At 37.9% G+C, this 288,358-nt stretch overlaps 5 protein-coding genes across 7 annotated transcripts; 2 read left to right on the top strand and 3 right to left on the bottom strand.

Annotated features, from left to right (window-relative positions):
• The first annotated feature begins 30,481 nt into the window (after window positions 1-30,481).
• Window positions 30,482-34,357, top strand: fzd10 (frizzled class receptor 10). Its single transcript, XM_066689462.1, has one exon. The coding sequence runs from the start codon at window positions 31,608-31,610 to the stop codon at window positions 33,372-33,374; it is 1,767 nt and encodes a 588-aa protein (XP_066545559.1). The 5' UTR covers window positions 30,482-31,607; the 3' UTR covers window positions 33,375-34,357.
• Window positions 34,358-77,727: 43,370 nt separating this feature from the next.
• Window positions 77,728-88,566, top strand: piwil1 (piwi-like RNA-mediated gene silencing 1). Its single transcript, XM_066689010.1, has 21 exons — window positions 77,728-77,818; window positions 80,040-80,115; window positions 80,806-80,911; window positions 81,314-81,445; window positions 82,075-82,289; window positions 82,748-82,869; window positions 83,280-83,360; window positions 83,599-83,796; window positions 83,897-84,005; window positions 84,122-84,248; window positions 84,448-84,565; window positions 84,713-84,827; window positions 84,942-85,129; window positions 85,229-85,301; window positions 85,572-85,772; window positions 85,860-85,963; window positions 86,214-86,284; window positions 86,777-86,930; window positions 87,184-87,309; window positions 87,527-87,674; window positions 87,931-88,566. The coding sequence occupies exons 2-21, from the start codon at window positions 80,047-80,049 to the stop codon at window positions 88,045-88,047; spliced, it is 2,574 nt and encodes an 857-aa protein (XP_066545107.1). The 5' UTR covers window positions 77,728-77,818; window positions 80,040-80,046; the 3' UTR covers window positions 88,048-88,566.
• A 63-nt stretch (window positions 88,567-88,629) lies between these two features.
• Window positions 88,630-232,506, bottom strand: rimbp2b (RIMS binding protein 2b). Of its 2 annotated transcripts, XM_066689233.1 has the most exons (27): window positions 232,376-232,506; window positions 209,057-209,200; window positions 157,714-157,794; window positions 144,240-144,329; window positions 137,970-138,092; window positions 132,466-132,570; window positions 128,979-129,029; window positions 127,116-127,136; window positions 123,973-124,177; window positions 122,837-122,985; window positions 118,645-118,721; window positions 117,361-117,470; window positions 115,910-116,737; window positions 111,124-111,275; window positions 109,717-110,193; window positions 108,436-108,585; window positions 108,144-108,299; window positions 102,878-102,995; window positions 102,014-102,166; window positions 100,251-100,420; window positions 99,774-99,942; window positions 98,272-98,337; window positions 97,291-97,394; window positions 95,786-95,836; window positions 95,192-95,263; window positions 93,883-94,017; window positions 88,630-90,857 (listed from the first exon to the last, which is right to left on the bottom strand). In XM_066689233.1, the coding sequence occupies exons 1-27, from the start codon at window positions 232,502-232,504 to the stop codon at window positions 90,666-90,668; spliced, it is 4,278 nt and encodes a 1,425-aa protein (XP_066545330.1). In that variant the 5' UTR covers window positions 232,505-232,506; the 3' UTR covers window positions 88,630-90,665. The 2 variants fall into 2 exon arrangements, with proteins under 2 accessions (XP_066545330.1, XP_066545331.1); XM_066689234.1 differs by lacking the exons at window positions 137,970-138,092; window positions 144,240-144,329; window positions 157,714-157,794; window positions 209,057-209,200; window positions 232,376-232,506 and adding an exon at window positions 133,451-133,515.
• LOC136712583 (RIMS-binding protein 2-like) lies at window positions 104,297-106,606 on the bottom strand. Its single transcript, XM_066689235.1, has one exon. The coding sequence runs from the start codon at window positions 105,698-105,700 to the stop codon at window positions 104,552-104,554; it is 1,149 nt and encodes a 382-aa protein (XP_066545332.1). The 5' UTR covers window positions 105,701-106,606; the 3' UTR covers window positions 104,297-104,551.
• A 22,337-nt stretch (window positions 232,507-254,843) lies between the features above and the next one.
• Window positions 254,844-272,101, bottom strand: stx2b (syntaxin 2b). 2 transcript variants are annotated; one of them, XM_066688728.1, is made up of 11 exons: window positions 271,860-272,101; window positions 267,740-267,814; window positions 267,531-267,630; window positions 263,969-264,043; window positions 263,259-263,332; window positions 261,903-262,011; window positions 259,675-259,748; window positions 259,132-259,269; window positions 258,161-258,271; window positions 257,643-257,745; window positions 254,844-256,803 (listed from the first exon to the last, which is right to left on the bottom strand). In XM_066688728.1, the coding sequence occupies exons 1-10, from the start codon at window positions 271,887-271,889 to the stop codon at window positions 257,662-257,664; spliced, it is 870 nt and encodes a 289-aa protein (XP_066544825.1). In that variant the 5' UTR covers window positions 271,890-272,101; the 3' UTR covers window positions 254,844-256,803; window positions 257,643-257,661. The 2 variants fall into 2 exon arrangements, with proteins under 2 accessions (XP_066544825.1, XP_066544827.1); XM_066688730.1 differs by lacking the exon at window positions 257,643-257,745 and having other exon boundaries at window positions 271,860-272,100.
• Between the last annotated feature and the right edge of the window lie 16,257 nt (window positions 272,102-288,358).

Genomic DNA, 288,358 nt, shown 5'->3' with positions numbered 1-288,358 from the left:
TAAATTAAAAATATAACCACACAGCATATGTGCAAGGAAACCAAAAAAAGCAAGCAACTTTCTTTAATTCTCCATTTGTTTATGTTTGTTTGTTGTGTGTCACACAGACAGCTCTTTGGGGATCAGCATGACACCTTTGTTGGGAATTTGTTTTGTTTGTGAATTGCTCATCGAGTATCTTTCACCTTAACTCCAGCCAATGCTCTATTATTACAGTGCACATCTAAATGGTTAAAGACATTGATAGTTGTCCACCTGTTTAAGGACTGTCTGAAATGCTGACAGCTTTATCGTGAGATGGAAATTAGATGTTCTGTCACCTCAAAAGGACAGATTATAAATTAAACCAACTTGCAGTAAAAAGAATAATCTCTCATTGAATATTTCATCCTTTCCCACAACCATTTTGTTATTCTATTGCAATCTGGACCAGGGAACATGGGAGCATGTCATGTCAAATGATGCCATTTAACAACTATAAATTGAAAAATGAATCCATATGCATTAGAATTAAAAGGACAAGATTTTTCTATAGCATTTACATGGGAGAAATGTTGCTCCCCACTCCCACGCTCTACACTGACTCCACATACAGTCTGCTTTGAGTCAACCAAATGAAACACCTGACCAAATACAAACATATCTCAATACCTTGCTGCATCGCCACGCCCTGTCTTTTCATACCGTCTGACATAAGTACATAGGGACGTTGATTGTGGAGGCAAACCAATCTAGTGTTGCTAACACCAATTACAAACTACCTCAATAAAATTAAACTCATACACACACACACACACACACACACACACACACAAAAAACGACATCAAGTTCCACGTTTAACAACTGAATTAACCTCCCTCGGGACTCTCATGGCCTACATTGTTCTCCAAAGCAGAATGGAATAGAAGTTCATTTATGCTACAGGGGAGCCAGGAAACTAACGTTTAACATGCAGGCTGCGGTTTCAGTCTTTCTTTAAGTGAATTCCCATCAATACATGACTATAAAAGGGGAATGAGTTTCAGGGTCTATTCTGCAGCACACCTGATGAAGTGCACTCTCTTTAGCACAGCTGTTGTCAACAAGTATTTCCTTATCTCTTCTTTCTGAATTGAAGCATTGAGCACACACTTGACCTTGTCATTATCCTATACCTGCATTTGTTTTCCTTTTTTTCTTTCTTTTTTTTCTTTTTTCTTTTTCACCAGGCTGTTTGAACAGCGATAAGCCTGACTTCTTTCCAACAACAGAGGTTTCTGTATCTCACTATACTTTTCCTTTTCATAAAAGAGACTTTGTGTGTTTCCATCTGAAGGCCCTTGGGTAGTCAATGACCTCTTGCTCTGTTGTTCGTTGTGGAACTGAAGCAGGCCGTAACAGTTAAGGGCTGTTTAAGCTCAGTGTTTATAAGATAATGTCAAAGTAAGCAATTACTAGAACTTAAGTGCTGCAGAAGCCCTTTTAATGATTCGGTTTAAAAGGGTTGACTATCCACAGCCCATATACAAAGCATTAAAGCTTCCAATGAAACCAATGGAATTCCTCAGAACTAAACTAACCAGACTCTCATGCTTCTAATGTCTATTATATGTGTGTATGTGTGTGTATTGCAGAAACAATATAGTTTTTTTTCTACATGGAGAACTAAACTGCACTAAACAATGCATATAATATAACGTTCCTGTGTGTTTCATTGAAAAGCTCTATCTAAAGTCATTCAGACATTTCCTAAAGTTTGCCATAATAAAAGCATTTGCAAAAACTATTGAGCCCATGACAACATGCTTCCCATAACAGAGTTTAAATGATATTTACTTTTCTCAGTGATTTAGGATGGTGAAAAAGATTTGCTCTGCCCTCTTTGGCATAAACACTGAATTGGAAGCAAATACAAAGGGAATCATTCAATCCCTGAAATACCGCGTTCCGCCAAAATGACAGATGTGCCGGCTATCATTGGGTTATACAAGGTGCCACTTAAAATTTACCTACACTGCTCTGTTAGGAAATGATTCAATTAAAGAGAGTTCAACATAGGGGTCCTTTCCCATTGATCTAAATCCAGATCAGTTTCACGTATATTGTACAGCCTAGGCTTTATATGGGATCCATAGCTTTGCAAATGCCAGCTAAAAATGTGTTTTATTGTTATCTAGGACACAGAACTTTAGAGTTTATAGTTTTGTGTGGGCTCAGTTAACACATCTAGTTTCAATGGAAATAAAATGTATTTGCTAGTGGACAGAAATGTATCTTTTGAAAATATTTCTGATCAGTTATTGTTAATATACAGTGATGGAGTTTCCTATTGCATTTAAACAGAACTTTCTAAATCGCTTTTTTCTTTGATTTCACTATCAAAGTCAGGGAACTTGGTATGTGTCTGAATCTGTATCTTAAATAACAGGTTTTTTGAAGGACTCTAAATTAGGTCACGCAGAAGCAGATAATACATTTTCATAATTCAAATACTTACAGGTGATGTCAGAGAGATCAAGCTCCGCAGTGACAATAACCCAAAAGATTAAGTTTTGGTCTGGCTTATGGAGATGAAGAAATTCAACACTTACGATGAAATAATAAACCCTAGAGTATTGTAGTCCTATCTGTATCATAGCTTAATATCATTGTTTTAATCCTCTGTCTTAACTAAATTAATTGAACAAATAAGTGTGTTTTTACAACTGTGCATCTTTCTTTAATGGCCATACGTCCTATTAAGGAAATGAAGACAGAAAGCATGCTCTCATGATATATGCTAAACAAGCCATAGCTATGAAGTTTTTTTTTCAACACAGCTCTAAGAATGGTAGTGTTGGCCTTTGATTTTAATACTAAGAGCATAATTTATGTAAGATGTTTGAAAGCCTTTTTGGTTATGTATTAAGAATAGATTAAAGCAAGTTTTATGTAGAGGGAAAAAATAACGATAGTTGCACTTTCTAGTTTGTGAAACCTTGATTGAGATGACAAACGGGGCGCTGGAAATTGCTATTAGTTAAAGCGATACACTAAATGATCAAAAAATGCTTGTCAATCAAGGCATTCCCCCGTGTTCTTACTTAAGCTGTAAATATAAAATGCTTCCTTTCCAAACAGTTACTTGAAACATTGCAGCCCCCATATTGTGGCACACAGACTAGCATGGAACTGTCTTCATAGATCAAAAACATTTAACAAAGGAGCTCTAGGTGGTATAATAAGACAGGCCAGTTCTTTCAACTCCATGTTAAGCTTTGGCTCCAGCTACAAGTGACACACATTTCTCAGCCTGGCTTTCCCCCCAAACAATGCAGTACAGTTTGCACTTATAGTGGCATTCATGCCAGGGCACTCTACAGTTCATATACAGAGTTGGTGGCAAGATAAAGGCAGAGCGACATAAAAGCATGTTTAAACAAGTAGGTCTTGAGCATGTACTTAAAAGGAGCAATTGTGATGGAATGCCGAAAGCTAATAGGAATGAGCTTCCACAAATAGGAGGCATAGCAACTCTGGGCCCTGGTTGCCCTAGCTAATTTCAAACAGCTTTTTGGAACTTCTAGTAGGTCCACACACTGGGCCCACAAAGCACTTTATTGTGCACTGATTTCCGTGCCATCACCCCCAAAATAAAATAAAGCATTCATACAGCGGCCCTCACATTTTCAAGTGACTTTTAAGAAGGCCTTAAATTTACACCAGTCCCACTGATCAAATGTTTCCATACCATCTTCTAACAATACTAACAGGCAATTATTTTGATGAGAGGGATGACCCACTCTAAACCACATTTTTTATTGTCATTGTTGTTACCCAGTTCAACCATTTACCGCTCAGCATTGATGTTCCTTCACTGTCATGTTGTAAATAATAGATATTATCAAGGAGAACCAGACGTTGGGACGCCTACCAGGCATTGCTTAATTTCTCCATGTCCCCACAACGTTACGAGATAATTTAATGAAACCCAGATGAGATGGACAATTACTGTTGATGTGAACAATGCCATTTTAATTTCGAACTAAAGAGCATTGTACCCAGGCAGAACCCAAGAGACTTTTTTGTAAGATTAAATCCAGATTTTACCAGTTAATTACACTTAATCTTTAATGATCAAGTGAAATTGAGAAATTAACACAAACAATTCAACAGTACAAACAATAAGACTGAGTCTGACTGTTGTCAAATCTCAGACAACTCTGTTAATGCCTCTTATATAAAGCAATGTGAATATGAATTGTTCATGTGGGCACTATTAGCAAGTCCTGGACATACTCATAATAAAATATGTTTTTAATGGACCTTGTTTTGTAAACAGTGTCCGTCACAATGTTTCTGATCATAATATAATTTACAGATATGAAATCACTGCATATTTTTGTCAATATTGGTCACCACATAACAAACAATACATTGCTGCGACCTTTCAAGTATGATTTGATGGAATACAGAGTCCCAGTTGTTACTTGAAAGCAACTGAACAAATTTGCCCCAAATGGCCATCTCACATGTTATACACTGGCTACTTATATGCTGGATGCTCCTAATGACTGGTATAATAACACATTCACAGCACAGCGCTTTCTCCCACAGATGTGCTGTACAGTTTCAAAGCTAAACAGAGTGGATGTGTGATACCGGCGACTGCTGTGCACAGGCACAATCAGAGCCATGTGTTACTGCAACATCAAAGCTCTGCTGTACTGGCCGTCAGTCTGCGTTAAAACGGAGACACCTTCTGCTTATATAGGCAAATGCGTGCCATGACTCCAGCATTCAAACACAGTGTATGATGGAGGGACACGTGACGATGAGCTATCACAAGGGACGGGAGGCTTCACTAACTGAAGGGTTAGGGTGTTTATAAAAAGCAACTCCTGGGCAAGACTGGGCTAGAGAGCAATGTTGGGGTAAATTAACCCAATGAGCTTTCATTTTAAAGAGGACATTGCCTGCATTACTCTTCCCTTTGAATTACCACAAGTGTTGAAGTGACATTCCTGCAATATCTGTTACCACAGTGAACATCCAAAAGAAAAATAAGCCAATGCTGCAAAAATATTCCAAATCTTTCCCATCAGAGAGTGAATGGTGCCCAGTCCCAAGAACCACACAATTATGTAAAAGAAAGGGGGCACACAAAAAATAAATGTATTTCTGTTATGGTTGCCTAGAAGGCTTTTATTTTTGTAAAAAAAAAACAAAAAAAAACAAAAGAATAGTTAAAATCCAAAGCATTTTTTTGTTTTAGGCTTACGGTTTCATCTTATGTTCTGGATTTGCTATACATGAAGGGGTGTGGTCTATGTCTCCTTTCAGAAGAACACAATATATATATATATATATATATATATATATATATATATATATATATATATGTATTGTACTAAATGATTTGGGTTACTAATGACATTACTGGCCTTACTGCAGTGCTGCCGGTTTGGGGATGTGGGCAGTAATGATATACCTTATTTTTATCGGCATGTTTTTTCTGAAAGCACACAATGCACACCCAATACTACTACAATAAGTATTTATTTTTAAAATATGGAAAGCTTGGCATTTTATATTTATCTTACTGCAACACACTCATATTGTTCACTTGCTTTTAAATAACTATAAACCAGTAGGATACCAGCATTTTATTTTTTGTGCCATAGGGAGACGTAAAGAACAGCTCAGTAGATTGAATATGTCATAGTTTTAGAGCAAATAAACAGCTGGCTACAAAACTGCAGTGGCACCCTATATACAGAACATGTTGTGAATATCTTCCAATTTGGCGATGGCAGGCTCTGTTGCATAGCTTTCGTAAGCCAGCCTTCCCGCTGTGTCAGCCGGCATGCTAAAACCAGCAGGAGTCACGGCTTTTGTGCTGATGAATCCAAATTATGGAACTTTCTTCATGTTTCTTAAAAACAACTTGGTTTGCAGCTAATGAGAGTCGAATGCGGTGGATTAACTAACCTGACCAGCCTTAAATAACAAAATAAATGATAGAGATGTTTTGGGCTGTTTTTTATGTATACCTTATATTAGTATTTAGATTATGGTAACATAATGTAACATATGTTCATTTCATGGTCAGTTTTGATGTAAAAATCTGACACTAAAAGTCCAGTTTACAAAATAGATTTTCTTTTCAGATATATATAAATTGCCCAATAACACAATTTGATATCTTCCATGAGGATAAAAGAGGCCATGTTAATTAATTGTTTTTCTGAAAGTATACAAATATTTTCTTGTACCGGGTTTAAAACATCTGATTAACCCCACAGAATGCTAGTATTAGCAATTGAGATGAGCTCCATTTGTGAATGTTGGTGTTGACAATACATACACTACATGGATATATACATACAAACAGGGTGCGGACATGAAAAAGAGTGAATTGTTAAGCATGGGCTTCAAATAACCTGTGAAATCCTGTCTTCCTCAAAAGTGTAACTTTTCTTCCCCTTTCTCCTTTTCTTTCCCTTTATTTCACTCACTTCTGTAACTTCAAGTTGTCTCAAGATTTTCAAACAGTAGCAAATACAAGTTTCCTCAGTTTCTTTCCATATTCAAAGGCCCGGTCTCTTAGATGTGTTACCTTATAGTACAGCAAAGCTGGAGAAGGATAATTCTGATATGTTAATGTAACAGCAGGGTAGCTTGGAGCCTAGCTTACCCAGCTTAAAATAGACAGCTGCTTTTTTTTTTCTCTCTCTCTCCCCCCCTCCTTTCTTTCTACTGCTGGGTTTTAATAGCTGGCAGAAATTTAGCAGCCATTTCATTTTGACTAATTAAACATGAAAAGTAATTTGTTTAAAAAAAAAAATTCTGGCTATATTAAAAAAAAAAAAAGAGCAAGCTTCAATAATTTGTACACAGGGTAGTACTTGTTAAATTGTTAAATTGGGATGACTGCTTACACCGGCTTGTTTTAATGATATCAAGCACGCGAGCCAGCTAATAATAATGGGTTTAGCGCTCTCTTTCAATAGCAGCTAAATTCAGTCATCTTTCTCTGTCTCAGACTGTGAGGCAGCACTGCCACCCAATCTCTTTCCCCGCTTCCTTTCTATCCTTTTTTTGTTGCATTGATAATGCACGCTGTTTAGGAATATTAGGTGATTTAATTTCTTAAAGAGGAGTTGTACTTAGCAATAAAACGGAGGGGGTTCATAAATGCCCCTCCGAGTCACCCCTCAACACTAGCTCCAGCTGGCAGTGTCTGATTGCAGAAAGGGTTGAGGTCAGGTAGAGGTCACTCTCAGCTTTTCTTTCTTTTTTCCCTTCCTTTCTCTCAACTCTCACCAAGGTTGCTAGGGGTTGGTATTTGGTTTTTAAGACCATGTACTAATTACTGAGGAATCCCAGTCGCCCTACTGCAGTCTGCTTCTTGGCAGTTTTTGTATTGTTGATGGTGTGATAAGTAGTCATTTGGAAGATTCTCTGCCGTCCACAACAGGCTTTTGTATCTTTGGGGCAGGACTGCCCTAAAAGGCCTACCCAGAGGACTGATCAATTTATATCCGGTACCTTAGGGGGGGCAGCACAATGGATGGCAGCCAAGACCTTTACAAATGATTGATAAATAATGCCTAGGATAAGACACCAAGGGTGGGATTTACCAAGGTGCTTACGCCACAATGGATACTGAAAAGGAAATCCCCCTGTTAGTGTGACAGATCTAACTTGGATGCTAAACACAAACAACAACATGGAATAGGGGTCACAGCTCTGCATTTTAATACCAGAGAAGAGCAAGAGAAGGATTATAGGCTGTTAAATTGTAAAGTGGACAGAGCCAAGAAACGATTTAATTTATTTTCCTAATTTTTTAACTGAAAGTTAGAATTTCACTTTCAACATCAACTGAAACATCAATTTCAAGGACTTAAGATGGAAGGATCTCTTGCTCTGATGTTTTATACCTATACTTTTGTTCAAAGAAAATAATTACTGCATTCTCTCAAAGCATATCCAGCTGGTTTCACAGACCTCAGTTAGTATTCATTTTGTACTAAGTTACCTAAAATAACATTGGGTAGTCCAAAATCTATGCCAATCTGAGTCTCTGAAACCAGCCCATACTGCAGTACCTATTACCAAAACAAACTTGTTGCTGTTGAGCTGGCAGACAGTTCTGTTTCTTAACATCTCAAAATAATGCACCATCAGTGATTTGCCAAGTTATACTTATATCTTCTCCCAAATAAATGTATAAACAAACCAAAGCAATCAAATGAATAGATCACAAAGTAATGGAAAAGCCATGCTCAACCAGTGATAGATAGCACTAGTTTTGGGAAGGTCCCCATGACTAGCAATATGCTTTGGGATATTTTGGTAATCACTATACACGAGCACCAAAACCTACATCTGATGGTGATGGCCTATACACAGTTATGCACCATTTGGCCAAGTTGAGTGTATAACATGGTGAACACATTTCATGGCCTGTTAAGTGCTGACACCAATGACATATAAAACCTCTGGGATCAAGTGCGGAAACAGTAGTAAAGATCACAGAGATGATCACAAATAACATCACGAAATCAAAGAATATTTTTGAAATATAAAGCCTTTCATATCATACATTTTCCAAGACAAACAAGTGGAATCAATTGGTGTTTCTCACTGTTGTATGTTAAAATGTTTTTTCTTTACTTGTGGGGTTTATCTATCGCTCACCAGCTATAATTGGCTTGTGTTTCCTGGATACCTTCCCAATGCTTAAGTGTGTGGTTTGCTTAAGCGAGTGATGTGGGGATAAACACCACAACACCACTTGGTGCCTTTTGTGGCCTAACCTCCCAACCTCTGATAGGGTCTTGGGGGGGAGGGACAGCGACACGTAGACTTCCTTCCTGCAGCAGGGGGCTTCTACGGTGCAGTGGCCTGAGGAGTCAATGAAAGGGGGACAGTAAGGGGGACACAGGGACACAGTGGTGACCTGACTGCAGTGAATTGCCTTTTGTCTGTGTGTAAAGGTGAGAGGGATTAAGAGGAAAAGCCAACACACTTCCTCTCAGGTGGGATCAAAGCAGCTGTCTAAATATCTTCAGAGCACTCACCTTCTCACCTCTGTCAGTCTGCTCAGCCTGCCCTAGCTCGCAAGTCTAGCCTGCGAGAGTGCCAGAGTCAAGCGGCATTACAGAGCTGTGGAAAAACATTGAGCATTTTAACTAAAACTCTGTGGAAGACACTTGCGCAGTTACTTTTGATTTCTTTCAAAATGCGTATGTTTGCTTCACACTAATCTTGTAATGTCCTGAATTTCATCAAAAGGAATACATGGAAAATATGTTAAACACAAAAAAGTGGCAATCAATTTATAATTTCCTTGAAGTGGAAATGTATGTGTATCTCTTGGTGAAGGCAACACAAATAGTACATTATCTCATGAAATCCAGAAGGCTATTTGTCATTAATCCAACATGGGCAAAAGGGCTTCCCTATGCAGTTTTTTCATCAAGGGAATGATCATACCCATCCAGGAAAGAAAAGACAATTACAACAAAAAACTTCTTCCTAAAGCAAACTCTACAGAGCTTTAATAGACCTATATCAGTAATGATTTAACTTTCCTGCCACAGTCAAGAATGTGTTTACTATGTTAACCGATTGTGTTATTGCTATTCTTTCAAAACCCAGTGAAGAGCCACTTCAAAAAGATTTTGACGGGTCGTTTATGACAGTGGCGTAAGTGGCCAAAAGCAGGTGCTCAGGTGAGAGACACACAGAGGGATGTTAAGGGGATGGTGACAGTTCTGTTTTGGTTATGCTTTCACGATGTGTGGATTTGCTCAGATCTTATGTAAAATGTCCTCAAAGTGACCCTGGCTGACCCTGATAACACAACTGAGTTCCGGTTGCCTGTCCACATCATCTTTTTCAGTTTCCAAGAACCAGCCCTCACCTGCTCACCAATACATGTTTCCCCAAAATTTCAGCCTTCCAGCAATATTGTAAACAAGCAGAAAAGAGGATTGCTTAAAATGACGTGCCCACCTTAGTAGGCAGGATATGAAAGCATCATATGGCTATCAAGCGATCCTTTTTAAACAAGTATCCATCTTAAAGGCTTCAAGGGGGTGTTGATTCGTTTTTTCATTTGTATTTTTTAAACATTGAGTCTGATAATTCCACCTTTACTTTCTAATTTTATAGTTCGACCAGTACTGAGTGCTTTATGACCTATCGAAGGATAAAGTTACATATTAATGTACATCACAAATGTCTTATTCTGTTATTTGAATTCCAATGAAAAATCAATTGACACAAATTCTGACCTCAGAAATGAGAAGATTTTGACAAACTTTCAGCAAACATATCTGTTTCTAAATTTCAGCGCTTTCTTTTTGTAAATGAAAATCAAAGACAAGCCTTCTTTGCAACACAAAAAATAAAAAATAAAATACACAATAATGAGGATAAAAGCTACAAAGATTTGTGTTTGTAGGTAGGGCGGTACTCCACCGTTTTCAGGGAAATAAAAAGCTCTTGAGAACAAAGTTAACAAGCAATCCAAATGCAATTGAAGCCAATAAACAGCCGGAAGATAAACATCAGCTTCTCTATGCTTGTTAATTGAATAAAGAAAAGGGTTTGCATGTCACCAGTCACATGGAAGACTGTTTTTGTTACATAAATTAAAACAAGAAAGTAATAAAATTACCACAAGACGTCTAAAATACATATCCCATTAACTCATTGGGGAGCAGGCACTCGTTAAAGAGCCTTACATTTTGATATCTGTTTAATGTAAATAATTTGTAATGGGTAACTTATTACCATAGGTTTTTTTTTTAATAAAAGGCTGAATTGTGGTGTAGCTTACATCGGTGCTTGATTTAATGGCCACATAGAGAGAACAGTGCTCGCTCACAATACAGCTCTATTGTCCCACTTTGGGGTTCATTTAATTGCCTGCTCTAAAATAAAATGTAAAAAAAAATAAAAATAAAAGGATACTGATGTAACAAAGCTAGAGAAGCTGAGCCCGAAAAAATGCCAAATTTCACAGGCCTCCAAGTTCCTGCCATTTCTTTCATGTGGACGGCAAAGCGCCACAAATATGTATTGTTACATCTTAAATAAGACACTTGGGTTTGGGAAAGCTATTGTTCTATTTCTGTTTGTTTGCCTTCTCTTCTGTTTGTTCTCGCTTGCCAGAACTCTTCTCAGTTCTAACAAACAGCATGTGTATCGGGAATTTAACATCCTCCCAGTGGAATAGGGTAGAAAAAGGGTCCTTTTCACAGAGGAAAAAAAAAGTAAAAATAAACAACAAAAATAAAAAAATAGGATGATATGAAAGTTATATTTATGTTATACTGGGAGACGCGCTTGCCCAGCATCAGATAAAACAGAGCACTAATGAATCGGAACATTGAAGATAAGAGTGACAGAGCTGGCGGCGATATCCAGGTTTGGTGCATGTAGCTTTTATGTGACCTATGTAATAACAACAAACAAACAATCAAAACAAAATTGAAAGATGGCAGGTATAGTTTCAGTAGTTCATAGCTTCAATACAACTAGAAGTTCTACTCTCTTGATAAACAAACACATACACATGCCAGCGTAACACATGGATTCAAACAGGCAGAGAAAATTGAATTAAAAGGGAACTAAATGTTCTACCGTATGTTTGAACATTAGAGAATTCATTCCAGCCCAGTTAAAAGGAAGTATGAAATGTACCAGAATGGGAGTGAAAATATTAAACTTTCAGAGTTTGGATAGTTCACCGGTGAAACACACACACACACTATGGACAATTGTTCGATTCGGTTTTCTGAAACGTTTCCAATCTGTCCTGAGACCGTGCTCTAGGCTATCTGTGAAGCCCTAGTCTTGCAGATGTTGGCACTCAGCTCTGTTCAAACCTGATGACAAGTTCTGTTCTGGAGCTGTTGTACATTAAATTATTCATGTGTTTGATTGCTGCCATATGCAGAGGTTATGCAATACAATAACGCATCGCAGGGCCATGCATTTAGTCGTACGGGTTGATCAATGCACGGTTGTCTTTTTTTTATGCTACAATAATGGCGGCCATATGTTTGAGGTGAGGCACCACTGACTCTGAGCCTAATTAGTTCTGAAACAATATACAGCGAGATTAAAGAGTCACAGCAGAACGTCACTGAGAAGACCATTATAAAATTATTCACTTTACAATATGTATCCTAGTCCATGTCTCTTATTCGAGTCCTATTCTAAGGGTATTAAGCTTGGCTTTAAACGTCTATCACAAAATCTCTCTCTCTTACAATTACTATAGACTGCTTCATGTGAAAAATTTTCTGATATAAAACATGTATATCGTAATGAAAAACATTTGGGGATAAAGATAAGAATAAACAAATTAATTAACAGTTTAACAGTTTGTTCACAGTTGTGTTTTTTGGCTGCTCCTTGCAACTTCTTCATTTTGTTTGTTTTTCTCATGAAATTGCCAGTGATACAGTCACTGGAAATTCATCTGTTTCATTGGATGTGAGGGAAAAGACAAAAGGTGTTAACAGAGAGGACTAGGCCTCCATATGGGCTTGCCAGTGTGGGCAAAGACACTTCTCTCGCTCTCAGGTTACAGGACTAATGCTTACCAAACGCAGGAGAGTCGACAACAAGCCTGTTTCATCTTGGAGGAAGCGAGTTTGGTGTCACCTTTCACTATTAATTTCTTGTTTGAACTTTAATGGGAGCTTGTCACCTTGTTTGGACAGTTAACCAGTTTTTCTCTCCACACATAGGTGGACCATAAATAACGGCTGGCACTAGCCTTAAAGGCAATGACAGGAGATTTGTTTGCTCCTTTTGGTTTCCCACTGAAACTTGAAAAGTGTCCCATTTCCTCAGCATCTGTAGCAGAAATTAAGTACAACTGAACTAATTTATTTTCCTTTTAACATATCCTTTTGTTCACCTCAGTTTCAGTACCTCATTGGCATTGTGGATACAATAACATTTTAATTCAAACTGAAAAAGCCATGTATATGAAATTATACTAATTAAAAAAAAAAAAGATTGTCTTTATACACTCCAACACAACACAAAACTTGATGACACAGACTAGAGGGTTAATAATACAGACCAGGGGCTTAATAATAGACCAAAACAATGGTAACAGACTCTGCTGACTCTCAGTCACTTTCAATAGGAGCTCAATTATAGATTTAGTATGTTGTGAGTCAATGTCAGAGTCAGGTTTTTAATTGGAACCTTTTATTATTTAATTTATTATTTATGTATTTATTAGCAGATGCCCTTATCCAGGGCAACTTACAAAACATAAGAGCATTATAAAAGTTCAACACAGTCTAAAATTACAGATCAAACAGAGAACAAATTACAGTTTCAAAATTACATAAGTGCATAACAAAATATACAGTAAATACAAGTCCTACATCCTAGATTGTGAGCTAATAATTGTGTAATTTTAACTTTTGGTAATTGTACCTCACAAAAAAGACTATCTAGCTTCTTTAATACAATTTCAATGCAGAGTTGTAGATTTTATTTTTTTTATTTATTAAATTAACCTTGTTAACTTAAGGTAACTATCTGTATTAGTAGAAAAGTTAGATTTGTTTTGTAATTTCTTGTATTCCCTCCCTTAATGCAAGACAAAAGAATTGTGATTTTCTTTCACTTTTCTGGCCAATATAAACCTCCATGCAGAAAACCACAGTGCTAATCCCAGGGTTTCCATTAAACAGCTGCTTGATTTTGCCGAACAGAAGGGGCTCAAAACTATGCTCAAGTTGTTTATTAATCAGGTGTATGATTTGTTTATTTTGTAATTAGGCTTTGACAGAAGAATGATTTGCAGCAGCTTGCCAGAATCTCGCTCAGGTCAAAGCAAGTGCAGAACTACCTTAACATACAGTGAGGGAAAAAAGTATTTGATCCCCTGCTGATTTTGTACGTTTGCCCACTGACAAAGAAATTATCAGTCTATAATTTTAATGGTAGGTGTATTTTAACAGTGACAGACAGAACAACAACAAAAAAATCCAGAAAAACGCATTTCAAAAAAGTTATAAATTGATTTGCATGTTAATGAGGGAAATAAGTATTCGATCCCCTATCAATCAGCAAGATTTCTGGCTCCCAGGTGTCTTTTATACAGGTAACGAGCTGAGATTAGGAGCGCTCTCTTAAAGGGAGTGCTCCTAATCTCAGCTCGTTACCTGTATAAAAGACATCTGTCCACAGAAGCAATCAATCAATCAGATTCCAAACTCTCCACCATGGCCAAGACCAAAGAGCTGTCCAAGGATGTCAGGGACAAATTGTAGACCTACACAAGGCTGGAATGGGCTACAAGACCATCGCCAAGCAGCTTGGTGAGAAGGTGAAAACAGTTGGTGCGATTATTCGCAAATGGAAGAAACACAAAATAACTGTCAGTCTCCCTCGGTCTGGGGCTCCATGCAAGATCTCACCTCGTGGAGTTGCAATGATCATGAGAACGGTGAGGAATCAGCCCAGAACTACATGGGAGGATCTTGTTAATGATCTCAAGGCAGCTGGAACCATAGTCACCAAGAAAACAATTGGTAACACACTATGCCGTGAAGGACTGAAATCCTGCAGCGCCCGCAAGGTCCCCCTCCTCAAGAAATCACATGTACAGGCCCGTCTGAAGTTTGCCAATGAACATCTGAATGATTCAGAGGAGAACTGGGTGAAAGTGTTGTGGTCAGATGAGACCAAAATCGAGCTCTTTGGCATCAACTCAACTCGCTGTGTTTGGAGGAGGAGGAATGACCCCAAGAACACCATCCCCACCGTCAAACATGGAGGTGGAAACATTATGCTTTGGGGTGTTTTTCTGCTAAGGGGACAGGACAACTGCACCGCATCAAAGGGACGATTGATGGGGCCATGTACCGTCAAATCTTGGGTGAGAACCTCCTTCCCTCAGCCAGGGCATTGAAAATGGGTCGTGGATGGGTATTCCAGCATGACAATGACCCAAAACCCACAGCCAAGGCAACAAAGGAGTGGCTCAAGAAGAAGCACATTAAGGTCCTGGAGTGGCCTAGCCAGTCTCCAGACCTTAATCCCATAGAAAATCTGTGGAGGGAGCTGAAGGTTCAAGTTGCCAAACGTCAGCCTCGAAACCTTAATGACTTGGAGAGGATCTGCAAGGAGGAGTGGGACAAAATCCCTCCTGAGATGTGTGCAAACCTGGTGGCCAACTACAAGAAACGTCTGACCTCTGTGATTGCCAACAAGGGTTTTGCCACCAAGTACTAAGTCGAAGGGGTCAAATACGTATTTCCCTCATTAACATGCAAATCAATTTATAACTTTTTTGAAATGCGTTTTTCTGGATTTTTTTGCTGTTATTCTGTCTCTCACTGTTAAAATACACCTACCATTAAAATTATAGACTGATCATTTCTTTGTCAGTGGGCAAACGTACAAAATCAGCAGGGGATCAAATACTTTTTCCCCTCACTGTAATTCTAGCAATAAATTACAGAGAGCTTTTGAGAAGAAGAAGAAAAAAAACCTCAAACATTATTTAATATTTAATGCAACCACTTTTTTTTTTGTCAGTGACTTAATTCAAAAAGCTTCCTTCCTCTTACGATGGCTTTAAAATCCTTGAACAAAAGGTGTTTGTGAGTAATAAGCCCACCTCTTCTTACCCCAGTCATACAAAAATGCAACAATATCCATTTCTACTAAAAATAAAAAAGGAATAATTGAGTTAGGCTTTGTTGTTTAATCACAGAAGGAGACCCAGCCATTCCCATAAGCACCAAACACTTCATAGATGAAAACAAATTTGAAGAGCTAGTTTGAACAGGACCTTTTTTCTTTTGACTTGATGTCATATTGAGTCACTTATTTTCAAACCCATGGCTTTTGAGCACACTGCACAAGAACAAGAAGAGAAAAGAAAATAAAACAATAACAAATAAAGAAATACATAAACAACAGACCCAAAACTACTCATGATGTTACAGTCTTCTGAAATCTTAAAAACACAAATAAGCATTTCATTGCATTCAGTTTACTTTTATTTTACTTACTTTCATTCGAAACATCTGGGCCACAATGCAACTCCAGTAATCAGAAGGTATAATTAAATTGACATTGTTCTGCTCTATCTCAGTTTAATCACACCTCTGAAAAAGGTCACTTAACTTCAAACAGGGCATTCCAACTTTGATGCACTTTTTAATTTGCACATATCTGCTCTGCACCTTGATGCTCCTCTCTATTGCTCTTTATTGTTATTTGCTCTGTAACTATTTTGCACTTGCACTTTTAATTGACTCACTGTTCTGCTTCTCTATTGGAATTCATGTCTGCTCTTACCCACACAGTACTGCTGTAACTTTAGTTTACCTTTTATATTGAAACTTATTGCACTTATTGTAATAAGAAGTCTGTTTTGTGGATAAGTGTATATTTTGTGACAACTGTCAAGTTATCCTAGGTAGGGCATCAGCTAAGAAATAAATTACAATAACCATCTGCAGTTAGAAAGCTGTGACCTTGTGCCTGGGTAAGAGGAAAGATGAATTGGGATTAAAATAAAAAGCTTTTTTGTACGTACAGTTAAATCCAGGTGTTCCTTTGTAAGGCGTTTTTTCATTCAAGTTGCCTTTATAAACAGATGTATTTAAGTTGTTAAGCTTGCCTATTTTCACATGAGCTTAACCTTAACTATACCAAGAAAGAAGTCAATCAATACTTATATTTAGATATATTCAAGTTATTTTATTTCCAACAATCATACAAAACAGCATTCGGAAATCTCCCAGATGATTTAACTGCTCAAACATTTCATTGTAGTGGGATTTTATTTATTTATTTTTTAAGTGGGCCACAAGCTCCTACAAGTAAGATTTATTCATGGATAGAAGTATGACAGGTTATTTAGTAGTTTTTTGATATTTGAGCCTAAGGAATGCCTAAAGATACAGTGATAGTTTAAACCTCGGCTCATGAAAAAAGCTTTGCAAATGAGGGAGAAGTGCTCAAGGATATGAAATAATACCAGTTACAGATTAAAAAGAGTTTACCTGAGTTTGACTCATGTACCTTACAGCCTGCCCAGGTGCTAAATCTAGTCTTTATTCCTCCTTTTATTTGTACATCACCAAATTATTCATGTGAGGGAAAAAAAATAATCCCCCCCAAACACACCACCAAATATATGATTAACACGCCAGTCTAGAACTCTGAACAGTATTAATTGTATATTATAGTGCATTTGTTCATGGTTAAAGCACACAGATTAGAAATGTGATCTTCAAGTCTGTCTCTGCATATTGGCCGGAACCTTTTCAACCTAGACAATGTTAGACAGGCTAAGCATCATGGGAAGTATAATAGTCAGACAGTAGCAGTTAGTCTAGAGAGTTAAACCTCACTCTGTGACCATAGCTCTTTAACCTCATGCTGTCAACACCACCCCTCCTATGTCCTTCTTTCTCAAATATGAATAATGGCGTAAATGGAATAAAGTGGATAATGTCAGGGGAATTAAGGCTCATAGTACTTTTCCAGCATTGTAGTAACAGACGATAACAAGTCTGGAAGCATTCACAGAAAACGTCTTTTAACTTGTCAATTCAGACTTCAAAGAAAAAGCTTTAAAATGGACCTGCCGTATAATAAAGTCAGGCTAATATGGACAAAGATCAGAGATAGAACATGCTCTATCAAGCTCTCTAGTGGCCCGGGAGAACACAATGTCTCATTTGTGTGGTGGAGAATGAGTCTTTCCGAGAGATTACAGTAGTGCTGATGCAAGCTTTAACTGCTCAGACTCCTTTTCATGTGTTGTTAGACCACATTCAGGTATGAGCAACAGGTGTGTATGTCAGCAGACACCAGTTTCTAACCAGACAGCAGGTCCCTTATTCATTCCTTTACACCACAGCTGAAACCTGTGGCACAAGAGCAGGTCATGCAAGTTTATAACGGCTGGAAATGTTTGTCAGGAGACTTTATGAGAGGATGTTTACTTTATTCAGTGCTGTTGGGCATTTGTAAAATTAACCTGGGTGCTGCAATTTAATTAAAAGTAACATTACGTCTTTATCAGAAGGTCATCTCAAGCTTGGCTCTTTACTGCATTTTAATTGAACAACAGCCAAGGAAATGATTCAGAGAACAAAACATTGAGGTTTTAATTTATATAAACATACAATATATATATATATATATATATATACACACACACACACCACCCAGTATCAATGGAGAGAGTGAGAGGAACCATATTAAATATTAGTTCATCAAACTGTATAGTTATAAAGATTACCCAAAAACTTTTTTTTTTTTTTACCAGTTATCTATATTCTAAATTGTTGTACTTCAACAAATGTGGTTTACTTTCAATGAAACACAATGGGATATTTGTGTAATATAAAAATAATCAAATAGCACAAAAAGATAACTAATAGGGTTATTGCTTGTCCTTTCACGAACCCTTACAAATGAAACTGAAAAATTATATACATTTCTCCATTATTCTCAAATAAATAAAGAAACAAACAAACACAAACAATATGACATTAGAGGAGATAATCTGTGCAGTGCTTTTCTGGTCAAACCTTGACTCTGACGGTGTGAAAGAGACTCACAAACAGCACAGCGGCGGTGTAAATAATATAATACTGCAGAGGGAAAGTGGGAGAAGGCAGAACACACTGGGGGCGCACTGGTGTTTGCTAAGCACGTGAATTACTGTGTCTGATTCCCTGCCTAAACATGTTAAAGCCCCCTGAGCCCCGGCACAGGACAGCAGCTGTGGGGAGGACGGCGACTGAGCCCACTCCAGCACAGCGTAGCTTCAGCACAGGCTGTCTGAGATGCACAAATGATTAGCACATATAATGAAGCCACAAAGAGGTGGCTCCAAATATAAGCAGCTTGTAAACTGTAAGGTACCAACTGTAATAGAAGTATTAGGAGTTGAATTATATTTTTCTGATCGCCCCCCCTCAACCCCTTCCTTTTCCTTAAATCGGCACTCACTCCATACTTTGGTACTTAAGCACTGAACTATTGTAATTGCTCCATATAGGATTGCAGTAGTCCCATGGAAGAGAGAGAGAAAAAAAAGGGAATCAATACAGAAAATATTGCTGGAGGCTCTCACATAATATCTTGCTTTGAACAAGTCAGCTTTAATTTTGCTTTGATCTCAATTTGCAGCCGAGATGATCCGTCTGTTTTGCTGTCCGGATGGTTTTGTTCAGTGAAGTTAATAGAAGTTTTCAATAAGTTATTTTTCTTTTTTTCTTTTCTTTTTCCTTTTATCAAATGCTGACATTTAGACAAATACTGAATCGTGCAGCATTTGTTCGAGTCAGTGAGGTGGGCGTGGACATATGCATTTGGGAGTTCCTTCGGCCGAGATCATCGAGATCTCACTGATTGCACATGTATGGAAAGCAAATTTTAAACATGGGAGCCTGAGAACCGAGTACGTAACGGTTTTAAAGTGCTGAAGTTTATACTGGTGAAGAGTCTATGAATTATCTAACAGCTTGGAGGATTATTTAAGGAACTTGATTTGCTCATAATTCATTTTTAAACAGGATATATTTATGTTAGCCAGCAGCTGTATATGCCTGAAGTCTATTCTCATCACATTTGGGAAGCTAAGCAAAGTGGGCCGGTCAGAACTAGCCAGGATAACTCAGGTTGCTGCTGGAAGTGGTGGTGGATCGGGTAGTCCTTATTTCTGGTGATCATTCAAATTCACGTGAGTAGGAGTGGCATCCAGGCTAAATTTCCTGATCTGGTTATGGCATTTCCTCCTCATCTGCTGCATGCACATACATTCAAAATGGTATTCATATGTCCCAAATGATTGCTTCACAAAAGTATCCCAAAGCAATGTTAAGGCACATGCTCTCTCTCTCTCTCCATCACACCACAAATGAACCTTGAACCTTCCAGTAAACTCTATATAGCACAGTATTCTTTTGAAATCCACTGTGTTCTTCCTTTAGGCACTATAAGATAACGTCTGACGGGGATTTAACTTTCATGTTAGTTAATTCTTTCCATTTTAATCTCTCTCTCCCTTTTTTATTTTTTCTCAAAAAAGCTAAAATTCAAATGGCATGGATTAAATTAGATTGCCATGATCATATAGAGGGGGGTTCTAAAATAAGAAACTTTGTGAGTCAGAGACAACAGAACAAAGCTAACCGAAATGGTATTAATATCTCATCACAGGTACGCCTACTACCCTGTAAGGCTTCCCCACTTTCCTTTACATGTTCTGCTCTAAAATGGGAAAATCTGCATGCGTGATTCTAGGATTCTTTGTACCGAGAAAACAGAGTCTCATGTAAGATATGAAATTCCCATGGACTGTGAACAAAAAACTGTAAACATTGTGTTTACAGTTAACATTACACCCAGGGGAAAAAGGGTGCTAAGATTGGATCCTCTTTATAATATAAACAAAAGGTGCCACATTTAGATTTTTCCCTCATTTTTAGACGCTCAGTTTCTTATTCAGTCGCAGCTGCACTGATGGAGTGAATGAAGTGGTTCGATTTGTGGTATAGACAAAGTCCAGTGTCTTAAAGCCTGTGTGTCCCTCGTCCAAGCAGATGGAGTTAACCTATATTTCCTTTGTTTGCAACTCAGTCCCTGATGCACTTTGAAACATTAGTTTCATTCAGATGCTTTGGGAGAGTAGTAAAGCTATTGAAGAAAAGCCATGTTATCCATCAAAAGAAAAACAGGAGATTAACATTGTATTCACTGTATTTGTGTAACCATGCAGAGTAAAATGTAAACAATATATATATCATAGCAGAATCAGTAGTATGCTTATTCTAAAGTAATTGGAGATGTCTCAGGCACTTCAGCACCTAGGTCCGTACATCTGTCATGTAACTACTATTTTTAAAAGTGGCCTCCAGGCTATATAAATAAATAAATAAATAAATAAATAAATATACACATGCATATACACACACATACACACACACATGCACGCACACACACAGCGTTGATGTTTTCTAAATACATCTCATAGCCATAAGTCAGGCATGATAACATAATTATTAAAATGTTTTAAGAAAATAATAATAATCAAAGGGGCTAAACGAGATCTCTCTCATCATTTGCATTGGATTTTTCATAGCCAAAGTGACTTTGTGTGACTAATTTCTTCATGACCCATTTCCAACTGTGGGTGACAGACTCCGATTTCCAACCAGCTTCATGAAAGAGGAACAACTGTCAGAGGGGGAAAAAAAAAAAAAAGAGAGAAAAAGGAAAAAAACGGAGAGTGGGCTTAAGGTGGTCTTCTTACTCATTGACAAAGACATTACAGTGACAGAACCAAGGCATTCTGTAATGACAGAAACAAAACCAGTTTCTCTCTGAACCTTGTATATTTGTATAGTATTATATATATTGTGTATATACATATTATATATATTAGAAGATGGAGTAACTCAACAGAAAAGGCTAGCATTTGTTCTATTTGATACTGAATATAAACAACACACAGCCACTGAACTAGTTTAGCAAGACTGACATGGAAATTAACTGATTTTCAAGACAAATTACACCCCCTCAATTGGCAGCAGTTTTATGAGCGTAAGGAAAACTTTAACTCTACTCGCTGGGTGTTGTTTTTGCTGGGATTGATAATGTGAACAGTAAAATGCATTTCTTTAATTTAAACCTTCTTGTAGTGTAATTCTGTAGTCCCCCCCACTGCGATCAGTGTTATATGTGACAGCTGGAGGGCCCAAGCTTTACTGTTCTGAGGGCTTAGAACAGGACTGAACCACTTTCAACTGCCAAGTTTCAATATATACGGTTTTGGATTTGTTGCATTTCCATTGCAATGGTGGTATTCATCAAATGTGCTACAAGACACTAAAAACACCATTATGCCTCAAAAAAGCAACACGTGTAAGTCAGTGAACATAATGTACATTGCAGCTTGAAACTAGACGGTTAATTAATTACTACAATTGTATCAGGGGGTTAATGAATGAGAAATATATATATTCTAAAAAGCCACCCATTTTCTGTTCACCCTACCAATTTCGTATTTTTCTGTGTAAAGCAGCAGGCTTCCTCTACACTATATCCAAATGCCTCACTTCAGGGACAATGGGTTCCCCCTGTGAATGCTGTATGTGTTCGCAGCGTTATGAAATTTCCTTGAGCCAACTAGATATGTAAAACTGTCTTTTTCTTCTACTTCTTTTTTAAATAAATGCTTAAAATGGTATTGAAGAGCAGCATAAAGCCCTGGCAGAGAAAAGGCTAACAACGTGCGGGAGAAAAGGGAAGGAGTTTAATCTAATTTAGTTGGAGGGTGTCTGTCTGTGCTGTTGTGTGGTTTGTTTTCATGGAGTGTGGGAATGGTGCAGGGAAGCAGGCCTACTGAATGGCGCCTCCAGAGCCAGAAGCAGTGGGGAGTCCCCAAGACGCATCTGATCCAAGGCCAGGCTGTGAAAAAGGGATTAGAGAGGGCCTTTCTGATTTGCAATTCACACTGAAGTACCCCACTTGGACCCTTGGTAATATTTCAATCAATGCAGTTTCCAATGAAAGACAAAAGTTCCCCCCCAACCCTCTCCCGCTCCATCTTTTTCGCTCCCTAAACCTATTTCTTAAGCCTAGGCTATCTCTTGAGAAGTTTGAGTTTGTAAGTTTTCATACTTCTACATATAGATCTTAGATGTGGATTTCCCAGAAAATGTGGAGTTCCTCATTAGATTTCCAATCGGCTCCTCCCATTACGGACTAATAACCTGTGCGACTGAGGATTTAATGTTTTTTTTTTTTTTTTTTTTTTTTAAGACTTTTGTTTAATGGATTATTCAAAAGTTGATTAATGGCCATTTGGTTACTAAAGCCTTGAACTATCTGGTACTTCCACTGAAGAAACAAAAATAACAACACTCACATTTGTACTTAGTAGTTGGAAAGTAGTTTTTGGTTTAATGTGTAAATATGAATTGGCCTCATAAAAAAAGCTGCACACAGGTACAATGACAGGCCAAACCCTTGTTCTGGTAGTAGGATGGGAATGGCGTACAAGCATTGTGGTGTAGATGTGTCACACAATTCACGGAACATTTTCATTCCAGAACTAGTTGTGGTCCATTTGGGATTTTAAGCCTGGCACATATTGCACTTACGTAACATGGGCATACGTCCGAGCCACATTAAAAACACATATGGTCAGCATTGCTAGAATGTGGAACGAAAACTAGTTCTTTGTCAGTATTGTGCGTGCCAATTTGTCGCATCCCTCTGCAAGTAGGTTATCTTAATGGGTCCCACTTTTGTTCCCATTTTACAGCTTTGATTTCGAATCACATGAAAAATCTAGTGACACCTATGTTCTTAGTGGATATGCATTTCAACTTTATCAGACTGTGTCCTGGAAAAAAAAAAGAAAAAAGGAAAAAAGAGAGATGAATTACTTCTCATTAATAAGTTATTTTTATTGAACTATTAAAATCGTATGTGCAAAGAATATTGAAGGCTTTGATCTCATGCGGTTGTTAAATTATTTATTGTTAGATTCATATGCATTTCCTCACATCACAACATCTGACCCTTCGCTAAAATTGATTCTGTTATGAGACCAGTTTCATTTGAAATACAAAAATTCTAATGCGGAGTTTGCATGAATTTATTGATAAACATTAAAAAAGGATAAAGCAGCATCAGTATCTGCTTTATTCGTTTTTTCCAGTTGCTCTCTTTTTTGGATAATTGACCGTTTGCTATTCTTTCAAACTACGTATTAAATACACAATATTTAACTGATAGAGCAAATGTTTACATTTTCAATGAAACTCACAATTAAGATATTTTTTTCCCCCTCTTGGAAATTGACACGTATTTCAGCTCATTATAGAGGCAGTGTTTCATCGAGGAATCTGCTGAATGCACTTAACGTCACGAGAAGGACGACCGCAAACACCATGTTTCACTGTATCTTTCAACACTGAGATCACCCATGTTATTTCATTCGCTCATCATAATGTAATGCAATAAACAAAAAATAAATAACAGCAGAAAACATGCCTTGGCAAGGTAATGAGAGCCCCCCCCCCCTATAATTACTGCTGTTTCATGTTATAGTGAAATGTGTTAGAAAAGTGGGGTTGTAAGAAGCTAATGTTTCAGTCCCACCCTATAGGTTCAATCCACATTTCATTTAACTGTAATACTAATACATGTAAATGTTCCTAATTGGATGGTTAAGTGTCATTATCAAAATAGCTCATTACCGTCATTCAAGCTAAAAAGCAATGTAACCTTTTTTCTTTTTCATTTTTTATACTGGGACATATCATAGATCCTTTAATATTGTATGAAGGGTTCCAATAGACAGAAGCAAAACAACTAAAAACCAAGTCATTGAACGGATTAAACGGACGAGATTTCCGGAGAAGAAAGAGAAAAACTTTTGTCATGTTTTATAGATGGCAGAAAATTGATGGAACCAGCCATGTTTCGGTGCAAAAGCGAAGAAAGTAAAAGCCCATCGCAAAGGTAACCCTATTGTTTCCAGTTACTCTTTGCTCATCCTATTTTAGGGAAGGGGGGGGAGAAAGAAAAAAACTTTCACAAACAGAAAACACAAGCTTAAAATTCTTTAGAAAATAGCTAATAAGATTTCCATTAATTTAAACTTATCAAAATTCCCACAAGGGCCCTAGGAGCTTTCTTTTTTCACCCCTCTTTTCTTTCATCCATGGTTAAATATGTAAATAAAATGTCTAAAGTCATTCTTCAAAGAGGAACAAAAGAAAAAAGGGGGCTGAGGGAGAAGACAGCCATAAAATTCCTCCGATTCTCCATAACATTAGCCAGAGGGGGGCCAGCTTCTAGCCAGAGCCTAGCAGCAGGGGAGCGAGCTAGTTCCATAGAATCACACATCTCAAATCCCACACACAAAAAATAAAATATCTTTTCAGCTTGAGCCATCAAAGGCACCCTTTCACTTTATTAGTTACAGAATTATCTCACAGTTGCTGATTTCTCAGAGATGGAACAGCGTTTTCCTCTTTATGGTGTTGTTGTGGTGGGGGAGATGAGATAAAGTTGATGTGGGGAAGAGGGGAGGGGAGCAGAGCAGGGGGGAGGGGGGGATAGAAGGAAAGAAAAAACAAATTAGATAAAAGAGAAAGTAGTAGCTACTGAGGCTACTGATGGTAAAGATTGAGCTGCAGTGATTTCTTTCCCTTTTTTCCTTCTTTTTCTTTCAAAGAGCAATCATCATGACCAGGCAAACAATCATAAAAGGGAAGGGGGGGGGGGGGGAGAGTGCAAGACAGCAAACAGGAACAAAGGCTTTTCGCTTTAAACAACCCAGAGCTTGTGTACTTTTATTAGATTGTGTGACAATATTAACTTGTGTGTTTTATTAAACGCAGAATCGGAGGGATAATAGGGGTGGGTGCGTGCTTTTAAATGTGTCAGCCACCGTTTCGATAAAGCCTGCTGATCGGTAAATGCTAGAAACAATCGATTATCTAATAAACTGCTTCCACGCAAAGCTGTCATTTACTCTTGTGCTTCAGTGTTCAAGCAAAGTGAGCATCAGCTGTGCAATAGAGGCATGAGGGACGGTTAAAAAAAAAAAAAAAACAAGGTGCGTTGATTCTTGTTGGGAGTCTTCCCTGCAAACAAAGTCAAATAACATCATTCAGCCTGTATAGGAGTCCATTATGCAAATTAGTCCACATCAGGGTGTATTCAGATAACTGAAAGGTCAAGATACCGAAGACACCTTGCCTTTTCATGTTGTTTGTGCCTTTTTTCCTCCGACAAAAATACATTTGATTTCTATACGTTTACACTGCGGCCTAGAGAGCTGCAGACAAAATAATTGGCAACCTGTATCTGAGACATCTTAATTGCACTATAAGGATACACGATAGGCTCAATAAACTCTCGTCATGATCTTTGTGATCACTTCCTTCTTTTTATAACAGCCATGGCACAGTGCTGGTATCAATCCCATAATTAAAATGTTTTACAAGGAAATATGAGTGAGCGTTAACAGATCTCTCATTTCCACAGGATCAAGTGCACCTGAGTGGCGCCTCACATTACCTCACCTAAGTTCCCGCTATGTCTGCCAGATTCAACAAAATATGTCAGAAAGCTTACCATTTTGTCTGCTCCTTATCAAGAAGTAGGTTGTTCTAGGTATCATTCTAAATTAGATATTGTTGCATAATGATATGGTCACCCTTCCCATCACTCCCTGTGAGTTGTTTTTGTCCATTGTTGCTTGGTACAAGCCATTACCCACAGCTATTGGGACAAGGGTGCCAGTTTCCTTTACAGAATGGTGAACTTGTCATTTCTATATTACAGATTTACAAGCTTTCTACAATCACCTCTGGCTTTCCTATCTATGTAAAGATCTGTATCATGCAGAAATTAAATTAAATGAACTTCGAACAATCTTTAAAAGGCAACCATATTATTGATGAAAATCAGTTTAATAAGATCAGTCATCTTGATTACTGGTGCTGCCAATAACTGATGAAGGAGTAGAAGAAAAAAACACTGAAACACACACTAATGTCCTCCACAAATGTTTGTATTTAAGCCAATATTAGCAAATAAGTCAGCAAGTCAGCATGCAAACCATATAGAACTATATACAAGAAAGAGTAAAGACTACTGTTTCTAATCTTCGAGTCGTTTTGCAGACAAAGATCTACACCGTATTTATACTGCAACATGAGGTAATGCACATTGATTTCAGTTCTGTCAATTCACTTGTGAGCATTCAAATACAATCCCAAATGCAACATTTATACATTTATATGTGCAAAGCCAACGGGTTAATGAATCATTTAGAAAAATGTGGATTTAGCACAATTTACTGGCAAACTAAATATGATCCCCACTAATCCAAGCCAAGGCAAGGCCCACATTTGGTATGCCCTGACAATCCTTTTGCTTGCTGTGCCAACCCACATCAAATCACACAACTCAGATGGAGGAACTCCAATTCGACTAAATCGTCTTTGTCTCCGAAAAAAGTTTGTCCCCAAGGCTTTGCTGTCTCTCAGGGAAATTAAAATGACTGAAAACAAGAAACATTCCCATACATTAAAAAAAGTTCTCCATGACCTCTCTATTGATTGTATTCTCACTTATGTGCACAATGTTCAGAGCCAGGGGTGGGTGTAAACAAAGTCATTGAAATAATTAGCTATATCTATGCACAAAACTAAATGCGTCAAGAATATCTTTATATTCATTATTATGTCAGAAAAATATAACCTATAGTATCTGAGGTACGACACGGCTAGCGATGGATGTATATTAGTATGTGTAATGCAAATAACCACAAGCAGATGCATAGTTTCACCGTCACCTATAAAAGATCACAGCACAGCTTTTATATAACGGAGTGAAAATGCTCTCCTTTCTTTCTGCACAAGATATTCAATGTATTAGTAGTAGTATTTTTTACTTAGTAGATGCCCTTGTCGAGGGTGACTTACAAAATATAAGAGCAATACAAATTGCAATAATACAGTGCAATTCAAGGCATAATACATTTTACAAATTTCAATTTACAAGATATACAGTCAATGATGAGCAGATACCATTCAGCAGTGATGCATCAATTGTGCTATTAATTCTCACTGTGATAATAAAAGCAACTCATGCACCCCATATATTATCACATTGTAAGAGGGACTGCTGTCATACCCTAATACTGTTCTGGAACAATATGCCTTCAGCCCATGCAGCTGATTTCTACACCACTGAAGGAATAACTGAAGGCAAACTTTGATATAGCTGTCTTTGCTTTTTTTCTTCTCCATGTCCTAAAACCTTTGTGTTTGAATGTCTGAAGATATTAATGTCTCTTTCTTGCATTTGCACTGCATGGATATAATAAGCATTGCACATGTGATATCTTGATTAAAGATGAATACAGAACAAAATTATTCAAAACCACCGTGACTTTGGAGTGCAAGACGAGATTGGCATGTTATACTAAAAAACTCTGAGATAGTGTTGACTTATTATTTATTAATTTAGTAACTTTAATAATTCAAGAAAATACAAAGGAAATTCAGCAAAGTTAATGTCCTGACACTTTCTATATGCCGTGTAGCTATCCATGCATCATGTCTTTAATCAGGTCTGTCTGGGGGGGCACTGTCATTTATTTTTCAACAAGTTGGCATGTGTAGAAGGGCAATGAAAAGGGGCTGCAATTAATAAACCACACCATAATGACAGATGCTTCTTTGCGTTCATTTTCATCAACATTGATTTGTAACACTTTCTTAGTGTAAGTGATTCATGTTCATATTATTAAAAAAATACAAGTGTTCCCCGGAGGCTTATACACTGAGAGGGAAAAAAAAAAAAGCCTCTTTCTTGAAGTGCGCCAAAAGAACAGAAAAGCAGTTCTGGAAGCATAACCACATTTGCCCTTTAAAGATCTAAACACAATGTCACCATGTTACACACATGACCGATATTTATGTATTGGTTTATTGGTTTATTTGGGAAATCCAATGTTAACAGAATCGAGGGCATATATCCAAATTTAGCAATTATGCTTTCAGTAAATGACTGATCTGCAGAAAACATATTTCAGGATGAACTTTCTGCTTCAATGGATGAAATGAATGTTGTTGGCCCAGATCCTCCCCGATCCAATCCATTCAGCCAATGTGCCTACATTTAGAAATCCTAGAAAGTATCGCGGACAGGTATAGTGGATCGCAGTGGTGGTATGTGTAGGCATTACAGCATGTTCCTATTCATAAGAAGGGCACAGGTGACTGCTGGTTTGTAGTTAAGAAAAGATAATCAACTTTGTACTGAGTAACTAGTGGTGTTCCCTCTGGCCACAGCTGCTTGGAATTGGTCTATAACAAGATTGTCTACAATTCTTGGACAAGCCTTCTGGGGCTACGTTAAAGCAAGCTCGCCATTATCTGAAGTTTCACTCAAGTCACTCACCTCTAACATTTACAGCCACCTGCTGCAACAGACATTGCGCACAGCACTGTGATCACAGAGGTGTATTTGTCAACTACTAGTTTGGCATGTGTATACATTGATTGTGTAAATATATATGTCATGTCATAATAAATAACAGAGAACCACAACATTAATATTTTACTTTTGCCCTCAGTATCTGTTTATCGGTCTTTATTTGGCTTTATATCTCTGTGCTATTGAACCAGATAGCAATTGCAGAGGTGCAACACTTCCCCCATCTTTTAAAGGAAATCTCTTTAATGGTTGGTACTCGTTCTGCTCTAGTGTAGATGTACTTAATTGTGGAAATTACAGGCTGAACAAATTGGAGCTTTGAAGAGTAATGTGATATGTGTAAGTACTTAATGGATTAATATTTGAAGAAAACCATAAAAACAGAAAGTGAGTCATTCTTAGCATATAACTGTATAGGTCTCATGGGGAGAATCTAAAACAAGGAAGCAGATTTAAAGGAATATTTGTTATAATTTTAATTTGCAGACAGATGCGCATTTTTCCTTGAGGACACACCATTAAGAGTGGACACATCATAACACACAGATGAGTGAGCACCCATTTACTGCAAGTGCTACAAGGTCGGCAATTAAACTAGGATTCATATTTCCTGATCTTGCAAAAGAAAGAAAAAACTTCTCTAGAACTCCTATCAGTAGTGCCAGTTACAGAATGTGTGTGTGTGTGTGTGTGTGTATATATATATATATATATATATATATATATATATATATATATATATATATATATAAAATCAAAGGGGCAGGATGAGCATTCTAATTTTTCTGCCTTTTTTTTTCTCTTCAGAAAAGGAAATCCATACAGCTTAAACTAAGCTGGCAAACTCCCAAATGCGCTTTGATGAGAGATTGCTCTTTTTAAAAGCTGCCCCGCCCAGTCTTTTGGTACAGTTTAAGGAGGAATGGGATACTTAAACAGAACAATATCGAGCTATTATTATACTGTGTGTTATTTTAAATTGTATCTTTAAAATGCCGACAAATACACCAGGATGGTATAAAGACAAGCGTGCTTTTGCCGAGTTGTTATTATCAGCGCAAGTGAATTATTTTTGCTCAGTTATCAAATGGGGGCGAAAGTGTCCCATGCTTTTGTTATTATTGTGGTTGTGTGTTTTGGTTTGGGGGTGGGGGCAAAAATAAGCTTAACGCTGAAACAATGAAAATAAATGTAAAGCCACATTTCACATGCATGAGAAAACGGTTTACCCTCATTTGCTACACCACAACTGTTCTGCCTTTGTCGCATTTCATGCAAACCGCGCAGACTACGTGAAACGGAAAAGCGGCAGAGTGGGGAATGCGGTAAGAGACGAACGTGGTCCCCTTCGTGTGGCGCAGACTGCCGCGGATCTGCGCAGACCTGCAGAATCCACCGATCTCATTGGTGGAGCCGCGCAGACCCACGCAGAAGTGCGGAAATCCACGACTAATCCACCACTAATTATTCTGGGATAGCCCCGCTGTGGATTTGGGCATTTCATAATACATCCACGAACAACCCCATGGATGAGCACTGAGCCCTTTTGTTTCCTCGTTGTAAACGTGCCTCTCTTACCTGCCCGTGTTAAACTCTCACACTTTGACATCAGTCACAACTTTGAAGAACTCTGAGCAAAATAACAAATGGCTGGGGTGTTATGTTGCTGTGATCAGGATTTAAAAAGCTGTTGGGGATTTTTTTTTTAAGGAGGTCTGCAGGCTGTTCCGCCCGATTGGAAAGTAATCACCGTGTCAGTTTCACCTTTCTTATGCAAAAGAGGTGTCTTTGAAGGCGGATCTCTTGGCAGGTTACCCCAGGACGGGGGGAGAAGGAGGCAGTATCCAACTGCAGTGCAACCAGCGACTAGCTACAACCCAGCTCCGTCTCTAGTGTTACAGGAGTAGACTGAAGTTATATTGTAGGTATTAGACATGGTGTGAATGCAGACATTAGCTGGAAGTGTATTCACAGTAAGGCCGGGAATAAAAGCATACCCCTATTAAAAAGAGTTGGAAGTTGGAAGCCCCTCTCCATCCCCGCGGATGCTCATGCATGACGGGAGCAGGACAGTTTGCCTAACCCTGCCTGCGCAGACTGCTGGGAAACCCACCACTGTGGACTCTGCCGCTTTAAAGGATTTAAAACACTTTCCGTGGGGAAGGAAAGTAGGCTGCAGACAGGAGCCCGGTTTGTGCGCATTGGATGATCAGTGCAATTTTTACACCGTTTCTTTTTTGTTTGTTTGTTTGGTGTTGTTTTGTGTGTCAAAGACTGCATTGCGAGACGCATTCATGGACAATATTGGTGTCTGTCGTTTTAAGGACGCTGATTTGATATGACGATGAAGTTCTAGCGGAATTAACATTCAAACCCGAGGGAGAAAAAAAGGGGAAACTATGGGACTTGGATGGACAGTTGTGTAAGTTTCTTCTGACATCACGCGTGCACTATAATATATACATCCATATGGAAAAACTAGCGATTACACTGTGGATGTAAATAACTTAAGCACAGTGCTTACTAATTCAAAAGAACAGCGTTGCCGACGTGTATGTTTTGCTGTACTTGAGAGATCACGGACACTAGAATGACTCCCTCTGTCAGCCTGAGTGTTGTCTGCCTTCTCCTTGCCTGCGAGGCTCTGCACTGCTCTGCCATCAGCTCCATTGATCCTGATCGCCCGGCGGAAGGAAGATGCCAGCATATCGTGATTCCCCTATGCAAAGACATTGGCTACAACATGACCAGGATGCCTAACCTGATGGGCCACGAAGACCAGGGCGAAGCTGCCATTAAGCTGCACGAATTTGCTCCCCTCATCGAGTTCGGATGCCACAGCCACCTGAAATTCTTCCTCTGTTCCCTGTATGCTCCGATGTGCACGGAGCAAGTGTCCACCCCCATCCCAGCCTGCAGGGTGATGTGTGAGCAGGCGAGGCAGAAGTGTTCCCCCATCATGGAGCAGTTCAGCTTCAAATGGCCCGACTCTCTGGACTGCAGCAAGCTCCCCAACAAGAACGACCCCAACTTCCTCTGCATGGAAGCCCCCAACAACGGGTCGGACGAACCCACCAAGGGCTCCAGCACCCAGCCTCCGGAGTTTAGACCACCGAGGCCCAACAGCGGCCAGGATTTCCCGCTCAAAGACACCAGTGACAGGGAGGCTTGTGGCAACCCCGGGAAGTTCCACTATGTGCAGAAGAGTGAATCCTGCGCCCCCAAGTGCTACCCCAAAGTGGATGTCTACTGGAGTCAGGGGGATAAGCAGTTCTCCCTCATTTGGATCGCCATCTGGTCCATCCTGTGCTTCTTCTCCAGCTCCTTCACCGTCCTCACCTTTCTTATTGACCCCCAGCGCTTTAAATACCCCGAGAGGCCCATAATCTTCCTCTCCATGTCCTACTGCGTCTATTCAGTGGGGTTTCTCATCCGGCTCTTCGCCGGGGCGGACAACATTGCCTGTGACCGGGACAGTGGGGTTCAGTACGTCATCCAGGAGGGCTTGGAAAGCACTGGCTGCACCATTGTCTTCCTCATTCTGTACTACTTCGGCATGGCTAGCTCCCTGTGGTGGGTGATTTTGACTCTGACTTGGTTTCTGGCAGCCGGCAAGAAATGGGGGCACGAGGCCATTGAAGCCAACAGCAGCTACTTTCACTTAGCTGCCTGGGCCATCCCTGCAGTGAAGACCATCATGATTTTAGTCATGAGGAAAGTGGCAGGGGACGAGCTGACTGGCATCTGCTACGTTGGGAGCATGGATGTCAAAGCCTTGACTGGGTTTGTACTCATCCCCCTCTCCTGCTACCTCATCATCGGGACCTCTTTCCTGCTCTCTGGCTTTGTCGCCCTTTTCCACATCAGGAAGATCATGAAGACCGAGGGGGAGAACACGGACAAGCTGGAGAAACTCATGGTGCGGATCGGGGTGTTCTCCGTCCTGTACACCGTCCCCGCCACCTGCGTCATCGCTTGCTACTTCTACGAAAGGCTCAACATGGATTACTGGAAGGTCCTGGCCAGCGAACAGAAATGTCTGGAGAGCAGCAGCAGCAGCAGCAGAGTTCCAGATGCAGAAGAGTGCCTCATGAAAAACTCCATCCCAGCTGTGGAGATCTTTATGGTGAAGATTTTTATGCTGTTGGTAGTGGGTATCACAAGTGGGATGTGGATTTGGACTTCCAAAACCCTTCAATCCTGGCAAAATGTTTTCAGCAGAAAGTTGAGGAAGAGAACAAGAAGAAAGCCTGCCAGTGTATTCACAAGCAGTGGACCTTATATAAAACCTCACCCTCCTCTTAAAGTGCACAATGCAAAGTATGAACCTGCAGGGCAGCCTCCTACATGTGTTTGAACTGTTTCCCTGTATGGAGCCAAATCTCTCTCTTTTTTCTTCTTTAAGCTGCATTTGTTATCAATCGAACTACAACAACCAACAAAACATTAACTGTTAATGTTCATTTTTTTATGCAAACTTAATTGCAGGGAAAAAAGATGCAAAGTTACACCAGATTAATATGGTGTTATTAGCAGGACATTTTCAGGAGTGTGTGCCACATCAAGCCAAGTACAAGGTTTGTTGTACTGGGCAGGAGGTTTTCAGTTGAATACGATCATTTACAAAACTATGTAGTTTAATTTTTGTTGTTTTTTTTCGTTTCAAGAAAGGAAACAAAGGAATAAACAGTTTGGATGTGAGGTTGCTCGAATAATGTGCAATAGATGTTTTCCTTAGTGACAAAGAAGACACAAGTACTGTAGAAACAGATTAAAGACAATAAAAGGACCCCTCAACAAAGGGAATGAATGGTCTGGGAGACAGAAGCCCTTTAGTGTTACGTTTTTGTGGCTTTTTAATGGAAATCAAGCCAGTGTCATACATGTTTGGACTGATGTGAAGAAAAAAAGGATTAGTTGAAAAGGGCTCAGGGAGCGTATGGACTGCCTATTGTAAAGCAAATTCTAGCCATAAGTAAATCAACAAGCACTAGGTATTGCAAAACTTTTTGTACAGCCAGTTGCTCTTTTTTGTGTGCTTTTGTAGCACAGCGAAATGTTTGTATATATTTCTGAAAAAACAACAAAAAGTTTCACTATTTTATAAAAAAAATAAAATGTTTGTTTTCTTTAGTTTTATGTGTTGTGTGTTCAGAACTTTATATATATTTTTAATTAAAATGTACAACTGGACACTTAGTAAACTGATGTAAGTTGCTGTTTCAAAGTAATAGACCACTGAAAACAAAAGGAGATTGTACTAATGTTCCAATTGATACCCCTTCCCCCTAAACCCATAAAGTCTATTTTTTTAAATAAAAAACTTACATCTGAATCATACTAAGGACTAAAGACTTCTTAATTGTTTCAATATTTTGATTAGTGCAGTTTAAAAAAGGTTATTTAATATGAAATACATTACAAAGATTGGTGCATAGATCTATTTTTGTTTCTTCATTCTTTGTTCTGTTTTAACAACACACACTTTGAACATGACTTTAAATCTTTAAAACATGACATTCTGAGATGTAACAAATTGATTAGATATGAAATCCTTCCACAAATCCCTTTGAAAAGATTTTGTAATGCATTTACAGATCAGAGTTTAAATGTTTATAATGTTTTTTACAGCCTCTAGGAAGCAAGCTTCCTGAAAGATTGTCTATTATTCTTAAAAGATATATAGAATTGGGCACTGATGTTATCAAAGCAAACTTGTGTTTTCTAGTGAGTCACACAAAATGATGCCAACTATTCTACATCAAAAGGAGTTAAGTTTCTAGAAGTGCAATATTTCCAGAGATCTTGTGCTTTCAATTAATTTGAAATCAAAAGTACAAGTAGACATTAATACATGCATGGGATTATACCATACATTGGTCTGTAGTAAACTTTGGCCCTGCAATGTCCTGAGATAAATACTGTTAAATTGTTAGTGAAAGTCTTTTGGGATTACTGCCTCGCTGTGAGGGTGCATGATCGTGAAAAGAGGCGCTGACTAAAGTGGGAAAAAAGGTAGATGACATCAAAGAGATCATGAACAAAGCCGTTTGTTTTGTTTTAAAACAGGCTACTTTTGAGGGCTAGGCTTTAATATTTCACAGCCATTAAAATTAATCTATTCACTTCCATGTTCAGGTTTGTACGAACTGTATGGAAATCAGGCTTTAAAGTTGTAGTTGGGTTTGTGTGTGTGTGTGTGTGTGTGTTGTTTTTTTGTTTGTTACTTTTTTATTTATGTGGGATAAAAAAATTTTTAAAAAAAAAACAGGTAATTTGTCAAATGCAGCCCTTTATATAAGTATTTTTACATTGATCAGAGCAATTTTATTGTGCATAGTGTGTTATCTTCTGATTAAAAGGTTCTTATGTGTATGAAGGTCATATAGATAGTTCTAAATTTGGCTGAATATTTTTATTTGTTTTTTCTTGACTGACTGACCAGAACATATTTAGATTCCAAGGTTATACTAATCTGATAAAATCCCAATTTGAACCATAAACCATTCAAATGCAAATTTGCTCTATAAAGTCATTATACAACATATTACAAAAACGTATCTGTTTTTACAGACCCCTTCACAATGTTAGACTCAGTTAAATGCCTAAACCAAAACTTATTTAATCACTTAATGTTATATGTTGATGGTTGGAATCGTGCTGCTGTTTACACTTTTACGTTGTTGATTTTATAAAATGCAAAATGCTATTATACGCTTTACTAAATGACGGGTCAAACCTTGCACCAAAAAACATTCTGAGTAAATATTAGTAGATTATGTTTGACTTTGTTAAAGTTCATTCTGAATCAGGTTTACAGGGTTCTTTTGGAACTGAACATATATATTCTTTCCACCCCTGTCTGTTCTGCAAATCAGTAACTAGTGGACAGAATCTTTTAACCACTGGAAACTCAATATTTAAAAACAAGATGTTAGTTGATAGTAACATACTCAATTTCAAGGGCAATTAAAGGTTGTTTGTGAAATCAAGGCATGTTTAATAGTATTATACATAAGAGAAGTAAGGGTCTTTCTTGGAGCTCTCAGAAAATCTCAGAAAAAGAGACACCATTAGTTTCAAAAAATGCAAAATCAACCACTTTTGTGTAAATTCTTTAAATCAATCCTCAAGTTATATAGGATGACAATACACTAGGGACCAGGCGTGAGTTGGAGACAGTTATAAAAGGAGTTTTTTGCATAATAACATAAGGTTACCTTTTCTGAAGTTGTCTTTGAAATGTGAATACATCTAATTTTGAAAAGGGGACTAAGCCTTCAGAAAGTCCACTGTACATACAGTGTAAAACAGTCTTTTGAGTATTGAAACTACATGCCTCATCTTGAACTGAACCCTTGTATGTGCACAAAGATCCTGTAAATCTGTATTCATCGTACATATCTTTGTTAATAAGACACCTGTATGCAAATTACAAAAACTATTATGAGAAAGGCATTCATTTTTATAAAAAAATGTGCTAACGTTTTGCTAGAAAGTGCCCTATATTTTACATACACTCCCAAACAGGTTGCTTTGTAATATAAATGACAGAGATTCACAACAGGGTCAACAGCAGAATTTGTTTTAGAAAATATTTTACCTGAAACAAACAATTTTTAATCATCCTAAAAGTCCTGCCAAACTTAAACTGAATTATTTCTTATGTTGTAAGTCGCCATGGATAAGGGTGTCTGCCAAGAAATAAAAATAATAAAAATAATAATAATTTCAAATGCTTCAATTATATCACTCAGGATATATTAGAAATGTAAATATCAAATCACCCGCAGGAATTAGTTATTAATATGACATACAAACTGTTGTGAAATATTGGGATGACTTACCATGGCACACACCCTTAATAAGTGTTATAATAACATCATTGCATATAAATACATAGCATATATTTTTTCTCTGCCAAGTTAACTGTGTGTTCTGCCAACCTTTGCCTGTACAGCAGCATGATAAGTTAACATCATACATTTGAGGTGTGTACCACAGTGGCTGAAGGAAAACAAATCGACAAAAACATTTAATTGGCTACTCAACACTGACCTCAATCCCATAGAACACCCCTGGGATAAACTCGATTGATAAATTAGGAAGAAATGAGAGACCAACTTCTTTTGCTGGAGTAGAAATTGTGTCGTGAAAGGTATTATCAATATGTAGAATATATAATACAGTAATTATTAAGATTGAGTGTGGGCCTACACCTAATGAACATCAGTTGTTTTGTATTTTCAAAATCCTCTTGGTAGTGCAGTGTATATTAATTTAACAATCACTAAGGAAACCTCCTCAAAAGAAGGATTTAAAAAAAGAAAGAAAACTGAATGCAGAATGGTGCTAACATGGTGTAAATTAATGTATATGAAGCATACACAACAGCAGGTTAGCTTTATGTGCTCCCCCCACCCCAAAGGGTATTCAAGTTTCAACGTTAGCCAAGCCTGTTTTAACAGTGAAATAGGGATGACTCATTGTCATATTGTAGCTGTATCAAAGTGTAAAAGCAAGTCTACCGATACTGTACTTTACAAAAATGAAGAATGTTTCCACGTGCTTCAATTCAGGCCACCTGGAATAGATCCCTTTAGGTGTCTTTAAGGTTGTAAATTTCAATGGCAATGCCTCCAGCTTATCATTCCTACAGTGATCACGTTGCACAAATACTGTATATTCCTACTCATATAGACTCTTAAAACTTTAAATCTACCACAAGCTCAACACTTATAACATTGGTTTGTTTGTTTGATTTAAATTCACATCATGTTAACAATATCTTATTATAACGTGCAGCAAAATATGTGAACAATCTGAAAAGGAAATGTACGTGAACAGGTTTTGAAAACAAATCTTCAGTTTTCTGCTTCACATTTATACCGAATTTAACACAATAGTTCTGCATATTGTTAAAACCTGCACTAGTACATACATATCCACATTTCCCAGGCTGTAAAATTATCATTGGGAATAAAAACAAGCTGCTTAGAAATGTGTGGCTGCAACTGTATTGAAGTAGTGCTAAACTCACGCCCATTTCTCATGAAGACAGGTATACCTTCACAGATTTACACATTATTTTGAATGCAGGTTTAGTTTTTTAATGATTCCATGTTTAAAAAAAGACTACTTCATTAAGTATTTTCAGCACTACAACCCCCACCTCCCGTTTCTGTTGCTGATAGTTTGTATGAGTTGAGTAAAGAAACCACTTTTTGTTTTTCCCGGTGGGTGATCTGGCAGCAAGTATCTTCTGGGGTGTCAGCCGTATGATAATTCTCTCTGAAAACCCCACTACTGCTTGGGGGAGAGGCATCTTATTTTGAAAGCGAGTCAATGATGGAACTCCTGCATCTCTTTACTGCCTGTTGTCAAAAGCACTATCTTTGTTCTAAAACTGGGCAGAAATCATTCATTCAGATCACCGAGATTTAATAAAAACCACTCATGAAATGTAATAAGATGGTCTTGTGCATTCATATGCTTTTCATTTCTTGATTCAGATAGAGTTGCTATCAGTTTTGTTTTTGTTTTCAAGTGTCATGAAAAGGTTTTGGAAATGTGTCATAAACACTCTTTTCCCCTCCTTAAAATGTAAATAGATTATAACATCAACTGGGGAGATCCATTGAAACATATATACTTCCTGCTAGCTTTCAAGTGCTGTATGATATATTCTATTATTTTAACTACTTACAATATAAACCAGAGTATCCAAGTGCCCTTTACAAGCATATTGTACCTTTATCCCAGTTGAGTTATTTCTGTATTCTTTACATTCAGAGCAGACTGCTACTGGGTACAACATAATACCACAACCAATAAAGTACAAACACTACTGTACGTGGTCTAGCAATTCTAGCAGGTATATGCACTTGCTTCTTTGACACAACCACAAACTACCCAGATCCACCTTGCAAGGCTTAAGCAAAGGAGTATCAAAGTGCACTGTGGACAATTTATTTCTGTGTCAGGATGAGCAAAAAGCAAAGATTCAACCACACAACCCTCAAAGTATCAATTATCTACTACAATGGCAAACAAACCTTTACAAACATAGTATACCGATTTTATTTTGCATTGTACTTCGGACTCTTTGTTAATATATTTCCATGTTGGTTTTCCATTGAGGTAAAATAAATAGCCTGGTGTATTTGTTTCCTGCTTGAACAGATCAGATAAATACTTTACAAAGATTACTTCAGTAAATACACCTTCTCTGTGTATTAGGTAGGTCTTGAAATCTAATAGGAGTCAATTCACACTTTGCATTATGTTTTTCTATCAGGGGGACCATAGCACTAGCGACTGCAATAGGCACCCCACTTTTGTTGAATGTGTTTTTACTCCTGATGCAAAGCAGCTAAACTTGAGAGGGCAAAATTCCATTCGGTCGCTCCTTTTGGTCGTTACACAGCATGCCGTTTGCATCTGAAAAAACCTGTGAAACCGGAAACTCTTGGTATATCTCCGGGCCTGCTAAGGAGTGTGAGTTATGCGATAAATTGACAAGATGTCATAAATCAGGCTGTCTGAGAGGCCAGCGAGGCTGACTGGCTGGTAGGGCCGGTTTCTTTGATCAGGCTTTGAAGACACAGCGTACCTTCTTCAATTGTAAGTGACCTCACCACCACCTGTTTACGAGTTCTGGCCTGCCTGTCCAATCCAATGTTCAGTTCCCTGTGTGTTTGAGCTCAATTCCAAACCTAATGAAGGAGTTTCTAGGAATTCCATCTGGGAGAATGAAAAAAAACTAAACTAAAAAAAGGTTTCTCTGTGTTGCAGCAGTAAGATGTGACAAAAGGTTATTAATAAGTAATAAGACCTCGTTAAATATTTTGTATGGGGTAAAGACTTTCTTGGTTGCATAGTGTGGGTACAGACGGTGTGCTTTTAATGTTTAAATTTGCTTAAAGTCTAAACTGTGGAAGGGAAGATTCCTACTGCTCAGTGAAGAAGCAGTCTTAATATAATAGCTTTAAATAAATAATTTAAGGAAAATAATGTAAACACACCAACAGCAAGCCTAATAAAAATGTCTATGATTAATGAAAATAACTAGGATTGGAATTCAGATTCAGTTTTACCCAAGCCACTGTGACTTCCCTATCATGACAGTAAAGAGAGAGGACATGGGTCTGGGGAGCTGTCATGTGATTATTTGCATGGTAGTCTGATTAAGAAACTATTGATTTCTGTGTTAACTTGGCTTTTTGTTTTATATATGTCTTATGTCTCAATTAATCTTTTGGTAAGTCTAGGTGGAAGTATTTAGAATGAAGTGAAGATATAACCTTTCAGAATAGAGGTTAAAAAAAGGCCTAGAGGAAAAAGCCTTTGGGAGAGCATACCTGTGATGCTCTGATCTCATCAAACATCTTCTCTATACTCAGAATACTAGGTAAGGAATATTAAAAAAATGCAATGTAGCAATTCTATCAAACCTGCTGTAAAATAAACGATTTCAGTGTATTGCACATGCTTCGCTCAGGGCAGCTGTACTCTACATGTTTATCTTGAGATTGAGAAATAATTTATTTAGAAGAAGTAATACTGGTCTCAATACAGTTGCTTGTTTTCAATGTTAATTCATCAATGGAATCTATTCTGATAGCAAAACTTAAAAGCTTTGAAGAGTCCTTAAAACTGGAGGTTTTGCTTCAGCTGTTGAAAAATACAAGACTGAAGATCCATTGCATTCCAGGCCACTCTCCGCTGTGATGGGTTCCCAGTGACGGGCCTGGCACATAAATTCAGGAATCTGGCATCAATTTTCACAGAGGACTTTGCAAATTCTGTGATGTATTAACAAATAGCCAGCACCTGGTTTTAGCTCATAAAGACTAATTGTTCACTTGGATAAACAGACTTAACAGACTTTGCCGCTTGACTATATAATCAGATAGTACTCTAGCAGAATTTTGGATTAAGTTAATGGAATACCCTTGTTATACACCCTGGCCAGAAGCATTTCTTGTTTTTTTATCGCAGTCATTTCTGTTTAAAAGCTACTTTACATAAGGAACCCAAGGTATAAGGAAAGGTGGCAACAGTAAACCACAATGTCTTTAGCATTTCCTCTAGCTTTTTAATTTGTTTATAAGACTTTAAAGTGCCTCACTGTTGTTCTAGCTACAAAGGCCAATTATGAACAAACAAACAAACAAACAAACAAAGCCAAGTCTATGTTTATATATAGCTTTCACAGTACCACTCTACTATCTGATAAAAGATCTCACTGGTGCTTTCATTGTATCAAACAAGACTTACTTTCCTTCGGCAACAGCTTTTATATAAAATAATATTATTTCTCATCTTGTTAATAAATTGCAATGAGCAGTGAGAAATGTAAAGTACACATCACATTTACTGTGTAAGTTCCTCCAAGGCCTCAAAGCCTCACAATATGTATTTCCCCGAGATCAAAAGATTATACTTAAAGGAAGCATGGAGATACCTCCTAAAGGAGAAGAAATAGGCTATGTAGCAAGTTTTTTTTTCTTTTTTATGTGCTGCAGCATATCGGATGTACTTAATAAAAGTCCTTTTTCTTTCATTATAGAAAAGAAGAGCATAAAGACTTGTAAGTAATGCTATCTGATCAATAAAAATAAATGTATTCAAGCACAAAAATAGCTTAGACAGAACTAAACCTAACTAAGTAAAAGACATCCTTTTAGGAAGACTTCATTGTGATCCTTTGTATTCGTGCTTTATATTTTTTAATTGGTAGACAAAGACAAGCTCTTACTTGTTTGTACTCTTGTGGTAAAAGATTATTCTAGATTTTGAAAATATGTTTATCACCATAAAATAGTATTGAATGAACCAAATCCTTCTGATAGTCCAGACAAAATCATAATGTTTCCATAACTCTGCATTCCCAGACCATTGTCAATCTGATAAGACAAAATCAACAAGGATTACCAACTATTGCAAATACAAATATAAAACAAAAAAGAAAATAAAAACCTCAGATGAAATACAACCCTTTAATGAAAAGTTAGGAAGCTAGCATAATTCAATTCAGAGCAAGGTAGGGTTTTAGTTTAACAATATATGAACAACTACTCCAAGAATTCCTAGTGATCTTGTATTACAAAAACTGCATTTGAATTGCTATGGAGTACATCAATGTATTTGCCTTGGCTTGTTTCCCTGCCCGACACCCTCAGCTGCTTTACTAAAGGAGCCTTTTTGGTTGGGAGATATTTGTAGATACTTATGTATACAGGTATATAATACTGTGAATGTTCAATTCAAACCCAACACAGAAGGACATGGTCAATTTAAATTGCAAATGCAGTCATCTGATTCTGACCTCAATTGGTGAGACAAAAATACGTTTTTCAAAAGCTGCAGACTTGTGCCTCTCTGATTGCTCTCTTTACGTTAGAACATCCAGGGAACTAATGCTGCCTTTGATTGTCAAAGTTGACAGTAATTACATAAGAACCTGATCTCTCTGCAGACACAATGGGTGCCTTCTGATAGGACAGAGGTACCTTTTTCAAATGCAGAGAGCGATCCCTTTCAGTCCTGATTGTGATCAAACAAGTGTTAGAATAACTCTATGAGTCTTTAGGCTAAACAATGGCTAAAAACCCTGAAGCATTATTTGCATTTATCTTTTCCTTTTTGATAAGTAACAGCTGAAAATGGTAGAGGGTAGAGATTGGCCTTACTGTGTAGCAAGCTGGTAAAAGTACAGTACTCATAGCAAAGAGGCACTCCCCCTCTAAAGAACTGGCACTAATCCAGCCTGTTTCTTTGTTTTTGTGGTTTTTGAAGTTGTTGAAGAGACTGCAATTATCAGTAAAGTGAGAGTACTAGTTAAATAAACTCCACCCCCCCCTATACTTAACAGAATTAAGAACCATTTCTCTCCTGGAGTATTTTAAATGACCTGGATATTTTATCTGGCCATAAAAAATACTTCAACAAATACATGTCCTACTATTTAAAGTCTATATCTGCAATCACGAGTTCCAGCTGGTTGAAGTTGCAAGTCTATTTTCTACATTTCTTTCTAAAAGACACAATATGGAAACATCTTGATTCGATCTTTTTCATGTGGTTCTCAAAATGAAAAGAGTCTGTCAGCTCTAAGCAATATCTTCCTAAAGGGTAGAGCTTTTGTTGAGGTAGAAAGGATTGTATGCTATGTTGCCTGCTTGTTATTGTGTGGATGGATATATATTATTGATTATTTTTCCATTTGATCAAGATTAAACGTTTTCCATCTCAGCTGATAAAAATGGAGATCTGTTCAGAACAGCCTTTTTGAAATGGCAAACTTCCCCACAAATTTTAAATTTACAGTACTAAAAAGTTTCTAACTGAATGCACATGTGAGAACAGTCAGTTGAAGCTATATTGATAAGCAATATAATGATGATAATAATAATAATGGCTTCCGATTTCATGAAATAGACCAGAATGACTAGGATTCACAAAAGAATCTGACTTAAAATTCTGCATCAAGAGCATTTGAATGAGAAGTCTTTTAGTGTGGTGTCAGCTGGAAGCAAGGTTTCGCTATGGTGACTTAACTGCAAAGGCTTCTGCGGCTCTAATCTGCCACCCTTAATCCTCCCAGCAAAGTGTTTAGATAAAGAAACCTATCAAGAATTCCAGGGTCTTGTATCTCATTATGCCTCATAGTCAAAATAGATTTCCTCTAAAACAGCACACTGAACATCTACAAACTTCAGGTCTGACACTACCCCTCAGCAACGAAGAATGCAGCTTGTTACAGGGAAAAAAAAAAATGTCTTTAAATTAACTGAACTATACTATTCACTGATAAATTCCCTCACTTGTGGATCTAAGCTGGCACATGGCAGCGTTTCCTCAGGTTGACCCTTGGACATCTCCATGTCTCTGTCTCTCTTTAACTCCTCTATTCAATTGCCATGATCTGCACCTCTTTCGTCTGCTTTAGATCCATGGCACTTATGGATCACTCATGACTCCATCACAGATGGATGTTAAATGCATTCAACAGACTGCTTTCTCCTTTTTTGCTTAATAATCCTCTGACATAGTCCACCTTGCAATGACCCCTTGGCCCCTAATAGGGGTTCTGATAACCTAGTCCTCAATGCCAGACTGTTGCCCATCAGCCAAGCAGGACTGGCTAGGGAATGTGTATAAATGAATCTAAATTAAAATCAGCGTTCAGTGCTGGTTGCATCTAAGGGATGTTCTGTGAACTTCCTGCATAACTTGTTCTGTACCCTGTTGCATGTTTTCAGTTTGATTCTCCTCTGTGATTGTTATTTACCATGCAAAGCAGATATTCCTGCAAAAAGACAATTGGATACTATGTCCCCCTTAAGTTGGAAGACAGTAAAGCCAACTTCTTAGACACATATAAGTTTCCCTTGTTATCCTCCTGGCAATCAGCCAACCATTTCAGGAATAACTTTTGCAGTATGCCTTGCTAGAAAGCTGCAAATGTCTTATCAACTTATTGGAATGGAATTTCTACATAGAAACTACACTGAAACCCTGACTCATTGGGTTCCATTGACTGCTAATTTGACCTAGATGAATTATACATCCCTCCAGACAAAAGAAACAAAAGAAAACTACATGTGTACAAGGTAGGGCTTTTTCATAATATCTCAGTAGATAAAGTCTCTTTGCAAAAAGTAATCGGTCAGTTATCAACAGGGCACAGATTTACAGACTGTTGTGCTGTAAGATACAGATAAGTCACAGAATATATTTAAGTTTCACCATACATAACCAAATTCTTTGGCACATATTTGTCCTGTAAACTTTGATGCACAAAAAAGGCTTAACTGTGGGTGCTACCCACATTGAGAAAATTATTTGGAGTACTTAATGCAACATTAAAAAATACAAGTGACAGTGACAGTCCCAATGACACCTTATGGCTTTGGAACTGGAAGGCCAGTTGTGATTTTCAATACACGTGAAGCTTTTAACCTCTTAAGTCCTTTTAAGTCCTGCTGCCTTTCAAGCAGGGGACGCTGCAGTGTGACCCCATAGACAACTGCCGTAACACTGGGAAATCCAGCATTGCCTTTGAGAAAACAACTAAAATGCTTATAGCCTACAGGACAGAAAGGGAAAATATCTAAACAATTGGAATAAAGGAAAAAAAAAACACAAAAGGAAGGAAAATAAACTAGCTATCATGGTTAGCAATGGTGTATTTCAGGTTAATTACAGGTTAAGCTTTTTCTTATTTTTTCCTCCCCTTGGCTTTAATCATCATGCTTTCTATATTGTTGTGCACTGTTCAGTAGTGTACATCATGTTGTAATCCTAATAAAACATTGATATTCATGGCTTGCTGCTCCATCAGGGACATGAAAAACTATTTCATTTGAACAAGTTGTCATGACAGCTATGGATTCAATCATGTCAGTGGCTGTATTCAAAACTGCATACTACACGTACTACATAACAACAATTGTTGACATGTTGACATGCTCGTATGTAGTATGTGTATTATGTGGTTCTGAATACAGCCAGTGTCTCGAGTATTGTTCTCGCGCATGTAAACCTGTCTTGTGATGTTCCTGCTGAAACAGCGCGACAGCTGTACGTAGAGCTAATTTACATATTAATTCACTCCTTCGCTGTGAATTTGCATTATGTTGGGTAAACAGCAGCTCGTCTTGAGTGCAATAAGCTAAAACCCAGTAAACTCCAAGAGGGAGAGGGCATTGCATCTGTGACTGGAGCACATTGTGTCGAGTCATGTCAAAACACAGGTACACTCTGCCATTGGATCTGTTTTTTGAAGATCACTGTCAGTCTTTGCATTGTGCTCTCTGCTCGTTTACCGTTGTGTCGTTAAAACCTTTGGCAGACACCTCGAGGAGGTGAGGACCCTGAGGGACCTTTCTGATTCTCCCATAGAGTGGTGGGAGATGGTGAAGGTTAGAACCAAGGGCTACTTCATTGAACTCGGGAAATGGAAAGCTTGCGAGAGGCGGGCGAGATATTCCCATCTGAACGCCTGCCTCCAGTGCCCGAGTCTGTTATAGCTCAGAGGCTTTGACCTGGCTGATGAGGTAGCACGGGTGAAACATAGCCTCTCCGGCCCTCTATAGGGAGGAGCAGGAAAATATCACGGTCCTTTCCAGGGTCCAAATCATGTAGCCACTTCTTCTTCAAGAAGACGAAGGAGAAGCAGACTACAATGTCCTCTATGATCAACTCCGCGAGGCAGGGAGGCTGTTGAGACAGTGGTCCGGGACTTCTACAGGGAGTTATATGACAAGAACACGGTGGTTCAAAATCTGATTTATCACTTTCTGTCCCTGTTGGAGTCCCGCAAGAAGGGGGACGAGGCGGAGGAGGATCCAGAGATTACCACCACTGAACTCTCCCAGGTGATGAAGAGCCTCAACTCTGGTAAGACACCGGGTCCCGATGGTATCCCTGCTGAATTCTATAAGATCTTTTGGGAGGTGCTGAAGGAAGATCTGGAACAGGTCTTGGGGTCGGTGTACACAGAGGGCAGACTGACCCTTTCTATGGAGAGGAGTATTCTTACACTTCTCCATAAGAAGGGTGATCCTAAGCATCTAAAGAACTGGCAGCCGGTCAGCCTCCTGTGCATGACTACAAGATACTGGCCAAAGCACTTACACTCCGGCTACAGCGGCCACTCCCTCAAGTCATGGGTCCCGACCAGGTCTGTGCCCGGGGGAGATCGGCGGTCGACAATGCCATGCTGCTCAGGGATGTCGTGGCTTAATCGAACGGGAGAAGGCTTCCCCTGGTCCTGATTAGCCTGGACCAGGAGAAGGCCTTCGACAGAGTGGGCCACGAATACCTGCAGCTTGTGATAGAGAGAATGGGTCTCGCTCTTGGCCAGAGAAAGTTGGTAAAGAATCTACAGCAACCTAAGCAGCAGGGTCCTCGTGAACCGCCACCTGATCTAACCATTTCCGGTCAGGTCGGGGGTTCAACAGGGTTGTCCCGTCGGCCCTGCTGTACGTCCTCTGTCTGGAGTCGTTCATGCAGGCAATCCGCATCAAGGTTCTGGGGATCACGATCGATGGGATCAACATGGGCACCTGGAGCTGGGAGGAAGCCTTAACCAAGGTGCAAAGAAAGATCCATGGCTGGAGCACAAGGACCCTGACGATGACCCTGACGATGACTGGTGCTGGTCGTAATGGCCATCCTCTTCCCTATTCTTCTCTATGTAGGCATGATATTTCCCCCAGACAGTTAAACGAGTAAAATCATCAACAGAATTGTGAGAGAGGCTGAAAAGAGTGTTGATGGTGAAGGGTGCACTGGATGGAGGTAGGGGGGTCCCTGATGTTGTGCGGGTCATTTAGGCGCAGGGGCTCGCATATGTGGTTAAGAACATCCATCATGAACCTCATTTACTTTGCCAGCAGCCTGAGACCATTCGGTCTCTGCGCCATGGATAACACCAGGCCGCACTCGTGGGATCCCCCACTGTTCTACAGGGTGCTCCGAGCCTTCACACTCGAAGTAGGCCTCCACAAAGCCTCCCTGGCCAGATGAGATCTACCCAGGAGACCAGCAGAATAGAAGATTCTCCTCCCGAAACCTGTAGAAATATCTTGGCTAACAATATGCACATTTGCCACATAAACATGCAAAAAGATGTCTCCTGGATGGCTGTGAGTAAGCGTCTCCCCACTCAAATTTTCATGCACCTGTGCTTAGCCTGGGTTGCCTGAGAAAGGAGACAGAGGCATTTATAAGGAATGCCCCTTCGCGTGCAGGGTCTGGCTCCTGTTTTCTCAGTTTTTCCACAGGTTCGCCATTCCTGCACAGATGAACGCCCAGCAGATCCTGTACGGACTAGCCAGAGGACTAACATCCACTCTGAGGTGCTGGTGGCGTGTCATGAAACAAACCCTGTGGGAGGGACGGAATATCTGTCTATTCAATAAGCAGGAGCCACACCCAGGGCAAGAACCTGGTTAAAGACCATATCAATCTAGAGATCCACCAGAGGGGCAAGGAGGAAGCCTTTAAGAACTGGAAAATTCAATTCTGGGGGAGCTTAGAATCCCATAATAGGATACCACCTCCAGGGATGGATAGTCCCCCTACTGGAGCCCGAGTCCAAGTGCTTTTATTCTTTTCAATTAATGTAAATGATTGTATTTGATGATTTTATTGAAATTATTTGTTTTTAAATGCACATGGTGATTTGTTTTTGCTTTGTTTGTTTGGTTCCTTTCATGGTTTTCTATGTTCTTTAATTTGTCTAATGCATTTACCGTTCTTTTATAATGCACCAGATAGTTTTGTTTATAATTGTTTTTTTAAGCTTAATGAATTTATGCACTGATTGTTTTATGTATTTGGTTCTTTTTGGACTTGTTTATTGTTCTGATTATGATTCATTTCAGAATTTTAATGTTTAGACAATTTTAGAACTGAATTTATTTAGTATTAGTAATAGTAATACAATTTGACTTGTCCTTAAACCGACCTGAGTCCAATGGATCAGAAATAAAACTAAGTTGAATTTAATTACTTTATGAGATACTACTAGGCCTACTGTTCTAACATTCACAGATGTGTAAATGATGTTGGCTACTTTTTAAATATACATGGACCCATAGTTTCTATATTCAATTGGTTGGCAAAACAAATTTGTGAAGTTTTAAAGAAATTAAAAAACAAATAAACAAAACTTAAAAATTCGCACACTGACACTGCCTATGCCAATCCTATGCAATTTGATGGTGAACCCTGCATGGACCTCTGTCTAATTGAAAATAAAGATTTAAATCACTTAATTTTATTTTACAATTAAACTTACAAAACAATTTGTTTTAGTTTTACAAAATGTATGTAGGACAGATCAAGCAATATACAGGCCTTTCTATCTAGGCATAACATATTACTTTCACTTGATTTATAATTATTCTGTCAGGGGTATGTTGTTGTCATGTCTTTATGACAATTTAAATGTGGAATGTTTCAATAAAACAAAAAAAACATTTATAGTTTATGTACTTGGGAGTGTTTGTGTCTTTTTGTTCTGAACCTTTTACCACTTTGAAATTAGATCTGTCTACAATGTATTTATTGGAGTGTTAAATGGAAATGAAAAATGTGGGCTACCAAAATCTGTGGTGGGCTACCATAGTTTACCTTTAGGTAGCCCACTGGACTACCACACATAGAAGTGATTTGTCCACCCCTGTAGTTTAATTAAGTTCCTAAACACCGTAGTAGATCTAAAGACAGTCAAAAGACAGTAACCTTAACAGATTTATTGCAGGAATGTATAAATTAACATAACTAGGGCGTGCATGTGTTTACCAAGTGAGGTAAAGCCCTAACTGAACTTGGGCGCATTAATCTGACGTCATGTTCTCATGCCAACATACCTCTCAGTTCCTATTAGCACTTTCAATACCTAACAAGTTTACATGCTTCAAGATCCCAACAAATCTGTCCCTGTAATGAAATCCATTCAATCCAAATCACTGTTGTGCACACATACTTTTGCTTATATCTATTAAGATTAACTTCTTGTCTCTTCCTCTCTCAAATGCAACTTCTAAATCCCAAACAGTGCCATCTGCTGAAAAAAAAATTGTAAACAGATTTCATAAACAAAATATATACTGCGAACTGTGAAACAACGATCAAGAGCTTTCCATTAGTAGAAATCAAGATAGCTTGAAAAATTTTATTAGAAGAAATAAGCTTTGTGGTTTTCTAATGTGATGCCAGTTCTTTTCACTGAGCTACCATGTCATTCCAGAGAACTGCACTAAATAGCAGCAGTAAGAGGCGAGTGAGGGAGAAATCAACCCATTAATGAAACTGACTGATGTTTTCTGTCACTCTGCTGACGTGTAAAATAAAGAAATGTGCCTCTCTGCAGAGCTCTGAAATTGATTGGTATCTACCTGACAGTATAAAATACTATAGAAACAAAATGATAAACAACATGACACATGCTTCTGGAAAGAAAATGACTGTCTGCAATATGAAACGCTGTGCATTATAGAGCACAGTGCTCATAAACACTTTGTCACATTGTAATTTGCTACAGCTTAAGAAAGTCTGCCCAGTAAAGATCTTGATCCTTGAATAACACTGAGCAACACACAAGTTAAACAATCCACTTTCTCCATGTTCTACTCATTTAAATTGTATGTGTGCCTAGATCAACTAACTAAAATCAGCAGATGGACTCTTCAAGTCATCTGAATCATTTTCCACCAGTTTTAGTGAAATAACCCAAAATGGTCTATTGCACTAAAAGCACATGCTCAAGGACCGCACACAGTTTCAGGAAAGTACCATCTTCTAGAAAACTGTTTGTTGTGTCAGATACAAATTGGAAGCTTTCATCGGTCTTTAAAAACAATGGCCAAGATAAAAGTGAGTTAGTTCCTAAGTAGAGAAGCTGGTACAGATGCTTCAGGCTGATAAACAGAGCGATCCCAGGAAGGGGCAGTCTCTTCTCAAAGCCTGCAAGGATCCACTTATCTAAACTGCCAGCAGAATGGAAAAAATAAAGTATGTTTTAAGTCTGTCTGGACAACAGCTGTGAAAGGGGGAGAGGAGTTAAAGAAAGTGTGATGCAGGGAGGGCGGAAGTTTTTATTTTTTTCTGAAAGCAATCTCCTCCAGCTTTGGAATAGATTTTTTTTACCAATTAATAAATACTGTTCTAAATAGTTTTAACCACAATTTTTCCATGTTATTTAAATGTCAGCAGCAGCTGCTGCAATAGGTGAAAATGAGTGAAATGGACCAATATGGAAACTGCACAAAAGTCTTGATTCAGATCCTTAGTCAATAGAAATGAACTGAAACCGCCAAGAGGAGTGCAGCACTTCCAAGCTGCATTTTATAACTGAAGGAACGGATTTAAGTGAAGTAAGGGGAGATGGATGTGCACACATTAAAGGTTTGTCAAAAGAAAAAATCCTTTTGAAATGAATTAAGTTAGTGGAAAAGATGGTCACGAAGGTCACAGAAGGCGAAGTGAGGTTCACATGTGAGTCAGGGCACTGGAGGGTTTGGGGGGCGACCAAGTCAGTTCATTGATATTCAAGGATTTGACCCAGCGACAATGGGGATGTCACCGGGGTTAAGACAGCCTTGCCTCTCCCTATTGTGCGCTGCCAAAGCAGAAGGGTCTCCCAGCCTGTACTCCTCGACACTGTTGTCATGGTGAGAAAACCAAGCAAGGAGCACTTTGTCACAGTCATGTAAGCACTTTCTCTTACCCTCCCGCCCCAACCCTCTCAGGGCCCAAAGAGCAAAGGGAGTCCATTCGAGAAGGAAGCTGATTTTCAAAGACAATGGTGGGGAGTCACATTCATCCCTGGTAGTAGACAAACACCCAGGTGGTGCAGGAAAAGTTAACACTTGTATCTCCTACAGAACTGGCCACTTGCCAGCACATTCAGAAAAGGAATAAAACTAAAATCTTCCCCCCCCTCTCTTTCTCTTTCTCTTCCATTCTTGCTTTTCTCACACTGAGGGAGCATAATGTATGATTAGTTCTTGAAATCCAATTCCAGAGGCTTACCTTCTCAGGGATTCAGAGTGTGTGGAGCACAGGTCAAGGCCAGGGACGTTGTGCTGAGCTGGTAACTTTCCAACATGGCTGCTTGTTTCTGCTCCTCCACCGACTCAACTCAACATTCTGAAGTCACTTTTGCATTGAGGTGTGTCTGAGAAGTAAAAAATAATTTAAAAAGTAAATAAATATAACTTTCTTTAGTACGACATTTATGCACCATTTCAATACCAAATTCACCAGAATACTGAAGTATATGTTATAACACAAAGAATCCAAAAATGTATTGGTCTATTGACCAGATAATGCAAACAAAGTAAACGCAAATACTCATATCTACATATATACAGATATCTACTGGGGTTAATATTAGCTCTCCTGTTGTATCAATACACCACTTTGATAGATTTTAAAAAATTGCAATTTGCAGTAATATTAATCTATACAAAGTGACTGGAAGAATGTGGTCTGGGGTGAATGTCTTTAACTTGTAAACCCAGTATATTTTTTCAGCCAGGAAGAACACAAAACTGACAGCTAATACCATTCTTGTAATTGTCTAATTGAAACTAAAACCACAGATAAAAGAACGATTGCCCGAAGCCTTGATGCTTGTCTCATTCATTAACTGTGAGGAAGTGACATAAGGGGAAGTAGGTCAGTGTTGAATCACACTCCTTTGCTAATGACACAGATGCACTGTGCAATGATAATTTGCTTTACTTGTACTCTCTCAGTTAGTTCACCTGGTATAAGCAACAAAAACACAAGCGTAACAGTCTGTGCAGGACATCACAGGAAATATTCAATTTGAAATGTGCCAGGTGTGTATCAACTACACCTTTAGGCTTTAACAATAATCACATTATTGTTAAACTATCGCCTATTAAATTTTCATGCCCCTGACACTGTTCTTGACATTTTTCTAAAGAAAGTACAATACCATTCTAAAACACTGACAAACTTTATTAATAAAAGATCTTCACAAGGGGAAAAATGAATCTTTACATAGCCCAAAGAGTACAAAGTCACTGTATATTTTACTTCACCCTAGGAGGTCTGAGGAGATTTGAAACCACCAATGCGTTTATGGATCTCACTCATTCGCCCTAGTTATGGGCATTTTTTCTTTCTGTCTTGTTCAGTAGATGTTGAATCTTTGAGAAACTAAATTATGACAAGACAGAGAACATAGAACATCCCTCCATAAAACACAGAGTAGCATTAAGGTCTCTGGAGCTACTAAGGTATTGTAATTGGGAAGGTGCCCTAAAGGACAGAAGGTGTTATATAAATCACGTAAAGGAGGGATAACATGCACTGTTTCCTACACTTTTTATTTTTTCATATGAATTTTTCCAGGTATGCAAATGTGTTGTTGCTGCACGGCCTCGTTCCCACGTTGCCACACTCATTAGAATGAGGTTTGAAGGAGGATACAGGGATGCTGCTGGTATCTGTCACTGTGGTTTGAGAGTTTTTATTTTCTGACAGAAAACAGCAGGTAGCTGGATGCCAGAAAATGCCTCAAGGGATTATGGCACAACATTAAATCTCCCCCTTATTTTTGAAGAATAGAATCTGATGCACATAACCCTCTTTTACAGCTGTAATAGATGATGATATGTTACAAGAAAAGGAGGAATTCAATGTTTATATATACATACATACACACATACACACACACTTACCCCCATTTAATTATTTTTGTTATTATGCTTCTCAAAAGCATGATGTAGTTATGACCCATGATGATGAATTTGATAAAATAATTATATGTTTCTGTGGCTCTTATGAGGAATTAAAGATACCATTAGGACACTTGGAATATTTCAAACTTGCATATGTATTTCAAAAAACAGCATATTTTGGCATATTGTTATAGGAAATGCTGACCCCTATGGGTAAAAATATGACAAACTGACTGTGGGTCTTTCACTGGCCACTTTTTACAACCGTAAACAGATTGGTATTAAAGAGCAATGCACACCTTTTTAAACAAAGCCATTGTGTGAAAAGTCATCTTGATGCCGACTAACGGATTGTGTCAAGAGTGAAAAAACTGGCATCGCACAGTTCTTTGAAGCTCATTAGTGAAACATGTCTCCAAGTTTTCTGCAAGTTTGTTAAAAAGGACACTAAGCTAAAGAGAGACAACAGCTAAGGAGACACCAAGGAAGAAAAGAAACATAAACAGTGCCTTTAGAGCACTCTTAATCCTTTAAATATGAACACAAATGACACAAACCACAAATTGTGGCGTAATCAGCAGAACACAACAGGGATACATTTAGCAACTATTGCACACTCATGTTCAAATAATTAGGTCAAAGTCTCAAACATGTGTACTATGGTTTGCCAGTAAAATTGAAAATAATGTGCAAGGTAACATTTTTAAACAATATTAAAAAAAAAAAAAAAAAAAAAGCTGTGCACACCATCTCTTCCTACAAAACCAGAAGACCATATGGCTTCAGTACAGCACTGCTGCTGAGCTGTGTTCACGGTACCTGAGCCCAAACACAGACACTGAGCCAGGTGTGCCACACAGACCATTTCTGCACTGATGCTGTTAAACTGAAAAATGTAGTTCACTGTGATTTCAAAGAGAAATGTACATCGACGCAGGCATAGAAAGTCATCCAATTTGGCAAGCCGTCACGTTCATTAAAAAGCAAAGCATAAGATCCTACATAATGTGTTCCAAAATGAAAGAGGGCACTTTGAACAGAGACACGGCATTACAGATACAATATCAGCTTTCCAGTTTAGCCTATGAAGGGAAGTTTTTTTTTCCCTCCTTTTACTTGAAAGCAGCACATGAATTAAATGCACCGCCCCCTTCTCTCTATCTCTGCGATGTTATGTTTTCTCCAATTCCAGCACATCAGCTGCATTTCATATTCCTTTCTCGATAAAGGACACAGCACAGGCTCACTCTGATTCTCATCATAAGTTGTATGATCTTTTCCATTTCAAAGGGAATGCCAGTTACTCAACAGGATTGCACAACATCATTTAGACAAGAAAGAAATATCTGTATATAACATGCCCATTGTTAACTGTCTAATCTTTTCAAAAACATATTCTTTGTTCTTTTTTCCTGTTATTTAGAATCCCAATCCCGCTTGCGATAGATAATGCAGCTTCTGGAGCACCTTATGTAGGGAGAGGTAGGTGGTGGGAGATGCAGCCGCGTTCCTTGCCTTCAGCTTGCCAAGTCTTTTCTTGGTATTAAAACGAGCCAAGGACCTCATCCTCCCAAGGTTCTGCTTATCCCCACTGCAGGCTGCAATGTACCCGATAAGTAAGGAAGCTGATTTTCCTCCTTTGTTGAATCAAGATCTGGCAACACATCAGTGTTCCAACGTTAGCGCTCTTAACAAGATGGCTTGGAATGCAGACCCACACATTCAGCGTCTGTCCAAAAGGATCAGAACTGGTGCTTGATCTCAGCTCCCTGAAGATAAAGATTCCCTAATAATTCAATAGGTGTATATATGTGGAGCAGCATTTCTCATAGAATAATTTTCCTTTTCTATGAATTGCCATATTTCTATGTTTGAAATGAAAACGTACTCCTGTACCATGTTGATCAGTTCAGGCCTAATGACTATCAGTCCCCATGCACAACCTAAATTTGAAGTGTAGCTGTTATTCCTGGAAAAATATATATGCCTTATATATGCCCTAGACTCAGTGCTTATTATGTTAAAACTATATTGAATCAAGTCTGCACAAAGTCTCAATTAGTACCTTTTAAAAAATATATACTTTATATCTTAGCTTGAACTCTGTAGGCTATACCATTTAATTTCTCCAGGCAAAATACATATAAAAGCATTGCTTATTAAGCCTTTGAAACTATAGCATCTGATCACTCTGTGTTATTGGTTCTTCTGCAGTAAATTATTTAAGTACCTTACACTTTTAAAAACATGGAGACTAGCTGATGCACTCAGAAATAAAACTACCAGCAGCCAGATCACAGAAGTCATAGATTGTCAGCTGCTGAAAATAAAATGGACCAAAGAAAAAGCACATAAACAAATATGTTTTGATAAAGTTGATTTTTTTGATATCCTTTTATGACTTGTATTTCTGGGTTTGTAGGGTCTTCCTGTTTTGTAATAAAATGTCTGATAATGTGTAGCCTGTCATTTCGTCCTATATACGCTGCACAAACAAACTCACAAGCCATCTTTACTCCTTCTTACACTCATCTCCTCCCACACTTCAGTCTTTGGCATTTTGTCTTTTGGAAGGAGCTGAGTGTCTCTTTCACTGCCTCAGTCCACAGGCTTGTTTTTGACTGAGTGCACAAATGCTGACGGGGCTTGCAGCACCGACCAAAGCTTGCGTTCACAACGCATGAAAGTGGTTATGAATATTCAGATAAACTGCAATTTTGGGCCCAATTTTCTTGCCCCTCTGCATGAAAAAATGCAACCACTCAAAGGAAAAAAAGGCCTGTCTATGGAACTCAAATTGTGGCAGGAAAAACCTCCCAAACCATAACAGGGCAACAATGAAGACCATATAAATGAATCTTCAAAGGGGAAATGCTGCTGTGGCCACACATAATGGAATGTGAAGCATGCTGGGTAATGGTAGAACACTGCTACTGATGGATTCATCGCTCAAGAAAAAAACTGACTGTAAAAACCACTGTATTCATTAGGTCATGAACTGTCATGTTTGCAATACACAATTGGTCAGTTTTTGTAGTTTTACAACAATAGGGATGTAGTGCGGTACAACAGTGTTCAGTAAATTAATGCAGTGGATTGCTTGAAGTCATGTGAGAATTACACAAATATCAGAAGATGTAGCTTAAAAATTAAACCCGCATTTTGAGTTTTGCTTATAATACACATCCGAGGATCCTACCCTCATTCCCCAAAAGTTTATCTTTAGGAAACACAAATCTAATTGGTGTGAAGTTCGGGAAAGGCGAAGTCAACTTTTATTACAGTTGACCATATAAACCAGCTTTCTCATTAAGACTCCAGACAGTTTTATTTTCGAATGCAAGAGGTCATGAAAATGGGTAAAGGGAGATTTATTTTATTGGGTTTAATAAGATAGGTTCCTTCTGGAGGAAGACATTTTTTAAGTCCCCTAATCTCTTTCTATTTTTACAGAGAAGACTGTTTCTTTTTATGGCAATACGTTTTTTTTATTTTTTTATGAAATAAAAGTTTGAGAAGCTATACAAAGCCATAGATTATACAAATTGTATTAAATATTAAATTTATATTTATTTAATATTAAATTTTAAGTCATCATGCAAAACATGTAGTATGTGTATATTTAATGGAAAATACATCAACATAGATCAAACAGGAAAACGTGTAAGTGAGCAAACTGAATTGTATTTTTCATAGGCCAATGCAAACATATCTTTAGCTCTTACCTGTCAATTGGTAACTGCATTTATATGAGCTCATTTATTCAACAGGTTCTGTCATATATCTAAGTTTTTCACAAGCATTTTATATGTTTAATAGATGATAGTTCATCCATGCTATTGACAGTCTAACTAAATAACCAAGGCTGTTTCTTAGCTCAATCCCAATGCTGGACAAGCTTAGCCCTAAAATGTGAAAATTGTGTCCTGTCCTTTCCCTACTTACACCACTTCACCTGTTGAGTTACTACTCTGGACACTTTGCTCTATTACAACAAAATAACAAATAAAAAAGACAATGGGCTGAATGGTTTCAGGTTTAGAATAGCACTATTGATCATCGCCTGGTGATCATATAAGAGAGATAAACAGCCCTAGATGCCCTGGCTTTTAGGTCTGTGTAGTTTTCGTAGACCCAGATATCATCTTTGGGAAAGAGATGTTGCAGTTGTCAGCAAAACAATCAGCACACGTTGTTATTTGCACATACGATGGGGAAGACGACAGGACTTCAGTGTAGCTTGCTTCTGGCTTCAGTGATCCATAAAATCATTAGAGAGGCAGCCTGAGCTTTTAACAGGTTCCAAGGACCATGGCTTACTTTTTAAATAAAACATAAACAAGGAAAAATATCAAACCCATTAATCTTTCATTAAGCTAGCCGGATAAAAAAGAATCGCTTAAAGTATCATTCGTTACCATCACTGCAAGTGCAAAGCCCCCCTGCTAACATCAAAGGGCTCCGGGAAAAAAAAAAAAAAAAAAAAAAGTCAGTTAATGCCGTTTGGCTGGGAACCAGCTTGTGGTTTAGTTTTAATTTTCTCTGACTCATAAGAGTGCAAGGAAATATGATAACAGGACTACGGAAGTTAAAAGCAGGGATATTTTGAAAAGTGATCTGGGTGGTACACTGAATCTATTTACTACCAAATGATCTTTTAATGCCATTCAAATACATTCAGTCAAGATGGTGTGTGACAGTGAGAGGTCTCTGGTTGTTGTTAGTGTTATTTGTGATAAAACTACAGTGCATCTGTCATTTTATCATTTCAGTTAAATATTCACTATGTTGTCCAAACTTGACATTGGGTAGAAATATGTTATATATATATACACTCACCTAAAGGATTATTAGGAACACCTGTTCAATTTCTCATTAATGCAATTATCTAACCAACCAATCACATGGCAGTTGCTTCAATGCATTTAGGGGTGTGGTCCTGGTCAAGACAATCTCCTGAACTCCAAACTGAATGTCTGAATGGGAAAGAAAGGTGATTTAAGCAATTTTGAGCGTGGCATGGTTGTTGGTGCTAGACGGTCCGGTCTGAGTATTTCACAATCTGCTCAGTTACTGGGATTTTCACGCACAACCATTTCTAGGGTTTACAAAGAATGGTGTGAAAAGGGAAAAACATCCAGTATGCGGCAGTCCTGTGGGCGAAAATGCCTTGTTGATGCTAGAGGTCAGAGGAGAATGGGCCGACTGATTCAAGCTGATAGAAGAGCAACTTTGACTGAAATAACCACTCGTTACAACCGAGGTATGCAGCAAAGCATTTGTGAAGCCACAACACGTACAACCTTGAGGCGGATGGGCTACAACAGCAGAAGACCCCACCGGGTACCACTCATCTCCACTACAAATAGGAAAAAGAGGCTACAATTTGCACAAGCTCACCAAAATTGGACAGTTGAAGACTGGAAAAATGTTGCCTGGTCTGATGAGTCTCGATTTCTGTTGAGACATTCAGATGGTAGAGTCAGAATTTGGCGTAAACAGAATGAGAACATGGATCCATCATGCCTTGTTACCACTGTGCAGGCTGGTGGTGGTGGTGTAATGGTGTGGGGGATGTTTTCTTTGCACACTTTAGGCCCCTTAGTGCCAATTGGGCATCGTTTAAATGCCACGGCCTACCTGAGCATTGTTTCTGACCATGTCCATCCCTTTATGACCACCATGTACCCATCCTCTGATGGCTACTTCCAGCAGGATAATGCACCATGTCACAAAGGTCGAATAATTTCAGATTGGTTTCTTGAACATGACAATGAGTTCACTGTACTAAACTGGCCCCCACAGTCACCAGATCTCAACCCAATAGAGCATCTTTGGGATGTGGTGGAACGGGAGCTTCGTGCCCTGGATGTGCATCCCACAAATCTCCATCAACTGCAAGATGCTATCCTATCAATATGGGCCAACATTTCTAAAGAATGCTTTCAGCACCTTGTTGAATCAATGCCACGTAGAATTAAGGCAGTCCTGAAGGCGAAAGGGGGTCAAACACAGTATTAGTATGGTGTTCCTAATAATCCTTTAGGTGAGTGTATATATATATGTGTGTATGTATGTATACATGTATGTATGTATGTTTTTGGAGGCTGGGGAGGGAAATATATATATATATATATATATATGTGAATTAATGTGAATTAATATTAGCAATCAGGAGTTTATGGCCTACAGTTAATGAGTTTCTCTTAACTGGGATTGTGTTATTGACATGCTTTTAAGATAAATGTATAACAGATTGCTTCAGCAGCATAATCCAATAGAATCAGGTATGAGAGAGTAGTGACTCAATTCTGCTGAACTTGTTGACTGAACAGCACTGAGAATATTTACAGGGCACCCACACAAGCCAAACCTGTGAATGTTCACCCAGCAGAGTGGAACTGAGGCTGTTTATCACACATTGCAAATTAAATTATAACATCAGACACAGAGACAAATGCATAGGTTACTATAAGTTGCAAATACATTAAAAAATGTTAGCCTCAGTTACTTCTTCAAACTTCACCATTAAGACATTGATCAGACCATTATAAATCTGATCTAAAACTGAAAGGAGCTTCTTGCAAACATAGACTGTTTTTCTTGATCTAACACATCTGTTCCATAGTCATGTCATACAAAACCATTATGGTGATATTGTGGGATTTATTCAATGTTATACCTCTACAAAAACATATTTTTGCACTTTTCTCCCCTGTGCCTTTTACATGTGCTTTAACAAATCATACCTTTTCTGGTCTGAGAATCCATCAATGCAAAAAACAAGTACTGATATTTTCTACAAATTAAAGCGCAACTGTCTCCATCTGTGCTTTCAAAAGCACTACTATGCCTTTGCGTAATGTGCAAGACACATTCTTCTGATATGCGATTTCTATGACTGGCTTCTGGAGGCAAGAGGATTTGAGCTGTGCTGCTTTTGAACCCCTGCCATGATGCATCATTAAAAATGTAAATCAAATATGCTACGGTACTGGTAGGCAAATGCCACAATCATTAATTCCAGAAATGTGAAATGCCAGCCTTAGTCTTAACTGATGGAAGCAATAGGGGAGTAGTCACACCTGTGTAGAACAGATACGATCCCCCATTAAGCACTCTCTTTGTTGCAGAGCCAGCAAAGGGACAGGTAAAGGAAATGCTACAGAACCCCTCTAGCTGGCAAGGAGGAATAGGGGCCGGATGTTTGTCAGTTGTAAGTGGGAGAGAAAAGCTACACAATGAGGAAATGAACACATTCCCCATTCTTAACCTTTGAGTGTCCTGCCATTGAACTATCATGGACCCATTCTACTTACAGTCCCAAACCATTGTGAGGGTCCATTTAAAGACAGGTCTCTTAACTACATTCATCGTGGATCAGTTATTAAAGGGATGGGGGAGGGTATCAGCCATTTATGTAGCATGAATTACAAAGCAAAGGTATTTGATATATCAGTGCTTTAATACTACTAAATGTAAATGTTGCTCTGCAACTGGAGGGCCAATTTCACACTAATGAAGGCCTTTTAAAAAGTTCACCAATAGGGTATTTATATAATGTACGTTTTTATTTTATTTTATTGAAAGCTATCGATGCAGATGAAAATATGAATATAGATACATATATATCCAAAGTTTCTCAGTGTATAGGAAGGTGTATAGACATTTGTATTAAAATACAGCTAATAATAATAAAAAGGTAATATTTAAAATGTGTATATTATGTATTATTAATTATCATTTATTGTTATTGAGTTGTTATGATGACTTAGGACTTGAAAATTATATATCAGAAATGGGACTGAGTACCAAAATTAAAATAATTAGCTCATGTCTTCACTTTCACTATCAAATAAATTTTTTCCTTTTCAAAAACAAATTAAACAACTTGCATCACCAAAGTGAAATGACACTGTATTTTGTTTCACTCATTGTGAGACACAATGTTTTGGATAGTTACCAGAGTAATACGTCCATGATATGTTGCCAAAATGCTATTCTAAACATTCCAGGACCGTCTGATAGGCAGGTAATTTCATGTCCATAATACAAAAGGAGCAAATTTCTGACTACAATACCTATCTATCTGCACAAACATTTTCTATATACTGTATTAGGACAGGCATTGTTTTGCGAATGTTCTGTGAAAGCAATGGAGATTCTTCTCTAAATGACAAGATAAAAGAAATTCAAACCCTTTCCAAAAACTGACAATTTAATTGGAACAAAACCAGAACTCTACAGTGCTATTGAATCTAATACAGTGAGAGACAACAGGGAGACTATCTGTTCCTTTTGTCAAGGACATGTCCCTGTTTTTCTGGCCTTCATTTGAACCTGGCCCTGTAAACTGAAGGACCTGCACTGGCAGTCTTGGTAATGACAGCGTTATTCCCAACATTTTTCCTTAATTCTTTCCGTCTTTCTCTTTTAAGACCGGAACACAGCTTGGCAAGGATGTCAAGTAGGTTAATGACATGTAGTGGATTAAGGTTTAGTTTGTTTCCATACATGGCTGATTCAAAGTGTAACTGTTTTATGCAGTATACCATGCATTTCAAGATGCACTCTGGAACTAAATTAATGGAACAGAGGTTTTATGTATAAAACAAGCAAGCAATGTTGGCAAGTATGTACAGTAGGCCTCCAATACACTAACCACCCTTATGTATTTCGAACAGTCCCTTATAGTAATAATACATTTGTCAGTATGTAAATATTTGTAATAGGCAAGTATTGAAGACCAAGAGAATGAGCAACAATGGAACAAATTGTTTGGAACACTATATGTCATATATGTTGGGCATAATACATTTATAATAAAAGATTGGCATATATTCATTTTCATATAATCTGTGTTACTGAAGTCATATTAAGCCTAATATTTTAATATAAAGCTTCTGCTTTACCCCTGATTTATAATCAGAAGCGTTTAACAGTATTTGCATTGTACTGAAGATTTTGTCTACTAAACATCAATACAGTAAAGTCTACAACTTAATTTTTAGATGCTGGCCCCAGCAGGTTGATTTAAAAGTAAAATAATGGGGAAGTTTGTGAAGTTTTGGCAACACTTTGAATTAAAAAAGATGGGTATCTTTGAGGGTGATAGTGAGCACAGAGGGATCATAATTACTCTTACTCTTTTCATTTTGTTTTCCTCATCAAAACCATCCCCACACCCAGTGCAGCTGGAACTCTGAGTTGAGAAGCTTCCAGACCGATTGAGATATTATTCCGGCTTTCAGGACGTACGATGCCAGGGAGGTGGCTGGAAAAAAAGGTCAGGTTTTCTTAGCATCACAGAAAATTTGACCATGAAGCTTTTTTCTTCCTCTTCTTCTGTTTTGAAGGCTGAGTGGGGGCTAAAAACAAAGAAGCAGCCTGTGTATTCACTGGCTAAACACTAAATATTTTAATTGGCCTAGAGATGATACAAAAGTATGTTTTCATATCATTCCCCTTTGTTAATCTTGAGTTGTGATGTTTTCGGACAAACAGGGATAAAAGGAGAATGTCCTGTTGCTAATGAGATGCCAAACCAGTGGGAATTATGGTTTTAATTACTGCCGAGGACTTTTCTAAAGAGGTATCGCTGAAGTGCATGCTGTGTGTCTTAGGTTGTAAGTTCAGACTGATGCCAGTCATGCTGTGCCTCTCGGCCTTTGATGCTCACTTCTTTTGCTTTTTTTTCACCCTGCTTATTAGATTCTTGCTGCAGGAAAATGCTTCAATGCACCTTTGTTCAAACCCATGCTATGGATAAGGAGAAGCATAAAGAGTAAAATTTCTACTTAAACCCAAGACAGTTTCAGCATTCCGATAGTAACTTTGGCTTTTGTGGAAATGAAATCAGCAGTAGTTCCTTTGTATTGAAGCTTTGTCAAATTGGAGGAGGAGGGGGGCTTACATAGAATAGGGTGTGCTGTAGCAAACTGTCACAAAGTCTCTGGAGGTAGCTTCCTTCCAGTATGACTCACCAAGTCACAGAACGTAAGACTAGACCACAGAGCTGTAAATCAGTCTTTACATTCCACTTGATTTCCACACCAAGATTTTATATTTCATTTTTGCATAACAATTTTACATTTTATTGTGTAACATTATACCTCAGCACATTGTCTCACCAACATGTGGTTTCAATTGTGGACTCCTAGGTTATATCCGTATCCTCATTAAAGGATGCACCTAACATGACAAAAAGGTCTTTAAAAATAATTCTAAATAAAGCCAAACGGTCTATAAGCTAGTTATCTTTTACTTGTAAATGGGATTCGTTGTACAAATATATTAATACAAATAAAAATTGAAATTGCTTTCCTCTTGAAAAGTGCAGCGGGATTACGTTGCTGAGCACGCAGTTGGAGTTTCTCTGTAACTAAGGTCTTGTCTCTCTGTTGACTTAAAAGATCACATGGCAGTCTTTCAGTGAACAGCACAGGGTGCCATTCTTCTTCAGGGCACAATTGTGGTCAAGCAAAATTCCTCTGCTCATGGGGATTTCTTTTCTCAGGCTCAAATAAAAGGGACCAGACCTCGTGACATGTAAATCAACTGCTACACTGAAAAACTGTCCCTTATTGTAGCACATACATCAAAATTATTCATAAAATATGTTGCTTTGTAGTGAGACAAAAAAGCCTCCTAAGGCTTTTGTTTCAGAATGACCAAGGGGTTTCACAATGTGGCTATAAACATCACTCACAAGCGTACAAGTCCTATCATGTTGTGGACATCAAGTGATGAATGAACATAAATACCGTTTTACAGTAATTATTGGTAAAACTAGTAAATCACAGATGAACATGCCTCTCTGCCAGCCCACTGGGACTCTAGCAGCTCAACAATGTTCATGAATGAAATAAGTACCTAATGTATAATGCAAACAAAATGCGCTTTCATTTAAAACCATCTAAGGTCAACTCATGTTGTCCTCCACCTTCTTCTCACTTTTGACAGTTCAGCCTTAACCTATATGTAAAACTACTTATTGGCCTCATATCACTGAATAATATGGACATTGGAAAGTTTTTTGTATTTACAATGGGTATCCTCTACAGCAATATGGTGGAACAAACTAAACTAAATTATATTGTAAATCTGTTCATCTAAGTTAACGAGCACAATTACCACAGTGTTTTACATTCTTATAAATAAAAAACCTAAACCAAACAAAAGAACATGGGCAATACCAGATAGACTTTCTCAGTCCACTGATCTCTGATGCAGCTCAGTGTGGGGTTAATTGAATATTATAGTATCCCTCACAAAGGGCAGGGGGTTCAGAGCATTCCAGGTGGTCCAGTGAATATAGTTCCAACAAGATTTCACTTTGCATTATATTCCTGCAACACTCATGCTGTTGCGTTTCCCCATGATGGACTCTCGATATAAAAACAATGCAATGGTGGGGTAGAAATACATAGCATAGAGTTGAACAATTCCCATAAAAGGCACATTAAGCATCCCCCTCCACATAACATGAGCCAGATGTGTATGAATTGCATTTCATCATGTTTTACACTGTAAAGAGCTGTAAAGAACTATTGCACAGTGCTTATTTGGCAGTCACAACCAGTCTGATTAGGCCTAAAAAGATGAAGGAAGGGGATTTTTCACAGACAAGTTTCTAAGCATTTCCTAATGCTCCCTCACAGAATTGCAATAACCTACTTCAAAAGGCTTGCAGTTTGAACCTAAATATAATATGAGGCTAAAATGAAAATATTATGTGGTTATAATGACTGACCCAAAACTCTCAATCACGCAATTGTTAAATGGCTACAAGAAATTGAGCTGACCTTAAAATGCTACTCAACTTAAGACACTCAAATGTGAAATCGTTAATACAAAACTACAGTGAAGGGCGAAGAAAAACAAAACAATTACAGTAATACAGTTCAAACAGCATAAGTAGCTGCAGTTAAAATTGGGGTATTCAAATTTTATTCTTCACCTTTAGTGGTTCCAAAGACCATTTTATTTACTACTTGTCATTCAAGTGTTTTGATAATCAACCTTCAACAAGTGAATTATATAGTAAAAATCTTACTAGCTTTACAGCTGTAATGTACAGTCACAGCTGAATTCTGTCATCATAAGTGCTCAGCTTCACAGAGGTCTGCCATTTCAGACCTATAGCTGCAGGCCCTACAGTTCAGACTAAAACACTTGACATTAATTGAGCTTCTGCCACCAGGTGTAAAATATTTCCAAATAATGAATAAATGAAACTACCATTGGTTTTGCTGCGGTTATGCCATGTCCAAATTGCTCCTGTAATTTTAATGCATTAATTGTGCCAAAAGGACATTTTTCTCCATTTGCTCAATTAATTGCATACACTTCAAAGCTTCCCTTCATCTAAAAAGTTAATTGAATTGGACTCTTAGTAAGTACATCATATATAAAAATGGCTTTTTAATCTCCACTTCAGAGCTGACTGCATGTAAGGATATTAAAAGTGTGCATCATTTAATGTCAACATTAGCACACAAATAAACAAAGGAAAAAAAACACCAAAAAAACATTATCATTATGTTCATGGGCATTTCATTTTCTTCACAGAGTTCTTTAAATGATTTTCAATCTCCTTCTACATTGCATCCGTCGTTGTCTGACATTTGAACTCTTCAATTTGATGTTAAAGAGGCAAATATGATGTAACATCACAGTTAGCAAAGAGGTCAAAAGATAGTAAAAAAAAAAGATAATAATAATCCTCTTAATTATTCAATAATTTCTCCTTTTAAATTTAAGTGGTGCCCCCAAGTTAAAACTAATTCGATAAAGATCTAAATTGTTTTAAATTTATCACAGCATTTCACTAATATTAATTGAAGTGTCATCAGCTGGTAAAAATAATTAATATAACATTGCTCTTATTTTGTAAGTCACCCTGGACAAGGGAGTCTGCTAATAAATAAATAAATAAATAAATAAATAAATAAATAGATAATAATATATAGCTATACACTAGCTATACACACACACATATATACAAAACAGAAATGCTTTTATGGAAAAGTGCTGGAGAAAAAAAAAAGGATCTTTATCTAAAAACTCATTTGTTTCCATTTATTTTTTTAAAGAACTCCTTAAATTTTGGTCAAGGCTGTATTAATTGGAGATAATAGAGCTATTTAGGGGGTTTAAAGATTAAAGGGAAAACCCTTCAGTTTATCATGCTAGAGAAAGATCAGTTTCCATGAGCTGTTCTCTTCTAGGAAGTAGCAGCCTGAATATAATTCTGAATTTGATTACACTGCATTTGAAGTGGGATTTTGCAGGGTAAGAAATAGGCTTTGTAAATGGATACCCAAGAACCACAAGCTCTTTATAATCTATTAAGAACAAGGAAAGGACATAGTAAAAAGTTGTTTACTCTATCTATATAATGTATAGATAGACACATTTCCCCATGCAAATAATTACAAATGTAGTTTAGACAAATTTTCTTACTCAGATTAAGTTAAAAACAAATGCTGGCTGAGAGTCATGCCAAAGCATTTCACCCTAAACTGCAGAGTGAACTTGCATTAAAATGTTATCAGGAATGATGACAGGAAGACAAATACATGCACCACAATTATTTCTCCAGGATTTTTTTTTTTTTATCTACAACTGTACAATCACCAAGATTTTCCATGCCTGAAACTATGATTTTAAACCTATTATTTTTTTCTCCATAGGAAAATGTGCTGCCAATTTTCTTATATTAAATTTAAGAGAAGACAAGAGGCTTGAAAGAGAAACAATGTTTGTGACTGTTCTCTCTCTTAAGAATAGTTTCGGATAATTAGCTGGAGTTTTGAAAGTTGTGTTGAGAGCCAGTAACCGCTCGTGTGCCCAATGAATTGTTTCCTTAGGATAGTACTGAACAAATGCCTGGATTTTAATCCTGAGGGTCACAGTATGCAATTACTATTGTTCGAAGTCCTCCTATTCAATTACAAGGGGAAATAATTAAATAAACAAACTACAATTGTAAATAAAAATAATATTTGTTTTAAAATAACAATTTTGTGTATTAAATGCTGAAGACAGATGAGGAAAGAAATGTTATCAGTCTAAGCTCTTCAAAACGGGTGCCGATTCCAAAACAATTCCAAACAATCTGTCTAACACAATCCACAATATCACAGAGGAAGTGGCTCACACCGTATGGTGCGGGCATCCTGCTATGTTATGAGGGATCTATATGATACTTAGAAGATTAAGTTTCACATCAAGCTATAAAGTAATCTAATATTCATAACCCGCTTACTGACATCATGCCTCAGTATTTAGATTCAAAATTAGTCTCCTCTATATATTGGAATTTCTTGTTGTTATATCATCCGTGCTTACCTTATATATAGATAGATGGACAGAAATACACATAGGACCTATGCCTACCCTACTCTGTCTAAAGTCACTTTACTGATTGAACAGAAAATAACAGGATAGTTCATTCAATATCACATTGTGAATTCTAAGATTTATTACAAAGACTTCCTCATTTTATGTCTGTAATGAAATCTCCTACAGTGTAACCGTGAAACCTGCATTCCAAACTTGAAAAGCAAACATCATTTGTAGAAAAGATAATGGAAGGAACCATACAAAGGAGGTTAAAGAGACATATTTTTAAATATTTCCTTCAAGAAATCTTTGATAACGAGTAGTTTTTCTCTTTCATTTCTACTTCCTTTTGTATTTCAAAGCCCACTTTGGACAGAATGGATTGTTTCTTGTTTATTTTTTGCAATGATGATAAAGCTATGAAGATTCTTCATTCTTAAAAAAAAAAAGTTTAATTCCATGTTTATATTTATTTACACATTTAAATCTATTGATGTTTTTGATTCTCTGTGGAGTTGTACCAGCTTGTCAGCTGAAATAATAACACGGTAATAAAAAAAAAACAATATTCTTTTCACTTCTGAAAAAATGGACACAGCCAGCTTGGTCTTTCTTTGAAATTTTCCCCCTGCTTCTTTGAAAAAAAAGCCCCTCTCATTTGTGTTTAAAATGGATGTTTCACAGTGGTTGATTAGTGTTAGTGTGAGATACAAGCTGCTTGGAGCTGAAGGCCCAGCTTGAGGCCTGACGATTATTCATCAACATCCCTGGCAGGGGAGCACCTTTCTCTCCCTCGTACTGCTCAGCTGGCTGCTCGCTTTGCTTTTCTTTCTTTTATTTTATTTTTTCGTCTTTGCTTTTGGAAAGAAAGTTTTTCAAAAAGGTTACTCAAGTGTCCAAAGGCTTATGGTAACTATAAAGTGTTATATATATATATATATATATATATATATATATATATATATATATATAAATAACACACTTTATATGATTATATACACAGACGTACACACATTTAATAAAACTGTTTTTAAAAAGCTTATTCCCCACCATCCCCCACCCCCATATATGAACTACAACTTAGATCATTCTAGAGTGCCACAGACATGTCCGGAGATGAAAATATTAATTGATCATTGCTTCAAATGTGATAGCTCACAGCATGTTTTTAAGACGTGACATAAATTATGTTGCAAAATGTTTTTCAAAATAATAAAACAGCCTAGTGCTTCCACCTTGCTTTCTTTTTTAATTACATATTCAAGAATGATACGATCTACAGCCAAAGTATTTAACCGATTCTTTGGATGTTCTTTTCCGCAGAATACTACAACTCAACCTGTGAAATTGAAAGGTATTACAATGATTATGATAAAAGAATGAGATGCAGACTTGTCAAAGATATACCTCTCAGCTGGAGTTCCTGCGTTCCATATGTGCACATATTTTAAAATTTTCATGGGTTTAACTCCAAAAATTAACATGATTAATTTACACGGTGCTTACAAATGTTATTTTAATGTGTAATGTTAAAGCATACACAGGCATATGCAGTGAATACATTATTTATTATTTGTTTCCAACCTTCGTCCTTTAAAACATTATTTTTAATCAAGCTCTGTCCTACAGCAACAAAAAAAATTATGCAGCCAGAGCATAAATGATTATGACAAGATATTAAATATCCTATAAATACATGGTGTGCAGCAGGTGAGGAAGAGAGAGAAACAGCTATGATGTATGAAGACATGTATCTACAGAAGCCATAAAGAACAGTAAAGCCAACAAGAATTAGAAGAGAGACTGGATTGTGTACAGCGTTAAATATCTTTGCGTTAAAAAGTGTCTTTTGAAGCAGCTTCACACAGAGACATAAGAAGGACAGATGCTTGTAATAATTACTTTAATTATGATCCAGACTCAGCTGATAGGCATCTTTCTGAAGATGAAAACCAGTTGAACCTAGCCCAGTTTTATACAAAAAAGAACTAATACCCTAATTTAAGTTTTAATGAATCATTAATGAAGGGGGGGTCCTGGGTTTTCTCCTGCTTTAAGGTGACAAATGGCAGTCTCTTCCTGGCTAGGGTTTTTAAAATCTATGCAACATGATCCTTTTTTTCAGTTGTTAAGATGCACTACAGTACTGAGTAAGCAGCCTATGCAAAAAATAGAAGAAGTTACAGCAATATGAGGTTTCAAACAAGGCGCAACCTGCTCTTGAAGGGGCGTACAATAATGGTTCCTCTTTTAAAAGTAGCCAAGGTCTTGTTTTCCATTGGAGCAACTTACTGAAGGCTCTCCTGAGATCACCAGACTGATCCCTCGTGTCCCAATGTCTAGTAAGGCCATAGGAAAAGGTTACAGAGAAGACTGCTAGACACATCTCACTCATTTGTTTATCCAAGGAGTAATTAGTAATTCAAGGACCCCACCAAGACTTGAATGCCATCAGTTACTCGTCATCATCAACATGACTTGACAGAGTTCTTTAATACACCCACAAACCTGGGCGTAAACAAGAGACACTTATTCTCAGTGCTGAAATTAGTTTCCCCATCTATGCCCTCTGTTCCCAACTTTGTGTTGAGTTAAAAGTAATGAATGCTTTCTTGTTGATTGCCCAGAATGCCAATGCCAACACAAAACATCAGAGGAATGAAGGAAAATATTGAACTTTGGAAAAAAGCAGACACTGGTTTAATTTAGCTACCAGTTATAGGACATTCCAGAACTCCTACAGTTCACACATTCAAGACACATTCTTAGTCATTACCAACAAAAGGTTTTTAATGTTTTGTTTACACGTTAAATGGTAAAGAACAGAATTTCAAATTAATGGCTAAATGTCCCGTCTTGCTATCACTCATGCACAGATATACTAAAATTCATTTTTAAGATTGTTTTTCTAGTGTCTTTATAACACAATAAAATACAATGTTCATTACCAAGGCAAGATATCCAAACAAAAACATCATAAAGCACTGCTGATTTAAAATATTTGAATAGGACTCATTTAATGAGTTCACATGCAGGCCTAGACTTCATCCCAGATAAACAACAGGGCTTTTGATACATCAGGAAACTTCAAGCCATTCAGAAGAAGTGCGTTAGAACATCACATTGCTGAGGGGGGCTTATTGCTCCAGGTATTGCATTAGCACATTCTATACAGTATTTATTGTTCATTTGCATTTTATAACTCTGTCATAAACATGTCAGCACTGTAAATGGAGATGCATTAGTTGTCAGTAGACCCTGAGAGAACAAAACGCCATCATGTTTTTTTATTTTTTATTTATCTAGGGGGTATTTCTTTTTTTTTCCTATCTTTCCTTGGAGAGTATATTTAAAGCTAAAAACTATTGCTAATGCATGAGCTGTAATTTTTTTTTTTCTTCATCTTAAGCATTTTTTTTTACAAAACTCTACATTCATTAACATATACAATGAGGGAAAAAAGTATTTGATCCCCTGCTGATTTTGTATGTTTGCCCACTGACAAAGAAATGATCAGTCTATAATTTTAATGGTAGGTGTATTTTAACAGTGAGAGACAGAATAACAACAAAAAAAATCCAGAAAAACACATTTCAAAAAAGTTATAAATTGATTTGCATGTTAATGAGTGAAATAAGTATTTGATCCCCTATCAATCAGCAAGATTTCTGGCTCCCAGGTGTCTTTCATACAGGTAACGAGCTGAGATTAGGAGCACTCTCTTAAAGGGAGTGCTCCTAATCTCAGCTCGTTACCTGTATAAAAGACACCTGTCCACAGAAGCAATCAACCAATCAGATTCCAAACTCTCCACCATGGCCAAGACCAAAGAGCTGTCCAAGGATGTCAGGGACAAGATTGTAGACCTACACAAGGCTGGAATGGGCTACAAGACCATCGCCAAGCAGCTTGGTGAGAAGGTGACAACAGTTGGTGCGATTATTCGCAAATGGAAGAAACACAAAATAACTGTCAGTCTCCCTCGGTCTGGGGCTCCATGCAAGATCTCACCACGTGGAGTTTCAATGATCATGAGAACGGTGAGGAATCAGCCCAGAACTACACGGGAGGATCTTGTTAATGATCTCAAGGCAGCTGGGACCATAGTCACCAAGAAAACAATTGGTAACACACTACGCCATGAAGGACTGAAATCCTGCAGCGCCCGCAAGGTCCCCCTGCTCAAGAAAGCACATGTACAGGCCCGTCTGAAGTTTACCAATGAACATCTGAATGATTCAGAGGAGAACTGGGTGAAAGTGTTGTGGTCAGATGAGACCAAAATCAAGCTCTTTGGCATCATCTCAACTCGCTGTGTTTGGAGGAGGAGGAATGACCCCAAGAACACCATCCCCACCGTCAAACATGGAGGTGAAAACATTATGCTTTGGGGTGTTTTTCTGCTAAGGGGACAGGACAACTGCACCGCATCAAAGGGACGATGGACGGGGCCATGTACCGTCAAATCTTGGGTGAGAACCTCCTTCCCTCAGCCAGGGCATTGAAAATGGGTCATGGATGGGTATTCCAGCATGACATTGACCCAAAACCCACAGCCAAGGCAACAAAGGAGTGGCTCAAGAAGAAGAACATTAAGGTCCTGGAGTGGCCTAGCCAGTCTCCAGACCTTAATCCCATAGAAAATCTGTGGAGGGAGCTGAAGGTTCGAGTTGCCAAACGTCAGCCTCGAAACCTTAATGACTTGGAGAGGATCTGCAAAGAGGAGTGGGACAAAATCCCTCCTGAGATGTGTGCAAACCTGGTGGCCAACTACAAGAAACGTCTGACCTCTGTGATTGCCAACAAGGGTTTTGCCACCAAGTACTAAGTCGAAGGGGTCAAATACGTATTTCCCTCATTAACATGCAAATCAATTAATAACTTTTTTGAAATGCATTTTTCTGGATTTTTTTGTTGTTATTCTGTCTCTCACTGTTAAAATACACCTACCATTAAAATTATAGGCTGATCATTTCTTTGTCAGTGGGCAAACGTACAAAATCAGCAGGGGATCAAATACTTTTTACCCCCACTGTATCTACCAAGAGGATAATATACCACATTAAACTATTATTTAATTTCTTAGCAGACTTACAATTGTTACAATATATCATTATTTTTATATACAATTACATACAGCTCTGGAAAAAATTAAGAGACCACAGCAATGTTTACTAAAATAAGCTTCTCTACATGTATGGCAGCCATGTTAATTTTACCCAAACACATACCTATAAATTGTAAAACCAGAGAAACTGATAATTTTGCAGTGGTCTCTTATTTTCAGAGCTGTATATCAGATGGGTTTTTACTGGAGCAATCTAGGTACAGTACTTTGCACAAGGGTACAGCAGCAATGTCCCCCACCTGGGATTGAACCCATGACCCTCTGCTCCAGTCCTAACCGCTACTCCACAATGTTACCCTGTCTAGGGGATTTAAGAAAATAGTTGACACAGATGGAACTCTATAACTAGATTGCAAAAAACAAATATTGAGGTTTAGAGACAAATGTAAAAACATTGATGATGAATAGAATAATCCATGAGTTAGAAAAATACAAAGAGAAAGATGAATCAGTGATATAATATATAAAGGTTTTGTGGTGGGGATGGTTGTTGTTGTTTTCTTGCTGGAGTCTGTGATTAATAGATGGGATGATAGTCTCAGCTCAATTAAAACATCTCTGAAGACTAAGACTCCCTTTCTTTATGTATACATACAAAATAACAATAACATTAGGCAACACTGTTGTCCTTCTGACATCAAAAATACACTTTTATATTTCACATTTACATATTACTTTTGATGGCTGTGTTATTTTTCAGGAAAGGAAATAGAGACCAATATAATTCCTAACACGTGTCCTTTGGGTCCAAATCAGTAATCAGTCTTAGATCCCAGACATAAAAGAGCACTGTATGTCTTCTTGAGATTTCCATCAAAGGTGCCAGGTGATTTCTTAAGGGTAGGGAGGAAAAATAAATGGTGTCTTATAATCTAGGTCCCTTAATAGATACAGCAAGAAGAAACCTGCAACTTTGAGGCAGAATCCTCAACATCTGAATCATTAATGTTTAATCAAAGTGTGAATACCAACATACAGAAAGGAGAGGAGGGGAACTTTCTGGCTTCATCAATTGTAATTTAAAGCAAATCTGTTTGTGATGTCCCAAGACAACATAAGGGCTTCTGGAAGGTTACAAATGAAAATGTATTACTTCCGAAAAAGGCTGTCACATTATTTGAAGCATCAAAAAAACATCAATCCTAATTTTCAGGTCTAGAGGCCAGGTTTTTGCACCAGAAAAGTATAGTATAAAAACATCAGTACATACTGGGTGAGAATTTAATCTCATGAAACTGTGTGAAGTGAATTAGTCATACATCCTACATTGTCCATTGCAAAAGATCAAAACAATTAGAATTTTATGGAGATATCCATCACAAATGTTACACTGGATTACATGTATCAGATTTAACTGGAATTCACTTGCTAGTTTTTACATCCCCATCTCTGTCACATTTAAAATTATGTAATAATCCCCTGCTATTTAAAGAGAAAAGAGTAAAGAAAATCCACTTATAATTTGCAAACAGCTTTATTTGTGCACCTCTAATCTAATCTAATCTAAGATAAAATGTTTATGGAGGCCACTGATCTTATTTATATCAAAACACATTCTGATCATTAAATAAGCCAAGGCTGCACAGTAGGGGAACTGTTATCTGTAAAATTCAAGCAATCAGTTATCTTTAGGGCTTTAAGGTGTATATTAGGTACACATGATTAATTATCTTCCTCTGATGTAGGCTCCAGCAAAAGTATGTAACACACCTTACAGTGAATTATAGTAGGCAGTCATCTAAGTTAACAAAATCTCTCTTTTCCTGTTGACTTCAGTACATTTGAAAATCCATTTCTGGTAATTTTCAGAAAACACACCACTTCCATGACTCTTTTGATGATAATTTACATACAATGCAATTCACAATCCCAGCATTTGCTTGGCTGCAGTAGGGCAACAAAATCATAGTTTAGAATCATGATCTGCCAAAACCCAGAACAAGTAAAAAATTAACACACATCCAAAGAAAATGTAACCTGTTTCTGTACATTTTTAAATCCATGTTTTATTAGTTGCATGAAGCTACACATCTATTCCATCTCTCCATCTGCTACCTGTGGAATGTTTTACAAGCTGAAACCCGCAATTGCTTTTGGCTAACTTTCTACCAAACAATACGTGGCTTTGAGGATGTTTCAGATAAGAGATACAGATGCCTGAAGTGCCAGTATTTAGCAGACTTAAGTTCAAAGAGCACCTCAGTTGGAAGGCACCGCCTAAGATAAAAATCATGGATTATAATGTAATTGCAGGAAGTTTGCACTAAACACATTAAAGATTTTATATAATACACAGTATTACTGAGATGCATGGGGTGCAGTAAGACACTACAAGATGCTACAGTGAATATATAGTTAAATACTTATATTCATAGGGATAGTTTTAGGGGAGCGTCCCCCACAATGTTGAGAGAACGTTGAATTGCCCCCCCAATAATGTATACCCGGCTACACTGGCATCCCCCCCAATATTGACAGTGTCATGTGTCCCCCACCCAACCCCCATTTCATAAACAAAACCTACGGCCCCGCTTATATTTTTGTCAACATTGGTTACATTTTATACACTTTATTTTTTCTAAACAGAAAATGCTGCACTTCCCTTTATAAAATACATTTTTTTTCTGCAAACCAAATAGAAGAATTCAATGTAGTTACTTACAGCCCAATAACATTATCAAGAATTCTGAACGAGTGCAATGAGCACTGTAATAGCTCATTAAAATTAAATGTAAGAATTACACTTAAATAGTCATATGGGGACCAGGAGTCATTTAAAATATGAATCATAAAAAATAAATTTGTCATTCGGGAGCAGAATGTATGTTATACAGAATGTAGCAGTTTTTTTTTTTATAAAACGTTTTTTTTTCTTATCATGTACTAGTACAGTACAAAAAAAATTATACAAAACCCTGCTGAAAGCATGATAAAGTTCCTTTCTAACCACTATTACCAGGCCTATATGTTTCAAGGGTTTGTCCTGACTATGTTTGTAAATCATTTTATAATTTATATTAAAACAAAAACTACTATGTAAAAAACAAAAATCAGTAGTAAAAATCTACAAGCACTATACCCACATGAAAGAAAGTTATTAAAAACATCTTAAAGATTAATAGCAACAACAGCGTTTTTTTTCATCCCAACACGCATGTGAGTGTGATCTGAGCAGTGCTGCTTACAAACATGTGTGTATGTATTTTGACTCGTGATATTTAAATAGCTTGTTCCTCATGCACCACCTGGTGGTCAAATATACAGTTACACTTAGTAAATAATGAAAGTGTGGTCTATAACAGTGGTTTCCCAACCCTGGTCCTGGAGGAGACCCTACCCTGCTGGTTTTTGTTTCAATAGAGCTCTCAATTACTTAATTGAACCTTAATAGACTAAATACATTTCCTAAATTAGAACCTTTTCAATATTTTAAAACAGTAGGGGTTTAAAGTTACGTATAAAATTGTATAAAGAACTTTTAAAGAACCGACTATTTTCTTACACAATTTAAAAAGTCAAATCTAAGCAGATTGTTACTTCAATTAAGGGTTCAATTAAGTAATTGAGAGCTCGGTTGGAACAAAAACCAGCAGGGTAGGTGGTACTCCAGGACCAGGTTTGGGAACCCCTGCTCTAAAAAAATGATCGGCCGTTCAATATTATTATTATTATTATTATTATTAAGATAAAAAAAATGTATTATGTACCAAAGTGGATATATCATATGCACAAACATATAAAGCATACACCAAAGTTGATATAACAGAGCAGAAAATATTAACCATGTAACAAAGTTTATGTAACACACTGCACACACACACAAAAAAGTATGTACCACAAAACATGTCACACTGCAAATATACATAGCACAATAAATACATATCACGTTGCAATATATAATACCCCTAGAAACGACACGATGCAGTTCATCTTTCATCAAGTATCACACCTGCGACCTCCATCGGGGATTAGGGTTCACCTAAGCAGGTTTATTCAATACTATTTGATATCTTTATCAAAGTGCATACAAATGTTTCTCAACATGACCCTAGCTTACCTAGACGAATAAAGACAACATAATAATAATTGTTGTTGTTAAAGTATTAGTACAATGTCGTCTTTAATAAAGACAAAATAAAAAGCTCTTAAGAACTAAAAAGTACAGGCGCGATCTGACTTACAACCTCGATTTACGACATTCCCTACTTACGACAAAGCCCATAAACCCCATTCTGTTTCACTGTCGACTTACACAGATGCTGTCGTTACTTCAGACGAGTGGCAAAGTAGAGCATCATCTCCAGCACATCTCATCCCGCACTGAGTTATTTCCACGTTTTTCTGCTCCAAAAATGCCCCCCTGTGCAGGCCTAGCATCTCTGCCTTATGCGTAAACATCGGCAATTGCTGATGTATACGTTATGCATAAGGTAGAGATGACTGGGTGAGATTACCTTTATTTTATTACATTGTATTTTATCGATTTAATATTCATAATTCTATATTACCCTGCGTTTATACATTGTGTACTGTTCAATACATGCTTTAAAATATAGTCTAACTTATGGTTACAACTATTACATTTATCTGGACTTACGACAGTAATTACGAGCTACGTGCAAAACCGACTTACGACAGGCCATAGGAACGGAACTCTGTCGTAAGTCGGAACGTGCATGTACAACACGTTTCCCGCCCAAACATGTATAATAACGTAGCGTAACGTAACGTAACGTGAAAAGTAGTCAGGGTAGTTCAGTCTCCTCGCCAATGAAAAGTATGCTTCCACAATAAAGTAGGTCGCGCTCAGTATCTCAAATATTTTTCATAATATTTTGGTATTTCATATGATAATATAAATATTATGCATATATATATATATATATATATAATATTAACAATCAACGGGTGTTGTACCTTTTCCTTTTTTGTATGGAAATGACTGTTTATTGGATGTTTCGCGCAGGGATACACACAATACAACTCGGAAAGCCTAACAATTGAATGAACTTCAAATTATTCGTGCGTGATTATCTGGAGCGTGAGGAGGTGGGGCATGTACAGTGAAGAATAATTTAACGACATTTATTTTGTGTAAGTATTGGTATGAATTCGACATAAAATATAGCTTGTGGTGATAAAGTACTTCTCTTGTTGCATGTACTTTACAGACTTTGTAAAATGATGTCATGCAAATCGTGCTTTACTATAGGATCGTTTTTGAAAATAAGTAAATCTGTCATGCTTGGAACACGCGACTTCTATAAAGCAGTACTTACTCTTTCTTATACATATCACATATAATTACAGCACGCATGTACTCAGGGTGTTGCAAACGTGTTTCGTCGCTATGAGTGTAAGGCTGAGCAATACTTCTATTGGCATAATGTGGAACTACACAAGGCCTAACGCGTGGGGGACGCAGGTTTTGATGGACGTGGTTTCAGTGTAAAGCATGCAGTGAAATGGGCAGTTCGTTCAAACAGGAAAACGGAAAACAAGAATCTGAAGAACACAACCTACTGTATCTGAATTTCTTACAAGTAATTGCAGTTGTTTGTGTGTGTGTGTGTGTAGGCATATATATATATATATATATATATATATATATATATATATATATATATATATATATATATTTACATATGAGAGAGAACGTCGATTCTGATAACATTATCTAGAAATAAATATTTTGCAAATGCAGTTCAGTGAAAATGGTAGGGCTGTAAGGCCGTGTGTCCACCAAATGGTTTTCCGCAGCTGAAAGCGCCGGCTGCGAGGCTTCAGAGCTCTGCAGGCGCAGCGCTGTTTCAGGCTGTGATACGGAATATCCGCGGAAGTCCTGTGTCGAAGTGCCTGAAGTCGCAGAAAGTGTGTTAGCGACACAAACCGACTGTGCAACGCGGTCGGTGTGGTATTTGTATTTGTCCCGCCCCTGCTCCACTGTGATTGGACGGATGGGAAGAAAGTGACGAGCGCTGCGTTTTACCCAAAGTTGAACATTTTTCAACTCTCGGCGAGCAGAAAAAAACGCTCATGAACGCGTCACGCTGCCGGTAGTTTAAAAACGCGGCGCTGCCATTGCAAACACTTGAAAAAAGACGCCGACCTCAGGAAAAACCGCTTTGGTGGACACACGGGCTTACATTGGTCGCGTTCGCCTAGCGAAGATTTCCGCTGCTGCGCTTTCTAGGCCTGCTGCGTGACGTCACTAACACGCAACCTGCAGAGAACTGCGCGGAATCGCCGCAGTTGTGACGAGTTGCTGCGGGAGCGTAGATATAGAATCACTAGACTGCTGTGTCTATATAAGCTCTATGAGCCATATTGTCTAGGCACGGAGGTACTGGGCAACAGACAGAAGGGGAGGTCCAAATTAGGTGTTTCTTTTATTTATAACAGTAAACTATTATAATTACAAATATTACATGAAAACATTTGTTTACAAACACATTATTATTATTTTTTATTGGCAGACGCCCTTATCGAGGCCGACTTACAAAATAAGCGGAATACAAAGTGCAAGAATACAGTTCAGTACAAGTCAAACATTACAAATTCAAATTTACATAATAAAAAGCAATTCAAAGCATTTACACAAGTAAATACAATAATGAGGTCTTACATCCTGGAAAGTAAAAGCTAAGTGCGGTCAAGGTGTTAGGTCACAGTAAAGGGCTACAGGAAAGGGAGCAAGGGGAAATCAATAATACCAGTATAAGTGACACAAGAAGCATGATAAAATGTTGTAAAATGCTATCTTATGGGAGAGTAAGGGACTAATATTACAAGTACAGTCTGAAAAGATGTTTTAAGTAAGTGCCAGAAGGAGGTCAAGGACCCTGCTGTTTTGACTTCGGTGGGAAGGTCGTTCCACCATTTAGGTGCCAGGGATGAGAAGGAGCGGCTCTGGAGGAAGGGGAGTGGAGAAGTTAGTCTTCTGGCACCGGAAGACCGCTGTGGTCTGGAGGGGATGTATGGGGAGATGTTTGTTAAATAAACAAGCTGTCATTGAAATTACTATATTATCTGATTAAGTGTAGGCATAGACTGCTAAATTGTTAGATATATGAATGTGTAAGACTTGAATTTGGTAGAAGTAGTGTAAGAAATTACTTGAGTGACTATCAGTGATAATGTGGAGGAAGGTGCTGCTGGGAACTCAATATCTTACCAACTCTAGGTACATTTCTGGATGTGTACTATCGGTGGGCAGATTACATGATAAAACATGGCAATAACTGATCATAAAGCGCACACATCAAGGTAGCTTCCTCTGAAACTTCAACACTTTATTCTCTTCTTTCTTTTTTAGCATCAAGATGACTGGAAGAGCAAGAGCCCGTTCGAGGGGAAGAGCTCGTGGACAGGAAGCTAGTGTTCCAGGACCGGTCAGCCAGATTCAATGCATAACAACTCCTAATCCGGAAACAATCTATAGAAAAACAGCACGTCGAAGCTGATGAGCACAAGTAGCAAGTTATATTGTATCTCAAATGGAGTGTTCTAACATTTGTATGCATTTGTGCAGTTTTTCCCATAATACAAATTCCACCTTTATAAGGAATAAATTAGACAAAAGCTTTCCAGAGAGGGTGAAAGGGGATTCGATTACAATTTTACAGATTTAAAGCCTCTGCAGACATCTGACGGTTTTATTGTAGAAGCTTTAATTTAGTTCTGCAAATAAGTACTTGGCAATAGCTTGATTTAGTAAGTAAATAGTTACACAAATTAAACGTACATCTCAATACATTACTTACCTGTTTTAGCTTTGAAGGTTTTTATGTCGTTGTAGTTCAGAGTTATTACATTTCTTAGCAGCTGCCCTTATCCAGGATGACTTACAATTGTTACAATACATCACATTAATTTACATAGTTACCCATTCATACAGCTGAGTTACTACTGGAGCAATCTAGGTGCAGTACCTTGCTCAAGGGTACAACCGCAGTGTCCCCCACCTGGGATTGAACCCACAAACCTCTGCTCCAGAGCCCTGACCAGTACTTAACACTGTTGCCAAAAATGAATTGCTTTTGAAAGTTGACTGGGCAGAAATTAGATTAATTATTTTCTAGGCTCCAGTGTCTTCAGCGGAGGCCAGGCCAGTCCCGCCAGCTGCAGAAGGGGAGCTGGTGGGCCGTGGAAGACAGAAAGGCGTACCTGGGGCAGTCAGATCTGAAAGTAAAGTATCCAATGAATAGAGGATAGAGCTGATAAACAGCAACTGGGAAGGATTGCTTTTCAAATTGTAATGTTAGAATTCATAGAGACTTTCATGTGCAACTAAAGTTGATTCTCTACTTTGCATTCCTAAGGGATTTCTGTTGGTTCGCAGGTGGCAGGCAAAGGGAGACGGGTGTAATGCCATTGTATTAACCTTAATTCAAGTTTTTGCATATAAGTGGGGTCCAATATTTACTGCTTGTTAACTCTCATAGTGTTGCTGAATGTTTATTCCATATGCAAAACTTGTCATTTGCGGAGTAATTTGATAACCAGATAGCTGATTCTACATGATAAATTAACGTTTGCACTTAAATCACAGGTGTTATAGATAATCTTTCTTTTGTTGTGTCCCTAAAGGTGCAATTCTTCAGATTTCTGCTGGCTTTCATCAAGTGAAGATTGGAGAGCGAGGGGGACGTCGTCGAGACTTCCATGATGTGGGGATCAATACCAGGGGAGCCATGGAACACGTGAAGGAGTCAAAAACAGGTCCGTCATCGATGACTTGGTTTTAATGCTGGTAGCAGTACAATGTTCAAAACATCCCCCATTTGATTCTTTTAAAAGCGCTCCCAGCGCACCGCCATCTTTCCCCATGTTCTCTAAGAGACAGGTTGTTTTCATTACAAATAAAAATCGGTTTGTTTTAAAAGCTTTTTGAATGGTTAATTCTCACAACAAACATCTCTGCTATGGGTTAAAACCATTTGTTGCTATGTAGAATTGTCCAATAAAAACCCTTGTAAGGCTAAAGTGGGGGCAGAAGTTTGGGCTGAAATTCAGCCCTGTAGTCCTCTAGCTTCGGCCCTGTAGTCTTCTAGGGGTTAATGAACAAATGTACTTTAGGATGCTGGTATTCTGGTCTAAATAGGAAACCCAGAGAATGCTCTGAAGTGCCATGGTATTAACAGGTAGAACACATGCCTGACTGTGGAGCACTTACTTGGATAAATAGGGAGTTTTTAGGGGCTTCCTAATAAGTACATAAGCCAAGGACATCATTTGGGAAATAAACTAATGCAAGCTTAAGATTTTGGTGAAAGTTTTTAGAAATTAAGGCATGCATGTTTTTTCTTTATAAATGATGGGATTGAAATGAACGCCATAATTCTTCCCAGGTGTGTCGGGTTCTGCGATTGAGCTGAGAGCCAATTATTTCCGAATCCTGTCCCGGCCCCAGTGGGTTTTGTATCAGTACCATGTGGACTACAACCCGCCAATGGAGTCACGCCGCCTGCGGTCTGCCCTCTTGTACATGCATGACGAGACTCTGGGCTCCACTCGCTCCTTCGATGGAGCCATATTGTTCCTGCCACATAGACTGCCAAACGTGGTAAGACTTGAGCTTCTCTTCCCCATTTCACACCTAGAGTAATGAGGATCTGACCAGTGTGATTTCATATTGCTCTTCTCGCCAGAGCAGTGTTTCATGCTGCTAAAACTTTAAATATGGAATAATCTGATAAGGATAGGTAGTAAAAAAGCAGGAAACGCAAGAAAACCACTCAATTCAAAGGCAATAAACAGTAATGATTCACAGTAACATAAAAACAAGCAATAAAGCACTAAAACATTTTAGACCATAGAAGAAGATAATGTCCCTTAGTTTTAAACGCTGCTAATCTGTAAGGGAAACGGCAACAGTTTTAATCTAGTGTGTTAAGTGCCCATTTTTAATAGGTCTGTCAGTTTAGAACACTGTCCTGAACTGCTTTGGCCATCAAATAGAAACAAGTTCGCAGAAGACGGCCACAAATATTTTGAAATATTGCACGAATCCTTGATTTTCAGGAGACAGTCTTGTTCAGTGAGACACGGCAAGGAAATAAAATCAAGATTACAATAACCCTGACAAATGAACTGCCTCCCACCTCCCCAGTGTGCCTTCAGTTCTACAATATTATTTTCAGAAGGTAAGTAAACGCCTGTCTTTTGGGACAAATCAATTTGCTTTGATGCATTTAAAAAAAAATGTACTGAAATCTTTGTTTTTTCTGACCTGTGCCAGTCCTATAGTTCAGCTCAGCTTTTACCCAATTTTCTGTTTATAGCAGGGAATTGTTTGTACCTATTTGGTGTCTGTATCAGTGTGTGTTTCTGCCCATGAGTGTCTGGGAGTGAGATGTCCTTTTTCATGAGGATGTTTGTCAGATTTGCAGTCTCCCTATGGCCAGCGTCTGGGATTTGTTCTCTCTGAACAGCATCTGAGAGGTCACATTAGAGAAACACTGGAGATGCAGGGTCACTGATCGTGTCAAATTACTTTGCAGATTGAACCCGTCGTGAATCACAGTAAGGTTTAATCACTGTTGTTTTTGTTAAGGATTCTGAGGATGTTGAACATGCAGCAGATTGGACGCCATTACTACAACCCAAATGATCCCCTGAATATCCCCCAGCACAGGTCTGTATGAGTAACATCACAATGACTGGAAAAGCTGGAATTCCCAAATATGAGCTTTTGGACTCGGTGTCTGTGTCTTTGTTCCAGGTAAACTGTGTAATTGAAATATTTTCGATTGCAGATTTAAATTGATCAGATCAATATGGGAAGATGAATATGGCAACTTCATCACTGTGACTAAAATGATTGTTTGAAATATGAGCCCATGTTTAAATTGCTAATCCATTTCTGATTGCAGGCTGATGATTTGGCCTGGGTTCACCACCTCAATTCTGCAGTACGAACGGAGCATCATGCTTTGCACTGACGTGAGCCACAAGGTGCTGCGCAGCGAGACGGTGCTGAGCTTCATGTCTCAGCTGAGGCAGCAGGCTGGAGACCAGCGCTTTCCTGAGGCTTGCACCAAAGAGCTGGTGGGCCTGATTGTCCTCACTAGGTACGAGCAGTCGCACACTGCGCAGGGTTGTTGTTTTCTCTTGTGTGCTTCCAGAGTGTTTTCATTAAAAAATATGTTTATACATTTTCTATTTTCCCAGGTACAACAACAAAACATACAGGATCGATGACATTGCTTGGGATCAGACTCCGAACAACACTTTCACAAGACGGGATTCAGAAATTTCCTTCAAGGACTACTACAAGACTGTAAGGGCCCCACACTTACCTTTTAAATATATTTTTTTAGAAGTATAGACAATGTAGTTTTATCTGCTGTTACAGAGTAACGAACTATAACATCTGATTCTTTTGTTTCTTGAAAGCAATATAATTTGGAAATCACTGATGGTAACCAACCACTTCTGGTCAGTCGCATCAAGAGAATGGGTCCTTCCGGCGCCCCTCCCCCTGGCCCCGCCATGCTGGTGCCCGAGTTCTGTTATCTCACAGGTAACGATGTGCAGGTTGGGATCGGGAGCCTTTTTATTCACACATTGAACTTCCTCCTGTTGGAATGACGTGAGCTCTAATAATTTGTGACGCTATTGAAATACCACTGACGTGTTTACCTTCCTTCATCTGTATGTACATCTGGGAGATTAAAACCTTCAGCCTTGCAGTCACGGCTTCTTTCTATGCCGATGGACAGGTCTGACGGACAAGATGCGCAGCGACTTCCACATCATGAAAGACCTGTCGACGCACACGAGACTCACCCCAGAGCAGAGGGAGCAGCGCCTGAGCCGCTTCATCACCAACATCCACAGGCATGCGATTATTTCAAGTGTGGATTTGGTGTCTCCTTTTGTAGTTTTCTGCTGTTTTTGTTGATCATAAACTATGAAACTGTTCTCCATTAGTGAGAGAGGCAAGACCATGGTACTTAATGTATCTTTATAATTTTCTCATCCTAGCAATACCAACACACAGGCAGAACTGAACAGCTGGGGCCTCAACTTTGACAACAAGCTCCTGACAATTCAGTCCAGAGTCCTTCCTGCAGAAAGGATCTCCCAGGGACCGAGGACTGTGAGTGACCTACCCAGACGCTGTGCGTCTTACATTGTCTATCATCATGACTAATCTGAATTAGTGTTGATCCTTTGTCAGCATTAGGTAAGGGTCTTGTTTTTGTCTTGCCAGTATGACTACAACCCGTGGGTGGCAGATTGGTCAAAGGAGATGAGGGGAGCTCCGCTGATCAGCAGCAGACCACTGGATGAATGGATAATGCTGTACACCCGTCGCAATGCTGACAGTGCTCAAGCACTGTTGCAGAATCTGCACCGGGTGTCCCAGCCGCTAGGAATCCGCATGCAGAGAGCGGCCATGTACGTGGGTCTTTGCGTGGGGCAGGGAGGGCTAAAGAACATAATCGGTGTAAGGGTGTAAAGAAATGTAATCGACGCTCTCTTGACAATCTGACACAGGATCGAAGTTGAGGATCGACAGGAATCCCTGCTGAGGGCCTTGCAGCAAAATGTCGGTCCGAATACTCAGATGGTGAGCATTCACTGGCTCAGGCATGGCCAAACTGCAGCACACGCCTGCGACAAAGAGTTCTCCCATACTAGATTAAAAGTGATAATTTAGCAACATTCATTGTGTATGAAAGTAAAACTGCTGCCACGTCACAAGAGCAAGCTTTAGGACCCACTGGAGATGAATTAAAACTTGCCATTTACTCTGTGCTTTTAGGCATTAATACCATCTCCAATTTTGTTAATGGAAATTTCAGATGAGATGAGCTCTGAAACTCCTTTTCATCACCAGGTGGTCTGCATTCTTCCGACCAACCGCAAGGACAAGTATGACTGTGTGAAGAAGTTCCTGTGTGTGGACTGCCCCACGCCCAGCCAGTGTGTGGTGGCGCGCACCTTGAGCAAACCACAGGCGCTCATGACCATCGCCACCAAAATTGCCCTGCAGATGAATTGTAAAATGGGGGGTGAGCTCTGGGCTGTGGACATACCAGTGAGTGTTTTTGATCATTGGTGATCAGGTATGTGTGCGTGTTTATTCCTGACTGCTCATGATTATAATTGGTGCCATCTGTCGCAGCTAAAGCAGCTCATGATTGTGGGGATCGATTGTTATCACGACACCTCTGCCGGGAAGAGATCCATCGGAGGGCTGGTGGCGAGTCTCAATGGCAAAATGACCAGGCAGGTTCTCCTTCTGCACTCTCGGGATCTTTTTAATACCGCTGTTCAACTGTTTGATACAGCGTGACAGTGGGTTCAGATCTGAGCCTTATGTTAACACACAGGCAAAAAGACATAAACATAAAATTAAACACAAATGATAACGTTTTTAAAATCATAATACTATATTACTTGACTGATGAAACTTCTGGAAAACCTATACTTTTAAAGTTGAGCACATTTGTAACCATTTTGAACTTGTCCTTTTCAGGTGGTTTTCCAAGTGTGTGCTGCAGAGTCGAGGACAAGAGATCATCGATGGGTTGAAATTATCCTTGCAAGGCACGTACAGTTCAAAGTTTAAAAGTAAAAGCTAGTGGGATCCAGACTCTGAAAGCTGCATTATAAACCAGTTTCCCATTGAAGTAGTTATTGCTATACTTACACTTAATATATGAAGTATATCAGTTTGCCAACTGTGGCATATAGATTTGTGTATACTGGGTTGTGTGCACGATCGTATGACGCCTAAATCTTGTGTGTGCTTCCACGAATCATCTGGACATCAGGGTCTGTGGTGTCAAATAGAGTAGCTGTTTCCATGTACAGTGGAGGCTTCCAAAAGTTCCATACCCAGAGATTGTACATAATCTGCAGGTTTTCATTTCAGAGGCCATGTGGAATATTTAGGGTTAGGTAATATTTCTAATTGAAATCCCTGTATATCTGCAGTCAATACTTTTTTTAGTATTTGTCGTGAGAAAAGACATTTCAAGTAGTAAAAGAGAAATGTATTGAAATCAATCATATTTATGCTGGTGATTATTTGTGTAGCTGCTCTGAAGGCGTGGATGAAGTACAATGACGCCTTGCCGACCCGTATCATCGTGTACCGAGACGGCGTCGGTGACGGGCAGCTGCAGAGTGTGGTCAGCTATGAGGTGCCACAGATCCTGGACTGCATCAAAGCACTGGGACAGGATTACAAGTGAGATGTGTTAAACGATGCCTGTCCTGGGGGTCTGCTGCTTCTGGTCAGCCGTTTCAAACGGTTTTATAGTTGGAGTGTTTTGATAGGAGAGATCTTCAACACACTACCTGTTCAGTGACTTGGTTAGTGCTTTGTTTGGCAGGTCTTCCATCACAGCTAGTTGACTCTTGTCACCAGTGTGATCAGAGCACCTTGACTCTTATTATCCCCCAAGTGGCATTGCTGTGTGTAACGCGTTTCTGTGTTGCAGCCCCAAACTCACCGTCGTCGTTGTGAAGAAGCGCATCAGTTCGAGGTTTTTTGCCCGAGTTAGTGGAAAGCTGTCCAATCCACCCCCTGGAACGGTCATCGACACGGAGGTCACTCGACCTGAATGGTAATTTGTTCAAAATCCATTGTGTGATTTCCACACAGTTCTCCTATAGAAGGGCGTCCTAATGACTAAGAAAAGCTGTAATGGATTCAGATGAATTGCAGTGGAATCTGTGTACACACCACTCTCTCTTCTGTCCTGTTGAAAGGTTTTATAAACTGAAAATAGATCTCGCCCTGTTTGTTTGAGATCTCTGCTGAAATCCCTGCATTGTGTACAGGTATGACTTCTTCATTGTGAGCCAAGCTGTGCGACTCGGCAGCGTCTCCCCAACGCACTACAACGTGGTGTACGACAGCAGCGGCTTAAAACCAGACTACATGCAACGCCTCACATACAAGCTGTGTCACATGTACTACAACTGGCAGGTAACTTGCTTTCTTCTTTCAGTTTCCCATTAATCTCGTGTGTTTTAGTTGATGGCAGCATAATTTAGTTCTAACTCTTTTCCCGGGCTTGACTTCTCAGTCCAGGAACAGAGCCAGAAGTTAGTTTATATTTTTTTATTTTGAAGTACAATGAAGAAGTGCTGTTAAATGTTTCTTTAACTCTTTAATTCAGATGAGTATTTTCTGCAGATCTGTTAAATCAAGGCTTGCAGTGACTCTTGCTTCTCTATTTCAGGGAATAATCCGAGTGCCGGCCCCCTGCCAGTACGCTCACAAACTGGCCTTCCTGGTGGGTCAGAGCATTCACAAGGAGCCCCACACCAACCTGGACGACTTCCTCTATTACCTGTAACTGACAGAAGGTGTACAGCTCAAATGCCCGAGGATAGGAAGTCCAGACAAATTGGCACTAAAATTGGATACATTTCAGATTAAACGTGGTTGAAGCCAAGCATGTTTAACATCTGAACGTTGCTTATTTTTCAGTTCAGTGAGGATTTTCGTATGAAAATCAGTTAACATTTTGTTATTTGATGATGGTTTATTATTATTATTATTATTATTAATTAGTACTCTGCAGGAAAACCGAGAGAAACACCTGCATTTTTCAGTTGATTTGAATTGGCTTTTGAAAGGTTTATATAGCAGTTAAAAAAAAAAAAAAAAAACCTTTGAAGCACTTACTCTTCACAATCAATAACATTGCCAGTTATCTGATGTGAAATGTTTTTTTGAATGTGTGCACTTATACTGTTCAGGTATGTTCTGAATTTAAAACCTGTTGATTGTTCTGCAACATGGAAGTAAAAAACAAAACCATTACCTTTGCTTCATAATTTGGAAGGGTTGGCAATAAAAGGTCATCATTAAATCACAGTGGTCAGTGTTTGCACTGGATTTCAGAGGCTTTCTCAGTCTCATGAAGCACACACCATTTCTACAAAATATCAAATTTATTTTGATAAAAAATATTTTACACATGTACACATGCACACTCGCACAGTTGATAACCACAAATATAGGCCAATGATTTTCTTAGATTCATAAAGCTAGCACACAGTTGCAGACAGTTATGTTTCTTGAAGACACCATGGGGATAGCTTGCACTGTTTGATTATAAACTTTAATTTACAAAAAAAGGCAGTCTGAAAATCAAGTATAAACATTAAAAACAATTTACAAATGGACAAAGTACAAAAAGAGCAACAGTCACTCAAACAATATGTATATAAGCAATGCCAGAGCACTGAATTATGGTTACATGACTTGCAGTAATTTACATCTATTTATGAGTTAAAATGCTGTTGTGTGTTTTGGCTAACTTATGCAAGTTCTTTTGAGTTTACATTCCTTCTCTTTTGGCTGTTTTAGATTAAACTCTCTTTAAAGGTTTGAAGTATTTAATTTGAAAGAAAATTAAAGCTAATTTAGTTGTGTGGAACAAAGGTAGCAAATAAAGAGAATTGGTAGGAACTCAGAACTTCCAGTTGGCTTCTAGTAAAGAGTTTTGGTTTTTTTAATCATGGACTCCTGTCCTTAGTTTCAAGACGGACTAAGCCTGAAGATTTCCATTTGCAAAGCCATTACAATGTTTGAAGTGCGCTGTTATTCAGTAAACTACCTTCAGTTCCTGTTTGGCTAAAATGGCAGTAAACTAGTGTAGCGGGGAACCGTTTCCAGCTCCCCCTTCCCCTTCTTCCTAACATGGAGCTTTGATCAAAGTTAAGACTTCGAGGTTTAATGGTGACCCTTGAGACAGGGCTCCGCTTTGTGATGCTGAATTTGTCGTTTTCTGTTTTAAATACTCCGTGTCGGGGGGGAACGCTGCAGATGTGCAACACTGATTTTCAATGTTCAGGTAACCCTAAAGGATGGATGGAAATGTAGTTCGCAGCACATCACTTGATCACATAACTTGTAACTACATTTTTTTTTTTCATTTTCTAGTGAGGGAATGAAGGAACATGAATGCACACAGTACATACAAACTATTCTTGCTCCATTTACTGGACAAAATACAAACCATTGTGCATTTATAAGGCAAATACATCGAGGCTGGTTTCAACTAGGCATTTCATGACCATTTAATACTGATGAACTAGTCTTTTTTAAAACACTACATTTTAAACTTTGCTGAAGCCACGTGCCATCTAAAAACTTATATTCAATGAATCAGTGGCCTAGAGGTTTTGTGATGTTTAAAGGCGGAGTCGATACACACTGATTTCGGTTCTTGGCAAAAATGGAGGTACGTGTCCTTACATATCCGAGAAATTGAATGACCCACTTCAAGGCATAATAGGATTTCAAACATTTGACATAATGCTGTAACATGAGCTGTATAGAAACGAGTCAGGAGGAGGCTCCTGTGCGAAAGCCTTTCCTGGAACAAAATAGTACACCAAGTACCTCTATCAGCTGTACCGTTTTATCACACTCGTCTGGAACTGATTTTAAACATCCCCCCCTTTTAAGTATTGTAGAGCACAACTTAAAAGAATGAGAACAGGGACCATTTAGTCTGATTCCCAAGCTGATTGGTTTTCATAGAGGTAAGAAATACTGTTGTGTTATACTTGACTGATCTACATTCCAAACAGAAAATGTTTCTTATTACTCCAAATTCCTCCTTTGCTTTCTTGTTCTAGCAAATAATTTGTGAGCCGCCCTGAAAAACACACTCATCTGTAGAAATTGCATAAAGATTTTGACATCTGGTCCTGTTGTCGTCTGATAAATCCCTGGATTTAAAACAAACAACCCCAAACAAAATAGCTTGCAACTAGAAAGGTGTTGTACAGCACTTGACTAGTTGACAGTAGTCATGAAAATCCTAGTTTTGACACCTAGTTTCATGTTTTTTTTTATTACAAGAATGGAAGAATTTGAATTTTTCCATGATACTTATCTATCTATATATTTATATGTTTTTCTGTGTATGTGTGTGTATGCATATAGAAAAAATATATATTATTTTACGGCTCCGAGTCTTTTCAACAGTTTCTTCCCTTTGGAGAGCAGTCCCTTTTTCTTTTTGGAGGACAAGTCTCTGCCCCTGATGGGGCTGCCTGGGCCCATGGCAGCTGGTCCAGAAGCAGGCTGGTGTTGGCGCACAGTGGGGGAAGGGGCTCGTCTAGAGGAACCAGTGTTTTCGGAGGGAACCTAGTGGGAGATTCGTAAGGTACAGTTCAGGGAGGGAAAACTTAGTACAGATCCAGCTCTCTGTTCCCATCCTGTTCTACTTTGACCACTTCCTCCCTCCTGTCTGAAGAGGTTCTGTTTAGGCTTTAACCCTTGTTCCCAATGGAAGCCCAGGTGATATGTCAGTACATAGCATTTGGTTTCTACCCCGATACAGAACCCCACCTCCATCCAGAACCAGAACTGAATGACCCTTGGTTTAAATGGTACATTTCAAAATCAATCACAAACCCACGTGCTACTGCCCTTTCACAATCAATCAAGGCCTGCAGGATCTCAGGGCTGTACAGAGATCTGGAGGTTTTTGCTACTTAAAGTAACATCTACCTCAACATTTCTGCCCTGGAGAATATTCATCTGTGTATTCAGCTGATGCGCCACCAATACATACAGAGCCACCCTTCAATGAACATATTTGAAGTCCTATAATAAGTCTTGCTGAGCACAGAAATAATAGCTAAGAGAAGGTTCATAGTATCTCGATTCGATTTAATGGTTTACATGCTTCAGGGCAGAAATATTGTTTGCTGATGAGAAGTTTGAATTCTAGAACGTGAAATACTGAGGTGTAATTAACACCGAATATTTTTTTCATGTGTTAGAAAACTGCTAAGCTGTTCAACCAAGAGTTCAGTTCAGTACTACACATTTGTGTGAAATCATTGTTGCTAAATCAAAATGAAAAAATATTTTGGTTTCAGTGTCTTCAATTTGTCTTTTCGGAGACTACCAAGCCGTAGTAAACTCGTGGGACCACGGTTAGAGAACCACAGATAAGCTTGTCAGTTCGGATACAAATATCAATTTACTTTGACATTTTGAGGCACACGGACGTTCACACAACGTTGTGTAGAATTCAGTTAGTCTCTAGACGTATGGAAGCATATCTTGGAAAAACATTACAGTAAAACATATCTAATCTCTAAATATTCCTTTATTGTAATCATGAGCTAAAAGGCTCCTTTCTCATTTCCACTTCAGAAGTAGTGCTATCCAGAAATAAAGCATTAACATGAGATGGTAGTTGCTAATTTCAAACGGTTCACTATGTCCAGCGCAGTAATTTAAACATCTACCATATGAAGAGAGGAGATAAGTATGTAATTTACCAGTTTGGATGAAATTTATCACTTTTCACCAAGGTAACTTCATCAAGGTTGTTGGAACCAATTCAACCTGCTTTGAAAAAGTTTCATTTACAAATCTGACTGCAAGCACTGTAATATTAGTAGAGTCAATAAATAAAACAGTAAAAATGTCTTCATTTCTCATGTTAATATAATGATGAATTTTGAAAAATTTGGCCATGATGCAATTTTCTATGAGACAAAATAATTGTTAGTAGCTTTTGCCATTGCTCGACATTCCTTAGGCGACTGAGAAAAAGTGCACCCCACGCACTACTTAATCGGCACATTTTCAGTTTCAGTGGCTTTCAGCAACTGTGCTAAAGTGGGTTTTAGGCTCAGATTATTTGAATTGATCGCATCTCTGTTCTACAACCTTTGGCTTGATTCATTCTTGTAGCACTGGAGGCAGCGGGGGAAGAGATAAGCAGGTGCATGTTTTATAAGATGGAATTGTCTGTTTTATTAAGTAAGGCAGGGTGCACTACTTCATAGGAAGGGAAGATTTTAAGAGAATGTTAGACAGTATAAGAAACTGCAAAAGATAACGTGCAAATGGCCTTTTAGCTTACCATGATTAACAGCAGGGATACTTATCATGAAAGACAAACATTTTAATGTACAACACCCAGAGAAACAACTGAAGATACCATACTTCTTGTCTAATGCATTTGTTGGGTGGTGGTTCTCAAGTCAACACAGTATTCTAGCCTTCAGAGAGAGTCTGTTGTGTGTGTGTGTGTGTTCAAAACTTTAATTTAGCTTACATACTTTCTGAAAACCTAGGTTCATTTCTCCTCCACGCAACTTGTGCAGACACATCCAGTATGAAACCCATTGGAAGTAATCTGAATCTGGAAGCGAGACATACACGTAGAGGGGCTGTGTCACAAGCACCTCCTCTATTCCAGGGATGATGTGGGGGGGTACTGAATTTGAATGGCACACAGTCTTCACAGGACGTTGTAAGTACTTGCAGTGTTATGCATACCAGCTGCTACGCGCACCCATGCCATCTGCATTAGACCTGGAAAGGGTAATGTCGTGGTATCTTCAGTTGCCCACTTACGTGACGGCTACAGTGCCATTAAGGTGTGAAATGAACACTCTTCTTCTGTTGCCAAGCAGGTGAAAAAAGAAATAAAAAAATGCAGTGATGGCATTTTAATTAATCCACACTATGAATATGAAAAAAAAGATCTTAAGATGAACCCTTTTGATAACAATAAAATGTTACTGTTAAATTAATTTCAATTTTCCTTCCAGTTCACATGCACTATTTACATTTTAGTTTTTTTTTATTGTAACTTTTGGACTCTTGAATGTGTTACTAGGTGAAGTATGTGTAGATTATAAAATCTACAGGAGACATTAAACCTCCTTAAATCTAATTCAATAAGGAAGATTCAAGTTTTAATCAAAACCGCTATCCAAGACTTCAGCCCTGCTGTTTACTTTCTTTTAGTTCTTGATTATTTTAGAAGGATGAAACGGGAACCTAATAGGGCCATATTCATAAAACTATTTTGCATTACAATGTTTAAACCTGAGTTTCCTGATAAAACAAAACAATAATGTTATATAGTGTCAGAAAGCCTTCACGAGTTCTTTAGGTAGTATATTTCTTTTTGAACAAAAAAATTTAAAAAGTCAAGATGACTGAAAAAGTGTCATGAATACGGCCCGAATTTAGAGAACAGAAGGTATATTTTTACCTTCCCATTTCATAGCATTTAATTATCAGTGTGCTGCCATTAGATAATCAGTGTTTATTTTTAATTGGTGTACTGTCATGGTTTGGGCTGTCACAAAAAAGGTACATGAATGGAAGAAGGATAATGTTGTGAAAGAAGCTGTACCCTTTTGGTCTTTGTCCGCACTGGGGTGTCCTGTGCATATCGAGATGGTGTGTCAGTTAGATAGACTTCTACATCGTCAGGCACTTCTTCAAGAAAGTTTGAAGGAACAAGACCTTTATGTCCATTTATTTCTCCCTGTCAGAATGATAAACGAAAGTCTTCAATATCCAACACTTTGCAAGTAAGGTTGTGTCCTTATTGCTTAATTATGAACACAGTAAAGACTGAAAGTAAAGACCTTATGACCTCATATGTGTTGTTTTGTTTTTGTACAATTCACATTTATTTTGAGGCTGACTTTACAGTACAACTTTACAGTTCAACACAGTTTGTTGACAGTAAAGGTGACCATAATTGAGCAGTCTCAAAAACTATTTTTTATTTCAGGCAATCCTGACAGTTCTTGCAAGGGTCAATACAGTAAAACTATCTAGAAACTACGACTCGAAAATAAAAAATAAAGTTATGTTAGCTGAGTAAAATCTTGATGTGGTTCACCTTTTGTGTTTTTATTATAATTTATTTCTTGGCAGACGCCCTTGTCCACACCAATTTATAGAATCTCAGACCAATACAAAAGTGCAATAATACAGTATTAAATTGCAGATCAAAACATAATACAATTACAGGTTCAAACTTACAGAAGTGCACAGTTAATATTGATGGACACAAGTATTTGAATATTTGAAGGAACACTATTCGAATATTTCTGAGTAGTCGAATTGTGAGATAATTTTTTATTGTACTTTACCACCTGAAAAACCTTTGTCTAAATTAAATATAAAAATGCATGAAGAAGTGAACATTTTAATTATATTGGTAAACCCTCATTACTGGTAACTACAGGTAATAGGGTAATGCTAGTATATACAGTTTTCTGGATGTCGTAAACAAAAGGCCCTGAGTGTGCATGTGTCAGAGTTGTGTGCACACATTTCCAGCTACCTGTCAAACCAACGCGAATTTGACAAATTACAGGCAGATGTTTCTTAAATTTACCAACGGCAGTAATAAATCATTACTTAGTGATTAATACAGCCACTACCTGAGCCATTGACAATGATGTCAGCACAAGGTATTTGTTTTAAAGGAATCGCATACAAAATAAAAGTTGATGGTGCACATGATATAGATTAATTATTTAGCGACACGTACTGTAATTAAGCTTATGTGGAGATTATTCAAGAAAACAATGTTACACTGAATTTTCCATGAAAAACGGTTTGAGTAAGCAAGTCCTACATGCAATATTTTAATAGCTAACAATTTTTAAAGCCATAATGATGCTTTAAGCACAAGAAATACTTACATAATAAAATCCATCTTCATCGATTTCTCCAAAAACCGTAATGATGTCGCCTGCACAGAATGTTAGCTCAGCCTGTTACAGAAACAAAACATCTCAAGAAAATGTTTCATCAGGTACCTTCATGCTATCCCAGTTAAAAATAATAATACATAATAAGGGTCTGTTTATGATGCTTCAGTCCTATAACTTTGATTATTTAAAGATATGTTTTATAAGAAATTGACAGTAATTAGTCATTATATCATGAATAGGATTTTCATTTTGTGAAAGTACTTGTTCCACTCCCAAATAAGTTTGATGCTTTTTATACTTCAATGAAAGGTTGTCCTGGAATTCCCTTTTGCAGGAAATCTGTCCTCAATACCAGCTTTAGGACCTTTCAATCTGCATCATAAAAAAACTAAACCAAATCCAAAGAGAAACAGACACAGCCAAGCATAAAGCCGAGGCAGTCAAGCTACTGACTGTGCACACTCTTAATCACACGAAAAGAGAATCAGGAAATGAATCCATTCGTCTCACACAGAAGTCCCTGTAGATGACCTTTCTCTGCTCACGACAGAAAACAAAACATTTTGATCTCGTGTAACTCACCTCCAGTTTCAGTCTCTCTCCCCCACATTCTCTCTCTCTCTCTGTCTGAGTCTGCGGCAGCGCCAGTGTGAAATTGAAAGTAAGTGAAACCGTAGTGTAAGGGGTATAGAAAGAAAACTGCAGCCTTTGCATATATACTGTATATATTTATATATTCTCCTCTTTGATGTTCCCGTTTTGGCATTACGTTTATCATAATGAAGATCTATGGATACTGCATACTATATGAGACAGTGACACCTTTCTCTGTGTAATGCATTTGTCACTAACGAGAATGAACAATAAAAGAAAGTCATTTTTGTATTTTGACCTCCACAGATATGAAGTCATATTTTCGAACACTATGGAATGCCTTAGCAAGATGGTTCATTTCACTGCTGAGGAACTGAAGTTGCCAGCCAAATACTGAAGCAGTGGAGATTCAGCAATTCAAACTGGACATTTCAGATACTATCACAGAGTTCTAGGAGCCTCAAAGTGCACAACACGCTGGTGTTTCCACTTCAGCCAGGTCTACTGAAATAAACACTTCCATAAGTTATGCAGTGTTCTGGACAATACTGCAATATGATGGGTGATTATACATATATTACAATGAGAAAACTTAAAATAGGCCTAGAACCTTAAGTGCAGCAGAATAAACACACCAATATAACATTGAAGTATAAAAGCAATAAGACTTTCCACATTGGGCATTACCAGACACTGAAGACTGGGTTTAATTCCGCCCCCCTGGCCCTTAGTGCCTAATAATGCCCTCTGTGTCCTGTGTTATTGCTTTAAATAACAAGGGAGAAGGAAGGCCCGAAAGTATAGTTAGGAAACTGAAACATAATTCTTCAAACATTCTTATTTCACGCACCATAACCTGCAAAACTAGGGTCAAATGTTTTCCAAATGAGACCAGAGATACTAACAACCATAATCCCACACAAAATTCCGTATAAAAAAAAAAGAAACCGCATCAACTTAAAATGGATTAAAGCTAAATTCTGTTTCATTCGGCCTTTATTTCAGATGGCTGTCAAATTAAATCGTCATTAAGTCCAAAGAATGTCAACTGTCTGAAGGTTAATCCAAATTTAAAGAGACCAATCATTTCTGTCTTATTTTACAACTTGTTCTGGAAGTATGTGTTTAACTTTGTCATTACTAAATCAGTTTTTTTCAAGTCTCCCCTTTATTTATACAGCTCCCAACACACTGCTTCCACTGCAAACACTATATAACTGTAATCAATTAACCATACTAGTGTTTGGAATCAGTATATCATGCCGTTGGGTATCGCTCAGCCAAGTAATGAGTCACAAATAATAGAGGGCTTGGAAGTGGGTTAGTGCAGACTAAGGAGTTATTTCTTACTTAATTATATCAGTTGTGAATGTCATTTTTGTTTGAGTTTTAAGAGACTGAGCGGAGTGTATTATTGTCCTCTCAGCCTTGCCTCTATTTCAGAAGTCTGGTGAGATGTTTAAATGGAGAGAAAGAGAAGAGTGGATCAGTACCTCAACATCAACATTGGGGGAGCTCTCGCGGGGGTCATAGTCATAGAGAGCGACCATCCTCCTGGTGGACACAGAGTGCTGCCTCCCGCTGCGTCTGTTTCTCTCTGTGCCGGCATCAACAGAGAGCGGGGCAGTTAGGGCACTGAAGTGAGACCAAGTGCCTCAGCTGATGAAATATAAACTGCTTCCTGTGGTAGAACACATCTTTCCCTGTTCAGTGTCCATTCTGCCTTACCATTACCACCAGCACGATGGTTTTCCACTAAAACCCCTATACTAATGTAGATCCGTCTCGCTCATTTTCCAAAATGAAGCCCTACTAGACTGATATTGTATGTGAATGTACATACTTTTTTTTTTTTACCAAACTGTATATTCTACAGAGGAAGATCACCTCTGACTGTAATGCCTAATACTCCTCTCTTGAAACAATATAGTTAATACACTGAATATAAGATCAGAGCCCAGGCTGACTTTCAGCAAATAAAGGAACTGTACAAATGTGACAACATCTTTTGACGCCTAAATGGGTGTATTTATGAAATATTAATAAAAGCTCTAATGGATGAGTTTAACTGACATCAATTTAAATGACAAACCTTAAAAATCAAGCATTGATGTTCTGCCGGTTTAGTACCACAATGCTACATTTTTAAACATTCCTCCATTTTGTGAAGTTTTGAAATTAAGGCCAAACCTAACCTCAGCAGTAACTCTCAAGGGGAAAAGCAAAGCGTTTAGCTGGTGTGTAACACTGTATGAGAATTGACACACCAGTCCTTCACTCATGAAATCAAGACATGCATGTTCATTAGTATGCATCCGTACAAAATAAATAGATAGATATATACTTGATCACGTTTTCACAGCCCAAAGCATTTAAGCTTTAGAGAAAGAGAAGAAACAAGCCAAGAAAGGAAGAAATAAAATGAAAGAAAAAGAAAAAAAGTGAAGGAAAGTTAGTTTGGAAGAAGCACAGACCTCGTTTGGATTTTCGGGACCTGCGGTTAACTGAACGCGCGTTGTCTTTGAAACGTTCGCAGTTCACTTCACAGGAAAGGAATGCAAACAAACAGAAGAAGAAAAAGAGTGAAGAAGCCTAAGGATGAGCCTAATCAATTGCTGAAGACTGATCAGACATCATGACGCTCAAGAATGTATTTAGAAGCCCAACTCAGTGGAGAGGTAATAGAAGAATAATGAAAAGAGAAACTGACCTGTATTGTTAATATATTCTACATAAGAATGTTGTCTATAGCATTCATTGTAGATACTCAATATAGGTGTGAATGTTTACTTTCAAAATAAAACTGAAACTGAAACCTACTTTTATAGTTTTCATATTATTTTTCTATTTGTATCTTTATTCAGATACACTGATACACTTGTGATAGATATAAAGGGTAAGGTTTATAGGTTAGATTACTAGATAGGTCAGTCATGTTTAAAGTTTTATAATGAGAATAGATATTGTCATAATTTTGTAACAAATTGCATGTGGACTAGCAAAACGTTTCGTATTCATGAGGATCTTTTTAAATAAATAAAATGTATACAAACTTGAAATACATGATGTCTACTGGGAAAGGCTTTCAGATCCCACAGCTGGTCTTTAAATATATGATTTTAATATGGATGCATCAGGTTTAAATGGAATCTAAACTGCCCCATGCTTGTTTTAAATATATAAATCAAATCTGATAGAATTTTTAATTTAATGTGAATGGATTCTTGAAAGGAATATTAGGAATCTGTAATGAACATAATTATATTGTATGTACATATTCAATCTGGCTTTTCATTAGGTATCCACCATATCAATGTACAGTAAGAAACCTATCTTATTTAACAGCCTTATTTTATCCATTTAAACCAGATAGGATCTGAACCTTTCCCCACCCCCCTTAGAATACACACTGTGGATGTGGAAATGCCATGGACCGTATTCTGAATACAGGAGAGATTTGCTCAGTCAATATGAAAAGCAGCAAGTTATGTTATATCAAGCTCTTTCAAACACTCCGCAATGACTGCACATTATATTAGTACACATTAAACAGCAATCGGTGCTTATAAAGGGACAGAAAACAACTCATACAGGCTCTGCAGATTAAGGATATGCAGCAGTTTATGGAGTGATATTTTTTATGCTTCTAGTGTAAGTTGTGTTTTTGTTCTAGTTTGAAATTTGTAGTTAGATCAGCTTGCTTCAAGAAGTACTAAAATTGTAAGCTTATTCTACAACAACACCGCACAACACCATGGGCAACAAGACCATCTGAGTTTAACAGTCCCTGATAACTTATTGAGAGATAGCAGTGTGCATGGTCATTTTACAAACACAGACGCTATTACTGTATAGCAATTTCCTTAAACTGTACAGGTGTCATGGGCCGGCAGTTATTGTGAAAAGGGGGATGGGTTTGTAAAAGTGAAAGTGCACATGTTGGCAGGAGAGATGGAAAGATGGACTTTGCCAGTACCTATTTTTTCTACAGGAGTGTTAAGGGGGAGGAAGCCTTGCTTGATCAGTTGCTCCATCATGTCCTCGTCATCTGTCTGAATCTCTGACACCATGTTACAAGGAATAAGGCCAGCCCTGCCACAGATCTCTCCTCTGTAGAAGCCGTCGGTGTCCTTGTCTCCATACACCTAAGATGACATCACAGATGAACAAATTAAGCTCTCTCTCTGTAGAATGTACTGTTATTGTAACAAACATACAGCAGGGAAAGAAGTTGTTTACATCACATCGCTGATACGGATTATTGGCTACAATTAAGATCTTCAGTCAATTAATATTAATGTACAGTTTGGAGAGTTTGAATTTTACCACAACCAGGATGACTGCTTTCCACCTGCTGTAGAAGAGAAGCTATGAAAGACAATAACTGAGAACACAGCTATGTAGCGAGAGGGGTCATGAGATGGCAAGGCAGGGTAGTGTGTCCCTACTGCACCTTGATGATCTGTCCTTCTTTGAAAGGAAGCTCCTCATCTGCAGCATCAGGATTAGGGGACATGGACAGGGGATCGTAGTCGAACAGCGCCACAAATATCCGAGACATGTCTTCGGGCTCCGACTCTTCGTAGTATTCGGGTGAGTGGCGCTCCCGGCCACCGTAGCCATCTAAAACATGAAAAGACTGCCTCATATTTCAGGAGTGTATCGATTCATGCAGTTATTGTGCCTGAGCCGGCCATCGTTGTCCCTGCTGGGTCTGAAAACAAACAAACCAGTTACTCAACCAAAAACGAGTGTAATGCTGTGCAGTGGGGCTGTGTGAAAAAGGAAAAAGTCTTAAAGCGCATCAATCAATCACCCTGTTGGTTTTTTTTTTTAATCTGAAGAACATATCGTCCCACTTTAATATTTATATTGTCCGGAAACATGTTGCTGGGTCCGTTTCATTTTCCACACACCTCTAGAGCTCGAAATGCATGAAAATCACAATAAGTCACAGTCTCACAAATGCACGTCGCTATTGGAATTGGTACGATCTCGCTGAAGTTTGCGTTTCCAAAATATTGGGGAAACCAGGTTATTTCAAGCAGATATTGATGCATAAACATTCCAAGTAGCATGCACGTGAAAAGAATGAAAAAATTATGATTAAAAACATACATTGCTGTTTTACGGCATTATTACACAACACCTGCTTCAAGCATGCATTTTATTGAATTGTAGTTTTAGTTTTTCCTCTACACCTGTATATAAATGGGCATATATATATACATGTACGAATAATTAAGACTCCAAAAGGAAACTATAACTCCATGCTTTCATGAAATAAACATTATCCAGCTTAAAGGGAGATGGGTAACAGAAGTGGGCAGACTGAGGAAGCCAGACAAAAGTCCTTTTACTGGTGAGAAACATTACCAGCAAAGCATTACAAATATCTGTTCAAAATATCCATGCAGTCAATAGATAAACATGCTATTAAACACGTTCAAAAAGTTTTCTTTTGTGTCTTATGTTTATATCTGATCTTATTGTGTTAGTTAGTATCCACAAGACACAGGTCTATTACATTTTGTAAGCTTTAAATTTAATCCTTCAATACAAGGGATATTCAAGTTTGGTTTTCCATTATTTAGAATTCACATCTTATTTTAGAAATAATTGTAGATTTTCTGTTCCTAAAGTTCTCTTTCTAATGAAGAATTTTGATTTATTTCTTCCTGATTACGCTTTATTTAGAAAATACTGAAAGAAGCATATTTCTCATATCAAGGATGAGAAATAAGATATTCCATCCATTCTAATAACCTGTGTGTCGTAGCTGACACCGGTTTATTTTTTCAGCTTCAAACCAAGCTAATGATTCAGCTGTAATGTTCTGTAGCTTGTTGAGCCACTTCTCATGCAAAAGAAAAAAAGGAGGGAGAGGGAGGGGGGTAATTGGGTTAGAATATTTTGGGGTTCCCGGTGTGTACAAACAGTGTAGTCTGTTGGTCACTTGAAATAAGCAGCCACCTGTTCTTCCCAGCCAGCACGTTAATTTAAATTGACCTTCAATACCTGCATATTGCAGGAGCACCTTGAATACATGAAACAGCAATGTGTCAGATCTACACCCCACCCCCCTAAACTAAAACCAGCATTTGGTGGCCATTTAATTCAGGTCAAACTGCTGTTGACGTGTGTACTGAATCTCTCTCTCTCTCTCTCTCTCTAATCAGTGCTTTTTTTCTGTTTTCAGATGAGCTGCACACGTACCATATCGATGCTCAGAGGCCATACTGCGCTGTAATGGCCATTTCTTGCGTCCAGCTACACTGTGATAGTAAACATCGTCCTTGTCAGCTGAGAGATTCCCCTCACTCCCTGACCTGGAGTGGCCCCCTTCACTGTTACTGTCCATGGTGATCTCTACAGAAGACACCAATGAAAGCATTACATTCAGTCTGGAATGGGGAGCTATACCTTTCCTTTAGAAGTCTTGACTGACTGACTGCTTTAGATTACTATATATATATATATATATATATATATATATATATAAATAAAGGGCCTGTTCACCTTACATTATGGTGTATTTGTTCAGATTCGACTGTTCTAGGGGTATATTTAACAGAAGGGAGATAATGAATAGATAAGTGGTCAAGTGTAAAACAGCAATGGTTGCACTCCTAGTGGTGGCAGAGAAAAGACAAAGCTCAAGGACAGAAAGTGACCTCTCTGCCCTAAGTGAGAATATTTCAGGTAAGGTCTAAATGTGAGAAATTATTCTCTTACGGTTGGAAATCAACATTTTGTTTATTTTCATTCTTGAAGCTTTTGAGGTTTCTGTGGCCAGTTCAGATTGAGTGCACATTCATGATCCTACATTTCTACAAATAATTGGCTTTTGGAATGGAATTTCACTGAAAAGTTGGAGCTGTGATGGAATTTACATCATATGCTAAAGGCAATGTACACTATGAGACTTCAGAGGAGAAATGGTTTGATTAACAAGAGTGACAGTAACACCTCAAGCCTATGGACTCTTCACTCATGTTCTATGGAGAGATGTTGGCTCCCATGGAAACACACACACACAGAGTGTGCAAGCCCTGCTCCGTATGAAGTGACCGCACTAACCAATAGACGGGACCATCATTGGCCGGGGGCGCTGCTGGGCTGCACAGCCATGAGACAGTCTTCGCCCCGAGTGATCCAGTCTGTCGGATCGTCCTGTGGAGGAAGGGTTTCCTAAAATCTTAAAACAAAGAAACAAAATCCGCATTACAGCTTCATGCATGTCAGGGAAATAGGGACCAAAAATTTCCTTAAGAAGCAAAACAAACAAACAAACAAACAAACAAAAAAGCCTTAGGGGCAACGTAAATCATATATTTAAAATCAAATGTTTAGCTAAAGACCATTACTATTGTTTTTTGTTCTGCATGTCTTTTGATGTGGAAGACAATGGATGTCACAGAAAGCATGGAGGCATTGGTCACCCAGGAGGCTATGGGCACAACCATAATGGCTTCTGCCTGGAAATCTATGATTGTGTGGCCGCAGAGAAGAACCTCCTGTGAAAGAAAACAATTTCAACACAGAACTTCCTGCAGACCGAGCGCATCGAGGAACAACACCGTTCAATGACTGGGAGAAAATGCTAGTAGAAAAGAGGTTTCTTTCTTAACATCGAAAGAAATGCTGTGTCTGAAGCTAGCTTTGGTCAGAGAAGTACTGCTCTGGAGTCCCATGCATGGAAAGCAGGGGGAGCAATGATTAGCACTGGCATTTACCCATTTAAAGACATTTTTAGCCGGATAGAGGGATGTGCTTTCAAAGGACAAAGGACGATCTCCCTCTCCACGAGCAAAGACAGACTGGGAACGAGGAAATAGAACTCACCAGGACATATGTTCCAGGGCCAGTCCTTAAAGGGTTAGTGTCAATGGTATTAAACCCCTTACATGTTTGTATAATAATAAGAAATGGTAAATAATATGTAATCAAATTAAATGATATTTGAATGGCGTTATCCACCAATTATTATTTTTTTGACTCACTGCAATCCCTGCACAGCAGCAGTGATTAAGATCTTGAGAAACAAAAAATTCTTCAAACTCACATCTCAAACCAATAGCTTTTACAGCTATTGTATTTTTACAATAGCTTTCATGCAATTAAATAGTTTGTATTTTGTCTTACAGAAATTTACTTCCGAAATATAAACAGGGTTAGAGAAATGTTTCAACAAAGCAGATAAGGGGTTAAAATAGGAATCATGGGAGAACACAAGATCTCCATATAAGAAAATCAGTCTTGACTCCTTATCATAATGAACGGTTTTCCAGCTAGTTGGGCAAAATACCACTGAAAGCTCCCAGTTTAACCAGTGCAAGCCAAGAGAGTTTTCTGATGCTATCTTCCACATTGTAGTTGAAGAATGGAAAGGGTTTGACCAGATGCAGAAGTGATTTGAACATCAGAAACTGCAGTGGTATTTATACACTGCATGACTAGGAGAAACTATTATGGTTGGACCATTTTTTGTTTTCAAGCACAATTTTATTTAGAGAACCCCTTTTTTCACCCACAGAAACAAGAAACAAACACTTTATCCAATGGCCTTTAGATAATCAAAAAAGGTTGATTGCTTAAAATCAATTAATTAACAAACAAAGCAGAAGTCACTGAACATTCTACAAAGAAAACAAATCAAAACAAGAAAAACTATGCACTAATGAAACTTAAACAATCTGGCACAATGATGCAATGCACAGCAGAAAAAAGTCCAAAATACTGCACAAAACAAAATTAATGAAACAAGAGAACCCATAGAAAGACACCAAGAACTAGAAAAGAATGACATTTTACTGATTGAGATGCTAATGTAAGCAGATGAGTTTCTAGATCACACACCAGAGTTTCTTCCATTTTCCTGTTGGCCAGCTTTGCAACTGTAATTCCTGCCTTAAAGTCTTTCTGAGGCATTCTGCCATCAGTCCTGCAGGCCTCATGTCTCCCTTCATTCAAGACTACTTCGTTCCTATGTTGCCTTTGTTGCATGTCCCTGTTAGGCCTGCATTTCAGATCCCTGGTTTTAAAATCCGCCACGTGCACCGTCTTTATTGCTGACAGGGGGACGTCGCAGAAATCTTCTTCAACGATGCTCTGCCTGGTCAGAGTTCTCTTCCGACCCGTGGACTGCAATGAGACCCTGCGCTCTGGGCCCATGTCACAGGTGGAGTTGCTGACGTTGAGCCCCTGTGCTGCTCTCAGAGGGCTAACGTGACAATGGTTCCTGTACCCCAGGGAGCGGGCCTCTTCTTCCTCACTGCCACAATCCAGACCACTATCGGGGCTCCGTGTTGTCTGCCGGCTGAGCCTGCTGCAGACTCGGTCTTCGAAGGCCGGGCAGTTGTCCACGCCACGCGCCGACCTCTGTTTCTGTAGGACGCTGCATTTGGTGGGAGAAAGAAAATACTGCTTTCTGACATCCTGGGTGTAGACCTTAGTGGAGGTTCGGCATCGTTCCTGTGCGCTGCATCTAAACTCATTCGGGTTCCTCCGAAAAATACGGCTGCCCTCTTCCAGCCTCAACCTCTGGGTCATCTCCCCAGGGTCAAAGTCCTCCTCCGCCACCTCGGGGATACTAAAAAGTTTTTTACTGCGTAGTTGTTTTTGGGGTGATGTTTCCCGCAGAAGGTCCCAGTCCTCTTCGTCGCTATGGTTACGTTTACACAAAGCCTTTATCGGTTTTGTTTGTTTGTTTGTTTTGGTTTGTTTGTTTGTTGTTGTTGTTTTTTTTATTTTGTATTTATTTATTTTTTTAGTTTTTGTTTTGGTTTTGAAGGTGTTAGAACAGGCAGGACACAACACAGTGTGTGATAAAAAATAAAATGGGAAAAAAGACAAAATAAAGACAGAATTAGTTATTAGAGGCAATGGCGAAACGTAATGCATGCAGTTTCATTCCATGAGGGAAATGGCATGCTTTAAATGAGAATCTGTAGGGGGGTGGGGGAGGTAGAAATAATAATAAAGAGTATATGCTTCAGAGAGGATTTAGAAGGAGACAGAATTTGAAAAGGCCGACAAGATCAGTGAAACAACAAAGAAACCTGCCAAATAATATATCCTTGTGGTAAACAAAGAAACCGATGCGGTGACAACAGTGACAAGCTCAAATAAATACATAAATAAATACACAAACAAATAAAACCAACAATCACACAAACAAACAAACATAGACCAAGCACATTCTAGGTGAGTGGATGGAACGTAACAAAGCTAGCTGTCTGGAGGGCAGCGACCACTTCCTGTTTGAGAGTGTTTTAATGATATGTTTCACAGCATGCTGCTCGCACAGATATGTATATTTTTAGCATTACTGTATTCTTGCTGTATCCAATGTACTGATGTTTAACACTCCATTGATTTTTTTGTTTTAAATATCTTCTCTTACCTGTCTTTCTTTTATGTATTTTTGTTAGAGTTTAATTGAGTAAAATGTCAGTCCTCCACAGGTGGTCTTCTGATCTGGAATGTATATTCTACTTCTCACAGATTGTGTCACAGGATGTTTCACTGTCTAAGCATGAAATCCATGAACAGACTTGGTTGGCTCTACAACAGCTGTATTCAACACTGGCATTTTGAAATATGTCTCCAATAAATGCAATCATATTACAGCAACCACTAAGTTTACATAGACTCACCTCAGTCTAAATATGTACGTATTTCTGAAAATGAACAACCCCAGTATCCTTTTAATGAGCAAGAGGACCAGTAAAGCTTAACATGAACTGCTTACCCAACATCTAACTTCTGTTTTCAAATCTGAACATACAAATGTACTTTGTATATGGATGTGTGTATACATACACACACAGGTACAGATTCTGGAGTATAATCCTTCCTAAACAAGATGTGATAAAATGGTGAATAAAATGTGTACAGAAAAAAAAAATCCTGTGGAAATAAGCAAAGGCAGCCTTTGTGTTTAAATAAAGAAATGAACTAAAAAATACAAAAACAAATGTAGCAGAAACAAAAGAGAGAAGTGTTGTTTTCAGGTGACAGAAAGCTGGATTTATAAGACATAAGCCTGCCAGGGCCTGGTTCTTGGTCAGCTGTAGGCCAGGTTAATGGATTATAAATTCAGCGCAGAATGTGTAACGATCATTAGAATTGAGTGCAGATATATTCCTTAAATTACCTAGAAGAATGATTTCACAAGTCAACCGGATGGTTTCAAGATTTAAAATCCTGTCAATTGATACAGAGGTCTTCATGGAACCTAAATGTTTCTAATTTATTAGAAAACGGAAAAAGAAGTACACAACGTTTATATTTTTGATGAAATACTTGATAAATATTTTGTTACATGTATATATAATGCTGCACAGATTAATTGTAACTGAGCAACACAAAGTTGTTTAATTCATTATAGTTTGAGTTTAGTTCTGTGCTGAACGGAAAAGAGCCCGTATATATAGATCTCAAAAGGATAGGAACAAAACTTTCCTGTAAGGTGCTGTTCATCACTTGTGCCCCATTAATACCTGTATTCCTTTTGATGGAGACAATCTACACACAATAAAAGTAAGTATCTACATCTATAAAAGAAAAAACGAAACAAAAACAAATAATAACATGAGACAAACCAAAACAAACAGTGAATAAGTTGTTTCATTTAAGCGGTCTCACTTAAATGAGATTCCCAAAAATCTATATTCTTGGTCATTGGCATTCTATTGATCTCAGTTTTCTCACTTTGCATATCGGACACTGTGCATGGTTCACATTTATACTTATGTGAAAGGGTCTTGTAGCTGACTTATGAAATGTTTAAACAGCAAATCAGACACTCATATTCTCCCTGTTGGTAAATTAAAGGTGAACCCATTTCCATGATACTCACATTTATCTCATGCATTAACCAGATTATTTAGCTACTTTTTGTGATAGATTACAGATCTGAAATGCTCCACCACATAAATCAAGGCCGCAGAGTACAATCAGATCATTAGTTTCAAGCAGGAGAAATAAATAAATAAATACGTAAATAAATCAAACATAAAAATTATAATATTGATGTATGTCAATTCTCCCAAAACATTTTGCTGTATCTGCATCACCTAACTGATGGGGTCTAGGGATAGCTGCAGTGCATTCTGGGATTGAAATAATGTTGGGCTGCTTGAGGAACAGAGAGGCAGTCCAGGCCAAAGTGAGAGCAGGGAGCCCATCCTATCAGACAGGGGCACAGTGTGCCTGAGATGGGGCTGAGTTGATAGTTAGACAGCAGTGAAGCACAGGGCAGGGAGTTCCTGGGTGTGAGTGTGTTTAAGATGGCCTCCCCTCCACGCTCTCCTCCCTAGCACTGCACAGGAATGCCTCGTACCTTGAGCGCATTGTGAGAGGTAACGCTGCGTCTCCGGCCCCCTTCATCCAGCTGCATCTCCGAGTACAGGTCCTCCTCATCCTCCTCCATGATGTCGGACAGGTCTGAGCCGCGGCTACTCTCACTCTGGTAGTCCTCGCTGTGGCTGTAGTGGGGCTGGGGAGTCGATGGGGAGAACAGAACCTGTCACCTGGTTGATGGTCTGCAGTAACTCACCTGTGCCACTAGAAGGAGACAACCTCCTCATTGAACGAGTTAAGTATTTAACAGTATTTAAACTGGGGATCTTTACCTGCCTGCCCAGCTCTGAGCCCCTCAGGAACTCATCCACAGAAGCCCCTCGCCTCTTCATGTGTGGAGACTCGTACCCATCTTCCTCCTCGTCCGAGTTGAGAGGGTGAATGGCATTACTCCTTTCGCTAAAGATATTCCTTTTCTCCATCTGCAAACAAATACATAAAATAAAAAATAAATAGACTAATAGAATATGTCTTCCTACCCCCCCAATCCAATAGTAGCACAGGCCCCCACCCTGGACATTACCGCCAAAACAGAAACTGAAATATGAGTTAGTGGAACAGCAGTACAAAAACAAAATTGTTTTCTCAATAAAAGGTACGATATTCAGTAGACATTTACAGCTGGCACCACATCAGCACTGTTGATGTAAAATATTGTTCCAATATAGTAGGCAAAAAAATAAAAAAAGTTTGAATTGAAGTGTGTGGAATATATTTCCTTTATTATATTGTAAAAAGACACTCCATTTTTAAAAGGTCACTATTAATATGTCTTAAGCCTACTGGGATATAATGGTGAAATATTAAAGACAAATTATCCCCAATTTTCCTGAAGGCGTGTTTCAAAAAGACATGGACAGAACTCATAATTTCATCAGCTCAGATTCATAATTTTATATTAGAATCTTATGAACTAACACTGGCTGTGAAGACAATTTATTTCTTAATAAAGAGGCAAATTCATATTCAGATCTTAAATCTTGCATAAATAAAGATAATCTGTATTGGTGCACTTGGGACAAATTTTCATTAGAAAAAGTACTAAAGAAGGCTCTATATTGAGCAATAAAACACTGTTAAACTAGATATTGTGCACTGAGGCCCACAGAGATTAATTTCATTAGAGAGGAGTGATGGAGGGAGAGAGATGAGAACAAGCCTACATGAACTTCACTTTTATGCATAATATTTTAAATCACTTAGAAAACACGCAGATGATACTTACCCATGATAAAAACCTCCAATTATAACTGCGATCACTGCAATCAGAGAACAGGACTGTGCTATTGGCAATGAATTCTATCTGGTATCATGTGAAAAACACATAGCACAGAAAGTGTTGATTAAAATCATCCCCATTGGCTTGTGAAGTTTACCTAAACCAGATGTACATTTTTTAGCAAGGGGCTTTTCCAAATCAGGCATGGATTGTAGCACAAGACACAGGACCTCAGGATATACATAATAATAGATTAAAATCACTGGCATGTTCTCTCTCTGGGCCCCACTGAACTCTCTCTGGGGTAAACCTGCATCACTGAGGGGGCACTCACCCTGCTGCTCTCAGCGGCCACTCTCTGGGCAGCCTCCCTGGCCATGGCCTTGGCCACTGTGTTGGGGATGGGCGCTCCCTGAGGCTGCGGGAGGATCCTCTGCGGGGAGGGGGAGCGGTGGTCATGCGGGGAGCCGTGGAAGTGCGGGCCGGGGGGCTCCAGGGAGTGTCCGTGGTGCAGGGGTGAGGGGGAACAGGCCGGCTCCCAGGACTCGTTCAGCCGCATGCTGTGCGCCATGCCGGGCTCCTCTTTGGTTTCTGGCTCTCTGGCACTTGCTAATGGCTTGGGCTTGGGCATGGGGTGAGGCGGGGGGGGCGGAGGCACCAGCAGGTTGTGTGGAATGACGGCGACGGGGGAGTCCTGGGAATCCCCTTGTGCTGATAACGTCCTGACGATAACTTCCCTGGCTTCCAGACACTGCAGTCTGTTCAGCTCCACCGTGACATAGTCTGCTGTGGGGTACAGGACTTCTGCGATCTGGACGGGAGGAAATACAAGATCGAAAACTCCCTTGAAAACAGGTTCCTTTGCAGAACACTTTTGTTAAAATGTTAAAGCTTTTTCATCTTTCCAGGATGTAGAAATATACAGATACTGTATATATATTTATGTACCATAAATACTTACACAAGATGATCTGCAAAGAAAAGGCTCTACTGTTGGAAGGTCTATTGCCACAGCCTATTTCAGAAGTATATATCAAGGGCCCCAAAAAAAATATTGAAATACGAGTTGAATATGCTACTCTAACAATAAATAAATCACACTGGACTCGCATCATTGTGAGAGTCAAAATGCACATACGTTTATAATGCATCATCCTAAGACCAGTTTCTTTACAAATGCAAACAAGAATCAGGATGACAGTCAGTACAAAATCAAATAAAAAAGGTTGAACATGTTCATAACTAAACAGCACAGGAGTCAGTGATGTATAACTGGGAACAGAGTCCAGAAGCCATGCAATTAGCAAAACCAACAGGCTGGGTTTCAATGTAAAACTGTAATATTCCACTAGGGGGCACAACAGCACAACATAAAAGCATTTTTCACACAGAGATGTAGTGTTTCATATTTTAATACTGTACTCATTAATTTCCTAGACAAATACATTCATAGCACTCCTGGGGATCGGGCTATTTTACAAAAAACATTTTGTGTTTATGTGACGAGACATTAATCTCAATTCGTTAGAGGCATATATTTTTCAACTTTGCTAACAGAAGAATTGCAGTCAGGTCTAATCCAGAACTGACTTAATTGCTTAACTTTTTGCAGTAACTCCATACATTGGACAGCCGGTATACAAAATAAAGACTAAACAATATCAAACTGCCAAAGACCATCTAAACCAGAAATAAACACATAAAGATCACAGAGCGTTTTGGAGAGGAGACTTCTTCTCACCTTCTGTCCTTTTGTGCACACAGCGTAGCCGACCACATTGGCTCCGTTGGATGTTCCTGTGGCGGTCAGAGCAGGAGGTTTCCATCTCACTTGGATGACTCCTGGAGCTGTTCCACACTGGACCAGAACCTCCTGGGGGGGAAAAGGGGGCCCTGGGGGAGTTTGGGGGGAAACACCACTCATTAACACCCCAGACTCAACAAGACATGACATTTTTTTTTCTTTAAAACCCTGAGCTGCTACCAATAATCAAACTGTTGCATTTTCTACCCTGAAATATAAGGCATGTGTATGTGCAAAGTATTTAACATCTTGCCTTTTTCACAAGCATATTTACTCTGTATTACATAAAGTCTGAATGTGCCACCTCCTGCCAGGCCACATCTCAATCAGCACACGCATGTGTTCAAAAATGCATGTGCTAAAGTGAATTTAGGCAGCAAAAACAGCAAAGCCCACCAATAACTAAGAAAGGCTGAGGAGGCCAAATCACAGCCTTGATCAGCTGACAGTGCTGTTGAAGTTGGTGACAGGGTGACAGTGCCAAGACTTTTCGTGACAAGCCACTGTCACTGTTACGGGTGGGGGGGGGACTTTCAGAATAGCTGTCGGAATCAAGAAACATACAGGTTATAAAAGGGCACAGCTAATATAAAATCAAAAGGCAAAAAAGAGGCAACTTGGAGAGCTATAAGCAGTGATGCCTGCAGGCTAACAAGACTCTGTCAAGGAGTTATGCACCAGCACTGACAATGGGCACTGCCAGACTACAACCCAAGTCAATCAACACTTACAGTGGAATTTCCTCTCTACAAACTTTCTACAACCAGTTATGGATCTTAATAATGTGACTGTTGCCTAAATATGTATTCTTTTATGGTAATTTAAAGATTAAATATCAGAGAGCATTCAAGCTGTATACATTTAGTATGCATGTCACACTTACTGCAAGCCAATCCAGTCAGTCTTTCCGCAGTGAAAAACAATCTTACTGTGAAATAAATTATCCAATTCACAAGTAATTAAGGCCAGAAAGAGAAGAAAGCAGGACCAGCAGCGCAGCCATCACAAACACTAATGTCACAGTAAAAAAGGCAGAAATACAAATCTGATTCTTAAACGGACTCATTGAAATTTAAATGCATGAAAACAGTAAGAGAGGGAGGATGAGAGCGGGAGATCCCAAAGTGCCTGACAGCTCGCGCACGACCACGTACAAAGACTGTGTTAATCTGCTGAAGTGTTTCTCATTAAGGCTTGTGTTTGGGGTTTTGGAAGCGGAGTACACAGCAATGTTGTAGCCCCTCCCTTTGGGGATTATTTTGCTTTCGAGCACTGCACTGAGAATTCCCCATCTCCAGATTCTGCACATTTTGTTTTCAATTTCATAGCGTTATTATTATTCTACCTCATAACAAAATAATGAAAAGGCAATAAAACATTGATTGCTTCTCAATCCTCCATAGGACACTATTTAATCCTTGGCTGACCACAGTGCAGAAGCTGTTAATATACAATATAGCAGCTGTCTGTACACATTTCTTTCCAGTGTGGTTGCACTTCCCACACTTGTAAGACAAACTCAATACAGCTGACAATCCCTGCACACCAGGGATTAACTGGCCTCGGAAGATCTTTATTAATTTAAGAGACAGGCCGCAAGAGACCACTAAAACTGACGGCAGGGTGCGATGGCACATTTTTCATTTTTACTTTAATAACCTTGCCGTTAAGCAGGCCCACAATGCAGTCAAGCACATTTGATAAGCACCACACTGCCATGAGTGGTTTACCGAGCTCTTGTGTTCTTGTGTGAAGAGAGAACTGGAAGCATCTATCATTCGAGTCCTGTAGGAGAAGCCTCTCAGCCTAAGTTTTCAGACTCTGCCTCCTGGGCTGTCAGGCTTTGCAGAGGTACTAATAGACAGGTTGCACAAGCAGCCAGCACCCAGCAACCAGCTCAGCACATCTCTCACAGCAACTGTTGGGATGCTCTCTGAATGAAGACGTCAATCTTTTTTTTTCACAGCAAGGAGTTTAACAATTAGAGTCAGCGTGTCTTAATAAGCTCTTTTCTTTATAAGTGTGTTAACATTTTAAGACCTTTTGTTCTTGGTTGTATTGTTGAAAGAAATCTAAAGCAAATATGAGACTGAACATGAATTGTCTCACACACAGGATGAAATACACAATGTTAGTGATTCTGCTGTGGGAAGTTTCTGGGCTGTGAAACACAGTGTGTTCAAATTGAAACAGTATTTTTATTTGCTTGATTTTATAGTTGCTTTTGGAAAATAGAAATGTGTAAGAATAGAAACAGTGACAAATAAAATACAACCTTTGTATAATGCGAAAAAGGTGAAAACCTACTTTCTTGGTATCAGTGATGAACTGTATTAGTTTACAAATGTTTAGGCCCATTTGCTAGGCTGAAGACAGGCTTATCAGCAGGATTTTGTTCCAGGTGACTTAAAAATATGCATTATAATGAAATGATGAAAACTATGCATTAGGAAGGACAAGATCCAGATCCATAACTATAAAAATAATATTTATCTTACAATCAGTAATGGAGATCATGCTCTTTAATCTTCCATTCCACAGTTAGTATTTGTCCAATGAATATTTTGTTATTAAAATTTTCATCATCAATATGGTCAATTAAGTAATTAGTGTTTAATTAAGTGAAATAAATACTAGATGAATCAAAGTGCTATATTTTAATGGAAAGCATAAAGGTTGCCTTCCTCTCTCCTTAAAGATTGAGCTACAAACTACAAAAATCATATTTCTTTCTAAATAGCCTGTCAGGAATATGAATCATGCTGTGTAACCCCTTAATTTCTATAATGATAATCCCAGAGAATCCTTATTTAAGCGGTTTACCAGTTTGTTTAAATAAATAAATCTTATGTGGACACAACACATCTGTAATCCTCTGTTTCTGGAAAACAATGTGGTTAACTATAATAAAAAGGTGTTAGGGTCCAACTACAAGAGGGTGTTTAAGGATCCAACATGTGTGTCCTTTTTGATTCCAAATACTTTTTAGAGTCATAATTACCAGTCCAAACTCATCTCACTAAAAGGGTATGCAGGAAAACCTAACCTATTCAATAACCTATTGAACCTATTCAATAAACAAGGCTAATTCTTGTATACTCTTGTCAGCGAATTCTCATGGTCGCAAAACACAATGTTATTCTGGTAAATATGAGGTCTCCTCCACACCTATGCAATACTGAAGTGTCACACTGGAGAGATGGCACTGCAGGTGAGATACAGCACATCCACTTGAGATGGCTGCAAGTCGTTACCACAAGAGACTTTACTGCTGGGTAATCATCATTAAAAAATATACATCAAAATAATTCTCAGTTTGCAGGTTATGGCAGATTGCAACTGTTAATAGATCTTACATTTGTGAGAGGGGCAAATAAAGAGACACATTATGTTAATATAGGTCATGAGAATGAATGCATCCATTAAGAGTATTTTTAACATTCATCTTAATGACATGAGGTGCACTATTATTATTATTTTACATCATTAGACATTGACAGATAATATGCTGAAAATGAATGGTTTCCCACAACAAACAACTTATTATGCCTATAAAAGTTGGATCATGTAAAGCAGCATATAATCATCATGAACCAAACCAAGTCCCTGTAATCGAAAGACACTGAAATACTGTCTTTATCTTATCAAGCTTCCCTGACATTACAAGGTGAAAACCCTAAAGTTAGCCACTGACAAGCTACAAATTACCAGGAAATTACTACTTCCTCTCACCACACAATGCAGCCTATGCAGATGGCTTAAGCAACTCTTTGATGGTAAATCGCTTATATCTACGAAAAGGAGTGTTTGAATACTAATAAAAAGTGACATTATTGGTGCAGCAGAAAGGTACACAATTCAACAACACAACAAATGGGAATCCTCTGCAGTTTGCTCCAGTTTCCACATGCAGCCCTTAAAATACAGGAACTTTGCTTTATGAAAACAAAAACAAAAATACTAACATCCCTGACAGAAAGGGTAGCTGATGGTGAATTACTCCGTCTGTTATTTATTAAGTAACGAAACATGCAAAGAAACTTTAAAGATTAATTTATATTTTTGACATGCAGTAACTGTTGATTTGTGAGATTTTGAAATGGTGGTTATACAATGTGGGAGAGGATTTGGTCTCTTGGGAAGCAAATCCTAAAGTGTGAGCAAAAGAAATAATTTGAGCAGATTAAGCTACCAGTGTTTTATTTCCTACCTCAAATCTAGAGATTTTTCTTCCTAATGATTCATGTTTCCTGCTTATATAAATATATATATTTAGGCTTATTTCAGGAGCCAGAGGAAATAAATTTGACTACACAGGATGTTCAAGACAGCAGCACTCCTTGGGGATAACAGCACATAATAAAACAAAAACTGGATCAAAGCTGTTAGATGTCTTGCTAAAGATAACAGACTGTCAAAATGGAACCCCACCATCTACTAGATTCTAAATGTGATACATAATTCATTCAGAAATAGTAGTTTTAATAAACTAAAATATCAGCAATAAGATGACAACATGAAATTTCACTAGAAATCGAATGCCACAGAAAACAATCTAATCAAACGTGTCAATGTCAAGGTAGCTACATGGTAGTTGAGAGCTAACACTTGAGAAGTGCTGTTTGCCAGTCACCTATTTATTTCTTATTCTACAGATAGTAGAATGGTTGTGTTAATTAAGAACAATGAGCAGCGGGGACTGCAGAGACACAGTGGCTCTGACCTGCTGGCTGTGTGCAGAACTCCACGGTGACCTCCCTCCTCTCACGCTGCTCCAGGGGAAGCTGCCAAGGCATCTGGTGGGGCTGAGCCACAGCCTTGACCTTGTAAACCATATTGGGCTTTAGGTTAAAAAACTGGTACTTGTAGCTAGCAGCCTTGACCACATCATATTCCACATCGTTGAGGAAAATCATGTGGCTGTAGTTGCTGTTGCTTGGCAACCAGGAGAGCTCGGCAGAGATCTGCGTGATGTTGTCCACCCTGAGGTGAAAAGGTGCGACCACCACATCCTTTCCCACCAGCAGAGTGCAGCGCAGGTCATCGGAGAGCCCCCTCTCAGTGATGCTCTGGATGGATATCCGATATGTGCAGGTGGCCAAGTTCAGCTTCTCTATGAGAGATTTTGTCCTGCCACCGAAAGGTACGCTCATGCGCACCTCCTTGTCCACTAAGACATTGTAACCATTGATGGAGCCCCATCCCGGAGGCACTACAGGCGGCTCCCAGCCCACGATCACACTCTTTGCTAACTGCTTGATCAGGTTGATTTTCCTGGGGTAAGGCACAATATCTTCTCCAATCTCGTCAATGCTGACATCCAGGGTCCCTGTTCCGTTGTTGCAAGAGTTGATGACATCACCAGCCATGTTGCCATCATATTTGGAATCAGTGATGATGCCACTGCCACCCTGGAGGCCCAGGCCTGTGTGGTTGAGGTAACCTTGGTCCTTACTGCTGTCCACAGTGTGGATCGAAGGCATTTCCTCATCCTGGACAAAGTCCACAAAGTTGGAGGGGACAAGGCCTCTCTGCCCATCCAACAGCTCTCCTAGGAAACATGCACACAGAGTAATACAGCTGCTGTAGACCAACAACCCAATGATGTAAAGAGCATTGCTATAGAAATGCATGCTACAGGACTCCTCTGAGTTTGGAGCATATCTATGACATCATGAGGTCAAGTAACAAAGGAACAGCCTTTGGTAAATATTTAAATAAACAGTGACATCTACAAATTCATTCAGACCAATTTTATCCAGTTATTTGTGGTCTTGGCAGCACTGGTTGAAAAAATTAGTTACTGCCTGACGAATTGCTGCCTGCATAAAATCAGAAAGCCCTGATAAGCAACTTAATTACACATGATGATCTGTGTGAAATTAAAACATTAATAATTAATGTTTCATTATGTTGGTTTACTGTTCATAGTAGGGCAATGGCTAGCTAGGCTTTATTTAATCATTCCTTTTTGTAGAAGTAATCTCTGTCTCCTCCGAAGAACACACTGTGACCACACAACCACACATAATATTTGTTTTAAATAAACATAATAATGAGGTAGGAGGGACAAATGGGGCATGTGACACCAGCATTCATGTGTTTATAAATTGAGTAACATTCCAGCACATCACAATTAACCCAGAACAACAGTGTGCACTACACAGGACCCACCTTCATAGAACCCATCTTCATCCATAGTTCCATAGACATAGAGATACTTCCCGGCCACAAGGGGGAGTTCAGCCTCGGGGTTCTCATTGGGTCCATCATAAGGGTTGTAGCTAAGGACAAGGTAAAGAATACACTGAAACAATCAGGCCTCCATGGGTTAAATGGGTTAAAACAGTCTATGCTCTTATATTGTAAAGTAGTGATAGGTGGGAAGGAATAGCTGTACCACTTCATAGGAGCATTTTCTATTTTCTTTCAGGGCTGTTTTGGCGCCAAAAGGGGACCTACACAATATTAGGCAGGAGGTCATAATGTTATGGCTGATCGGTGTATTTCTGCATTCCTGACCATATGCCTAACATTTTGAAAATTAATCTGGGGTCACATTTATGTTCTGTTTGGAAACTTTTCTATTAAAAAAAAAAAAAGAATAAAGAAGTAGAAGATGTGTGGGATACTGCTGCTTTCTAGGCCTTAATAACACTGCAGTAGTGCAGAGAAATCACACTGCAAATCTCACAACACTGCACATTGTGTCTTTATTTATGTATCTTGTAATTGAATCATATGAAACGACACTATATGATACAGTACCATAGTGTAATATGGTATAATTGAATGTAATTTTAACCATCCAGCATTTCAAACTGTGTAGATGGCTTCCCAAAATCTGAAACTTAAACCTACCAGGGGACCCTTAATTAATGTTTTATTCTTTAATGGATGCTTATAAAAGGTAAGAGAAGTAACTGCACCTCTGTGTTTTTATTCAGCCAGATTGTGTTAAATTTAGTGTTAGGGTTAATGAGAGGACCCTGAGTTCTAGCCTAAGATCATTAATATAATTATTATAGATTGAACTGGGCCACGGAGTGCATTTAATAAAGCATTGCATTCAGACTAAAAGTTCTGGTAATAATACCATCCTTCTGGTGGAATGATTGTCATCATCACAATGAAAAGGTAAATACAACAAACCATTAGCTAATTGAATGAATACATTAAATCGCAAATAAACAAACAAATGGAGATACAAAACATTAACTTTGAATGGAAAATGTCCGCACACAGAAAGGAAGTTGAGAAAGTGCTGCAGTGCAGTGCTGGTGATGATATGTAGAGCACCGCACTAGCTGAAGAACGCTGCCGGCACATAATGCAGCAGCTCCTCTATATCTGTGCATGGTAAAATGACTGCGACAGACACCACAGGTAACACCTCACCAACAGGACACACCTGGGCTGATAATGAATTACTCTAAACGAGCAGATTATTTCACCTACCTGTATCGAGCAATACAGAGGCGGACCTTTCCTGTATACCTCACTTTGGAAGTAGTTGAACTTAATTCATTATCCATCTAAATGAAAAAACAAACAAACAAACACAAAGAAAACTATATAAATTTACAAATAATATAAATCTCTACATTAAAAGTAATTATCAAACTGACAGTCTCCAGTCTTAAAACAAAATGTATTCCCTCTACCTGTGCAATTCTTGCCTAAATACACGATACAAAGCCTAGCTAGACCTTGGCTATACACAGAAGCATTGGGATTTTGGCTTTGACTGGTTTAGATACAATTTGGGAGGTTAAGAATTTTATGTCTCAAATGGTTGTTTATTTATATTTTGTTACCATGAGGCACTCTGTTATGAAAGGTGCTGTATGAATTAAAGATTACTCTACACTGTCTACAGTATGTGTCACAGGAAATGAATGAAGGAAATCCTGATGAATTGTTATTCAGACAGTTAAGCATGGCAGTGTAAAATATTAGCTATCAGGAAATCAGCTAGTGTTGTGTCTGATTTATGAAAAATAATAAAGGATAAATAAACACTGCATTTTCTTTCAAATTTCAAGAGGATGTCCCAGAATGTAAAGCACTCTTCTCACATACGATCATTTATTCTAGTCTGTGATTGCTTTAATGCTTTTCCCTTTTCTTGGTACTGCTTTCCAGTCTTGCTAATGCCTTGGGAAAATCTTTTCATTCTTAAACAGTTTGTGTTTATTGTTAGCTTGCCAAGTTTTTTTTTTTTACTATGCATAGTATGTTAGATACTGAAGCCAGAGCTTTATGTGTCTGTACAACTGCTTATCGCATAATATGCAAAACAGAAAAAAGGTTCATCGAAAAGCATGTGAAAGCAACCTTAAAAGGTCACTAGTTTGATTAATGATTTGTTTGTTCCCAGTGTACAGGAGTATATTATATGTACTTGAGACTCAATATTGTTGAGAAACAACACAAAACAGTAGGGCAATCTGATCGCTCAAAGACAAAGCTGCATCTATAATGTGTTTATATTGATCGGATCAAAACATAAGACACATTTTGAAAACAATCGTTCATATCATATTCTTATCTATCCATCTACCTAAATTGTAGTGCTAAGCAATAACACAAAGACATCATATCCTCATGACTATGTAGAGAAAATACACTGCATCTTTGTGTTTTAGGAAAACTGGATCATTACATTGACGTGATGGCCTTTATTCTTCAATGAACAGAGCCACACTTTGTAGCCTAATCATTTAGTCATTTCTGCAAATAGCACGAAGGCATTAGCCCTTGATTGATGACTGAAATTAAGCACATTGCAGGGATACGCTCCAAAAGAACTATAAAATAATAACATTCAGAACAGTTACTGCACTGGAGAGATTGAGATTATTTGTATTAATTACAGAATAAGTCCCTGTATGGTAGAAACAACTACTTTTTTAATTAAACATGATTTGTGAAACAGAAACTCATTTGAGATTCACTAGACAACAGAGGTTGCTCAGTTTAAGGAAATTTAAACATACAGGTAACATACTAGACAGAGGATACCCATATTCACCATTTTGCCATCTGGCAACATGGATCATTTTAGTCAAATTAATTAACACACATGGCACATTTAGCTATTTATATCCCCAACACTGTACATGTGAGGCATTCACAGGCCAACAGCTTAAATTCAGAAGTAAAACATCAATAATTAAAATATAAAATGTATGAAAATATATCTTTGGGGATAGAATTAATGTTCCTTTGAAGGGCATTACCTGGCCTATACATTAACCTAAAAGTATGTCATTTAAGCTGGTGCATTGGAAGTTGTGTTCATACAGTTACACAATTCTAATGACATTTTTGGATTAAAAGTTGACATAATAATCATTCTGTAGGTGACTACCATGATAGGGAATCATTTCCACACACATAGGGTGTGATTATTACTCTCTCTGTACTGCAACGGGGGTCTGGAACTGTCGAAGGGCAGATTTGGGCTCAAGTCCTTGCCTTCTGTGAGGAGCAGATACTGTGGCTGGGGTGTTTTACAATGCTGCCCAACGTTCAGCAGATTTACTTCACACTCTCATTCATCCCGCACATCCTGAGAAGAGCACTTGAAGAACGCGGCTCCCCGAGGTTTTGATACCTCACATGTTTAAAGCAAGAAACAGCAGCGAAGAGCCACGGGATTAAGGCAGCTCGCTCGCTCGCATGATGATTGCCCAGCTGCAAGGCCGGTGTTCTGACTATAAATGAGGCACAGTTGTGCACACTAAAGAACAGACAGAGAGGCACTTGCTCAGAATCTTTGACTGTATATTGTTCCATTACTGTCCCTAGGGATCCTCTTTACAACAACAATATGCTATTATAGCTGTTGAATGAGTTAACACCTAAGTATTTTTGCTCATAGATATTATAGAACCTGCACAGAATGTCAATCTCCTTATAGAGGCCTCTCAGTAAACACAGAGTTGCTTGTAAATGTATTAATGTTTGATGTATAGAAAAAAAGTTATCTTTCAAGTCGAAAACAGTTCCCAAAAGGGAGTATGTGAGGGATATTACCTCACAACCACAAAACACTGAAGCTGCATAACAAAGCTGCCTGTGTGTTTGACAAACTCGTCCATCCGCCCTGTCACAGCTCAACCTCAATGTACTTAGACTTAGACTTCTTTATGACTGCAACCAGGATTTTCTGCTTCAAGAAATCCTTTAAGGCACATTTATCGAGGATGATGAAGGCAAGAACAAAATATTTCATATTTCAAAAACTGAAATAAATAAAGCTTATAGATATATTGCTTCCATGTTTCATTGTTTGTTGGCATATACAGTATGTACACTCACCTAAAGGATTATTAGGAACACCATACTAATACTGTGTTTGACCCCCTTTCGCCTTCAGAACTGCCTTAATTCTATGTGGCATTGATTCAACAAGGTGCTGAAAGCATTCTTTAGAAATGTTGGCCCATATTGTTAGGATAGCATCTTGCAGTTGATGGAGATTTGTGGGATGCACATCCAGGGCACGAAGCTCCCGTTCCACCACATCCCAAAGATGCTCTATTGGGTTGAGATCTGGTGACTGTGGGGGCCAGTTTAGTACAGTGAACTCATTGTCATGTTCAAGAAACCAATTTGAAATGATTCCACCTTTGTGACATGGTGCATTATCCTGCTGGAAGTAGCCATCAGAGGATGGGTACATGGTGGTCATAAAGGGATGGACATGGTCAGAAACAATGCTCAGCTAGGCCGTGGCATTTAAACGATGCCCAATTGGCACTAAGGGGCCTAAAGTGTGCCAAGAAAACATCCCCCACACCATTACACCACCACCACCAGCCTGCACAGTGGTAACAAGGCATGATGGATCCATGTTCTCATTCTGTTTACGCCAAATTCTGACTCTACCATCTGAATGTCTCAACAGAAATCGAGACTCATCAGACCAGGCAACATTTTTCCAGTCTTCAACTGTCCAATTTTGGTGAGCTTGTGTAAATTGTAGCCTCTTTTTCAAATTTGTAGTGGAGATGAGTGGTACCCGGTGGGGTCTTCTGCTGTTGTAGCCCATCCGCCTCAAGGTTGTACGTGTTGTGGCTTCACAAATGCTTTGCTGCATACCTCGGTTGTAACGAGTGGTTATTTCAGTCAAAGTTGCTCTTCTATCAGCTTGAATCAGTCGGCCCATTCTCCTCTGACCTCTAGCATCAACAAGGCATTTTCGCCCCACAGGACTGCCGCATACTGGATGTTTTTCCCTTTTCACACCATTCTTTGTAAACCCTAGAAATGGTTGTGCGTGAAAATCCCAGTAACTGAGCAGATTGTGAAATACTCAGACCGGCCCGTCTGGCACCAACAACCATGCCACGCTCAAAATTGCTTAAATCACCTTTCTTTCCCATTCAGACATTCAGTTTGGAGTTCAGGAGACTGTCTTGACCAGGATCACACCCCTAAATGCATTGAAGCAACTGCCATGTGATTGGTTGGTTAGATAACTGCATTAATGAGAAATTGAACAGGTGTTCCTAATAATCCTTTAGGTGAGTGTATATAGTGTGTGTGTGTGTGTGTGTGTGTTCATATTTTATTAATTGATAGTTCCAAAAAGACACACAAAGACTAGAAACTGTATATTTTTCAAACTCAATCTACTAACCTCTGCCAAATATGTACGCCGGGGGCTGCTAGGCCGAGTCCTGGTGAGGAATGTTGGCTTGACAGACAGGAGTTCAGGTTTGTCTCCAGTTATCTGGATTGGTCGAATAAATTCAGATATTACGGATCTGTTTGCAGGACTTTCATTACCTGAAAAAATTAAAGACAACTTGTATAAAACAAAATCTTTCATGTTTTTGATGGAGAGTTTATGTCGTAAACCTTGCTGTCCTCCACAAAAACAATATATAAATCTGATTAACTCTTTTCTTTAAAAAAAGTTTAACGAAGTTTCCTGCTGATATACAATACTGCAGTGTTATTTCAAATGCTATAATTCTAATGTATTTCATAAAGTTATTCAGATATCCTATGTTGTTGGTTTTAATGTTAAGTTTTCACTATAACACTGATAAATGGAGTAAACAAAACACTTAAGGGCAATTAGCATTAATTGACAGGATTTGCATTAAACACAATACAAATTAACATGATATTTTCATTGTACCAGTATTTTTTTTCTGTTTGACTTGCTAAACAGCTAAATGTTTTGACGGCAATGTATAAACTGCTTAGTTTAAACAAAATACTGCTATGTTATTATTGTCTATTGTAAAGAGAACCGAACAACCTAGGATGCTAGCCATGTGTACCATAATATTTAACAGAGTAGGCCGACAGCAATTGCACAAAAGTATTTTTTGTGCTGTTTGGAGGGAGGAAACAGTAATAAAAATTGATTGTGTTTCCAGCAAAATAAAAATTCCCAGTGGAAAAACACATTCGATATTTTCAAGATGCATCCCCTTACTTTCAACAAATTCACTACTGTATGTATAAATCTATGGCCAATTTTATAATACCAATCCTGTCAATCTAATCAGCACTAAAAGCACATACAGCTACATAAAATGGAAAAGAATTTGAGCTTCCACACTATTTTGTATCTCTCTAGGCCAGACATCTGTCCTATTCTGACATCAGTGAACTAAAATGGAATTGTTCCTCTCCTAAATGCATACACGCCGACACATGTACAGTCTAAATCACGTGCAATATGGACATGCATAGTATCACAGTAAAGTGCCCTTTATACAAGTGAAGGTCATTAGAGTAAGATGTATCTTGTGTCCTTACCTTTCCCAATGGGGGTGGCTAGTCCATTGAGGAGCTGGGCAAGAGATTTGCTAGGAGATCCAGGGGTATCACACACCGCTAAAGGATTGGCGCTGAATAAATCAAACTTCCCAGCCTGCAGGCGAAATTTCTCAAGCTCCTTTGACAGAAGATTGAACTGTTCACTCTGTGTCCGGCATTTCTCCTCCAGCTCTCGAACCTTGGCCTGCCATAGACAGGGACACAAAGAGAGCAGGAATGTTGGAGTCAAATGTGAAAAAACTAAAGTTTGCATATGACATGGATAAGGCTCTATGAAATTCATGCATGGAAACTTTTCTCTTGAATACTGATTCCCAAACTGGATGACCTCCTGTACACCTCTTGTCCAAACAGCACTGTCAAGAATATTACATTTTCTTTCTCCATTCAGAAGCACACAGATTAAATGTCATTAAACAATGACTGAAGGCAGTAATCAGGGGCCCTTAAAAAACAGATTTAAACCCAAATCAATTTATGCAAATGAAATGGAAAACAATTCTTGTCAACCATTCTTAAGAGGAAACCTAAATTCTGTACAAAACAGAATATATTTTCACCATACACATGTATTAAAGAGATACAAATAAATAAAAGCATATCCTCTTGTGGAAAAAAAATAATAATAATAAAAAAAAATATATATATATATATATATATATATATATATATCATTGTCATTATCTTTTATCATTTAAAAGTCAAAGTCAGTTTTTGGTAAAGGAAAATAAAAAGCTCCCTAGTGTTGCCTGTTTTGTAAGAGATAAGAACTAGAATCCCTCCATATGGCCCTGCAATTCAATTCTTTATTCCAGAATGATTGATTTAGGTTCCACAGTAAACGCCATTTTGCTGCCGTGTGTACTGGTTACTGGGAGACAGGATAAATGACTTGGAGCAAGTGTTGCCTAGCAGGCTAAAAGGTACAAAGCAATTTAATATGTTTAAAGCGTTCAAAGTGGATTATCCTTGATTAGGAAGCCACTGTTCAATTTTTTTTTGTGCAGAATGACTCTTGTTTACATACTAATGTTATTGTTTTCATCCATTTATCTATCTAATCCCATCTCACAAACAATTCCCACCATATATGGACTCCCACCACAACAGGCAGCTAAGTTACTGGTGTATACAGATGGTTTTGTCTCTTTACATTGTGTAGTAGAACACAGAGCGAAGGTTGTGGCCCTGGCTACTGTCTGGGAAACTCTCCAGGCAGAAATAATTTTGCAGCTTAAGGTTTTCTTTTAATATTTAAGAAGGAAATATTGACCTCTTTTTCAGGGACACTGCATTTACCATGCTTGGAAAATGCATTAGCTTTAATGTTGAAGAGCCCAGCCAGTTTAGGTTAACAACACTGAAGGCAGCACTCAGAGAAGGGTGCCTTTTGCTTTTTATTCGCTTGCCTGTAAGTGAAAAGGTGAAAGCTGGGAGCAAGCACGTCTCAGTGGATTGAGTTTGACAGTATAATTGTTCTTTTAGAAACCAAAACTGCAATCTAATTTTCCACATGTGTGAAGAATATGATCACTGTATTAGCTGCTAGCGTTCATACATTGTCAGTCAGAACCAAGACCACAAAATTGATAAAATCTCCACTTGTAAATATTAGACCATTATGGGGTATTATATAGTAATTTTGCATCTCTGTCAGTCAATTTGTAAATATGACACCTTGAACCAAGAATTGATTCTCAGGGCATTGTATCGCCAAGAAAGAAGAAAATCTCTAGAGTACTTCCTACCCTTTTTTTTTTCACTGGATACTGCATATTTTAGAACACAGCAAATGTTAACTTAATTATACTATTTTAATATGTCTATAAACAAGTTTTATTTTTGTATATGTTTTTAAATCATTCCTTAATTGTAAGTTAATGTTTTCGTTACTTTAATGTTTGACTGGTTACTCTTCTCAAACTTAAAATATATATAAATATTTAAATGTAATTTATCTACTTACTATTATAAATACTACAGTGCTAATGCTTTATCCATCTGTCCAGTTTGAATTAAAGGCATATTTTAAATTAAATAAATTAAATTTAATGCAGACAAATGGTTTCTCTTCAATACATGAACATGCAATTACAAACAAAGATTTTTAGAGCATAGTACATGATTACATATAAAGTCATGCTCAGATAGTGAATTACGATTAAAGAATATTGATGTAATAAATCATGACTTACACATGCAGAACATGCATTACACACTTAATTTAAACAAACAAACAAACAAACAAACAAACAGATATCCCTCTGGTTTTGCAAAACTGTAAAGAATACATTTGTATTCTCAAAAAGTTAATATCAAACTCAAATCACCTACCCTGGGTTGCACATTTAGTCAGCTACAGTATATTTTAATTTATATTTTATAAAGGAAATGTATCTTTCATTCAATCAATCCATGAAGACTAAATTAACTATTGATTTTCTAAATCAGATTTTCAATTACTTCATCTGCACTAGTGATTTAACAATAGTTTCTAGTTTTTAACAATAGGGTCTACCGAATACAAACTGTTATTACTTGTTTTTTGTGTTCTTGTCTATTTTAATCTTTTAGTAGTACTTTACTAATATTTCTGGATAAATATCTAGGTTAGTCTCAGTTTTAGCAGACTCTTTTGTGGAAGTCATACATTTGCATGCTTATAATGATATTTGGGTGATGGAAGTTATTCTCTATATCCACACAAATGCACATGTAGGTGTTCAAGAACTGAAATTTCCAATTTGTTAATTGACTTGTCCATAATTTTTTAGTGGTATGTGTGTGTGTTTGTGTAAAATGAACCAAACAAAAAAACAATTAATGTTTTTAATTATTAAAGTTTTTGACAGTCAATTTACATTTTCCTTTCAGTTCTTGAATCAATCAAAATTAGAGAAATAAATAAATATCTAGATGAATTAACCCCACTAATTTAATTTAGCTTATAAACATGTTTCAACAGTTTTGTGTAGTTAAGTTTTTCTAATGTTGACACAATAAAACAACAACTTTTTAAATAATGATTTTAAAGTTTGTTTTTAATAATGTAAAAGCTAAAATGAAATGGGGGTTTTCACAATAAATGACACAATGTTAGGGGAGAAACAATTCTGAAATACCTGCATGCTGTCCAAGGTGTTCTGTATGTGCATCAAAAAAATAAACACCAAATAACACAGTGACAAAAGATGTAAGAAAAATTAAAACACAACCACAAATATGAACACTTAAACCATTAAATATTCAACACAATAAGATAAATTAAAGGATTTTAATATCACTCATGCAAAACATTAATAACAAAACATGAAATATGAATCTACTTTAATATAAAAAGAAAAACCATACAAATTCTATACAACCAGAGAAATTACTAAAATGCTATAGACGCAATGAACATACCATCTTCAATGTTTCTTGCAATCAAAATCAATTTCAGGCCTGTGGTACAACTGGTAGTATCAAATGGCTTTAATTCCTGAGGAGCAGTACTATATTTGATTTCAATCCATACAAATATTTAGATCAAAAAAAGCCATTAACATGAATGCCTGTTAGCAAAGCTAGCACAATATTCCATGTCAATTTATACTACATGGTGTATGTGATGTGCATCATTTAAGACAACATTTTTGTATTTATTCTTATACCTTTACTGTAAATTAAATTTAAAAAAAAAACACCTAATGTTGCTATTGCACAAGCAGACAGTTTATGCTCTTCATCGGCTGATACTTGCAAGCCTAAATAGATTATTACACTATATGAAATGGTCCAATTATTTTGAATTATTTTATTATATTATTAACTTTATAAATGTAAGGTATTGATTAGGTATTTCAATGTAAGAAATTAACCATATATATCTCATCCTAGTTTCACATTGGACGTACAAATGCAGGAATCTGTATTATAGGTTCCTCACTGGAGCTGAAAGCCCTGCAAACAGGTGTAAGGAAATAATTGGAATACAGAAGGTCTCTCACCCCCCTCCACCAATCTTCCTGTCATCATAAACCAATTACCTTTGCTCTAAATTCATCACTCCAGTGCAGACACCAGTCTTCTATATTGCTCAATTGATTTTTTTTTCTTTTTTGCCAATCAGTCAACATCCTTAAGAGAGGTACGGATGCGAATGGCATTTGAAGGTTTCACTTGTAATTTATTCCAGTGAAGGCGTCCTCAGTGTAAAGGGCCTCTGAATGCCTGCTTTATTTCGATTTATTGTTTGTTACGGTTTTAACTAAAATGTGAGCATTCAACTGAAGTATTTCACACAAAAATTTGTTTTCTCTGAACGATTTTACCGTTTAATTACTTTCAATACTTTTTACATTAATTCACTTGTCCCTTTGAAATGCACACACTGCCTTATCTGAGATTGTCCTCAGCTGATTCTAGTGGGTTTGACTGGTAGTGTAAGAAAGTTAAGGTTCTTTGGAAAAGTATAAATTAGTATTCATCTTCCACAAGGGTCAGCCTTCTGTGATTCGCATATCTGTTTTATAGAGAGGAAATTCCAGTTCATACTGTTTTCACAGTAAAAAGCAAAGAGATGCTAGGTTTTCTGGTCTGGAAATTCTCCTGTATTTAGTCAACTAAATGTGTAGAATTCCACCTCATATGGGGCCATATCCCCAGACCACTTATCATGTGTATAAAAGTAGGACTAACATGATTTATTAAGAAAAAAAAGAAACACACATTGATATTAAATTGTATTATTACTATTATATTCCTTAGCTAATGTCCTTATCCAGGGCAACTTATAGCTTTTATAATATAAGATGTTATTATTTTTTACATACAATTACCCATTTATACAACTGGGTTTGTACTTTAGCAATCTAGGACCCTCCGCTCAGGAGTCCAGAGCCCTGACACCTCACTGCTGCCATGATGCATGATATTTATTTTCCTGATTTATTTTCAATGGCTAAAGAGTGTTTCTCTATCTTAAAATGCAGCATTTTCCTTACCTCTAGCAACTGTACTGCTCCCTCATGCTCCTTCTTAGCTTCAACCTGAGCCTGCAAAAACACAATAAAAATATATACATATATAAATCTCAAAACAGGATTTCAGACATACCGTATTGGAACAATTTAACAGTTGACTAACATTTTACATGTTTAAATAATATATGTAATGCATGATTGTATTGATTGCTTTATTTATAAAATTATCAAAAACACAAAATGGTTTACATATATTTTCCTTATGCCAAAGTAGCCAGGATTGGCTTCTAGAAGAAGTAATTTTTATATAATAACAGTACTAATGGGCCTTACAGTCAAGTAGTCTTTGCACGTGTATAAAATGAGAGAACATTGAACATTTCCTTAGAAGGCAGAAGGCTGTTGATTAGATTGATTTGGTTGTTTGGAAAATATATATTGCTTTATGTACCAGTTCAATGTTGAAACCTTAAGATTCTCTTATACAATTACAATTAGAAAATATGGACAAGATGTGAAAATAACTATCTATTGATAGGATCTCATTAGCAGCTAGAACTATGCTGCAGACTGCTCCAGACAGATAATATATTGTATGAGATTGCAGCTATTAGTTATACGTGAGGGTTCAGCAATATCGATGTTGCTGACTCCGCGTTTACTCTGGATTTATTCAAAAGAAGAATCATGTGTGGAAACCATTTTTCATTAGCATGGAATGAAAATCTCAGAAAGGGTGCATAAGAAAAACTGTTATTTTACTAAAGAATAACAACAAAAAAATGAATAGAAGAAGTGTTCTTTAACTTCACAAATCCCATACAATCCCTCCATCAGCTTCAGTATATGCTGTTTTACAGTGTTTATGATAAGAGTAATACATTAGTAAATACATTTGATAAATATATCTGATTTATATCAAATGAGTAACCAAACATTTGAAAGAAGCTTTAAGATTTTCCTGAGGAGTAAAATCTTTCTAAAGCTATAGGGAATTGTCAAAACGCATTTCTGGGGTATAAAATACTCCATATATGGCCTGTATTAAATTATTAAGTTTTATATCTATAGCTAAGAAGTCATCCAACAGATATGCGTTCAAATTCATCCACATTCATGGTTTCATTTCCCCAGCAAAAAGCGAACAACAGCTAACCAAACCACTATCTATTAATATAAGAACAGACAAGGAAAAAGGGGCCTAGCTTGTGTCTTTTCGTAACTAAAACAAATTATGTCATTCAACTTTTTTTGCATTTCATCAAAATTCCTTTCACAATAAGAGCGACAATACCTCTAGGTGCCAAAAAAGCGATTGCTCTTTCATGTCCCTATAAACGCAGTGAAATGCCAGGAGCAGTTATGTACTGTACACACAGTCAATAAGTTAAAAAGAAAAACAACTTTCTGCAGCAATATCAATGGCACTTTAATCTAATTTAAAATATTTATTCACTTCACGATATCAGAATGAAATATGCGCTGGTGGTGGTGGAAGTCAAAACATGAAATCTATGCTTCACAAGTGCAAGACTTTCATGTAAATATAATATGCCACTTCTCCACTGCCAGTTTCAGATAAATAGCTGTAATATCCATTTTAAAGTAATCTTCAGATAGGCTTCAGACTTACTAACAGTGCACAGTGTACAGTATATTTATTAATATGCCTTTTATATGCAAAAGATGGCAATACTGTGGCCTTAAAATTATGTTGAGCAGATGAAGACTCCAGTGCAGTATAAATTTGCTTTAAGTGTAACTGGGAATAATAATGTGGACCATTTATCAAAGCCATTTCTCTTTATCATCAGAGATATAAAACAGAAACGCATCCGCTACATTAATTAGATTGTTCCTCCAAGTAGGCTGCCTCGAAGTGTGGGGGAGCCCATCACTATGATCTGCGTCTGTGAGGGCTCAGATTGAATTTAATTATTCGAATCTGAGATCTCCCAAGAGCAGACCATCGTGTGTCTGGAGCCTGAAACCTTCGGAGTTGTTCGTTTAACCCCTGTTCAGTTTTATTCTGACCTATTTCCAGACAGTGTCTGCTGTCTTGACTATTATACACAGTTAAGTTCAGTTTTGCAAACAGCAAACTGTTGTACATCTTCCACCTACATATTCTAGGCTTAATTACCGTTGACTGATAGATCTGTGAGGTAAGCGAGGCTCCTGTATATACATGCAAATCAGGTGAACATACAGCTCAACAGCAAGATGGTTTCTCTGATAGAGTGCATACAATACTGCTCTTCACTGCTATTCAAATGCACTGAGGTACTACAACCCAATTCTCTATCAAACAATATGCAGCTGGTTGTGTTGCATGAGAGTTAAAAATGAAACAGAGTGAGCGACTCGAGGTGTGCTTGCATATGGAAAGAGACAATCAATGAATATTGCAGTAGCCAGTTTACTGGGATTCTTCAAGAAATGGCTAGGTTCTTGGATCAATAAACTACTAGCAACCCAAAAAGCTCATTTGCAATCATTCTCATGTTCTTCTTCTATTGCATATGGAAAGGGCATGACAGGTTTCTTTTTCTTTTTTCACATACTGGTGCACAAAACAGGCTACATCTCTCCAGTCTCAATGGCTCTTTAGCAGGGGTTTAATTTTCAGAAAATTCAACAACATTATGTAAAACATAGCATAATTTATTTCAGTTTATTTGACCTGACTCCTAACATCTGTTAAGAAAAATGTTGTTCCACATGAATAAGATAACATCTGTCATATTTCTAATTTTATGAAACCGTTGCACAAGAAATTAAATGAATAAATAAATAAACATTAGCACCCCCAACCCCCCCAAAGAAACTGCAAGTACGAGCGTAACCAGGCATTATTGATGAGAATGAAGATTAACTCCTTCTATTCATAGACAAACCAAGATTAATGATATGAATCTCTATAAATGTACACATCTTTCGGAGCTCTGAATATAAGCCTTAATTCTCTGGCTGAGATGAACCAGTACTTTGAAATACTCTCATGGGAGCTACTTGTTCTGTATTTATGCTTGTCTAAATACTGCATTTGAGGGCTGAAATGAATCCAGACTTGTTTTTAAAGGAGATATAGGCACCAGGGAAAAATACTAACTTTCCAGGACTTGCATTTGCAAGTCAGTAAAATACGGAGCTACAAGGGTATCATTATTACATCGAATGCTGACGCGTACTTCTGCGTCAGAGTATGGGGGACTTCAAAATGTGTTCAACCATCAAATGTGTTGCCAGTCATTAATACATATATGCTTTTATGTATGTAATATGTATGTAATAACTTATTTAGTTATTCAGAGTATAGGTTGAGTTATCTGCTTAGAAGAAAGCAAGAAACAAACAATAAAAAAGACACACACACAGACAGGGCCAAATACTGAAAGTCAAATGTTTTGTCAGACTTTAGACAGTAATAATAAGATTTCATATATCATTGGGAACCTAAGTCACGCCTTTAAAGGCTCATTTTGATATTCAATAGAGTCTGTCTTACCTTCTGCAGAAGGTCAATCTCCTGCTGCTTTGCATTGAGGACAGCCAAGGCTTGCTCATGCTCCAACTCCAGCTGTTGCCGCCGCTCAGCAGCCTCTCGCATATGCTACAATAAATGAATACAAAATAAATAAATCAGTGGGGGGGAAGAAACTCCATCACTTCACGCTGGAGACAGTGCACAGTGCACAGGTCTAGTGCTCTTAAAACGTAACCACTCCAGACGTCTAGTGGAACCATGCACTAGTAGGAATCGTGGAGTGCATTAAGGTTATGTTCACATGTTGGCACCAGACTTTGTGTCTCGATCTTTGCCACCCCTCTCAGAGATCTCAGAGGTTTAACTGAAAAGCATCAATGGTAAGATTAGCTGCTTCCAGTTACATGTCATAATGGACAGTTCTTGCTGTGATACGTTTTTCAAACTCTGAAGCCTACTTAATTGCAGATAATTTATTGTGGTCTCTTGAAGAATCAGAAGAAGCCTTAATAGCAACAGGCTTAATGCAATGCAACTGTGCATGGTACGTATAATGTGCAACCTTAAAAAAACAGAAGAAACAATGGCATGAAAAACAATGACAATGTTTTCCCAAGCCTCTTAGCATTAGGTTTGCCCAACCTGATGGAAGGTTGGGATCCAAAGCAATCAGAAAATAGAAATGCTCAGTAAGAATAATAGCTGTGTTACTTCATGCTGCCATATCACAGTGTCATCACCACGTGATTCACTTGTTTTTTAAGTTTGATATAATTTGATACAAATGCAGTAACTGCACACCCCTGCTAGCGCTTGATTGCTGAGGTTCTGCATTAAGCATGGCTAATCTCTCCCCACATGCAAAACTGCATTCCAGCGCACTACATTTCTCCTGAGTTATCAGGTGCCACAGGAAAGCATTCGATGAAGAAAGAAGGACTATAAATGTAGTAAGCGTACAAAAGCAGGCCATTCCCCCGTTGATGGGGTGGATATTTCATGATACCTTCTTAATCTAACACAGGGGTGACAGCTCCTGTCCTCCAAGGCCGTACCAGCTCCAGCTATTAGTTCCAACCAGGCACTGGAAAGCAATAAACATTTAGGTGACTTGTAATTAGTAAACTGGGGGATTGTGGTCCTTGTTTGGAACACAATCCTGGACCTGATTGACCCTGTGATTGGAGTTTAGTGCCCCTCTTCTAAGGCTTCATGAGAGGAACTGATAGAAAGGTGGTTATAAGGTTATAATTATAACAGTATTGCACATACAGCAATTCCACAAAGCCATGGAGCTGGGACGCAACTATTGGTGTCTGACTAGCCAAGAAAATGCATGCTTTGCTTTATTAAAGGTTAATAAATAGGAAACTGGCTAAATATGAAACAAGGACAGCTCTGAGGACAGACAGTGGCACTGAGAGACTGTAAAGCACCTGACAGGATTACAAGTGAATATGATGGCCAACTGATACATTATTACTAAAAACAAACAAATAAACAAACAAAAAAAGGCACAATGAGTTATTAGTATTTAATGGACAGCACCGATCTGAAATCAAAAATATCTGAAAACTTTTAAAATGCATTTTCAAAATGGGGCTTAAAATTATATTGTATTCATATTATTTATCAGCCAAAAAGCAAAGTTGAAGCTCAAACATCAAAACACAGATACAACTGAAAGTTATTTTTGTGGCATTACTTATAATCAGTTTAATTTTAACAACATATTTTCCATGTAGTAAATGTAATGTCATACTGTTATCATTTTCAAAGAGGAACTGACTCATCATTAACATAAATAAATATGGCTAGCATAGTGGGATTGATTTGACAATACATAATAAGTAATACTTACTATAAATTAAATCTGTAGCAAGAAATTAGGATCACTTGCTTTTGTTTTAGGTGTCAGCAAGGGAGAAATGCTTACAGAGGCTAATCTTGAATTGAAAAGGAACAGATTAAGAATAGGAAAAGGAAGGAAAAGCGGAAACCGGAGAGCTCCTAAATGGCCGATGATGTAGCTGTAATGAGGGGCTGTCAAACCATCTGTGTCCACTGTAATGAAAGGCAACAGTTATACAAACAGTGTTTACTTCAAATGGGAAATAGTTTTCTTGCTCTATAAAATTCAGACATACATCAAATCATTCAAGATGCTGGGCATTGTGGGAATGGATGTTTTACCAATGAAAAAGGAGACAGAAAAAAAAGCAAAAACACAACAATTCCTAAGGTACTATTTGTACTTATCTCCAGATGGGTTGCGTTTAATCAGAGGAAGAACTGTAAGTTGCACTCCTTAGTGAATTATAAAAAACAGTATTAGCAGCTGCTGAAGGATCCTCTCAGCTGGAGAAGAGATACAAGACTGATTGGTAATTGTGTTGAAGAGTTTGGTCCAGAGGTCTAACTCTTTCCTGGATGTAAACTCGTACAAAAACCAACACATATAAATAGATAACTGCAACCATTTAGATCTATATGTTATTTCCACGTTCTGTGAAACTATTTTAACAAATGTTACTTCCATCCATGGAAACATTACCCCTCAAAAAAATCTGTGTTATTTTGCATAGCATAGTACATGGAGTAATATTATATAATTTATAGCAATTTAACCTTTTATTCTGAGGCTTAAAACCAAGAATGCTGGTAAAATTATTAAATACAATAAATACTTTTTTTGATTATGTGGAATGGAGTTGATCATATAAGAGATGAAGTGGATATTTCGACATCTCTGCATATTAATCTCTTCATAATACTGGACTTTTTTTCATTCTCTCCCTTCCCTCTCTGTAATCGATTGATGGACGAACTCAAAATAACATGCCAGACCTGGAAAATATCTGCTCTATCCCTACAGCAAAAAAAGCTTTGGCAGCTGTATAAGTTTGCTACTCCTTCCCGGGCACAGAAACAATCATGCTCATTATTGTGGGTGCTATTTAGTTGTTAATGGGAAGCATTTTATTACACAATGTAGAAAGTAACATGTAGTTTCGTCAGACAGAATGAGTAATGTATGCAGAGATCACGTGGTGAGTAGTCTCCTCAACCACCAGGAAGATTAAATACATTTTGCAGCAATACATAAAGGTCTTCAACCTCATTTTTCAACTTTCTTCAGGGATGTTGACATTGAAACTGAAATAAACACAAGGCATGTGAAGCCAAAGTTTTTTTAGTTAAATCCCCATCCCTATGTTCCTAAGAATCAATAACCTATGGGAAAAGAAACACTTGAAAAAAAACAAAAAAAAAACAATCTCATTTCCAGACACATTTAAGTGTAGATTATATTGACTGGCAGGGAGAAGTAATGGCTGCACAGGCTAGGAATATAACTCATGTCCTGAGCTCTTGAACTTGGAACTGAAGACAATAGCAATTACATAATTTGCTCTCTGAGAAATATCTATATTTGTTTTAAGTATAATGGATTCTTTAATGACAAATGTCCACACTTAAAAACAATTTACATATATGACGAATGTACAGTGCATGACCTGACAAACAAAAGACTTAAGCCGATTCAAAAATCCTTTCATATTATTGTTGCAAAGTTGCTAAGGCAAATCACAAACAGTTACAGATGCCCTCATTTACAATTGGTCATTTTAATGTCACAATACTGATACCATAGTTTCAGTTTTCATAACCTTAGCATGTAATAGATATATTTCTTAAGCTAAATAACCACAGGAACAAAGGTACACGAGATGAAAAACATACCTTTCACACTATAGCAAAATCAAAAGAAAAATCAATTTGTGCTTCTACTGCTGTGTGCAATTGTGGTGTATATCTGCATGAGGCCAGTACATTGTTCCCTAACGAGATGTTCAAGGGCAGTCCTGTCCCATGTGTCTTGTGAATAATGAGTTCATGAAAATGAATGTGACATCCACTTTACAGCTAATCAGATATCGGCAAACCAATCATGGTACGACCACAGACCTTCGCCAACCCAATGAAACAGCAGTTATATCAGACTGACAGGTTCAACTACACCTTCAAACAGGACAGAGTCTGGATGAACACACAGACAAAATGATTGAGTGGACCTCAGATAAGGTTTGATGTCTGTTTATGTGATCAAACTAATGTCTAAATAATTTGAATATTATCAGCCAGTGATGAAAGACATCATCCAATAAATTAAATAGTGACTGTGTTTCCTATCCTCTGTATTTTACTGCATGGCAGGATTATTATTTTTTCATTCACAGAAAAAAGCAGAAAATGCATGCAGTGAAGCTGTTAGTCAAAATATGGTACTGGAGCAACACATTTGAAAGCTGTTGAAACAAAACCTGGCATGTGTACATACACTCACTCACACACATACACACACACATACATATACATACACACATACCCAGGGGGCTCATGATGTTAGTTGGCTAATTCAAAGAACTGTATTGTGATAATTATGCATCATGGAAAAAGGAAATTTGGTACACATACAAATGGGACAAATTCCATCCTAAATCATACTGCCCTCATGAACAGGAAACAGTCTCATGCAGCGGCATCATGGACACAAATGGTTCTCCCACTGAGCCACCCTCTGGTGTCCTGTAGTCCTTGTGAAGGTATTGCCCACAGTCCCGTGTGAAATTACACCACATGTGTTTTTCTCCACTGGGCCACTGAAGAGGCCATTTAACTTTACAGGCACCGTGTGAAAAGTAAAGAACAGTAAACACCCACATAATTTTGTAAAATGGTCACTGTAACAGATATGGAATGACTTAAAAGACTTTAGAATCTAAAATCTAAAAAAGTCCCATTTCCACCAAATTCTAAAGAATGCATTGCCAGTGCAGATCCCAATAGCTGGTAGAATCAGATCTAAAACACTGATCATTTTATTTAAAAAATAAATTGGAAATGTTATCTTACATCTCTTGAAAAGTAAAACCCCAAAATGTGCTGTATTAGTCTATAGGAAACCTCTGTTCCGGTTTAAAAAAATAAATCAGAACGTCATGGGCTTTCACAAGCTGTGCCGGCACTATCTGAATAAGTTCTTGAGACCTCGGGCATTTTGAAATGAAGTTGGCTTAATTACAAGTTGCTGCTCCTTTTCGCATTACTTAACCAATGTCAGTTCTCCAATATTGGGAATGTATAATCTGAAATCTTCTTCTTCAGTGGTGCACTTCCATCCACGCTACAGCTTCGACTTTGTGCAACAGGTGTTCTAGTTCCACTGATCTGATACTGTGCAATAAAACTAATTTCATTCCCCTATACAGCATGAGATGTTCAGCCTTAGTCTGCATAGGAAATGCCTGCATAAGAAATCCCTGAGGGTTTGAAGAAAGTGCTAATGCAAACCCCCCTCCAACCTCCCTCCCTTTGTTCAGGGAGATTTAATGCATCAATAAATACACAGTTGAAAGATGACACTGTTGCATAACTCTGGTGTAAATATATACCAAAATGGAGCAGAGTCTACAAAACTTTTCCCCTTCTGGTAGTCGTTGGTTTTTTATGGATGTTCTCACCTTTAGGACCTGCTCAAGGTTCTCCAGTTTGCCTTGGAGCTGTTTCTTCTCCTGCAGGGCCGAATCTCTTTCCTGAGTCACAATGCCAAGGGTTTCTCTAAGCTGATCATAGTCTGACTTTACCTGCAATGAATAAATACATACATAAATAAATAAAAGATGTGTATACATGATTAAACTGACACAATAGGGTAGGCAGGTAACCTTACTGATATAAACTAAGGGTAGAATTGGGGCATCAAATCACAGACATAGAAAAATATACTACAATATTTTTATATATGCACACATTAGAGATGTAAAAATGCCTTTTACATTGTCAGTTCAGCACAAACAACTGGGGAAACTGCAGAAAATGTTGTATTTTCCCTATATTTAGAAGCTCATTTAATTTGATGCCTCCCCCTCAAGAATTGTGGTCATGAATTTCAGATATTTATTACTATATTAGACATAAAAAGCTACGATTTACACCATTTACACCAACAGAAGAAAATAAAAACTGCTTTCTCATTTGTATCTGTCACTCTGTATACGCTTTTATATCTTTCTCATATTTCATCTGACACAGACACGATGAAGAAGCGATGAACTAGTATAGGACTAATAAATTATGGAATTTTCCCTAAACCTTAGTAAAAAAATTAATCTTAGGGAAATCTAAGAAATCTATAGGGCTATAATTATTTGGGAGTGCTCTGTACTAGGTAATGAAACATTTGTGCCAACGAAATCTAGATTAAGGCGTAAAATATCTACAAAAGTGCAGTAGTATTTATAATTCTTACATCTAGCAAACTAACATAACAAACTTTAATTTCATTAACCTCCCTGAGACTAATTATATTGTCATTGGTAAGACATACCATCCTAACTCTCTGCACAACCTTGGTTTTCAGATCTTAAACTACATTGAAGAGAAAAGTGTGAAATAAAAGTCAACTAAGTATTTTTCCGTTCATGATGGCAGTGTATTTTCCATTCCTCTTCCAACTGTTTGATTGTTTGTATTTGTAACATGAAAATAAAACAATGTCACTCCACAAGCCCTTTAATAATTTCAGTGCATAAATACTGAACCATCTTCATATAGGCGACACTGCAAAGCCTTCAATCTACACACACATCCAGATCCCTCCTGCTTATTAAAAAAAAGGCCTAACTGACTATGCTGGAAGAATAATGTATGTGCATCAACCAAAGAGAGCTTCTCAATTTACTGGCTATCCTCAAAAGATGACAGATGTTAATTTAATTAATTAATTATCAATACCCACTTTATCACCCAGAAAGCACCCAGAGAAAACCCACGCGGACATCGGGGAGAACATGCAAATTCTACACAGTGGACACCCAAGGCCAGAATGGCACTGGGGTCCCAGGATCAGTGAGGCAGCGGCACAAACCACTACACTACCGCCCTATGAGATACATTTTGGTGAAACTGAATCCTCTTTTCGTACAATGCCAAAGGTCAATGAGTACAATATTCCCTTGTATATTTAAAATGCCAAGAGTCACACATCTGCAACTACCTGGCAAGGTGTTCATTATCAAACAAGAAACAGATGAATATAAACAGGCCGTCTTCGGGAATTTAATCTGGCTGCAAACCTGGTCTTGCGCAGGTGAAGTGCACGCTCCACTCACCAGCTTCAGCTGGTGCGCAGAATATCCGAAGATCCCAACTGATTAATAGCAATGAGATATTGTGTTTATATCCACCCACAACGGAATACTTCTGACTTCATTCTGCAATATTGCTGTCTGTGCACTTGCTGCACTATAATTTCTCAATTTACAAGCTGCAGCAGGAAATGAGGAGCAAAAATAAAATGTATTTTTCAAAAAGCCTTTTTCTCTGGCAGATGTAATAGCTCATATCACTAAGTCTACAGCACAGACATATGCTTCATTTTCTAAATTAGCAATTGTCATGGCGCTGTCTGCTTTGCAAATGTTAGGTGAAATGTTACACTGTCTTCAGGGGTGATCAGCAATCATGAAGATTTATATAACATCAAAAACTAGTGCTCTAACATGAATCTAATCAGCCATAAATCCCATCATGACCTTAAATATAGTTTAGCTGGCAAAAATGCATGACAGGAAGATCCAGTTTAAAACCGTGAGTCATGAGCAGTCACAGTCAGTGCATCGGTCAAATACAAGAAAAAACAACACCATACAAAGGACCGACTGAAAACCTGGACCCAAAATTCAATTTCTATATTTAGTGCTTTTTTCCATGATAGAGAACTACTGCTTCTACCTGATGCAACCCATAATCAAGTACTGTGTTTTGAATTAAATTGAATTTATACTTCATTGTAATGGTTTTGTGGGGGATTTGGGCTTGGTGGTCTTCCCTGAGCCGCATTAAAACCCAGGATACCATACAGTGAGGGAAAAAAGTATTTGATCCCCTGCTGATTTTGTACGTTTGCCCACTGACAAAGAAATGATCAGTCTATAAATTTAATGGTAGGAGACAGAATAACAACAAAAAAATAAAAATAAAAAAGTTATAAATTGATTTGCATGTTAATGAAATAAGTATTTGACCCCTTCGACTTGGCAATCACAGAGGTCAGACGTTTCTTGTAGTTGGCCACCAGGTTTGCACACATCTCAGGAGGGATTTTGTCCCACTCCTCTTTGCAGATCCTCTCCAAGTCATTAAGGTTTCGAGGCTGACGTTTGGCAACTCGAACCTTCAGCTCCCTCCACAGATTTTCTATGGGATTAAGGTCTGGAGACTGGCTAGGCCACTCCAGGACCTTAATGTGCTTCTTCTTGAGCCACTCCTTTGTTGCCTTGGCTGTGGGTTTTGGGTCATTGTCATGCTGGAATACCCATCCACGACCCATTTTCAATGCCCTGGCTGAGGGAAGGAGGTTCTCACCCAAGATTTGACGGTACATGGCCCCGTCCATCGTCCCTTTGATGCGGTGCAGTTGTCCTGTCCCCTTAGCAGAAAAACACCCCCAAAGCATAATGTTTCCACCTCCATGTTTGACGGTGGGGATGGTGTTCTTGGGGTCATAGGCAGCATTCCTCCTCCTCCAAACACGGCGAGTTGAGTTGATGCCAAAGAGCTCGATTTTGGTCTCATCGGACCACAACACTTTCATCCAGTTCTCCTCTGAATCATTCAGATGTTCATTGGCAAACTTCAGACGGGCCTGTACATGTGCTTTCTTGAGCAGGGGGACCTTGCGGGCGCTGCAGGATTTCAGTCCTTCACGGCGTAGTGTGTTACCAATTGTTTTCTTGGTGACTATGGTCCCAGCTGCCTTGAGATCATTAACAAGATCCTCCCGTGTAGTTCTGGGCTGATTCCTCACCGTTCTCATGATCATTGAAACTCCACGAGGTGAGATCTTGCATGGAGCCCCAGACCGAGGGAGACTGACAGTTATTTTGTGTTTCTTCCATTTGCGAATAATCGCACCAACTGTTGTCACCTTCTCACCAAGCTGCTTGGCGATGGTCTTGTAGCCCATTCCAGCCTTGTGTAGGTCTACAATCTTGTCCCTGACATCCTTGGACAGCTCTTTGGTCTTGGCCATGGTGGAGAGTTTGGAATCTGATTGATTGATTGCTTCTGTGGACAGGTGTCTTTTATACAGGTAACGAGCTGAGATTAGGAGCACTCCCTTTAAGAGAGCGCTCCTAATCTCAGCTTGTTACCTGTATAAAAGACACCTGGGAGCCAGAAATCTTGCTGATTGATAGGGGATCAAATACTTATTTCCCTCATTAACATGCAAATCAATGTATAACTTTTTTGAAATGTGTTTTTCTGGATTTTTTTGTTGTTATTCTGTCTTTCACTGTTAAAATACACCTACCATTAAAATGATAGACTGATCATTTCTTTGTCAGTGGGCAAACGTACAAAATCAGCAGGGGATCACATACTTTTTCCCTCACTGTAAATAACATTGCGTTTCTCTCAGTAATGAAGACGCAAGAAAGGTAAAATACAGCCTTCGGCTTTCACAGCTAGGATCAGGTTTTTCATGACAATAATTTCTATTATCTTTTCAGTCATGTGCATCTGCACACCCACTACTTTTGTTCAGATCTACTTTTTGTCTTAAATTATGCCAGCACTGAATACTAAAAAGACAGGCATTGTATGTTCAATCACCTCCATAATTCTCTCATCAAATTACACTGATTAATTAAATTAAGATAAGGCAAAATTTCAATTAATAATTACAAAAAAAAACTTTCTCTTTCCCCACAAAAAATATTAATCAACTCAGATGAAGATAATAATCCTCTAAATTAACAGATAGAGCCTTGAGTTCTAAAGTTCATATAGTGTTTTTATTCTCAGGTTTAACAGGGAAACAAATGAATGGAGGTACTGAAACTTCAATATAAGATGGGCTGGATGTAAATAAACTCCACTTCCCTGAGGCACTCAACCGTCAAGCTCATACAGTAATTATATTTTATATCATTTATTTTTTTCAGAACTGATATTTTATATCCCAAAACCAAAACTGAGCTGTGGTTGAAAATAAATAAATAAATACATACATACATACATACATACATACATACATACATGTTCACACACAAATTATATGCATATAATGTACAAACTTTGAGTACTGCTGTCTAGCCAAGCTACCTGATCGAATAGGTCACTTTTTTCCAAGCTTGTGACATTCAACTGCATTGGCCTGGTAACTGTAATGCACAGCAATCAGATTAAAGAGATTCCTTTTAGTTTCCCAAAATAAAGGTTCAGCACTAAGTCTCAACAGGTATTCTCAACCTGGAGGAAAAGTAATAATTTAGTGTGGCTGAGAACTGGCTACAGAACGCAAGTTTCCTTAAACCAAACCAATTAAATTAAAATCAGAAAGATACAGAAAAAATAACCAGAATCAAAATAAGAGAATAGTTCCATATCAACAAAAAATAATCATGTGAATAAAATATCGAAAACAGACCAGAAAATTAAATATTACAAAATAAACATTGTGTTTTTGTGTAACATTGGAAACGAACAGGCCTACATTTTGTCTTTCAAAGATGATGGGTAGCTGCTAATGTGTTTGTTGGAGCAGTCCCTTTAACCCCCTCTGATGTTAATACAGCCCATTACTCATACGTCTCACGCTGGCTCGGGTGAACACTTTGTGAATAGAGTCCTAAATGGCTAATGGGAAAAGACACGTTCTGATCTGTGAGAAAGAAAACACATCAACTCATTACCCTTCAGCTCAGTGGGAGACGTTTGTCAAGGAATTAAAGCCAATAATGCAAAACAGCCTAGGAAAAAAAAAAACACTGTTGTTGATTTCCAGGGTTTACACCCAGTACAGTGATAGCATTGGAACGCATCTACGTTAGTAAGAGGTAATTTCTGTAAAGCTTCCCCATCCCTGTTTTCATATCCTGGAATATAATGTACCTTATGAATTTTGTGTCGCAGCACATCTCCTGCAGATAAGACATTCATGCCTATAGCTTGGTCTGCTGTCCTATCTCTATTCATATTGTTCTATTTTAACAAAATATACTGTGCTCTGCAGATCACACTGATCTGAACACTGACAGCGAAACAACAATCTAATGCCCTTGGAAAAGGCATTTTTATTGATAATGGAGTCAACTAGTCCCATTTTCTTTCCTTTTTACTCATGTATTCTATGTTATGGACATAGGTTTTTGGAGTAGAATTTGGGCTTACATTATTTATATTCTTTAATGAATGTGGTAGGAGGAAACTGAAATCGACTGGACCAATTACTGTGCTTGTTATTACAAGAAAAATATCAACACTAATAAAAACAACACAAGTACTACAGGTGCTTGTCCAGCAACAGCAGAGAACAGCTGTAGATTCTACTGTGGATTTCTTCCAAACCAACACAACTAAGGCATCACCCACTGGAAACTGCTATCCACAACTAGCTGGTGGCATAGCCCTTATTCAAGCCAGAGTATCTCAAGGTTATAGGAACCACCCTGCACTGTGACAGAGTCCACTGTGGAACCCTGGTGTTTACTTTTTTTTTTTTTTTTACATATTTCTCTCGTTATACAAGAAAATGTTATGGATTAAGTAGACTAAGCTATTTATAATTAAAGAAAAAAGTTATTTCAGATGCATCAGAATGAAATATGAAATAGCATGCCCCTGAGCTATCTGTTGTTATCAAGCCACACTAGTGCACTGACATTGATAAACTGAGGCATGCATTTCATTATCTGGCCCAGACATTACTGCAAGCAAGCTTGTACCTGGTCATAGTGTGCTGCCTTCTGGCGATGGCTGAACAACTCAAGACTCAACCAATTTTGTTCCTCCGAAACATCTTTGAGCTCATTCTCCTGTGAAAAAGAAAAAATATATATGTGGGTGCTGCGATTAAATGTCCACAAGGTCTGTAAACATGAAAATCAAGTGACAAAGCCTTGTATAATTCACTGATTCTGTTGATAACGAGTTAAAATCAGTGCGGAATTATTTAAAAAGGATACTCATGCAAGAATTACATTTGCTAACACTTTGGTGATTTAACAGGTGGTAGATCAGCATACACCATTTTTAATGAGAGATATGGAGCCAAGCAATTCTGTCGCACTGTGGAAACCACAGTTTGCAAAACCTCTACATCACTTACAGGCAAGTTATCAGCTTTATGAAATAATAATCCACAAGACATTCCCATTTCATATGCAGTTTGGATACTAGAAGAGTCTCTTTACAATTATTAGTGTTTTTATTGTTTTTCATAGGCATTCAAAATTACTTCACTTGTACACAGAAGGATTGAACTCCATTCTTTATTAAAACCATATTAATAAGCTTACTCAGTTCTTCTCCAGAAAAGCAAATCACAGCTATATTGAGGTACAAGTGAGTGGTGTACATTCTTAAAGATGGAATACTAAGACCCAATAACCTAATTGTCAAATCTAAGGTGAATGGTATTATCTGTATCAAAAGAAAACACAGATAATTCAGTACTAAGGTGTGCTAAGGAATTATAGAGTGACAGATATAAGTTATAGTGTGATTTACTGGCTTATGACTCTTTTTATTGCTGACAACCCGCTTGGATATCAACTTCGGACAGTAGGAGAACCAAGACTGTGTCTCAGTGTGTCAAAACACACTGAAACTGACTCAGGGAAGTGTTTAAAAACTGAGGATGTTTAGACAGGAATATAATGCGAAGTTAGATCTGACAGTGATACACAGCAGATTGTCTCTTTGCAAAGCAGATTCTGACCTGGATATCCTTGTTACCAGTAACTTGAATGGTCCATTTTAAACAGGGTCTTGAAGATAAAATGTTGAGGATAAAGGAAGTTCTCTAGCATGACATTATAAGAAATGCTGTATTTGTTTCCCTTTTTAAAAAAACCCAACAGCCGTGCAAGAGCCATGGGATTAGTTTACGGTTGTCAGATCATTATAGCATGAGCTTGAGCATTAGGGGAGTACACTGCACTCTAGAGATGGGGATGAGCACAGTAGCTTTTCTTCCTCCTCAGCAAATGACGCATCATTCAATAAGACAGTGTGATGAAATGTCATAACAGCAATTAAGAAAGGACATGTTGCACTGCTGCTAGTCTGGGATCAGGGTTCAGAAACAAGGTTGTGAGAGTCTTCCACCAATGGAGAAGACAAAACTAAAAAAATGTTGGCGACTGCAGGCAAATCAACTGCTTCCAAGCCCATTTTTTGCAGGATACAGAATGCTGATTGTGGTATAATGTGGTGCCTTCTGCCATCCATCTCCTGTAAAGGGAGGTATTTTATGAGACCCCACACACACACACACCATATTCATATTTAGATTACTCAATAATATGGATATAGACACTTTGCTCTTTTAAATACAATAAAGTAAAAAGTTTGTATTCTAACTGGGCAATTGTAGCCATCTTGGGTTTATGGAGTAATATGGCATTTACACCCAAAAACTCCACTGATAACAGAAAATCAAAATGGGATCTGGGGCTACTGACTAATCAGTTTGGTTAGTTAATGTTCCTCAGTTCTGTGTCTAAAAGACTACTGTGAAGTTTAAAGTTAATCAGTGCAATAAATATTGCACGGACAACATTTTATGGACTGAAATGATAAAAAAAGAAACCCATTTGAATAATAGGCCTCCAGACCTATTAATTGTGAAAGTATGTTTATGCTAATGAGCATTTGCTGGGAATCAAGATATGCAACACAGAGGAGTTCCATACAATGTAATTGGAAGTACAGTGAATTGTGTTAATATTCAATTTAAGCTGTGAAATCTTCCAATGAATGTGCATAAAAAAAACTTAATTATAAGAACATGAAGTGCCACCCCAATGTGCCGTTCAAATCCAGGGAATTGTAGTATTTTTGCATTTGATCATTACCACACATATGTGCCACAAGACAATCCTGACAATAAGAGTACATTCCCATAATTAGTTGTTCCCAGAATCTCTCATGGTTGACACGCTTCCATTGCTCTGGGAGGCAGTCCTCAAGACCTTGGGGAGTCCTAGGTTGCAGTCATTGTAACATAGACATAGATTGTAAAGGTAGCAAGTTGCAACTCAATTATAACTATGTTGCTTTTCTTTCTCATTTGCTTTGTGTTTTGTCATTTTTTTTGCTCCTTTGTTAAGCAATACAAAAGTAATTTACTGTGAATGTGTTACACAATACTTGATGCAGATCTGGTTGGATTTTAATTAAAATTAAAATAATGGTATAAACTGCCAGTCTATTTCATTGCAGACAGTTTTAATTTTGCATAGAAATTCAAATTAATTTCAGTCTTAATTGTGAAAAAGTATGGCAAATATTCATGAGCTGTATGTGTTTTTAGAAGAAATCCATGAAGTGAGGTTTGAAGGGGTAAATCTGCTTTATGTATCTCTGAAATATTAACATTGCAGGGAAGCAGAGAAGTTCTACAAAATCCTCACCGTTCTTTCAAGGGAAGATAAAACAAGTTCCACTGCAGAGGAGGAAAACTTAATTACATTTTATCAACCTCTATTTGATGTGTTTGGAATGCAATTAAAAGTGACACTTGAACAGCTTTTTGTTGTGATATACATAGCAAAAAATAAATAAATAAAAGCCATGTCTAGCTAAAATTCCTGTGCATAATTTAATTTACAGGTAGATTTAAAAAGCCAAGTTTAAAACAATATAGATTTAGCTGAAGGAAGCCTAAAGAGAAAATCTGAAACCATATCCTCAGCAGTATGAACTTATATTCTAATATATTTATGGAACTTGGTGAAATACAAATACCATCAAGAAATAAATCACAGTGAGGCATTACAGAGTAATCCCATCAACAATGATCTCTGCCAGGGTATCTCAACATTGACTCTCCGGTCTGCACATGGACTTAATTAATTACCAATTTGTATGTGCAGAATGAGACTTTGAGAGGGTTCTGTGCTGGAAGATTTCCAAGTGACACTGTAAACTGGGAAATACATATCAGCCCGATAAGGTATTCAGGCCTGAGATCAATACCTCAAGGAAGCCCCTTGCATGAATCCTAGCAGAGAAAGAGATGCTGAGACGAGAGCTGAATGCAAAGCTGAATTGCCACCATAAAGCAGTGTAGCTGTGTTTGTATGTGGTGTGCAGCAGGGCTCACAGGCCCTTTAAAGAAGAGGTTCCATGAATGCTTAACTCTTACATTTTAAAGGGTCCCTAAACTAAAAGGTGTCAAGGCATATTATTCAAACTATTTAAAGTGCAGAGATGGTGACATTCACTCTTTGCCAATATGATATTTTATTTCTTGCTCCAGACACCTGCAACCTAAATTCAATGCCCGAAATCCAAAGTTGTTCTGATTCACACAAAATTTCCCCAAGAAGCAGCTATCCTGATTCATGACTTGCTTTTCTATTATTTTCATGTTTTCCCCTTTGCAAATGTAATAATTTTGGTACACATATCAGATAGCAATGATTCAGTATAATCCTGTTCTATCACTGATTTAAAGGTAGTCATTGTTTTCCTGCACAGAGAGTTTCAGTAGATATCAGATATATGCAGGCTCCTGTGGACTCAATACATGAGGTAAATATTAATGGTGCTACTGATGACCCTGACCTAGCATTAGCATAAAAACAATAACAGAGACATCACAAGGCCATTACAAGACTCCAGGTCCTTCTGAAAAGTCTTTGAATAGTGAGAAGTGCTGAACCAAGTTCAAATTTCACATTACAATGATTAGTTGTTATTAGTTTTTTCTGTGTGCAAGCTCCCACATGAGAAAACAATATTCTGGCATATTTTGCCAGAAGGAAAATCCATGAAGGCAAAGGTTTAATTTATAAACAAGTCCTGGAAACCAAAACAAAATATTTCAATGATTTTAAATATTCACCTGGTCTAGTTGACCTTATTTCTTTCTTCACAAAAATTATTTTGTATCGTTTTCCAAGTTATATCTATTTAAACTTTTAATTTAAGAGAAATCCCCCACATCAAATCAACTTCATTACATTTGACAGCTGCATTCTGCAAAATAGTCCTTTTAAGTTAACCGACTCTTTCCTTATTGAGAAGCAATGATTCAACAAGAGGTCAAACTGCTTTGCATTCATTAATAATAATGTGGACTTAATTGTGATTCAGAGAGTGGCTGGGAGAGAGAGACAGTTAATCATGAAATGGCATTTAGATATTAATGATATTTTAAATAAAATATTGTATCAGTAGAATTCAAATCTGAACCTAGACAACATGCATTGCATATGTTATATATAATATATTTGAAATCATTATTCACAACCAGCTCCTTGGTTTCTTCAGTAAACCAGTCTTTCCCAAAAATGCTGAAAGGGCTGCTTAGGGCAAGGCAAACTGAATTGTGTTCCTCTTTCTTGTGACATTCTTTTCCTAAGTATTTTAATACAAGGAAAAACAACCCTTGAAATGTATAGTTAACAGCCAGTATTCATTTTTCAACTGTCACGTTTACAATTAAAGAAAATGTATCCTTGAGTTAGGCTGTTGCCTCCACTGCCACTGAAAGCCACTTATAGATTTGTGCTGTATTATATCAAAGTGTGAATATAAATAAGAGATAAGGTAATATCCCTCTGCTCTGGGAGTTCGGAAAGAAGTCTTCAAATCTGCTTATAATTGCTCAAAATAAAAGCCTTTTATCTCTAGTAGTACAGTGTTTCATACATTACTTAAGGGTAATGTCATTGAAATCTGAGATTTTCAAACAGTGGTCCAGGGATTCCTCTCAGGTGGTCTGCGAAAGAGCAGGATGGTGTGAAAATTCAGGTGGATTCTTATGGATTTGTTTAGAGCTTGGCTTGACATAGACAAGACAGACAAAGGGTTATAGTAGTCTTTAATCAGGGATACAAGTAAAGGCTATGGTGACACTTAGCTTAAATAGTAAAAATATTACTCCAAAATAACCTATGTCTTAAATTTAGTGATTAGTTTAGGCTAGGGTTAGGGTAAGCATTAGACTTCTCAGTAATATCTGAGTCCCATTGGAGTAAAGGTTTTTACTGAGTGTACATCAGATGTGTGTAGTATGCAGAATGGGCAAGGATGTATATATGGGTGACCAACTATACTCAAATATACAAAAACATTTCTCAATATACTCATTAAATTCCATTAACTAGTTAAACCCTTAAAATAAAAATAAGTAAAGTATTATTTACTTAAAATAATGTTATTTAAAATAGTCAGTGTTGTAAATCCTAGGCATTAAAAGGGAGAAACAAAACTCACAGGTCACACAGAAAATGCTTTGAAACAGCTCACTATAAATGCACAGGGCACAGGTAAGATCACTCAACAAATCAAGTTTGAGAGAGCAAAACTGGAGAAATATTCTTGCATAGAAGACGTTCAGTTGAAAGATGTCCTGAGTCTTTAGCAACACATGCATGTACAACCTTTTGTGACAACAGGTTATGCTGTTTAAACCATATTTGAAACTACTTCAAGAGGTACAAACAGATGAGGGAAGATGGCAGAGAGTCACTGTGTCTTCCACACTGTAATGAGACTTGACATAACGTTCCAACTATTAAGGTTCAACATTGCCTCCAGTCTTCCATCTGTTATATTGTTTGCTTGTCTTGCAAAATTCAAAGTGAAAAATCGTAACAATTTCAGTATTAATGTTTCTTCCCTACTGTCTTCCTGCCAGTACAGCATGTCCCTCTTCATTTCCATCTTAAATTATTAACCAGAAGATACAAGGATTACAGTGGAATTTAGGGTGAACTTTTGGAGGACAGTTCACACTGGATTAGTGCACCAATCTCACCGGTCGGTCTCAATGGCATTAAAGAGGCCCAAATAAAATTACAGGTCTAAAGTAAAATCAGATTATCTCATTCTAGTGATCAATTACTTTAAATATTTGTTTACATTCATATTTCCTGATCTTTTGTCAAATGCTGTGGTGTCTGTTGATACATGTTTAATGAAGTTATCGTAATTAATCAAAATGTAACTTGATAAATTATTATTAAATCCATCAATCACCACTGATAGCAAAGGTGTGGATTTGAGTTGAATTACAGTTATGATAGATAATGGGGGTTTAATATCAGATAGATAGATATAACTTCAGTGTTTAAATTGTATTTGGGAAGGTTCAAAGAAAGACATGTTTTCATTGTAGACCATTCAATTAATTAAATTGTTTAACTGAAGTAGAATGCATAACTAAAAATTCCCATTGCAACTTGCATATTTAAATTTCTATATTTGCTTGTTTATTTATTTTTCTACTAAGCAAAAAATTCCAATGTCTTAATCCAAAACAGTATCTTTCCTCCATAAAGGCAGATGTGTTTCTTATTTTCAGCAGAAGAATTCCTCCTGCACATGGCGAAGAGAGATAACATGGCATAAGAAGCGGCAGAGTTTTCTTAGGCTGGATTTTTTCATAAAATACACAGAGCACTCTAGCCATCAAAGTCTTTCAAATACAGTATTTCTCTCTGTGGATTCTTTCTGAAAATTAGCATCAGCATCTTTGAGGTTGCTGATATGCACTACTCTGCAATTCACTCAGCACTAAACAGAAGAAGTTGTGCCTTTCCTGATGATATTAAAATCCAGACCTCCGAGCACAATGGCACTCTGAATTTAATTTCAAATTTAGGAAGAAATGCATAATGATAGTGAGTGGGGTCTGTCTATTTTTATACGAAGTGCTGGATAACGGCTGTATTCTGCTCCATCTGTCTCTTTCTCACTCTCTCACATCCACTAATGTATAGATACAGACATTTTAATAGATGGAGATGGCATAGATGGCAGATGGAGAGATGGTCTGAGTTCACTTAAAGACCAATAATCAGGACCGCCGCACTCTGAGTCTTAAGTGGCCCTAAAAATGATGACTCTGGCAAGTTCACGTAGATACATTTGCAACCTTACTCTGTCATAATGGCAAGTTAGTCATCACAAGATAGGCCATATGCACTAAAGCTAAAGAAGCATGGAACTGTGGGTAAAACACAGTTGTGTAGGTATCATTAGGCCTTCAAATATTCAAAACATACATTCATAAATATTGAGAAGTAACCTTTAATCTCCTGTTGAAAGCACTGTATATTTTCAATATAGCTTAGTATGATGATACAGAAATGGACCCCTCCTTATCTATCTCTTGAAGAGCAGATATGGTTGCTATGACAGCCTGGCAGCATAAGTACTGAACACAGAACAAATGTAAAGCGATCAAAGTCGATCCCATTAGCAAGGTAATATAATGTCAAAATCTACATTCTCATGTGGCACTGCTAATGGCAGAGAAGAGGAATACCCTGGAGCAAGTTAGAAGGCACTGTTTACAGGAAGTCATACATCTTAATAAGATAAACTCCCACCTGTGTTACTGTACTAAAACAAAATGTAGAATGTAAAAATCAGTCACAGGACAAACACACTCGAACTTGACCAATAATACATTTTACAGTACAAAATGAACACTGATTAAACATAAAGATAGCAGTACACTGTAAGCAAAATGCAAAAACAGTGGATGTCTAAATGACAGAAAACAATCTCTCTAAATGTACAGCACTAGTGATCGACAACAAGTTGTATTGTTGTGTTCAATACATTTCATATATTGTGCTGTGAATATATTGTGTAGTGAATATATTGTGTTGTGAATATTTGACTGTGAAGTAGCCAATGTGAACACAGCTTTAAACGCATCTACATCTACAGCAACACAATTCAGGCAAAGTTTAGAGCTAACATTTCTTGCCCTTTAAGTACTGCAGAATTCTAGAAAATCCAAAGACATTTTTCCTGTTGTTATAGTATAATTTATCTGGTGCCTACTCAAACAACACTAATGATTCCAGATTTATTCAAAGCCATTCAAATGCAATTCCTCTCTTCTTATTATTAGTTTGACTAGAAAACCATTTAATAGAAACTTGAAAACTAATACTCAGTACTATTTAGAAGATGGATACAAAAAAAGGTGAGACATCATTCAAAATGTAATTCATTATGGCTATAATACTGTGTGGGCACTAAGAAAACCCCCATCAATTTGTAGATATAGATAGGAAAACAACATAACAAATAAACCAACATCAACAACAAGAGCATTACTAAAACAAAGGTAATATAGGATGACTATATCTTCAGAATTAAATTAAATTATACTTTAACGTAAAGTGCATAGCTTTATATTTTTCTAGAATAAGTTTACATAAAACCTTAGAAATAAGGAAATAACTAATACAAAAGAGATTCAATACATTTAACGTCTTAATTGAATCAGCAGTTGACCCTCATCTCCTTCAAAAGCACAATATTTGGTCTTCTTGCATGATGTCAGTGCCGCTGGGCTCATTTGTTTGTCCTTTCTGTGAGGTAACCTACCCTTGTGATGTACTGCAATATAGACATTCTTCCCACGAGATATCTTGTTATGTTCAAATGTTACGTTGTTTAATTGCAGTGACATCAAACCAAACTGCAAATCTTTAAAAGTCAAGAGAGGAGGAACACTGTAGCTATTTGTTGTGACCCAATAATCCAGGAAATAGGCAACGTCCACGGAGCAAAGTGAATGCTGGAGCCCTCCCAGTCTGCACAGATGGAAAAGGAGGAGCATGCGTCATACTAAAACGCAAACTACTAGAGACACTTTGGGATAACAAATTGTCTAGCAGCTCTGGTAAATGAGTTAGCCAGCTGTCTCACTTTCTTCGTTAGCCCCAGCCTAAGCCAAATGTTTCATTTCACCTACCTCCCCACCCCCACCCCTGCAATATGACATACAGCCTACATATTGTACATACAAAACAAGTTCCTTATATTTGAGCCTGTCCAATTACATTAAACATATGATATGATTTCAATTGTCATCTTAATGCCTAGCTATATTCATACAAAGAAACCAAAAAATGGAAATGAGGAAAGAGAATGTGGTTTGATCTCAGATGAATGTCACTGTATGTATAAGGATTTCTCATGGTTTTACCTGGAGCTCAATGTTGACATGTTTGTGGCTCAGTATAAATGGGAATAGGGTACCTTTTGATTCTTCATTTTCTATCCAGGCTCACCTGCATATCATTTTTATAGAGTGAAAGGTTTCTTTCTCCCAGTAGTGCTACAAGAGAGAAAAGGGTGTATCTGATGTCCTAAAATTATACATTATTAATGTGTTGTTGTTGCAGAACATAATGATCTTATATTGATATATCACCAGCTACAACAAAGACTGTATGGTTACAGAGACCAAATTTAAACAAGATTTGTCTATAATCAGATCTGTGTACATTTTCATATTACAAGAAAATACTTGGAAATATTGTTTCCCCTGATCAGACATATTTTGAATGAGAAGAATTATTATTATTATTATTATTTATAAACTATTTAACGAGTATCAGTAATGATCAAGGCCATACAAACACAAATCCAAGATCTGCATGTGCACATACACAATTAGCATATTACATGTAAAACGCTATTTACCTAACTTTCCATTAGTCATAAGCTGACCTATCTCTCTCTCTCTCTCTATCTCTCTCTCTCTCTCTCTCTCTCTCTCTCTCTCTCTCTATATATATATATATATATATATATATATATATATATATATAGCAAGTGTAAATGAGCTGGGGTACTGTCTCAGCGGGCGGTGAAAGCACGGCACAGTCACGATTAAAACCAAAAGGAGCAACTACATGTTGACTGTACAGATAGTTGAACTCCGTTGTTTATATTTATTTAATCTGACAACCTTTGGAAATATTATTTTATCAGATGATGCACATTGTGTTTTGAGCTGCTTGCTGCAGACAGAGCCTGTGCAAGAGGCGCGCCTGCCTGAGCCGAGGAATAAGAGGCATTAACTGCTGCAGAAGAACAGCCATGACCTCACACGCCCTGCCAGCTCCCCAGCTCCAAACCTTCCAAACAGTTCTACAGGGATACATTATGACAAAGGTTATACAGCCCTTTGAGAAGTTACCCAGCATAAAAAGATTGTTAAAACACACACACACAAAAGAATGTTGGAAATAAATTGTAAAGTAACAAATACATTTCAGTTCATTTATTTGAATTGATCATGACCTGGGGAGTGTTGACAACTTGCATTTGTGCAAAGAGTATGGCATTGAGGCTGCTGTCTGTCTGTCACCCCGGCTGGAGAGTTGCCAATTACAGGCCCTCCCATCTGATCTGGGTTTTGAGTTTCTTTACCAACCACCTGGATACACCCCCTGCATGACTGCAAGCCAATGTATTGTAAGTGATTACATTAGACTCATAACTTAGTTACAATCTCCTCAGGATGTGAAAAATGAAAAAACAATTACAGCCACATTAATTCAATATTATAGTTCAATAGCAACACATGGCAGTAATTATTAGCAGAAAGCAGGTCAAACTTCTTTTCCCACCAAAATGGTGTCTTTGAATAAAAGCAAGTAAATGTACATGATATTAAACTAAATACCTGCTCAGGCTGAGTGAGGCTCATCCTTAATCTAACTATTCTCTGATGTTGTGCTGCTCTATAACACAAACTAAGCTTAATGTAAAAGTAAGAGGTGACAGTTTAACAGGAGCAGTCAACACAAATCAAAATCAAAAGGATTTGTTTAAATGTTGGCCGTAAATGGAAGAATTATATTTACAGGCGACATAAATCAAACTGATATGCAACTGGTCTGGAAAAGGAAATCTTGCAATAAAATAAATTAAACTGAAATACTCAGTTTCACTTTTTTTGTTTGTTTTTTCTTTGGTAAAGAGTGCTGGCTGCTGCACTGCCCCTTGGCACAAAATTACATTTAGAGCACTCACTAAAACGTTGCCCTCGGGAGGCAGGACACAAATGCACATACATGGGAAGAAACAGCGTAATCAAATCTGACCTCCTTCATCTGATTTAGTCTCCGTACAACCACACTGTTGATTTATAATGAATAAATGCAAGCATATGCACAAGCATCAAAGTCTGCTGGATGCACATACACACACTCAACTAGCACCCCCCACCCTTCCACCCAGGTAGGCGCGCGCACACACACACACACACACACACATGCACACATGCACACACGCACACGCACACACACACACATGAAAGCATAATTTATGTCTTAATTTAATGCTCTGTATTCTCATAGCTGCGAGAGTACTATATATGAGCATGTTGTAAGGTATAAACACCCAGCTAGTATGTTTGCACACAGAAAAAGTCAATGAAACAGATGAAATGATAGTTATGATTGTGTAAAAGGTGATTCTCTCACACAGCATGATCAGGGAATTGTGGAAACTGTGAGGTACATGGAGGGATGACGCAGACTCCGTGTGATACTGGTAAGACAGTTATTAATTAAAATTGCTCACAATCACCTCCATTTTAAGTCAACCATTCATGCCACTACATCCTGGCACTGGCAAAAAAGGCATTCCATCAATCACAACATTCTCATTAGAAACTGATTGCCTGAGATAATTCATGTTTGCAGGATTACAGCAGTACAGCCCTTGACCTCAAGTATCCTCAGGGAGAGATAGCCCACAGCCATACACCCTGAGAACCATGGAGGCCATCAACAGGTATCTTTCCCACCTATCCATCATCCCGATCATTCATTGGCTAACGAAGAATCATGTTAGGAATAACCACAGCAGGACTGCTGTGACGACACATCATGTGTTGAGGTCAGGAAGTGAGAGGTCAGCAAAGACACAATTACAGGATGGTTATTAAGGCAGACATGTAGGATGCTGCTTTAAGAGAAAAATAAAATGTACCCAGTTATTCTGCTGCTACGCATGACTTTTAACACCAAAACATTGGGACTAAATGTCATGTTTCATTAAACCCTTCTGAGTTTTCCTAAGACCAGTAATGCTATCATTGCTATCATTCCTGTTCCCATTCAGTTATAAATCTACTAAATCGTACTGATTACGCTACTGATTTATTCGTAAAAATGGAGCAGTGGACAGGCCACAGTTATAACTTCTATCGGTGTCAAGTAACAAATATTGTTTTCCCATGCTGCTGTGAATATCATAGTGAATATTAGCTTATGAACTGAATACAAATCTCTCCATCATAGTCATTTTCATCTACTCAAGATTTACCAATTTTCAAACGCCCTATCCTGATTGGTTAAAGATTGAGAATGGGACAAAACATATAGGTAGAGAAGTCCACTCTATGTGGAACGTCAGGAGCTTACTGTTGCATAACCTATTGAGAATTTTCACCTGGGGGTGATGCCAGCAGGCATAGGGCACAAGGCAGGAATACACACAGCACAGGACACCAGTCCATCAGTGGGTGAGACACACCTACAAGGCAATTTAGCCATGCCAATTAACCTAACCCACATGTCTGTGGACAGTGGGAGGAAACCAGATTGCCCGGAGAAACCCCAGGAGGACAAGCTGAGACTCGAACCTGGGACCCCAGAACTGTGAGGCAGCAGCACTTATCACGGCGCCACCCAGTCGTGAGGGAACTATGCAAGTATTTTGCATTTGGGTTTAATTCAATTGACGTCACTGAACACCCCTCTGCTGGACAAATGGTTAATTGTTGTGAAAGACATTTTTTTTGTAAACCATCCTCTACGTACTAGATTTTTGTATTGCTTTATAATTTTTTACAAGACTTATGAATCCATTTTATAATTTATAAGTCATGTGCATGTAATTACCTTTAAATTATTGTTATTTGAAATCTGCCATCTAAATAATGACATTTTAAAAAGCCACAATTTCCTTGACGCCTTTAGCAGCTGAAATCAAGATGCCTGTATCATTTAACATCAACTCCGAAAATCTCCCAGGAATATTTTATGTAGCAGTAGGTAGGATACCACTGTTAAGTGGTACTGATGATTTTGTTTGTAAAGCAACATTTTAAAAAAATATTTAAAATACGCTTTCTTCTCCTTCAAACGGATGTCTAAACAGACATCTGCACCTTTTTTTTTTTTAAGGGAGAGAATTAATGTCCTCTTAGTGCTGTCTCTTTTCATTTATGCAGCAACATTTTCAATTTCACTTCATCTCAACTGCAATTTGATCTCTGCTGAGACCTGCATATTACAACTGCAGGAGGTCCTTCTTGATGAAACAAACACTTTCGCACCATTAAAAATCATTCATTTTTAAACTGTACTGCCTCCAAATCTGGGTTAAAGCTTTCAAGTTAACGCTAAAATGGCTTACCAAAGTCTGACATGTTGGGTGCTTATTCTTCACCTCCTCCTCAAAAGCTTCACACTCCTTTTTCTTGTTTTCTTCTGTCTCCTAGAATATACAAGAAAATAATGTAACAATAAGCATCTGTTTAGTTTTTCTGTTGTTTATTTAAAAGAAACTGTGGTTTAACTGTGGTTAAATCTAAATCCCAAGAAGTAGTAGTAGTAAAACACTAAAAACAAAACTCCAGTAGTATTATTATTACTTGATTTCTTACCAGACCCATTTCCTGTAACAATTGTTACAATATATCACATTATTTATAATGAACAGCTTATGAGCATAATATGTTAATGTGTAAAATGTAAACACACATTACTTTGTATATTGGTGTATTTTATTATTTATGTATACCTTAAATGTTATTCTCTGTAATGTGTACTTTATTTTTTATAGTGATGCCGTTACTCTTGTAATGTTTGTGCAGAGAACTGTCGGTTAGTGTTTGTTAAATCATCGAGCGGCCCTGGATAAAGGTGTATTGCACTGAGACTCGATATTCTTGGTCAGACGTATTAATGAGCCTAGAACTCTGAGAGGAGCCTGGAGAAGCTGTATGACAAGGACAGACATTACAACATACAGTGAGGGAAAAAAGTATTTGATCCCCTGCTGATTTTGTACGTTTGCCCACTGACAAAGAAATGATCAGTCTATCATTTTAATGGTAATTGTATTTTAATAGTGAGAGACAGAATAACAACAAAAAAATCCAGAAAAACACATTTCAAAAAAGTTATAAATTGATTTGCATGTTAATGAGGGAAATAAGTATTTGATCCCCTATCAATCAACAAGATTTCTGGCTCCCAGGTGTCTTTTATACAGGTAACGAGCTGTGATTAGGAGCACTCTCTTAAAGGGAGCTGTTCAAGGCTGTCAGGGACAAGATTGTAGACCTACACAAGGCTGGAATGGGCTACAAGACCATCGCCCAGCAGCTTGGTGAGAAGGTGACAACAGTTGGTGCAATTATTTGCAAATCGAAGAAACTCAAAATAACTGTCAGTCTCCCTCGATCTGGGGCTCCATGCAAGATCTCACCTCGTGGAGTTTCAATGATCATGAGAACGGTGAGGAATCAGCCCAGAACTACACTGGAGGAGCTTGTTAATGATATCAAGGCAGCTGGGACCATAGTCACCAAGAAAACAATTGGTAACACACTACGCCATGAAGGACTGAAATCCTGCAGCGCCCGCAAGGTCCCCCTGCTCAAGAAAGCACATGTACAGGCCCGTCTGAAGTTTGCCAATGAACATCTGAATGATTCAGAGGAGAACTGGGTGAAAGTGTTGTGGTCAGATGAGACCAAAATCGAGCTCTTTGGCATCAACTCAACTCGCCGTGTTTGGAGGAGGAGGAATGACCCCAAGAACACCATCCCCACAGTCAAACATGGGAGTTGGAAACATTATGCTTGGGGGTGTTTTTCTGCTAAGGGGACAGGACAACTGCACCGCATCAAAGGGACGATGGACGGGGCCATGTACCGTCAAATCTTGGGTGAGAACCTCCTTCCCTCAGCCAGGGCATTGAAAATGGGTCATGGATGGGTATTCCAGCATGACAATGACCCAAAACACACAGCCAAGGCAACAAAGGAGTGGCTCAAGAAGAAGCACATTAAGGTCCTGGAGTGGCCTAGCCAGTCTCCAGACCTTAATCCCATAGAAAATCTGTGGAGGGAGCTGAAGTTTCGAGTTGCCAAACGTCAGCCTCGAAACCTTCATGACTTGGAGAGGATCTGCAAAGAGGAGTGGGACAAAATCCCTCCTGAGATGTGTGCAAACCTGGTGGCCAACTACAAGAAACGTCTGACCTCTGTGATTGCCAACAAAGGTTTTGCCACCAAGTACTAAGTCGAAGGGGTCAAATACTTATTTCCCTCATTAACATACAAATCAATTTATAACTTTTTTGAAATGCATTTTTCAGGATTTTTTTGTTGTTATTCTGTCTCTCACTGTTAAAATACACCTACCATTAAAATTATAGACTGATCATTTCTTTGTCAGTGGGCAAACGTACAAAATCAGCAGGGGATCAAATACTTTTTTCCCTCACTGTATTAGAGGATTAACTCATAATTAGGGCTTTGTAGATGAACATAACGAACCCAATCAAGAAGTAAAACTACTCCTCCTGCATCTAATACGGATAAGCTTTACATGAGTGACTGAGTTTAGAATATTGTTTGCTTAGATATCCCTTTATAGAGGAGTTCTAAATGCTTCAGAACAGAATGCTAGACTGCACTGCCAAATTATTTGTATCAGACAAGTCTCTTGCTCTGTGTGGCACTGTCTGCTGAAGTCCTGCTTCAGTCCTGAAAAGAAAACCACGTAGAAGCTCACTAAAAAAACACACCCAGAAGACTCCCTCCAAATACCTTCTATGTACATGACAATTGTACATATAGACTGATGTGATGTATCAAATCTGTGTTTGCAGTCAGTTTAAAAAATATTCCTCTCTCTACCTTTTTTGCAATCAGTCATCTCATTCTGTTTAGACTCTCTTGAAAGACATGCTGCTTTTCTCTCCAAAAAGATTCTAGCTTCATCCCTGGAAAAGGCTGAACTATTGATTCTTGATGAGACTAAGGCAATTTTACCTTACATTCTTTTTTTTTCTACCACTAAAAGCCAGACAATTGACAGATAATTGGTTCAACTATGTTTGGCAGCAATCATCCAGTTCTGTTCAATGCACACAAGACAGTTGCTTTATATACATAGGTTAACAGACAGCAGAGAATGTTCTGTGGTGAATAAAAAAGTCAAGGACTTCCATATCATGAACTAATGGTGCCCTGTAAAATGACTATACATGTTGTCTAATTGCATTGTCTCTATTTATATTGTCCCTAGGAATCAAAAGTATAAGTCATTAAATAGTTGAACACCTCCACTCACGCACACCAGACATTAATACATTTGTCAGAGCAAAGCTAATCCAGCACCTGAGTAAAGTTATAAACTTATGAAAGTATAATTTTCAATTACCTTGATCAAAGGTGGCATTAAGGCAATGTTTAGTTATGCTAATTATAGGTTGGGATACTAGTACCCAGTAATGCAATAAAGGTAATGCACATCTCGATTGTATAAGGATTATGACTTGTTACATGTATTGTTGTAAACTTGTGCTTTCAGTTAAAATGAGAAATATATATGTTTTCCCCCTCAACTGGCTGTTAACTGCTGACTAACTTGACATAGTCTTCTCAACAGTAAAATGAATGGCACATCAGAACACTGAAAGGATCTCAAACCAGCCTTCAAAGGAATTATGATATATATATATATATATATATATATATATATGTCATAAACAGACCAGTAATATATTAAATAAATATAAAAAGAATGGCAGAGAAGACACTTCAGTGTGAAAACCTTGATAGATTGGAATCGGTAAAATCAAAGAGCAGCACAAAACAGAGGCTAGAGGATGAAATGACCCAAGTTACATTTTTTCAACAAATAATAATTCTGCTGTCAACCAAGGGCCAACAGATTAACCTCATTCACTGAGGTTATACAGTTGTGTATTAATTAGATTTTCTTCTATCCTGTACCATGGTCCATTAATAGGCAACTGTTCTTGGTGATAGTAACAGCCAGTAAATTCACTGAGGTACTTGTTGACCACAGTATAAAACAAACTCATAAATCTTGGCATAGAAAAGCTTTTCTCAGTAAGAGACTGGATGCAACATGAGACCGTTTATCCCATTCCAAATCCATTTGTAATTCTCCTTATCAATTCAATTGCAATTCCTGGAGAGCTTATTATGTCAGTGGCCAAAAAGAACTGGAACTGGAATTTGGAATTGATCTGAAAAAGTGAAATTGACTTCAACTCTGAACAGTACAATTAAAAATATTGTTGAAATACATCAAGGCACAACATTAACTTTCCAAACAGAATTATACAACCAACCATACTGCCAACACTGATCAAAGACAGACCATTTATAAGAGATAATAAGTCCTTTCCATTAAATTTGTATCTGTACAATATCATTCTAAAATTTTAATGAGAAATTTCAAACCACCATCTATAGTAAACCTTAGTGCACCTGAACTAAATGGGCTGAAATTAGTGACAATCTTTCTGATGACGGGGGTTTAAATGCTTTTCCAAGCCTTGGGCAAACTTCACTGTAACATGCTCATGTACACAAGCCATGAGCCCTGTTGCATGTGCATAACTACAGTCCTCAGAATAATGAATATTCAGATGTGAAACTGTGAAGATGATGCAAAAATACACACACAACAAACAATGAATCGCAACAGAAAGATTGCAGTAAGTGTTATGGGATTTTAAATACTGTATTGGATATGTTAATACATAAACAAAAACAGCAACTGAGGTTGAAATGTTTTGTGGAGAATGTGGAGTTCTTCTGCCATACAAATAGGGTTCGTGAGAAAAAAGAAAAACGTTTCGATTTTTAAAGCAGCACAGGAGATTGTCTGATATCCTGAGACAATATTCTGAGAATGCACTGGAACTAAGTAGTGTTAATTTCTTTCTTAAAATGAAAAGTAACTGTGGAAGTAGAGGCCATATATAATGAAAATAATGCTGAAAACTTCCTTGTGACAGGTTTTTCAAGAGCTGTGAATTCTAGATTAGTCATGTAGAATTAAAAGGGATTTTGTCTATTTCAGCATGTTCTACCTGCTTTTAGTAATGAAATTGAAAAATTTTCACAGTGGGACTGCAAGTGAAAATAAAACTTAATTATTATAGTCAGCATCATGCCTTTGTGTGATCAGACTAATGTTTTGCAATGGGGTATATTGACAGTCCAAGTTGCAAAGCTTTTAACTATTTGTACATCACTTGGTATACACACTCAGTACTACAAGTATTTGCATTTGTATTTTACAATCCTGGGAAAGCTTCCATAACTTGGAAGAATTGTATTCACCCATGTGAAACCATTATTCACCAAAATAAGTGCTAAAAATCACACTCAATTATCAATCGCCCAGCATTCAGTTCTACCAAGCTCACTTGCTGACGACTTTCTGACATTGAAATTTGAATATCATGAACTAGGCTATATGAAAATGTTTCTATTATATAAACTGTAATCATTGTATTCCTTGCTTAAAGGACTTCTTTGATAATACAACATAGACTATACTAAGGTTTGTGAACAATAATGCATTTTTGGAAGAGTATTTCAAGTGAATTTGGTATTAGTCACTTATTTGTATTTGTATATAGAGAATGTATGACACGTGCATTTACAAATCACAATTTCAACATCATGAAGTAAGTCGTATTTGCATTTCAATTAATTGCACCCCATGTTGTTGATGGCATGATTAAGTATCCATTTGTCTTTTTGTGGGAGTGTGTTGGGTGGTGCAGGGCTGGCCTCTCCGTTGTTTCTGAACCTTGATGACATTATTCTACTATCAAAGGATGAAAATGGGAGGCTACTGTTTTTCACTTTAATCATTTCTACACTAAAAAGTTAAAACTGATTCAAGCACTGTGTCTGATCAGTCTTATTGGGTAAATTAATATTTACACAACCATTGGTTCTCACAGCCTGTCTGCCAAGGATTCCTGTACGATTTTTCAAATTAATACCGCAGTTTATCAGTATTTTTTGTACAAAATGGCTGTATGATATCCTTGCCCCAATTATAATTGCTGTGGCTATGCTGCACCTTTGCTAATCTGACATCAAAGCTCAACTTCTGCTCACTGGTGTCAATCCCTTTTCAAAAGGGAAAATAAACCAAAGCTATTAGAGAAAAGGATCAAGGAAATGGGCTTGTTCATCCTGATTTATCTTCACAAACCCTGATTTACTTTCCACTGGTGAGAGCTTGGATGACAGCGAACCTGACCTCATTCTTCACGCAATTTCATTTTCTTGGTCCTTGCAAAATTTGATTTCACATTTAGCAATCGTGCTAAATTTATGTTTATTAGTGACAAGGGTATTTATTTATTTTTATTACCAGGGATCACGTTACCATTGGACATGCAACATTAACTGCAAGTGCATCAACGTGTTAACTTTTATGAAGCACTGTTTTTTTCTGTGACAAAAGTGGTTCTCTGCAAGGGGTTCTAAGACAAAATTAGTCAATTTTACCATGTTAAGCACCCTCTGGGAATTCTGATTAGCACAATGTTATTTTTTAAAGGGTCTATTAAGTCCCCAACTCCATACACGAGAATAAAAACTTTAATAGCAGTGGATAATATAATACTCGATTTTAAGATTTCCATGATTTCCATTAGATTTTTAATATCATTTATAAGTTGTTGTCAAGATCTGTGATTAAACAGGCAGCTAGCAACACTTAAACTTGTTTCACCTGTTTCAACTGCATAAACCATCTTTAAATGAGTTACAGGTGAGGCTTGCTGCTGTGGGATGAATCCTGTAGTACTGCATGCGAACAGGAATACTGTCAAAGATGCAAAGTCAGCTGAGGTATGTAAAAGAGAGAAAAAGAGCAAAGTCTGCAGATTGAGTGTTAGAGGAACATCATTAAATTAACTGCTTTCTGTATTACTTTCCAATTAAAATCTAATTTGTTTAAAAACAAAAAACAACAAAATAAAATTATGTTATGAAAAAACAACCATTCAAAAAATCTGCCTCAATTCCATTTCAAAAACTGATATCAAAAGGAAGAGGAATATTCCATGTGGTGGGGTGGGTGACAACAACAAAAAAAATTGAAATAATAAAACAAAAATCAACATCTTAATCTTTACATATATACATACTGTCAAATGTACAGACTATCCGTGAAAATATGAGGTGTCAGGAAAAAAGAAAGGCAGTTATTTGCGAGTGGCATGTCTTCTGTGGATCCACCATGTGTTTAATTACACATCATATGGAAGCACTGCAGTACTGTGGGGTATTGGGGGGGATGGGAAGAAAATATAGTTGCTATAGAAACTGAGGCACTGCAGGTACAACATTAAGCACAATGGTAAACTAATCATTCATTTTTTGACTTTTTTTTTTTTATTAAAATTGAATTAATATATATACAATTTATACATAAACTATTTTCAAGCAAAATAAACAGTGAAAGTAATTTTAATGTTCATCCGGAACTATTTACATTTTAATGAATACTGCCTCTTTAATGAATCTCTTCAGACTTAATATGAAGCAAAATAAGCTAAACATCCAGATAATCTAACCATGAAGCATTATCATGTAACTCAATGGGGTGGGGTTGGCCTAGTAGTCTCTATCCCTGGGTTCCTGATAATACATACTATGAAATGTTTGTCAGTATCAAGTGTTGTGTTGTGTTGTGTTGTGTTTCACCATGGGTAAAAAACGCAGTAATGTTTTTAATACAGTTCTTACAGAACGCAACCTTTGTAATACTAATGTATATTAATACAATTCATTCATATGTTTAAATAATGCCTGCACATTGCATGAATATTACCACTGTGCACCACTGTTGCAACAGATATACATTTATCTTATGGTTTACCTTTAAAGCATGCTGGATGTGTACATTGAGTTTTCAGTTAATCAAACATTCCTATTATATACTACAATATGACTACAAAACTACAAAGCTACAGAGCGTACATGGCAATTCCAAGAGTTTATCCTCCCAATGGCTGGTATTGGTAATTTAATCGATGGAGAGAAGCCGTTGCCACAGCTGCTTAATAATATTAGAGAAGCAGTGAAGCAGGAAGCGAGTGTGCAGGAAGGTTGAACATGGGGAATGCAATGCATGTTGGCCATCCTGAAGGCACTATTCCACTCCACTGCCCTGGAAGGCTTATTTCTGCCATCTGCCACATTTTATATTTCCCATCCTGACAGTGGAGGACATGCATTCTTAACCAAACTTTCGACATCATCTTAAATGACAAACAAATACAACTGTAGGTTTACTGATTCTCTACATGTTGAAAGTAGACACGTTGACTTGTTTCTGTCATGCAGTGCCCCAGAAAACTGCAAAAACAAAGAACTTAATGAGGAATCCATCTGATGAGCTTCCTCGTAGTGAACATAAGAAAGTTTACAAACGAAAACGAGAGGAGGCCATTCGACCCATTGTGCTTGTTTGGTGTCCATTAATAACTAAGTCATCCAAGGATCCTATTCAGTCTAATAAAAAGATCAATTTCGAGAAAGCATGTTTGTGAGTTAAATCTGCGGTAGGGCACATTAATAATCATTTATATTGATTCCCAACTTAGGCTCCCAGAAGATTTCAAAATCTTATTCTTGCTCACATCTGGAACCAACTAGCAGTTATTCAATATTGCAATGTACGACTTATAACCCTTCTGGAATTCAAAACAAATTGATATTCTAATTTATCAAAGTATTATACATCATAATTTGAGACAAAATAACAGGGTAAGAACAGCAGATATATCTGAACAAAGTATAAGCGCATTTGAACATTTTTAGCATTTTTAATTAGAAATGTTAATATCCGGACTAGGGCTTGCGATATGACGATATATATCGTATGACGATATATATCGTATGACGATAGAAAAACGTCTATCGTTTCATATTATGCTATATCGTTTATATCGTGGTGTCGCAAATTACAATTTTCACGGCAGTATTTTTCGTCATTCGTCCTTTTGCGTTCTTCCCGGTTCTTCCACACGTGTCGGATGCGGCAAGAAATGAGCATCAGAAACAGACACATGAGGAGAGAGAAGTGACACACAATAACCAACACAACCAAGAGATACTTTAATGCGCAAGCGCACACGTTGAGCCCCGCTCTCGTCGCCGGGCTAAACTCGATCTGCGAGCAGCACCCCCACCCCCGCTAATTTAAACTGATATAATTTGTATAAAAATAATAATAACGTTTGTTTGCATTTTAATAAATTGGAAAGCAATGCAAACACATGCAGAAAGTATCATTCTTTTTATTTAGATGGTGAAGTGGTTCAACAGTTGTATTATTATTATTACTATTATTATAACTATTTTATATTAACAACGTGCTGTACTTGTAAGTAGATGACGAGACGCGACAGTCGGAGGAGAAATGTCTCTGTCTAGCAGATGTTAATGCGCCACTATAAACCCGGCTGTGCTAAATATAATTGAATATATTCCTTTTACAGCACATGTATTGCGTGATCACTATTACTTGTGTTATTGTTGTTATGTGACAGTAAATCATACTGTGTATATGTATACATGTGCTCTGAGGAAGATCACTTTTTCTCTAATAGATATTGTTTATCGGTGAATATGGAATGTTTTTAGACGGGAGCTGCTGTACCATCCTAATATACTACGGATAATTGTTCTATATAAAATCCCTGGGATAAGGCACCACGCATTTAAGATTTATTAAAACTATTGTAACGCCAGCTATTTTTAAACTTATGTATATGTATATATAATTTTTTTAACTTATGTGTATATGTGTGTGTGTGATATATATGTATATATATATATATATATATATATATATATATATATATATATATATATATCCCATAACAACATAACACACGTAATAGTAATCACACAACACTTGCCCTGTAATGTGTTGCATTCTGCATATATTTACCATGACAGCCTGCATGTAGTATTTGTTAGTTTTGCTTATTGAAGGATTAACGAAATACTTGTAGTTTGAATGTCTTTGGACTTATTTTGATAAAATTTGATTGGATAAAAACAAGAAATATCGAGATATATACCGTGTATCGTCCAAACTTCTAAAAATATTGAGATATTATTTTTAAGTCATATCGCCCAGCCCTAATCCGGACATACAGTATTTCCAAAATAATGAATAATTTACAATTAATTACAGACATACCAATGCCAATACATCACCGTGCCTTGCCCAACTTACATTCTACAATGCAGCCTCATATTGTAGTGCCAATGAACAAAGACATCAAACTGCATCAATGTGCAAAGCCAACAGCAACACTAACCAGTTCAATACAGTCAGTCAGATCGTACATTAGTTTCAGCCCTGAAACTTGTAGGCTGTCCTGATTACAGTCATTTATAGAGGAAATGTTCTGCAAGAGTAACTGACTGCATTGAAATGGAATGCAGCTTTCAATGGACATTCAATCAAAAAGCACTGAACCTCCTGATGGATTTTAGTACTGCCCTGTTCAACAGTGCATCAAGACATGGGCAGAAACATCCTTATCACACCCTGCTTTAGCCAAAATGCAAAACTCTTAATTAAACAGAGATTTATGCTCTCTCTCCTGAAATCACCATATCGTAAAGAATCTCTGAACTGTCTTCAAAAAATCGACTCTCCTGCTGGAGACTGATAATGCAGAGCTGTAAGGGAAGCCAAAACCAGGGACCCTTTGCAATCCTGATAGGTTGAGGGAGCATTGCCTTAGTAAAGCAAATAATGTATAATGTATTCTAAACATTAAGGTGTATGCTAACGTATTTTGATGTCCATGTGATATAAAAAGCATGGATGCAATATACTATATATATGTAGATGACAGTGAAAGACTTTTCCATGTATTGAGTGTTTACTAGATATGGAAGCACTGGCAGAAGATGCAGGCCACAGAAAACACACTGTTGAATATTTTGTCTTACAAATACATGTACAAACTGTGTCCTCAAACACATCCATTTCTACTATTCATAGCAACATACTTAGATTTAATTTGTATTTATAGGTCTATTCTTGGCACAGTGAGACATTTTTAGCTGGTGTTCTTCAATGCATTTATCTGCTGTGAACCATTTGGATTAATCACAAGCACAAATATGTGTGTCTTTATTTTCCAGACTACAGTACATCTAAACTGGTGTGCTAGGAACCATGGCTGTCAAGGTGAATGGACCTAATTTTAATGTTTTCTGTAAAAAACTTTTTTTTTAAATCATGTTTTATTTTTTTTTCCCATTAACACAAAGCATCCATTTGAAAAGGGTGGTCTCAAATTATTTTGAACAAGAACAGTGAAAAGTTAGCAATCCTAGTTGGAAACCCTAGTGTTAAGAGTTAAGAGCAATCCTTACAAAAATGTAAAGCACTAGCACTGTGTAATACTGTATTATCATACTTCATTGGTAAGGCAAAAAACAATAGTCACAATAATATGAATAATAGTAATAGTAATGCAAAATAAAAATATATACAAATATTGCAGTAAATGTTATATCATTAGGGATCAGGGCATTCCTTAAACAGACAGATGCAAAAAGCATGCAGTTCAATATGTCAGATTTATATGTTGTAGAAGATTCTTTGTGTTTGGATTTCGCTCCAGACAGCCAGGGGTGGTCCAGGCACATGCTCTTAGCCCTGAGCAGCTCACATAAACCCCAGCTGCAGTAATAAGCCATGAGTCTCTTTTGAAGTAGAGACTGATATGAGTTTTTCATGATTTACAGCTTTTGTGCACAGATTCACATCAAATATCTTAAAGGAAAATTTCTAATCTCTTCCTTTATAGGTGGTCTCTGCAAATGCATAAATTGCAGTGATTGTAAATGTATCTCCAGTTTATACAGCCACATGTTTTTGGATTATAATCCTTATGGGATTAGATAACCTTGGTATCTCTGAAATCAGATATGATGAATGTCTTAAAGGGGCTGCATTCTGTAGCATTGGTGTGGTGTTATATTAGACTGTAAAACCAATATAAAGATAAATATTGTAAAATTATACACCAATAGGGGATATGAAATCCATACCTGTGGATTTTCATGCAGAATTCTGTGTAATGGACTAACTATGATGCCCAGCAATTTATGGTGAAAATAATAATAAAATATAACGATTAAAAGGAACATATATGTGTATATGTTATATTTATATATATATATATATATATATATAAAAACGCATTTCAAAAAAGTTATAAATTGATTTGCATGTTAATGAGGGAAATAAGTATTTGACCCCTTCGACTTAGTACTTGGTGGCAAAACCCTTGTCGGCAATCACAGAGGTCAGACGTTTCTTGGAGTTGGCCACCAGGTTTGCACACATCTCAGGAGGGATTTTGTCCCACTCCTCCTTGCAGATCCTCTCCAAGTCATTAAGGTTTCGAGGCTGATGTTTGGCAACTCGAACCTTCAGCTCCCTCCACAGATTTTCTATGGGATTAAGGTCTGGAGACTGGCTAGGCCACTCCAGGACCTTAATGTGCTTCTTCTTGAGCCACTCCTTTGTTGCCTTGGCTGTGTGTTTTGGGTCATTGTCATGCTGGAATACCCATCCATGACCCATTTTCAATGCCCTGGCTGAGGGAAGGAGGTTCTCACCCAAGATTTGACGGTACATGTCCCCGTCCATCGTCCCTTTGATGCGGTGCAGTTGTCCTGTCCCCTTAGCAGAAAAACACCCCCCAAGCATAATGTTTCCACCTCCATGTTTGACTGTGGGGATGGTGTTCTTGGGGTCATAGGCAGCATTCCTCCTCCTCCAAACACGGCGAGTTGACCACATCGGACCACAACACTTTCACCCAGTTCTCCTCTGAATCATTCAGATGTTCATTGGCAAACTTCAGACGGGCCTGTACATGTGCTTTCTTGAGCAGGGGGACCTTGCGGGCGCTGCAGGATTTCAGTCCTTCACGGCGTAGTGTGTTACCAATTGTTTTCTTGGTGACTATGATTCCAGCTGCCTTGAGATCATTAACAAGATCCTCCCGTGTAGTTCTGGGCTGATTCCTCACCGTTCTCATGATCATTGAAACTCCACGAGGTGAGATCTTGCATGGAGCCCCAGATCGAGGGAGACTGACAGTTATTTTGTGTTTCTTCGATTTGCAAATAATTGCACCAACTGTTGTCACCTTCTCACCAAGCTGCTTGGCGATGGTCTTGTAGCCCATTCCAGCCTTGTGTAGGTCTACAATCTTGTCCCTGACAGCCTTGAACAGCTCCCTTTAAGAGAGTGCTCCTAATCTCAGCTCGTTACCTGTATAAAAGACACCTGGGAGCCAGAAATCTTGTTGATTGATAGGGGATCAAATACTTATTTCCCTCATTAACATGCAAATCAATTTATAACTTTTTTGAAATGCGTTTTTCTGGATTTTTTTGTTGTTATTCTGTCTCTCACTATTAAAATACAATTACCATTAAAATGATAGACTGATCATTTCTTTGTCAGTGGGCAAACGTACAAAATCAGCAGGGGATCAAATACTTTTTTCCCTCACTGTATATATATATATATATATACTGGGTCTGCAGTCATGCCATAAAAATGTATCATTAACATATAAAATAGAGAACCAAAGGAAAATTACCCTTTTCTGCATCACTCAAACTCACCCAAGTATCACTCCAGTCTATTTTTTCAGGACAGCAAACTTCACAATTACAACATCACATATATACAATTCTCAATTTCCCTCTGCTTTAATTATTGCTTTTTGGTTCCTATCAGGAGAGATTTCACACCACTCTTTACTCAATTGGTTCATAAAACATCCTCACAGCAGCCCAAGACGCCACACGGAGCTCAAAAACAGGTTCCAGATAGCAGGGGGTCAGATCTAATTGGACTTGTATTGAAGCCTGTAATGTCTCTAAATACTACACAATAGAAGTATTATTTTCCTGCAGAAAGGAATCTAAATGTAAGCAATACAGTATCTAAAATATGTAATTTTCTCTTAAGAGCCTACATTCCAATGAGCAAGTGTTACCGGTGAGGTAAGCATCCACAGATCTGCTCTCTAATAATGTGGCCATGCAGCCTTGGGATATTATGCATGTAAATTACTTTTGGTTATGAACTGTCAGCGCAATAACCATTTTATGACAGACTTGCATGCTGGATGAGTTCACCGAAATCATCCACAATCTGTCACCAACTGGCAAATAATAAATAAATAAATAAATAAATAAATAAATAAATATTTGATTGCACTATGTTGCACTTTTGGGGGGACTGAAAAAAGAAAGAAAGAAAGAAAACTGTTGTAAAGATGATAAATGCTATAATTCATAGCTTACATGCTATACATGTTTGCATTTTGGCAAGTATTTAAGGTGCAATATACCAGCAGAATAACTATATCATTAGGCAGTTAATTGCCAATGTGTGTACTTATACTTGAGTCCAATTAATGCACCACGCATGGCAATGCCTGGTGTGATTCTCCACTTGTAATTTGAAATGATTTTCATTCCGCAAGCTGTGCAAATAGATTTAAAATGAGAGTTTCAGCTATTGATATAAGTAATGAATAGGTTTAATTCCCAGGTTCTTTGCTGACAGCCAAAAACTATTTTTAGAGATTCTAATTTGCAGTGGGACAGAAATGTGTCTTCATAGTTTAAGACATCATTTGAGAATCCAATTTTCACACCATCCATGATCCATGATTTGTCTCTACATGAAAAACTCACCAATGGTTTATTCTGTTAAGGCCTCCACCTAAATTTCAATGTTCTTGAAGTCTTAGCTATTGTTTCTGTATGATAAAATAATACAAACCCTGAAACTAGCTTGAAAACACAGGTCAAAGCTTAGGTACTGCAATTTTATTTTGGTGAAACACATCTTTCTTTTTAAGTGATCAAGAGCTGGTTCAAGCAATGTTTAGTCTGTGTTTTACTACCAGACTCTGCATCAGATGGACTGCAAACCCTGCCATACACTACGCATCATTCACACCCACAGACACACAGGGAATGAATTCAATCTTGCTACTTAACACTGAGCTATGGCCATGGCATTGGTTTAGATGTACTCAACAATTTAAACAGAATCAAATGAATCCCGTAGGAGAGGATTGTGTTGTTAGATCGTGGAAATGGATCCCCTAATTTATAGCCCCACACAGAATTTTTTATTTATGTTTTATAGGTTTTTGTATATGAGGATTACAGGGTACATCAAAGGATATGACAATCAACTAGCAGCTCCTTTATACAAATAGGACAATAGATTTACACGGACTGTTTTGTTTTGTGGGACGGACCAGTATTTTGAATGTTTTTGACCGTTTATATTACAACATCAATTATTAATGTCTGAGTTACATGAATGAGAGTCCCATTGCAAGCCATGTAGAGGATTAAACACATAAGTTAGAAGCTCTTATCCCAGGAATTCCTGAACATAACAGCACCTTTCGTCCAATTAAATATAAATTGCTGTATGCTGGAAGCAATCTGTATAGGATCAAAGGTAAATAAGGATAGTTGAGCTTTTCAACAGAGCACACACAAAATAAGTATGCAAATACACAGAAGAATTTAATTTCACCGTTTCGCCCCTCCTCCAGCCAGAAACGTGGATCGGTGCAATTTCTTGAGATGCATTTTGAATCAACATTAGCCTTGCAATTAAAATAAGCATAAGATAAGCATTGTGCAAATAAAAATATATATCTCCTAAATAATTATAACCTAAATTTTACAGCATGAAGAAGAATCTCTTTGAAAACATTTACTGAATCACGTATTCATGGAGGTTACCATACAAGAAACCCATGGAGTACGCAATGGGAGAGGGAGAACTGAAGGGTGGTTCTTCAGACACCTGCCCTCTTGCATATCACCTAACACTGAAAGCAGAAAATTGCATTTGTACCTATTTCTCATATGATTTCTCAAGCAAGCAGAATTCCTCTGTTTTCACAGATTCTAGATTTCTGTTTTAATTGGTTTATTAGGACACAGAAACAAAATCTTAATTAGATGTTTTAATTTGTTAAATGTCTTCGGATTCATTAGGAGGACCTTCAGTTTATGTCATGTTTACAGAAAAGAGTCACAACCCACCTGTCACACACAGTGAAACGGATCCTACACACAATTAAGCACACACATACACACATGTGGAAACTCTCTCATTGCTGTCGTCTTGGTAACCCCCATGACGGATTAGAACCTATGCCCTTCTGGCTGAAGGACAAATCTTCTGTTTCTTGGTTAATATCAATGAGAAATCAATCAATATATAACATTATACAAATGTTAACTCCAGTTTTGTTACAACAAATAAGAACACACTTTATCGATGCCTCATTTATTATGATTTGGCAAATGTTAATACAAGACAGAATAAGCTCATGTTACTCCTCACTAGTCTGATCTCTGCATAAATGTATTTAAATAGATGGGAGATAATCCACAGGTTCTTGTATGTATGTAAGTGTAATTTTTATATGGAGTATTCACTTCTACATTTTAAGTCTCACACAAATATCAACTGAGAAACATTAATGATATTCTCCAAATCCCGATTATTCATTATCATGAATGTGGTCCACAAGCAGCATTGGTTTAAAAACGTGTAACTCATCACAAAATTATTTTATTATGGAGATGAGAAGGGTTGGTTTCACAAACCAAGATTACTGACAGTCCCAGAATAGCCAATCTTATTTTAGGTAGCCCATAAAACAAATTGTGAGCTATGGAAGAGACTCTAGTGAAGCAGTGGGCTTCACATCTCAAATACAAATGCTGGCTGTTTCAGAATCGCGTGGCGTAATCTGTCTCACACTGCAAGGTACGATGATGTTCTCTATTTAATACACGTGTATATTGATAAATTATCCAGGACTGAGCCTCAGAATTGGAAAAATGCACTAACAGCAGATACACTAGTGATTATATACTTGTTCTTGGGAAAGCTGACCAGAAGACCTTAACTATGAAGAAAGATTGCCACTAATATACCATTCTGAAGTACTCACAAAACACTTGGTCATCTTTAACTGAGTTGCATAAGGATAATAAATACAGTATTGCATTTATTGAAAGGCTGCTAGGGCACCAGAAGAAATAAGGATAAATAACGGTGGCTTGGAGCCTTTGAAAAATCAATAATAAATAGACCCCTGACCCTGCAATGAATGCTGGGAAGGTTGGGATGCATCCCTATTCTTTATTTCATGTGGATCGTGATCAACATGCTTTGAATAATAAATGAATACGGAGTATGCTATGGACTGTTCCTAATTGTTCCTTCTCGTTTGCATTTCATTAGGTTCCTACGATTAACAGAATATATCAGTGCCCGCTACAATGCAGCAGACCTTACTCTTTTCATAAATCCCACTCCAGCTCTAGTGTTTCCTGAACCTGCGTAGTGGAATCCAATAGTCATTAAAAGACTGCATTACTAACAGGGCTACATATATAATACAAAGCTCCTCAACATGCAGTCAGTGGTGTTTAACCTGTGTAAAGCAGGGTTCATAGGTATCATGACTATAAATATATGAAATAATCCTCCCAGTCCTGCAGTCTTTGTTGATTGATTACCCTGATACATGTCTTATATTCCGTGATATGTGCTCTGATAGAACGGACTCTTTCTGATCAGGGCTGATTTCTCAACCTACCAAATCCTTCCTTTTTTGATATATATTTTGATAGCTTTTTAGACATATTTTTACCTTCATTTGTTTCTTTCATATGTATACATGGCACAGAAACAACTGAAATGTAAAGATTCCTACACCAAAGGCTTGTTATTATTTATTTGCTGTGACTTGAAAAATACTTGCTTCCACTTTATGTATTATTCTTCTGGAGCAGTTTGCCTGATTATGAAGAGACTCTGAGAGAGTGGTCGCCATGAAAAGATGCTGTATGGAGATTTTTTTTTGCCTGGAATAGACTGCTCAATTCCTGCTCAGTAGCAGAATACACTGGCAGGTGTGAACCTCCTCAGAGCTCAGCCATCCTTACAAATGCACACATTTGTTCAATTAGATTTCTTCCTATTCAAAAGCATTCATGTCACATCATCCATATTAAGAGAATCTTGGCTTTAACAATCTGTTTGACAGAAATCACACTGGAAAATAAGCAAAATACTAGAGCAATATATTTAAAACCCAAAGGGAGGCAATGCATTTAGATGCCTTAACTCAGAGTAATCTGAATTTTTCTTACACAGAATAACTGTACATCAGCATTCGTTGATATTCTGGGCACTGGATTACAGCATAATGCATCTTCCAGCTACAATTACCCACATATTCCTCTATGCATGCTTACACTAGCATCCGTGCTGCTTCACACCTAAATGATCCGTACACCAGCTCCTTCACATGTATTACAGCACAAGCTCTTTGCATTTTTCAACAATTACAATGTGACAAGAAAGGAGAGAAGGACGTGACTTACAATTCAAGCTCCCAAAGCTTTGCATCCTAGCCAGCATTTTGTATTTCCCTTTTATCCCTGTGAAATGTCAAGCAGCTTCTCGCCGTCCGTCTCTTCCTCTGCCACGGACAGGCAGCAGTTCAGCGCTGAGGCAGCCTGCGCTCTGCACGCGGTGTTGTAGCATGCTGCAGAATCAGAATTAATCTTCACTATTTGCCGGGGCTGACCTTACACTGACTGACTGCTGCCTGGAAATGGGATGTTGGTCCCTTTGGGTTTCAGGAGAGGGGGTGGGGGGTTGGGAAGAGGAGGAGACTCCTTCCAGTCCTGACCCCTCCCCCCCCACGACTACTGACACACTGATGTAAAGCAGGAGCCGGGGAAGAGGTAGCTAATTATGGTGAAAGCTTGATTAATACTGTTTACATGGGGATCGTGCAGAAGACACACAACTAATTCTTCATTAATCCATGAACCTGCTTACAAAGGTCTAAAGCAAGGTCTTAAATTAATTTGAAATGAGCAATCACTTATCAACAAAATATTTTTCCCAGGCTTTACTTAATCGCAGACCATGTAAGAAGTGTGAGTCTGCAGATTCAACAGCAATACAAGGTGTAAATGAAACCATATAGTAGAGGAAATGTCAGAAACCTTTATAACTGCTAAGCTTATTATCATCTTATTTTTTCATAAATTGTGCAGGTTTATAGTCATTAACATGATATGGATGCTATTGTTTTATGCCATGTGTGTACTATGGAAAACCAATAAATAACAACCAATATATATTTCATGTTAAAGCATTACAATGAGGATATCTCAATTATCCTAAAATTAAAAACAGATTCAATTTTAAAAAATCCTTTCCATTATGGCATGAAACAATACTGATAATATTTTTTTTTTACAGCTCAGTATGTTTCCATATGCTGTAGTGCATAAGTCATTTATGTATAATACATAATACTGAAGACTGACTGAAATTGTCAATATTTTACACATTGTCTCAAGAAGGGTAAGAGAATAATATTTTGATTATTGGGCTGTTAAAAAAGTTTCTACTGGAGAATGAGAAATCCTGAAATACAAAATTCACTAACGTATAGCTGGAATAATGCCACATAGAATTGACATTATCAGGGAAGGTTGGTGTATTCACTAGAGGAATTAATCTGTGTTTTTCATAAAGGAGTTGAATCTTAACATTAATTGCACATTTTATACCCTCAAATGAATGATTGTAACATAATAAATGTGTTCGGCCACAGCGTTTCATACCACTGCTCCTTACATATTCTGTACATGATTGTATATTTTGTGTTTGTTTGTTTAATAGACAGTTAATTTAGGAAATGGGAAGAGTACTTTTCATATTGTATTTCTTTTGGGGAAAATGTATTTAATTGGGGCATGAGAGTAAATAGTTTGGATCCAGTTACGTGAAAATAAATTAATGTGTTTCATGTTGATAAGACTCAAACACTTTTGGTGAATCAGGCCATATGTTCAAAAATGTATACCCTTTAAGTAACATGGACTATAAAATAAACAAGACTTTATTTTTCCCTATCGACTACACCCGTGATACATTGATCTAGCTTTTAAAACTAAACAGGTCATTATCTTTGCATTATTAAATTCACAGTTCTTCCCCCATCAATTAATATATAAAGTAAGGACAGAAAAATTGTGTTTTTCATAATCTCACAACTCTTTTGTGGTTGTTGTGGAGGATGGATTGTGAAGTAGTATTAGTGTTACACAGGCATTAAACCCTGCGAAAAGGCTACCTGAGGTTTTAGATTAGTGCCTCTTTAAGAAGTGGTTCAGGCATCTGGCCGTCACCAGCTTAGCCTGGTTCCCTGACACTGGGACACACATTCCTCAGGAGATACTGAGAACTGGCATAATGGCATAACCACAAATACCCAGCACTGCTGTAAAGCCCTCCTATGTACAAAGATGCCAATCAAAAATAAATGGAACCATCTTGCAAAAAACTCCCATTGTTGTTTTTACCTTGTTCAATATATTTCTCATGAAGAAAGGATAATAATTGTACTTCAGTGCTTTGGGGCGGGTACAAAGGCTTGTGGCAACTGTGGGTCAAATTTCTGAAAACATACTATACAGCACTTACAGACGGATGAGTTTCTTTATTTCTTAGCCTTGCCTGCTTCCTCCCCTAGAGGGTGACACAGTGGGAAAATGGGATCTCAACAGAATTATCACAAGGAACAGCGCTTGACAGGAAGACCCTCAGGCTGGCCTACACATAGCAGGCCACAGGGGAAGAGCAAAATGGCAAACAACAGTGTAGGTGACGATAGCCCAACCCACTCCTGGCAAGCACTGAAAACACAGGATAATGCCTTTACTTAGGAAATCTGAGGTGAAACAATATTGTATTGCTCCATACAATTGTGAAATTGAGAAGGAAAAATATATATGTCCAACTTTAAAATAAGTTGCTGTCAGAATTAAAATATTGATTTAAAATCTAGAGAAATTAGCTCTGAATGTCTCCGGGAAGGCATTTTAATCTGATAACTCACTGAGAAAATCACTTTCAATTATTCCTATTACTCTTAAGCGAATCCACAGTGGCTGTTTTATTTTGAAATGAACACGTGTGAATCACACCTTTACTCCTGACACAATCATAGATGTATTGTTAACTATTAATTATGAACACGCACTCAATTTAAATTGTGACCCTCTTTATGATTAATGGAGAATAGGTTCATACTGATTGTTAAATATTTCTACAGAACAAAAATTATATTGTATATTCATAACAAACCACACGGAAAGAAAACATATTATCCAATCCTCAGTCATTACGGTCCATTGGACATTATTTTAAAACAGCCCAGCAATTATAAGATGCTATTGTTAAATTAACAATATCACCTCCTATTCAGATAATATTCCTGTTTTGCTAAATCAAAACAGTTTCTAGTCATTAACAATGCAGAAGAGGTTCAAGGCTGGCAGCATTATAAATCCTGCACGTGTGTACTTCACCTGATGTGAAAACACATAATAGAAAAGTGACTTTTACAAGGCTAAGCATTATCATTTGAGTGTGAGAATGATACAGTTCTTGCTTCACAGTACTGGAGAAGCACAGCTCTGCAAGGGCTCGACTGCACAAACAAAATGACTCTGGGTGGCAGATGATCAAGGCCATCAATCTTCAAAGGGAGATACCCTGGTTAAAAAAAGTAGAAGAATGTATAATGCCCTTCCAGGATATTACAGCCAAACTGCTGAAATAATCAGCAGCAATATCTCTCCTTACCTGGGACAAGACTGCAGTGCACAACAACAGCTGTGCGAAACCACACTTGAACTCGAAACAGCTCGAAAATGCTGGCCAGGACTTTAATGGGCAATTCAAGTGACAAGCTAAACCATAAGTATGACTTTAGGTACTTTAGGATGAAGAGGGATTCAGAAGCACTACAGGAATTTGAGAAGCAGAAAATATTACCAAGAAGTCAGCAAAGGAAGCAATCCCACGTTTTCCAAAGACTGTAGAGAGAGAGTAGACCATAGAGGCTGGATGCACAAGAACATCAAAAGGATATTTTACACCTACACCACAGATGGCAAATACAGTAAGGTTTTACAGAGTATTTAATTACATTTTAAACAAATTTTAACAACTACTTAAAAAGCACATAATCCTATTATTAAGATACGTCTCCTTCCTCTGTGTTCACAGGCCGTGCAACAAAATGTTTCAGAACCAAGTTCCCTTGCTTTTTGTAAGTAAAATAAATATTGCATTAAAAGAAAAGAAAAAACACAAACAGTACCTGGCAATCTGGCACTTAAGCCAGGCATACACAGCACAAGCTGTTATAGCAGGGGGGAAAATGATCACCTCAGCAAATCCACTGAGTTTAATCTTCAGTTTCAGAGTCTCCCACACTAGTCCACAGAAGCACTGTGCCTCAGGTGTCATAAATCATTCCATTTGCACACGGGAGAGGGGGTTCAGCCGGCAAGTGTTTAATGTTCTCCAGGTTTGAAACAGGCCTATTGATTTCTAGACAATATATTCTCCGTAAGTGTTTAGTCATTCACAGAATGTGTACAATGAAAACTTCTGTTTCTTCATTGAAAGTTTCATTTTTAGCTAAAACTATCAATGAGTGCTCTGAGAATTTTGTTTTGCTTTGTTTTTCTCTTGTGTTTACCATTAGCCTAACTGAAATTGACAACACATGAATCTGAGCATATACTGTACTAATCTGTCAAATTTAAATTTAAAAATGATTAAACATATTTAAATTAACAAGTTAGTTTAAATGCTCTATCCCTTCCTAAGGTAAAAATTGCAGGTTTGAATACTTTTGCAAAATGCTTTCTGCCAGGAATTGTGAAGAGGATGAAGAATTATTCAAGCCCATTGGTGCCACTCAGATTCATACTTCCTCTGGTTGTTTTAATAAACCTTTGTGAAACTTTTATTTCTTATTTTTCATTAGCTGGAATGTTAATTTCATTAGGCACATAAAAAAGCTGAATAAAAGTGGAATTAAAATGAATGTATTATCTGCAATAGACTACTTCTTTAAAGATACATAATTCATGATATGAATATTTAGATTTTTTAAAATATGCTGTAAGTTTGAATACATGTGTAAATGCTTCAAAATCTTATTTGCACAGCCTGATAATATTTCCACATTTAAAAGGGAATGATTTGAAAAGGAGATTTATACCAATATGTAAAGGTACTACAAAATAGGTCAAAAGCACCAGGCACCGCAGGTTTATATCTGTAACAGTCTTCAATTCAGGGACAAAAGTAGTTTGAAATGGGTGGTGTGTCTAGACCTCTACATTAAAGGAATAACTTGATGCAAAAAAAAACAGCATTCAAAAGAACTAAACTAACTGGGATCACAGTTTTACTTTTTATTTATCAAATAAAAAGGCTATGATTCTTATTAATTAATTAATTTTAATATGTAAGTATTACTTAAGCATTGATTACGAGTATAAATAGTAAAATATTACGTAAATTAAATTAAAACATCCTGCTGGGAACTCTTCAACCCCTTATTAAAAAAACTAACATTATCCTTTCATTGAAACCAGAACCAGTACAATTCAGGTTTATTAAAAATTGAATTATTAAATCGTTCAATAAAAGTTAAAATTAAACTTGATAGAAGACCAGAACTGAAATATAAAGCCTTCCAATATCAGTCCTTCCCAAGAGAAACACCTAACCAATTTCCTAATGGGAAAATGACTGCAAATTGCTTGGCCCTGAGCCATAGCATGCTTTCTGTCCCTCTCAACTAGGAAGTAAGGCTGTGATTTTGCCGTGAAGCTGAAGAGGAATATTACAGCCATAAGCCTTAATATTGCCACCCAGGCAGATCATCCTGAGAACTTCATGAGAAGGTGGATTACAGCACAGAAAATTACAGTCCTAATATATATATATATATATATATATATATAACTCCAGTGAGTAAAAATAAACATAAAACATTCTGTATTTCTGTTCCATACTATTAAGCAGCCTGGAGGAACTAAGATTAGTTATATTTTGGAAGGTGCACAATATTACAGGCTTAAGAAAACACAAACATGTTTTGAAGGCGTAATGTTCTTTCGGTGATTCATGAGACGTACGCTATGCAGAGCGTGCTGAAGTGAATCTGCTATTTTCCCGGCAGGTATTAAAAGGAGATTTAAATCACTGCTGAGACCCACGGGAATGACCTCAAAAGGCAAGCACTGGAGAGCAGGTTACTGGATTAGGACCAGAACATTAGTAAGCACCATGTTTTGTATTGCTCTCCAAAAATATACAGATATGTGATCCAAATATACAAGATCAAAATCTTAATGTACTCTTTAGCCTATGAATACTTATAATAGGTCGATAATAAAAATAAGAAAATCATGCAATGTATCATCTTGCAATGATGTGAACACTAATATATGTTTAAAACACTTTAACGTTTAAAATAACATGTTTATTTCACAGGCAGAAAAATGTCAAAGATTATCTTTTTTTGTATCAATATGGAACAAGTAAGCATTAAGCAGAACTGTATTCAATTAACCTATTTCAAAATAAAATATTGTGGTATATTAGGCATTTATCATGTACCAGGATTAAATAAAAAATAAAAATAAGCAAAGCAGGGATTACAAGAAAGACCACAGGAAAGTACCCGGAGATGCAAATCAATGTGTCATGTCTAATGGCATGGACAAGAACTAAATGAGAAGTGATCTCCAGACACAGCAAATATTCTAATTAACTCATTTCTATAATAAATAAATTCTAATTTGATTCTGGAAGACGGGGGGGGGGGGGGGGGGCCTCAGTTCAAAAGTAATATTCTACAATGTTAAAAAAAAACATTTTGTCAAAATATATAAGTGCTCTTTCTCAACTCAACTCAGCGTATATTGATTATCAAACTAATAGGATTAATGTAAGTGTTAAATATCGACAGTGTTAAACCTGACTTGGCAATCATTAGGAGGAGTTTGACTTCCACTCTACTGTCATTTTTCTTTAAAATCCTTATCAACAGGGAGAATGAATTATAATCGTACATAGAAAAATAGAATATAATTGATACTGTGTGTTTACACTTTTCATCTTTAATTCTCCGATTACATACAGAATATATAGATAGTTCTCCAGGGAATCAGTGAAAATCAAAATGCTTGCTTTCCATCAGGGATGTTCCACTCAGTTCTCTCCATATTTCGACATTGTGAATCTCATTCATTATATTTACATGCACAGAAATGTAGGATTGTCATCGCTGCAGGCAAGCCTCTCACATGACACTTCTCTGACCCCTGTGTGTGATACATATACAAAAAAAAATACTAAAAATATAAGCCTGACATAAGTTGCACAAATCTTGAATAAAAGAACAAACAAAAAAATCTGTCACCCTAAATAGGAAGCCATTTGTTTTGGAAAAAGTGAGTTGAAATCAGAGTATGTACATCTTTTGTCATTAGACGGGAAACTCTGAAAGGAATGATCTCAAGCATTGTCGCACTGCCTTCCAAAAATCAACCTCCTGCAGTGGCTTGAATAGCTGCTTTATAAAAATAGGGATTAGTGTTAGATGTGGCATCTGCAGATTGAGGCAGAATATGCAACCAAAAAAATACGTGTTCTATCTTATGGCCTTCAAAGATTCATCCTGAGCTTTTGGAATTCTTTATCTGTTTAAATCACTTTTACAACCCACCTCTGCAGCCTGAAAACTGTTCAAAAAATAAAATAATATCTATGTCATAGAGTGAGACATTTATTTTTCCAAAGAGACAACACAATGGCCATAAAGACCACCTGGTAAGATTAAAGCAAGAGGTCCACAGGGACAGGTTGAGCAAGGAGCAAAGACTGGTTTGTGCAAGAATCTTGGAGAGGCTTTCACCCAGGAGTGAATGGATAGTCACTTAACACTTGACATTTAAAAATATGTTGTTCATTTTCCTTCACAAACTAAGGGTAGTTTAATAGTACCTACAAAAGCCAGCTCTCTCTATTTCAGCATTTTGCCACATTAAAGATACAAACAGAGCAGGAGACAGTGCTTTACATTTAAACTAGCTGTCGATGGCAGCACTCTTTTCCATTTGATCTTGGTTATGTATTTTCTTCCTCTAGGGTAAAAGGCATTTCTGGTGAAAAGTATGTTCTCCCTTTTTAAAATCCTTTAAGGTTATAAACCCCAATAAATGTTGTGAAAGAAATCCATGTTCTGCAAATATCAACAGAGGGTGTTTCTCTATAATAGCTGTAATAACTGTACTGCCAAACATTAAAAGCTTTGACACATTTTTTTTCTTCTTTTTTTTATAGTGTTTGGTCTGGGAACAGTTGCTAAGTAAGAACTTAATACACATTTGTAAATATATATGATCTGCTTTCAAGCTTCCATTTGGAAAACTGCTAACATGAACTACACAGCTTTGATCTTTGCAGTCGGGCTACAATGTTCAAAGCTCTTGAAATGACTGGAACAGCTGACCTGTTTGAAAAGCTGCCCAGTATTCTCTGATACTTAACAGGTGCTGCCTGGAAGGAGAGCTCAAGGAAGAGGCTCTCAGTGTAAGTCTTGTGATAGCAGGCACTGACAAAGCATAAGGGATGCTCTTGCTTCCTATCAAGTCAAAGATCAAACTATTCCATGTAATTACATTTTGGAGGAAGCAGGATCTTTGTCTGGTGTGTGTCCTAACAGAATTCAAGTTCAGTTCTGACAATATATCCTAGAAGACCATTATGGATGTTACTGTCACCGTAAAAATGATTGTAATAGAAATGGCAAATAAATAAATAAATCTAATTACAGAAGAGGCTGTCTTTCAATTACATGATTTAATTTCCTTATTTAGATGCAAACTTTTTGAACTTTTTTTTGTCATTTGATCAATTCCTTTCTCTCTTCTGTTTTGTAATTTAAATTACAGGCTAGAAATAAGGCTGGGAAAAAAAGAATAGCAATTAAGTTAATGTAGCGTGGCATACAATGTACATAACACAATGCAATTATGAGTGACAAAGCATTACACGTCTACACAGTACTTCCAAGTGGCCTCATTTGCTTAACTTGCTGAAGACTTAGCATTTGAAAATCCTCCCTACAGAGGACAAATTGAAAACAAATTGATATATTTTCCAGTACACAGAACCCAGGCACTGCAGGGCTATTGCGAATTGCCTGCTTCTCCTTAATTTGTCTGTGACACAGTGCAGGGAATAGAATTCAACATTTAAAATGAACTCTGAAAGGTACAGTATTTTATCAATTTGCAGAAAAGCAGCAAAACAGTGTTTTTTTCATTCGGATTTGCACTTGTCAGTAAGAAGATGTGCTCGACTGCAATTTATTTGCGTACTGTAAAACTCTGTCACCGCCAACCCATATGCAAACGCTTAATAGGATGCACAGCACAACAACAGCTGAGTGACGCATTGAGACATTACCATGTGAACAGCAAAACTTGACAGGCTGCAGTAAACAAAATTGTCAATAATCTTGCTGGTTTATATCAAAAGATCATATTGGGTTATAAAGCTAGCATGCCTGATTTTTAAAGAGATGCATACACAAAATGGCCCTGACGTTGATGGACGTTCTGGGGCTTAAGCATTTCTTCAAATCAAATCGAGTCTTTTCACTGCCACTCCGTATTCTTTTTTTTGTTGTTGCTCGTGCTTTCAAGGTCATATTCTCCTGTTCAGGAAAAAGATACTAAGAAACCAAAAATAATAGAATAAGCCTACCTCTGCCAGTCATGTATTGTACCCTATGTCCCACTAGCATTGATGCCATTTTATGGTGAGGGCCTGTGAATAAACTAACATGGTAATGTCATGTCATAGAGCTGGCAGTTGAACAGTAGTTCAAGGAGAACAGCACAGAAAACATGTAATCATCTTCTGCTGACCTTAATCTCACAGAACACCTCTGGGACAAACTGGACTGGGAATCTGAGAGAGACTGCAGAGACCAAATTTCTCTCAACTGCTGCAGAAGGAATGGCACAGTATACCTCAGGGCATCTATCAAAGAACAGCAGCAATCATTAAGGCCAAAGGGTGTAATCAAATCCCAATGCATATATTAAAAACAGCTGCCTTTTGGTATTTATCTGGTGTCCCAATATTTATGGTATTATATCTAAAAATTTTCAGGATCAAAGACATTGTAACAAACAGATGGATTCTTGTAGTTGGTGAGAGTTATAGTAGCACTATAATGCAGTGCAGCAAAGGACCGAATTAGCCACTGAATGATGATGAGGCTTCAAAAAGCACAGAGCAGTGCCTGCAGTTCCTCTGAAAACCGTGGGCACTCGACTACTTGTCTGCTACTGCCCTATATGTTAACTAGCTTTTTAAAGGGAATGAAACCAAAGCTGCCCTTTTTTGAAGATCACATTTCTTTGCAGGAGCATCTTTGCTCTACTTGCTAAATAAATAAAGACGTATAATTTTGCCAGCCCGTTCCTGCCCTCAACAATTATTTTAGACACTGTATATCTATTGACTTTTGAAAATAAAACATGAACTAAGCCCAATTCAGCCAGTTGTTCAAAAGAGTTAACACAAAAAATACAAATATCAAGTAATCTTCTGTGATGTATGGTATTTTTAACAGGGCAACATCAAGTTAACAGGTACTAAAGCAATCATTCTTGAATCTCAGCTCTGTTGGCCTCTGTGTAAAGGTGTGCTGTTAGGTTTGGGTCACTTCCGTGTCTTGTGAAATGGATGTAAATGAAGGGACAAGTAAATGACAGGATTGACCTTTAGTTCATCTTGAGTTGACACCATACGTTGTAGGTTTATTTTTCAATAAATGCAATTAAATGGGAATAAGATTTCCACATTCACAACTCTCTTCTCCAGTGACTGACAGGACAGACAGATGGCCCAGGTTTCCCAAGAGAAACAAACCTGACCATATCTAACACCTCTGCATTTTGAATTCAAGAAACTACAATTAAAAACTATTAAATTATTTTATATGGACATTTCCTTTAATTTAAGTGAGGGGAAAATATACTGCATATTGTGATTTATTTATTTAACAAGCTTCATTCAAATGAGAGAAGTGTCACCACCTGATTAACTACAGACACTACTAAGGGATTATATGGGGTCAACACTAGTTTTCTATTCAGAATGGAGAGTATAATAATAACAGCACAATGGGAAGACCACTGTGCAGCAGCAGAGTCAATGCAAAGACAGCAGAGTTCCACCCTTCACTGCGAAGCACAAGAACAAACCACAGGAGCATGAATGCTCTTGCAAGTCAGGTAGATAATAAAAAAATTACAAATAAAAAACGGGGGCATTTTCAGCTTTAAATGAATCATGGAGTCCCTGAGACAATGGAAAATGCTTTCTGCTCCTGCACTGTGGAGATATTAAACACTGCAAGAGGACTGTGATTTTCTAGTTGTGTATTTACAATACATTTTTTCAGCAGCCAATGCTTAAGTGTATGACAGTACACCGTTTTTATCAAGAAACACACAGTGATTAGACTTTGTACACTATACACAGTTGTGTTTGCAGCATGCTGGTCCCTGAGTCACTCTGATTGTGCTGCTATAGAGTCTGTCATGAGAACTCTGCTTTCATAACCTAATCAGATTTCAATCATAACTTATCAGTGCTTTTGTGATTTTCTTCTAGCTATTACACTGACTAAGCTAAATCTGTGGGAATAATTTCACAGTTTTTGATTGACCAGCATGAAGAGGTTGTTTTGTTGAAAGATTATAGTTCACTTCAGACACCATGGCTACCAGCAATTCTATACTATGTAGTCTTTTCCCATTTAACACACTGATTGATATGATACAGTTAAAAATTTACTTGGAACTAGTCTTATCTGCTCAATCATCTTAGATGTCTTGAAACTTCTCAATGCAGAACTGAAGCCTTCAGGTTCAATTGACTTACCCCTGCAGTAATTGTACAAGATTAGCCATTTAATCTCTTCTTCGAGACAAATGATTCAGAGCACTATTGAGGTTGTAAAGGCTGCTGAATGTTGTTGTGTTGTGATGTGTTGTTGTTGTTGTTGGTTGTTTTTTGGTTGTTTCTTTAACAAACTTCACAGTTCCATAGCTCCTCAGTGAAATCGAGTGGGATGGACTGAAATCATGCTTATGCAGCCATGATTAACAAATACACTGGATCGTTCAATTATCCTTTGTAATCAACCGTAGCGTTTGAATAATTTACAATAAAATTATCCTGTTATTCAGTTCTGCTGGTGAGAGGCAGTCGCTTAAAAGAAGTCAAACATTCATACAGAAATAAATGCCTGTGCCAGATTTAAAGTGTGAGACGTGTGCTTTCATGTCACACTGCTGCAAATGTGAAAATCACAAGATTAAAACAGCACCAAAAATATGAATTAGGCAAGTAAACAATGTGACGTGGTAACAGGTAACATTGGAGGGCTACTGTGGTTCAGTATAAGGTAACAATTTTTCAAATTACAGGACTCTAAACTGAGCAGTTATCAGTTATTGACAATAGAAAACACTGCCAACCACAGGAATAACATTAAATAATAGTGGCTCACAATCTGCAGAAAACCTTTTTCTTCACTGTCTGCCATACTGTACTGTGGATTCCTCATTCTGACATCACACAATTACATTTTCCATTTATCTATTTTTACATGTTATGTTGAGAGTAAAAGCAATCCTTATCTTGGTTTGGTTATTTATTTATCAGTTTGCTGCAGAACCAGTGAATATAATCTTACTAATATATTAACCCTATGAATAAATATGAACTTAGTAGATGAACAGGAAGGTTCAGAATTTGAGAGAGGAAGACAAGCTCCCAGACCAGTCTGCAGACTGTAGTTGTCCAAAACCAAAGACAGGGGAGGTCTTGCTATCCAGTGTTTATTAAACTTAATCACATTGTACAAATCTAATAGATGTCAATATTTTTGCTAAATAAAAGCACAGAGAGAGCATAGTTGAATTTGCAACTGAAGGATATTAAGGTGCATAATTCGAGGGGGGAAGAAATCTAGGCACTTCAAATAAATATTACAATGTAGGCTTTGTAAAATGACTTAGAATCAAATTATAACACAATGATACAAAACAGACACAGAGTGAGCAAATTCAATTAGCAAGTAAAATGACCCTGTAACATGTATTGAAATCTTCAGAATAAACATAAAATAAATAAAAAATAATATATTCCACTCTATATATACATATACAGTCACCTCCAAAAGTACTGGCTGTATAAAATAAACACAGCTAATGACATGTAATTTCTTCATAACAATCTTTAGGGGGTGACAATAATTTTGAGGAAAAAAGTATTACTTCTTAAAAATAAACTTCATGATATAAAATATGTTATTATAATTAAGTAGTTGGACTCCTCTACCAAAACAAAGGTTATACAATTACATTTCTTCAACTTATCTGTTTGCAATTGTTAAATAAACTGTCAGAGACTCAAAACTAGCAATCCCTCATGGCATAAACCACTAGCTGGCTAATACATCCTAATGCATTAATCTCAGCTGTGATCTGGACATTGTGTAATTGAAAAATCAAGTGTTCTCATTTCTGTGGTGTAGCACTGCTGGCCAACATTAAAGACAACACAGACTTTGTGCCTGCTGCTGCCATTATCATACAGAACCACCTAAGCTAGAAGGAAATCAAACCAGTGATCTCTCCATAATATAATGAGTGGATTTTTCTTTACTTATTCTTTATTTTCAAAAGGAGCTATTGTTAAAAAGGGAAAGCTGTACTTGTGCTGACTCAGAGCAAATGAACACCTGGACTAGGCTGCTTGTTATTTATAAGGGCCCCTAATACACACAAAAATAAGGCTGCTTGACCTGTTGAATCTATGCCTGCACTGCTCCTGGGTGATTACCAGTATATCACTGCCTCCCACAAGACACTCAAACAGTCATCAACCTCTTTCTCACCTTATCTAGACCTGCCTGTGCCACAGTAGGTATCCAATCACAGTCAGTGCGGCTGCAAGTCCTCTGAGTGTGCTCCCCTCTTTCTGTGCTGCTCAACATGCCCACATAGGGTCAAGGTGTATGAAACGTATATCCTGTGGGAGGGCTGTGATTCAACTGACTCTGTTCAGTTACACAGAGTACCACTTCCTTTTCAGTGGCCCTGGAGCGGTCCATGTGGTTCACAGCTAGGCCTGCACTACAAATATTATCAAGCCTCACTCGCCCGTTCTGCTCAACTGGTCTCTTCTCATCAAATTCGCAAACAATCTGTTTTGCCTTTTACTGCAAAGCTGCTTATGTGGAATCAGATCACCGATGTTCACATTTCACTTCTTCTCATGGGATTTCAAAGCTTGCAGATTTATGGGATAAATAACCTCAAAATATATATATATATATATATATATATATATATATATATATATATATATATATATATATATTTCTACACTACCGGTCAAAAGCTTTAGAACACCCCCTTTTCTCCAGTTTTTATTAATTTAAGTCCAGTGAATAACCTGAAATGGTAGTACAAAGGTAAGCAGTGAACAGAGGTTAAAAAAAAATTATAATGTACATTTCAGAGTTATGTACTGTGTTACTACACCCTCTTAAGCATTATTTGTTACACACAGCTCCTGTGTATAGCAGTTACACTGTATTCCTACAATGCACGTTGTTTGAAAGCTTATTCTCTTGGCTACCAGCGCGTTTCATTCTCAAACACATCTGATTTACAGTTTCCATGTCACCCGCCGTCATTCAGAGCCCAGGGGGTAAACGCGCTTTCTGCAGTCTGCTCCGGGGGGAGGGGGGTCTCATTCAGGTCACAGACCACTCAGTTTCGGGCAGATTTCTTTGCAAATAGGCTTGTTTTGTTGAGAACAACCTAACAATTAATCCATTAGGCCTATATATTATTTGGTGTTATATCAAACACACAGAGGTTCAGATCCAATTATGTAAAATCATTGTGTACACTGTAAACAGACTTTTCCATCTTGACATTTTGAGCTCTCTTTGGGTGTGTGTTGCTTCTACCAAAATATGGATGGTTTTGAACTAAAGGCTGTCACTAATTACTATTTTGGTAAACGAGTATTCTGTCGATTATTCTGATGATTAATCAAGTTATTTGGATAAAAAAATCCATAAACACATTTGTTAAATGCTTTATTGCAACATTCTTCTTGTTTTTCAATATAAAAGCAAAGTGTCAATGTGTGTTAAGCACACGTTTTTGTGCTTTACTGTTTTTTAAACTATATCAAAGAGGGTTGTTATGAGTGTTAACCAATCAAAAAGCTTTTAAAACTGATTTGTTTGTATTGGTAAAAAAATAAATAACCCGCCAGTTTTAGGAGATGGGAAAAATGGCGATGTGCTAAAAGTGCTCACTAAATGAGAGCGCTTTTAATGGAGTCAAATGAGGGATGTTTTGGACATTGTACTGCTTCTGAGACCGATACAACTTAATGAAGCAATTTGTTTTTGTATTGTACATTTTTAATTGGGCACATTGTTCAGTATTGTAGACAGTTATGACAGCGATATGGCAGAGGGGCGGGGGGGATGGGGGGACAGAAGTTCATCACAAGAATGTAGATGCGAGGGGGTGAAGGTACAGCCCTGCTAACACATAATGTTGCCACAACGTTGTGGCAACGTTGTGTGTTAGCTTGGAGATTCAGAAGTTTCTAATCTATTTCAGCTGGTCAACCTGAAAGTCAGAATTCCCCTTTCAATCCACATTACAGAACTGACACAAAAGAAAACAGCTAAGATTAAGAAATAAAGAGAATTAATACTCCGTGATGTATTCAACACAGCAGAACAGCTAATTTCTCAGCACAGATGAAAGCAAACATCTACACCGTCAGACACACGTGTTTACAATCAATGCACAGTAAGCAATGTACATGTATTATTATTATTGTTATGATTAAATATTACTGATAGTAGTAATGACAACAACAATAATATAAATTACATTCGAAGATGCTTTTATATTTATTTATATATATTTATTCAACACAGCAACCCGACCGGCCGATTTGTTTTGTTGTTGTTAGTTTTGCCTGTAGTTCTGATGGGCTTCTAGACAGGTGTGCTCCTTGCAAAACTGATGATATCTCTTAAACAGTTATTTGTATACTGTGTTTTTATGTATTTTAAAAGAACGGTCTGGGGATTGGTATATATATATTTTTAAGTGTTTATAAGCTGTGTTAATTTTGAAAACAATGTTGTTTTGAGTATAAAAACAACTGTATAACAGGTTTCCTAGCTAATGCACGTTTCAGTATTCATTCCAAAAATAAAAAAATTATAGAAAGAATGAAACTTAAATGTCTTGCATTTCTTGTGATATATAGTGTTCATATGATCATTATAATTATGTATTGTGGCAGTTTGAGAGGCAAGGCTGGGGTCAGGGCGGGTCTTTCAGTGGATGAGACTACAAAACATCTCCTCCAGGACTCCAAACCCCAGAAGCCAGCAGGGCTCCTGATGGCCATAGCCCCGACCACCACTTCCCCTATAAAAGGAAGCAGGAAGCAAACCAGTGTGTGCATGCTTGGCTGGGGTAGCAAGGTGCACAGGAGGGCGAGGGCGAGGGTGAGGGCGAGGGCGAGGGCGAGGGTGAGGGCGAGGGCGAGGGCGAGAGCGAGGGCGAGGGCGAGAGCGAGAAAGAAGGGTAAAGCTCACAGTTGACGGATTCACTTTTTCTGGACCTGGACCATTCTCCCTCTTGAACCCCGGACTGTCTGACAACCCCCCACCGGTAACGAACTTTGATTATGGACTGTGACTACAAACCTGCCTTATCCCTTTATGCTTCTCTCTGTTCGGCTCTACCGACCCGGGCATTTACTGTTATTGTTAGTGTTTGTTTTATAGTTAGGGATTGTTTAAGTTTAGTTAGTGCTCGGACAGCGCTAGGTTTTGTTTTGCTTTTTGACACTGTGCCTGCCATTAAGGGAAGCAATAAAACAACAGCAAGCCTTTTTTGTACCCTCTGCCTGCCTCCCTACTGTGTATTTCAAGACCAGACCCCGCCTACATACAGCCCTTTCTTGCGACGGGCCCCCCAACCCGAGAGCGCTGTAGTGCTGACACATAGAGCGGCTAGAGGGTTCAGAGGGTTAATAGAAGGTTCAAGGATGTCCCCTCTCTCCTTCAAGGATGTCCACTCTCTCCTTCAAGGATGTCCACTCTCTCCTTGCCTCTTTGCTATATTTCTTGAACCACTAGCTGCTGCAATAAGACAAAATTACAACATTTCTGGAATTCAAACTCTCAGTGCAAATCATAAGATCAGCCTCTATGCGGATGATATATTATTGTACCTTCAAAATCCTACAGAGTCAATACAAGAAGTTATTAAAGTCATAAACACATTCTCTGACATATCTGACTACTCTATAAACTGGACAAAATCTACAGTCCTTCCTTTATGTGGAGACTGCTGGAATGCTGCAGCCCAAATGCCTGCTCTTCCATTCGCCACTGGCAAAATCAATTACCTTAGCATCAATATCTCCACCTATTTGTCAGACTGATTCTATCTCAATTTCACTAAACTTACAAAAATCTTAACTGTGACTCTCAGCTTTCATGGGATACCAAACACTGGCAAACAACACAACAGTGAAGAGTACACATGGGATTAAAGAGAAGCACATGGATTTAGTGCCCTTTTAAGGGTACCAGAGGGGTTTGTCAGCTCCATGTTTGAGATGATGTACATCTTTTCCGGTCAACACTGTAACCTTAAAATGTTCTAAAATTCCTATTAAAGTAACTACCATAAATGCACATCTAAAACTAATTAAGCTAACTTAGGGAACTGAAGAGAGTGTGAATGGGCTGTAGCCAGTAAGAAGACTGTCTCAGCTTCACAATTTGAGAAAATATAACCTCTAAATACTAAGGCTGATCAATTTTCACTTTACTCCATAGAGATGCAGGCTTTGGAAATGGATCAGACTGACATTTTTGTAGGTTAGCCCAAGACATCATAATGATATTTCAAGATGCCCCTCTATATTAAGTGCATCATTAAGTGCATCAACAACCAGACTGGAGCAGGGGGCAGAATCTGCAAGTAAAGTTAGGAAGACCCATGTTAAAGGTCTTACAAGTAACCTGTCAGTGAAATTCAAACAAAACCACTACTATGATCACTATGTCTCACTTGTTCACATTCTGGAGCTCTATTTGTAACAATTCAGAAATGTGAAGAGCACAAACTATCACTGACCGGCTTTTCATGATCTTAGACCGAGTATGTCATCTACCCAAATTATATTGTTCCATGGCAGCCTTACAGACAAACCACATTTTGACTCTGACTTCACTGTAAATCCACTCATCTAGCTCTATCTCCTGTACATGGATTTGCAATCTGTTGGCCCTTCCCATGCTTGACTACCCTCTGGGATGAACTTTATGGGTCAGGGAGTCATTTCTTAATGAATGCAGAGAGAGAAAGAAGCTGGTAAAATAAACAGGCTTAATAAATTAAACTCATTCATACTGAAATGAGACACTTTGGCTGTAAATTTTAAACACAGCATCACACTCAATAATAAAATCCCAGTACAAGGTGGGATAAATAATTGTATTCAGATTTACATTCTTTAAAGTATAAACCAGCTTTAAAATATATAAAAAAAAACATTAAATAAAAGTCACAGTGGGTTTCTCTCAGGGTGCAGCGTGACAGAGAACTGCTAATGATATGGTAATGAAAATAACAGAATAAGCTCATTATTATTATTAAGTTTATTTTGTTTTCCTTAATGTACAGTCACATGAAGGCACTGTAGCATACAAAGCACAGATACAGTCTTATTTCCTATCATACCTCACTTCCATGCAGTAGGCTTAAACAGTGTCACTGGCAGCACCTATTTTTAGAGCTTTACAAACAATTATGTGTTAAATAATAAATGACTGTAGAAGGACCTCACCCAGGCATCACAGAGATATTTAGGAAGAACTGTAATTCCACCCGACAAATTAAAATGAATTGATTTATTCTCACCAAGCAATAACATCACCACTGAAGTTATAAAGCCATTGTCCGGCACTGTGCTGGTTAATGACGGTGCGCTGTAGTATTATGAACTCTTGTGGGTTGACCACAGGGCACAATGGCAGCACACATGACAAGCGCCTTCAGTAAAATTTATGTAACTTAGTTCAGCCATTCGTACTCAACGGCAAAGTGGAATGTCATCCAATTTTCAGGCTGAACAACATCTTCATGTTACAGAATTGCATAATTGTGTTGATCATGGTTCACAGCAGTCAGAGAAACCTTGCAGCTCATTTAGCTGATGCAAGATCAACAATATATATTTTTACTTAATCCACAGTACAATCTGCCCGTTATAACACAGTATGCCAAGAGTGGTCAGATCTGGGAGATGAGAGAACAAAACTTTATTCAGCATATTGGTTAAAAGAAGACAGGTGTATTCTTAATGGAAAATTAGAAACATGTAGCATAACTGATGACATTATTACATTCACACAATGCATACACATTTTTTCAAACAAAGTTTATCTTTTGGTAGCTCTTGTATTCTGGCATATTTTACTGTTGTATTGCTGTATTGTCTTGACAATGTTTTGTTTTATATGAACCTCTACAGAAGCCCAAGACGGAGATGCTGGCGAACACTAACACAAAATGTTCTACATTTACACAATATTACAAGATGAATCACTCAACCACACATAACAGTGAATATATGAGGAGTTCAAAATGATCTATTAGATGGATAACAAGGCATTCACAATTAAAAAAACTCACATATTTAATTGTATTCCCCCCTCCTTTTTCTTAATTATGAAATGCCAAGCTCATTTGCAGTCAAACACGCATAAGACCATTATGCATATGCCAGTTTCCTTTTTCCTTTTTTTAAGAACAAGAAAAGTCCAGAGGCTGAACTGTGCTACATTTGTTATAGGCTGGTTGCTTTAATAGTCATAAATGTCACGCCATGTTATTTCCACTGAGGCTGGCATTAAGGTGGCAAAGGCATTTTTTAATTACACATTAAACTGATAGAGCTTAGAACAACATGTGCATTTTTATTTTTTTTTTGGGAGGGGGGGCTTTAAGCAGCAAAATACTGTGTTGTCCTGTTCAACCACTATAATTAGCCCAAACAAAATGAAAAAAAATACTTTTGATGCACATTGAAATTACTCAAAGATAGCATTTGTTTTTCCTTGATGAAAAAGCATGCCACAGAGAGCGAGTGTGTGTGTGGGGAGGTTGAGATTGAGAGGCTAAGTGAGCAAGCAGTTTGAGAAGAGAAAAGCCGGGACAAAAACTGGACAGATCACATGCCTAACTAAAAAAGCTGCACGCGTTGGATGAGAATAATCAAGACACAGCTCTTTCATTTCTAAACGTCCCCTTCCCCCTGGTCATTACATATGTAACATGGAAGGGGTAGGCAGTGATGTTTTCAGCTGTTGCCTCGAAGTAAGTCACTACTAGTGTATGAAAAAAGACCCTACGGCATTTCTCCTTCAGTACAATTTAAAACAGATTTTGAACCAGTAAGGTGGAAAAACAAGAAAACAAATGTTTCTGATTAAGCCATTCTCACCATTTGTACCCAACAGATGAACAGATTTATTGTATTTTTGTTGTATTTTACAACAAATACAATTGCTTATCTGTAAGGATTTGTTTGTTTTAGTTTTCCCATACAAAAACATATTAAAATACACCATTATTACTGTATAACATTATTACAGTGGAAGGCATATGATAAACGGTGGTTTTATATATACAGGACATATATACTGCATCTTAAATTATATTCAGCGCATACGGTATGTTGGAATGTTATGACTTGCACAGAAAGGCTGCAAACTCAAGACGTTCCATTTACTTATTTACCAGCAAAGAGGGATCACTTTACTGTGAAGTGGGCATCTCTGGTGAGAGTTTGGTGTAGTCACCCTAACGCTGTCGTCAGTGTTACGTGCAAAAGAGAGGATTTTGTTCCACCTCATGTGTTTGGTATTAATGTCACTTCAGCCTTTAAAAAGTTAAAAAGGTTAGGAGATAAGATTCTTACATAAGTCCTTTAAACACTCATTAGGAAAAATACAGCTTGCCAACTGGACATTTTACCCAGCAATTTTTAAATAATATCACATCAACTTCAGGTAGTTCAATTCAACAACATAAATAACTGCCAGGGAATATTTTGTCCACAAAGTCTGGTTGTTTTTTTCTGTACACCTTCTTGACACCCTCTTAGCCTCCTGTTTCCATTTGTATTTTGTGTTTTTAGTCATTGTCAACAATATTGTAATATGCTGTTGGTGTTCCTTTCACTTTGTGTTCAGCCTAACCTAATATTTATTAGAAAAAGATAATTCCAAGTAATCTTACTCCACAACATCTTTAAACTGATCTTTCAAAGCAGCGTCTGATAAGGTATGTTTGTCCTCTCTGGACTTCAAAGAAATCAGACTTTGCCTGAAGCCCATTATGATAAAGGCAAAACAAAGAAAAGTTCTGTACAGTCCAGATAATGAAGGCACTCAGCACAATACAAATCAAGTAACTCAAACCCAGAGTTCAGATGAAGTCCACAAACCAGTAATTGAATTACTGTCTTGTACTTGTTGTCCAGTCATCCATTTTAAGATAAAAGGTTTTACAAGGATAAAACCTTTTTAATATGTAATAAACATATAGATCTCTTTTTTTTTACAGGAACTCATCATACAGGTCAATAGGTCAGGCTATACAATTCAATTTTGATTTGCTAGAGCTGGTATGTGGGAAAATAAAGTGATTTGAAAACACTTAAGATGCCAGAGTAAGCAATGTGTATTAAGTCTCCAATAGCAAGTTTTCTGAAAGATGAGTCATGACAAATTGAATTGTCAGCTTCTGACAACTTCTTGACATATCTGCTAAAACTGATTTGAGAAGAAAAGCCAGAGAGCAGGTGAGCTAAGTGACAGCCTGAGTGCCACACAGAGAAAAACACTTGTTGTGAAGAGAGGCAACCGAGACACCATACACAGCAATGGGCCAAAAAACCTGATAGTCTTTATTTAGAGGGGGGATTCTATAACCTGCCAGTGCTAGGAATGAAGACTGCTTACTCAGTGTGACACTAGTGCTTTCCGGCTATAACAAGATTGCTCTTCTGAGAAATACACTATTGTAATGTCTTCTTTTAAATCTGTCTGCTTTTACAAAAGCAGGTCATCTCCCTAGCATAATTAATTTCACTGTGGCTTGGGGTACTGTAACCTGGTTGTACAGTGGTCTATTAACTATTAACATTACATTACATTGTGCACAACATTTAGCTAAAATTGAAACCCTGCAATAAACGCAATGATTAATAAGTTATTTATTAATAAGTTAGTTATTTGCCCAGCTGTATAAATGGGTAAAATGTAAAAAGAATGTAATATTCTGTAACAAGTCTGCCAAGAAATTTAGTAATAATAATAATAATTATTATTTATTTATTTTGTATTTACTGCAGTGTTATTATGTGACTTTTCCAGGTAGGTCCATTTATTCTACTCCTCCTCCTATAAACAGAATCATTGGACTTAAAGGAAAGACAAAAACAAGTCTTCTTTTAAAGTCAATGTGGACACAACATTCACAAATGCTACCTGATGAGTTCTGTGCATTCACCACTTCCTGCAATCAATAGCACCTTCATTATCTGAGCCCGAGACACACATCCCAAACAACCACCACACCTGCTGTGTTTCCCAGTACGGGGATTTGTACACTATTGTGACTGCAGGGGTGTGATGTCACCATATCACGTACAAATACACAGTGAGGCCGGATACATTATACCATTATAACCACAGTTTCCCCACGTGTGTCGCATCCCCCTGACTTCTTGTTTATATCACAAAAACACCGGTGTGCTCCGAAAGGGCTGTGTTGTTTTCTTAATTAGACATTAAAATAGGTGATTCTCAACATGTTATTTCAAATAAATCAATCCTGAAAGGGGTCTGCATTAACAGAATGCACAATAAAACACTTTAGATTAAGTCAAAAATGGCAGTGTATAGAGATAGACCATCTCTGACATTATACTTGTGCTTCAGGCCAGGGCTTATCCTGCCAAACATTATCCTGCTAGGCAAGAATGTCATTATCTAATATTAAAGTAAATCAATCTATCCTTGTGTCTAAAAAAAAGTATGATAATAAAGAAACTCAATATAATCAAACTGTGACGTTTTCATCTATGTGAAGATCATAGCAATTAGTGTCATCTGCCAAATCTGTAGGTGGTAAAATAGCATACAAACACGTAGGGCTTGATCTAAAAAGTTAATTACAATGCAGTGCTCCTTAAAGTGAAAGTATTTTCTTCCAGGGTTTATTTCAATTAAAAGTACTAGATCACAAAATTAATTTCAATTAATTTCAAGAGAAGTTAAACTAAACCCCACCTGCACAATATTACAGCAGAGAAAAGTGGTATCTTTTTGAAGCACCCAGTCCCTCTAATTAAGAGTCGCAGGAAAAAGAAGGCAAGATCAATATTGACACAGAAGGTTCTGAAAAATAAATAAATAACCCAGGGGGGGTTCAAAGAGTTAGGGATTATGACTTAATTACTCCTATGCTACATCAACCCACACCAAATTGAACATAATGGCAGAATTGTGTTTTGAATACTGAAGTGTGAAACTTAATCCTTTTGATTCCTATAGATCACATTCTAGGTTCCAGTTATGCCAGGCACATGTTAATAGAATATGGCAACAAATATTATCAGTAGTTTTGCTTTGTTTGTTTGGGGGGAGGTGTACCAATATTTACGAACTTGCTAAGTTAATAAATCTTGATAACTGACCAAAGGGGTGAAAAAGAAAATCAATACATGTTTATTACATCTTTTCATCTCATTACAGATCTGGTTTCCAGGAATAGCTGAAAAGCCATTTTGCTGTAATGGCTTTCAGGGCAGTAAAAACCTTTGAGGTGCTTCGTCTTTGATGTAAATCTCAGAACCTTCATAATAATCCTGACAACAAAATGAGTTACCACATAGGAAGGTATTTAATTCATCTTAACAACTTGGAACTTGAGGTTAAGGAGGAGTTTTTACACCAGGCCTACAAACTCAGTTATTCTTTTAAACCAGTGTTACCTAATCTAACAAAAACTATAATAATAATAATAATAATAATAATAATAATAATAATAATAATAATAATAATAATAATAATAATAATAATAATAATAACTTCAATAAAGGTAGAACATTTTCCTAAACTAGAGCCTAGATTGATGCATAGTAATCATTTTTAGGGTAGGCTTTCACAAACTGCAATGCAGCATCATCCTGATGTATAAACAGAAATCCAACCAGCTTTTTTTTAGCATAGCCTTCTACAGTTATATCAAGATCAACCTTGATGTCTACCACAGGCTTTAAAGTTCAGATGAGACTCCTAAACCCCCCCATAATTTGACAATCTTCCTACTGCTTAATACTCTCTTAAGCCATTGACCAAGATTCACATTGTAAATTGTGTTTCTAAAATTAGTTACAAATTAACTACACTCAAACCTGCTACCGATACCTTGGTTCATATGTAACATCACTTACTGGTCATAGTATTTATGATTTTTGAAAACATTTTGAAAAGCTGAAGAAAAACATGATACAAATGCAACTTGACTGTAAAATGACATGTCCTCAGTTGTATGTTTCTGTTGTAGTTATTCCGCAGTGCATGTTAAAGTGTTAGCAGGCTTAAAATCTGATATATGTCACTCTGCTAACAAGCTTATAAAAATTAGATGAACATTTTATACTCCTGTTAAAATTAGTTACATTATTAAAAGCTACATTCATTCTAAAGAAGAGATTCAGGGCCATGAGCAGATTTAAAGTTTAATAAGTTTGATATAACAGAAACCGAATTTTGTCAGGAAGGAAGTAAATCAGTTACTGCTCTTCCCTTACAAGAAAAGACAAACTTCCAAAGGTTTGATCTTAACTCAGTGTAATAGCTAGACCTAAAATCACAACTTCTGTCACATAGTATAGACCTTGTTCTTTTATTCATGTTGCACTTGTTTTTGATTCATATATGATGATTTACCTTATCAATGTCTATTAATGTATTTAGTATGTAAATAAGACAAACACACAAAGATGTTCGTTTTATGATCTTCGCAGACTAATTCCGTAAACATCATGCTTGCCTGCTTTGTTTGAGTCTCACTATACTGGATACTTCTGAGGTATTAATGTACTGCAACATGTTTCTTTTTGCAGGATTTCATGCAGCTGTCTACAAGATTTTAGATAAGCTTTCACACAGCCTCAAAAATGCAATCTTATTTAGTCTTGTACTACCACTGCCTACGCACTTACAGTGAGGGAAAAAAGTATTTGATCCCCTTCTGATTTTTTACGTTTGCCCACTGACAAAGAAATGATCAGTCTATAATTTTAATGGTAGGTGTATTTTAACAGTGACAGACAGAATAACAACAACAAAATCCAGAAAAACGCATTTCAAAAAAGTTATAAATTGATTTGCATGTTAATGAGGGAAATAAGTATTTTATCCCCTATCAATCAGCAAGATTTCCGATCCCAGGTGTCTTTTATACAGGTAACGAGCTGAGATTAGGAGCACTCTCTTAAAGGGAGTGCTCCTAATCTCAGCTCGTTACCTGTATAAAAGACACCTGTCCACAGAAGCAATCAATCAATCAGATTCCAAACTCTCCACCATGGCCAAGACCAAAGAGCTGTCCAAGGATGTCAGGGACAAGATTGTAGACCTACACAAGACTGGAATGGGCTACAAGACCATCGCCAAGCAGCTTGGTGAGAAGGTGACAACAGTTGGTGCGATTATTCGCAAATGGAAGAAACACAAAATAACTGTCAGTCTCCCTCGGTCTGGGGCTCCATGCAAGATCTCACCTCGTGGAGTTTCAATGATCATGAGAACGGTGAGGAATCAGCCCAGAACTACACGGGGGGATCTTGTTAATGATCTCAAGGCAGCTGGGACCATAGTCACCAAGAAAACAATTGGTAACACACTACGCCGTGAAGGACTGAAATCCTGCAGCGCCCGCAAGGTCCCCCTGCTCAAGAAAGCACATGTACAGGCCCGTCTGAAGTTTGCCAATGAACATCTGAATGATTCAGAGGAGAACTGGGTGAAAGTGTTGTGGTCAGATGAGACCAAAATCGAGCTATTTGGCATCAACTCAACTCGCCGTGTTTGGAGGAGGAGGAATGACCCCAAGAACACCATCCCCACCGTCAAACATGGAGGTGGAAACATTATGCTTTGGGGGTGTTTTTCTGCTAAGGGGACAGGACAACTGCACCGCATCAAAGGGACGATGGACGGGGACATGTACCGTCAAATCTTGGGTGAGAACCTCCTTCCCTCAGCCAGGGCATTGAAAATGGGTCGTGGATGGGTATTCCAGCATGACAATGACCCAAAACACAGCCAAGGCAACAAAGGAGTGGCTCAAGAAGAAGCACATTAAGGTCCTGGAGTGGCCTAGCCAGTCTCCAGACCTTAATCCCATAGAAAATCTGTGGAGGGAGCTGAAGGTTCGAGTTGCCAAACGTCAGCCTCGAAACCTTAATGACTTGGAGAGGATCTGCAAAGAGGAGTGGGACAAAATCCCTCCTGAGATGTGTGCAAACCTGGTGGCCAACTACAAGAATCGTCTGACCTCTGTGATTGCCGACAAGGGTTTTGCCACCAAGTACTAAGTCGAAGGGGTCAAATACTTATTTCCCTCATTAACATGCAAATCAATTTATAACTTTTTGGAAATGCGTTTTTCTGGATTTTTTTGTTGTTATTCTGTCTCTCACTGTTAAAATACACCTACCATTAAAATTATAGACTGATCATTTCTTTGTCAGTGGGCAAACATACAAAATCAGCAGGGGATCAAATACTTTTTTACCTCACTGTATTTAACTGGTATTACACCATCGTCTTCATCTTAATGGGAAGTATTAGACAGCAGAAGTATTCTCTCATGGTAGAATATTATTTGTTAACAATGCTTACAATTGAATTATGTTCATCTGCCATGCAATGCACTGGTTCATAAGTAGTGCTGGTCCAGTTGTTATCTACAAATGACAAATTGTTCTTACTGTATATTCAAATGAATGTAATACAAAACATGAGACCTACACACAACAATAATAATAATAGCAATAATAGGGTAGCAATACGAAAGACTACATAATGCTCTTTGTATTTTGCTGCAATTCTTTATTTTGCTCTTTTTTAGAACCAATCTGGTTTCTTTATTGAGTGCACATTTCCGCCCTTCAATGGCAAAGGCTGCTCTCTGAATTAGAAATATATTTTATGTCTCTGTAGGTGTCACGCTAATGACTTAACCAGATTTGTGTTCAGACAGTCTGCATCCTCTGTTAGGCAGGCGATGGTTCCAAGGCCCCGCGGAGTCAGGCTGTCCTGCCTGCTAATGCAATCAGTTGCCAGGAGAGTGAGTTCTCGGCAGCAAAGGCCTCCTATTATCCAGCCGGTAGTGGCCTGAGATGGGCCAGGATTGTCATAACTGCGATAATTTCATTTGATTTAATTATTTTTTTAATTTGAAATCAAATATGGAAGGTCTCTAGAAGAAGGGCAAGCTATGCTAGCAGTAGCATTATGTTAAGAGCTACGGGTCAGGGGCAAAAGTAAAGTATCAGCAATTTGAACAGTAAAGGATGGTGAAAAAAACGTTTTCTGAAAGATGCTGAATTTTTTAGGGTTACTATTGTGACTCATATCATTGACAAGCCCATCACAATATTTATGCTATAAATACTTAATCAAATCAGTCATGATAGTCTGGTCTTTCTCAATATTATTTCATGATCAAACTCAGTATTATACAAAAAAGTATTTGGGGTTTTTAATTTAAAGTATTGGTGTTGATGAGTTGTTGAAAAACAATACATTTTAGGATTTTGCATGTTATTTTTCCTTTTCATCAAGCAACTGAAAACTAAACAATTAGGACCTACCAATGCAATTTTTGTGAAGACTATCAAATACAGATCTTGACATTCATTATGATAATTTGCACCTGCATTAGTAATTAAAAGAGTGTTACAAAACCCCGAGGAGGATGTCTCATTTCCCTTGACTTCCTTATCATGTAGCGCAGTCCATCAATCCATAATTACATTTGTTTTTTATTGGAAGCAAACAAGTTAATTCTGTATAAATATATTGACTTGTCACACATAATTGTAAAGCGCATAGAAAACCAAAGCTGGAACGACACAGGGGTTGTGGTGGTGGGTAAAGCTATGCAATCAGATGGTTTCCACAGTGACAAATGCTAGGCTGGTGTATACTGTGAGTATCAAAATGAAAAAATAAATAAAAAAAGAAATTACAACACTATATAAAATTAGATACTGCTGTCTGTTTAGACTACTATTTTCAGCATTTGAAAGATCCTGGTCATAAGCCACAAATCTGCTCAACACATTACAACAAAAGATAATTTAATTATGCAAGCTGTAAAACCAAGCAGTGTGGATTCTGAACTGGTCTAATTTCATTATGAGAGATGTAAACATTATGTGATGGATGCTTACATGTGGCAATTTGATTGCACAGCTGCTCTTATAACAGCCCATGTGAAAACAACCTTCCCCCAATAATCCCAAGTTAATGTTTATGTTTAATGTTATTCTCATTTTGCAAACAAACATAAAAATAAACTCACAGTTCTTAAGGTTATATATAAAATTAATAATACAATCAGGAACCAAGGCATTTCACATGAAAGAACATAAATAGCAAGACCCTTTAAGGGAAGTCACTTTGCTAAATCAGCTGGATTTCTTTTTTTCTAATTGCAGATGTGTAATTCTATACAATTTGCATATTAGTCAGAGTCTTGTGCATTTAAGCATTCACTGCTGAGCTGATCAACTACTTAATGATTTTACTAATTATTGTGAGGCTGAGCTCTACTGCTGCTCAAGTCCCTCTTTATTGAACAAGAATGTAATTACAGGACAATACATTAAAGCCCCACCTCCTCACATGGCTTGAACACATGTGCAGCTCCACACAATCAATGTTCTCCTTAAAGAAGGTCATTTGAACTGAATGAACAATGTAACCACAGTCACTCAAACATAAAAGTGGTCCTGCTCTTCAACATTAAAAATGCTTTTAAAGTAAAGAAGGCATAATAACAGATGTTCATATTATTATTTTTTATTTTATTTTTGTTGTTGTTTACTCTGACACATTCAAACTACTTAAATGCATTTTCTTAATAAAAAGGCCTATTGCTAATTCTGCAGCTTCCTCTTTCATCATAAAACTGTATCGAAAGATAGACAAACAGGCAGTTAGATACACATATAGATTAGACACAGTTAGAGAGATAGACAGACAGATGGAGAGATTTGGAGAAGGGTGTATTACACATCCAGATTTATACTTCCTATAACACAGTGCAGCACAGTAACCACGTAGCAAAAAATTGCAGGTGGGCACATTATTTTCCCTGATGTTTTCTATAAGAAGCAAGACACTCGCAGGGCAGAGATGAAAAAGGGAGCTTTGCCTGCTCTGTTCCTAGGGGATTTTACCCCTCACAAGACTACTGACCTTGAAGGTCATTGCTCACAAGCACAGCTGGCCTGCAGATGAGATTGTCATCAGCTTAGCATCACACTCACAGCTTCAGCAGTCTGAATACTTTAATAATGGTTTAACAATTTTACACGACTTCCAGGAACATGTGTAGAATGCCGATTTGATTCCCTCTTTACACAAATGTATGAATTGGATGCGTAATTTGCTTTCCTTGAAAGCAATACGTGTCATGTGTGACATTATGAAAACATAAAAATGCCAGCAGAAGAAAAAATATTGAAATATTGTGAATTAAATATATTTCAATTTTAAAAGATTAAATTAAATATGATATGAGATATAACACCACCTATGGGCCATTTCCAAGTCATCTTTCTGAATTATTTGAGAAATGCTAAATGTATCATTACTATTTCAAGTATAACTTTCAATCGCAGTGTCATGTTTTTTTATTATGTTTCAGTCTGCGGTTTGACATTACTGTGTATCTAAACACACTGAACCCTCAATACTACTCTTGCTCAGTTAATAATTACATAAAATGCTTAGACATCATGAGAATGAACCTCCTAAGTGTACTTAAGTACCTTAATAATATAATATGAGTAATTAATAATTTATAACATTATAAATATTTTAGTGGTGTCTTTATAATTTCTGCTGATACCGTCCACATTTTTTCAACAATACAGGAGCAGACTGCAATTATCTGCAGATTGAAAATATAAAATAACCAAACTTAAACAAACTAAATTATTAACAATAATGGAGGAAATTAATTTTAGTCTTATTTAAGCATGATGCAATACCCAGTATATGTATAAAGCAAAAGTTATTCTAATAGAAAAAGGTGAACTAATTATGTGTGTGTAGATAGATAGATAGATAGATAGATAGATAGATAGATAGATAGATAGATAGATAGATAGAAAGACATACACACACTCTTAGCACCTAGTATGTATGCGTGTGTGTGTGTGTGTGTGTGTGTGTGAGATGTGTGTATATAAAAAAGAAAAACAAATATGTTACAAAAAACAAGAGAAAATAGCACTGTAACAAAGTACCCATTATGGTCTGATAATTTTAAATAACTGCTCCATTCTGCTCTACATGTGGGCCAGTTGGTAATTGCTGTCGCTATGTGTACCCAACATCTGCCTTATACATTGCTTGTAACTTCAGGTAGATGCCATTATAATCCTGGTATTGCCTTTGTCAGGTGCACAGCATTGCTCTCTGAGAAAGAAACAAAACAAAAACACACTGCTCTGTTGACTACACATGCTAAAAACAAAGCAAATGATGAACTTGGGAATAGTCACACTTAGCATGTCGTGGATTCCTAGCAACTAACTGGCAACACAGTACAACCTTTTACACAATTATGATTAATGGAACAAATGAAGATAATAAATGACGATTAGATTAAACGAATACTGTATGATAACTAATTATTGTCCATTCATATGTTTAGTTAATATTAGAAAATTGTCTCTCTTCCAAAACATTCGACTACACTTAAGCTTAAAACACAGCACATGCACAATGGATAGGAGCAGCAGCTGAATTAATATACACACCTACAAAATAACAACCTGTAAATCACTGTACATCTTGTTTATCTAATTATTGTGACACCTCGAGGGGCGTAGGACAAGTGTGTCCTGGGATCCAGGTTGAAAGCCATGGGGGAAAAGAGGGAAAAAAGTGTTTGATTCATTGTTGATTTCTGTGAGCAGGGGTCATAAGTCATAATCGGGTTCGTGAGCCTGTCCAAGGTCAGGTACACAAAGTGGGTTGTCAGACAGAACAGGGTCGTACACTAGAAATCAAAAACACTCTGAATTTACAATACTTCTAGTTGCCAAAGAACTACTTCGGCCTCCTACACTTTCCTTTCGGTAGAATCCCCCAAGACAATAAGAGAGCGGTCATTTTATAGTCAGCAATTCTGCATTGACGGCAGGTGTGTGCTTCCCACACAGGTGACTTTGATGAGGTAATTAGCGGTTGGTGTGTGTGGTGGGGAGCTGTTCCCTCTCTCATATATCTCTCGTTATGTACCACGCCCCTGGATGTGTCACATGATTTATCTAATCATCTAATTATGTTGTTTTTAATGTGGAAAAAACATGATTCTACATAGCTCTATATAATAAACAATAAACAGTAAGGAAATGGAAAACACATCACTTTTTGCAGTTTTGTTGGAAAGGAATTTTTCTGTCCTGATTGCATTTATTCCAAAACAGAGAGAGTGAGGAGATCAACACTATGTGACAAATCATAATGGCATAACAATGACATAGTGAAAGCAATTTGTCTTGCTTTGCCTGCATCCCCCGCTCTGCTCTCCTGGCATAAGAGCTGGGATAGGAAACACTTTTGACACCAGCCACACATGATTATAACAATAAAAGAAGCACAAGCTGACAAAGCATCGAGCAGAAAGACATCGCACAACACTGTGCTTCTTAAATAAGGACACGATCAAGAAAAGAATGTCCAGGTTTCCAGTTCCGTCTAACTTTAACGGAGGAAAACAGATCTAGGAAAAATTATACTGACCTGCTACAGCAAAAAAATCCCAGAGTATAAAACCCCTTGTGTCTACATACATTTGATGTTTAACTGTCACCCAAACATGGATATATGCTAAATGTTTTCCATGTATTTAAATGTAAGGTGATTTTTAAAATACTTTTGTGTCTTATACAGTGCCGGTAACTTAGGGCGCAGCATTATGTAATGGAGTGTGAGGAAAGACACACAGTCCTAACCAACAGGGAGGTGTAAGCAGTGTACGGTTGCAGTTGTTTACAGTTCACTAATAGTCAAATGGGTTTTTACAATGCCCTATAAATACCTTTCTGAAAAACAATTAACTATATAAAACAGACCCATCCCATTCCACTATCACAGAGGAAGAAGCCAGCCATTCTTCCCCAGTCATTCTGAGTACAGCACCCATATCTGAGTCAGTGAGATATGCGCCATCACTAAATGACAGAAATATCATGCTGCAGGAAATAGCACTGTAAAATGACAAGGCAAGGACTGTAAACCACATTAAACACATACATTTTCCTGATTAGCATTCTCCCTGCCTTCAGCACTTAAGCTGCCAGACAGAGCTGAGAAGCTCAGTGGTAGTCAATATCCTCCTGTATAAAAACAAGAAACAGGAAGAGCCCCTAGTGCTTATCATTCAGCATGCTGGAGGTGGGTGAATAATCAATAGTCTCATAGTCAGAACTCATCTACACTGATTTAAAAGTACTGACGGAAGCATTCAGATACAAAAGGACCTCTGCTGTGAGCTTCAAGATTACAAGAGCAGAAGGCCAACTAACTGACTCCACTGATTCACATTCAAACCTCACTTGAACACAACCGCACTGTGCTGGACATGGCACACTACAAATTCATCCCCATCTCCTGCCCACTCTCTTAAACACAAGTCCCACATCTCTGTTCCTTATGAAAAACTCTACAAAACTAAATGCACCTTGAACTCTATGCAGTCACTGATTCATTTGTGAAAATGGTAGAACTGTAGCTATACAGTGTATTTGTGACATGTATTGACTGTATTTCCTACTTATCCGCAGAATCTAAATGAAAATAAGGTGTTAATGTGTGAAAATCCATAACTTGTTCACCTGTCCAGTCTTAGCAAATCTTTATAAATGCCATTTAAAATTCTTCACAGAATATTATTCAAATTTTCCAAACCAAAACTTAGTCAGCTACAACAAAAGCAAGTACATGCTGATTTAGAATATAGAAAGGACAAATCTAAAGATCAACATCTTGAAAAATTATACCAACTTATATATGTGTACATATATGAAAATGTTCAAAGAATATTAATTCTAAGGAACCTTAAAAGCATAACCCAGTGTGCAATTAATAATAAAACCACTTTGGAAGTACTCACTTGTAATCTATATTGTTGCTTCTCCTGGTTTAGAGTTGCTACCTCTAAGTTGAGGGCTCTGTTTTTCTCTTCTAGTAGTCTGACCTGGTCGACATTTTTCAATGTTAGAGCTGGGAGCTGCAGAGGCAGAATTTCATGTCTCAGCTGCTAGAAGAGAGAAAAGAGAGGTGAGTTATGGTACTTCCTCCGCTAACAAAAAGAGCTGTATTTTGTAAAAAAAAGTTGAAATTATATATACATATATATACATATACAGTATATGTATAGTATATATCCCATTGCTTCCTGGTAAAAACAGTATCACCTTCAAAGTAACACCAGAAAAAAATGTTTCCTTTCTCTTGTAATGCAGTTTTCTGTAGATCCCAGTTTTATTGTTTTTGTATTGTTAGCTCAGTGGCTCTATATATTTTTTATTGCCGTAAAGAAACCTCCATCAACACTGTTGACTTACTGTCCAGTTTTAGACCAGCTGGAGGAAGCACTGGAAAAACAACCACATTATTACTTTCTACTCACTTATCATCAGTACATTTTGCACTACTGATGAACATGTTCTCCAGCGTGGGGGGAAACATCATTCGGAGCAGCACTTGCACACCTGTTGCCTTGTATAAACACTGTGATTGCTAGGGCCCAATCAACACAGTGCAGTCCTCCCTGAGCGCAACGAGTGCAATGCACAACCAACATCACCATTTCCCATGCCCCTGTTTCAAGGCAATTAATCATGTGAGGCACTGATAATTAAATTAAACAGCACACAAAGAAAACCAAAACAGAACACAAATGGGGGAAAAAGAAAAGAAGAACAGATTTGGGTAGGTGTCAGATAAAATACTAATTCCCAGGACGTGGTTGTCTTAAACAGCTGATACCATGCTGTTTGCAGAGAGAAAATAAATACAGTTTGCTCCTGATCAGCAGGGGTTGGAAAGTCGAGCGAAGGGAAAGCCTGTGATCAGAATGTCAAACTACAGGTTGCGCTCAGCCTCCAGCTGGGAGCTTTTTTTATATGACTGTTTTAGTGTTTGTGTTGTTTATAAATATTCTCTTTGTGTTCTGTGTTTGCCTTTTTCCACAAAACAAATCAATAAAATGCTTTCTGTTTTATCCTTCTAGGTGTGAACATCTTATATATTTATACACGCAACAGACTATTTCCACTTTAAAGAAACATATCAACTGCCTTCCGGTGACATAGATGTATATCTCCTGTGTAATTTAGCATTATATTTCACACAATTCTAACGAATGAAAAAGAGCATTTTCTCTACAAATATCTGCCTTCACAAGTGTATTGCCTTAGATATGATGCAGGCACCAAATGTAGACATACTGGATTGCAGTATAAAAAAATGACGGCGTGCCAAGTAGATGACATGCTTTTCTATACATTTTCATTTTACACACCAATTTCAGGTTGAAGAATTCAGCAACATTAAGCAATGGTGCAGCTGACCATTAAAGAAATCCAATACTTACAAAAGCACAGAAGTATTTTGAGTTGACATAATAAAATAAAATACATCCTCAATACAGCAGTGTTGGATTTACAGTGATGTTTGCTACTGAACTCTCTATTCTTCAGCATCCAGGGGAGGCAGCTCTAAATTGTACTGCCAGTTTATTTATTCATGACCTCCGTCAAGTAGAACCAGTTGCTACTATTGTGTCATCTAAAAAGAGCTGTAATTCGATCTGGTGTTGGGAGCTCTTCTGTGCATCATTTTCACCTTAATGAGGAAGGCAAATGTGGGAAAACTCCACATAGCTGAGTGACCTCTTCAAAAAAGATTAGCTATGAGACTTATATTATTAGAGTTAACGCATCTCAAAGACTTTTTTATTTTTTTATGTCACGTATCTGGAATTGACATGCAATAATTAGATGAACAGGAAGTCAGCTACCAGATTTCCAATTGAGGTGATTTTAATAATAAAAATCCAAAAGAAAAACAAGCTGCCGACAAACTCATTTTTCACATTACTCTACCTTAAGTCACGCCAGTGACAACTGAAAAACCTTTTGCAGTAACTAATGTCATGAAGCTCAGTAAACACAATATGAGGGCTCCATTACTATTCCCTGTACCACAACATATATATATATATATATATATATATATATATATATATATATATCTAATCATAGTTACATGTTCTTTCAATCCACAGTAAAGACTATGATGGTGGAGGAATGTTCTGAAATTCCCCATTTACACCTAATTACACTAATTAGGAAAGGGTGCTGTGCTCGTAACCCCTGGGGGTCTGAGTTCACGCCAGAGTACATGCATCCTCAGCTGGCTTAGAAGGCCGGGGATACGGTTTGGCTTTTACTTTATATCTGGCAATAGGGAAACTCTGGTGGGATGGGGATCTTGCTGGGGGAAGGGAAAAGCTGAAGCTCCAGAAATATTATGCTCACATGATTTCAAAATAATAATAATGTGGCGTTGTCTTGAATTCAGCTGCACTAATAAAGATCAGTACAAGGCACTCACACATCTATCACATTTTTGGTCTCTGTCAAGAAAGGACTTGGAGCAACTCAGCCAACTCAATTATTAAGAAGGTGTTTTGAGAAACAAATGAAACAGACCTTCAGCTAAACCAGAAGCACACTTTCATTCAGCATACCAAATTGAGAAATATATCAGTTGTACAAAATGAATTCGTTGGACTGAAGGAGATGTTGCTCATGAACACCAATAGCGTATACTTGGGAAATGCAAGAGATTTTAAAGCCGCATAGGTCTATAACAGATGTCAGAGATACGGCCCGCCAGCAGGTTTCATCCGAGATGTTTTGGGTAAAAAAACAAACAAGAAAAACGTTTGTATACAGTTATTATCAACTATGTGTAATAAGCAAAGTAAGAGGTTTCTATGATATGATACATTAACCCTGGAAGCGCCGACATTTTGAACTACCTACAAGCGCCAAAGCCGGTCTTTGTAACCGATAGCTCTTTAACAGCTTATGATAATCAAAGGCAAACCATCGTATAAAACTCAGAAGTTTTATTCATGAATATCAAATCCAACATTTACATTTACATAGCACAAATAGAGTATTTATATTTAAATATTTTTTTCTAAATGCACACACTGCAGTCGAAACAAATAACTATACAGCCTACAATAAGCAAAAAGCTCAAAAATGGCATACAATAAGGGAATGAAAAAAGTGCAAACGTAAATATTGGAATAATGCTCAAAAGCAATATTTTATAGTTAAAAATTATTTTCCCTGCATGAGCATCACACTGCATTTTGACAGCCCTCTCCAGGTGAACACTTTTACTCCACGAATATATAACATTGTAATAAATGCTCCTCCATTGATGTCCATGAATCATTATTTTGCATGCGATGTGCTGCGTTATTGCACTCTGCACTGCGTGCAGTAGCATCGCGTATTGATCAGTGGAGTAAAAGCCCTCGGTGCCATTTGGACCTAGCGTTTCAGACCACTGGAACAAACCCACGAATGATCTGTCATTCCCAGTATTACTGATATCCCCTGAATCAGTCATGTTCATATACACTGCATTTCCAAAACGAGCTCTCTTCAATCTCCGTTTCGAATCCATGTTTATTTGCGGGTAATCACTGTATCCACTCAATCTGAGCTCAAACCAGCAAGTGAAAATGTCATAGCCTCCCTACTATAGCGCACTGGATTCTAAATCTGCTGATCACAGGGCAGCTGCATTAACCACAGTATCTGAACCAGCTATTCTGGACAAATTAATAGTTAATGAATTACTCAGATATTCAAACAGAATGTAATTATTGTTGTTAATAGTTGTATGAAATGCTTTCTGTGGCACTTATAATAGGCAATTTTGTTACACTTCTCTCTTCTACTTTTTGTAATTTTACATTTTGGTGTTATCATGTGCCAACATGCAATTTCTGATTGATTGGTACGGCTATTCTGGACAGACATTTGGCATTTTATAACTATAGCCTGCATTTTTTCAAATGGATAATTAATGAATAACACAGATAATCAAACACAATATGTAATTATTAATAGTTAACATTAATAAAAAATATGATTTCTACGGCACTTATGATCGGCTATTTGTTGCACTGCTCTCTGCTACTTCAAATGTATTCTTGTCAATGTTGCATAGGAAAATGCTTTCTGTTCAACATGTATTTGTTGCAGTTCTCTCTTTTGCTTTATGTATTAATACATTGTGTTATTTTCATGTGCCAACAATGCATTGATTGGTATCTGTAGGCTTTCTTGAATTATTTCAAATAATAAATCCGCAAGCAGCCTAAATATCCATGTGTAGAGTAAAATTGATTTTAGCGAGTTGTCATGCGAGTTAACAGACACTTCAAAGATGGGCAGCTCAGCATAGGCCCAATCCCAGACCGCCCCGGATGGCACCGCTTACCTTACACATCCAAGTATTGTCTGGCTTAAGGTTGTAATCCACTGGAGAGCCTTCAACTCTATCTAGATCTCTCCAGTTTAACTCTGTGCCCTAACATCCCCCTTGTCTTGACCTGACATTTTCTGCGTTGTCTAGAACATGACCTGCTTGTGTACGCCACACGAAAGGTTAACGTTATAAAGCTGCTGTTGCCACTCGTGAAATAACAGATATTTTTAGACCAACATCCCAGCTGCACAAATTCAACCCAGGGCCAGCAGGCAGTCTGTAGTTATTAGCCCTGTTAGGAAATTTTCCTTGAACTCAAATAACAGAAATAGACATCGGGATTAAGGATGTTGCTGAAAATTTAATCTTCTAAGTAAAAACTGATCTAAGGACTTCCGTTCCTTTGAGAATTAAATAATATTTTATACTATTTATTAGCGCCGCACCACTCATTGTATTTATCCAATGTTCTTCACACAATTTATCACCCTTGTGTCTTTTCCATTACTCTGATTAATTTAATAGATTGTACTCATGTGCTACAATTAATTGGGAATTGTAGCAAAATGGTAATTTTAAATTATAACAAAAAAATACATTTGCAGAATGCTCCCAGTAACATTCAGCCTGATCATACATTGCCATTTTATTTCAATTTCATGTGTAGCTGCAGCAGAATTCAATCTGCAGCTCTCATATTACTTGTGATGAAGAACATTCCATTAAAAAAGACAGAAGAATAACAGATTCTGGCAGAAAAAGATATTGCAGTGCCATTCATAGATCAGAGAAGTAGTAAACCATGCCCTACTGTTATATTGTTATAATATCTGAATATTGTACCCCCTTCCATTTACTTTTTTAAACCATATATTGGAACATTTATCAAATGAATGCCCATCACAAAAAATCCAACCCCAAGGACAGTGGGAAGTCTCAGGGTGCAGAACAGACCATAGAGACTGATACACTCTCCAAATCAATAATGTCACCCTGTACTAATCAACTGTAAAGAACTTAAATAAGTGAGAATCCAACAGGCATGGTCTAACTATTGGTTTTAAGTAAAGCAGAATTTGCTGTTAAACAGGTCTTATAAACTGGTGTCTGAAGTTATACAAACTATACACTCATTGAAAGGATTAATTGTCGCTTATTTATTGATTTTGTCATTCATTTATTTTTCCCCCAAAGGAATGAGTTTTGTCACCTATTCATTACTGATGCCATACTGAAAATAATGAACTTGAGATTGTGCACTACTGCCATAGGTATAGGTTAAGGGGGACATGTCCACCCCAATGTTGAGAGAACGTTAAATTGTCCCCCCCAATAAAGTATGCCCGGCTGCATAGGCATAGGGGATGCATCCCCCCCCCCCCCCAATATTGACAGCATCCTCCTCTGCTTGATGAGACATTTGACCCATCAAGCCCACCCCCACTCGATAACTCTGCCCCCCCCCCCCCCCGTGGAGGACTCGAAATGGATACCCCCCCCCAATTCTGAAAGGATACCTACACCCCTAAATGAGTATATCACATACTGCAATTAATATGATGTGTGTTGAAATGAATATGAAGGCTTGGAGGTCTCTCCAATCACAAGGTATCATCTATTAGGTCTTGTGAGAGCAGTGGCGTAAATAAAAAGCAGGTCCTGTTTGAAACGCAGTATCTGTGTCGTGCTTTGTGAACACATTGTGTTACACTATAGAAGACAGGACACTGTAGTAACAGTTTCATTGTTAAAAGACCAGTTCGGCTCCATTATTGAACATGCAGTCAGAACTACCATAGACATTAAATAACCAAAATGGTAAGAATAACTCGTCAGTAAGAGTGGTCTGTACTGTTCAACCATTCATGGACTCCCTCTAGTCTTAAGCTATCCAAGTTACTTGTTTCCAAAGTAGATGGTTTATATGTATAATACTATACATAGAAAAAGTACAGTATGTTCTACTTTTTTCTTATTTTGTGTCCGGCTGCATCCAATCACAACTTAGCCATCTTTGAATACAAATTAATTAAGGGTCTCAATATGTAATATGTAATGGGCAGTGACTTAACCGAACACTGTCATTACAAACCTTTTGTAATGTTTGTTTGTTTGTAGTGCTTGTGACGTCATCGGGCGACCGTTTCAACTCGTTCGACCTATGAACACCATTCAGACAGAAATGCTCAGATTGAACTGTTGACTTTCCTAAATTTTCTAATTGATTGTATTTATTTGCTATGCGTCAGAAACATAGTGAATTGCAAGAGGTATAGTCCCCAAGATTGAGGTGTATCCAATATACCACTGGAGAGGCCTACACAGTGTACCCAGCTATGCATGGGAACACTCTGATCCGGGTCAAGACCAGAACAGTAAGCAGCCCAAGAAGAAGTTATCTTCTCTCCTGAAGGACCTGTGGACTCTAATTCTAATGTCCTGTTGCACACGAGTCATGGTGGTGGAAGTATTCCAACTGGAGCAAGATGAGAACTGGGCTTTTCACAATACCCCCATTTCTAGGGGTAGGCTTAGAGGTGGACATGGTGGAAGTCTGAACTGTGGACCATAGCTTGGTTTGTAAACCCAGTCCTTTAAGTAACGTACTTAATTATATCAATTGCTTCGAAAATCTTGGATAAAAATATTGTGAGTAACGCTGACAATAGAACAAAAATAGAAATCTCTACTCTTTCAAGAGCATAGGATTTATTATTTGGGATTTATATTATGATATTTCTATATATGGATTTAAAGCGTTATTTGTCATTTAAAACAATGACTTAATGTTACACAAGCCACTGTAGGTCCTAATGTAGAATATTTTAGTATTTCAGACACCATGTCTCGGACACCATGTCATGGGAAAGAATTGTCCTTGCTATACAATTTTATATGTAATTTAAAAGTCTATGAAAGCCCGCATTCCTTGAAGTCAACTCATTACTGTAAAACATTTTTTTGTACTATTTATTTATATACAGGATAAAGTTCAAGGGACGTAAAATATTGTATTTATGCTGATGCCTAACTTTTACACAGACAAGGCTATGCTGCTAAAACTCTACAAGCCCTATGAAGTTCTTATCATTGTCTCTTTTATTCTTTCTCCATTGTCTGATGTTTTGGTCACAGTACATCCCAGTACAAACTCCAGCTGGACAGTGTTTATAGAGACATACTGTTGTGACACAGATCCTCTCAGCCACACAAGCTTTGCTTCTAAAGTTACACCATACTATAAGTATATATACAAGACACCGCTTGTGAGTGCAAAACTGTTTTAAAAACCCAGCTGGAAATTTTGTGGAATCTTAAACTAACAGAGTTAACAGAGAACACAAACAGTTTGTAATGACTGATTTATTGGTCCACCTTAAACCCAGGCTTAACTGATGGCAATGTGGATGCTCACGCTGTGGATAAATGGGAACTGGTGTGTGGAAATGGTGAGTGGACAAACTGGGACTTGTGTAGCAGGTATTTACACCAGCTACACTAGTGTACGACTATGCCACCTTGTGTTATATGAGGACAAGGACTTCAAGCTCAATTTAGTGTTCCCACACAGATCAACTGTGAGAAGCCGGTAATAAAATATAAAGTATAAAATCAGTAAATTTAAAAGGACACTAAATCAAGGTCCAAGAGAATAGGCAATCTTTTAGAGTAATGCAAGACAATTCAACAATGCAAAGCTGCATAGATATTACACTTGTTTACAAAATATACCATGTCTGTAACAAAGAGGTTTTACTGTAAATAGAATCTTACAATGATTATAAATTCATATATATTCAATATAGGGAAACATCATATCAAACTTCAGCTGTAATTACAAGCTTATATATACATACATACACACACACAGACTTATGAACACAGTTCTATTTCCACAGAAAAACACACTCTTATTCCACAAGCACCAAGCTGTCAAAATGCTTTGAATTGTGGAATCAGTGGAAAGGCATATTGGAAATGGCTTCAGGCAAATGTGCCACTGAAAGAAAAAAATAAAAATAATATAAACTACCTTTGCTGTAACTCATCTGCATTGCTCTCATAAGGCACTTGGGTTTGCTTTCAGGTTAATCACAAGGAAAAATAAGTTTCAGACAGGAAATGAAATAGGCCTACTAAGATAACTTAACTACATTGAAGTTTTTTTTATTGATTTGACAAGATTAAATATTTGCTCCCCTTGCAAATACAAAATCAGTTTTTGGATTGCTAAAGAATGCTATAAATGCTTTTTTTTTTTTTTGGCTCTTTAGCATAATCTAATATTTATTCTGACTTTACTAAAGTTTTAAAGTTCCAAAGAAGATAGCACCATCATATGGTACATTGCATTACTCAGACTGAAGTCAATTGTTTAAAGCCCTATTAATGATGTTCTCCTTTGAATTGTGGAGATTGTCAAGCAACAGGACTAGCATAGCATGTAAAGTACCTATATGTTCTGTATTTCTAAACAACTAGATCATTAGTATAACATTACATATTATTAATTATTCTCCCTTAAAGGGGAAAACCCTGATGTGAATATTAAGAAAGTCAAAGATGATCTCACTTTAATGATAAATTAATTTTAGACTGAAATAATGTCAAAGGGTTCTGAAGCCTAGCTGTTTAGGTTATTTGAATGGAGCATAAAACAGCGCCTTCCCTGACAAAATGAAGAAACCAATTAATGCAAACTCTACTGTAACTTTTTCAAAATACAAAGCACTTCACAAAGCACTATCCTTGTAAAAAATATATAGAAAAGTGTATATTGTCTAACTAAGCAATCCTAAACTTCACAGAACACAGAATCTTGACCTTATGAATTTAAACAAAGGTGACATTGACACACACAATGACTATATGGAATTTAAATATAAAGTGACAAACATAGTAGGATTATTGCATGGATTAAATTATGTTTACAGAAGCTCAGAAAAGGGAGCTGCTTTTTATTGTAATTGATTTTGTCCTAATGTATGTGTAAAACTGAACACACTTAATATATACAAGGGAAAAGTCAAGTCTTTCAGATGTTTTCCTGACTAGAATAATGTAACTTGCCTTTATTACTAATTTAATGAGTACAGGAATATACCCTCAGTAAGGTTTGCTGCCATATTACAGCTTTCTTTAATGTACACACATATATATTATAGATGAATAAATAACTCCTACTTCTGACATGGGCCTTACAGGATACATTTTTGGCCTTATTATATTTATGTCACACTACTGTAACAGATACAAGACAATGTATGCAATCAGAATCATTTACAGGTGAATGTGTTCAAAAAGAAAATTGCGTTTTGGTACCCTACCGTAATGGAAGCATCTTCAGAGCTGGTCTCAGGGTGTGTTTTTAAGACAGATTTAAAGACATGCTTCAAGGCTACACTAAGGCGCTGTGGACATGCACTGAATGATTATGTTCAGTGTGAGGCATGTTGGCAGTTGCTGATTACCATAAACTTTGTCTGGAAAAAAATGTCTAGGTTGAAATCAATGTCTAGGGAAAATCCTGCCTCGTGTGCAAGGCAAAGGCTTGCTCCTGTTGATCTAAATAGTGTTTTATATGCTCAGCATGACTCAGTGCTAACTTCATAACTAATTTAGTTGTTTTCTGTTACATGTAAGGATGTAACACACAGACCTACAGAAAGTTAAGTAATCAATGTTTCTGTGACATGGCAGCCTTTCAACCTTTAATAAATACATATTTTTTAAAATAGAACTCAAATATTGCATAAAATAAAAAAGCAATTTCCAATGGAGAGATTGAGGGTTTTTCTCCTTTAATACAGAAGATAGGTTGACATGAGTAGGACAGGATTGGCAGTAACCATAGCAACCAACACAAAAGCTGACATTAAAACAGCATCAGAAGATGTATAGGCATGAAAGCCAGTAGAGGCTGCAGGAAGCTGGGATGGCTCCAAGCAAAGCAAAGGAGATGTGAATGATAGCGCTCAAATAAGCCACTGCAAATTCTCCAGTACTTGACAGGAACATAACGTCATAAATGCTGCAAGTGCCTGAGAGCAATTGCCAACCTGTCTTTGCAACAGAACATAAACCTTAATGTTTAAATTCTGCACTTTTATTTATCTAAAATTCAGACACAAACTGGTTTAGCTGCCACAGAACAGAGTTATAAATCATTCTCAAAACCACAGCGAGACCCATTCACTTTGTTTAGGGAAAACGCTGTGGAAAGAGCCCCCTCAGCCTATTTGCTTTACTTCATAAAACGATATTACAGAGCCATACCCAACATTCATTCACAATCTTTCATTCTCCATCTATAAATCATGTATTGCAACGAAGAGTTTACCAATATCTTGGCGGGGGAGCTTGTAATTTCAAGTGATTAAATACAGGTGACAGGCAACACATGTTTTTATTAATGGGATTTAAGTTGTTTGAATCATGATAAGAAAAATAACTAACCAATTGGAGAAACATCACCTGCTTCTTTTCTTGTCAAAACTCACACCCATGTCCCCCATGAATGTCCTTAAATATTTTATCAGAAATGGTGCATATTCCCACTCTACTGGAGGACTATGATTAAGGGGTCTTTATTTTAAATTTGAAATATAGATTTAGGAAATTTAACCACCAGATATTGTCACACTATTAATTGACATTGCAATTCAGAATTAATAAACTTATAGCTTGCATTCACATTTGGTCACCTTATGTTTTATTCCATTTCCATGTTAATGTACTATTTGATTTTGCATTGTTCCTGATGATGTCTGATAAACTTTTAACTATTGTTCTATGACAGTAGCCGAGAGTCCCGGTGGTTATGCTTTTTGTGCTTTATGCTTTTCTTTCTGTTGACAAAGATATTTCCTACAGAAACAGCTAATACCCTATTTACTGGTTTGCCATTAACTATGCATGACAGTCTTGTACATACCCATTTCAAATAAAATGACTGAAAATGAAAATGTAATCCTCAACATTTAATATACCCCTACTAGAATCCAAGGACATTGCAAAACTGCAAATGCAAGCATCACTGTGGATTCTAATCTGTTAAGCTTTTAATTGACAGTGCGGGAAAGCTTACTATAACTCACAATTATCTTTCCTTCTAGATAGATTGAAAGGCATTTAAATATTAATTTAGGTTCACCACAGCTACAGTTTAAACAGATGCAATTACAGCCTTTATACAGCCCATGTGTGCTAATTTAATTTGTGCTGTTGAACCAGCACCACAAAGACTTGCTTAATATGCATTTTGTTATTATTTAAATTGTTAAACTGTGACATCGCATAGGTGAATGGTAGCCTAAATGAACACTGCTTGTAATCTACCAGCTCACCTTCATTTGAGTTTTCACTTACATACTGGATGGTGTAGCATGGGAGATGACATAATGGGACTTTGCTAGAAGAATAAACCTGACTTGGCTTCAGTTTCAATATATTTTCTGTAGATCACTTCAGCTATTCTTGAAGACCGAACTGTCACTTCCAATGATCAGCATGAGAGAATAGCTGATACGAGAAAAGTTATTGTCTGCTAAAATTAGCAATGAGATTGCAATAATTTGCAAAAACTACATTTTTCTCTTCTCTGTGATAAACATGCCAGATTACATAAAAACTCAATCTGAATCTGTCCCTGCATTTTCATTACGATTGACTTGCAGGGCTTTATAAAATGTACACAGTCATCAGGTTTGATTGACATAGTTGATCAGTGTTCACATGAAGTTTGTATTTCTCCAGTTAGGCTATGGCTGAAATTAATGTTTCCTTTACTAGGCAAGATTCCATCTATTTTTTTATCAATTTTCTCTCTCAATATTAGACCACTGGTTATTCTATGATTAAAAACAAAAATAAATGCAAGTCACAATGGGAAGAAAACCACCAACTATCTACAGGATTAAAATTAAATAAGCCTTACACTTCATATTTTAGTTTTTCATAGTATTTTCATAATATAGCAAAAAAAAAAACTCATCCATACTAAAAACACTAAAGAAAGAAAACCAAAATTGTGGACTTTGTGTGATTTCCATTACAGATGCAAGTACAGACAAAGGGAAGATGGGTCAAAATGAGTAAGGGCAGACAAAGAACATGCTGATTATTCAAACACATTGGCTTGCAATCCCTTCAACTCATCTTCTTAAACTGCTGTTCTAAACTTCACTTTACTGTATAGCCTATGGCACAATGTTGTATTCTGCGATAACTAAAATTTGCCTTTGAGGTTCTCTATAAGTTTGTTTCTGAATTAATGTGATCAAAAACAACATCCATACAAAAATACATACAATGCAGGTAATGTGAAAAAGTAAACAAAATGTAAAACAGATACTGAATTAGAAATTGTTCATTAATCTGTAGTTCATTTAAGCATAAAAAATGAAAACATATTATGTTAAATCAATTATAAGTGGAAAACAGGGCTTTACTACTAATATAAATGATCAGACAATGGGCAAGAAGACCAACATGGTGGGAGTGTCCAAGTCTGGGAACAAACCCCTTCAATCCAACATGAAACTTCAGGGAGAGTGGTTGTCAGTGGTCACCCAAGAGCTTGTACTGTGTAATTACACACAGCACTGGAAGTGAAGCACATGCTACACTAGATGACTCCTGTAGTAGTAGCGTAGGAGCCTATTATGTCAGCCTCAGCCTCCTATAAATCAGTCCACTGTGCTGACTCATCAGCATGACTGTGCAGAGCAGCCTGTAAACCCATTTATGGGAACAGTTCTTAATTATTTATTATGCAACACAAAACAGCTGACAGTCTGCAGGACGGTCCCGTTTTCATGCATCATTTTATATCGCAAATACTTTCAAAAGAACAAGACCATTTCAAAAACATTTCATCCCATATAAGTCATTTTTGTCACCCCATTCTCATGTTTAAAACTGTAGTTTGCCCATTTCTATTATAACGCTGGCACATATTGGTTCACTGTGTTTGGCGTGTGTTATTTAATCACAAACGATAACTGAACATCTATTTGGACTAATTTCAACAAAAACCAACAGCTACCAATACCAGTTATGATCAGTTATGATTTATTTTTTATCAGTTTATTTTTACAGTTTAAGATTAATTTTAAGTAGCAGCAATACATATCTGAGTTTCAGTCCACAGTAAAGTGCTAATTTAAAACAGTATAAAAAGTATAAAAGTTTAACATCTAAAGAGAATCCAAAATGTTTTTTTTACATTTGGCATTGAATCTATAGACTCGATTTTACTATCAACAGTCCGTTATTTCTGGCTAATCAGAGATCCAATTATAAACAGTAAGGAGGAAAAAATGCATTGTGAAACATTAACAGTTGTCCTATGAAAAAACAAACAAAAAAAACAGCACTTACACACTGGCAATCTGTATGTTCTTCACTGCCAATTGTGATTTCCTATTAGTGTCCAAATGGCATACGTCTATTTAAACTGTAATAGAACAAGAAAGGGGAAGCCATTCTATGACATACCCCAGAAAGTTAAATGTTAAATAATCCCACTTTTGCTGATCCTCTTATCTAACGTTTTTATTATTACAATATATTAAATTTGATTTATTTATTTTATTAATTATTTGGTTATACAACAAATAAAATCATTAGAGAGAGTATAAGGGTTATTTTTAAACTGAATGAAGGCATGGGACATTTTAAATGGAGGGATACCAATTCTCATTCAAAATCCATTGAGCTGTTGTCCTTCTCATACATGATTTGCAAATAATTTATTTGATGTCCCCTACTTAACTACATTGCAACTGCATTTTTATTTTCCCATTATTATAATCTTTTTTTTTTTTACTTTGGGCGCTAAAAGCCCTAAAAATAGTATCACATGAGTTGGTGTAAGCAAATCAGTTCCTCACTTTAAATATTAGCATGTGGGAGTGGTGTAACAAACAAACTACAACATATGGTAGCCTACATCCTGCAAAGATACCAATTAGAAAAAAAGAAATGCAGCCACCTCCTCACATGAAGGGTATGCTCCAGTAAATTACAGTAACTTCAGCAGGGAGGAACCCCTTGTTAGCCTACAACTGGGGAGCAGACATGCATAATACTAGTCTGTACTGAATGTAAAAACAATATTGTGCCAAAGACAGAGAGATTGAACCTGCAGAGATAAGCTTTTTCATTACAATGCAAATCCTGGCCATAATCACTGCTGGAGCTGGGCCAATTTCTACAGCCAAATGCAATCAGACTAACCCCAAACTGCAAGCTGAAAGTTGGTGTTACCACAGTTTACTCTATCACCATATCCCTATGCTCTCGCTACACACACAACACTGTCTTGGTCACCAAAGCACATTGTCAGTGATGGGATACATAGCAATGAAGCTCATTGTAATGTTTTGAAACTGCTCATCCTTTATTTTAAAAATATATGAATGAAATAGAAATGTAACATAATTTGAAAAAACTTAAACAAAAAAATGTGTTTCAAAAATTAGTTACATGTTTTGTTCATTTTGTAAATTGTAATCATTTGGTTAAAGTGCTAGAACATTTTATAATGCTCTTTGTCCTGGTTTTAAGAATCTAACTTTAAAACACTTTTCTGACTTTAATAATCTACTCCACAAGAGTACATGGTGCGGTTTCTTTTATTTAACTTAATTTGGTCCTCTTTTTTTTTCAAATAACACATTTTATTCCAGCATGAAAACGAATGCAAAGCAGCAATAACATCATGCATAATTTTCCAACATGAATTCACACACACACACACACACTGGTGAGAGAGACACAGTCTGCATAATTCAATAACAGTTGCGTGAAGCTTAACACCTGATTCATGAAATTGTGCGGATAAAAATAAACAAGTGTGATAACTATGTGTTCATGGGAGAAAAAAATATTATACTCATTATTAAAATAAAGTAAATGTGTAATAATATGCCACATTTATTGACAGGAATATATAGTTGTTGTTTTATAGTATTTAATCAGCATTATCATGTAGACTGATAATGCAGGTGTTTCTATGGCATTGAATAATTTTTTAACCTGTCTACATTTACAGCCAACAGCATAAAGAATCGCAGCCTTACCAATTTTATTTTGTCATTTTGATTTATTTTCTGAGGAAAACAGCATAATCACTTATACCACATTAGAGCAGTGTTTAGGTTCAGGGTGACAAGTTCAGGAGAGATGTGTTTGCTTTCCTCTCTTGCTAAATTGCTAGCAGGCTTCAACAACCTAGTTTCCAGTCAAATCAAAAAGGTAATATTAAATGTAATGCTTATTAATAGTAGTATACTTACTGCACTCAAAAAGGGGAACAAATGGGCACTCTCTCCATTACCTTTTCTGATTAACGGTTCCTACACAAGTGCTACCACTGAGCAATGCTGCATGTAAAAATAACTTCATGTTATGTTCAGTGATTAACCACATAATTTACCCATGTAGTTTTACATACTTTTAAATCTTATTCTAACATAATATTTGTGACAGATGGTGTCAAATAAGTTTAATCAATCTTTATGTTTTTTTCCAATGCAGTTAAAGGATTTCGTAAAATACAATCATACGTTCAAAAGGAATCTGGAATACACATTTGGCTTGTTTGCTTATGAATTTCCCTCTCAACAGGACCAGTAGAAATCATGTAATACAATGGAAAAAAGCAACCAAACCATAGATAAAGGGAAGAAATCTAATCTGAACCCAATCAATACATGTCAATAATAAAATTCTGCTTAAAAATAAACACTAATAAATAAATACAAATAATTCAACTAACTTTGTAAATAAACAGCCATAAACAGATCTGTATTTATTAACTCATTTGGCAATTATCCAGGTTTCTCCCCCTTGTTGTTTTTTTTTTAGTGTTTGCAGTTCAACTGATTACATTAACAAGGTTTCTTTACGTCCTTTGGCTGAGAAATTAAATTATGGCCTGCTCCTGGCAGCAGACACTACGGATCCCTTGGCACTCTTTGTTTGAAGTGGAGATGAGGTGCTAACCCTGAAGTCATGGCTCAGTTCCTCCGCAGGTCAAAGGGCCTTTAATCTAGAATATCGCCAAGATGAGAGATGATTGATCTTTCTGGCAGTAGGCAGTGCTCTTTGAAACAAGTATTTCTTATTAATTTAAATCAGACAAGGCCAAATATTGTATAATACATTCTAAAAATTCAGAAGTTAGTACGAAGATAATAATGATAATAGAAGAAAATATGCCGCCATTTGTGACTGGACAATCAAGCAATTGTAAGATGAATAAGCCACCACCCCACCCCACCCCACCCCCTCCCCCCCTTCAGGAGGACAACTTTATTATTTATGTCTTTCACAATCACATTTTAATAAGTTGTTCACCCCCTCACCCCATCTTCTGGTGTGATGTGTGCAGGAACCAACTCAGACTTTTCTGCAGGCTGGTTGTGTACAGAGTGGAGACACAGGCTTGTGTTATCGCAGTAGTGGATGGGTCAGTGCGCTTCCAGTTATTGCAAGTGATTTGATTCATATTTTTATTCTTTCCGTTTTGGGTGACACCGTATTTACTTTCAAAGTCAATAAAGGTTTTTATTTGATTTTACCAGAAGAGGTTGTCTGTCTAATCTGCCAGTTCCTCCCACTCCCATCTTGGTCGAGCCGGACAACTCAGACACAACAGTGCTTAAGGTATCAAAATATACACTGATTGGTAACATCTGAATTGCTCTGAAACTGAACACGGATGAGATATGATTCCATCTACCTGTCCCAGCCTCAAAATAGATGAAGCATAAACCCTTTATAATTCATGGGATGCATGATGGGATATCTGAATACTGCAATTAGCCATGCTTCAGAAGACCAATTGAAAATAGATGTGTTTATTATAAAAGAAGAACCTGAGATTTGTGGAGGTGTCATTGTGGGAACTAGCAACCATGAGGGCCAGATTTCTGTGAGGGGGAGGCTTTCAGGATGTCCAGGAGCTTTGGTCAAGGTTGTATATGAGATCATAATTTGTAAGGCTTGCTGAATGGATCAAACGTAATGGCTAAGGCAGTAAATACTTTTTTTTTGTAAGTAAGCAAGATTACAACATGGCAGTGCTTATCACACAGATATGGCAGAAATGTATGGTGGATTATGAGACTGACAAATGACTCTACACCCTGATATAAAGGCAAAACAGGGACAATAACTGATATATTGTATCCTGCCCTAGATTTTTGTAGCATTTTAGATTCTGTAATCAAACCCCAATCATACAAGTAGTATTACATTTGCCTTTCCATGATTGTAATTATTTCAATATAAACTCATAATTTTGTTTGGATTGCTCCCACCTAAAGGTGCCTAAATGTATTTTAAGTACTTTGCTAATTGCAATCAGTAGTGTAACAGGAGCAGTTGTATCATGTATTTCCAGGTAGAATGATAATACCCCATATTTATAAAGTTAACAGGTAAATAATAGCACTGATGTATCATTTTAGCTTTAAAGGGTGTTTTGTATTCAGTCAGTTTATTCATTGTAGGGATTTTTTAGATTTAAAAAAATATGTATTTTTCCAAATAGTTCAGTACAGTTTTCATTATATGTTCTGTGTCATATTCTTAGCCTCTTCCTCTTTCCTTAGAACCATTCAATTAGTAACTAAGGAACTGAGTTACAACATTAACTGTATTATGTGTTCAGTTTATCCCTGGTCATTGACAGATCGCATTAGCAGTGAAGAATAAAACATCTGCTCAGCAACCTGCAGGGTGAGATTTTTTTTTAAGAAACACAGAATACTGTTTTTTATATAAAGTCCAGTATTAAATCGCAGTAAACAAAGATGCCTGCAGTCTTTTCAATTACTTTTGAATGATTAGGCCTGGATTTTTTTAAAGACTGTGAACTTCATCCTTTCGACTTTTATTTTGCACGCACAAACTACTGGGCTGCTATTTAAACAGCACACATTATAGGATCCCTGAGATTTAGGCCTTATAAACCATGTAGTCACTGAACAAAAATGCTTACATGAACATCACAATAAATTATTTCTGAAATGCTCCTGGGGAGTAGAAGCTAGAACAAGTGCATATTTTAACTCAAACCATATATAAACAACATACCGTAAATGTAATTACAAAGATAATTTAAAATATATATAATTCAGGAGATTAGCAATTTTTATTTTCAATCCAGCAAATCTCCTTAAAACCAGGAGAGTAAAGCAGTGAACAACTTTAACATCAGCCCCTAAAAGCCCACAGAACATCATGAATAGAAACTTGAACAGACCTGGCATGACATATAAGCATTTCCCACATGAGTAAAAAGGAAGAAACAGACCAGAAAGTGTATAATACACACATACTGAAATTAAGGCTCATTCAGAATCAAAGGCATATTTTACAATAGTTCCATTACTAAGACTAAGGGTGAGCACTTTCAAGCAAATACAACATCCATCATTGCTTATTTACTGTAATACAACATTCAAAGGACAATACCTGGATCAAATGGCATGAAGGCATAGAGATTCTGCTAATTACTATGCATTTTTATGCACAAGAGCTTTTAACCAGAGCTGCTTTGGCAGCTTTGTTTTCTTTTAAAAACACTAGAGGTACACTCCTATTTTTAATGTCTCTGGCAGCCTTTGACTGAGATTTCCCCCAGAAGATTGTGTTACATAATACACAGACAGCCTATTAACCACCGACCCTGCTGTTCATATTACTAAAACCCCACACTGGAGCTGTCACGTGCAGCAGCAAACAGGCATGTACTGGGCTCCATTTCACTTTTCCATTTTAAAGTGCTTTACAGCAAAGATATCTAGATATTGAAATGGAAAATAGTTTCTTACATATTTTTTTTTTAAAGTAAACGTTTATTGTATTAGACATATTAAAAATAATTGTGTACTTTGCCACCAGAGTACTGTGTGGTATAATTCTAAAGATACTATGGAATATGAATGACAAATGTCATAACTGTGTATTCAGTAATTTCATAATCTTACAGATTACAGCTCATAAATATCATATTTCTATAATGTTTCTAAAGTTGAAGATCTTATCAGCACAGCATTAATACAAGATTATGATGATTATTAACAGTAATAGTAGTAGTAATATAATAACAATAATAATATAATATTAATACTGCATAAATATATTGGACAATCAATCTAAAAATCACATTTCTATTCCAAATGTAGTTTCAACCTACAATGTTTTTTTCCCTGATGCACAGGATTTTTTTCTTGCATGGTTAAAATGGTAATTGTTACATATGTGCGTAGCTTGTCATTCATTAAAACGATGTAGGCATGTAAATAAAACCTTATCTGTACATATTATAAGCGATATGAAGAGATTGCTGGTGATTTCAAATTTACATAAATCAAAAGCCTCTGGGTATTAGCTGATCCTACAGGGTTTGATATTGCTCCACCAGGCTCTGAAGCTTATAAAACACTTCAGATGGGGGAGGGTAAGGGACTAATTTGCTTTCCTGATGGTGATTCTGCACAGGGTGTAACTGAAAGGCATTAATCCCAATTACACACCTTTACCAACCGTGACCTTGAGTGACAGTTAGCAATGTCACGGAATTGCACAGAAATACCAGCCTTGCTCTCCCTGCACATCAAACGGTGCGGCTGTCACTTTAAATGCTATTAAGTATACACACATCATTCTGCTAGCTAAACAGCTCATGCTTTTCAGATCCAGAGGGCATGCGAACGTTTAACACATATTTAGAAGATAAAGACAGAAACCTTGACGTCAGGAATAATCTCGTAGCAAATTAAGACACAGCAGATACATTTATTCGACAATTTCAGACAGGCCTTTCTTGCCAAAACGCTACAGATTCAGTTAAGATTTCCTTTTTCCTTTGAGGAGGAGGAGGTGGTGCCGGGGAGGGCGGGGGGGGGATTCCTTTGCAGTGCAGCATCACACAAAGGTAGGAATACCGGTAAACTCATCCTCTCTTTTTATCTTTCATTCTTTCTTTTTTTGTATTTTTGATATGAATGCACACATACAACAACACGAAGCAACACATATAAACAATTGCACAGTTCTGTAACCGACGCAGTTGTAGCAAATATGAATAAAGTAGAAGCAGGGTGACAGTACCTCAGAAGCAGTTTCCCCCTGTTCCCCTGGATGGCCAGTGGAGAGACAGCTGTATCCTACTGTGTCATATTACAAGCTGGCAGAAGAGGCAGGCAATGACAGCGATGCTTTTGCTCTGTGTGTCCGTGCCGGGGCTTAAAATGGTTCATTAGTTAGCAGCAAACAGTCGAGCCAGGCAGGAGGGACAGCGAAAGAGCATCCTTTAGCTTGCACAGCAGAGGACCCAAGCGGCAGTGCACCAATGCACATATCCCCACACACACACTCACACTCTCGCACGCACGCAGACACACACGCACACACACACCCAGGCACAGACAAATATACAGTACTCGTAGTACTGTACATTCAAAGATGGTTTCCCCCTGCTTGTCAGTTTTGTCTTTCACATAGTATCACTGTTGCCTGCCTGCCCCCCTCCACTACCACCACCGCCACCCCCACTCCCCCCCCCACCCCCTAAGCCAAGCTGAAGAGAAGCCGTGATCGAAGCTGACAAGGTCAAGCAACGTTTTTTGTTTTGGTTCCCTTTCGCCCCCCGCTTTCTCTTTCAGCCTTTCAAAACTGACACAGGCACTTGCTTTGCCACTCAGCCTCTTCATAGATCACACCCCACCAGGATCACCCCCAGCAAAGAATAGCGACTCTCTCTCCCAGTGTCGGCCAGACCAATCGGCTACACAAATACTAGCAGGAATTTTCTATACCTCTGTCCAATCAGAGATCGGGAAATCAAGTGCAGAAGGGTATTAAGAGGGATTATTTGGACAGCCCTAGGCATTTTTTTTTTTCTCCCCTTAGAGGAAGATTTCATCCAGGGACAGATCAGTAGCTCTGGCTAGTTTTATAACTAACACGGTATGCAGTACAAGAAAAAATGTACTAGTTACTCCTTGCTCTGCTGCCTAGCAACCACAGCAGCACTTATACCAAATGTTCCGCCTCTCAAGGGATATTCTACCTCTTCTTCAATCCTAATTTAAAGCCACTCATTTTCACGATCAGGCTGAAACAGAGTCAGCTGTTTTTCTACAAGCCAACTGGATTTTGAAAGGTATTATCACAATAGAACATGCATTGTACCCATCTAATCAATTGCTGTTAAATAAATAAAAATGAAAGAGACTAAGCACAACAGCTGTGAAACTGTAAAAACAGGGGCTTACTCCATAACCTCAGACTCTCCCCCAGAAACATGCAGCAAGCATACAAGTGAGGATGAAATATAAGGATGCCACAATGACATCTATGTCAAATACATTTAAATATACATATTAAGCTCTGATTTGCTCATTATGGAAATGTTACCACTGCATTGACCTAAGCTCTTAAAATCATTGTTATTCCTTTGACCAGTTAAGTTCTTGTTTTGCTGTAGCAGTGTTACCTGAGGATAAAACTAATTGCTTCAGTGCATCTGAAAGTGGACATTGGAGAGCACTGGTTTATATGTTCAATCAAGATCACAGGTCAGACGACTCAGCCTGCCTTCAAAGTTTATGTTAGAGAAGCAAGTGGTTTTAGATTTTGACTTCGATAAAAATTGAAAAACAGACAAGACATGCTGCTGTGTCAACAAAAGGTTCTATATCTGTTTCCAAGTGAAGAATTGCGGACTCTTGGAAAGGTCCCATGTTATTGATCTTCGGTGCACTTAAAAATTTTAAATTTAGAAGCACGAGTTAGATACTGAGTGAAAATGAGGTTGTTATTTTGGATACTGTAACCTTACACATGTCAGATGCCTTTCTCAATTTCTTTATGGATTTTATTGCTCAACCTTGGACTGCACTAGATCTGTCACTAGACAGGCTGCTTGTTGGCTCGCCCCATGGGGTTCTGTGAGTGACAATCTCTCCTGGCATCCTCAGTTTGTGTGGAGAAAGGAGAGCTATGGCAAAGGGTTTTTGAAGTACCTTCTGAAAGGTCACGTCAGAAAACAGGCCTCACGTTTCTTCAGCCGTGAAAGCACCTCTTTACTGATGTAGCCCCTCTTTTACTATCGCACGATTTACATGCTTCGCAAATGACCAAAAATCGCCAAATGCACTTTTCTCTTCTTGTTCTGGGTTATTTAAATGTTTGGGAGGGTCATAATCATTTATCAAAAACAAACAGGACCTTCTACGTAGTGTATATTTTATATTTCAGTGCCTAAATCACATAAACAGGCGTTACCAAACTCAGAGTACTTGTGGCAATATTTATTTTAATTTACTTCTATATTCATTTTGTTTACATTGCCAGACACTGGCGCTTTGCTCATATATAGATCTATTTATAGTATTCAGTGATTTTCGATCAGTGCTAAAGGGCTAAAGCTCAATAACCTGGATGGAAGAAACCTACCGAAGATATACTACGCACTTAGATAAATCGTAATGAATACAATGAGAAGGTGTCCCAGAGCTCAGCATTATTCTTCATAAACACATCAATGCACAGGTTGTCAGGTGTGAGTTGCATGTGCACAAGGGAAATTTAGAGAGATTGTACCCTATATCTAACATACTATAAAACTGATAATGCAAATACACACTGCTACTTGATTACATTGATGGAATAACTGTGGTGAACAAAAAAAACAAAGATAGTGACTTGCAAAACAAAACTATCTTATTTCAAGCACAATGTAAATCCGCTTCTTACTCTTTTCTCTTCCAGTACGGAGTTTAATTAATTGTTTCACCTACTATTCCACCCTTAAACAACTATATTCAGCATATACATTTAATAATGTAAGGAAACAAAATGGAACTACAGGGTAAGCAAGGTGACTTACTTTATCCTGAGAAAAGACGTGCACAGTGCTCCTCTCGGTGATGATTGACAGCTGTCTTCGTATCCACAACAGTTCTTTCTGCGACTGTTTCAGCAGCTCCTCCACATCACTTGACCTCTGACCTCCCATCACCTCCTGCAGACACATGCACAGTACAGTCTTCATCACATTGTGCTTTCAGGCAAAAGTCAGTCGTAGCTTCGCCACTTAAATTCACACAAACACACAACCCCTGTCACTGACTTTGCTTGAAAAAATCACGTACCATCACAATGTCTCCAGCATGTTAACCAGATATCTTTTGACCATTTTTGTGAGACACTGTATTTGGACTCCAGTACACACTGTTGTTTGCGTGGGATTATTATAACTATTTTTTTCCCCCTATACAGTTACATAATAATAGATGGAGGATTATACTGAAAGACATACACATGGCCTGGACCATTGCCAGATTCGTCAGGCAAAAAGAACAATTGCCTTTTAAATTCAGTTCCAATCGTGACAATCAGATGTAATTACCGTCTAGGTTTTTAATTGTTTAGTTGGTTGTTTTTGTTGTTGGTTTGGTTTGGTTTTTGTAAAGGGAAAATCAGCACATCAAAATTCAACATATCTGCAAATTGAGCTGAGAAATATGTGACATTGGCTATAGTCAGTTAACAACAGAAAAATATATAATAAAACACAGTGAAAAGGTGTGTATATTTCTTAAGAGTTATAAAAAGACCTCCGACATAAATAAACACTTGTTCCACTGCTCTCTGATATTGCCTTCAGTACTACAATTGGACCATTAGATGGAACTCTTGTACCACATCTATGAATCCGATTTCATAACTGAGTTGTCATTAGCACCTTCCCTTCAGTTATTATGAAAGATAAGAGGGTCAAATGTTTCCAAATCCCCCCAAAATGTAAGAGAATGGTGCCTATTTGTACAGGATTGCTGTTATAACTAATGATGACCACTTGCAGGCAATAATAAAAGCACTTCCTTCATCTCAATTTCTAATGCTCTTCTACATATCCCCTAAGAACAATGTGTTAGCCGTACATTTACATGACTGATGTACACTGGTATTCTGGTTCATTTAGCAGACACACTTCAGCATCAGATTGGGCATAAAGGGATTACCCCGACCTATGGATTATCATGTGGCCTTTGCCACCCTGTTCATATATTACAAAGGCATCAGCTCACCTTTTTTCAGCCGTGCCTTCAGGAACACATTAGCATACTTAGGGAATTAATCTTTCCCAGATTAACATTTTGATCTAGTGAAGATCTTTACTAAAGATCTTCATCAGGATCCTGGTGGTTTGAAAACTTGATCTGTATCTGCTTTAATCAAACATTTTGGGGGCATATACACAAGTGTGTGGATTCTAGTTTAGTTTTCATGTATGTATTTATTTTAAGATTTTGGATGTAGGCCTACATCAGTGGTTCTCAACCCGGGTCCTGGAAGACCCTGCTGGTTTTTGTTGCAACTGAGCTCTCAATCACTTAATTGAACCTTAATTAAACTTAAATTAAATCATTTGCTTACATTTGATTTATTTCTTTAATAAAATAAGTTTTTTATACAATTTTATATTTAACTTTCTCTACTGTTTAAAATAATTAAAAGGTTCTGATTTAGGAAAGTATTAGTTCAATTAAGGGTTCAATTAACTAATTGAGAGCTCGATTGGAACAAAAACCAGCACCAGGACCAGGGCTGAGAACCACTGGCCTACATGCAGTTCCCTTTTTATGAATTTTATCTAACACCTTCAGTGAGCACAGCCGAAACTTGAGCTCCTGGCACTCTTCTTCCAAGACTGTGATATCCAGGTCTTTCTCTGCCGTGGTGGTCCCTGGACTCAAACTGCACAAGTGAGAGGGCACCCCGTTTATCGTCTCCACCTTGTGCTGTGCTGGAGTTGGCCTTCTCTCCAGTGAGCTTCTCAGGTAGGCATTCTGGGAAAAGTCAGAACAAGTACATGTTAGCTGTCCAAAGTGCCTATTAATAAGCTGCGTGAATTAAGACAATTCAATTAGAATGACAGTTTGTGTAAATTATAGGTAAATATGCCTACTGAAACAATAATTGACGTTATTGTTGTTGTTGTTGTTGTTTGGTGTTGTGGTGGAAAGAATGATTCCAACCTAATGCATATTTATATTAGTTACGTGACACAACCCAGCTAGTAACACAGACGACGTCCTCATAAGATTGTAGCAACGTAACACTGTTAGCTGGGCACCCACTACTACTATAGCGGATTTTTTTCGTGCAATTTGTCTCCGTAACTGAAATACATGTTGCTATGCTCTTCTAGAGAAATAATAATTAAAAACAAAAAATTAAAAAGTCTTGTCGTTTTTTGGTCTAAAACTTTTTTTTCCACCGCGACGCAGCAAGACATATACAGTAAGAAAGTTGTGGAAGAAAAAAAAAAAAAAAGTATTGTCTGAAGAAAGTTTCCCCCTGCGTGGTCAACAATTGAAACAACGATGCCAAACTAAAACATGGCTGAATAACTGAAATTGCTGTTTCTTTTCTTCTTTGCAGATGGGATCAGAGCTCAGTCAGAGCTGGACTCCGCAGCCCCAGTGACGTGGGTCGTTTGTTTTCCATTTCAGTATAGCTCTTAATTACATACGCTTGTGCCCTTAATTTGAAGGTTTTCTTAATTATTAATTGTAACAATGGTTTTCTTCATTGTTATTAGTATTATTTGTTAGATAATCTGTTGCCAACCTATCCTAGTCGGTGGTCTTTGAAATGCAATAAAATAAAGTGTAGTCTGCGCATGTCACGTTGCACAGTGTCAATACTGTTTTGTGACCCTATTCAATGTAGAGCCTAAAACCCTATGGAGACAAAAAGCTCTAATCACCCAAATAGTTCAATTAAAGGGTCCAATATTTCTGTGTGGGTAATAGCTCAGTGGGTTAACTAGAAAATACAAGACGACCAGCCCTGAGAAACCTTACTTTAGAATTATAATACATTTTAATACATACCTTATTTAAATCCACAAAAGACCCCAACCAGTTACAATGTTATGGGAGTTATAATGTGGCAGTACATTTTAGAAAGGGAAGGGTTATCTTTTGTATAGTGACTATTTATCACTATTTTGTGATTTAAGAGGAGCGCATCTATGCAGAGACAACCTATGTCTGTTTAATGTGATATTTGCAAATCCTCTTCTGCTGTGGTTAAACAAATACCTATGATATTTTAATGATGGCACTTTAAGTATAAGTGAATGGGTTTTTATTAAACTACGTACTTGGATTGTAACATCTAATCATCATTTAAAACGCACTTTTAGTCAATAATAGCATGTTTTTTGTTTTGGTTTTGGTTCTGAATGCCTATATCTAATAGCATTATAATAACAATTCTGCCTCATCTTAAAGGCTAAAAAAGTTAATGAGATGTTGAAGCATAACACAGAGAAATGATACAGCATTTCTTTTAATAATTTCAGGCATTCTTCATGGCCAAAGTATATTACAGTCTGACTTTAAATGTCTTTGGCTGAAAGGCGAATATCATAACACTGCAGAAAATGAATCACATTTTTAAAGACATCAGAATTTGCTTGAATCTCTCGCATAATAGAGCTCATTCCAGTCCTGTGTATTTCACAGCTGGCTTTGTTTTATTTAGTGAGCTACGGCTTTGAGAGACATCAAATAATTACCTAATCTGAAATCTAGAGGTGGAAGGTGTGTAGGCTACTGTTTGGGGATTATCGTTATGCAATCCAGTAATTAAAGGCTGCAGATGTGTGTGTGTGTGTTTTCGGAGAGGAGTGAGTTTAGAAATTCATTTTGTAAGTTAAGTGCATTGCTCTCCAGTCAAGCTAAATAAATTGTGAAGATATATTTAATTATTACCAAGATAATTACTTTAAAATTCCAATCAAAAATTATTCTCATTAGCATATCTTAATGAATATTAATGTAGATTTTTGTGGATGATCCATATTCAACAATAATGAAAATACTTCTTAAAAAGGTCTGGTTTTATCATAGAATGTGAAATGAGTCAATTATTTCTAATAATTAAATAAAGGTAATATTACACTGTCATACAATTACAATACCATAGAATGAGTGTGAGGTGAATCATTCTCTACATAAAAAGGAGAACTTGAAAAATATGTATTAAACAAGGTTAGAAAAAGGGAAAACCTCAATCATATTATCAAGTATGCCAAGCCTTTATCACCAGTTACCATAGATACGATGCATCCACTTCATTACAGGTTATATCAATACATCTATTCTGCCTGAATTGGTCAACCCAGAGGTGATTGCTGAGTTTACTGAAATGTTGATTACAACAGTTTGAACACTTCGAATACATGAATGCCTCCTGCACTTCCACTAGGTTCTGGTGTTTTGGTATCACATGTATCAGCCCCAACCCCAAACCTAATCTGTGACCCTATCCCTTACCCTGACCCTCACCTTGTGATACACATGATTAACAGCATAAGTCAGAAGAAGTGCATAAGGTATGCATGTGTTATTCCTGTGCTATTCATACATCAGTTCATTAAGAATGTGAGCCATTTATAGTACATCTAACATGATTCTTAAATTGTTCTTAATATTTCTTCAGCTGAAAAAAAGGTGTCCCCGTAAATAAACTGAAGATTCTCCATTTTAAAGAGACTGATGTTGTAGTACTCCTTGTCCTCCACTCAAAACAGTATACATCAGATCATCAATTACCTTATTCTTTCTGGCAGGCAACACTTCATTTGGCTTCTCTACAGTATTAGTATCATAATCCAGACTCCAGTGTTTCATGTCCTGCTTGGGTACTGCAGTACTTCTATGTTGCTATAAGGAGTAAAACAAATGTATTTTAATGAATAAACAAACAAACAATCAAAAAAAGAACAACACCAACCTAGTAATCAAATGTGACAGGTTTTTTCTTAGACTATTTTGTTAAAACATTGGATACCAAGTCCTGTTTCAGATTAACTATTTTATGTAGGCATATGATGCAGGATGTCTACAATAGGACATATTAAAATGTCTATCTTTGTATATTAATTTCCATATTTAAATTTCAGTTTTATTAGTACAGGACCCTCTTCACAAAATATTTAGTGTCACCGCTAACATATTAGTAAATTTGACATCATAGTGTTTCACAGTATGATTGTGAACAAGGTTAAGTTTGGATTTCTTGAAGTCCCAGAGATTTGTGAGAGAGGACACTTGCCCACTTCTTCTCTGTGTGACCAAACAGATCCTTGCTTATTTTCCAGTAAGATAACAGAAGATTAGTTTTACAATACTGTTTAACTACATTAACTCCTTTAGGTCAGGTTTGACAAGGGCCTGTAGGTTTACAAGACGATCTGAACGAGTCACCATCACCAAATCTTCTACATAAATTCACAAGAAATAAATGTGGTTATATCCCTCATTATTTTTCATTTTGATTTATAGCTCTACTTGTGACAGTCTGCAGCCACTCAAATTAGAAGTGTCTATATTTTAATTGTTTTTGTCAACAGCTAAAATGCAACAAGGATGTCATAAAATAAAATTCACTGAAAGGACAGCACACATCGAATAAACTTCCAAACCTTAAATCATGCACACAGCAATCATATTTGAAAATAATGGCACATTATCAAGCTGGCTGCTTACTTTTCTGGGTCGTGATTCTTCTTTAGGCCAACGTTGCTGTGGTCTTGGAGTTGCTGAGATGAGATCCACAGGCTTTCCACTGATACATAAACTCTACATCCTTTTATTTCAATCAGACTTTCAAATTCTCAAAAGTTCTGTTCTGAGTCTACTTTTCACACTTTTTTTTGGTTGTAAGTTACTTTACTTGGCTCTGTTTCTGCCAAATTGTAGTTATCTCTCGCAGAAAGAATGTATAACATAACAATGTGATCCACTGTAAGATGAGTGATAATCCAAATGAAATTTTACTATAACATAACTGTCTGTCTCTTATCCCCCCTTCAGAGAGACCAAACACAGAAGTGACAGACTACAAACACTGTTTTCTGTAGAAGGGCCGACAATTGTTTTGTCGGCTGTACCACTGCAGTGAAATGTACTTTTTTCGACCCAGATTCTCAATTTTCTGCTTCTGTGGATGAGGCCTAAATTAACCTTGGTCACACCTGCCTCTAGTTTTTTACAGCCTGCGTGTTTTACTCACAGACACTGATTTCATTATGTCGCAGGGAGGCAAGACAATGCTCAACATCTGGATGCCTTTAAGCTTTGTCACAAGAAAAAAAAATATATATATATATATATTCTCTGGCACATTAGACATGAACAAAAATGTAAAAAATCTGTAATTTAAACTGTTTCATCATTTTCTTTCACTGTGATAAAACACACACAATGTTTTAACTTGAGGCAGTGTTTCTCTCTCCAAATTTGTGTACCCGTTACTATGGAAAGTTTACTTTCCCAATTATAGGACAGTCCATTTGCTCGAACGTCCGCCTCCGATGTGCGGCTTCTACACCTTTCTAAAGCTCCATTTAGAAATTCTGCAACAATTGAGAGAAAACGCAAATCACTTTCACAAATCTTGTTCTCACGCATCATAGGACTTTCTCCCTGGGGCTCTCTCCTATTAGTTTTACTTGATTGAAACCATAATTAAGTTTCCTAGTCATTAAGAAAGATTAGTAGCATAACACTCAAATAGCACTTTACTAATTATTTTCTCCATTACTTTTTTGAAGGAAGAACCCTTTGTTTTTATATCAAGTGTATTTTTATTTTTTTATATATAGATAATGTATTTGCTTAAGCAAAACAAAATGTGAATAATTTGGAAAGAATTGTAATGAACACTAAATGCTTCTTGATTTCTTGTTTTGTAAACTGCACTTGACTGGAAAATACTAAAACTCCCATTGTAATTGGAGAAAAATTGCTTTGGGCATAGAGAATTGGTGATCTTTTACAGCCTAGTGTTAAATCATGACTGTCACTTGGGGGAAACAACAAGATAAGGGAGGTTCATATCTCTGTGTCAGGTGGATACCAGAATAATTAGGCATTTCAATAACACAGAAATATCAAATTTTGGAGCTAAACAGCAGATAAATATGCTGAGTTACCCTTTTACAGGAGCCATAGCAAGTAATATCTATAAAGTGGTTCTGTTCTCTCCACTGTGAGTTTCCCTTTAATCACATGGGTTCACAGGCCAGTTTATTTCCACAGCCGTATTTGTAACTGATTTGAATTGACAGTGTATGAAGCCTTACATATACTGACTTTTAAGGATGTACCCATGCACTTTTCATTTCTTATCAGTATTCCCAGTGTTTTTAATGTCAGAGTCCTGAGATACACCACTTGGGTTGTCAATTCCGCATTCGTAACTTGCATCTGCACTTTAGGTTCTTTGAAATAAGGGAGCTTGAGGAAAAGGCTGGCTAAATCAAGTATCTATTTTAGTCCCTGCTTATAACATCCACATTCAGCACTTTCCCATACAGGACAATCATTTCTTGACGTATTTAAGGCAAATGAACCCGACTGAACGTAATTCTCTCCCACATCCTTAATGGCCTCACTTGTCTGATATTGTTTGTTTGTGTTGTGGTACAATTATCCTCCAGTCTCTGCTTGGCTTAACCCTTGGATTCTTTACTCCCATCACAGGCAGAGTCTTTGTCCAGAAACAGCCCAGACACACAAACACAGGAATAAGGCATATCCAGAGCCCTCTCACCTATTGGTTTGGCTTCTCCACTCTACTAAAACTGCTGTTACTGAACCTTGGAACATCAGGTTAGTTTTACATCCTGATCCAGACACAGCCTTCAGTCCACAGAGCTGAGGGTGTTACAAACCTGCACTGGATCTCAAATTGTGTGGGATAAGTCAAGTGATAAAGTATGGTTGGTTTAAGAACGAAGGGCCCTTTACTGTTAACCACAGTTACACAGACGTACACTCATATGCACACATAGCCAAATAAATACATGAAAATAAGTATCTCATTAATCATGGTTTGCTCACCATGAGACATTTTAATATCTCATTGCGCTCGTCTCTGAATTTGTGTCATCTCTATAACCCTGTAAAATATATCACAGATGCAGAAATGTGTTTAATGACCAGAGAGCAGCGTCAGATAATTAAAAAGTCACTGGAAATGAAACGCCTCAGTGAAAAGGCTCTGTGGCCTGTTACTTTTCCCCACTTGACACTGAGAGAACAAGAGTCTGCCACTGTTTCGTTTTCAATATGATTTTCTGAGACGCGGGTCATTTTTTAGAACTGATAATTTAACAGCATATTCGTAATTCAATAATGGCATTATCTCCCTGAAGTTACTGCATTCGTTAATGAAATCATGCCTCTGGATTTTGTTGAAGTGCTTGGTCTAATATCTTTTCTTTTTTATTATAGATCTAATTTCCACTAGTCAAAGAAGGTGGCAATGAAAATTATCCTCTAAGGTAAAATTATATGTCTGAATTGGTAAGTAAGGTGCAATTTCTCGGCAGGAAAAGTAAAGGTATTGCGTAAATTGACTCAATAACATACTTGCTTCTGAGCATCATGCTAGCTTAGGTTACCATCATGGCAAGTCTATTTTTAATCTAAAATAACCCTTTAACAAAATTGGTAAGTACATTTGATGACCAGAGCTCAGCTGGACACTATCATATGTGCAATGACTTGACAGTGACAATTTTGTTAAACGTCTTATAAAATGTATGAATAAATAAATAGATGCATAAGGGACATTAAACTGCATTGCTGTAAGAATTGTGTGCAATTTTCAGTCCCACTAAATACAGTTGTATTCAAACATTTCAATTACCTTTATTTGTTCAGCACCTCGTATATTCATGCAAAATAAAATCAGTGTATTGTACAAAAACAATCAAAACTAGATTAAGAAGTTTCTGGAAACTTCATCTGCATTGTAAAACTGCTGTTTTAAGACCATTTAAAACAGTATCTGATTTAATGTAAGCAGTTCAGCATGTTTAATATATTTTAAAGAATTGTAGCTTTAAAGCAGCTTGATAGATATTCTCTGGAAGGATTTATGAGAGCGTATTTAATTTGACCTTACAGGAGGGTCGAAGGTCATCAGAAAGATCATGCATGGGTTCCTATATGCGTTCCAGTAAGTATGAGCTTTACTGCACTGTGTAAGGAGTTATGAGTCCGTTCTTACTTTGACCTTAAGGAAAGGTCAAAGGTCACAGTGGAGGACATTTTTGAAAAAACAACATATGAGTTCCTATCTGAGTTCTATAGCAATCAGAAGCCTATCTGCATTCATTAGGGCAATATAAGCAGTTTTAGGCATTGATTAACCACTAAGGGGAGGTCAAAGGTCAAAATGATGGTGCTTGGTCTATTTTAGAAGTAAACGTATGTTCATTACAAATCTGAAGTCCGATATCAGTTTTGAGCCTTGCATCTAGGAGAAAATATGAGTTTTTGTATTATTCCTAGTGAACGTGACCTTGAAAGAAAGGTCAAAGGTCAAATTCAGGGGCATATTTTGAAAGCCTATATATGGTTTCCTATGTGTTCCATTTCCTCTCTATGAGGCGTTCTAGAGGTAAAAAGTTAAAAAAATCTTGCGTTTTACCTGAAACGAGAGGCCAAAGGTTTCATTTTCAAATAGACCACTTTCCTATACATGTCCAATACTAAATGTGAGTCTATCTTCAATCTGGAAGCAGATATTAGGCAAAATAACATATCATTGACCTTTGAACCCTGAAGGAAAGGTCAAAGTTCTTTTTTTTTTTTTTTTTTTAAGAATGCATTTGGGCCCCTATGACATGATTCATAATGATTGTGATGGATTTTGCAAAGTGTAACCCTAAAATGGAAGAAAATCTGATTTGACCTTGAAGGAAGTTATTAGCTGTTGAAGGTTTTGGGGTCCTTGGGGGCCTCAAGTGAATTTGGACAACCAATCAACACCAAAAACATTAGCATAAATCGATATTATCATAACCCTGGTTCCCTGAAAAATAAAGACGGCCATTACCGAATGGGAAGAGCCTTCTGACCTGCCAATCATTTGAAGTATGTACCAAAGCTGCCCAATAGGGGCCCTGCTGTCAGGAGGAAGACCCACCCCCATCTGTGAAAGTCTAATCTTGACTGCAGCTCCCTGCCATTTCTTCAACAGAAATGTTGCCTGGTCGAGCGACCCCCAAAGAGTAATGGCTGTCTTTCTTTTTCAGGGAACCGGGGTTATGATAATAACCTATCGTTCCCTTTCAAATCGGAAGACAGCCATTACCGAATGGCAAGACTATACGAGTCCGGACACTTGACTAAGACTAAACCCACAATGACAAGGATAGCAGAGCCTCACGGTGCCTAAGGGCTAGCAGTCTGAAGTACCTGGGAGCCCAAGCTTGGGCACAGCCACTCATGTTGAGGTGGTAGAACCTTGTGAAGGTCTGTTGACCTTACCAGGTCGCAGGATTGCACAGATCTTCAACGTGGCCTGTCCCCTTGTTGAGTGCGCCAAGATGTGTTCAGGCATGGGAACATTAGCAGTCTCATAGGTGAGCCAGATCTCGTCCGCCACCCAGTGCGCCAGTCGTTGTTTGAACCCGTCCTCCCTCTGGTGGTGGAATCATAGCAGACAAACAGCTGGTCGGATTTGCGGCTCTGCGCAGTCCTCCACATATAGCACCTCAAAGTCCAGACATGGCAGAGTGGGTGTAGTCTGTGGTCCTCATCCGATGTATGCGGAGAGACTCAAGGACAATTTGTTGGTTTACGTGGAATGCTGACACGACCTTGGGCAGAAAGGCCGGGTTCGTCCTCAGAGTGACTCTGTCGTTGCTTCCCAAGAAGATCAGACAGGCTTTATCCACAGACAAGGCGTGAATTTCACTAATTCTCCTTGCCGAAGTTATCGCTAGAAGGAAGGCTACCTTGAGCGAGAGGAAGCGGAGCTCCATTGTGGAAATGGGCTCAAAGGGAGCACCGTCCCAGGCTGGAATTGTGTCCTTTATTGGTAGTCTCAAACGTCTAAAACGCTTAGAAATGGATCGCCAGGAAATGGGCTCCTGGGGAGACATTGTCAATCTTATCATGGCATGCTGAGATGGCAGCCAGATAAACCTTCAACATGGATGCAGATTTCCCATCTTCTAGAAGCTGTTGCAGGAAGCACAGGATGGTCGAAATGGGGCACGACACCGGATCCACCCGTCTGTCCAGACACCAGTTCTGGAAGGCTGATAACTTTTAGACATATTGAGTTCTGATAGTAGGGGCTCTGGTCCGGTCAGGGTAGCTGTCTGGTCCTTCGAGAGAGAGTAGGTCCACCGCTGTGTTGGACACACCTGGCAGGTGTATTGCCCTGATTGATCAGAGAATGTCTCAGGTCCACAGAAGAAGTTTGCTCCGTGTGAACTGAAAACCCCAGTGTAGTCACATGTTGTATGACGTCTGTCATGTGTTCTTCTGCCTGTATCCTGGAGTCTGTGCAATTGGTCAGTAATCCAGATATTTCTGATCCCTTTTGATCTGAGAGGGCCAGGACTGTGTTCAAGCGTCCGTGCAGGGCACCAGTGAGAGGCTGAACTGCAGCACGCAGAATTCGTACTCTTGGTCCTGGAAGGTGAAGCGTAGACATGTCCTGTGCATTGGGAGGATGGGGTCATGGAAGTAGGTGTCCCTGAGGTCTTCAATATAAACCAGTTGCCCAGTCAGACTGACTGGAGGATACACTGTGCAGTCAACATGTAGAAGTTTATTTCCTTCCTGTCCATGTTGAGACCCCTCAGCTCGTGAATGGGTCTTAAACCTCTGTCCTTCTTTGGTATTAGGAAGTACCATGACTAGAACCCCTCTTGTGAGTTCTCTCGGTCCACCTGTCACACAGCTAATTTCTCTTGCATTACTGCAATCTCCTGAGCCAGAGTTCTTGCCTTCTGGGCATCTGACAGTAGTGGTCAGCACTCCTCTGAGGAGGGGAGGGCCAGAGTGGAAATGGAGGTCGTATCCCTGGCTCTTTTGTCGGTTTAGCTGGGGGGGTTGTAGGGCTAGCTTCTCCCATGAAAAGTATAGTTTTACCCTTGGCCAGCATCTGGCATTTGGTATGCAGGTAACTTGTCCGTCTGCGGTTGCGGGTTTTTTAGGGCCAGTGGGTCTTCTCAGCTGTTGAAGGTCGGCGTACTTTGACACCGTTTCCTTTGCCCTGGCTGAGTGTTCTATGCTCAGGTCGACAATCCCGAAAGTTTGACCAGGTGTAATTGATGTGTTAAGGAGGATGGACATCTCCTCCTGTAAGGGCAGGTGATGGAGGGGCCTTCCATCAGCCCTGTGTCAATTCCCTCTCATTCAGATGGTATCACATTTGGCGCTGGGTGGCCATAGTAGTGTTTGAACTCATCCTCCTCCTCCCTCACCTGTGGAGACTCCTCCTTGGGGGAAATCAGCATGCATGGCATGGGGTAGTGCATCTGGGGGAGAAGTAGTGAGGGGAGGCGTGCCGTGGGGAACGTGAGCGCCTGCTCGCTGGTGATCTCCATCTTGGGAAGAGACTCTCCGGGGAGCACCTGCATAGAGGGGGGTGAAGCCAATTACTCTCTAGCTGGCAAGACCCCCAAGCTAGAAGAGGAAGATACTGTTTTATTGTATTTTATTTGTATATGTTTTTTTATTTATTTTATTGTTTTATTTGTATTTTACGTTTTCAAATAAAAACATTTCAATTTTTTAATACTTATGATTAAAAAAAATGTACAATGTATTTGACAAAAAAATAGAACAAAACTAAACCAAAAAAACCCTAAACAATTAGTGTTTTAAAAACAACTAAATCTTTAAAAACAGTTAAAATTAATTTTTAAAAGTCATTTTAAAATCAACCATTCATAAAATAGTTAAAAGATCTTGGACTCGGGCTCCAGCAGGGGGAACTGACCGTCCCCGGAGGTGGGTCCCATCATGGGATCCTGAGCTCCCCCAGATCTTGTATATGCCAGTTCTTATAGGCCCCTCTGATGGACCTCCAGATTGACGTAGTCTCTCACAAGCACCATGCCCCTCCGCGCGATGACAATCGGGTCCAGCTCCTGCTTATTGAATAGACAGATATTCCGTCCCTCCCACAGGGCCTGCTTCACTGCGCAGACGACACGCCACCAGCACCTCAGGGTGGAAGATGTTAATCCCCTGGCAGGACCATATAAGATCTGCTGGGCAGTCGCCCGCGCAGGAACGGCAAACCTGTGGAGGAACGGAGAAAACAGGAGCCAGACCCTGTAGGCGGAGGGGCAATCTCTAAAGATGTGAGCCTCCGTCTCCTTCCCCAGGCAACCCTTATAGGGGCAGGTGTCATAAGGAGCTATGCCCCTTCTGTGCATGAACACTCAGGTAGGGAGACACCGACTCACAGCCATCCAGGAGACATCTTTCTGCGTATTCGTGAGGCAAACGTGCGTAGCGTAAACCGGCAGGTTTCGGGAGGGAAATCTTCTATCTGGCTGGTCTCCTGGGTAGATCTCATCTGGCTACAGATGGTCTTATAATCCCAGGAGGCCAGCACGACTTTATGGAGGCCTACTTCGAGCGCAAAGGCTCGGAGCGCCCTGTAGAACGGCGGGGGATCCCACGAGTGCGGCCTGGTGTTATCCATGGCGCAGAGGCCGAATGGTCTCAGGCTGCTGGCAAAATAAAAGCGGTTCATGAAACTCACCTTCTTGCCAGCAGCCTGGATGTTCTTGACCACATAGGCCAGCCCCTGCGCCTTTATCAGCTGCACAACGTCCGGGATCCCCCTGCCTCCATCCAGGGTACCCTTCACCATCTGCACTCTTTTCAGCCTGTCCATTTTGCTCCCCCAGACAAACTGAAATATAATTCGGGTCACTAATTTTGCGATGACCTTGTCTGGGGGGAAGATCATTCCTACGTAGAGGAGGAAGATGTGGCAGAGGGGCATCCTTGCTTCAGCTGTGAAGCCACCCGTACTGGTGGGGGTCATCCTCTGGCAGAACTGGCAGATGAGTGAGCTGACTCTCTGCCTCCGTGGTTGCCTACTGACGCCCTGGAGGAGGCTTGGGGAGGGGCTCCCTGCTCTCCTGCTTCTGGTTGCAGATGTAAGAGCTTGGAGGGCAAGGTCGCAAAGTTTGTGCCCATCATCTGAAGGGAGCTTGCTTCAGACCACACAGCAGTGAAAGGTCCCTTTTTGCCTCATTCCGTGGTTTAATTCCTGGGAGAAGATGTTAATGTTGATAGCTTTTGCTAATAAGTTCTCCAAAAAGGAGCTAAAATCCTGAGACAAGATTACTTCTCCCAGCTCCTCACAACAGATCCTGGGCCTGTGTGCAGGTTCAGTATCCACCTCCAGGATGTGATGTGTCGATGTCGAGAATGGAGCTTTCCATGTGAGGTAGGGAGGGAGGCACAATCCATAGATTGAGTCTCAGCGAGACACTCTCCAGTGTATCCTGATGTGTCGGCGTCGACAGATGTTGAGGTCGATATCGATGTATTGACGTCGATGGCATCCATGTCGAGTGCAGGAATCTGTAGTGTCTGTTGCACAATGGGAACTGCTCAGCCGAGCGACGCTCTCCCGTCGAGAACAGCAGCCGCTGAGCTCCAGCACACACTCAAGAATATCTGAAAGATGGTACAAAGAGGTCATTTACACAGTAGATCTCTGTAAAGGACCCAATGCCAGCTGTATGTGTAAGAAAACTACTGCACAAAACTTACCTCCGCAGAGAGGATATGCACAGCAGATCTCAATGGAGGGGCCGAAGCCGGCTCCGAGCGAGAATCCTGATGTACACTTACTTCCAAAGATAAACAAAGCTCTACAAGAAGACCAAAGTCTAAAACTTCGCACGCAGACCAAAACAAAACTAAAAGCATGCATCACTGGCAAGGTGAAAGAAGAAATGGCAGGTTGCTACTGTGAGGAGAAGACACTTCACAGGCACGGGGGTGGGAAACTGAGAGAGAACAAGATCTGCGTTTTACAACGCAGATAATTAAACCATATTTGTCTCTTTAGGTGTTAAACTTGCAGCACTTTGAACATAGAAATTCACAAATTGTAATGCATTGAGATGGACATGCTCTTTATTCTTAGTAAGAATAAAACATCAGTATATATCGATTTATATCGTAATCTGAAAATACAGAGCTCTGTAATTAGGCTCTTAGAAGATCGACGAGCTATATTTTTATAATGTGGTTATCTATCTTAGCCATGGAGTCTTATGTTTTAAGGTTATGATTGAAAAGGAAGAGCATACTCAGAGGTCAGAGCATTCTTAGCTCATAAACAGTGTATTGTCACTGACCACATAGTCTTAAAGAATGATGCCTGCAAATGCACATGAGCTAGTAAGAAAGAAAAAGATCACTCTCTGTATGAGGTATTTCCAACTCATCCCCTTTTAACATTTAAACATAACAAAGTTTATATCCATAGACATGTTATGGATGACCATAGCAGGTTTTTACTTGTCACAGATAGCTGCAACATCATTAGGCTTACACTTGCCTGATGTTGCCAAGCCAACCCAAATCAAGATACCATACGTGGGTGTAGTTTATTAAACTAATTTTCTTTCCATTATAGTCTTAAACAAGTCTCCTTTCCATAATGATAAAAATAGATTTCATTTAGGAAATCTCTACATGAAAAAACTACAATAATTGAAATCTCTCAAAGTGTACCTGCTGTATTCGGTTTCTTCTGACTTTTGCATCAAATTGTTTTGAGCTTCCCTTCATTTTAAATGTCTTTCATCAAACAAAGGATGTCAAAACCTTCTCTACACAGATGCATGCATACCACCCTGAAGAAACACTTCTATAGACAACATTTTGTTTGGTTATGGTTTTCTCCTATATAGCTTAGGAAAATTATAAAATGAAATATGTTTGCACTATACATGTATTGTAAATGTTTTCAAGTAGCCACTTCCACATTGACAGATGAAAAGAACCCAGTCAACCAATAGCTGTAGATTAATAAATTAATAGATAATTACTGAATTAATTGTTTCTGAATGGAAATTGTCTCCTCACAATAGTTTCGGACAACTGGTCCTGTTAACAAGAGTCAACCTGCATGGCTGCCTGTTAAAGAGTTGGAAACATGATCCAGCACATCTGTCTTTAATTCATTTAGACATTCCAATTAGCTAAACTTAGTTTTACAAGCTGACTGTCTTACCTTAGCTGTCAAGAAGCTGAATTACCATGCAATTGTTATTATTATTATTATTATTATTATTATTATTATTATTATTATTATTATTATTATTATTATTATTATTATTATTATTATTATTATTTCTGTAAAGACTTCATAAGAATATATGAACATCATCCTGAGGAGATGCCAAAAATTTAAATGTGGATTGCATTCATATAGCATCTTTATACCTGAAAAGAATGTAATGAAACTGGGACATCAAACAGAAATGCTTTTCATTAAAAGCTTAACAACATTTTTAACATTTTTGTGCAATTGTTTTGGTCTGTACAGTTTTGGCACTTACCTTTTCCTGTGAGCTGCGCAGCTTGCACACTGTCCCATCTATCAGGCAACTGAGTTGTGTTTCATGATTGCAGGATCCACTGAAATGTGCACTAACTGTGGAACAACCTGTGTGTTCTGTATAAATCTCCCTCTTCTCAAAACTGAGCTTCGGCAGTTTTAAGGAGCTGTGCTTTCTTTGCATGCAGTGCTGGAAACAGTGCTGTTTAGATCAAACACCACTTTAGATCATTCCCCAAATCTACATTTAGGCAGTTTCCTCTTTTCCTTTGGTAGTGACGTCCATGGACAATATTTACAGATGCCCTACAAATGTCAAAAAGATTTGGTTTAGAAACTCCCTAATTCACAAATAGAAGATTTAGAAAAGAAACTGCTTAAAAGGTTGTTAAGTATAACAATGAATGTTAACTAAACTGGACAAGCTCCGCAGAGCAACATTTATCATGCCGTCACTATCATTTGAAATGTGATCCTTGCTGACTTCTTCAGACCCATGGTGTCAGGAAAAGCAGTAGATCCTTGTGCTTTTGAGCCAGTTGCAGATGACTGAAGATTATCCTTCCTGCTCTCCTCACTCATAGTCAAAAGCAGTTTGCTTTGTGATTATATGGAAGTGAGAGGCTGTGTACAGTAAGAGATAAAAGTAACCTCTGTGGGTGTTTAAAAGAATGCCTTTGCTGTTTGTCATTAATGCTTTTATTGATAAAGGGCAAGCAGTGCAGTCTGCCTGTTTGAACATAATTAATATTTAATAACTATGATATTCATAATTTCCTTAGCTTGTCTTGTTATAATAATAGCTCTGTGAATAGCTCTAGTAACAAAATATAGTCATCAAAGTAAAAAAAACAGTGCAATTACTCTAAAACCTTAATCATGATCATAATAATAATAATTAACTTACATATATACACTATATAAACATGCCTGCCCTCGCCTGTGTACTTTTACTGTGTGTGTTGGCCTGTGTGTTCCTCACTGGGCTTGAGCTGAATTTCTGCTTAGAAGCTTATCAGAATATTTAGTTTTAATATAAACAGGCATATAAACTGAATTTGCCATTTATTTACACATCCTAAATACACTACATGGCCAACAGTATGTGGACACCCTTTTTAATTAGTGGATTAGTGGAAACTGTTACATTAGTAAATAAAGGATGCAATAACCTCAGATATGCTTAACATGTGACTGCTTTTATTATTCACTCTCATCTCCCTACCGTCAAGCAGTTCATCATTCTCCTGTAACACTCTCAGAACTTGCCATGCATCGGCATAACATTTCAGCAGTGTCGGAACATTCTGTGCATATACATAACAGAAACGTCTGGAGCAACAACAGCTCATCTGTGAAGTGGAAGCCACACAAGCTCACAGAACGGGACCGCTGAGTGCTGAAGTGCATAGTGCGTGCAAATCGTCTGTCCTCGCTTGCAACAATCACTACCAAGTTCCAAACCGCCTCTGGAAGCAACGTCAGCACAATAACTGTTCGTCAGGAGCTTCATGAAATGAGTTTCCATGGCCAAGCAGCCGCACACAAGCCTAAGATCACCATGCGCAATGCCAAGAGTCGGCTGGAGTGGTGTAAAGCTCGCCGCCATTGGACTCTGGAGCAGTGGAAACATGTTCTCTGGAGTGATGAGTCATGCTTCACCATCTGGCAGTCCGGCGGATGAATCTGGGTTTGGCAGATAACAGGAGAACGCTACCTGCCCAATCGCATAGTACCAATTGTACAGTTTGGTGGAGGAGGAATAGTGATCTGGAGCTGTTTTTCATGGTTTGGGCTCGGCCCCTTAGTTCCACTGAAGGGCAATACAATGACATTCTAGATGATTTTGCACTTCCAACTTTGTGGCCACAGTTTGTGGAGGCCCTTTCCTGTGTCAGCATGACAATGCCCCCGTGCACAAAGCCAGGTCCATACAGAAATGGTTTGTTGAGATCAGTGTGGGAGAACTTGGCTGGCCTGCACAGAGCCCTGACCTCAACACCATAGAACACCTTTGGGATTAACTGGAATGCCAACTGTCAGCCAGGCCTAATCACCCAACATCAGGGCCCGACCTCACTAATGCTCTTGTGGCTGAATGGAATCAAATCCCAGCAGCCATGATCCAACATCTAGTGGAAAGCCTTCCCAGAAGAGTGGAGGCTGTTATAGCAGCGTAGGGGGGAACAACTCCATATTAATGCCCATGATTTTGCAATGATGTTCGACGAGCAGGTGACCACATACTTTTTTGATCCCTGCCTCCTGCAACAGCCCCAGATCTATAAAAAACAGAAAAAGAAAAAAAAACAACAATCAATTGGCTAATATTGTGAAGGTGATGCATGCTTTCCTGTTTGATTATGCAACAAGGAGGATTGCTTATGAGTATAGATTGATAGCATTCTACTTGCGTTTGAACTAATAAAAATGCCTTCACTTGCTTGGCTGGAAATGCTGGTTTTAGGGCTTTGGAGCAATGAAGATGCATGTAGCAGACAGCTGTACCGAAGTGAAACCCACGATTCCCTTCCTTTGTGTTCTATGATTCTTTTGACACATTGCTGAGGTTCATGCTGACATCTTCAGAACATCAAGCAGAATTATGTTCAGTACAGCTTGCAAGGAACCGCATTACCAGGAAGTCAAATATTGAGCCCAGGGAAACACGTTTTCTTTTTGTATCATTGTATACATTCCCCTCAAGTGCCCAGTGCTCTTATACTATGCAATGTTTACTGTGCCCTCAAGGCATTGACAATTTAATATCAACAAGAAACAAATCTTTAAATATAAGCTCAGAAATTCTATGAGATTTTTCTTGCATAAGAGCGAAGGGTGGTACCAACTTACTAACAGGTCAGCACAAAGTAGATGCTGTCAAGATGTACTTCTCTTTGATAGCAGTAAATTAATTCTGCATTGGAGATGATGGAATTAATAAATGTTAACACCAGGGGGTGTATTTGTACACTATATATTTAGTGTATAACCCCTCCTCCCATGATGTATTAATTACATCACCCCATTGAGAGATTATTCTATAAATAGCAGCACTCCTTTTCCTTATCAGTCAGTCCAAACAATGCTAATCTATAGTACTCATTAGTTGCCTTCTGATCTGGTTGTCGCAATGCTCATAAATTAATCAAAAAGTAATACAGAAATGTTTCCTCTGATTTTAAGACTAATTACATGTTTGAGAAGGACAGTAACATCAAGAGAAATGGAAGATTCATCCCTTCTGTTTAATTTATATCACTATGTGTTGTGCAGTAAAACAGGAACATAACATTGACTTGGAGTGAAGCTGTGTTTAGTTGCGCACTACAAGACAGATGGTCTGTTCCTTTATAGACAGACACTTGCGAAAAAAAAATAACTGGTTTGTTTTTGTGTTTTCCCAGTCATTTCCTCCATTTACCACAGTGGTGACTTCCTAAATCTGAATTTATGGAGTCATAATGTACTCTCGCGTGATTGACATTTTCTTGTTTTTTGTTAGTTTTTTCCGAGGCACATAATCTGAAATCTGGTAAGAATGTGGTGGGAAATGGCATGGAGTCTGGTTCAGTTTTGGAAACAAAAGTCCTTTAGAGAATTAGATTGAGTGAATTTTAAAGAAGTAACTTAACCTATTCCTCTTCCCTCTGTGCATCTTCTCTTGTCTAATCTGCTTCAGACAGTATTCTCATAGGGATGGATTTGCTTCATTATAACACTGCCTTGGATGCCAGTCTGTCAGGAGAAGCTCTTAAGAGACACTTCATAACTATCTAAAACCCTCTAGATAAAATTAACATTTTGCTAATGCCACACGCACACAGATCTATTCAGCTCCTAATCTTGATTTTAACCTTGTTCGCGGTTGCTGTGTCTTAGTGCTCCTTATCTGGTTAAATATTCCTTAACGTGTGCAGTATGATTGTGTAAACCAAAGCAAAGGGAAGTTCAGGCACAGAAAATTCCAGAGTCTGGACTGGGCTTCAGTGAAAACTCCTTGCCAATAATTGATCTCTTACCCATTTGTAGCTGGTAGCTGAACTCAGAAATAATGAATAATAAGTCATGTGAAGTGCTTCAAATTAAGTTAGCAAAACCTGACCCAGGAATGACCTGATATTGGGTGCATTACAATTCCGCCTCTTGGATTGTAGGAACTAAAAGCTAAGCACTTTTAAATCAAGTTTCGAAGTCGGTTTATTATATGGGGGGATAAGAACACTGAAGCAGTATTACAACAGTCATCTACAAAATACTTTTATACTTAATTTGGTCTGGCAGCCGTTTTGCTGGAAATGCCTGGCAAACTCAGATTTAGTAGATTTCAACTTGAGCCATTCAAAATATTCTGAATTTTGGCCTCCCACCTTTCGATGTAACTCACTCTATCAAAAACCGCTTATGCAACATCCCCACTGCTGTAAAAACACATCCTTTTTCTATGCACGATAATCTCTTTCAACACACTCTGTGTCCTCAACCAAGTCTGTAAAAAGATCAGATGAGACAATTATGTCAAAATGAGTTCCACAGGGGGAAACATGTAGATTACTGCAGAAAGCTAAGGAAGGCTTTGATCACTACTGAACAAGTAACACAAGGTGATACACTAAAAGCTCCTTGTAGGCTTTTTATATACCCGATCCAGTTGTCATACATGGATCATCTTATTTGATTATCTGTACTTAAAATAGAGACTAGGGCCACATTGAATAAATAGTGCAGCTTTAGAAAAATCAAAATGTTTTAAGAAATATGTTGAAGATGCAACATTTCATTATTAGGCAGTATTGATACTGGTTTTATCTGTGCAACTGCTAACAAGTTACTGAGGTTACAATTCACAGGAAAATGGTTTGATAGAATTATTGATTAACTTAGTATCAGGTCTGAAACATGGCTTAGATATTAAATATTATATTCACTGCTCTGAACAAAAGATGGCATACTCTTTACAAATGGCAGTACTTTTTAATAATTCTTGAAAAAACACAAAAATGAGGATGGGACTGCAATAAAATGAAAAATTATCAATTGCACAAACCTTTTTGCTTTTGAATTGTTCTTCACCTGAGCTTATATCCAGGAGAGACAGAGATAGAGAAAGAGGAGGAAAGAAGTCGTACTGGAGAAGCAAGGCTGGGAGACTTCTCAAAGAGCTGCAGTGGGAACTGGTGTTGAGAAAAGCAGTGGACTGTTCAGCAAAGACGCAGGAAGAGCACACCTGGGAAGAACTTAACTGAGATGAAGAGATCAAGGGTGATTTAAAATGTGTGACTGGCAAACGAGTAGAAGTTTTGATGTCATCCAGGGTTACCAGTTGGAAGGCATTTTCCAAGGACAGCAAATCTTGTGCAAATTTAAATGATGGATAACAGTTACAAAGTAGGTACTCAGCTTCTTAAAAAGCAAATATAAATTAATATAACTACTAAAAAATACAGACCTCAACCAGAGTAAGATAGAGATCATAGATAAATGATGAATTAAATAATGTCTGCATAGAACAATATGACACTGATCTTTAATGGACACTGTTGATATTAAAGTTAAAACAGTGAACAGTGATAGAGTGCAGTCTTTAAATATAGAAGTTTATTTTTTACATCACAGCTGATGGTGAGTTTAACTCTTTTCAAACTCATTATTTATTTACTTTAACTACATGCTTAAAGCTAGTGAAGGCACTATTTAAAGATACAAATGCAGAACTGCTCAATTTCAGAGAGAATCTGGAATTATACAGTAATCCCAAGAGTATCAACAGCAGGACATTTGATTTTCCTGGTCAAAAACAGTGGTTTGTACAATATACAATCTGTATTGTCATCAATGCTAAATCACTACCCAATTAATCATTCCCACTGAAAGAGCATGAAAAAAAAGACATTAAAAAAAACACAGATTTATTACCAGTCTGTCAGCAATTGTTTATTTATTTATTAAAAGTAGTATCACAGTGTATACTTGACAAAGGCTTTTTTGGTAGAGTTTATGTGAATCAAAACAACTGGATTCACAGATGCCCAAAGATGTGACTTCATCTAACGCAGTGGAAAACAATCTCCACCAAAGAGCCTTAGGAGTCTTTTGGTGTGTTTTTTAAGGCACATTTTCATGTAATGATACTGAATGAACTATCGATTTATCAAAAACAACTACTACTAACTACTATTGCTAATACTAATAATGTAAAGATAATGCTGTGTCATTTCTACAAAACGCGTTTTCTTCCATACGGCTTTGGGTCACAGCTTCCCAATGAGCACCCAAACGGGAACAAATCAAGAAGCTGAAGGGAAGAGCCAAATCCATATGAAAACAAATTAATTCAAACAAAGGCCTTGAGTCTAGATCTGTGCTGACCTTACTGATAGCAACAGAAACTGAAATGTAGGTGTAATCCTACACTGAACTGCTTTCCATTGAAATAAACCTTTACTAAAGCAAGGATTCTTTCTGCAAGAGAAGAATGCAAAGGCAACAATGGTTCAAACTCATACGCAGCATATTTAGGCTAGGAAATTGATCATTTTTGGTTAAAAAAGCTTTTCTTGGACTTGCGGTTTACACAGTATTGAGCATAGCCTCTTTTTTTTTTTAATTGCCTGTAAAAGCACTGTGAATAAAATTAAATCAAAAACAAAACAAAGACAGTTAAATATAACGAGAAGAAGCATCTTTGTATTATCACTACTGTTATTTTGGTGGGAATGTACAAGTATCAAAATCAAGAGAAATAAAAACACTAACACTGTACTAATAAAGTGTGCAAATATTCCGAAGCTCATTGCATTCCTCAGTCACATTCTCTGGTATATTCTGATCATTATCACAGTTGTCAACATTAAGGCCTAGTAAAAACAGTAAAAGACACATATCTGTATCGTGCAAAACAAAAAATCACAGACATATACATTTTTTAAACTGAAATTTAAAAACAAATCAAGAACTAAATAAAATAATTAATACAAAACAAATGTAAAGACAAAGTTACTGTTAAAGCTTACAATGTCCAGTAGACAGAGATGGGCGGGTATTAGAGGTATAAAACACACTCATACAATATGGGGCTTTATATGAAGATGGATACATCCAACAACAAGGGATTATAAACTTGAGTTTGTATACTGCATAGCTGTGCTTTTAGGTGAAACTGAGATCCGGTGTCACCATTAATTAAAGAATATACTTATTTAATAGGTAGCATTTCCAGAACTACTTATCCAAAGGAAACCATAGCCAGCAAAGAATGATACAAATCAAGTTAATACTTTTAATATAAATGGCATGTCTGGGAAAATAACTAAGGCATCCCAGAGAGAGAGGAGTCTCATTAGTGCTCTGTGCTGGGAGTGGGGTAGTGTACGTGCGTGTGCTCTGGGCAGCTAAAGGGACTTCGTTTTAAACACCTCAAATAATCCTTTGATGGGAAAATTCAAGGAAATGCCAAAGTGGAAAATGCAACATGTTGCAATACAAGTTAAAGAGGAAAGGCCTCTGACTTGGAGATTCTTGGAGATCACAGATTTTGATAGAAATAAATCACAGTCTAGCAGTTTTATGGAAAATTACAAATGTTATTCCAGGAGGGACACAGCTTAAGAAGAAAAAAACAAAAATGCTGGTTTCCTCTGAGTGTGATTCCCCACAGCCTGGTACAGGAAATAATGCTACTGAGCCGAGTGATAGAGAAGCCGGTCCCAGTGACTTTTGCTCTGTCTCGGGGTCTTGCAGTTGAGAGCTGTGTTCACGCTCCTGCTGGAGACGTCACTGACTTTTCCTTTGGAAATGCAGGCACTATGACACAGATACTGCTATGATAATAGCTAGAATGACGAGGCCAACAAACACGCAAATAGCTATATAAAACATTTTCTGAAAAAAAGAAAGGAGAATAAGAAATCAGCTGACTTGCTTATCCAGATGAGTATACAATAACATGGAACTTCTTTATTCACTTTATTGTCAACTGTTTCATATTTTGTAATTATAGTGTTTCATCCTGAAACTCAAATTAGGAACCTTGTGATGCAGTCTAATTCATTTCGATATCTATATAGCCATCTAGATCTATATAGTTGTATATAATGCCCCAGCTTGATTTTGGGAAGTTAATCTGCAGATGGAAAGGTAAAATGTCAAATACATGTCACATTACAAGAGCACTACTACAAGACAAATGTTCCTGTCCTATACTGGTTTGTAAAAGGTATGTGGTCATAGCTAAGATCATGAAATGCATATTATAACACAGAACACAGATTATTGACATGACTACTGACCATTACTAACAGGGGTGGTTAGGGCAGGGAAATGCAAGTGGTGAGTGAAGCATGCAAGTTAGTCACATTTTCACCACTGACGCAGGTATTTGGTAACCACAGCGCTTGTATAGGTCTCCATTTTTGAAGGACTCCTTTATTTTCTGTGTGGCTTAGTTTGTGTTCAAAATATGTACTGAACACGATTATATAATTCCACCCTTTAAATAATTTACACTTTAACTGATGGACAACAGCTTAAGATGATATCATATCTTCAATGTTGTAAGAAATTCCTATAATGGACAACTTATATGAACATATTTTCACTACAGGTTAGCCTTATTATGATGATGTTCTGATACTAGATTAAACATACATGAATAATTGAACATGCTTAGACAGATTAATTAGCAATGACAATGGTAGTGATAGCTTTGTTATAATAGTTACCTAGTGCAGCGAGTGGGAACTATTTTATTCCCACAGACAGACCAATGATTAGTGCAATTATGCCAAGAACCACCAGCACAGCTAAAGCAATTATTACATATTTCTGCCAAAAACAAAAGCAAAATGATTATACATTATTACACATTCTTACATCATTAGTCGCACATCCAATTGCACTGTAGTAATTGCAAGCATTGATGCCTGACATTTAGACATTTCATCATCAATAAATCATACTGGTCACAAAAACTAGTAGTGATCTTGGCAAACACAGATAGTAAGACATTGAACTGCAATGGTGTTAGTGAAGCTTTTTTTATTCATTAAAAGTACAGGAATGAAACATTCTTAGTGTATAAGGACTGTAAAGGCTTGCTGTTAAAGCTGCTGACATGAATGCAGACATGACCAATAAATTTAATAAAAATAATAATAATAATAAAAGATTGAAGGAAATGTTCAGGATTTTATGAAGGATGTTTGTGGGTTGAACCTGGCAGGCTGAAGACATTTCTTACCCGTCGTGCTTTACTCTGGTATTTCACAGCTTTTTTAGTCTCTTCTTTGGCACGACCAACATAGTCCACTGCGTTTGTCACATTTTTCTCTATGTTGTTCACCATTTCCCCCTGGAAAACAGGAGAGAGAGAAAAAAAAAAAGCTGTTCATTCACACTTTTCATAATGTACAGTTAAAATGGATAATAACGAAGATTGTGGGCCCATGTTTTTAGAAGAGAAATGGTCATATGTAGGTGAATAATGGAAAATGGTGGTACAAACATACCAATTCAAGCCTGGATAATGTCAAAAAAGGAATGTGATCATTGAATTAATGAAATTCACAATACACTACACACTCTGCAGTGTTAAATCTCTACCTTATTCAAGCAGAGAGCAAACTGCAGTTTGGAACAAAGGTTCTGGACAACGTTACAACTGCAATGGGACACAAATGATGTAAGGGAAGACAAAAAGGGGACACTACCATGTTTTAGCTCATCAGGAACAAATCTGAAACTAACATGTTTTGACAGTGTCTATTTCCTGTCAGCAGTGGACATATTTTGAGCAAGTTACAGGGCAACTGAAATTCATTCTGTTAGAAATGGGCTGCTACAGGACATGGCTTTGTGACAGAGTGGGAAACTCCAGGTAAAATGGATATGCATGACAGAGGACAAAGATTTCTATACCTGCACCTCTGGCCTCGCCGCTGGATTTGAAGCAAACGGTACATAAAGAAACAAATCATTACAACGTCCATTTCAGTGTCCCGACAGCATCTTCGCATTTCAATGTAGGTTTGATACAGAAATCAAGGCCAGTCTACAAATACACTATCTGTAAAACACCTGATTTCAAAGCCAGTATAAACAGGGGAAGGACAAGCTACACTACACTGTTGTGACACTACGCTGACTTCACGAGATCAATAAGAAAACCCAGATGACACTGCTCCCAACTCAGTCTGAGCATTCTCCAAATACCTGAGTCTCCACCAGCATCGCCATGTCCACAAACATGTCATGCAGCTCCCTAATGCTCGATTCCAGTTTGATTATATCCTTGTGCCGTGATTCAATCTCATTTAATGCCTGCCGGGTGATCTGGGAATCGGAGATGATCTGCGGGGGAAAATGAATGATGCCTTGAATTCACAGTGCAAGAGAACTCGGAGCCAAAGCAACGGCCTTTTGAACAACACTGACCACAACAACTGCCTATGTGTGAGACAGAAATAGGAAACATCAATGTTAAGGTCTGATAGATACTACGACGTGGGTTTCAGTAAAGTACTTACATTTTCTACAAAATATCCACCAGAGGGGGCTGCTAATTGTTTCTAACTGACATTTTGTTGGGGGAAAGCTTTTTTATTAATTGGTCATAGTATAAATGTAAATTATGGTTTGGGAGTAGAATACTGGAAATTAACAAGATATATTTTAAACTAGGTAAAAAATAAATGATAATTAAAAAATCCATCAAATATAATGATAACAGAGTCACTTTCATTACTGGACACTCACATCAGACGTGAATATTGCAGGATTTCCACTTTCCAACATGTCTTCCAGTTCTTCATTTGTAGTTACTCTTCCAGCTAGAAATGCAAAAAACAGCTTAATAACCTAGTGACACTGCAGCAGAAATTAAAAATGTAAATACAAAGATTGATGTGACAGCAGCTACAGGACAGATCTGGACTAATGGTCTAACCCTGTTCGTGCTGAAGAGGTTGTGCTGAATTTCTATAACCCACAATACGCAAGAACCAGTTTCATTCCTAAGATCTCCATTGTATCCACTCACACTCACACTCACACGGTGTGGGGTGATGGGAGTGGTGCACACTGGCTGCCACATTCCACATCCTGGGTACATCTGTTGATTCAGCTGTCTTACAGATACTGTTCCTACCCAGCACACCAAAACAAAAAGCCTGGCGGTCCTTTTGTATTTAGCAAAAGCTGATTCTCAGCTGACAGGAGCCCCCTTAATGCCTAACCCTTAGTAACACTGCAACAGAAGTGTCTTCTGGGAAGTGCAAATGGCTGCATTCACAACAACCCACCTTCCCAGTCAGGAGGTGAGAGAGGCCCTGCCGAGCAGAACACAACAAGGGCCTTCAGAGCCGTGCCTGACTGCCTGCCTGCTGTAGCTCTGCGCAAAGAGATGGCTCTACTCCTTCATTATACGAGAAAGCCTAATTGTGCTCTGTAACAGGAGCTGAAATTTCATCTGCCAGCGGGGAGCTTCCAGTCTACAGGGATTGTGTGTTGCTCTGGGAATTCATTCCACCCTACCTGGATCGAGGAGTTGTGAAAAGACATCTCTCACATAAATAGTATGGATGGTTAACTAAAAGGCCACACACGTATATCTATAGGAGAGAATGCGACTTTCAGAAGACAGGAGAGTTTGGACTGCTATAAAAGGTACATATTAGATAGCACTTATCATTTTGCAGACAGAAATGCTGGTACAACTCCAGATAAGCCAGAACTCAGGATGACGCGGTGAAAACCCACTAAGCCCAGATAAAATGAGCTTGGCTTTTACCAGATAAAAATAGAAAATGTGGGAAGTTCATGGGTTATTTCTAACATCACATTTTTTAAATATTAGCCAAAGTGCCGAATAACATTAATTCAGACAGTCCTATTAAAAAACAAAAAAGCATAAGGGCAGTAGGTGTCCTGGTAATGCATTCCCATCCTTTTCTTTCCATCTTGAAATTCATTATTCTCTCAAATTGTTTTTATTTTTCTTATACAGTCTAGGTGTACAATTCTATCATACAAAGTTCAAGAAAGCCATATGCAATTTTTGGTTTCTTTCATAGTTAATGCCATAAATATCTATTACAACCAACCGATCAGAAGAGCCCACTCTGAAGACAGCAAAGCTCATAAACTACAGAACACTAGCAAATGTCCTGTAGTTAACCTACAAGAGTTTCTGTTGTAATGCAAAAACTCGCCCGGAGCATCGGTTGTGATGCAGCCAAGCATTACGCTGACATTGCTAGCATGTAATGAACGATCAGAGCCATCTCCTGTCAGGTTTATATAAAACAGATCAGCTGCTGTGAGGAAAATTAATATTTATCCATGGAGATATTTTTAACAGACCAGAAAACTATAACTTGATGTGCTGACACTGGATTATAAATAAATTGTAAATGAAAAACTTCAACAGCATTGGTCTCAGGCAATGGCATCTATGTCATAAGAAGGGAGTCTCCCTGAAACAAGTGAAACACCCCTGCTTTTTGTGATAAGCTTCTCGAGGCCTACTGAGCACTAACAGCCCCAGCTGTCTCACCCACTGTTCCTTAGCAACATAAACACGGGTGTCTCCTGTTGCACATCGTTTCCCAGGGTGCACAACAAAACCCGCTCTTCAGTGTGTGCTGAGGAGATTACATTTTTTAAAGCTTGTGAAATCAAACGTGCACCAAAGCCCATGTTGTTCTTCTCAAGTTGCATTAAACATTGACCATGAGTGACAATTCTGCTTGTTTTAAACATTTATGACCGACAATACAAATATAATGATACTATCAGTATCTACTGTGTTGTATAGTTATACATATCTAAATTGTTTACCAATGTGTGTATTAATATATATATATATATATATATATATATATATATATTATATAATAATAATTTTAAAGGAAGACTGTGAGTGTGCAATTTGGCGTTTTGTGATTTACACAGGATGGACAATATTTAGTTCAGTTTCCACTTACTTATCTCAAGCTGCCTCTGGATTCTTCCTTTACTTCTTTCCCGAAAAGAGACTTGAGTTTCATTGTATTGCGTCATGACCTCCACAAATTTCCGTGATAATACAGTGTGCTGTTGGTAACACACAAAGAAAAAATAAATGGTAATTGCGGACTAATAATGGTGTAGGAAATCAAGTGGAAAAATGACAACATTCAGCCAAGGGTTGGATTACAGTTGCCGATACATTCCAATTCGTAATTAAAAATAAATACATCGATTAACATATCCCCCTATAAAATGATAAGTTAATTTCCTGTTGTGATTTAAAGCCATGCTTATTATAACCACACATATAGTATCCACATAATATTATTAGTTTAAAAAAATATATATAATGAACTAACCTTAAGATAGTGACTTTGGTTATGTTATGTTTCACTTGTATGTGTTCAATGTAATGTGAAATGTAAACAATGTCATGAACACACATATATATGTTGTTTATACACCGATCAGCCATAACATTATGACCACCTGCCTAATATTGTGTAGGTCCCCCTTTTGCCACCAAAACAGCCCTGACCCGTCGAGGCATGGACTCCACTAGACCTCTGAAGGTGTGCTGTGGTATCTGGCACCAAGACGTTAGCAGCAGATCCTTTAAGCCCTGTAAGTTGCGAGGTGGGGCCTCCATGGATCGGACTTGTTTGTCCAGCACATCCCACAGATGCTCGATTGGATTGAGATCTGGGGAATTTGGAGGCCAAGTCAACACCTTGAACTCATGATTCATCAGACCAGGCCACCTTCTTCCATTGCTCCGTGGTCCAGTTCTGATGCTCACGTGCCCATTGTAGGCGCTTTTGGCAGTGGACAGGGGTCAGCATGGGCACCCTGACTGGTCTGCGGCTACGCAGCCCCATACGCAACAAACTGCGATGCGCTGTGTGTTCTGACACCTTTCTATCAGAACCAGCATTAACTTTTTCAGCAATTTGAGCTACAGTAGCTCGTCTGTTGGATCAGACCACACGGGCAAGCCTTTGCTCCCCTTTTCCTTCCTTGGACCACTTTTGAGAGGTACTAAGCACTGCAGACCGGGAACAGCCCACAAGAGCTGCAGTTTTGGAGATGCTATGACCCAGTCGTCTAGCCATCACAATTTGGCCCTTGTCAAAGTCACTCAGATCCTTACGCTTGCCCATTTTTCCTGCTTCTAACACATCAGCTTTGAGGACAAAATGTTCACTTGCTGCCTAATATATCCCACCCACTGACAGGTGCCATGATAACGAGATTATCAGTGTTATTCACTTCACCTGTCAGTGGTCATAATGTTATGGCTGATCGGTGTATATAAAACGTTTTTCTCTCACCTGAGTTTTTTGTATCCGTAAGTCCACTGACACTCTGTTTTCATTTTCACCTTGTAGAAAGGTTTGCTCCATTGCTATTATTCAAAACATAATTATATTATGATGTGGGAACATTTCCTAGAGTCATTTCATGTTCAAACATAAGAGGAGACACAGGAAGCAAAAACCAGAGATAGGCTGTCTCTCGCAATGCATTGTGTTGTTATGGTTTGTTTCCATCATTTTGATTTTCCACTCTTCAGTACTTCTTACTCATGTGCCCAATTATGCTGTAATTATTTCCCACGCTAATGAACTATCCGGTGAAAAATAAGCTTCTTAAATCACGACCATGTTGTGACTGAAGTGCTGACATTCACTGATACGCACCGAGAATTAAATCAAATCACTAGGGTGCCCTGTCAGATCCAATGGCTTCGGTGGCTTTTCTTTACTGTATGGATTAAACCCTCTTATTACATCACCACCTTGACAGATGGTGAGCCCAACAGGTTACAAACGGGCACATATACAGATTGGTGTGCCTTTTAACAATGACAAAAATAAATAAAACAAACAGCATCTGTACAGACAGGGCGGTTCATTTCACTTCTCCCCCGAGGACACAAGACTTTGAGATTCCCTGATTTGCAAATCAAATTCAGACGATACTAAGCAAATACAGCTCTGTGTTATTGTAGGTGTAGAAGGCAATACGGCATTCAGCTCACATTTTAACTTGGCCCGGACGGTATTGGCATTTTTCTTGATTTCGATGGTAAGCTGCTCCAGGTCTTGTTTCGTCTCTGAAGAAGCAAGCACACACAAGCAAAAAAGGTGAAATCTTTAAAGTCGTGCAGGAAATATATCATTAAAAAATATATATATTAGAATAATAAAATGGGGGGTTTATAACACTTTGCATATTTGTTATTCTATCAATGGATTCTAACACTCAGGTTCTATTTTTAAAACTTGAGACTTGAAATCTATATATAAAGACCCAGTATTTGTGCTAGTGTTGCTTTCTAGACCACACAAAGCTTTTTTGTTGCAGTCTACAAAGATGCACTATATCTCTCAATTCTTGCTTTCAACACAAACAAGGTTTATTTTTAGGCATTACTGAAAACACCATGAAATAAGAATATAAATATGAAAAACAACTTTCACCATCTACAAGATAAGAGTGGGAAAGCAGAAATGCAGGCAGTTCTTTTTTTATTCCCATGGTTTAGCACTTTACACTTCATGGCAGTGTTCCACCAAACACTGTCTTATCGATTCCTCAGAGATAACACAGGGGATCCAAGGTGACATCATGTAACCCCAAGATAAGTAGAGTCTAAAATCTCCAAAGAATGATCTCCATTCATTGTGATGGCTGGCAGTGGCCTTCCCCCAGTCGTAACTGGTTTAAAGCTATAATTTGTCTTTGCCATCCCTAAAGACGAAAATCATTCATCAGTAGTTCAACTGAGACGTCCATCTCACAAGCTGTACCAGTCTGTCATCGCTCCACATTGAGGAAGTCAGCTGTGAACGTCAGAATCGTACTACGGTTTCTTTAGACTCAGTGCTTTTCAAATTTCGATTGTTTTTTATCTTAAAAAGAAAACTGGCATTACCTTCTCACAATCACACACCATCTTCACACAATTTATTCAGGTTTGGAACACATGAAAGAGCGTATCACGGATAATATGGCAAAGATCCATATACAGAACAGGGCAAATGAATTGACTCTCAAAATGCCCTTCAGACTCAACAAAACAATAACAGGTGGAGCCCAGCATTGTTCAAGGCATTTTAAAAGTTATCAAAATACAAGAATAACAGGTTGCAATGAACAACAGCTTGAAAGAATGAATAAGCATTTCCAGTCACTACAGAGGGTATACATATATAGGAAACTAAGACTTCCTGTTTTCTGGTCTTATCCCTTTCATTGTAAGAGTTGTACAAAAATCTCTGACTTTCATTTTAGCACACACCACAGAATGTATCCGTAAAAGCTCACTTCACACCTGGCTTTTTGGTTAACAGCATGTGCTGCAGCAGTTTCCTTGGTAACTAGAACAAATCATGAGTTTTAAGGTAACCTGTATTTGCATTTCTCTTTCACTTCCCTTTTCAATGGTGTTAAAGAGTGAGGCTTTTAGAATGACCCACCCCACCAAAAAAGCAGAATAGACTGTATGCCTATGATTTACAGCAGATTTATATTTCATTTTATGTGTAAAAACTATACAACAATACAATACATGTTTATAAAAAGGTGGCCAAATACAGGAAATATACATGTATTAGAATATTAATATATTAAAGGAATAAAATAATAAAATCAAGCTCGGCTAACTCCACAGATGTCAAAAGATGCATAGTCCAGATGGTGAAAAATAAGTTATTTAATTTGGTGAAGCAGAGCTTGGACGATCTGAGCAAAGGTCAAAATCCAGGCTATGACTTCACTGCTTCAGTGATAATATTCAAATTTTATATTCACTGATACAGGAAATGTTAGCTATTAAACCAGTTTTTATACATTATTGGCATTAGGTTTAAAACAAAACAAAACATAAAATGGAATCAATGTTAACCATTAACTCGTTTTTTGTGGCAACTCAGACTGATCCATGGTCTGAAAACTTTGATTTATTTTGTAATGATTCAAATGTAATCTCTTCTGATGACTGGAATGCATTAATAGGAAACTGAGGGAGTTTAATAAAAGTTACCACACCAATAGAATAAACTGAAGCACATGCATATTTGAGCCTTTGCAAGTACTGGCCCCCAAAGAGTAATGCTGTAACTGTTTTGGAAATCCAACAACAAAACAAGCCCTATAAACTGAAATGAACTGACCTAATTTTCAAAACATATTTACAGCTGTTTCTGACACTGTCCCCTGGGGCATTTGCCTTTAATCGAGTTTGAAACGGGTGCCCATTATCTGAGCCCATCTGTGTTAACTGTGGTCTACACATTACAGCCAATCACTTAGCAATTCCACAGCATCTTTTCATCACATGCTGTAATTCGTGCCAAAGCACAGTGACATACAAATTTAGTTCCAATTTCGGGTTTCTGTCTTGCCCTCCTATTCAATTAATCTTTTGACAATAGCAGTGGATTCTGGGTGCCTGTCTTTGACCAACCATGGAGTAAAGCACTGTCCAAGGGTCACATAGGTCTGAGCTTGAGATGGAGAGAGAGAAAAAAAGATGTTCTGCTTTCCAGGTAATTTGAACACTAATACAATGATTCATCACTGACACCAGCAGCATCACGACAACGGCAAACTTGCAATTAAAGTCAGTTCCGTCTGCCCTCACTTCTCTAATGTTAGGAGCAGGGCCTCCAATGCCAGTCACTTCTCGCAGCACAGTGCTTCAGCTTTTTAAGAGCCTTGTTGTCTTTACTTGCTACTTTGTAGGAATCTTTGAAGAGCCAGGTTTCCTATGCAGACTTCCGAACATCCCAGTTTCTTTGCATTTTGACAGATATGACGTTTCCTGAAAGCGGACAATGCTGCACAGGAAACAAGAAACTGCTTGTTTGCTTTGCCAGACGGAGGCCTCGGAATATCAAAGCTAAATTTAGTTATTTTGTGCAAACCACTATGTTTTAAAGTCAGATCCCTGGATCCCAAAATATTATCTGTAACACTAAACTGTCAAAAAATAATAATTAAAAAAAGAACCCTCCATCTGAATGAAATTATATATCTATATATAAAAATGATGATAATATACTCTTTTATGCCTTTCTAAGGTGGAGCTTTTACTAATCTTATTCAGAAACACCAGACAGAGTCTAATAAAACTATCAGTGGAGTTATTACATCTTACTTAACTCATTCACATGCAGATATGATGTGTTACTGTTATAGGCCAGGCAGAAATAATTATCAGTAATACAAATCTAGATGTAAATGTACAAAATTACTACACATGCATATACACATATAAGTGCTGCTAACCTCAGATTGTCACTTCTGAGCTCCACTACTAAAGAGAAATGTCATTTACTTATGTAAAACAAACTTTTGACTCACAGAAGAGTTCTGTTTAAATAATGCTACAAGAGTTTCCAAAGGCTAACTCTTGGTTTTATTCATAGGATGGGAGATTTTTACACAAGCAGGGAGTTAGAAAGGTTTCAAGCAGCCACTGACCATGTAATCTGAGGCCTGTTTGCCTTATCATTGTGATCTGGCTCCCATGTGTCAAACCTACCCACTCTTTCCACTGCCATTATAATAATAGAGGCCTTGGAGTTTGTACTTACGTTCCTCAGGATTTGGAGCAGACAGAATGTTGCTGTGCTTCTTTTTCACTTCCTCCACTTGAGAGGAAATTTTATCTATAAGTCCCCGAATTTCCTCGACCTTAAAAACATACAAATCAATATGTGTAAAATTAACAGTGAACAACATGACATTATTAAAAAAAAAAAACAGCATTGTACAGACTAGCACTGACTAGAAACACACTTACCTTCTTAAAGAAGCCATCCATGAAGGATTCATTTTCAACGGTAACTGTAAATTCATCGTCTTCATACTTGCTGTTCTAAATGAAATAAATAAATAAATGCTGACAAAATTAAAAATATATAAAAATAAAGTTCCCGTAAAAGGCAAGAAAAAATGCTGCTATAGGTCAACTGAATGCCATCAATTGAAAAACTTGATCTAGAAATCAAAATGTTAAGTTAAAAATGGCAAGATTCGAAAATTAGATTTAGGAGAAAAGTATTACTGTAATTATTAAGAGTTGTTGGTTGTTAACACATTTGTCATTCTTTATAATAGATACTAGATAATAGATTTGAATTTGTATTGTAATAGTTCATCTAGATGTATTTTTTCAAATGAAACATTTCAGTGTCAAATTAGATGCAACTATTATTAGTCAAACTTCCATTACTTTGTATCTTGTGTATGTAGTTAAGTATTGAAACAATGTTTTAGAGCTTTTGCATTCTCCGGTGTTATTTCTGAATTGTTTATATGAGAAGGGTTTTGCCTGTCCTTAAATATCCTCTCTCAATGAAACGCCCTTTCATTTAAAAATTCAAAATGAACTGGCATATGTGCTGCTGCCATGTGAGTTTCTATAGCAAGAGATACATTTTTCCCCATTTAAGCCTGGTGTAGCTTAAAAAATGACATGATATTTAAGATCAAACTTTGTGTGTGTGTGCAATAGGCCTATTTATTTTGGGCTTAAATTTAAGAAGACCAAACAAAATGTCTTAAAATTCTGTGTCAAATAATTAAGTGTCGTGGTATTAAAATTTAAAGTCGACACTCAGAAAGTGTACAGCTGCATAAGAATTGGATACATATTGTGAAATGCAGTAAAAAGCCACAGACTTGCAATTGTATTATGTACACATAAAATAGCAAGGAACTGACAATATCCGATTATTGGTAAATTTCCCTAAAATAAATAACATTCCATGCTTCAGGATATGAAGAAAATTAAAAAGCTTGTGATGAGTTAAAAAACAAACAAACACACAACTAAAGGAGGTTCTGGTTTACGTCACTGAATCAGTCTCTGGCAATTGAAACCATTGTATTAAACACACAAAAAACAAGCATGTCTAAATACAGGAAACTGATTGTCTAGTTTCCAAGATACAGAAATACTACCTAAAGTACTGAGGGCACTATTCAGATCAGAAAATGTTCTCTCAATGCATTCAATTTCTTTACATACAGTTTACAGAATATTGCTTTAAAGCTGGAAGCAGTAAAATAGCTTCTTGTCAATTCTGAAAAAGACAAAGTTATTTCACAACATCTCAATTAAACACAGCCTTACAACAACTGCACATTGTACTTCCACTTTACTTTATATTACATAAACAATTAAACAAATAAAACCATACATTACTAGTCTGGCATTACAGTAAAAAGCCTTCCAGTAATCTCTCAAATAAAATTACTGAAATGAGTGCAATATGTCAGATTGCACAACATTTCAGATATTCCGCGAATCTATTTTAGACACAGGAAGTAGAAAAACATGAACATCACTCAATACAACCTTCCAATTAGACTGATGAAAAAAGAAAAAGTTACACATAAAGAATAAAATGGTAAGTCTCTCGAGCTTTCACAAGATAAATCATACCTGTAACTTATAATTGGTATTTTGTAAACAGGAATTTTTAAATGTCAAACATGAACGAAAACTCCAGTCATCATTTTTGAAGAATAAGATGATGTTTCAACATTGAAGTGTCTTCATCAGGATGTGAAACACTCAAAAAAAATTAAGGTTAATTGACAAACAAGATTAACTGTAATTTGGTTATGAGAAGTAGGTTAATTATAGTAAAATGTAAATTCTTCCCTTTAAAGAATATGCATCTGTTCAACAAAAAATCATTTTCATATCTTTCTGTGCCATTCAATATGGATTTTACTTAAAGCAGCAGTTTCCATATTCACCTTCTTATTAATGTATTGCTCTTCCTGTTAGAAGTGGTTGTATGGATCTTGTTTTTCTTTACAAGGCAAGAATATGCCAAAAATATATACAGCCTATATCTGTAAATGCAAAAAAGACTACGGAGGCCAATGAGGAGATGTGTAGGACTGTGTCATGCTAATTTTGTTTACGACTCCACTTTTTTGGTTGCGTTTTTAACACTGAATGGAGAAAAATTTCCTGCTAATGCAGTAACATCAGCACTGTTTCCCTCAAAAACAATTGTGCTTCCTGACAAAATATGTCCTATTGTACATAAGCTGGAATGCTGACTGATATATTCATGGTATAGTTAACCAGGCAATTGTTTTTGGTACTATAAAGAAGGCATTGTGTAATTGTTTTTTGTATGTTGTTACAATAAGGGGACAATCAAAAACAACACTGTTTTTTCTGTTCAGAGAAATCAAGCTATTTAAATTGTAAAGCACCATACATGGGTTAATCCAGGCATCTGACAAGTTTTCTTTGTGAAGAAACACACATTGGATTAAGAAGAACATAAGAAAGTTTACAAACTAGAGGAGGCCATTCGATAGTTCAATTTGTATTTGCTGTTAGAAACAACTTCTAGCAAAACATTTGCAAAACCCAGCTCTGTGCTATGGTTTTATATTTATTTGTTGTATTTGGGTAACGTACGTCCCTCGAAACATTCTGAATGGCACTTCTCTTCAAATGTGAAACAGTTAACATTAAATTGAAGCATGATGAAACCACAGGAAAAAGGTTTATTCCTCCCTGATTAGTGTGGCACTCAGCTGACAATTCTGAATTTCACACACTGCTAACAAGTACTATCCTGCAACTCTTGCAAGCTTGAGCTAGCGGTTATGATTGCAAAACATTCACACTGGGCTGCAGTCAATGCATCTGAACAGTTTCTGGAAGGACACTTTAAGTAACTTGTTTAGCATCACAGCAGATCAAAACATTTAAATAGTCAACAAACTTCTCTCTGGAAATGTATAAAAATGCAATCAAGTCAGTTTGTTTGGATTTTTTTGTCTGCAGTCCCAGTCTGTTGTGATGCAATTGTGCTACATGTTCAGGCGTGCTAGTAATGTGTCTTGATCTTTGAAAACTGTTTGCCTCCAGGTAGGGAGAAAAAGGTCTTATATGATACTAACATTTTTAATACTTTAACAAATCCGTTATTTATTTGCCGACAGAGCACCACCGTGTAGGTTTTCCATATGAAAATAACACCTAAAAAGCAATGCAATTTTATGTATGCATATCTCAAAACCCCCTGACATTATTCAGTGTGATCCTGTGTGCATGGCATGTTTAATGCATGCAAGGACAGTCAACTTAAATGGCTGTTGCATTGTACCCACCTGCGTTAGTGCATCATGAAAAGCTCAATCTCTGTCTTTAACACTTATGATTTCTACATTTTGATACTGTCTGCCTTCCCACTGAGAGGGACTAGAGCCTGGGGATCACAACGACAGGAATATATATTCTGCATACTGGAGACTCCTTACTGTATAATGAAGCTCAAAATCACAAGCACCGGTGCAACAATGTTGTCTTTGTCCAAAACACGGCACTTGTGACTTCCTGCAAACCACAGCACCGGCAACAACCAAACAAAATCTCATCCTTTTAACTGACCATATTCTTGTATAATTTAATAAGGCATTGTCGTCTCTGTGTTTATCAATTATCTGATAAAGGAAGATGACCCACCAAACCCCTTCCTTTCAGTGGCACCACAGCCAGCTGACTTTAGCAACGCCCAGGTGCTCAGCGAGAGCTCTCCCGCAGCACTGCTATTTCAATGAACCTCGGCCGATTAAAAACACGTATTCACTCATTTCAGAGCTGTGATGTAGGCTAGTACCACTACTACATCGAAAAACAAACATACTGGGTAACGTCTGAACACGTTCAAACAGGAAAAAATAAATCGTATACATGCACACACACCTATACATAACTGTATAAATAACACAGTTCCCTCTGGCTAGTTTCAAAACAGAGACCAGCGGAAATCAGGCAGTGATTTCATTACACAACATGGAAGGATTCAGATGGTTTTAAACTGGGCCTGATCGACCCAGGGGAATCCGCTGTGTTGTTCACAACAATAAAGAAAGTTACTCACGGCTGTCAGATCGGCTAACCGGTCCTTCATCACAGCAGTCTAGCGCAGACAATCCCCGGGGAGACCAAACATGAAACCCCCACGGTCCCGTGAATCAGTGGGTGCCGCAGTATCCAAGGACAGACGGGTCGTTTTCTGTCGAGGTTTTAAAAACAAAAAACAAACCCACTTTTCAAGGCAGCAGCTCCGCAGCGTTGCCTCGGGCGCTGTGTCCGACTCCACTAACTACAACTGCACAGAGCAGCGGCCGCTGTGGACACGCCCCTGTGCGCGTCACTAGCACGCACAGCACAATCCGAGCTGACGTCATTCCGCGGGATTTACACAACCCGGGTTCCAAATAATGTTGAGGATGTGTGCAAATTTCCCGTTAAATTAGTACAGATTTATTTATAGCCTTATATATTGCTTCAATTATATTAAGATCAATATCTACATTGGGTGTTTTTACAACTACAGTTTTTCAAATTGCTCTATATATATATATATATATACACTCACCTAAAGGATTATTAGGAACACCATACTAATACTGTGTTTGACCCCCTTTCGCCTTCAGAACTGCCTTAATTCTACGTGGCATTGATTCAACAAGGTGCTGAAAGCATTCTTTAGAAATGTTGGCCCATATTGATAGGATAGCATCTTGCAGTTGATGGAGATTTGTGGGATGCACATCCAGGGCACGAAGCTCCCGTTCCACCACATCCCAAAGATGCTCAATTGGCTTGAGATCTGGTGACTGTGGGGGCCAGTTTAGTACAGTGAACTCATTGTCATGTTCAAGAAACCAATTTGAAATGATTCGACCTTTGTGACATGGTGCATTATCCTGCTGGAAGTAGCCATCAGAGGATGGGTACATGGTGGTCATAAAGGGATGGACATGGTCAGAAACAATGCTCAGGTAGGCCGTGGCATTTAAACGATGCCCAATTGGCACTAAGGGGCCTAAAGTGTGCCAAGAAAACATCCCCCACACCATTACACCACCACCACCAGCCTGCACAGTGGTAACAAGGCATGATGGATCCATGTTCTCATTCTGTTTACGCCAAATTCTGACTCTACCATCTGAATGTGTCAACAGAAATCGAGACTCATCAGACCAGGCAACATTTTTCCAGTCTTCAACTGTCCAATTTTGGTGAGCTTGTGCAAATTGTAGCCTCTTTTTCCTATTTGTAGTGGAGATGAGTGGTACCCGGTGGGGTCTTCTGCTGTTGTAGCCCATCCGCCTCAAGGTTGTACGTGTTGTGGCTTCACAAATGCTTTGCTGCATACCTCGGTTGTAACGAGTGGTTATTTCAGTCAAAGTTGCTCTTCTATCAGCTTGAATCAGTCGGCCCATTCTCCTCTGACCTCTAGCATCAACAAGGCATTTTCGCCCACAGGACTGCCGCATACTGGATGTTTTTCCCTTTTCACACCTGTCTTTGTAAACCCTAGAAATGGTTGTGCGTGAAAATCCCAGTAACTGAGCAGATTGTGAAATACTCAGACCGGCCCATCTGGCACCAACAACCATGCCACGCTCAAAACTGCTTAAATCACCTTTCTTTCCCATTCAGACATTCAGTTTGGAGTTCAGGCGATTGTCTTGACCAGGACCACACCCCTAAATGCATTGAAGCAACTGCCATGTGATTGGTTGGTTAGATAATTGCATTAATGAGAAATTGAACAGGTGTTCCTAATAATCCTTTAGGTGAGTGTATATATGAGAGAGAGAGAGAGAGAGAGAGAGAGAGAGAACAGCATCCCCTTGGATAGATCCAGAGCTGTATTCACTTTGTAGAAAATATTGTTTTTATTATTCTTGCACATTAACATTTCAAAAGTCAGTAAAAAAACAGTGTTGATGCAGTTAGTCTTCATCATATATATATATAAAATTGTCTGTTTGTTTCTAATCCTGGGTGCCTTGTCCTGGGAATTTAACATAGAGAATACCTGACTGTGGAAAACCACAGAAGGGGCAGGTGGTCAGGATAAAGGGCACTTTAGGAGTCTTGGGGAAAAAGGGCAGGGGCTCAAGCAAGTCCTGGAGTCTATCTGTGCATGTACCTGCTGTCAAAACATTGAAATATAAAATTATAACATTAAATGAATATAAGGATAAAACTGAGAATTAAAAATGATTACAGTTAAATGATAAAATAAATCTAACAAAATATACTGTAAATATGCATTCAGAATGCTGTTACAATTCAAGGGGCTCGGAGAATCTATTGATTTTAGAGAATTAGGGAGTACAAGGTTTCAATCCATAACAGAGTGTATTCTATTCTTTATATCATGCCCATATCTGAGCAGTGTCTATTGGAGGAAGGTAGCAATGACTGCATATGAGTATAGATGAGTCTTCCTACGGTGGCCCTGAAGTGCAACTGCTGAAAAAATAAAGCAGGGGCTGCGCGATTTGCAGCGGCTGTGAGATTTAGAAGTGCTGAAAAAATAAAGAAGCTGCTGCAGCATTTTCAGAAGCAATTACGGAAAGGGAGGGACATTGTGAATATATTTGACTGACGCCATTGGACAGCAAGCAAGTCACGTGGGCCGAGCAGCTTCTCAGAAGAGACTGAGATCTGAGAAACGGGCGCCAACTGCGCAGAGCGCGAAGTATCATATTAATATTGCTGTGATCTTCTGCTCTCTATCCACTGTGGTGACATATTAAGAGTTATAGGGCTGTCCTAACATGTATTAGAAATTAATGAAAGCTTATGGAATCACTAATTTAACTAAACATGTATATTTCCATATACAATTACAGTACTCAGCCTATATGTAAACTCTAAGAAGTGAAGGTTGTAATAAGAACCTTTTTGGACTCCAGGGTTGATACTGTGGAGGATCCTGGTTCTCATTAGAGCCCTTTACCAAGGTTCCCTGCAAACCAGGATCCTTAAAGCAGTTGAATGTGTGTTAAATCAATCGCGATCATGATGAAAAGGGCTCTTAAATGCTCCCTTGTGTTAACCACGGAGCTCATGCTTCTTAAACGAACCCTTTAACTCATGAACCACCCAAAGGTTCGATAGAACCGCTGAAGAATCTTAGATGTTTAGAGTGAGTATGTACTCTTTTGGTGTTTTTTCTGTTACAGTTATTCATTTACTGTAGCAGCTTTATTTTCTGTTAACTGTTTTTGAAAGATTTTACGTTTAAAAAGTAAAGTAGTCCTGATCCGATGTAAATTACAATGTCTGGTCACGCATAAGTGGGGCAGGCTAATTTGATAGCAATTCCAAAAGATAGAATAACACTCAGACAGACAGACACCGAGCCGAGACCCGAACCCGGCGCCACCGTGCTGCCCCCAAAATAAAAATACTATTTTATATGAATGTATTGTTTATTATTGTTTCTTAGTTTTTTGGAGATATTCATATTTGTTAAAGCCGTCTCTCTAATTTTGCTTTTCCAAATTAGCTCTTGCTCTTGTCTATTAAATCTGTAAACGGCTCCTTCTGGTGGAATTGTTAACGGGTGTTTTCTGTTAGCGCTTAAGAATAATAAAGCACTGTCACACTGCCTTGTAATAATGAAGTACAGTTGTTAATTTAGTAAATCTAGCTACTTTTAACCCCATTCTGTCTCCTACCTAAGCTTTCATTAATTTCTAATACATGTTAGGACAGCCCTATAACTCTTAATATGTCACCACAGTGGATAGAGAGCAGAAGATCACAGCAATATTAATATGATACTTCGCGCTCTGCGCAGTTGGCGCCCGTTTCTCAGATCTCAGTCTCTTCTGAGAAGCTGCTCGGCCCACGTGACTTGCTTGCTGTCCAATGGCGTCAGTCAAATATATTCACAATGTCCCCCCCTTTCCGTAATTGCTTCTGAAAATGCTGCAGCAGCTTCTTTATTTTTTCAGCACTTCTAAATCTCACAGTCGCTGCAAATCGCGCAGCCCCTGCTTTATTTTTTCAGCAGTTGCACTTCAGGGACACCGTAGTCTTCCTATATTATATGTAAGAAAAGTCTCACCATTGACTCTGTTATGTGTTCCTTTACCCACCTAGTATAATCTGAGTGCAGGATCCGTGTGCTGTATTAACATAACGCTTTGGCGCCATCTGCTGCCATCTCAATTATTCTACAAGTGTAGTGCTCTGAAAACAAAATAAGGTATTTTAAAAAACAATAATAACTTGTAAACATTGCAATGATGGTTTGTAGATTGCCCAATCTTATTATTTTTTCAGATTTCTTTCGATAATACTTTTCATTAAAACCTTTGTAGCGGAAAATATGTGTAAACTTGCTTTTCAGTGTGTAAAATTATTAAAAATCTTTAATTATGTTTCTCACAAAACTAATAACGTAAAAAACCTATAAAATCCAATAAGCCATCTTCTCGTTGTGGGCGGAGACTCTTTCAAACATCCTGCCTTCCCGCGAGTTGCCATGGAGAATCCGCGTCACATGACAGGGGTGTGCGGCCGGGTATATGAGCCGCGCTTCCGCCATTTTCTCCAGGATATTCGGAAGCTGCCTGAGATAGTTCTGGAAACGGTAAGGGGCGTAGAAGCCGTACAATCTGTTCATAATCAGAGGCATCTGCATAAATATTTTGTAACACCTTTACCAATCGTCTGTTGAAGGAATGTTGTATGGGCTGAATCTTAACAATTGCATGTACTGTGTTTAGATCGGTAATACATACATCTCAATTCATAACGCTGTGTTAATTGAACATTTTGCTGAATTAAACCCACTCTATACCATGGAGGAAAGTAAATTTAGGCCTACTGTGTTTAAACCAGGGCTGATGTGAAGCGGATCCCGTCTGATCATCACACACTTTCTAGTCACCTGCGACAATGAATCACCAATTTGTATATTCACGACTTGTTGTAATGTTGTGTGTTAGCTGGGGAATCACATATTGCACAATTGTGTAATTTTGGGTATTGTTTGATGACCTTAAAATAATAAAACAATGCAGGTAGGGAACAGAAAGTGAGCGAGATAGCGAGACAGACAGACAGGAGGGTGTGCATTTGAAATACGGCTATAGCACAATTATTGACATGTTAGGCCTATATTTTACAAAGTAAAACCGTTTATACATATTTTATTGAACTCTAAATCTGAAATGCATATTTTACTTTTCAAAGAACACAAGTGCTGGTACAAAAGTAACAAGATCTGTAAAAAAATACAAACTTAGAAACACAAGGTTAATAAAACAATGTAAGAACTAACATGAAAAATGTCCTAATGAACTGAATAATTACAGGCAATGTTTGATAAAACAAATACATAATACATTTTTTTCATTGTCACATTTTGTATAACATTTTCTTAAAGTTGAAATCACTTAGAATTCAAAGCAATAAGCAATCCCTCGCAGTGTCCATGTCCATGTCAGTGACCAGGTTTTTTTTACTGGAATGAAGACGTACTTTGAAAAACCAACTACAGCTGTCGTGGGTAACTAGGATTTAATAAAAGCCTGTTTTGGAATCGTTGGATATTAAGAAATATTCAATATGCATCAAAAGAGTCAGTGCCTATGGGGATCCCAGCAAACCGTCAGGCCGTGGCCAAGGCAGGGGAGCCCTCAAACCCAGACCACAACAATCTAGTGTCTCGCAGCCTGAGCAACGCCGCAGAAGTCAGCCGCAGCTGAAAAGGTAGGCTTTCCGGCTGGAAGCTGAAGGGCAAGACGGAAGCCCGACAGCCCCCTGCGAAGCTGCAGGATCGTCCCTGAAGGGACACGGCTGCCATTGTCACCCCCACCCCCCTCAACAGACCAACCGGACTCAACCAATGGCAAGCCTGCACCCAGGACTCCTGGGTGCGAACGACGACGACCCACGGATACGCCCTCCAATTCCACTCTACCCCCCCTTCAGAGGGGTGCTGCCCACTACTGTTGGATGTCCTGAAAGGGCTCAAGCTCTCTCTCAGGAGATCGTGGTGATGCAGGAGAAACGAGTGATAGGACTAGTATCACTAGACTCTCAAGCAGGCTTCTACTCGGGGTACTTCCTGGTGCCAAAGAAGGTCGGAGGCTTCCTGCCCATTCTTGATCTCGATATCGAGTGTCCTCAACATGTTTCTGAAGAAAAGACCCTTCTGCATGTTGATGGTGCAGCGTATCCTTCAGTCCGTCCGTCCGGGCGACTGGTTCACATCGATAGAGCTCAGGGACGCTTATTTCCATGTCCCCATCCTCCCAGTGCACAGGAAATATCTACGCTTCGCCTTTCAGGACCAGGCATATGAGTTCAGTCTGCTGCCATTCAGCCTTTCACTGGCTCCCGGCACATTCGTGCATGGACGCAGCCTTGGCCCCCCTCAGGAAAAACTACCTGGACGACTGGCTGGTGTGTGCAGACTCCAGGCTTCAGGCGGAGGAACATACAGCGGACTGCACTGGGTCTCGCTGTTCACATAGAGAAAAGCTCCCTCGAGCCCACAGATGGTGGGCTTCTTGGGAATAAAACTGGACTTTCAAAAAATGCTTGCTTACCTGTGCAGAGACATAATTGAGTCGTTGGAGAAATGCCTGGCGTCATTCAGAAGGGCATCGACTCTCCAGCTTGTCAAATTTCAAAAACTGTTGGGGCTGATGGCAGCCGCCTCGAATATTCTTCCCCTGGGCCTGCTGCACATGCACCCACTGCAATGCAGGGTAAATGCCCACAAGCTACACCCAGCGAGACACAAACATCACCCACTGACAGTGTCTGCAGCGTGCTGGCAGGCACTGTCCTGGTGGAGAAACCGGAACAATCTGCGCCTCGGCTCCCCACTCGGATGCCCGCACAGACGGGAAGTCATCACCACAGACGCCTCCGGAACACGCTAAGGCGCTCTCTGGAATGGAAGGCGGGTCCAAGGAGTGTGGAGCTGCCTCTGGTCAGCCGCACACATCAACATACAGGAACTGCAAGCAGTGCAGCTGGCGCTGCGCCACTTTCGCCACAGTCTGGCAGACAAACACGTCCTGGTTTGGACGGACAACACATTGGTGGTGGCCTACATCAACCACCAGGGGGGCCTACACTCCCCCAGACTACATCGTGTGGCGTGCAGACTTCTCCTGTGGGCACAAGACAATCTCTGCTCCATACGGGTGATACACCTGCCGGGCGTGTCCAATACAGCGGCGGACATTCTCTCCAGGGGAGGTCCGGACAGAGTGGAGACTGAATCCTCAGGTGGTGGAGCAGATCTGGAAGAGGCTGGGACGAGCTCGGGTCGACCTCTTTGTACACGGGCAACGACCTACTGTCCTCTGTAGTTCTCCCTGAAGATGGAAGGTGGCCCACTCTTCTCCATAGAAGGTGCCAGTCTACCCTCTCTGTACACCGACCCCAAGACCTGTGCCAGATCTTCCTGAAGCACCTCCCAAAAAGTCTTGTAGAATTCAGCAGGGATCCCATTGGGACCCGGTGTCCTTCCAGAGTTAAGACTCTTTATCACTTGGGAGAGTTCAGTGGTGGTGATCTCTGGATCCCCCTCCCCCTCCTCTCCCCCCTTCTTGCAGGACTCCAACAGGGACAGAAAGTGATGGATCAGATTTTGATCCACCACCTTCTGATCGTACAACTCTCTTTAGAAGTCCCGCACCACTGTCTCGACAGCCTCTCTGCCCTCCACCTCATGCCCCGAGGAGTCGATCATGGAGGACATTGCAGGCCACCTCTCCTTCGTTTTCTTGAAGAAGAAGCGGCTGCATTTCTCATCGTCCTCCATGATACAGACCCTGGAAAGGACCTTGATCTTTTCTTGTTCCTCCCTATAGAGGGCGGAGAGGCTCAGTTTCACCCGGGTCACCTCATCAGCCAGGTCGAAGCCTCTGAGCTGGAGCAGACTCAGGCGCTGGAGGCGGGTGTTTAGATGGGAATATCACCCGCCTCTTGTGAGCTTTCCGTTTTCCTAGCTGAATGAAGTAGCCCTTGGTTCTATTCTTCACCATCTACCACCACTCTATGGGAGAATCAAAAAGGTCCTTCAGGGTCCTCCACTCCTAAAGGTCTTAACTATACGAGGGTCATTGAGCAGAGAGGTGTAGAGCTTCCAAACCCAAAAAGGTACACCATCCCTGCAATAGTCTAATAAAATGATTTTATATATATATGGAGCACCCCCCTCCGGTCTGGACCCAAGAGCGAGGAATCCCTGGTGTGAGTCAATGAAAATACTTTTTAAACATGCATTTTAATAGGTGGCCCAAAATGTGCTCACCATTCATCGACTGCCCTTTCCTCGCCCCTATTCGAATAACAGCAATAAGCACACCTGTCAGCTCTCACGCATATTAGTCAGACTTATTATTATTGTTTCCCGATAGTGTCACAACATCAAATTAACTAGGTTGTGACTATTTGTTTATAAAGGAATATTTTGCAATTACAGCTGTAACTGACCGACCAAAATGTTTTTCTTTTTACATTTGTATTAAAATAATTTTCATTCAATAATAATTTAGCAATGTGACCTGCAACGAAAATGCGTTAACTGTCATTAGCGTCCTTTTGGCAATGTTTTCATAACAGCGAAATACAAAATGTATTGGACTATCTAGCTAATGTATACAATAAACTAAATTATGTACTTTTCCACGTTTCCAAACCACACTCGACACACAGACTGCCGGTCTACGTTCGGAAACGCACCTGTGTACTCGATTCCAGTGAATAAAAAATAAATAGTAGTAGCTGGCTTTGTGTGTAGCTTAATAATATGAATTTGTTTGTTGTGGCTAGTTTCACAGAAGGGTGTTTGGCTTTTAGGTGGGTTAACATACCAGCCGTATATTTGTGGTAGTTTAACTGCACTGCACATATTATTATACACTTAACAGTGCTTTAATTTACCTACTTTGCCAATGTATTTCCATGCCGAACTTCACTGTGAGGAAACCATTGGTTGAGTTCTTGCAGATATGCGCAGATTTGCAGAATTCCACTGATCCTATTGGGGATTGATATATACACCGATCAGCCATAACATTATGACCACTGACAGGTGAAGTGAATAACACTGATAATCTCATTATCATGGCACCTGTCAGTGGGTGGGATATATTAGGCAGCAAGTGAACATTTTGTCCTCAAAGGTGATGTGTTAGAAGCAGGAAAAATGGGCAAGTGTAAGGATCTGAGCGACTTTGACAAGGGCCAAATTGTGATGGCTAGATGACTGGGTCAGAGCATCTCCAAAACTGCAGCTCTTGTGGGGTGTTCCTGGTCTGCAGTAGTCAGTACCTATCAAAAGTGGTCCAAGGAAGGAAAAGCGGTGAACCGGCAACAGGGTCATGGGCGGCCAAGACTCACTGATGCACGTGGGGAGCAAAGGCTGGCCCGTGTGGTCCAATCCAACAGACGAGCTACTGTAGCTCAAATTGCTGAAAAAGTGAATGCTGGTTCTGATAGAAAGGTGTTGCATATGGGGCTGCGTAGCCGCAGACCAGTCAGGGTGCACATGCTGACCCCTGTCCACTGCCGAAAGCGCCTACAATGGGCACGTGAGCATCAGAACTGGACCACGGAGCAATGGAGGAAGGTGGCCTGGTCTGATGAATCACGAGTTCAAGGTGTTGACTTGGCCTCCAAATTCCCCAGATCTTAATCCAATCAAGCATCTGTGGGATGTGCTGGACAAACAAGTCTGATCCATGGAGGCCCCACCTCGCAACTTACAGGACTTAAAGGATCTGCTGCTAACATCTTGGTGCCAGATACCACAGCACACCTTCAGAGGTCTAGTGGAGTCTATGCCTCAACGGGTCAGGGCTGTTTTGGCGGCGAAATGGGGACCTACACAATATTAGGCAGGTGGTCATAATGTTATGGCTGATCGGTGTATATGTGTATATATATATATGTATGTATATTTCTTTTTTAACTATCGAATGTTAGATTCGGTTGTTGATAGTGGCCATCTTTAACGAACAGTCGAAGTTTCGAATTTGTGTATACAATTCATCAACGACAACAAAAATGCATTTTTTGGGCAGGATACATGCTTGGTAGCGTGATATAATGGGATGTTCCTCTCATGGTTATACTGTAATGTCTGGTTTACTGGATCTGTTATCATCTGTACATTTAGATTTTCATTCCAGTTTTACTTTCCCCAAGTGATCAGGCAGTGCACTGTCCACATCACTGTTTCTCAACTTTGATTTGAGAAGTTGTCCCTGAAATGCTAATTTGTATGCATCTGTAAAAGCCCCCCTAGTGGTAAACCCATTAAAGGATCCCTGCAGTGAATTAGCAAACCAAATGCAATCCTCAACTTTTTCTTTTCTTCCCCTTCAGATTGTTTTGGTTGGCGATGGTGGTACTGGTAAAACTACTTTTGTGAGAGAGTTTGAGAATAAATATGTTGGTAGACATTTTTACATTTACATTTTTTCAGTAAAGAATGCTTTTCCAAAAACATGGTGTCAAAGTGACATTTGTAAAAGCACTCCACCTCCCAGATAAAATCTCCCACTCTGAGATAGTGTGGGAATGGTTGGGGGTCTCTGTTCCCTGCCCTTCTTGTTAATGTCTTTGCAGGGGGTAAGGACTTGTAAAAGTGTGATCTTGCTACATTGAAAATTGGGAGTCTTGGAGTTTCTTTTTATAGAAATCTCCAAATGGTGAATACTTGAATAAATATGAAAATCTCTGGTTTCTCTGCCTCATAACTTAAACCTGCAGAATCTTAATGTACCTGTATTGTCAGTTAAGGGAAGGAAACCTGGTCCTGGTCCTGTAGTGAAACTGATGTAAAATCCCTCTTTTCTTCCAGCTACTTTGGGTGTTGAGGTCCATCCTCTCGTGTTTCACACCAATAGAGGTGCTATTAAATTCAATGTGTGGGACACCGCAGGACAAGAGAAGTTTGGGGGTCTTTGTGATTACATTCAAGGTAATGCTTAAGAGATCAACGGGGGATTTTTATGTAATTCAAGTAGAGTATCTTGATTTCAAATGTTAGAAGAAGCTTAATAAATCAATTTAAAAACAATAATGTGTTTATAGGACACTGATTTCATTATGTCAAGACAATGCTCAAGATCTGAATGCCTTGGAACACTGTAACAAGAAAAAATATATTTGGCAAAAATAAGAATCTGTAATTTAAACTGTTTCATCATTTTCTTTCACTGTGATAAAACACACACAATGTTTTAACTTGAGGCAGTGTTTCTCTCTCCAAATTTGTGTACCCGTTACTATGGAAAGTTTACTTTCCCAATTATAGGACAGTCCATTTGCTCGAACGTCCGCCTCCGATGTGCGGCTTCTACACCTTTCTAAAGCTCCATTTAGAAATTCTGCAACAATTGAGAGAAAACGCAAATCACTTTCACAAATCTTGTTCTCACGCATCATAGGACTTTCTCCCTGGGGCTCTCTCCTATTAGTTTTACTTGATTGAAACCATAATTAAGTTTCCTAGTCATTAAGAAAGATTAGTAGCATAACACTCAAATAGCACTTTACTAATTCTTTTCTCCATTGAGAAAATGTTCCATGACTGCGCTACTTTTTTGAAGGAAGAACCCTTTGTTTTTATGTTGTGTAATGTATAATTTTTTTGAGAAACGTTTATATTTGGAAAAAAAAAAACCATTTTGTGTTTTATTTATAAAATAACATGGAAAGAATGTTATTATTAATATTAAAAAAAAAAAAGACGAAATGCTTATTGATTTCTTATTTTTAAACTGTCACTGTCACTTGGGTGAAACAGCCAGAGAACGGAAATATCTTCCCAGAGGCTCATATCTCTGTGTCACATGGAAACCAGAATAATGTTTATGTTTTGGAGCTAAACAGCAGATCAACATGCTTGGTTTCCCTTTTACAGGAGCCATACCAAGTAATGTCTATAAAGTGGTTCTGTTTTCTCCACTGTGAGTTTCCCTTTAATCACATGGGTTCACAGGCCAGTTTATTTCCACAGCCATATTTGTAACTGATTTGAATTGACAGTGTATGAAGCCTTACATATACTGACTTTTAAGGATGTACCCATGCACTTTTCATTTCTTATCAGTATTCCCAGTGTTTTTTAATGTCAGAGTCCTGAGATACACCACTTGGGTTGTCAATTCCGCATTCGTAACTTGCATCTGCACTTTAGTTTCTTTGAAATAAGGGAGCTTGAGGAAAAGGCTGGCTAAATCAAGTATCTATTTTAGTCCCTGCTTATAACATCCACATTCAGCACTTTCCCATACAGGACAATCATTTCTTGACGTATTTAAGGCAAATGAACCCGACTGAACGTAATTCTCTCCCACATCCTTAATGGCCTCACTTGTCTGATATTGTTTGTTTGTGTTGTGGTACAATTATCCTCCAGTCTCTGCTTGGCTTAACCCTTGGATTCTTTACTCCCATCACAGGCAGAGTCTTTGTCCAGAAACAGCCCAGACACACAAACACAGGAATAAGGCATATCCAGAGCCCTCTCACCTATTGGTTTGGCTTCTCCACTCTACTAAAACTGCTGTTACTGAACCTCTGAACATCAGGTTAGTTTTACATCCTGATCCAGCCAGAGCCTTCAGTCCACAGAGCTGAGGGTGTTACAAATTTGCACTGGATCTGTAATTGTGTGGGATGAATGAAGTGATTAATTATGGTTGGTTTAAGAATGAGCGCTTTATAAAGAAATTAAGTAGAGCTTGACTTAATACAGGTTTTTGTGTCTGACCGATAAATGGGGAGCAAAATTTCTGATTATATCTGCCAATATTGACTTTTTTTGTTGTTTGCAAAACAGACATTTTCTAGCATGGATCCCTCAAATTTGGCTCTCACAGAGAAATTGTGACAAATATGCACTGAAGGCATGATTTCTAAAATTAGAACAATACACTTTAAGTTAACATTTTTATCATTAATATCAACCACCAATCAAACACTGCAAAAAATAAATAGAATAAGGGAAAATAGAAATATATGCATGTTATATACATTCGAACAAATAAGATAAAATAAAAATAAAATAATAGGGTTATGAGCGGGTCTACCTGATAATAGCATTTTACACACGTCAGGTTATCTTAGGTTCACAAGTCCCCCTCAGTCCTCAATACTGCTGATCCACCAGTGGCAGGTTATAGTGCAGGATGCACAGCTTGTCTACATTTTCTCCCAAAGGGGAGCCCGTTTCTTCTTATTATTTTATTTTAATGTATTTAAATATTCCCTCAAAAGTATAACGTATGTACTGCTCATGTTAAAATCAGTGCAATATGAATCATAGCCAAATCACAATGTAGGATTTGAAGACATTTTATAAATACTGTGTATAGCGTCAGTTTTATCCAACATTGTCTGAAAGGTGCGTTTTTTCACTCTCACTCTTTCTAGATTTGTCACTGTGATCTGAGTTTGGAGACAGTTTTGACTTGCTGATATCAACATCTTCATCAAATATTTACTGTAATTTCTTTAGTTACTATTATTCATTTTGAAAAGCGTTTTCATGTACTTTTCAGTTAAAATGTGCTTCAGTGCCATAGGAAAAACTCTTCAGTCATGACGAAAATAAACACTAATGCTCACACTACACGGCTACTGTAACCTGAGCCGATCTTGAGACTGGTGGGCATCTCGTCGTGAAGGAGATCACACTACACACTCGTTTAAGAATAGGGGGTCACACGCTACCAAATGCAGCACAGCTTAAAAAAAAAACTTTCTATTGGTTTAGATGGTTTTAGTAAAACACATTTTTATTGGTTTATAAGCCCTGTGTTTCTCAAGAATCTCATTAATCATGGTTTGCTCACCATGAGACATTTTAATATCTCATTGCGCTCGTCTCTGAATTTGTGTCATCTCTTTAACCCTGTAAAATATATCACAGATCCAGAAATGTGTTTAATGACCAGAGAGCAGCGTCAGATAATTAAAAAGTCACTGGAAATGAAACGCCTCAGTGAAAAGGCTCTGTGGCCTGTTACTTTTCCCCACTTGACACTGAGAGAACAAGAGTCTGCCACTGTTTCGTTTTCAATATGATTTTCTGAGACACGGGTCATTTTTTATTACTGATAATTTAACATCATATTAGTCATTCAATAATGGCATTATTTCCCTGAAGTTACTGTATTTCGTTAATGAAATCATGCCTCTGGATTTTGTTGAAGTGCTTGGTCTAATATTTTATCTTTTTTTGTTATAGATTTAAACACTAGTCAAAGAAGGTGGCTTTGAACATTATCCACTAAGGTAAGAATATATGCCTGAATTGGAAAGTAAGGGACAATTTTTCGGCAGGAGAAGTAAGGGTGTTGCGTAAATTGACTCAATAAAGTACTTGCTTCTGAGCATCATGCTAGCTTACTATCATGGCAAGTCTATTTTTAGTCTAAAATAACCCTTTAATAAAATAGGTAAGTACATTTGTTGACCAGAAGAGCTCAGCTGGACACTATAATATGTGCAATGACAGTGATAATATTTGTTAAACGTCTTATAAAATGTATGAATAAATAAATAGATACATAAGGGACATTAAACTGCATTGCTGTAAGAATTGTGTGTATTTTTCAGTCCCACTAAATTCAGTTGTATTCAAACATTTCAGTGCCCTTTATTTGCTAAGGGTGTTCAGCACCTCGCAAAATGCAAAATAAAATCAGTGTATTGTACAACAACAATGAAAATTAAACTGTATTTGTCTCTTTGTTGTTAGGACTATAGGGGTTAAACCTGCAGCACTTTGAATTGTAATGCATTGAGATGGACATGCTCTTTATTCTTAGTAAGAATAAAACATATATCGATTTATAACGTAATCTGAAAACACAGGGCTCTGTAATAAGGCTCTTAGAAGATCGGCAAGAGCTATATTTTTATATCTATCTTAGACATGGAGTCTTATGTTTTAAGGTTATGATTGAAAAAGAAGAGCATACTCAGAGGTCCGAGTATTTTAGCTCATAAACTGTGCAGTGTCACTGATTGCATAGTCTTAAAGAATGATGCCTGAGCTAGTAAGAAAGAAGGGTAAAAACAAAAGAAAAAGATCAGTCTCCGTATGAGGAATTCCCAGATCATCCCATTTTCAACGGCTGTAAGAGTGCTATTAACATTTAAACATAACAAAGTTTATTTCCATAGACATGTTATGGATGACCATAGCAGGTTTTTACTTGTCACAGATAGCTGCAACATCATTAGGCTTACACTTGCCTGATGTTGCCAAGCCAACCCAAATCAAGATACCATACGTGGGTGTAGTTTATTAAACTATTTTTACTTTCCATTATAGTCTTAAACAAGTCTCCTTTCCATAATGATAAAAATAGATTTCATTTAGAAAAGCTCTAAAAATAAACTGAATCTCTCAAAGTGTACCTGCTGTATTCTGTTTTTTCTGACTTCCAATTAGCTAAACATAGACTCCTTTCACATGTACTAGGCCGGTCCAGGGCCGCCTCAAATTTAGTCCTGCTTTTTTTTCTGACCCTGTTCACATGTTTTAGGAGGCCTAAGTGCGTTCACATCTGCAACCAAAAAAGGAGGCCTGACTGAAATGCATGCCAGGAGTGAAAAACATCTGCTAAAACAGATTAGTTATGCGCTACATTAGGTCTGCTTACAGGTGTATGCTATGTATTTAGAAGAATTGATACTGTTTTGAAGGCAAAGGGTGGTCACACCAAATATTGATTTGATGTAGATTTTTCTTCTGTTCACTCACTTTGCATTTTGTTAATCGATAAATATAATCTATTAATATGTCTATTTTTGAATTCATTCTTACTTTACAGCATTTTTTTACAGCTGCCAAAAACTTAGGCACAGTACTGTAGATTCTGTCATTTGAAATCTTCAGGTCGTATAAAGATGACGATTGCTTAGCTGCCCTCTCTTCCTCACCCTGTTTCTTAAGATACTGTATTTTTGATGGTCTCTTTGCGTATTGTTTTAAACAACCCAATCCTTCTACAGTCCTTTTAATGGGCCTGCAAATAAACAAAGCATGGTGCGTATAATGCGGCTCATCAAGCACTTTATTTTACTGCACTCAACCAGTATTCTGTTGCTTTGCATATGGAAGTTTGTTCTATTCAGTGTTTTTATTTGATGTTCATAGTTAAAACAATCTTGTAAAAAGCTTGTGTATATATTTTTTAAATAACTTGCTTTCTTTACTCATTTTTCATTCTTATTTTCAACAGATTTTTTGCTTTTCTTAAGCTGTGAAATGCATTTTGTTTACTGCTTTTATTTTCTCTGTGAAATATGATCCTTCTAGTCCATATGGTTGATAAATGTATCACAATGACTTGGGAGGTTTCATTTTACATTCTAATAATGGTAGATATATGGGTAGGTAAGCATATAGGAACTTTACCCCAATCAGGACTGTAACTGATTTTGCACCCAAACTAAATCATCTGGTGTGGAGATATACAAGTTTTGTTTGAAGCTTCCACAGCCTGAAGCATGTAATTTGACTGAAATTATATTATTGCTGTAGTGCTATTAGCATACTCACTCTGGATA

Source organism: Amia ocellicauda, chromosome 17 (assembly GCF_036373705.1).
Source record: "Amia ocellicauda isolate fAmiCal2 chromosome 17, fAmiCal2.hap1, whole genome shotgun sequence".
In the NCBI taxonomy this organism is placed as follows: domain Eukaryota; kingdom Metazoa; phylum Chordata; class Actinopteri; order Amiiformes; family Amiidae; genus Amia; species Amia ocellicauda.
Note: the sequence above shows the minus strand (reverse complement) of the source record. Positions and strands in the feature narration are given on the sequence as shown.

Coding starts and splice junctions, on each gene's coding strand:
- rimbp2b (XM_066689233.1), bottom strand. CDS start 232,504: ATGGGAGGTCAGAGGTCAAGTGATGTGGAGGAGCTGCTGAAACAGTCG. Junction 117,471..118,644: donor CTCTGTATTGCTCGATACAG/GTAGGTGAAATA, acceptor CCTTGTCCTTAG/CTACAACCCTTATGATGGAC. Junction 95,837..97,290: donor CCCCCAATGTTGATGTTGAG/GTACTGATCCAC, acceptor GCGCTGCCGCAG/ACTCAGACAGAGAGAGAGAG.
- piwil1 (XM_066689010.1), top strand. CDS start 80,047: ATGACTGGAAGAGCAAGAGCCCGTTCGAGGGGAAGAGCTCGTGGACAG. Junction 86,931..87,183: donor GCACTGGGACAGGATTACAA/GTGAGATGTGTT, acceptor TCTGTGTTGCAG/CCCCAAACTCACCGTCGTCG. Junction 87,310..87,526: donor GAGGTCACTCGACCTGAATG/GTAATTTGTTCA, acceptor CATTGTGTACAG/GTATGACTTCTTCATTGTGA.
- LOC136712583 (XM_066689235.1), bottom strand. CDS start 105,700: ATGCATTACGTTTCGCCATTGCCTCTAATAACTAATTCTGTCTTTATT.
- fzd10 (XM_066689462.1), top strand. CDS start 31,608: ATGACTCCCTCTGTCAGCCTGAGTGTTGTCTGCCTTCTCCTTGCCTGC.
- stx2b (XM_066688728.1), bottom strand. CDS start 271,889: ATGAAGGACCGGTTAGCCGATCTGACAGCC. Junction 263,333..263,968: donor CGTCCGGGCCAAGTTAAAAT/GTGAGCTGAATG, acceptor TTTGAATAATAG/CAATGGAGCAAACCTTTCTA. Junction 258,272..259,131: donor CGATGCTGGTGGAGACTCAG/GTATTTGGAGAA, acceptor CCTGTTTTCCAG/GGGGAAATGGTGAACAACAT.